The sequence below is a fragment of the Sphaerodactylus townsendi genome, linkage group LG11 (assembly GCF_021028975.2).
Source record: "Sphaerodactylus townsendi isolate TG3544 linkage group LG11, MPM_Stown_v2.3, whole genome shotgun sequence".
NCBI lineage: Eukaryota > Metazoa > Chordata > Lepidosauria > Squamata > Sphaerodactylidae > Sphaerodactylus > Sphaerodactylus townsendi.
The window spans coordinates 57821187-58109544 of record NC_059435.1 but is presented as its reverse complement, the minus strand read 5'-3'; the positions used below and the strand labels follow the sequence as shown (position 1 = coordinate 58109544).

Genomic DNA, 288358 nt, shown 5'->3' with positions numbered 1-288358 from the left:
TTCAGCAGTGATGGTTATTAGCCAGAGAAGTGGGTCTAATTGGATCTTGGTCCAGGTGCAGTAGAAGAAGAAGAGGACTTTGGATTTGTACCCCACTTTTCTGTCCTATAAGGAGACTCAAAGTGGCTTACGAGCTCCTTTTCCCTTCCTCTCCCCACAACCTTGTGAGGTAGGTGGGGCTGAGAGAGTTCTGAAGAACTGTGACTAGCCCAAGGTCACCCAGCAGGAATGTAGGAGTGCAGAAACACATCTGATTCACCAGATAAGCCTCTTCCACTCAGATGGAGGAGTGAGGAATCAAATCTGCTTCTCCAGATTAGAATCCACCTGTTCTTAACCACTACACCATGGTGACTCCCACAGATGTGGTGTGGATAGGTTTTGGGTTGTTTTCTCTCTGGTCTCAGTAATGGCACTTGGGAACTGAGAGGAAGGGGGTTCCAGATGTGCTTCAAAGGTGCCCAGCTCCCCCCTGACTTTTTCTGGCCTCACTCATGGTAGATTGTTGTTGAAGAGATTGGAGAAGAGTCAGTGCTAGAGCTTTATCCATTTGGGGTTGTTCAAACATCTGACAAGTGTTACAAAGAAAAAGAAGGTTCTTCTCTGATCCTGAGTGTTACCAGAACTAGTGGGTCAAAATAAGCCCAGACTAATCCACCAGTCGAATTAAAGGTCCTCAAAACATGGGGGAGGCAAGAGTTAGACCAGTGATGGCGAACCTTTGGCACTCCAGATGTTATGGACTACAATTCCCATCAGCCCCTTCCAGCATGGCCAATTGAACATGCTGGCAGGGGAACGATGAAGATTATGATCCATAACATCTGGAGTGTAAAAGGTTACGCCACCACTGGATTAGACCTAGTCTACTCTTGAACCAGCAATTTGCCGCTGGTGAAGGTGCAGCTGGGAACTGGCAAAGCTCAGGCCGAACGAGATGTGATGCCCCTGGGAAAGGTCATTATGCCTACTATTTAGTCCTTGTTATTGCATAAGGATAGCGCTGTAAGTTTTGTAGATATAATTTCTTTGATGATAGAAAAACATATTTTCCTCTCCCTCATTCACGGAAGGTAGACATAAAGTTGGTGAGCTTTGAAAGGTATTGTGTGGGTACACACACTATCTGAAAAAGAATGGTAGACAGCTTGGCTGTGCTATGTTTCCATGACACTGCTAGATTAACACCTATGGCGTAGCCATCTAGGATAGGGGTTGGCCAACCTATGGAGCTCCAGATGTTCATGGACTACAATTCCCATCAGCCCCTGGACTACAATTCCTAATTGGCCATGCTGGCAGGGGCTGATGGGAATCGTAGTCCATGAACATCTGGAGCACCATAGGTTGGCCACCCCTAATCTGAGAGATCCTCCTTGGCTGTTGAAATGTCTCTACCTGTAGAATATCTAAAATGTAATGGAGAATGGCTTTTATGTTCTTAAGTTGGGAAAGCCCTTTCTCCTTGCTTGTGCGGTTCTTTCGTGTTCGGTTCTCCTTGCTTGTGCGGTTCTTTTCAGTCAATGTGTTACTCTCCCAGGAGTTAGTCTGAAAACATTTGCTTTGCTGGAATGTGGCCTTGGCAAATGATCCATCTGGAGACCTTCTTTAATTGCGTCAGCAAAAGAGGTCTCCAGCTCAGTGATTGATTGAGAAATTTGCAAGACTTGACTGGGTCAGCATGCAGCCTTCTGGCTGGACTGGGCTCCTCTGGGTAGCTGTTGTGGTATGTTGTTCAGTTCAAAGACAATATGCAGCGTTTAGCTTTTGCATTAGGTCTATATATTTCCAGCAATTTTGTGACTTCTGTGTTGTGGCATACTGTTTTGAAGCTCATGTCATATTGAAAAGTTGTGTGTATAAGGGCGTACTCTAGAAAGCTTTCCAGACTTCTTTTCATAAATATTTAACTCAAAGAACCCAGCTGTTAGCTAGATTGCTGCCAATGGGAAGTCGCTGTATCTCGACAGTTACAGTTCATTGACAAAGTTCTTGCTGAGTCTTGGCAAGAAGAATGGGGAAGAGCACGTAATTTATTCAAGAATGCCCTGTGGATGGAACTACTCCATTAGGTTTATGTGCTCGTGTTCCCAACAGAAAACTGTGGTCACAGAGCAATGCCAGATGAGAAAAATATTTTTTATTTGGTGCTTCTAGACCAGGGTTTCTGGAACAGAGTACAGGAAGTTAGGACCAAACTAGACATGAAGGCATCTTCATGTTTCCATGGGGATGCTACAATCCATATAGAGTCTAAAATGGGCAATTTAAAAATTCTGATTGGACCCACGACAGGATAAGGTGCTCTTATTCCCCCACCAGGACTTCTTCAAGTGCCAAAATGGCTGTGGGGGAGGCGATTTGTGATGTCATCTAGATGTTAGTGTTGTATATGAGTTTCTTGCTTTGTATAGGTTGTATCCAGACTAAATTTCTGCTGACGCAAGGCACTTCTGTCAGCAGAACAGAATGTTCCTGCCATCTCTCGCTGTACCCCACCAGTCTCCCCCAAATGCTGCCCCTTAGGAACATCACAAAAGGAAAATCTGAGGTCAGTAGGAGGAAGAGGGAACTGGTGGAAAGTATTCCAGCCCTTTGGTTGGTAGAAAACGTGGTCTCAGTGTTTTGCACGCTAATGTTTGTCTTATGAGAGGTGTGCATAAAATGATGATGACGATCTTGCTTTTGGATATTGATGTTTGCAGTTGCCCCTGATGAAAGCATTTGTTGAAACTTATTGGGTAATTAAATTGCATTGACATTTACCTCTTATACCTTTTTGGTTGTTTGGGTTGTGCCATCCCTTTCATTTGAAAGGGCTTCAGAAAGGACTCCCAATGGCTTTGAGCTGTGCTTGTGCGCAGTGTATTTACTTGGAGTTTTTTTTTCTTGTGATCCTCTACATCACAGGTCAAACTCGTGGCCCTCCAGATGGTATGGACTACAGTTCCTATCATCCCCTGCCAGCATGATGCATCTGGAGGGCTGCGAGTTTGACACCTGTGCTTCTACCTAGTATCGTGAGTGGCTACCTGGCATGAACAGGTACAAGTAGAAAAAGAACAGTTTTGGATTTATATCCCACCTTCCTCTTCTGTAAGGAGACTCAAGGTGGCTTACAAGCTCCTTTCCCTTCCTCTCCCCACAACAAACACCTGTGAGGTAGGTGGGGCTGAGAGAGTTCCAAAGAACTGTGACTAGCCCAACAAATACGAATATCTTTATTGGCATAACATTAAAATGCCTACCTACTTCACCCAACAGCATGCATCAAAAGCATATTAAAGGGTGATTGGTGGCGTCACTAACCCAAATCACATAATCTTTTCTGCACCTTAAAGCTCCAAAACCCTAATTGACTAAGGACTGGTTCACATATAATCACTAATTTTACCTTTTTATAACATCAATTTTGACTATAACGATTACCATTTTAACCTATAAAGCTTTTTGACTACATGTATATTCTAATCTTTCTTAGGCACAAAACTAATTTATTAACATGGTATGCAAAAGTGCACCAGAAAAGTTTCGTTGTGATGATGGCCCATACCCCTTCCCCCGGAAGATCTCTGACCCCCACCTCAGCCATTTCTGGGCATCCCCCGTCCCCCAAGAACACCATGTCAGGGGGGATTTGGGACTGCTGCAGGAGGGAAGAATTCTTTTTGCATCCACGAGAATCCAGGTTGATGCCAACCCACTATTTTGAATTCAGACTTGAGGGTATTTCAAGCTTCGTATTGAAATTTGTGGATGTGCAAATACACATCCCCAAATTTAGAAATAGAAAAATACATTTGAAGTGTTTCCTGATGTCAGTATAAAAGAAAGCATAATACTGGAAAGGTTGTGAGTTTCCTTCTCCGTCATGACTTCTCCCCCTACCTTATTATGAATTCCAGTGGAAAAGCCATATGAGAATCTTGTGGCCCTGTAAAGCCTAAAGGGTTTAGCATAAGCTTTCAGCAGCCAGAGCTGGCTGATCATGTATCTGTTGGAGTGGGATTTACCCCATTAACTCATCCTATCCTTTTATGCATTCGAGTGTTGTATCCCACTGTCTCAGCAGTTGGAAAGAGTGCTGAGTCTTTTCATGGGACTACTAAAACGATAGCTGTGATATTAAATCATCAGTTGCCGCCACGTCACATTCTGACAAGGCTTCTCTTCGCGAACGTGCTTGGCAAACTGTCCATGAACAAGGACACAATAGGCATCTGGCTGCATTTCTGGTAGAGCCGTGCTGTGTGCTGCTGTGCAGTTTGTTGTGGTGGAGTAACTTAGTGGCTCATAGTTTCCCCCATTTCTCTTCTCTACAAAACAGGAGGAGAGCTCTTTCAGAATAAAGGAAAAACTGTTGTTGCAGGAGGCCGGGCATCTTAAGACTTGCTGCTTGTGTCTACCCAATAACCTTTCTTTATTAGATTATTTCCATATTGCTTTGCCTGCCCAGAGGGATCCATAGGGGCTTCAAGAAATTTCTAAAACACCCCAAAGCTGCACACATCGTGGATTACCTTTTGTAGACCCTATGAGGGAAGGGTCAAGAGCCTTTGGCCAAGAGCTCTTGTATGCCCAGGCTTAAGTATCTCCAAAGAGGGACAGGGAAATGTATATTAGCAGAGCAGAACAGAAGAAATGGATTCTCAGTTGCTTTTTAGGTAAATGAGATTACTAACTATAAAGGGAGGGTTACATGGAGATAAAATAAGGAATCCTTTCTTTCCAGTTACACATCTACATTACTTACGTTTGGTTACATCTTGGTACCTATCTGCTGTCTCCTTTCTGGGGTCGTGTCTTCTCGTGTCTTGTCTGCTCAAAGAAACCGAGTTAACTTTATAACTTCAGGGGTACGTGCTCACTAACATGTAAGCAATGGCTGTCTGACTGACCAATAGCTAATCCAGGGGCCTGCAACCTGTGGCTCTCCAGATGTTCATGGACTACAAATCCCAATTGCCCATGCTGGCAGGGCTGATGGGATTTGTAGTCCATGAACATCTGGAGAGCCGCAGGTTGCAGACCCCTGAGCTAATCAGTAGACCAGGTCATAAACAGTGATTTCAGCAACTTGTTTACATACAAACAGTTAACCCTTTTATAACTGCGTTGTGATGGACACTTGCAAAATCCCAATAGAAACAATCAGCCCAGATGGTATTCCTCAGCATGGCAGGCTGTTCCTCGCTTCCTCTCCATGTACTTATACATGGGAGGAGTTGCCATCTTGGTATTTTGCCTGACGTTTCTCTGTGCAGCCATGTGATTCTCATTCCTGTTTGGTTGTGCGCTTGTTTGAAGAAATGTTGTTGAGAATAAGAAGTTCAGGTTACAGGCAGATGTTTGTAATAGACCTTTGGTGGTTTCTGTTGGTGTAAAGTAACTTTGAGAAGAGAGAAAAAGTAGGGGAGGAATGCTTAACCTAGCATCTTTCCACTATGGTACCCCTACCAACACTCCCCAATCCTGGACACATTTACCCTCCCAATTAAGCACCACCTACCATTTGTCTGCTGAAAATTACCATTTTCCAATGCTGTTTTGTTTGTTTTTACATTTTAAAAAATCAGTCTACATGGCTGTGTTTAAAGTGTACCAGTTTTGCTCTGAAACCAGCTGGATAAATCTTCTGTCAGTGTGTGAAAGAGTGAACTGATCTGTGTGTAGATATCTGTATGTTCAGCTTTCTCTTTTTCTCTTTCAAAAGTAAAAATACAAATATGCTTTCCAGCATGCAATCCCGAAACAGGTTTAACCTGCTTCGTTCTAATGGTTTCATTCCTTTTTCTGTTACAGTCTAGTTGTTAGTGATGATGTTGTATGGAGAGATCCATTCTACAACGGGGATATTAAGAAAGAAAGAGGTAACAGCTGAATTTTCAATGGTTATTTCATAATGCTGTGGTTGTCCTTTTGAATGGTTAAAACATTCTGCTTTTGTTTATTTTATGCGCTGCTTTGTTTCCATGACACTGGAATGGAAGGTGCTATAATGAATGTCCCCAGGAAGTCCTCCAGTTAGGAATTGACCGCATCTTCAACAAAGTAGAAAAATAACAATTGGGTAACATCTTTTTATCAGAAGCAACCTGGCCCTAGTCACATGCCATGCTTTGTTTCCAAGAAGCAAAATAAATTCAGGAGCATTTGACTGGTCACTGTTGCCTTTACTGGTGCGCTACCACAGACTCCCTTCCTAGACAGTTATTTCCTTGCATGAATCGGTGGATGCTTGGCCTGACTCTTTCTGATTGTGTTACAAACGAAGTCATACCACAAAGACTTGGAATTACACCAATTACAAAGAAAATTAGGGAAACAAACTGCAGTGGCACGGGCACATTATGGCCTGGAGGAGACTTGCGGTGCAAAAACGGCCCTAAATTTTGACCCTGAAAACCACGGTCCGTGTGGAAGACCAAAGAAACAGTGGATGGACAGCATTGCTGAAGACATGCGTGCTTACCCCTGAAAATTCCCAAAATTGAGCTATTTGGTGGAGAAAATGTGAGTGCTAACCCCCTCAAGGGGAATACAACCCAAGAACAAGAAGAACCACCTCTACACTGAACCTTCACAAAGCTTTTAGATTGTGGCTACCTAACAAAGAGATTTTTTAATAAAGCCACTGCTAATTAGGTCATCTTTAAGGACATGAGATTCCAACTGATGCATCACTGTGTTCTAAGATATTATTTCTGGAGTATAATTGTGTACATTTCTGCTGTAACTCATTACCTAACTCATTACTGGTTGGCATCAGTACTCTTCATCTTTTTATTAGGACCAGGTTGCTTCTAATAAATAAGGAGTCAAACAGTCTTCTGTACATTAAGACCTTTTAAAATTAAATTTAATACCTCACCCTTTCCTGGCCCGTAATTTAGAAATATTACCATCTTAATGTGACATTAGTGACCAATATCGCCAATCATTGTCTAGTTCAGCGTTTCCCAAAAATGGTGGGTCGTGACCTGGCACTGGGTCATGAAAGCAAAATGCCGGGTCATCTAATGTCTGGGGCTGGGGCTGACCACCCCCCACCCTCCCTGTCCTTGCTCAGAGGGCACCACCCAGCTGGAGCTGGACCAGCCAGGACAATACAGCAGAATCACCCAGCCAATCACCCAGAAAAGGGCCAGGGACGGAGCCGTAGCTTGCAGCAGACGCTGGTGCTGTGAGGGGGGTGGGGGTGGAAATGGCACCCCGGGGAGCTTCCCTTACGCTGCTGTGTGCAGATGAGGCCTGGTGTGGGGCTGGGCTCGCCTTTGATAAGCCAGCATGGGCAGGCATGTGGCGAGGTGACATTCAAATTTGTGTTATATTACTAATAAATAGGCCATTAAAATTGAGTGGGTCATGGAGGAGAGGCATTAAAATAACCAAGCCATGGGAAAAAAGTTTGGGAAACGCTGGTCTAGTTGATTGCAGTAGTGGGTTATGGAAGCTTTCCTCCCCACAGGTTGGCTATGTTGCCTTTGATGGAGGTAATGTGTCTGCGCCTGTGTTCTGTTGTGCAAGGCCTTCCATTGAATTCAATGTGGAGCTCTATGTACTCTTGAAAGGACACACGGGGCTCATTAATAAATTAACGTTAATGCTTGCGTTTCAGGTGCAGTTGTTCTGCGTGTTGCCAAATCATGGTTTCGAATTGGCTCATTAGAAATTTTAACCTATTCCGGAGAACTGCATTTATTAAGGTTAGAATTAAATCTTCGTTCTATCAGATCTGCTACCTGATACAGCAAAACAGCAAGAAACTCAGAAGTGGCATTCTTATTGCACCAGAGGCCAGGGGCGTGTCTGTTGAAAATGGCACCCAAGACAAGCACGGCTTGCCCTGCCCTAACCTCCAGTTGGAATTGAGGGGCAGGGAGAGCCTGTTTAATGCTGGGCTTGGCTGGGTCCAGTCTGGTGTCAAACTGAGCGCTGTGGTCCCTTCCACACATGCAGAATAATGCACTTTCAATTCACTTTCACAATGGTTTGCAAGTGGATTTTGCTATTCCGCACAGTAAAATCCAGCTGCAAAGTGGATTGAAAGTGCACTATTCTGCATGTGTGGAAGGGGCCTTGGTCACACCATCTTTATACTTGGCTCCATCTTTATACTCTTGGCTCCACCCCAAACTCCACCTGATCAGATGTGGACCTTGGGTGGATCCAGTAATATAAAGCTGGAGCCAGTCAGACTGAGTGCTCGGTTCAGTGCAGGCCTCAGTCCAGCCAGGCTGAGCCCAGCATCAAACTGAATCTGACCAGCTCCAAGGCAGCCACTATTGGTAGGAAATTGGCACCCCTTTCAGCCCCCATCCATGTAGCTTTGCAGGGAAGTTCTTAGTGCTTGTACCCAGGCTTCCTGAGACCTGGTCTGTGTAAACAAGGCTTGAAAAATAAATACAAGCATTAGCTATCCCCTCTGGAAATATTTTAGAATTCCTAGATACCAACATTTTTTTTGGACACCTAGGCAATCAGATGTTAGACTTTTCAGTTCTTCAAAGGAGTAGTCTAAGGGCATCACTAACAGGACTATTTGAAAATAGCAGAGTAGCTTTACAGCCAGCATATCTTTGTTGTTTTTCTCACAATGGAAGGGGTATTAAACATTTATAGTAAGAAATGTATGGTACTAGTATATTCCCTGCAAAAAGCATATGAAGTATATTTGACATTATCTTTGCCAGAGGTCATATTTATACTAAGAATTTGCATTATTGGTTCTGCAGATGTAGTGAGGTTCTGGATTTCAGTGCAGTATATTCATAAAAATATTAATAACACAACATATTTCCCGTAAAAGCACAAACAATTGTGAAGTTGATGCAAAGAGTTTTGCTTTTTTTTTCTTTGAAGAAACATGTCAAAATTTTAGACTGCTTTTGAAACACCCGTCTGTTTTAAATGCCATGAAACAGTTCACCGAACACATGTCCAAAGCATCCTCTGGCATGCGGAACTGGTTGAGTGGTTCTTTAGTAAGGATCCTATGATGCTTTGTGCAACTGTAATTGGACCCTTACCCTGACAGGTAAATACAGAAGTCTGGAAATATGTTACATTTTCAAGAGCCAGCATTACATTTTCAGAGGACAGCCCTGTGCAGAAACTGGAAACATTTCAAAATGTTAGTTGGCAGTGCACTAGATGCCAGTGTATTTTTAGTCCTCAGGACAATCATGCAACTGAGTTTTCGAATCCTGCAATTGTATATATAAATGAGAACCAATTGGGTATGTTGTTGCTTTTCACCGAAAGGTTCTGAAATCACTCATGAGGTCCATCCCAAAAACATACAATGCACTGTTTGAACAATCAAACTGATTTTTGGATTTAGAATTTTGGCTGTGAACTCATTACTTCTTGATCAAGGAGTACATTTCCTACAATTCAATTTAGCTTTCTAAGGAAGGCATCTGAAAGGGGATTTTTCCAATTGCCAGACAAACAACCCCATCCAAACTCCCCCATGGCGGGCAGTGGTACTGATGTAGCACCACTCTGCCAACTCCAAAAGGGCCTTCCAGTGGTGCAGGGAGCAGAGAAAAGCACTGAAGCCCAACACTGCCGAAAAGTCCCATAGAGTTGACAGGACATGTACCGCCAAAAGTGTGGCATATGTCTGAGGACCGGTGTGTCACGCAACTGGCCCCAAACTCTGGGAGTCAACTAATGTCGGCTCTGTCCCCGAGAACACCCTGGCCCACCCCACCCTCCATACTGGCATCTGAGCTGGACACTAGTGCAGGCTCACCGTGGCCCAAATCTATGGGCTTTGGAGTGGTGGGGCAGCTATATGCGTGGTTGCCAGTGTATCTGCCCCCTCCGCCAGGGTAGGTGCCTGGGGAAGGGTGAATATGCAGGCAAAGCCACACTTCTTTGGGCCCTTTCAGCCCCTCTCCTTTTGGATGGGTCTACCCATCTTAGAACCGAATAATCTCTTCATTATTTTAAAACTTATTTTGGTTAAATAAATAAACCTTTTTTCTTATTCAGGATACTGTTAGACCTTGTTATGGATGAACACTTTCCGTCAATAAGCGTGAATGACTCAACTAGATACCTGGTAAGTTATAAGACTGCCCTTGCCAACGATCCTACATTTATTTAGCTTAAGCATTTATATACCACTTTTCGTAAAATGAAAAGGCTTTGCAAATGTTAACATGATCACTGAGGATAATCAATAAAATGGAAGATAAAATTGTAACCATAAAATTCTAACAGTACAATACAATATAATGTCAACCATTTTAGCCTAAAGGAGACACTTCTCAACAGAATGCATAAAAATCTTGTGCCTGTCATGAGAACATACAAAAGAGCTGCCTCTTCTAACTTTCTTTTGGAGGTATGAGAACCTCAGTTGGCAGATGGTTTCACACCGGGAGTCGTGTGTGTTCATGTACAGGAAACAGCTAGGAGATGTATTGTTCTGAGTGTCAGCTTTCTCTTCCACCTGCTTGCTCTACTCCCTCCATCCTCTTCCAGTTAAAAAGGCAACTTGATGAGTTATATATACCGTGTTTCCCCAAAAATAAGACCTACCCAGAAAATAAGCCCTATCATGATTTTTCAGGATTTTTGGAGGATGCTTGAAATATAAGCCCTCCTCCAAAAATAAGCCCTACCGGTAGTTACAGATCAGGATGGTGTGATCCAGCAGGGTGCTCCCTGCCAATGAGGACGCCGCTTGCATCACACATGACGGGGAAGCAACAGGGCTGCCGAGAGCTCGCCTTAATGAATTGTGAAGGTACCGTATTTCCCCGAAAATAAGCCCTCCCCCGAAAATAAGCCCTAATGCAGTGATGGCGAACCTTTTTGAGACCGAGTGCCCAAATTGCAACCCAAACCCCACTTATTTATTGCAAAGTGCCAACGCGGCAATTTAACCTGAATGCTGAGGTTTTAGTTTAGAAAAAAACTGGTTGGCTCCCTCTTCCTCCGCCCCACCCGCTTAAGCAGGGGCCAGCCTGCTCTAGCCTCCAGTGTGTCCCATGCACACCGCTTTGTGCCTCTGTAGCATCTCTGCCTCTTCTACGCCCCCGCCCCCCCCCCCCCCCGGCAGCAGCCACCCGGAGCACAGGCACCAGGCTCACCAGCTGAGTTCTCTTCTCACTGCGGTGCACGCATGTTGTGCTCAGTGGCCCAGGTCAGTCTAGGTGTGTGTGTGGGGTGGTGGTGGTGATTTTCCACCCCTACATGATGAACCCTGTGTGTGAGTGCCCACAGAGAGGGCTCCAAGTGCCACCTCTGGCACCCGTGCCATAGGTTCGCCATCACTGCCCTAATGCATCTTTTGGTGCAAAAATTAATATAAGACCCTGTCTTATTTTGGGGGAAACACGGTATGTAATGTAGTTGTACCAGTGCTGCTGTTTTAACATGTATTTAGCAGTAACATATAAAAATAAACAATCTGGGAGATTCGCTGCCTGAAGTTGGAGTTCAGTTTTACAGTCTGTTGATGTGTGTTTGACAATGTTGTGTCCTGCAGCTTTTTTGCAGAAGGAACATCAAAGTAAAACTGTGTTTGATTGCAGGCATTTTTCTCTAGAGTGGTATCTGAGACAGCAGGTTTGATTGCCTTATGGATGTCAGCAGGCTTTGCTCATGGTGAGAAGATTTTTTTTTTTGGTCTTGCTTTAAGTTGTTTGTCATGACAGATATAAAACATTTAGACTTTTATTGAAACTTAGCGTGACTGGCATATAGGTTGAAGCCTGCAGGGCTAGCACCACAATACCAAACGTAATTAATATCCAGGTTGTAAAGGCCATGGATACCCTGGATTTATGTAGATCTAAGCAAATAAATAGAATAAGCTGATTATGTTTAATGAAAGTACAACCAAAAAACCCCCTAGTATCTGTTTCTATCATGATAAGGAATATACGGTAAACTGTATAATGTGTACTGTTCATTCAGGGCAGAAATAGACATAAGATACATGAAGTGCTACTGGAAAAGGCATTCCTGAAGTGATTTTTTCCTCTCCCTTTCATTAAATGCTTAATTGTATACAGGGATTTGTATTGTGATGTCTTGCTGCCATGCATTTCTCTGTTTTAGGCTGCAAAATATGTAATAGGAGAAAACTGTGGCTTTGGGTCCAGGCTTTATGACCTGCCGGCCTCATCTAGCTATGTTCCCTTATCGCTGGAAGCTTGGCAAAGGTGCATGTGAAGGCTGGGTTGATTTCCTAGTGCAGGATATCAGCTACTCAGAGTTCAGTGTTAGGTTTGCAGCGTAGACTGTTCCGTTGTAAGAGATGCCGCAGTCGGTCCTGAGAGAGGAGGAAATTCTACTATGGGCATGAATGTAGGCCACACCTCCAGGAAGTCAGCTGCTGGAGTTCCACCTCACCTGTCCCCCTGCCTCCCCCACACCCTTCATCTGTTTATGTTCTCTATCACAAATTTTAGACTTTATCAAAAGATAAAATCTTATATGCCTAGCTGTGAGAGTCTGAGCCTGATTTCTATTAAGTCACTCCAGGAGAAACATACTGTATTCCATTTCTGTTCATTCCTATTATATGGACACTTTATTGTTCTGATGGTGGTGTCATTTCCTTTTAGGTGTCTGTAATACAGATAATTTTAGCCTTTTGTCCATAACCATAGATTATGGTCCATTTGGATTCATGGACTCCTATGACCCAGGTAAGTATAGCCTAGAAAAATTGTGCTAGACAACAGCTGAAGTATTGTCAAAGGCTTTCATGGCCCTATTCAACTGGTTGTTGTGGGTTTTCCAGGCTGTGTGGCCGTGGTCTGGTAGATCTTGTTCCTAACGTTTCGCCTGCATCTGTGGCTAGCATCATCAGAGGTGTATCATAGAGGGAAGTCTGTTACACACTGTTATGCAACAGCTGAATTGTTAAAATCTACAAGTCTCGGTTTTTGACCATAAAAGGCTGAGGGAGGGGGAGGGCCCTTTCCAAGGCTGTTCTGGCCATTGAGGAAGTCTCTTCAGGCCAGGCCCTTGCAACCTGCTACCACATGGCTTGCTTGACTCACCCAGGCCCAGCTGCATACTACTGAATAACAGCAGTCACCCCCACAAAGCCAGTCTGATGTAGTGCTTAGTGCTAGACATACCCATACAACGTGTCCAATTTGCTCCTGGCTGCTTACGGCCACACTTATCTGAGGCTGATAAACCCAATACATGGAATCTGTTAGGTGTCCAGCAATTTCAGAGATTAATGTCTGACTCTCCTTATAAACCCTTCTGCCTGAGAATGTGCAGTTTCGCAACTCTTTCAACATTTTCCACTAGAAGCACCATAAATAATTTCTTGAGCAAGAAGCCTGTAAAGAGCTTTCCGTCAGTCAGCATCTTTATATTTTTGTAATCATCTTGCTGACTGACTGAATAGCTTTGTCATACTGGATTCAAAATAGTGTTGCTGTTCAGATGTTATGTTTTGTAATTGGTTGTTGAGTGACTTAATGGTTCTCTCATACTTGTAATCTGCCAGAAAATAAATAAAAAAGAGTAAATTAATAGCTTGAGGAGAAGAATCCTCTCTAGCCACAAGATTAGTTTTAGAAGATTAGTTTTTTATGTGTCTTCCTGCAGATTTTGGGTTGGTCAGTTGATGACTGAGGGGAAATGTTGGTTATTTGCAACAGTAGCTTCTGCAAGGACTGCAAGAATAATCTGTCCCTGGCAAACAGGAAGCTCTACTAAAATAATCTTCGATAGACAATAGAACTTGTATGCCTCCTGTAAACTATTTTGGAAAGGATTTTAAGATCAGATCTAATCTGCACATGTGTCAAAGGAATAACAGGTTATACTTGAACTTCTACATTTGCCAGCTTTTATTCTGTCTGTTTTATCCACGAATACATCCACTAAAAGAACGGGCATATCTAAGAGGGCTTGAGAAACCATCACTGGAATGTTCATGTCTCCAAGAGGGCTGGAACTCACCATATCTTAAGTTAACATTCTGACTGTTGGCCTTCCATGCTAACTGGTTAGCGACTGTGTGTGATAGGATCCTGGTCTAGATGGATACCTGGTCTGATCCAGCAGGGCACTTTCACATTTCCCCTATATGGTTCATTCTCTTTCACTAAGACTCGGCAGAATGGGGGAAAGAGAGTATATTTTTCCAGTGCACCCTCTTGCAGATGGGGCTTTCTCCAGCTTTGTGCTCATCTTATCCTGCCTTGCCACCTAGTTACGACCTTCAAGGTGGTGAATAAGTAAAAACAATAACACATGCTGGAAAAGGGTGGGCCAAGATGCTCTACTACCTCCCAGGAGAAGGCCCCTTCACTGTAAGTATACAATGGACCGTTCTCCTGGAGGCATAGAGCATCTTGCTGGGAACTCCCAGAGCAGTGCCCTATGTTAGGAAGGGCTACTGTTAAATCTCTTTGAACTAACTTCAAAACACATATATGTTTATATAAGACAAAGTTTAAGACATGAACAAGAAGGAGAGTCCATTAAGGAGATACCAAACCAAAGGGAAAAAAAGTCTTCACCCATTGACAGAAGATAACAATAGAGGAGGACAGACACATCACCCTGGGGAGGGAATTCCATACTCAATCGTTCCATGACTAAGAAGACCCTTTCTTGGCTTGCCACCAGTCTAGCCTCAGATGATAGGAACACCTGAAGCAAAGCTCCCAAAGATGGCCATAATGGTCAGGTAGGTTCATATGGCAGTAGCTGGTCCTTAAGGTATCCTGGTCCAAAGCCATTCATTGCTTTAAATACCAATACCGGCTCTTTGTATTGACCCTGAAAGCAAATTGGAAGCCAATGAAGAAGAAACAAGGCAGGAGTGATGCTATTCCTCCAAATCACTCCAGTGAACATCCTGACTCCGTCATTCTCCAAAGGCAGTCTTCAAGGGCAGCCCCAGGTAGAATGCATTGCAATAAGTAATGCAGGCAGGGCAGATTGTTTTCACTATTAGTTACTGTCTCACTACTTCAGGCTGATTGCAAGAACCATTAAAGTAATAGCTGTGTAATTTTTAAAAGTAATTTGAAGATTCCTTGGTATAGGAAAAAGAACTAGTTATATGGAACAGTAATCCATTTTCTATTCAAGAATACCAAGAAAGTTGTTTTTATTCAAGAACACCAAGAAAGTTCTATTCAAGAACACCAAGAAAGTTGTGTTTAGATCCACTTTCTATTCAAGAACACCAAGAAAGTTGGTATTCAAGAACACCAAGGAAGTTGTTTGAACATATGACTTTATTTTGCATGTATAATAATAAAATAACAGGCTGCCAACTGTCAACTTGTAGCTGAAAACGAATTCCTTTCTTGGCAAATATTAGACCTTGGGCTAATACAGTGTAAACAAATATTGCTATGTTTAGAGACAGGATAAATATATATTTTAGGGCCTGAAGGGCTTTTGTTTCATTAACATAAAAAAGCACACTGAATGGTGAAGGTTGTTTGTTTTGTTCTGAATCCCCAGTTGTACTAAAATATCGTTTTACTTCAGACTTTGTCCCAAACCTATCGGATGATGAAAGGCGGTATAAAATAGGAAACCAAGCCAACATAGGAATGTTTAATCTGAACAAGCTGTTGCAGGCTTTAAACCCTTTGTTGGATCCCCGGCAAAAGCAGCTGTAAGTAATCCCAAAAAATGTCTTCACACTTAAAAGGGCTGGTGAGATGAGAAGCACTTTAATGGCCATATGGGCTGAAAAGAAAGGAGGCTGTCTGGAAGAAATGCTGTTTGAAAATTATAATTTTTTTTTTGAGAAATCATGCCTCCCAAAAAGCAGCGCCAGAAATGCCTGTTTAAAATAACTAAAAACAAGCAGTGAGAGGTATATATGCTTTGGCATAGGGTCACCGCCATCCTCCAACTGGACTGTGTACCACGGTATTGTTGACTTTTAACATGAGAAAGCCAGGCATATCAACAAAGATGTTTTTCCTCTGAAGGTTTTCCAGTTGTAGTTTTAACAGCCAAATGGTATTCCTGTGTCATTTGAAAGACCCATTTCCATTCATAGTGTGATGTTTTGTTCTTCTAAGGAAAAACACAACATTGCTGGCCCACGTATTTTTCCTTCACTGAAGGGCCACTGGGTGAGGATTTGCCATTCATTTACTGGCATTGTTTCTTTCAGGGAGCAGGCTCTGTCCTGGAAGGGTTATCATTTAAGCTAGCCCAGGGGTAGGGAACCTGCGGCTCTCCAGATGTTCAGGAACTACAATTCCCATCAGCCTCTGTCAGCATGGCCAATTGGCCATGCTGGTAGGGGCTGATGGGAATTGTAGTTCCTGAACATCTGGAGAGCCGCAGGCCATGCTGGCCATGCTGACAGAGGCTGATGGGAATTGTAGTTCCTGAACATCTGGAGAGCCGCAGGTTCCCTACCCCTGGACTAGCCCAAGGTCACCCAGCAAGCTTCACGTGTAGCAGTGAGGAAACAAACCTGGTTCACCAGATTAGAGTCCACTGCTCATATGGAGGAGTGGGTAATCAAACCCCGTTTTCCAGATTAGAGTCCACCTGCTGTTAACCACAACACCACACTGGTTCTGAAGAGAAAGGAAAGACACACAACAGGAAAGAAGATGCTAACCACACTATCCTACCTAACCTTTGTAGCACCCCAGTGGGGTCTTCTTCTCATTTTTATTGTACACCAGACATTGCCTATTCCAAGAACACCTCCCTGGTAATCCTTTCGAGAGGTTACCCCATCAGACTACTTCGTGGTCAGACATCTATGCAGTTTCCCGTCAACCAGCAAGATCCAAAGACCCTGGGCCTGTGATGCCAGAGATAGATAAGCAAGCAGCCCCGTGCCCTCTCCTCTTGAGTAAGTGATAAAAAGATTCAAGTGTTAGAACAATTCTAGGCGGCAAGAAAAGCCACCTACTGCTTAGTAAATAATTGCTGCTGTCCAGTCAGCGATCTGTAACCACAGATTCCTATTCTTTGCCAACAGCTTTTTGCCACACGAGGGATCCTGAAGGAAAAAAAATTAACCAGACTGTAGATTAATAGATTAATAGACTCTAGATTAACTCACCCTTAGCCATGGGTTCTCAACTATTCCCCACATGCGAAGAAAATCCACATCTATTCAAATATTGCAAGCCTCTGATTACCCTAAATGAGTGGCAGCATAGCAGTAGGCTGCTGACAAACTGAACAGACCAGTGATCGGATCAGATATGGTAATTGCTAAGGAGGCAAACAGTCAGCATGGCTGTCTGCCCCCCCTGCCCCCGCAAGGCATAGCAAAGTACCATGCAGTTCAAGTTGGTGAATATTTATAAGAGAGAAGATCAGTTATCAGCCAGCCAGGCAGCAACATCCTAAGAGATTACAGAAGTGAAAGCTATGTAAAAAAAAGTTTTGTGTCACTGCAATTAAAGGGACATCCTACCCCAGGCATCTGTGGCAAGACTGGATGTCACAGCCAGATGCCACATTTCATTAACACCCTCTCATTACCAGGGGGAAAATTATGTTATCTGGAAACAGTTGATGAGCACTTAGAAATTAAGTCATTGGCAAATGGTTGTTGGCAGTTTTCTTCCACGTATGCAAGCTTCTTGTGAACAAAACTATGCTTCTTGGAGAATATCTTTTGCTGCATCAGAACCAAGGGGTAGGATCAGACCCGGGCAGCCACTTAATAGGATACAGCCTCTTTGCATGGGTTCCTGTCACCCCAACTGACAATCTGTACAACAGTGAAACTGCTCGCTGAATCTGTGAAATGCTGTCCCTTACCATGTCTGAAGCTCTCCAAACTTGATATTAATCCCTTCTTTTTTTAGTAGAATTACCCATGCCTTGCTTACCTGCAGCACCAGAAGTATCCTGGGACCCATATACCTTCCCCTGTCCAAAATCACCAAAACACACACACAGGGATTTGTTGAAAACACGGGTGATGCCAACAATCCTTCAGGAATTACTAGTCCACAGCAGGTAACATTCATGGACATTCTGCTTCCAATGATATGCTGATTTCGGCTATCTTAAAAGCTCTCCTGCATTAGGAACTGGGTGCTTGTGCCCATCACGCATAAGAAAAAAGCCACCATGTTCTGAAATTAAGATAATTTTAAAGAACATGTACGCTGCGTGTGGGGTGGGGGGAGATGGTATATTACACTTTAGTATGTTAGGACCAGAGGTGGGATCCAGCAGGTTCTCACAGGTTCCCGAGAGTAGGTTACTAATTATTTGTGTGTGCCGAGAGGAGGTTACTAATTGGTGATTTTGCCATGTGATTTTTGCCTTATTTACGCCCCTCCTCTCAGCAGTAGCACACAGAACTTGAAGCAGTCTAGCAGGAGGTGCACCGGCGTGCATGGCAGCTTGCGCCTGCATGCATTCGTTTCCTGCCCAAGGGTTTCCTGCCACAGGGTTTCCTGCCACAGCCCCGCCCAGGAATGCCCCGCTCCTGGAATGCCCGGCCATGCCCCCCTTGTGCCCCGCCCAGCCCCATTGGCGCTACGCCACAGTTTGAATCCCACCACCATGGGAACCTGTTACTAAAATTTTTGGATCCCACCACAGGTTAGGACTGCAGTTAATCCTGCCAAATTTACTAATGAATAGGATTAGGGCTAAACATGGTCCTTTGGAGTTCCATCACTGGAACCCTGGATGTGGAATTTGGCCCTAAGAAGCAGCAAGCCACTGAGGGGTGATAGGAGAAATGGGTCGATGTTCTCTAGCAGCTCATTTTCCAATTAAAAAGGCCCTCCTGGGCTGCTTTATGCCTCAACGGACAACCTCTTTTGCTCATATTATACCCCCTTCTTGAAGGAACTATGCAGTATGTGTGTCATTTTTTTAAGATCAGGGAAGCAGTGTATGGGAAGGCTTTAACACCATCATCTCAGTATTGTGATCCCAATCCGTATCAGGCCCTCTCCTGAGGCTGCAAATGCTAGGCTGGGAAACCTCTAGAGATTTGGGGGTGGAACCTGGGGAGAGTGGGGTTTGGGGCCTGGAAGGACATCAGTAGCCATTTTCTCCAGGGAAAACGATCTCTGTTGTAATTCCAGGAGATCTACAGGCTCTACCTGGAGGTTGGCAACCCTATCCTCCCCCAGCCGGCAAATTAAACATCAGGAGTTCCACTTACAGATTTTCAACATAACATACCATTTTGGCCCTTACTGAAATATCAAAAAATGCTACACGTACGCAAAATGTATTTATTTTTTCTTGTACTGCTTTAATACATTTATTATTTAATTTAAACTTGAGCAAAAATGCCTGGCACTCCGGAGGTCTATTCCCAGTATTTCAACCTATGATTTCGCGATTTAAGAGAAAACCATTGCGCTGATTCTTATCAAATGAACAGCACTTCAATATCTTTCCACTAAACAGATGGACTGTATCAGCAATTGTAATTTCTGACACTCTAAAACTGATTAGTCGGAAGTCAAATAAAAAACATGCCTTTAAGGCAGGTCAGATTGATAAATAATTTGGTAATTATTATTTATGCAAAATAGGAACCTAAGTGCCAATGTGTATTTACAACGAGGTAATTTTATTAATGGTGCAATTTCCCATTTTCCTCTACTGCCACTTATTTATTAATGGCATTTTCCTCTACTGCCACTTATTTATTAATGGCATTTTAAAAGGAAGGTCTTTTGGAAGACTTTGTGGAGCAGGTCTCAGTTCCGGTGAAGGAATTAGAAGGATGTATCTGCTTGAACGGAACCATGGAATGGGAAATGAGGACTGGGGCAATCCCTCTCCACCTTCCTGGTGTAATCTTGCACACAACATGCAAAGGGAGAATAGTCATGCTGTGAGCATGATGGGTCACCTGTGCAACAGTTAGAGCTGACAACCTGCAGGTGGGGCGTGGAGATCACCCAGAATTACAACTGGCCTCCAGTCTAGAGAGGTCAGTTCCCCTGGAGAAAATGACTGCTATGGAGGTAAACTCTACTCCAGTATGCTATGCTGAGGTCCCCCTTTCCAGGCTCCACCTCACAGGCCCACCAATTTCCAGACCTGGACTGGGCAACTCTAGGCAGAGGTCTTTGTCAATCATGTAGTTCATCAGGATGCAACAACAACTGAAACATCTGGGCCCCTTCCGCACAGCACAGGCAGAGTGGGTTGCAGTTGGGATAAAGTAACCCGTTCTCCTGTTTTCAGATTTGCCTGCCTCTGGGCAGGCAGCAAATGGAGCCCACGGAAGCAATATAGGGTTGCTGTCGTGCCTTCACATGAAGGTGCAGGGGTTTTTTTTTTGCGACTCACCTCCCTTCGTTGCATAACTGATAGCGGAGCCAGAAGTGAAATTCCTCCACTTCTGGACTGTGTTCGAATTAAGGTTTACAAACTGTCCTGTTCTCTGCGCTAGCTAGATAGGAATTACCTGTATTAGATAGTGAAATAAGATTTGTAAGTTTCTTTGTATTTGTGACTGTATGGAACCTCCTTAGCCCAAGGCAGAGAGCCATCTCCGCTCCACCTGGGCACATCCTATTCACGTGTATAGGTTCCTGATGCATGCGGACAAAGGAAGACCTCAGTCGAAGCGCCTCGCCCTGCCTAATCCCGTCAGCAGGCAGATAAGGAAGCTCTCGTCATCACCCTCTGCTTCCTGACCCCGGACACCTGGGAAACTCTTTTGTGTTTTCCGCCAGTGGACACGTCATGCCAGCCTCGCCCTACTCTGGCACGAAACTCAAAAGGAGAATGCTTATCCCGAACTCTGATTGGTTCCTGCATGTTGCAAATGAATGATTGGATTGTTTTGAATTCCTGTTAATGAATGGTGGTGGTGGGTGGTCTTTGAGTCTCCCGGGCTCCCGGTCGGAGAAAGTGTACTTATAGGTGTTGTAAGGAGAAACATGCTAAGTGGCAGCGCCCAGTTGTTGTTAGCAGAGCGGAGGTGCTGACACTTAGAGTCAGCATCTCAATAAATCACTTTTATTTATCCGGAGCCGTGTCGGGTCTTGCTTTGAGTTCCTGGGCGCTGCCGAGGCGGGATGCTTCTGAGACGGAAAGTGTTATCCTGAGCAGCGGTAACAGTTGAGGGGCTGCGTCCGGGATTTTCTGAACCTACTGGAGAACCGGTATTGCTCTCGGAGGAACCCGACCCGGAGCGGTAGTGCGGAGTGCAGTTCCGGAGAACGGCGCTGGTTGCAGTGGTTCAGAGATCGGAGGTCTTGTTTGGTCGGAGGTTGTGGACGCCCTCTGCAGGACAGGTGAGACGGACCTGCGAAGGGAAAAAGGGACGGGAGATCCCAGAGAGAGAGAGAGAGAGAGAGAGAGAGTTCCGTAGTAGCCATAAAGAAGGAATGGAGGGCCTCAGCATTAAGGGGTTAGTCCGGGAAGGACAAGAAAGAACCCAGGCCAGGTTTAAACCCAGCGTGTCCTTAGGCTCAGGAATTTGTCGAACGGGTGTCTGGTCCGGGAAGGACGAGAACAGAAGCCCAAGTCAGAGATCAGCGAGCAGAGTTGGTTAGAAAATGGGAGCCTGTGGGTCTAAGGATGGAAGCCCCAAGTCTCTCCCAGAATCCACCCCGTTGGCTTGCGTCCTGTACAACTGGGATAAGCTCAGTCGCAAGCCCCCGGTGTCTAAGAGAAAGTTGGAGTCGTGGTGCAAGGGCGAATGGACTAATTACAGTCTGTCCGCCAGCTCTTGGGCGGTGACGGGCTCATTTAGTTGGCCAGTCCTCCAGAATTTGTATCAAGTCCTAAGAAGTACTGGGTTAAAGAAGCAGGCTAAGACATTGGAGAGGACCTTTATGGAGGTCTACAGAAACCCCAAGAGTTATACCTGTGTTCAGGGAACCAAAATTATGTTAGTGGTGGAGCCAGGCGTCCACTGGGAGTCAGTAGTTTTAGGGGCCGCCCCCATGGATATCCTGCCCCCTCCCCCAGATGATCTATTAGATTTCCCAGTAAGCTGCCAAGCATGGCCCCAACCCCCCCACCGAAGCGATGGCTAGAAAGCGGAAGCTCTTCCAGCATTTGGACAGCAGGCTGCCGTTTCCCCGAGTGCCCGGCCGACATAGAAGCGGGCCTCAGCGGATGGTGCCCCTCAGCCCTCCTCAGATCGGGGACGGCCCCTCCTCTTCGGGCTTCCCGGCTCACGCCACTCAACCTTCCCCCCGAAGGGAGTCTGGCCCCTCATCTGAATTCGGGGAGTCCAGGCTCCTCCGGGACCTCCTCCCCACAGGGACCCCCCCCAGCGAACCGCGTTTAGCTCAGATGCTGGACGATGTGGCCTCCCAAGTTCAAAGTTTGCAGTCTGCCCTCAGGAGGTCCCCGGGTCTGGCTCCAGCCTGGTCTTCCCCACGATCGGCTGCCTCCCCCTCCACCGAGATGGTCGACACCCCGTCTTTCCCATCCACCCCGTCTGCGAGCTCAGATAGCGGTAGCCGCTACCCGGCTAGGGTGCATGCCCCTCCCAATCGCCTCCAGGTGGGGGTCGAATCAAAAGTACCAGCGGCATCAGTGGGCATGTTTTCCATCCGTACTCAGATGGGAATGACCCCAACCGGCGAGCCCCGCTCCCTTTATGTTCATGTTCTCTTTACTGCCTCTGATCTGTACAATTGGAAAGAGAGATCGCTCCCGTACACCGCTGATCCCTTAGCGCTGACCCAACTTGTAGAGTCCATTTTTGCGACCCACTTGCCCACTTATGCTGATATTCAGCAATTGCTACGACTCCTTTTGACCGGGGAGGAGAGGGTTTTGGTCATGCAGGCGGCCGTTTGCTAGCAAGCAGCTGCAACCCACATTAAAACCAAAGAATCATGCATAGCGCAATTCTAAAAAAAAATTTCAGGGGAGTAAACACAGAACAGCCTCACTTTAGGGGGACACTGTGTGAAGTTCCCCCCAAAACAGTTTTTTTCCCTGTCCCAAGGTCGGGCTTATTGACTTGTGTGGAAGCGCCCGAGTGAAGTGAAGGGCTTTGCGCTATATCTTAACCACAGGCTTCAGAGGGGGACTTGACTAGAGAATCAGAGAGATAGAGGGATCAAGACACTGGGCATCCTTTCTCGTCTCCTCTGACACTATCCCATTAATGCACAGATTGCTGCTGTCAACTTCCTTCCTTAGTGCTGCTACTCACACTTCCAATTCCACACACATACTTCTCCATCTTGTAATGTATCTTTCTCCATCCTGTTTGGGCTAGATTTGATTAAAAAAACCCTACATTTATCCTACCCCAAAATGGAGTTCCTAGTATGTTAGTGGGACTAGATAAAATGGGCCTGAGTTATTTTTGTTCCAGGCACATACTGAGATTAAATGGTGTATGCTTGATTTGGACTTCTGTTCACATGGGAGAGTTTTGCCACAACAGAATAGCACGGCAACCCCTCTGGAAATATTTATCTGCATTAGTTACAACAGACAGGGGAGTTAAAATCAGTTTAGGGAAGAAAGGATCTCTCATTAATGAAGAGGCCTTGTTATACCTTCCTGCTGCAAATTTATTCATTATTTCTGCTGTGGAATTATTTACGAAGTGTTGGCCCATTGGTGACATTTAAAAAAATATCTATGAAATACCTTTTTATTAGGACCAAGCAAATTCTCCCCAGCTATAAAAATGTGATTGGTTTTAATTGTTTTGCAACTCTCCCCCACCCCTCATTTTAAGAGACTCCAAATTTCAGTTTACCTCTAGGTTGCGAAATCCAATCCAAAATGGCTGCTGATCTCTTTCTCAAGACTGAAGAATGGTGTCCTTTATCAAAGAGGCCCTCCTCTGCAGGGTTTTCTCCCAACTCATGAACTAAAACTGACCCAAGAGTCTCATTCCAAAATGTTTATCTTCTTGTTAAAGTAGGAGCTTGCATAATGGCTGTCTAATAATTACAAAGTTAAGCATCACTCCCCTATTGGCAAACAGGATCCTCCCACATCCCTCGTGTGGTTTTCTGGATCAGCAGTTAGTGAAGCATTCTCATCAGTTCTCCCTGCAAGAAGCCTCCTCAAGGGTGCAACCAAATAGCGAACTGATAAGTCATCTATCTTTAAATGCAGCCTCTATTCTCTGAAATGTGGCAGGAGGAGGGAGAGAGAAGAGGCAAAAGTAACAGCCTGTATCCTTACCACTTTTGCCAGAAGAAGAAAAAGAAGAAGAAGAATTTGGATTTATAGCTCCCTTTCTCTCCTGTAAGGAGATTCAGAAGAGCTTGCAAACTCTTTTCCCTTCCTCTCCCCACAATAGACACCTTGTGAGGTAAGTGGAGAGGAAGGGAAAGGAGCTTGTAAGCCACCCTGAGGCTCCTTACAGGAGAGAAAGGTGGGATATAAATCCAAACTCCTCCTCCTCCTCCTCCTCCTCCTCCTCCTCTTCTTCTTCTTCTGAAACTGCTTTTGGAAAGATCTGTGTGGATGGAAGTTTAGGACATTGAACATTCTTAGCCTAGTGAAGAATTCAGTTTCAACCCAGAAAAATCACAATAGATGGAGGTTACCTTTCACTATACATGGAGCCATTCATAAATGTTACATAAGCAGTTAATTCCAAGTGATGTTGGTGGCCAACCTTTCTTCACAGATCATTCTTGAGCACATGTGTGCACCTATGAATACATATTACTGCATGAACTGGCAGAACCAGAGTTTACCTTGCCAATAGAGTTGCCAACCTCTGGGTGGAGAAAGGCGATCTCCCACCTTTACAACTGATCTCAAGATGACAGAGATCAGTTCTTTTGGAGAAAGTGGCCGCTTTGGAAGGTGGACTCTACAGTACAGGTGTCAAACTCACGGCCCTCCATGATGCTGGCAGGGGATGATGGGAACTGTAGTCCATAACATTTGGAGGGCCATGAGTTTGACACTTATGCTCTACAGCATTATACACCATAGAAGCTCCTTACCTCCCCAAACTCTGCCCTCCGCAGGCTTCACCCCCAAACCCTCCAGGTATTTTCCAAACCAGAGCTACTTGCCAGTGATTTCCTCAAATCTAGCATTCTTCAGAGCTAGTGTGCCATGGAAACAGCAACACCAACTTTATCCACATTCTGGTTGACAAGACACACAAGAGTCCACTGGCAGACAGCTTGCACTGGGACAAAACAAACAAACCCAAAAAATGGTCAAATCCCCACTACAGTCTGAGCCAGGTTTCAGAACACAAAGTAACCATGTTTGAGGGACGACCTCCCCATTGCTTGCGTGGCAGATTCCGTTTCTGGCGCTAGTTCTCCCCGTTAATCCGCGTTCCGGCAGGACCTGGTTGCAAGTGGCACAGACCCCATTAACACGGTTCAGAGCTGATCTGAGGGGAGGGATGAGGGTTGAAACCCTGACTCGTTTCCCGCCCTGGAGTGTGATGCGGAATTCGGGAAACCAATCAGAGCTGCGATGCATGCACAGCCTTTCTTTGGTTTTGTTTCCGCTTTTGTGATCGGCTACCAGAAGGGGATGCAAAAGTTTGCACAGTTAAACGTTAAACTTTTACACTTTTTTAATCACACCCCTACAATGTATGTTTCTGCAGAAGGAAAAGGTCCCGCCCCATCAAGGCACGCCAGCCAATCAGGGGAGTCTGGTGAAGTGAGCTCGCCTGGTAGTGGGGATTGCTAAGAATTCTGCAACTGGGTGTGTCTGCTGTGTGCTTGCTGCGGTGGGGAGGAAGAAACTCTGATGAAGAGGACACGGTTTCACAATGAACAGGTTTGGATCTGCGTGCAAATTTCAAGTGGAGATTCGACCAAATAGAAAGTGAGCTTATGAGCAAGGATGTTTCATGTGATCCATTCCATTGAGAAGAAGGTCTTTAGGCCAGCCTCATCTCTTCCGAAAGTGAAAGCATTCCCTCTTTGTGCAGCGATCGTTCCAGCATAAACTGCTGCTTTAACCGTCTTCAAGGATAATCATGCTCAAGGATAACAAGAGCATCTGTGTTTAGGCAGTATTTCCACATGGAACGACAGAAATAACTTCAAGAAATGAGTAGTCCTCATTCCTTTGTTTCCACTTCTTGATTAACTATCTTGTTTGCAACCGCAGGCACCTATCTGTTCAATTAGAAGCTGTTTTCAAGTGTTCCTTTCCCCCCTTTCCCTTATCCTTTCACAGTACAACCCTCCAACCTCCAAATGCAAAGGTTGCGACATGCTGGAGTGAAGCACCCGTATTTCATTCATTGCCGTCAGTCGCGTGTGCATGTTGTTCTCATTAATCTGTAACAATACATGACTTACGACTGGAATTTATCTTCTGAATGTCTGTTTCATCAAAACTGTGCAGCTGTGGAATACTATTAGCAGACACGGTTGCCTGCCAGTTCCAGACTCACATGAAGGTGCCTTATATAGAGACAGACCATTGGTTGGCCAAGGTCAGAGCTGTCCACTGAGAATAGAAAGCAGCTCTCGGGGTCTCAAACAGAGTTTTTTCATATCTCCTCCAACCAGGCGCATAGCTGCAATGGAACCATCTGGGGTGGTGTGTCCCATGCAGAGCCATTGTAGTCACGTGGGGAGGTGGGGCCGGGGGCATGTCGGGGGTGTTTCGGAGTGTTTTGGGGGTGGGAAGGGCGCGAGCAGGCAGTTCATGCCCTGGGCGCAGTTCCCCCACTCTTTGTCACTGCCTCCATCCTTGATCCTTTTAAATAACTCAGCCAGAGATTGAACAGAGGACCTTCTACAGGCCAAGTGGATGCTCTGCCACTGAGCCATGGTCCCTCACCCTTAATCAGCCTGAGGTAATACACATGTCACAAATATGACATTGAATAATTGATATTTCAGGTGCCCAAGGGTGACCAGTTTTGTGAGCTTCAAGATAAGCTAAAATTCATGGATTGGGTCACACGATGCTCTTCTGCTTGCAGATGTCTCCTTCCTTGTTTTGAAAATGTAATCATGGAATTCCACCCTCCAGCAGTTTTAAAGTAAAAACGGTTCCCTGTGCGAGCACCAGGTCCTCACTGACCCATGGAGCAGTGTCACATCATGGCATTAAGCTTGAGCAAAACCGAAAAAAATTCAATAACATTCGGATTCGGCTCGATTTGGCTGTAAAATTATTGTTAGAAGCGAATCAGCTGAATTCCTGATTCAGTATACCTGAATATATTCGGATATACTGAAAAATTCGGGTTAGTTTGATTTTTTGTTTTCTTAGTTTTTTTTTGGGGGGGGGGTTGGCAGATAGGGGGCACATATTTTAAGCTAGCGGCACCAAAATCAGGAGACTCCCCTGATGATACCACCCAGGTTTGGTGAGGTTTGGTTCAGGGGTCCAACGTTATGGACCCTCAAAGAGGGTATCCCTATCCCCCATTGTTTCCAATGCCGAATCACCAAGCCTAGCATTTACTATGCAGACTGCATTAATGGGGTGGTTTGCCATTGCCTTTCCCAATCCTCTGCACTCTACCCCCAGCAAGCTGGGGACTCATTTTACCAATCTTGGAAGGATATAAAGCTGAGTCAATCTGTTTGTCTTAATAGTGATTTAACAAGTTCCAAGGAGGTATATAGCTGGTCTCGATTTTTTGTTTTTGTAAAGATGAGAGGGGATGAGGAACTTCAGCAGATTATACTGCATGATGAGAAATAGTAGAGAAAGGGAATTGAAGGAGGAACGAGAGATTAATCTGTCTAGCAACCAGGAATACTCAGTGGTTGGACTGAAGAATATATTTCCTGTATCCTGTTGTACAAATTCTGATGTACATACAGTTAGATTCAAGCCTAGTAGCACCTTAGAGACAAACAAGCTTCCTTAATTGGTATCTGGTGAAGGAAGCACTGACGCTTAAGAAAAAGAGTTTGGATTTATTCCCTGCTTTTCTCAACTGTAAGGAGTCTCAAAGCTGCTTACAAACTCCTTCCCTTCCTCTCCCTACAACAGACACCTTGAGAGGTAGGTGGGGCTGACAGAGTTCTGAGAGAACTGTGACTAGCCCAAGGTCACCTAGCAGGCTTTATGTGGAGGAGTGGGGAATCAAACCTGGCTCTCCAGATTAGAATCCACCACTCTTAACCACTACACCACACCAAAATGTACACATGCCCAAACCATATCAAATACAAACCGGCAGGCGGTGGGGGGCCCTGAAGCTGCACTGGAAATGGTGGTAGCTCTGTGCCAATGTCCATGCCCACTATGCCCACTATGCCACATTTATGCTGGCAACGGGCCACGTACCTCACCGTTGTGCCGTATCACGAATCCATGGTGGCCAAACCTGAAAGCTGGCCCCTGTGACAGTGAACCTCCCGCACAACTGCCTACTTCAGCATTGTGGGAGGTGCTCTGAGGGCATTCCTGGAGGCAGAGCCAATGTTAGTTAGCTTCCAATGGACTTTCAGCCAAGAACGCCCCCCATGCTGGCAGCTGAGTCACACCACCAAAAAGTGTGGGGTAAATCAGTCTTCCCTATTGGATTTTTCAGGCAGTCGGGAGTTTCTCTGTTTCCTGAAACCCCTTTGGAGGGAGCGTGGGTGCACTGCTGTGGTGCAGTTCCTGGCGCTGCTCTATTCCCCCCCTGCCCACTTTGAATTAGACTGCACATGGTAATGAATAATTTCTAAAAACACAGAGAGAGCATGACAAAAACATTTGGATTAGCAAGTTATGGTTTATTATACTTACGGACAAAGTTACTGCAAACACACACATGTGGGAAAGAAAACAATCAGTCCAAGCAAAGTTTTGCTACAAACTGGCACCCTTTTACTTCATAAAGGAATAAGAACAAACTAAATGAGAATGCAAGACATTAAATCCTGTAATGTATATTAATACATATGATCTGAATATTTATTGGTATCCTATTATGTTACAATGCAGTTCAGAAGAAATAATGTTATTTTGTGCATTTTGTTCATTTGTAAATACAAATTAAAATGATTGTAATTTTAAGAAGCATAGAAGAAGAAAGCCATTTATAGTGAGCTTTTACAGAACCAGCCAAGGAATACTGAATCTAATTTAAACACGCCTCTAGGCAACTTATTTCTCAGCAGACATGGTTAAGATTACATTGTTATTATTTGAAACATGCTATTTTTATTGGGGTTTAATACTCAGTTTTTTGGTGAGTGTAGTTGGAATGTACTTACTGCCAAATACTAGTATTGGAGAGTCAGCATGGTATAGTAGTTAAGAGTGTCTCACTAGGATCTTGGAGATACAGATCTGAATCCCATTTAGGAAAAAGTCAAGAACACACTAGCAGTGGCAAGCATAAGAAAAGAATCAAGGTGCTGAATAAACCCTTTATTGTTACTTCCTGATTCTGACATGCTTTGCCTATGGGCTCATCAGAGGATCTATCGTAATCAGTGAAAATACACTCAAGAATAAAAACAAGTCATGAAACATATAAATAATCAAATACAATTCATTTAGAGTATATATACATATTTAGGTTAAAAATCTTAGGAATCTAATTCTAAGAGTATACTTTCCCTGACTACACTTGATGAAGACACAGGCAAAACATGCCTGGGTCAGGATTCTCAGGAAGTAACAATAAAGGATTTATTCAATACCTTGATTCTTTTCTTCTGCTTGAGCATGGAAGCTTGCTGGGAGACCATGGTGCCAATCATTACCTCTCATGCTAACTTATCCCTCAGGCTTGTTATTGTTCTGTTCCTCAAGCAAACTAAAATCAGGTGCCTTGCACTTGACCGGACCAGAGTGTAAGACCCATAGACAAATAAACAACAGTTTTTTAAAAAAGTTAAATAGTGTTGAAAGTTTGGGACTCTGATTCCTCCCATGAAGTCTAACTAATTAACGAATACTTGCGATGCTGGACACAATTAGAGATTGTTTGGAGAACTTGCAGACACCAATTCTTCCTTAACTGCTTCTATGAAAGTCTGCGCTGCTTGTGCCACTTCTGAGATCTCCCAGTATTTTTGTTGGACTGTTTCAGAAGTTATTTTGCTTTTCCTAAATAACTATTTCAATTGTTTAACATTACTTATTTCTCCTAGGTGATTTCAAGAACAGTTGCAACCATCAAGTCCGTATATTGCTCTGTATAACACTATATTGGTACAATATCTATTATGACACTGAACAGTTAAGAGTGAGGAACTCTCAAGTTTACTAAGAATAAAGTACACCAGTTATACCTCTGTAAAATTTAACCAAGCGTAGTTCCAGCTCTGAATAGAAGTGAGTGAAAGTACAAATGGAGACCAAATACCTAAGAAACACTTAGCAAGTTGTAATGTTTTTTACAATGCAATTGTAAGGCTGCTTCCTGGGAAGTAAACCGCACTAAATAGACCTCAGAAGAATTTTGAGTAGACCTACTTAGGATACAAGAACTATGGTGGGTTAACTAAACCGCAACCAGAGTAGTTAAGAAGAGCAATGGACTCTAATTTGGAGAACCAGGTTTGATTATCCACTTCTCCACATGAAGCCTGCTGGGTAACTTTGGACTAGTCAAAGTTCTCTCAGAACTCACTCAGCTCCACCTACCTCACAAAATGGCTGCTGTGAAGAAGTGGAGTAGGTGATTGAAAGCTGTTTTGAGATTCCTTATGGTAGAGAAAAGCAGGGTATAGTAAACCAGCTCTTCTTCCTCAAAATATATTTTGACTGTTCATGAATTCAGAAAAAAAATATTTACAACAATATGAAAAGGGAGCATGGGAAAGATATGATTCTTCAAAGAAGTAAAAGTCATGAATCAAATCAGAATTATATAGAATACAAGTTATCTGAAATATGTGTTTTATATACCTTTTTTCATTTCGTCTTTCCCTATGGTGATACTATAGCTTGGCTAATCTTGACCTGATCAGACCCACATACTACAACAGGCTGAGCAACGCTAAGCATTTGAGTATAAAATGACAACTATCTGAAAGACATACGGCAGGCATTGCACAACTGCTGTAGATTTCTGCCTCCTGATAATACTTTCATGGTAGCAAATTCTCAGTGTCTGACAGCTGCTCAGCTCTGAAAGCACATGGAAGCAGTAGCAGCTATCCAGGCATAAGGAAATGGAATTTAACTACTCCCTGTTCTGATGAAGGATAATGTGAGTCACTGGCTAATCTAGAAAGTATGCCTCATCAGGTTTCAAGCAACTGAGCCTTTCGCAATATGTTTACTTAATTATACTGTGGCCAGTTGTCTTGTTTCGTTCTTCTTTCAGGTTCTAAACACACTGCAATCCATGCCTCAACTATCATTAAAAAGTCTCCTGTACAAGCATCGGGTCATTATGGACCCATGAGGTAAAGCCACGTCACAATGTTTACAAGGCAGGCTGTTTATGAGATGGTGCGCCCTCGACTTCTCCAGTTATCTACACTTGACCCTCAGCAAGCTGGGTACTCCTTTTACCAACCTCAGAAAGATGGAAGGTTGAGTCAACCTTGAGTCGGCTACCTGAAACCGATTTCCACTGGGATTGAATTCAGATCATGAGCAGAGCTTTGAATGCAGTACTGCAGCTTACCACTCTGCGCCACGGGGCTCCAAGAAGTATTATTCTGCAGATATTGTCACTGGGAAATATCAGTCTTGTAGGAAAACCCAAGTGGCAATTCTCTAAAATCCACTAGTATGTGACTCACTAGAATCTGTTGCTTCAGGGACAGCCATCTTAAAGGAACCGAAGAGAGCACAGAGTTGGGTTGAGGGGCGCATTTATTCCAACCTGCATGATGTTAGACACCCCACCCATTTTTTACTGCATGTCAGGGGCTACAAAAATGGGAAATATCAAGAACTTATTAAACATGGGTGGGAGACTCAATTTAACTTTGGCTGATTCCGCATGGGCCAAAAACAGCAGTGTGAAAACGGTGTGAAAATGGTGTAAAAGGGTTTAAAACGGTGTAAAAGGGTTTATACTGTTTTCACACCATTTTCACACTGCTGTTTTTGGCCCATGCGGAATCAGCCTTTGAGACCTACATTGTGAAGGGCTGCTTTTCAGGCACCAGGTCTGAAGTTTGAGTGACTTCCACGGGATCTGTCATTTAGCTGACTCCCCCCAAGGTGAAAAAGCACATATGCTGTGCCTAAGACCTCATCTTCATTCACTCTTGGTTGAATAAAGCCCCACAAAGAGTCATAGGCTTGTCAATAATGCATAAAGGGAAGGCTGGAAAGGTGAAATAGCTGTTCTCTTAAATTCTGAGGAACTACGGGGTTTCTGAAATAAGGGAACACATATTTATGTCTTTCTGGAAAGGGGGCCAGTCTATTTTTTTAAACAAACAAAAAATCTGGACCTCTTACATTAAGGAAGTCCCAACAGTTTTCTCACATTGCTTAAAATACTCAGTAGAAGTCAACTTTGTGGTTGTTCTCATCTGTTGCAAAATGGTTGCTGTCGTACACGAGATCAGCGACTGCAACTTCTTGTGGCAGGAAGTTTTGCAGAATGAGCAAAACCACAGGCAGAGAAGCAAGGCACCACACCAAATCGTTTTCAGACCAAGGTGGGGGCAAGGTCATGAAGAATTGAGGAGCTTTCCCCTCTTCCTCACACTAACAATTAATTTACTAAGTACGGCTTCAGGCATAACGTAAGAGATGCTGAGAAACAAGCAGACCTAGAGGACCTGATTACTAATGGGGGGTTGGGCGGGTGGGGAGAGATGCCGCTTTCTTATTTGTGCAGGAAAAGCACTCATCGCATGCTCAGAGGTACTTTTCTATTAGACACACTGAAATTGAAAAACAATGTCCACTCACAGGGCAAATGAACTTTTCTGCTGAAACTCTAAAGCTGAGGCAGAGGGGGTGGAGGAGAAGACGCATATAAACACTAAATTACTTTTTTCACACACAAATCCTTTACTAGCAAATCCTCCCTCTACAATTCAGTTGATTTTTAACTCGACTGCCTGCCTCCCAGCCGCTTCTTCCTCCCATTACAAGATTTCTATCAGCTATAATATTGAGCTGTCACTGAAGAAACTGAGGGGTTGCTCTGACTCTTTGGTCCCGACGGCCTCTGAGCTTACCTTGCCGCCCTTTCTCTGCCAGGTGTCCAGGAAGATCAAGGCACGCTGAGATGAGACAGGAGGGGTCAGCCAGCAGATCTAGGTTGGGCAAGTACCGTGGGGTAGGATCAGCACCCTTCCTGGCGTCAGTAGATCAACTGCCGTTCTCCACTCTCCTTGGAGGAAGTGGTGTGTGTGCTTCTAGTTCCTGTTATCTGTAGGGGAATGTTAGTGTAGTACCTCTGTTGGGGCCGATTTAAATATCACAAAGCAGAGTGCAAACTTGCATGTTCTGCAGAATTCTTTTTCAGGCTAAGTGATAAGCAAAGTGGGAGGAGATGGTAAGTCCACTTTCCCCTGATTTGAAAAATGGGTTGTACAGTACTGGGTGCAAAATGGGCCCCAGGTTGTGCCAATGGCCGCTGGGATCAGAATGCCAGCAGTAATTTACATCTATCTCCTGTACAAACTGGAACACCACAAGTTTAGTGTGAAGGAAGATGAGCAGAAATTAGGATAAACTTGGTCATCTCTCTAGATCGTTATTTGTTCATAGTCCATAGACTCCATACAATTTTAGAGAAACAGATAACAGATAAACAAGTAATATTATAAATGCATGGAATTTAAAGCAGAGTAAAACAGTGCTATTATCATATGATACAAAATTATAACTTCGTTCCCTCAGCTGATCTGATTCTTGAGGCTTGAGATAAAAACTTGGTAGTCCTTGCACTAGCAATGCTGTAGACTAGTTTCAGGAAGGCTACTTTGTTTTTGTTTTTTTAAATAAACAGAATCCAAACTGGGTGTGTTACCTAGTGTGTAGAGGGCACAAAGTCCCCATAAGCTTAAGGTCCCACTGTTATGTTTTGCCAACTCTGAGGCTAAATTTTGGAACTCTGCAAAACAGAAGAGTATCATTGATTTCAGCAGTATTTGTTTACACAAAATGTGCAGATACTTTCATATGCTGCAAATGATCCTATCTTTTGATTCTTGTCCCTGTCGAATATGACACATTTTGCCTTTTGCATCATTTTGCCTTTTGCATAGAGATTGGGTCAATTTGTAAAACCTGAATAAGGCTGGCTGTAAACAATAAGGCATTTTGAAGAACATTCATTCATAGGGTCACCATAAGATGAAAGAGACAAGCAGAACTATTTGGGGGGGGGGGACTACACCAGCAGAAATGCCCTCCCCAGGGCACTTACCCTCACGGAGAAGCAAATCTTGCTGGCACCCAGCCATAGTGCTCGACCTCACATCAGAACTCCCCCCCCCCCACAGCTGCATCCGCAAGGTGGAAGCATAATGGGGGCATTCCCCAGGGGTGGAGCTCCCCCTTGAGGAGAGGAAGAGAAAGGAGTTCTCCTGACAGGAGAGTCTCCTTGAATCTCCTGACAGGAGAGAAAGGTGGGGTATAAATCCAAACTCTTCTTCCTCTTCTTCTCTTCCAGCCCAGGGTTTGGCGCCAGTTGGCATAAGTCCAGAGGGTTCCATTGAGGGAGGGGAGACAATTGAAAACCCTCTCCGCCACTGGGACTCCCTCAATGGAACCCTCTGGACTTATGCCAGGATTGGGCTGTTAATGGCACACAACACACGTACATAGGTATTTATTTATTTATTTATTTATTTATTTATTTATTTATTTATTTATTTATTTATTTATTCCACTTTTATACCGCCCTCCCCCAAAGGGCTCAGGGTGTGTGTGACCTTTTAAAAAGCTAGTTTCTATAGATAGAGTGGTTTGTTTGTTTGTTTACTTGCTTGCTTGTTTGTTTGTTTGTTTGTTTGTTTATTTATTTATTTATGGTTAAACTTATAGACTGCCCTCCCCGAAGGGCTCAGGGCAGTTTACAACAGCAACAAAACAGATAATACGGCGGCACATAAGTACTGGTACAATTTAAAACATAATATTTAAATCATAATATAAAATTTCAAAATATCAAACAGATGGCGTCTAATGGCTAAAACTCCTCTAAGAGGGGGACAGCAAGGTCCCAGATGTTAAAAGAAGGGGAACAGGGAGGGGGGAGGGGGTATCAGCGGCTGGCCTCCCCAAAAGCCCGGCGGAATAGCTCAGTCTTACAGGCCCTGCGGAACTCGTTAAGGTCCCGCAGGGCCTGGACAGCTGGTGGGAGAGCATTTCACCAGACAGGGGCCAGGGCTGTAAAGGCCCTGGCTCGGGTGGAAGCCAGCCGTTTAATTGTTTTATAGTCTGATTCAAGCAGAAAACTTTCAAGTAAGACATTAAAACCTGTATGCTGTTTCTATGTTCTAGCTAGTTTTAATGCTGGGTTTAATAGATTGTCAATAGTTAATTTGATGGTGTGTGGTTTTTTAATCATACTTTACTTTGTAAGGCTTGCAGAATAGGTCCCTGGAGAGACAGCCTATGAATTTTCCAAATAAATATAATTACTGGTGTTCTGAAAGCAGTTTAACTTCATGGCCGTATATAAATGAAAAAAAGGGAATACATTAGTTGAATGAATGGGACTGAACAAACAAACAACATGAATATACTTTTTGGATATGCTATAAATATCTTAGGTAGAAGTAAAACTGATATACTCTGGGGAGCAAAGATGACTTAAAACCATCTTTCCTATAGAGAAAACGGTATTCTGTTTCCAGAGGCCAAAATAAACAATTTCTTTGCACTATCTGATGAAAAATCTGTCTTGAGGAGAAGGAACAGAGTTGCTCCTTAGAGCACTTCTTTGTTTAAAAGATTTGCAGTTTATTTTCCTACAGACACACAGAAACACATCCCCCCCCCAAAAAAACCCCTGCTTTTAAATTACACAATACAGTCTGTATCACTCAAGGATAATCAATCTGTTCTGTTCTGAGAGTGTCTCAGATCATGTCTCAAGGTTGGGATGAAGGCAACACTGGAACCGCAATATTACCACCCATTGGCTTGGACGCAAGATCAGTGTAAACAATTTACAAAGGGCAACTGAGATCCATCAGATTATGAAGCATTTTTCAGTAGAAGCATTTACCGCACAGGTCCACCCCCCACCCCCCGCCGCCCCACTCTTTTAATCCCCAAAATCTGAATCTTGTTTACCTTATGAAAGGAAGGAATGTAACCAGGAAAATCTAACTGCTTCTGATGGCTTGATATAGACCACTATTCGTCTACACTAAACCGTGTCCCTTACGTTTGTATGAAAGTTGCCAAGAGAAAGTGACCTGCTGTTGTGGCATAGAAAGCGCCCCACACGGAGTCAATGTTTCACTATATTCCTGAGGGTATCTTTTCCTTCCACCAACTCTGGGGAAAGGTTACAGGCAGCCTTGAGATATAATTTCATACCATTTTGCAAAGACATAAAACCATTAGAATGATTAATAAAGTGGGGAAAGCTAGCAAATATATTTCCTAGACACTCTGAAATGGTTGGGAAGGACAGCTGGGTTAGAAAAATGCCATCAATCAAGAAACAATAAATTTCCAGACAAGAGAACACTATTCAGTTGTCTGTTGCAATAAGGACCCAACTTGCATTGCATTGTACATTTGGCAATTCAGAAATTAAAAAAAGAAAAGAATAAAATGAAGAGAAACATTTAAAAGCAAGAAACACAAATCATATATATGGAAGAGTTGTCAGGAAAGCACCAACCTGACACAAGTAAACCGTGCTTTTCATTGTTCAAATTTGCTGCTTTTAAAGTGTGTTATATTTCACTGCTGCATGACTTTGGTTCATTACTTTTTCATTTAAGGAACTTGGAACAGTGTAGATCAATCTACATTTTATCCCCATAACAACACCTCTTTAAGGTAGGCAGGGCTGAGAGCAAGAAACTTGCCCAAGGTCACCCAGGTGGCTTTACGGATTTAAATCAGGATCTCCCAGAAATTAGTTTGACACCTCAATTTCTACGCAAAACTGGCTTTTGTTTTAAACAAACAGCTGATCACTAGAGTCAGTAGCAGACAACCTGTGTGTGGAGGAAATTCTGTAAATTGAATCTGGAGTGTTAGAAAATAAGAACTCACCTCTGAACGAGAGGAAGTAGATGAAGAAAGTCTTTGGAAGAAGAGGGGCAGCCATTGCTGCTCATTCCATCTTCCCCCTGCAGCCCCTGTTTTGTCTCCGATGCAGTTCCTGAGCATCTGCTGACTCCTGGAACAAAATTTCAGGTGACTCAGCGGACTGTAGTGGACGGGAAAAGTCGGAAAGTCTGTCTCTGCAAAATTTGCAGATGGTTAGATATGCACCACATTGTTTTTGTTAGCAGAGTTGGGGAAACAAACCAGTCCCACACATGCTTACCTATTTGAATCAATTGCCACAAGTATTCTTCTCCCCAGTGAAGTTTGGACATGACTTCAGGCAGTAGAAATGTGCTCAAGGAGAAAGACTGTGAGGATTATGGAGGCAGGGAGTGTTCAAAACCAGTTTATATTCAGTCCAAATGTAACAGAATCCTCCAGATTCTGGACTTCTTGCATTTGGGTAGGTACTACGTGTTGGATCCTGTCCAGACAGGAAAACCCAGGATGTTAAATTATGTAGCTTCAGCCCTACTCTCCCTCCTTTGTATGTTGTGACTGGCCTGATGGATTTCCAACATGAGTTTCATCTCAACCTGTGGTTCAGTAATCGATAACCTTGTCAACAATTTTCCCAGCTTGTTTCTGAGGTTGCTTCAGCACAGTGGATTCAAGTTGGAGTTGAATGCTCCAGAGATCCTGGTGACATTGTTCTCCATCCATGCATCTTTTGCTTTCCCTAGTTTCCTTTCCCTGTTTCCTTTCATCTGTCTGGACACATCATAATGGAAATGGGTTCCCTCACAGTGTGGGTAGGAAGACCCAGATTTCCAAACCTCCTCACCCATATCTGGTGCCATTTCTCCTCCTAATCACCATTGTGCCTGCCATTTGCCCCACAGTCAGTAGTTGATTCAATGCTATAACAGTTTGGTGACCAAGGTTAGCCCAATCCTGTCGAAACTTGTTAACTAGGGTCATCCCTGGTTAGTATTTGGTAGACCATGGCAAACCACCTCTGAAGTCTCTTGTCTTGAAAACCCTACGAGGGGTTGCCGTAAGTCATCTGTGAGTTGATATCACTTTCCAGGATCACCAGCAGGATTGGAGACTGGTTGGCATGAAGGGATTGAGAGGGAAGAATGGAGAGTCAGCAGGTGTGGATGCTCCATTGCTTCTGCATCCACAATAGAAATTGAGCCCATCAGAGGGAGTCACCTCCATGTAGGAGTAGCTTGATTTAGCCTGCAGATAATTGCTGCAGGTAATTGTTATGCAGAGCAGAACAAGGGTCCATTTGGAAGGTCAGATGAGCACTTGAGTACAGCTACAACCATTTGTGCAGGTGAAGTAATTACTAAAGAAGAGCCATGCTCCCATTTTTCAAGGGTAGAACATTTTAGAATTTTCTTTCCTGTGCTTCTTTTGTATAAGTAAACAAGCAAGTTTGCACCTATACTCAGTTCAGAAATAACAAGTTCCTTCAGAGGAACTGGGATCCTAGCCCAGACTCTGCTTCTCATATGGAGTCAATACATCCCCACATGATTGGAATCAAGTCCAAAAAAATTATTATTTTATGTGTATGAAAGTCATTTTGCATAACCATATGGAAACAAGATGAGGTGAAATTTGGAGTGGAGGAAAGTATAAAGCGAACTGCAATTTCATTGAGATGCAGAATTTTGATGGCAAGTCAACAGAAAAGATTTGACCATGGGTGGGATTCTGTAAGTCTAACTAAGTTCATGTTGGCACCCACTGACTGATCTTGGCTTCCACTGGTGTTAATTTACCTGCCGCCATTACTGGAATACAAGCAACTCGTACAACTCATATCACGTTTATAAACTTCTTATAAGGATTTGGACAAGGGCCACTTTAATCAGTAAGGTATTTCCTCTAAAAGGCACTAAATGGGAAACTGTATGTACAGCAAAGTTTATTCTAACCTTTCATCCAAATTCTCAAGCAGCAAACTGCCACTCACATGGAGGATTTTTTTTCTAACATAAAGACGGGAGGGAAGAAGGGAAAATAATAGACAACAGGATGGAGGCAGGGAAGTCAGGCAGCCGGGCAGTATATTGATCTCATCTCATCTCATCTCCATTTTCTTTTTCTTTTTTATTTTTTCAAAGAAGCAACGTAAACTGCAGAGAGCTAAGTTGAATTACATCTTTTCAAGCCCACTGACTTCAAGAGGTGTAATTCTATTTCAGAGGCATAGCTCCAAGGGAGCGGTGTGGTGTGTGATGCACCAGGCACGCGCCCCTGTGGGGGTGTGGCGAGGGTGTTCCGGGGGGGCGTTCCGGGGGGTGTTCTGGGGGGCGTGGTGAGGGTCTTCCGAAGTGGGGGCGTTCCAGGGCAGGGCACTTTCCCCCCTTGCTACGCCTCTGTTCTGCTTAGGATTTGTCTTTCCTCCTACTTCACTTTTCTCTCCACCGCACACCCAGAGCAACTTAGAATGTTATTCTCCAGTTCTCCAGGTTATCCTCTGAAAGTCTGTGACTGGCCCAAGCTTCCACAACAGAGTGGGGATTCAAACCTGGGCCCTCCAGATTCTAGTCCAATATTCCAACCGCCTCACATGCTCAACTGTACAAATCACAAAATGTTCCTCAGAAGCCTTCTTCAACCATTCGAAGTGGGTAGAACAAATGACCAAAGAATGATGGTAAACTCCAACCAGTGTATTGAAATATATTAATGGAGCCCATGCATGTTTCTGGTTTTGTGGAGAGAGGCGCATACGCTAATTTCCTTGCCAAAGAACACATGAAGGTAGGTGGTGGAGCTTCCGATATATTGGCTGCACCATCCCTATCACTGGGCATTGTATTGTGGTTACTTTTTATCAGTATTTACAACTAGATGCTCTTGTGTGGACATGCATTCAGTTAGTATAAATGATTACTAGCGTGACCCATTGAAATCTGCAAGAATTTTATCCCAATATCCAACAATATAAGTTTATCCCTTCTTGGCACAGACAAGTGTGCTGATTCTACCTGTTAGAATATCTGAAAAGGGGCTATAGCGGCTAGAATACAACTCCAGGAGACATGAATGCTATAGGTTCCAGTTGCAATCCTAAACAGAGCTATACCCTTCTGGGTCCATTTGAGTCAATGGACTTAGAAAGGTGTAACTCTGCCTTGAACTGTGCTGTTAGTTGGATGAAATTGTTTCACATCACTAAATCAAAGGAGACAAGCTACTCATTTTTAACTATGCCATTTGCCTATTAGATTGCCTCAAAGATGAACAAAATCAACTGGATTGAAACAAAAGTTCTACAAACCATCTGTGCCAATTTTAAATGACAAAAAAGCAACCTTAATGTTATACACTGAGAGAAGAAAAAATTTGGTTGGAAAACTAAATATTTAACTTAAAAACAGGGGTGGGAGATCCATATGAACAAGCAACTATTGTAAATGAGTCCACTTGGAAGGAAATCCCATTCAATCTTAAGACACTTGCTTGAAAGCAAATTTCATTGAAAATGATCACTTTGGAAAAATGTATTAATATTTATTGGATTTTGCTGTCACAGATGGAATATGGAATGTGTCCACAATTCATAGTAAAGCATTCGTGATTAAAAATGCAATTATAATTTTGGCAGTAAACTGTTAATAGAGAGTGTAAACATTAACAAACCACACAGTTAATTAAAGCAAATCCTGAAACTGAGGATTTCCAGAGCAGATTTAAAATAAAAATGTTAGCGTTTAGCATATGTGTGTGTGGATGTGTGGATGTGTGGAGAGGGGCCTTGCCAAGAGTTGAAACGTTCTTATTCCTCCCAAAACCAACCATGCACAGGCAAGACAAAAACAGTAAAGTTAAGTGTCCTTGAATATTTAACAGACACAGAATAAAACAGTGCATTTCCAGGGCCAGCTTATATGAAGTAGTATATTCTGAAGCTGAAAGATGAATGATATCCTCCCAATCCTCCAACCCCCATCCAAGGAGCACCCACAGAAGCATCCATGACAAAGTTCTCATAGATTTCAATGGACCATATTTTGCCATAAGAGGGTCTTGGATGATCTGGAAAATTCTGTTTTTCCCTTCTTTTATTTTGTAACTTGTGGCTTGATTTGAAATTCTGGGAAACTCAAAAGTTTCCACATGGTTATGCGCCACTAGGTTGGATGCATAACAAAGATATTACGTGGATTGTGTTTTGGCTTTTTGGATCAAAGGTGCTTGCTCATTTCCGTGAAATGATAGGTAAGCCTTTAAATCTGCCTTAAAATGAGAACTATGTAGGCATGCTAGAAATAATTTTGATTTTGCTTTGGTATTGGCGGTTTGTTTTTTCTTCCTCTTCTCCCTGTATGCGTAAAGTCGTATCTGACTTATCGTGGCCTCTTGGGGGTTTTCAAGGCAAGAGATGTGCAAAGGTGGTTTGCTATTGTCTGCCTCGCTTGGGTCTGCAACCTGCGGCTCTCCAGATGTCCATGGTAGCAGGGGCTGATAGGAATTATAGTCCATGAACATCTGGAGAGCCGCAGGTTGCAGACCCCTAAGGGTTTGGAGAGAACTGTGACTGGCTCAAGGTCACCTAGCAGGCTTCATGTGGAGGAGTGGGGAAAGAAATCCAGTTTACCAGATAAGAGTTCACCACTCATGTAGAGGAATAGGGAATCAAACCCAGTTCTCCAGATTAGAGTCTGCTGCTCATAACCACTACACCGGCTCTGTATCTTTTCAGTTCCCCCAAAAAAATTTTCACGAGACAACCTTCAGCTGAGCTGGCCCCTTCCGCACATGCAGAATAATGCACTTCCAATCAGTGGTGGGATTCAAATAATTTAACAACTGGTTGTTTACAAGCACCATTTTAACAACCGGTTCTGCCGAAGTGGCGCGAACCTGCTGAATCCCACCACTGCTTCCAATCCACTTTCACAATTGTTTGCAAGTGGATTTTGCTATTCCGCACTGTAAAAGCCAGCTGCAAAGCGCATTGAAAGTGGATTGAAAGTGCATTATTCTGCATGTGTGGAAGGGGCCTCTGTCTCTCCTAGTTGCCAGATAAGTGTTGGAAAGTGTAACTTCTGGAGTGGTAGCAGGACACTGACAGGAAAAAGTTGTTCTGGGCTAAGGAGGCTTTGGCCCTTCACTGCCACCCAGCCATGAGCTTGTAGCCATGGCAGAACTTCAACGGAAGCTCCATGTTATAATACGACTAACACATTATTGCCTGGGCCACGTGATTTTGGTGAAATGTGGGTGAGCCATATGAACTGCTGGCACAACATCTTGTTGACCAGTAACTTAAATCAAGAAATAATTCTGTGATGCCTGAGGCTGGCAATTCATGGGAGAGGCAAACTCCTGCTTGCAGATAGCCATCTTTGTCTGAAGCAAAACCCAACGATAAAAGCCACACAATACCTTTGATTAGGACCCACCAACCTGAAACAAAACAGCCTGCTAGCTTCCCAGTCCTACAGAACTCTTCATCAGGGAAGATTTAAAAAGGGGGGGTTGAGACAAGATCTAAAGATCATGTCCGGAAATATTCCCCCCTCCCCCCAGTTTTGCTAAGCAAGCAGCTTGATGAAGCATTCAGAAGAGCTCCAAATCTTGCACGCTCTTTTGGGTCATTTGGGTAGGTCTGGCAATGGTTTTTAGGACTCCACAAAGAAAATGTGCCTCTGGATGTTTTGTGTGAGAGACATGGAGTCCAGAACATCAGATCAACCAGGGAATTCGGATGAGCCCAACAGGTACCTGTGGCTTCATCCAAAGCATGGTGTAGTGATTAAGAGCAGGTGGATTCTACTCTGAAGAACCAGGTTTGATTCCGCACTCTTCCACCTAAGTGGCAGAGGCTTATCTGGTGAACCGGATGAGTTTTCGCACTCCTACATTCCTGCTGGGTGACTTTGGGCTAGTCACAGTTCTCTCAGAACTCTCTCGGCCCCACCAACCTCACAAGGTGTCTGTTGTGGGGAGAGGAAGGGAAAGGAGCTTGTAAGCCACCTTGAGTCTCCTTATAGGAAGGAAAGGTGGGGTATAAATCCAAACTCTTCAAAGTCGAGCAGATAAAGACTGGGGAAGTGGGGCGCGGAGTTTCCCTATGGAACAGATTGCCCTCCACGCGTTCGATGCTGCCTGGAGGCAGATCTGCCGCAGATCGACTGTCCTTGGGTGGCTCTAAGCGTGATTTTTTGCCCTCTCCTGGGACATGCGCTTCCCCAAAGGGGATCGAGGCCACGAAGTCCTTGCAATCCGCCTCCGAGTCGTGGAGGAGCCTTCCCCGGTCTCTGAGCGAAAGGGGCTTCTCCTCGCCCCTGGCCTAGGGGGGAGCGCGGAGTTTCAAGAGTTAAAGGGCGGCGCTTGGGAAATCCGATGCTGAGGATGTCTCCAGGAATGTTACACATTAACATTCCCTTCCAGGTTTGCAGAGGAAGAGGTCAGTGCGCCGCCGCTGGGGGAAGAAACTTCGCTCCAGGACTTGGTCCTTCGGTTCTTCCCCGGCCAAGCGCGGACGGAGCCCCCCAGGAGAATCCTTCCTTCCTGCCTCACAATCAGCAGCTCTCTAGATTCCGCCAGATCCGCTTCTCTTTGGTAAGCCCCTCCTCGGTTGCTTCCAAAGACTGCTGGGGAATCAAATGTTTGGGAAGTTTCTCCAAGTGCGCTTTTCAGTGCTGATGCGACGCGTGTGGGGTGCAGGTGTGTTTCTCAGGAAATGGGGCTCGCTCTCCAAATGGAGAAAGGGGCAGCCGAGCCAGAGGTGAGGGAGGTGGGAGAGAAGAGACAGTCTTGTTGCCTTTGGATTGTTTGCTTTCATTCAAGGAAACAGTCCAGGTGGTCTTAAAGGGGGGTCTGGGGTGGCTCCAAAGGGGATCTGGAGAAAAGGGGGTATCTTTGATTTGTAATCATGTCTTCTTGCCTTAAGGCCAATCTGGCATCTCTGAGGCCTCTTCTGCACATGCAAAACAATGCACTGTCAGTCCACATTCTCAACTGTTTGCAAGTGGGTTTTGCTATTCCGCACAGTAAAACCCAGCTGCAAAGTGGATTGAAAGAGCATTGTTCTGCATGTGTGACCTTGGCCAGTCACAGTTCCCTCAGAAGTCTTATTCCATGCAGAGATAAATAAAGACAAACCACCTCTGAAAACCCTTGGGATTGCCATAACTCAGATGTGACTTCACAGCGTGCATGTGCACACACACAAATCTCTGACTCAGTATTGGTCTCCTATCTTGTAACAGAGTGCTTCCCCCCTAACCGCTGTCTTACCAGTTTGTTTTCCAGTGTTAATGTACTAAAACAAACCTAGAGGAGGTGGCGTGGTTCTTACAAGTCCTGTTCACAAGTTACAGTGAACACGAGTTGAATAATTCTCATGTTCCTTACAACACATGTACAATTCATTCTGCAGTTTAAACCCCACCTTTCTCTTTCACCCAGTTACTCTGTTTCATTTGTAAAGTGAATGTGTCTTGGCTGTTTCTTATGAACCATTGTAAGCACGTCCACGGGGCAGTTTATATACCCATATATTCACAGTAACATGGGAACAGGGCCATAGTGGCAGAGAAGTGAGGGAGGTGGGTGATCGGTTTGTGCCTCTGACCCCTGAGCTGTCTTTCTCTTTTGCAGATGTGACTCGAGATGGTGGTGGGACGGTCGCCGTGGACTTGCTGCTGCTGGCTGGGGGTTGTTCTCTGGCTGCTGACTGGAGGAAGAAGCTTTGGCATGGAGCTCTGCCGGAGCCCCCCGTGCAGCAGCAGTGGCAGCAAGGGTGAACATCAACCTGGCGTCAGACCACACTGCCAGGGGGCCCGTTGCTCAGGCAGAGCGAGCCGCCCCTCCCGAGCTTTCGTTCACACCACGATGCCTGGGCGTGGGCAGCCACACAGCAAGCAGCAGCCACCCGTGCTCCAGCAACAGCAGCAGCCCTTAACAGGGAGCAGTCTGGGACACGTTGCCATGGTTACGAGGCTCACGGGGGAAGGTTGCTCTGGAGGGGGAGACTGCGCCACCAGAACTCCCAATGGCACCTTACGGGACTGCAAGGGCATCGAGTGTCACCTACCCCTGCGCATTCGGCAGAAGCCCCGGCCGGCCGGCCACACTGCTCCGTGCCCCCCAGATCAGGGCGAAAGATGTGCTGAACCTGCCCTGGTCAGAATAACAGAGAGGGCAGCCCAGTTCATTGGGGAGGATCTTGCCTATGCAGCTTCAGAACTGGGAGGTGCCCCTCTGGGTGTTCAGCTTACCTGTGACGTCAAACCAGGTAGGGGCATGCATATGGTGATGATGGAAGATGGTGGGCCACTGCGAGTAGCAGAGAGCTGGACTAGATGGACTCTGGTCTGATCCAGCTGGCTTGTTCTTATGCCTCCTGCTCCCCACAGTTTCCAGATTATTTTAGGTAGAGAAGTGCTGTCTTTAGATAAGAAATATGTGTAGTTCATTCTAGAAGAGGAGGGCTGTCCTTCACTGGACCAAGCTCAAGCCACGACCCATGGACCTCTAGCCTGAAGAAGGGGGGAGAGTTCTTCATTCTGCTTTCTGGCAGTGATTGCCACTTCAGGATACTGTTCTGTGTACAGTCTGGTGGGATTAAGCTTCATTGGCCCGGATCTGGATGGCCCAGGCTAGCTTGATCTCATCCGATCTTGGAAGCTAAACTGGTTCAGCTATGATTAACACTTGGATGGGGGATCGCCAAGGAAGTCTGTGGTTGCTATGCAGAGGAAGGCCAAGCCAAACCATCTCTGTTCAACTCTTGCCTTGAAAACCCTATGGGGTCACCCTATGTTAGCTGTGATTTAATTGCACTTTGTACCACCGCCAATCTCCACTGAATATGATGGGATTCAACTCTGAATAAACATGTGTAGGGTTAGGGTTAGGTCTTGCATGGTAAGTGAGCTCCACCTCAATACCAACTTGTTGCTTAACTACTGAATGAAGAAAGCTGAGCATCATTCCCCTCTGCATTTCTTGATATCTCTTAGAACAGATATCTGGGCCTGATGGGAACTATACCTCCCAGGAGACCTTGTGAGCCCCAAGGTCTCCTGGGAACTGTAGTTCCTCAGGCCAGAGGTGTAGCTAGACCAGAGTGCACCCGGTGCACACTCTGGCTTTTGCACCCCGCTGTGGTGCCCCGGCGCCCCCCACCCCACCCCACATACTTTTAGGAAAGGAGCAGGCTGGAAGCCTGCCTGCGTTGCCTGGGCCTGGTGGGAACTACAATGCAGGCAGGCTTCCGGCCTGCTCCATTCCTAAAAGTAAGTGGGGGGGCTCCACGGGGAGGGGCGCCATGAGGGGAGGGTGTGGGGGGCCGCAGGGAGGGCACGGGGGGTACGAGGGGGAGGGGGATTTTCCCACCACCCCATGTGATCCTCAACAGCTAAATGAATTGCGCCCAGTGCGTTGCGTCAATCCCCGTCCCCTGAGTGGCTTTAGCCGCTGCACTTCAGCCCACAAACAGACCTTTGCAGCCTTCCGGCGGAAAAAAAAACATCCCTAGAAAAAAGCTGAAAGGAATTAAGGTAAGTGTGGGAAGGGGGGTGGGGGGGCGCCATGGGGGGGCGGGGAAAAGGGGGAGGGGCCTGGGGGCAATTTTCCATGTCCCCCAGGCGTACACCTGGTGCACGGCGCACCCCCCGTTCCCTCGTAGCTCCGCGACTGCTGGTAGCACCCTAAAGACTAAAATATTTACTGCAGCACCGGACAGCACAATTCTTCAGATATATAATTAGATATATCCAATATATATAGATAGATAGACCATCCAACTAGCCAGCCGGATTGTCTGAACATAATAACATCCTTTCGGTCTCCGGAGGGAGGGGGGAGGAGGGAAGTTGTCTTCATTTTAAACTAGTTATATTTTTAAATTGTTCATGGTTAATTTGAAATGAGGATTTACATTTTAATATTTATGAATTGTTGAATTGTGTTGTGACCCATCCAGAACCCTTCAGGGATGGGACGGGATATAAGTAAAAATAAATAAATAATATGCTGGTGAGGCCTGGTGAAATTCCCAGCATGAGAGCCAGCGGGTTGTACTGGTTGAGAGCACTGGACCAGAGTTTGAAATGGATTAGATCCCCCACTCCTCCACATGAAGTCTGCTGGGTGACCTTGGGCTCATCACAGATCTCTTGGCATTCCCTCAGCCCATGCAAAGGCAAACCATAGCAAACCATCCTCAAATGTCTCTTGCCTTGAAAGCCCTATGGTGTTGCCATAAGTCAACATTTTTCACCTCGCAAATGCCCAGCAGAAAGGGAGAGATGCTACAAAGAGAAGCTGGGGTAAGCCCAGATACAACCAAGTGACAAATCCCTTCTCCAAAAGCAGGTAGGAGACAATCCCAACCAACAGAATCCAGCCAGAGTCCAGACAGAATAGAAGCATAAAAGATATAATACAAGGAACAAACAAACATCCATCATGGAAGTGGAATATGTGATGTCTTTAGTGCACAGTGTGGTATTCGTATTGGCCCTCCAGATGTTATGAACGACAGTTCCCATCATCCCCTGCCAGCATGATGCTGGCAGGGGATGATGGGAAATGTAGTCCATAACATCTGGAGGGCCGTGAGTTTGACACCTATGCTTTAGTGTCTATAGTGAATTTGGGATCCAGGGTTAAATCCTGGGGTGGCGGGGGTGGTGTGGAAATACATTGTGTTTCTGAGTACTAACAGCAACGCTATCCTCAAATTTCATTAGAAGAGATGGTGGCATGTTGAAATAAGCAGGAACCGTTTGTATTTTAGGGGAAAACGAGTTTCCATCCGAAGATGCGCTGATACTGCAGCTCCAGCTCACGAAAGGACAAGAGAAGTTTATTGAAATGCTAAAAAGCCAGCAGATGGTCATTGTGGATTTACAGCAAAAACTCACAGAGCAGCAAAACACACTGGCTGCCCAGCAGCGGGAGATCATTGAGCAGCAAAGGAAAATGTATGAGCAAATGGATCTGATAAAAGTGCAGTATGGCATGCTTTTTGACACAGTGAAGCAAATGTCATTTAAGAGTTTGCAAGAGGACATTCAGCATTATTTTGAAGCTAATCTCCAAGGCCTCCAGAGCCAAGTCAGAAATCACTTTCATAAATCGTACTCCGGGCATAAAGTAGAAGTTGATGCAAAAGTGATTAATATCGGGGAGCCTTTACTGAACTGTGGCATTTGTGAAAGTGACGAGTTTTGCAATTTCCAGAAGACACCCGCGCGCTGTGACAAATGCACCTTGTGCCCTGCCGGCTTTTTTCAGCTGTCTGAATGTTCTGCAAATGCTGATCGGATATGCCAGGTGAAATATGGGCTCTGCATTTTAATGGTAGTTTCCCCAAATAGGTATGGGATAGCCCCAGCCATATGCCACCGACAGATGATCAATATCTTATCCACCTGCTCTTAGCTTTAGTTATATTACTTTTTGTGCAAGCCATATCGTTTATGCCTGTAGCTTTAACGTTTTGTTGTGAACCACACTTGTACAAATTCCATCCATGCCATGGGCATTATATGACATAAACATGTCTAGTGTACTTGGAGATAAACTCTCGGCTTATCCTCTGGATGAAAGATATATCCCCATTATTTCTAGAATGTTTCAACCTCCTAGAGGGCCAAAGAGACTTCTAGAGGTGGTCATGATAAAGGCATCCCTCACTACATACCTTCAAGGCAAAGCTGTTCATGTTGTGATTAGAATACATAAGGTTGAAGTAGCAGCAATGGAACAAGATCTTATTGACTGCTGAATGGTTAGCAAACAGGCAGTTTCAAAGCAGCAGAAAATAATTATCAGCTCAAGAATGTCTATGGGGACTGATGCTAATTGTGTGCTTATATATTCACAGGAATTGCCCAATAATCTGGATTGAAACTGGTGCTATTTAATATATTTATTGGGGTGGGGCCCTGGGGAAAGCTCACGGTTGAGTCTCTGGATCACTTAGGCATTGGGGGAGGGTGATCAGCTGTAGGATGGCTTGCCCCCTCCCCATCTTACACCTGGTTGCCCTCATGGGGGTCAGCGTGACTCTGCAGTTGCAGAGATTTTAGGGCAATGGCTGGGGCATTTGGCGGCAGATCAGTGGGGGCTCCAAGCACAGCTACCCCAGTGCAGGGCCCTGGATACCCCATGGCTAAGACTGCCCCTGATGTCAAAATATATGTTTTCAAAGCTGAAGCCAACTTTGCATTGTTAGATGAGGTATCTCCTTTGACTAAAGGCACTTGATCAAACGTTTGATACGAAGCTTTAGTACAAAGGTACTGAAAAATATGATTGGGGATGCCCTTGAAAGATTTGCAAACATAATAGCCCTATATACAGTGGATATACTGGGAAATGTATGTAGAAAGGGAGTAGGACCAAGTGTGCTAGTCCCACCCGTACCTGGGACTGAGCATGCTGCATCCACTCCTGTGTATGGCAAGAAAATACTCTTTACACTATCCCAAGCTGCATCTAGGCAACATCACCATAAAAAGCAGTGTTCCCCATCGTGAGGATGCACTCTGTGAATTAATAGTTTGGATTCGTGCATGTAATGGGCCTGTATGTGGATACAGCAGATGGAATGGGAGCAGAGACCAGCATGTTCAGCTGAGAGCGTGGATTGGGGGCAGTCTGCTTAGTTTTGCTCATTAACCCTGAATGCTGGTATCAAGTGATGTAGTCACTGTAGTTCCAAAACAGGAAATCCCATTCATCCATTTCCACCTTTCCGTGTCTGAGTTATTTTGTTTGTTTGTCACATTTTTATCCCACCCTATCCGGAAAGGCTCAGGGTGGGTTATGGTAAAACATTTAAATACAACATTACCATTAAAATTATAAAACATCTATAACATAGAGGGACCCTTTATTTGATGATTTTGAAATTTGGCGTATCTTTTTAACGAAGAGGTGGGAGGAGCAAACAACAAGGAGATTTCTGCCGAAAATACTAAATAGTGTTTGAACTTGACTCTGTTATTCATAGGATAGAGATGAGTGCGTTGAGTCGCCAAACATCTGCGGAGAGAGGATAAAATGCCTGAATACTCCAGGTAAAAATTGCTGCTTTTGTTGGGAATGAATGAAAGCAGGAATGTGGGTTCATCGTACGCTTAAAATATCAGAAAAATAATATCTGAGGAGGCATGGGAGTAGCAGCAAGGAATGCCAACAGCTTCTACAACAATCATTCAACTTCTGCAATTGTCTTTGCATTTGAACGTGTTGTTTTAATTGGTCTTGGTCTCTGGACATCTGTATTGGAAGAACCGTTGCAAACAATCCATGTAGAGTCCCTTGGTTTTGGTGTATATCCAACAGGTCTATAAATATTTGTCTGTGTTACCTTCAAGAGGAATAGTTCCACCTGCCTAGTATGAATATAACAATAATCCTTAATGTATTGTCGAAGGCTTTCACGACCGGATTCAACTAGTTGTTGTGGGTTTTTCGGGCTGTGTGGCTGTGGTCTGGTAGATCTTGTTCCTAACGTTTTGCCTGCATCTGTGGCTGGCATCTTCAGAGGTGAATCACAGAGGGAAGTCTGTTAAACATTGTGTCCAGTGAGAAAGGAATGTTTTAGTGGGTAAAAAAGTTACTGACTGAATTTCTGGTCACTATATAGCATAGATGATTCATAATTTTGTAAATGAAAACTGTAGACATACATTTTCAGAAACATAACATTGATAAATTTTATGATGATGACTTAATTTTAAGTCTTCTTCACCATAGGAAGATTTGAGAATTATGAAAACAACTAAATGGTAGCTTGTGACTGACTACAGTTCTCTGTTCCCTAAACAGGAGGTTTCCGATGTCTGGGAATCCCGGAAAAAGATGCCGCCTTGGGGTTGTGCGGACAGGAGTACTTTTTTAACAAAGAGCTGCAGGAGTGTCAGGCTTGTTTCGTGTGTGAAGATGAAGTGGTTGCTTACCCTTGCTCCACTGTCAGCGATACCGTTTGTTCAGCAGGCAGCGAAAACAAGCTTTCTGAGTCATGGGCTGCAAACATGGTCTTACCCTTGCCCAAATCCAGCTCAGCTCAAGTCTATCCTGGCTTAAACTTGAAGATAAAGGGAAAGCAGGCATGCGAATTGGTTGCCATCGAAGAGAATGGCCTGCTATTCAAGCAGCATGGCTTGGTGTGGGCTGACCTCAATTTTGCTGTGAAGCACAATTGTAGGAACTTTCTCCAGCTTTCCTTAAAATTCAACAACAGCGAGGAAGGCTGTGAGCTCAGTGGAGTTCGCATAGAGCAACCGGAAGGCAAAATTTTCCAGAGCGTCAGCGTCAGCATTGCTGCGGAGGTAGAACCAGGCCAGGCTCTTTCAGTGCTTTTGAAGAGCCCAAATCAGTTCTGCAATCAAAGTAAAGACCTAAACATTTATGACCTTAACACACCCCTTAGTTTGTTTTGGTTATCCCATGATACTGGAGCAGTGGCCATGACAGCCCAAATGTCAACCGCCTTGCACTACCAAACGAACTATCGGCCAACCTTCAAATTAACTTCCTTGTCTGACCCTTACATGCTGACGTTGTCCCATGATGGCAGAGCCATCAAGTTTACTGAAACGGGAGTTGTGAAGTTTGTTTTTCACCAAGCCCTGTATTCTATGGGTCATACCTGCATCCGAGAAGGTTTCTCTGTGATAGTTTACCTCAACAGAAACGGAACCAATGCAGAACTAATGACGGTACATAAATCTGGTGTCAATTACAGAGACACGTCTGTCTCGGCTTCTGGGGCCACCAGGGTTGGAGCTGGGGATCTGATTAGCTTTGAGATCCTTTCCCCAGCACAATGTAATGTTCGTTATTTTGGAGATAGTTCTGGAATTAGTGTGCTTAGCCTCATCTGGATTCCATCTGCCGTTTCCACTGCTCTTTCAGCCTTGGTGTCCATTACAGGCCTGCCTACAGGAGCCGTCAGAAACAAATTACTGGATTTCACTCAGGTCTCATCCAGTGAGAAACAGATACAGCTGGTTTCCACTGGGCAACTTGCTCAGAAGTACTTTGTATTTACTGAAAAGGGAGTGGCCAATGTTGCCTTTAATTTGAAGTTGATCCACTCATGTAACATACTCCGAGTAACTCTTAATCACCTCATCAGTGGGCATACGCAGCCCACAGCGATTGCGCAGCAAGTTGGAGGCCAAATGCCTGAGGGAAGCATCTGGACTAGTGTTTCTCTTCGCACGTCTTTTGAAGTTCGCAATGGTACGATGGTATGCATTTCTCTTGACTGTGTGCATGGCAGGATCAACCATATTGCTCATGAGCATGGAACCAACTTATCCATTTTATGGATTTCGTCTTAGCTGTCCTGGCAGATAGCTGAAACTTAACAAATACGAGGAATAAGTCAAGATGAAAGATCGCATCCGTCAACCCAAACGTTTTGTGAAACATTTCAAGCTGCAGATGAGAGGCAGAGACTTTTCAAAGGAGGGAATTGGCAAGGCAAAATGGAACAAACGAACGATCTGTATTGGTTGGCTTAAATGCAATTTAGTTATTAAGCTGCCTGTTTACTTGTGGTTTAAAATTTTAACACAGAATTATGGAGATGACACTTTTAAGGTTCCATCTTTTGTTTCATCCGTACTAAAGTCCAGTTCAGACATTAACATTGTTATGTGGAAGATATTTGTGTATAGCAGGACCACACTTCTGTAGTAACATTTACTAGGATGGATGACCAAGGTGGTAACTGACTGTTTTGCAGAAGAGTTCGCAGTTTCTCCTAACCAACGGCACCAGGGTTGGTTAGTATCCAGCCATGCATATCTAGCTCTCAAGCTGTTACGAATAGGTTCTAAGACACTTCTTTTCCAACGGCTTTTGCCTCCCTTTGCTGCACAATTCACACTTGGTGGGTTTTATTATAACCCTTTCAAGAGTGTATCAAAATAGATCAGAGAGCCATTAAAATCATCATCTTGCCATTGTAATAAGGTAAAAAGTATTTTCTGTATCTGTGCCATTTCTAATGTCCAGTATTTCAATATGTATTATAAATGATGATTCATTCAGGATAATAGTATACATAGCATCATTTTTAATCAAGAGTTAAACTTCAAAATAACCATTAGCTGAAAACATATTTAGCACCAAAGAGTACTTTTAGCTTGAAGGCAACTCTGCCGGAAAATTCCAAAGTCAGCTTAAAACTCACCATTCTGGCAAAGCAAATATGCCTAACAAAGATGTTGGCTGTCTTAAAGAAAGAAACCACCCTTGAGTAGTAAAACAAACCCACCCATTTTCTAATCCTAGAGTTCATTGTTGGTGAAGGGGAAAATTGCTCTGTGTTGAAGGCTGCCATAGTAACCACTGCCTGAAGGCTTTGTAATGACCTTCGGCACTGGAAGGCCGAAGGTCTAGTAGTGAAAATATTTGTTCATATGCATATGTACTTCTAAAAAGAAAAGACAGGGCACAACCCAGCCAAAAAGCAAAGCCCCGTGAGGACCTTTTGACTTCTAGGATAAATTTATCGCTGAAAACCGGGGGCATTTAACTGGATAACTCATTTTCTCCACAGATAATGAGTACTTTCAAAGGCCAGCTGTAGTATTTATCATGTACATAAAACACATGATTTATATAAAACATTGTTTTTATAAAGTGAAACCCAAAACCCCTGGAGCTTGCCTTTATCTTACAGATTGTTATCAGAAGCTCTGAAAGAGACCCTCTCCGCTAAACTATAGCATGTGAGATATTTTATAGCTATGAGCAGAAGAGTCTGTTATTGTCTTCACATTACAATAGTGAGTGTAGGATTTCATTGGCCTTTTCATTGCCCGGGCAGTTGGTCTGAAGTCTTGGTATGTGTAGATCTGAGGGAAGAAATAGAGGCTCAGAAACAGAGCATCCGCTTGGCATGCAGATGGTCCCGGTTTCAGTTCCCAGCATCCATTTTAAAATCATAGAATCATAGAGTTGGAAGATACTGGAAGGGCGAGCAAGTCCAACCCCCTGCCATGCAGGAACTCACAATCAAAGCACTCCCGACATATGTTCATCCAGCCTCTGTTTAAAAACCTCCGAAGAAGGAGACTCCACCATTCTCCAAGGCAGTGAATTCCACTGTCGAACAGCACTGGCAGTCAGAAAGTTCTTCCTAATGTTTAGGTGGAATCTCTTTTCCGGCATCTTGAATCCATTAGCAGCAGTGGCGTAGTGGCTAAGAGCAGTGGCTAAGAGCAGGTGTACCTGGTTCCTCCAGATTAGAGTACACCTGCTTTTAACCACTATGCCACTGCTGCTCCTGCTGGACTGCTGCTGGGATGGGCAGAATGCGGTAGAGGTTTGCCCGGTTTGGATTGGGAAATTCTTGGAAATTTTGGAGGTGGAGCCTGAAAAGGGTGGGGGTTGGGGAGGGGAGGGGAGGGAAGGGAAGGGAAGGAACTTCAATGAGGCATAACACCATGGAGTCCACCTTCCAAAGAGGCCATATGCTCCAGGTGAACTGATCTCTGTTGCCTGGAGATCAGTTGTAATCCCAGGATATCTCCAGACATGACCTGGAGGCTGGCAACCCTGTGGTACCTGCCACACTCATATACCATTGTGCCTTATTATTTCTGTAACAATTTTTACATCCTCTGGGAAGAGAATGTCTTCAAATTTTGAAAATAGCATCTGAGGGTTGAGTTTGGGCTGGATACGTCAATTGAGGTTTTTAATGTTTCCTATGTGATATAACAAAGAGAAAATTGGCATTTAACCAGTTGTAATTTTATAAAAGGCAAAATATTAATATTTGGGCAGTTTTTCTCAATATCTGCAGCATCTTACAGCTTTTATTCGGATATGTTTTATTATGTTTAATAAAGTATATAAACTTGCTGGAATATGCAAACCCAAGTGTGTTAATTTAAAGTGGGTGAAGTGTGATTAATTGTTGTGCTTTCTGCAGACATTTATGCAGAATATGGCCCTTTTCAAAAACTATGTTAGTTTATTCTGTTTTTACTCGCTCAGTATCACGTTGATTCCAAAATACTTTCACACTGTTTTATATTGCGTTAAGAAAATCTGTTGCAAGTAAAATGATTTAAATGACTACTGGCCTGTTGTGAGGTTACTATACACAGAACATGTGATATTCCTTTGAATTAGACCATTGGTCTATAAAGAGTAGTAGTAGTAGTAGTAGTAGTAGTAGTAGTAGTAGTTTGGATTTATATCCCACCTTTCTCTCCTGTAAAGAGATTCAAGGTGGCTTAAAAGCCTCCTTCCCTTCCTCTCCCCACAACAGACACTTTGTGATCTTGATGGGGCTGAGAGTGTTCTGAAGAACACTGGCTAGCCCAAAGTTACCCAGCAGGAATGTAGGAGTGTGGAAACACATGTGGTTCACCAGATAAGCCTCTGCCACTCAGGAGAAGGAGTGGAGAATCAAACCTTGTTCTCCAGATTAGAATACACCTGTTCGTAACCACTACACCACGCTGGCTCTCTGTGTGGTCTGCTCTGAGGTGCAATGGCTGCAGGACCTCATGAAGAGAAACCATCTCCCCAAGCAGCAACCTTAGATCATTTAACTGGAGATGCTAAGGTGAATAAGGCTCATACTCTGATATTATTTATTCACTATATTACATTTGCTCAGGGATGAAGAACATGGGCACCTTTCCCTTTTTATTGTCTCTGTGGCCCTGGTCTGAGTAGCACAGCCAAGCCCAATCTCATCAGGTCTTGAAAGCTAAGCAGGGTTGACTCTGGTCAGTATTTGGATGGGAAACCATCAAAGAAGCCCAGGGTCACTACTTAGATCAGTGGTGGCGAACCTTTGGCACTCCAGTTGTTATGGACTACAGTTCCCAACAACCCCTGCCAGCATGGCCAATTGTCCATGCTGGCAGGGGCTGATGAGAATTGTAGTCCATAACATCTGGAGTGCCAAAGGTTTGCCACCACGGACTTAGATGAAGGCAATGGCAACCCACCTCTGAGTGTTTCTTGCCTTAAAACCTTATGGGGTAACCATAAGTTGGCTGTGATTTGACAGCAACAACTGAAAAAAGCTTTGGGCTGAACCCATTGTGCTTGGAACGCAAGACTTTTCTGTGCAGTGGGGTCTCCTCGTGTTTCTCTGTTTACACACAAGGAGGTACTCCATTGAGTACTGAGCAGCTTGCTTGCTGAACTCTCCCAGGCCTTTGCTTTTCTTAGTTCTCTTAACTCCACCCATCTATTCAGTCTTAAAGTCACACAGTCGCAAGATTGCTGGCTTAATTAAAGCCCTTTAAATTGCTGTTATATTGCTATTGCTGTTATTGCAGTTATATCAATATTGTGGTCCCTTTACAAAAATAATCCCACTCAAATGAAAGAGGCAAAGCAATTCCTTGGACCACACTCTGCTGAAGAAAGGGACTATGTCCTAGAAATAATATTCTCTCCCCCTGTACCTCCTCCACACACACTTCTCGCTGCTGCGGGAGTTGCGAGAGACTTGTTATTTTGATATTCCTTGGTATTTCAATATTCCTGTAGGATATAATTATCTCGATAGATCTAATATGGTACAAATGATTGAAGTTGGGGCCCTAGGCTTCAGTCTGCCAAGCTTATACGTAAATCCAGCTCTGGATACAGGGGTCCACAAGTCCTTGTAGGTCCTCCCGATTGTTATAGTTTGAAAATTACCATTCCTGTGCTATTGTAGCTTCCTAACAACATATAGAAGCTTCATTTTGCTAGCATATATTCATTTTAAACATTTTAAAATGCCTGCACATTAGCAAATTGTGTACATATACATTAGCTAATATAGATTATTATATATTATAATATATACATTATATACATTATAATATATACATTATATACATTATAATATACAAATTGCTAATATACATTAGCAAAATGACACATATACAAGCAACAAAAATGCTTCCCTATGTATTCATCACCTATACGCAGCTAGTAGAGGAATGCATTCTTTACAGTAATTTTGCAAAATCTACAGTGGTCTCCCCTTACATTTGTTCAGCAGCACAGGTGTGCTAGACCAGCACTGACAGGATACGCTTTTGCCTCTTTCCTTCATTCTTTCAGACTAGCCTGGCTAAAGATCCCCCTGTGATGTGTGTGTACAGTCTTTAATCTAATCACTTCAAAGCAAATATGACCTATGGAGTGATTTAAACTGGTAATCGCATCCGAATTGCATGACTGTGACCCTCAGCGGAGAGCTGCATAAAAGACATCTGGGAATACGGATGGATTTAAAGCAGGTGGCTTCGGAAGAGGATTACAGATGCAAATAAAAGCCCTCACGTTCATTTTGGAAGGCCGAAAAAAAAAAAGGCCAGGATTTCATAAACGTTATAAAATATTTTGTTTGCTCAAGCAAAAGGCCTGTTGGTTTTATTAAGAACAAAAGAAGAAGAAAAAACAGATGGCGAAAGGTACCTGAATCAAGAATTTCCATACATGAAAGAGTATTAGAATTCCTGGAGGAGCTTTTCAACCAGACTTCCAGTTATTTCGCTCAATTTGTTGGCTTTTTATACTTTGCCAAGGATTTAATATTTTGTGCACAATAATTACATTTCCTCAGCTACAGAAAGGAAATATAAGACAACTTGCTGCTCAGTAAGAAAGAACACACGGTGATTTTTGAGTGGTGGCAAAAAGTTAATTCTGTAATTTTTCAGTCAATACAGTATTACCAACTGGGGGAAACAAGAGAATAATTCAGGCAGGTGGTGGTGGTAGGAGAAATAAATAATCTGGAAATCCGCCTCCACACCCCCGCTTTCAGGATTCCATCAACTCACAGGGGCTACAGCAGACAGGGCTCTGCAGCCTGCAGCTCTCCAGATGTTCATGAGCTACAATTCCAGTGGTGGAATCCAAAAATTTTAATAACAGGTTCCGGTGGTGGTGGGATTCAAACAGTGGCGCCGCCGCACACATGCACCTCCAGTCCCTATTGGGCAGGGAGGTTGCTTTAGTAACCCCTTCTCGGCACTCAGAAAAAATTAGTAACCACTTCTAGAGAAGTAGTGAGAACTGGTTGGATCCCACCTCTGTACAATTCCCATCAGCCCCTGCCAGCATGGGCAATTGGGGCTGATGGGATTTGTAGTCCATGAACATCTGGAGAGCCGCAGGTTGCTGACCTGTGGATTAGGGGTTCCAGCTCTGGCTTGGGGAATATCTGGAGATTTTGGAAATGGGGCCTGAGGGCAGGGTTTAGGGAGGGGAGAGACTTCATTTGTTATACTGCCAGAGAGTCCACCTTCCACAGCAGCCATTTTCTCCAGGTGAACTTATCTCTGTTGCCTGGAGATCAGTTGTCATTCCCCAAAAAATCTCCAGCTACCCTCTGGATGCTGACAGCTCTTCAGCAGACTCTTCCTGATACTGTCTTTTTAATGAATATTCTTTTAATAGTCTCACACATAAAACAAAGTACACACATAAGCAAAAAAGAAATGAAAAACTAATGAAAAACAAAGAGCAAAACAAACCAAGTACAATCCATTTCACACCATCTGAGGACTCCCAGTTATTTCATCTTTGATTGAAAATTAACTTTAGATCAGTGGCACACCACCACAAAACACCCAGCCCCCAAGCTGCACTCCCCCCTCCACCCACCCACCACACTCTCCCCACCACCCCACTGGCCCCAGGCCCAAGGCTGCCTTTGGCTTGCTCCAAGGTGCACAAGGTGAGCAAGCGAGCAAGTGCGCGGCCTCCCTCTCTCCCTCCCAGCTTCCTCCCTGGCTTACAAGCCAGACAGAGGCAGCCTCTTTGTTCTCCACCTTGGCTGGTAATATCTATCTATCTATCTATCTATCATCTATCTATCTATCTATCTATCTATCTATCTATCTATCTATCTATCTATCTATCTATCTATCTATCTATCTACCTATCTACCTATCTACCTATCTACCTATCTACCTACCTACCTACCTACCTACCTACCTACCTACCTACTACACACACACATATATATACATTGTTCTCATTCAACAGGTCTGGTTTAGCATTAAAGTCTTAATCAGAGAGTATGGGAATGTATAATGCATCATGTGTTTTTCAACAGATTCAGATTCCATTCTTGCTCCCACCTGCTGGACCAGGCAAGCCATCAGAAGGAAAGCCAAGATGGTGATGGAGACCATGGGTGTAACATTCCCTAGCCACGGTGTTTGTTTTCTGTTCCATGGATACTTGCAAGAGAAAAACATCTGACCACCATCCATTTTACATGTGGCTTTACTGAAAAGAATCCATAACCCCTTTTCTGACTGGTGTTAACAAATACGGCTTCAGGGAAAGTCTCATGTCTGTTTCCCCACTTTGCCCTTGAGAGAATTAGACCAATATGAATCCCTCAAACATCAATTAGTGTTGCCATCTGTTACCGCCAGCAGATGGACATGATAACCTTGCACTCTCGGCTTTAGGAACAGCCTGTATTGTTTTCAACTATGTGATAGTTGTGTAAAGGAGTCTCAAAGCAACTTGCAATCGCTTCCTCCCCCAATAACAGGCATCTTGTGAGGTAGGTGAGGCTGAGAGGTTTGAGGAAACTGAGACTGGCCCAAGGTCAATCAGCAGACTTCATGTGGAGGAGTGGGAAATTGATCCTGGTTCTCCAGATTAGAGTTCACCACTCTTAACCACCATGCCACATTGGCTGGAATATTGCCCCTGCTGCTAGTAATCAATATGTAGCTTGAGGGTACAGTTGGACTGGTGGGGCAGAGGGCAAAAGAATCTGCAAGATAAATACATCAAAGTTGAAAACCACAATATTTTCTTGAATTGTGCTTTTATGCACCAGATTCATAGTCTGCTGAGGGTCTGATTGATTAACCCCCATGGGTAGGCCAAAACACCAAGTCTACCAGAAGCAGGTTGACTGGAACATCTTGTTGAGTGATAGGGGGAATTTTATTGCCTCCTCAGGAGATTACAGGCAAGTAACTTCCCATATAGTTACATGAGCACTGTGGTAAGTTACTACCAGTGCGGTGTGGTGGGTAAGAGTGGCAGACTCTTAATATGCAGAACAGGATTTGATTTCTGGACTCCTCACTTCTCCACATGCAACCTACTGGGTGACCTTGGGCCATCACAGTTCTCCCAGAACTATTAGCCTCACCTACCTCACAAAGTGCCTGTTGTGGGTGGAGAAGGGTTAGTGACCCATTGTGACCCATTTTGAGACTGGTAGAGAAAAGTGGGGTATAAAAACCAACACTACTGCTGCTGCTGCTGCTGCTGCCGCTTCTCCTCCTCCTCCTCCTCCTCTTCTTCTTCTTCTTCTTCTTCTTCTTCTTCTTCTTCTTCTTCTTCTTCTTCTTCTTCTTCTTCTTCTTCTTCTTCTTCTTCTTCTTCTTCTTCTTCACCATAAGTATCCACATAATGGTTCCTTGTGTTCAGATATGCTCAGTGACATTGTGATTATTGTCAGCACAGCCCCTTTGACTCTCATAAAATAATACTTGTATGCACAATATTGCCTGGACTGTCTGCAACAGATTGGGCAATTTTCAATTGTACAGTTGTTACAATAAGTAGTTCATTTTTGATGTGGTTCACACTGTCTGTGTTTTTACTCAATATATATATTTTAAAAAACAGCCATTCAGGCTCATCTGACACATTCTGAATTGCACATTCTCCAAGGACGTTGTTTCCTTAAATGCTTGTGCTTTATGCCTCCGACTGTTTTTGTCAAGGTTTGTGGTCCATCAGCCAGAAAAATATTGTTCCTTGGAGTCCTCTTTCAAGGAGGGCCCATTCATTTCATCAAGCTCAAGGAGCTCCATTCATCATCACTGGTGTTTATTGCTGCATCGTTTGTGGGAGTAATGGCTCCAGTAGCTGAGTCTTTCATCTGCCCGCCATAAAAAAAGGGAGAGGTGCTTTTCCAGTGACAGGAATAGGACTGGCCATTCCTATTTTGCTAGTAAAATGCCCATCACTGTTAACTGATGAAACAAATGCAGGGGACGGCTTGTAGAATGCTGGGGTGGATGTGGGACAGCTTGCATAAAAGATCTCACGCTCCTGCTGGATCCCTATCCACACCATAGGGCTGGTTGCAGAGTTTATGCCCCCTTCGGTGCAGGATATCTGTGGTTTCCTTCATTGTGGGTCCTTCTCCCACCCCGCAGTTGTGGCTTTCTTCCAGAGGCGTATCTAGGGAAAATGTAGACCTGTGCAAAATCTGAGTTTTCTGCACACATCCCCTCGTATGGACAGCCATCCTCCCACACCACGATCAAAAAACTTTTTTTGCACCAGGTCATCTGGTCCCAGGGGGAAGGAGGAGGGGTGTGGGGGGTAATTTTCTGCTCTCCATGTGACTAAACAGCTTCAGCCTGGGGACATTTGACCCCATATGTTCCCTTGGGCAGTACACCCCTGCTTTCTTCTCTTCCCACAATTGTAACTAAGAGTCGCACTATACATTAAAGGTGCCGTATGATTGACTAATAAAAGGAAACACTTCTTCACGCAACGTGTGATTGGTGTTTGGAATATGCTGCCACAGGAGGTGGTGATGGCCACTAACCTGGATAGCTTTAAAAGGGGCTTGGACAGATTTATGGAGGAGAAGTCAATGTATGGCTACCAATCTTGATCCTCCTTGATCTGAGATTGCAAATGCCTTAACAGTCCAGGTGCTCAGGAGCAGCAGTCGCAGAAGGCCATTGCTTTCACATCCTGCATGTGAGCTCCCAAAGGCACCTGGTGGGCCACTGCGAGTAGCAGAGAGCTGGACTAGATGGACTCTGGTCTGATCCAGCTGGCTTGTTCTTATGTTCTTATGTTCTTATGTTCTTATGTTCTTATGCTGTGGGGACATGCAGCTGGACACCAGCTGAGAATTCAGCTTAAAAGCATTGTGGGAGCCCAATTTGAGTCAGGACCCTGGCATGGGAGAAAGAGAAACTCTTGAATCCCCCACATCCTCAGTGCCGCCCTATAATCTGAACTAAATCTTAGTAGCACTCTTAAATTGAGGTCCCAGTGGAACTTGCAGCTGGCCCCCTTGTGGGAATAGTGTGGCAGATGCAATGTGTAGTTTGGACCTAAGTAGGAAGGTTTATGATGTATATTGAGCTTAAATATTTTTACATTTATATATATAAGTCCTAAAAAGGTAAAGATAAGGGTCCCCTATGTAGGCATTGGGGTGACATCACATCACAGGTGACACGATGTTTACTAGGCAAACTATATTTATGGAATGGCCTCTACAAAGGATTGCCCTGTAAGTGTCCAAATTAAAGAATAATCCCTGGATTGCCTCCTCCCCAGCTTCTATCCAAAAATCCCCAGTCAGCTGACAGCTTTGGCACATTTGATCACATACAGTCACTCTACACTAAGCCGTAGATCAGTGAATTCCTTGCAAAAGCTTTCTGTTCAATCAACTGAGAGATTAGATCTGTGGCAAGTTTCCCCATCACACTAAAACAGGCAGTTGCTGATTTGGATGAGTTGTTTGCCTAGATTTCCGATTTCCTTTTTAAATGTAATGTACCAGCAGTTCGTAGATTAATTTCCTTCAGTGTCCTGCCCATGTCAATTTCCTTTTTTTTGCTCCACGTAATTCCTCCCACCTACAAAAGTTTTTATAATTTTTGAACAGTTCTTAGCAATGGAGAAGCTTTGAAAGCTGTTGCTTAGGAATACAGCACGCCAGAGTTTGTCGTTCAGCTGCCACTGCAAAATGTTACTCCTCAGAACTATCTGGAGTGCAAAGTGGAGACCGGATTACTCCGGTCCTGTACCAACTCCACTGGCTGCCGATCGAGCACTGGATCATGTTCAAAGTACCCCATACGTCCCTACTCGGTCTCTGCACTCAGCAGAGGCCAATCTGCTGGTGGTCCCCGGCCCCTCAATGATGCGGCTGGCCTCCACACGGGCCAGGACTTTTACAGCACTGGCCCCGGCCTGATGGAACACCAGGAGTGTCCAGCCGCTGATATGGTGCCCCCTCACTGCTCTTTGCCCTGGCACTGTTACATCAGTGTCCCCCTCATATTGAGGGGCCCGCCGTCCCCCTTCTCGGGGTAGGTTTTTGGGTGCCTCTTGTTTATTTATTTATTAATTGTTATCCGCTGTTTTATATGAGTTTTAAGAAGTTTTATTGATGATTAATAGGATGGAGCTTATGTATTGTATTGTGTATGATTTGCTCCTGCTTAATGTTCTTTGAATTGTGTTGTTCACCACCCGGAGCCCTTCAGGAATCGGGCGGTATAGAAATTGAAGATATAAATGAATGAATGAATGAATGAATGAATGAATAAATAAATAAATATAAAGTGTTAGTGCTGACATTTAAGGCTGTGCGCAGTCTTGGACCTGCATAACTACCAAACCACCTCTCCCCATATTGCCCCACCAGGTCCTTCCACTTGCCAGAGGGAAACCTACTGGAGATCCCTGTCCCAAAGAAGATCTGGCTGACTTCTACGAGGGCCAGGGTTTTTTCAGCCCTTATCCCTACCTGGTGGAATAAGCTCCCCGAGGAGATTAGAGCCCTGTGGGATCTGAATGAGTCCCGCAGGGCCTGTAAGACGCAGCTTTTCTGCCAGACATTTCCATCTAGCCAGCCTGCCTCACCATTATCATCATTGGTCTCCCATGGGTTGTAGTAGTTGGGTGGGTTTTTGGCGCCATCTGTTAGTGGTTTTAATGTTTTAATGTTGACTGATGTTTTATTGTTGTTTTATTTTTGTAATCTTTTATTGCTGTTTGCCGCCCTGAGTCCTCTTGGGAAGGGTGGGGTATAAATATAAAACAAAAATAAAATAAAAACTTGAAGTCCTGTTTGGTCTTTTCCATCAACAGGTTCACTGTCAAAAATCGGAAAAGTTCTGAATCCTGAACAAGCAGAATGACCTTGACTGAAGACACAGCTACATCTTTCTGGCATAGAACAAAAGATCCCAGTGAGAGCCAGTGATAAGTAACATGAGATTTGGGTAACTGACCCCAATCTCTGGGTAGTGACCCCTGTTGTGCAGACTGCTGCTCAGAATGTGTTGTAAGCTGGAGAGATCTCAGATCTGATAAAAATAGCAAACAGCCTTCTTCCTGGAAGAATAAATTGGCTGCTATTGATTCAGCAATAAAGAAAGAGCTTCATCGAGTCTATTTGAAAGTCCTGGTGGACACGTGTAGAGTTGCAGAAATGGGTGTTTTAATCCACCTCAACCGCATCCTAGTGAAGGAAGACCTATTAAGAATCACCCATTATGATTTTGCAACAAAGTTTGTTTATTTCTGTTGCTCCTGCATATCAAGAGGTAGGCATGATTCAGTCATGGTTTGTCCCGTATGTGGATGAGCCTAGAAGATCTGCTAGCTCATGTTCTTCCCATGTAGTTTGCAAAGAAACAGACAAAATGGTTTGTGGTTCAGAAGGAAAAATGCTAACTATGGTTTGCCATGAACCAGATAAAGTAGTTACCCATCTGTATTTACTCCTGGACAATGACCCTACTATGATCAATACATTGACAAGGGTGTGGGAAAAGAGAGGAGATAGCATCTCTTGGCACAAGGGGAGAGGGGTCCATTTTGGAGGTCAGTTACAGGTGAATGCATTTGGAGGAAGGGGCTCTCCCCCATGAGCTCCATCTAGGTGTTTTCCCCAAGGAAAAAAAATCACCTCATCTTAGTAGTCCAACAATTATAACAATTCAAATATTTTATGCAGCTGGGTATATCACAATTCATATTGCAATTTTGCTTTTGAGATTTCAGGTGGGAGCACTCTTTCCACCAATGGGTGGTAGTGGTGGTAGTGAATTCCAATCAATCTAATTGTTTATGACCGCAGTCTCTTTTGTCTGTCCAGAGGCACAGATGCTCCTGGGGAATAATCAAATATAGTCTAAAACATATCACAATGCATGTGCCAAATTCCTTAGGAGCCTTTTAGGACTCCATTTACACCTCTGCCAGAGCTGTTAACACCTCATAAAGTTATCCCCTGTGGATATCTTCCCTAACACATTAAATGGGATGAGGGGCAAGGGGGGGGGGACCCTCTCCTCCTTAGATTCGTGGATCTAATAATCCCTCCTAGAATTTCCAGGACTGAAACCTTAGTTGATGCAAATATGGCAACAAAGTCTGAAGGAGTAGAGCATATATCACTTCCTCATGCATCCTGCAAACCACTAGCAGAGCTTGGTTCATTATTCTAGTCCTTCTATGAAATCAGGCTTATAGGGCTGACATTAGGGATGCTGAGAACTTCACACCAAACAGGACTGACAGCCAAACATATTGTTTTCCACAATCATATGTGAACCAAGTCTTGGATCTCTTGACACCATGCAACTACAGCAGGGTTCCCAATAGCTTTGTGGTTGTACAGTAGTTGCAGTTTCTAGCTGTTTTCACAGTTCTTCGGAACTCTCTCAGCCCCATCTACCTCACAAGGTGCCTGTTGTGGGGAGAGGAAGGAGCTTGGAAGCCACCTTGAGTCTCCTTACCAAACTTTTCTTCTTCTTTATGATTTGCAGCCTTTCTTGTTAACTGCATAGGAGGCAATGCCAGTCTGTCCTAGAACCAGCATGATATAGTAACTAAGGGCGGCAGACTCTAATTTGGAGAAATGGGTTTGATTCCCCACTCAACCACATGAAGCCTTTGGGTAATATTGGGCCAGTCCCAGTTCTCTCAGAACTTTCTCAGTCCCACCCAACTTGTAAGATGCCTGTTGCGTGTGTATTGGGGGTGGAGGGTGGGAGGAAGTGATTGTAAGTTGCTTTGAGACTCCTTACTGTAGTAAGGAGGGTATAAAAACCAATTATTTCAGCCCCACCTATCTCACAAAGTGTAGGGAGAGAAAGGGACTGTGATTGTAGAGAAAAGTGGCATATAAAAACCAACTCTTCTTCTTATTGGATCATGTTGCTAAAATGCACCAGTAACTCAGCTTGAGTCCCTTAGCTATGTGCAGAATACTGGCCATCCAAACAAACTGGCAGCCCTGAACATAGTTAACACAGGCTTAAAACAAACACGAAAGAGGAAGATGCAACCCTCCACAAACCCCCACTGGCTGTAAATCAGCGACAGACTTGTTAATTTAAATAACTGGCTACAAAACAGCATGTAACATTGGGCAGGTCAGGAGGTGAGGGGAACTATGGCCATTTATGCATGCACTACTTCCCCTCAGCTGTTTCCCTTGCAGTTGGTTTCTCCTGTGGCTTTTTGTTTGCACGTGTATCCCCCTTCCTGTGAAGTGTCTCTAGCCGAGCCGAGCGGCCATTTTGCCTGCCCGCTGCTTCCTTGTCCTTTCTGTGCAACCTCCATTTGGGGAAGTCTGTCGGCTTTTTTGTGTGTGTTCACCATCTTTGGTCTAGTGCAGCCTCACTAAACCATGTCAATTTCACAAGCCCCCCCCCCGCCCTTATAACATCAGTGGATCCTGCCGTCCCCCTCCCTTTCTGTTTTTAGGGGACTTGATAGTAGGTGCCATCTATTATGTTGATTTTAGTATACTGTGTTTTAATGGAATGGGGTTATTTTATATAGAGCCAAAAATTAACTAATATTTAATGAATTTTAGCCTTTGGTCTATGTCAGGGGTCTGCAACCTGCAGCTCTCCAGATGTTCATGGACTACAAATCCCATCAGCCCCTGCCAGCATGGCCCCTGCCAGCATGGCCCATCTGGAGAGCCGCAGGTTGCAGATCCCTGGTCTATGTGCTCTATTTCTGTTTCGTTGTTCACCGCCCTGAGCCCTTCGAGGGAGGGCGGTAGATAAATAAATAAATAAATAAATAAATAAATAAATAAATAAATAAATAAATAAATAAATAAATAAATAAGGTCCAACAACAGACCTTCAGCATTGATTTTTTTTAAAAAAATCTACTCTGTCCAGCAGCTGCTTGCCACAGACAGTTGATCCAAGGACCAAACTTTGTACCCTCTGCAAGCCAAGTGGATGCCCTATCACCAAACCATCCCCCCTTCCCAATCTTTCTTTGATCCACTCTGACTTCAGACTCAATTCCTATCCTGAAACAATCTAACATACGTCGATTCCTCACTGGTCAAAAAGCACATGCTAAGGAAGCGAACAAACACGGTTTGGGGAAGACTTACCCACGATGTTCTGGTTGAACCAGGTTTCGATGCTGCTTCTCCCCCTTAGCGCATGCTTTTTCCGGACCTGGATGGAAGTAGACCTTTTGAAAAGACACGTGGCGAATGTGGAGCGGTGGGGAAGGGTGGGGTGGGGGGGGTTTGAATCCGGATTCAAACTACCTGCCCTTGCGAGTGATGTGAAGCCTCCCATCCAATCAGGACGCAATGGGCTGTGTGGGATGCCCATGCAGCCCTTTAAAAAAAATTTCTTGGAAGAAAGATCCACGTTGATATGAAGCGACGTGGGGCCGGTTTCCTCACTCGTGCAGGGAGACTTAAGTAGGATTTTCTCCAGCCTTAAGCCAGCAATGCTTCCATAGCATAGTGGTTTGAATGTTTGCCTGCTGAGCCAAAGGGTTGCTGGCTCAATTCCAGCAGGGAAAAGTTGTTTTAATGAAATGGGGAAGTGTACGCTTGTGTCTACCTTGCTTTCACTGTCCTAAACGATTACAGACAAAGGCACGTGGAAATGGGGCTTTGTTTTAATCACCCATTTCCGTTCAAACCTGGTTGAATCTGGCTTCATTTTTCCAGTGAGGAATCGACCATACGTCACCATCCCATGGAATATTTCTACCAATGCCAAGCACAGCTGAGCAGTCTTTCATCCCCTGCCATTACTTGGTATGATATCTTTTGTTCCCGCTGGGTGCGCTTTATCTGTGGGGAAAGGATCCTCTTGCCATCGTTATAATACTCAATGAAAAAGTGAGCAAGCCACATCAAAAGCATACGCATAAGGCAGGCGAACAGATTTATTAGAAGGATAATTTAGATTTATATCCATTTTTTTAAAAAAAAAACCATCAGAAAGCAAGAGAACATCCTGCACATCTTATCACATGAGCTTGCACGTTATAAATAACAACATTCCCCTGTCAGGAAGGTAATTGCATAAAACCCTGTACTGGAGAAAGATCTGAAAAAAAGTCCCAAAGGATAAAGATTTGTTTCTTTTAAGATGTAGCTTGGGCGGTGGGTGGGTAGATGATTGGGGGAAATGATCAAGCGCCCATTCTGCGCAGCACAAATAAGACATCCTGAGGTCAGGGGAAAAAAAGGTGTCTGGAGGAGGAACTCTGCACAGCTTTTTCTCCAAGTCGTCCTCAGGAGGTCTTATGTCTACTCAAGCTGCCCTATTTTGAGGATGCAAAACTACTGGTTCCCACTTAGTTACAGCCTCAGAACAGTGGTTACGGACTCATGCAGTGGCTTATATAATGAAAGGTAGATCTGGATGTCGTCCAGCTCCAAAGAATTGGACAGTCTCCTCCATGGGTCTTGAACCTCGAGACACCTCCCCTACAGACCCCATCTCATTGATTCTACCCTCCCCAGTGGAAACTCTGTGCCCAATCAAACAAAAATGGCTGAAACCACTGGAGAGCCACTCCTCAAACACCAAGTCATGTTCTAGCAGATGAACTAGAATGGAGTGGTCAACCACATCAAAGGCAAAGGTCTAGCCATACCAGCAAGAATGACTGATCCTTGTCCAGGTTTAAACAATCAAGAAAACTGTCAGTTTGGTGGGGCCTCATTACTAAGTATCTGTACTAAACTTTTGACCTGAATGTAAACAGCTCAGTGGCAGAGAAATGGGAGGAAAACATGGCACAGACATGTCAGCTGGAGTATGGAAAGAAACCCAGAATGCAAACAGCTTCTTCATAACTCATATCTGTCTGAAGTACTGCACAAGGACAGAGTGAGACGTGGGGACATTTACCATCTTTTATAACTGCCGTTATCTATCACTTACCTGCCAGACAATCATTTGTGAGGTTGTTTAGGGTGGATGAATGAAGGGAAAAAAACATTCCATATCTAGATCCGTGTTATCAGGAGAAATTATAGTGTTTGTACTCTTTTAAGTCTTTTCTGTCTGTACTGAAATCCTTTTAATTATATAGAAAAGAAAGGCTGTTTCAAATTCCCCTGTACTTGTAGAATGCCCTTTTTGTGCATATTTATTGAATCTTCCAGGATAAATGAAATCCATATACCATCATAACTCAGTGGCTAATGAACCTAACAGGTATTTGATTTTCTTTGCGATGGATTACTAATCTCTAATGTGTCCTGTTTTACGAGCTCAGCCTGGCAGATCTGAGAGATGCTTTCTCTTGAAGGAATAGCTTTAGAAGTTGTATAAAATATGTTGAGAACCAATATTGGTGTAGTGGGTAGAAGAGGGGCCATACAATTTGTCGTGTTAGAACCCCAAGGGTGATCTTTAATTCTTAGGGGGCAGTTAGAATTCTGGGGGAAATGAAGGATTTTAGGTAGCTTGTTCTGTTCTCTCAGTTTGCAATGACTTCTGACATCAATTAAAGGTGTGTTGTTTTATATGGTGCACCCTGTCCTCCACATTTCTCCCCCTTGCCCAGCCCTTTTAAAAAGTGGAATGTAGCAAATAAGATTCTAACCTAACAGTTCATGACTTCAAAGCACAAGGATTTCCTTGAACGTATGCACACAGATCTCACACATCATATCTCAGCCATACGTATTCTTTCCATAGTGCTTCCCCTCTCCTGGATTGCACAATTCACTTGCCATTAGCAGAACCTGTAATCTTGTTTGCTGTAAAGGTGTCCCCTCCATAACCTATCCCAACATTCCAGCAAGTGATGGACTGTTTTAGGAATGGCCCTTCACCTTAGATGCCTCAATATGCTCACCAGAAGAAGTTTGGATTTATACCCGTTTTCTCTCCTGTAAGGAGTCTCAAAGCGGCTTACAAACCCTTCCCTTCTTCTCCCCGCAACAGACACCATGAGAGGTAAAGGTGGCTGAAAGAGTTCTGAGAGAACTGTGACTAGCTCAAGGTCACCAAGCAGGTTTCATGCATAGGAGTGGGGAAACAAATCCAGTTCGTCAGAGTCCTCTGCTCAAGTGGAGGAGTGAGGAATCAAACCCAGCTCTCCAAATTACAGTCCACTGCTCTTAACCAGTATGCCACGCTGGCTCAGAGATCCCTACCTGTAGTCCAACAACCCACCCTATTCCAGGCAACCCTAATTATGCCCTAACCAACCATAAGGCTAGGTCTAATGATATTATCTCACTTTAAGATCAGCATGAAGCAGGCAAAAAAGAAGAAGTTAGCCAGAAATAGCTTACTCTCTGCTAAACACTGTCTCAGTAAACACAGATAAAAGGAAATGCTACAGGCTATCTCATACGGTGCCTTCGTCTTGTGCGTGCTGTTGGTGTTCAGTATTGTTTTGTTTCCATTTCTCTTTATTGTGCTTGGCAGCTGGAGGACTTTTCAGGGGGGAACAAACAGATGGTGGGCTTTGGGGACAGAAAACTCGGAGTCACTGCTCAGCCAGTGCTTCCATTAATATCCTTCGCCCGTTTTTTTCTAGCCTTCTCGAAACAGCAATAATAATTCCCACTCATTTATCCCAACAGGTGCTAATTAAGTCTGAGCAAATGTTTCAGATAATGGCACCCAAATTGATTTAATTTGGGCCTGGGATCCAAAACCTATGCATCTGCTCAAAAAAGCTGACGCGGGTCTTTGAAACCCACCTGCTCATCAGCAGTTTCTCAACTAGCTTCATTATATAATTTTCAAATCTGTTGGTGAAGGATAGTTTGGAGCTGTTAACAACCAATGGAGCAGAAAACATCCTCTTCAACAAAGTGGAGTATAATCTTCATGGCATATTTATCTTCCTGTTCCTCCAATGAGACATCAGAAAGTCTAGGGTTGCCAACTCCAGGTTGGGGAATACTTGGAGATTTGGGCCATGAAGCCTGAGAAATGTGGGGTTTGGGGTAGGACTTCAATGGGGTATAATGCCATTGAATCCACCTTCTAAAGCAGCCATTTTTTCCAATTTAACTGATTTCCATTGGCTGGAGAACAGTTGTAATAGAGAGAGAGCTTCAGCCACTACCTGGAGGTTGGCAACCCTAGAAGGACCCTGGTTCTAATCGGTACTTTGCCATGCAAACACACCATGTGACCTTGGCCCAGTCTTTCTTTCTCAGCTTAACCTACTTATCACATCATCGTGAGAATAAAATGGAGGTACAGTTGATGCATAAGCTGCTCTGGGGTCCCCGTTGAAGAGGAGAGCAGGATATAAATATCTAAAGAAATAAAATCAAGAAGTGATGTACACATGTGATCCTCAAAACTAGGCAAAGCAGGTGGGGAAATGACTGACTGTTCTGAAAGTTGCACTTTAAACATCATGACTGAGTGAGGATGTGAAACCCAATTGCCTCAGCCCAAGGCCATCACTTAGTGCCCAGTCTATACACCATACCAGCTCTCAAATTCAATTGAGCTGAAATAACATTAAGTACAGCATAAATTGAGAGGCAGGCTCTAACCTGAAGATTTGGTTCAATTACTCACTCCTCGATAGGAACAGTATCCCATGTCCCTGGGAACATACCTTTTTTTCATGTGGGGGGTGCTGTGCCCCGGCCAGGTCCCCATGCCTGTCCTGTCCTGCGGTGCAGCCTGGGGGCTCCCCCCTGTCCTGTGGGCCGGCGCCTGGCAGATCCCCCTGGAGAGTAGGAGTCAGCCTGCTGCCATGGCGTCCACCCAAGCTGCCCACCCAAGTCACCTGCCACCGATCCCCACCCCCCGGCCTCCCTGCTGTGTGTAGACAAGACAGACTTCAAGAAGCTGTGATAACAGAATGCCATTATTTCTATGCTTATCACATTGAACAAACTGTGTTATCAATGCTGGAATCACCACAACAAACATGATGACAGCTGGAATAAAACTCTCATCTTCATGACCTTTGCTGAAAGATGACAGGACAGATGTTCCTGGCTTTTGTGATCTTTCAGGGCAATTTTGAAAGGAAAGGAAGAAAACCCAGCAGACGCATGAGCCACATTTTACACTTTTATTGGTGTTATTGGGGTTCTGAAAGACATCACAGGTTAAATACTTGAATCAAATACAAGAAGAACAGTTTGCCATGTAATTCTTTCCCCCAGATGCAACAGAATAAGGAAAACCCTGCTGATGTTACTCGCATGAAAATAGCAGGTGAAGATCTTGGGCTGGCAGCCACACAGAAGTAATATCTACACTGACTGTAATTAGCTTTGTATTTTAAAAAATTGCACATGCAAGATGTAACCAGGCTACTTGATCACTTTTGCTATTGCCCCATTCTTTCTCCGCCCAGAGACATTTGGTTGGCGAGCTGCAAAGTTAGAAGTTTGACAGCTACGCTACCAGGCAAGTTGCCGTTTGTTTCAGTTGAGTTTGTGCTTCTATCATTGGATTGGAGATTGCCCAGGAACAATGATTTTACTCAACAGCATCCTTGTGACTGTGCAGTCGATATAGAGCTTCCTCCTTCATCAATGGGTGCAACAAATGCAGTACCTGTTGACATTTGGAGAGAGCTTGGAACAGGTGGATTTGAATCTCACTGGCAGAATTTAAATGCTTAAGCTTTGGATTTAAACACTGTTTATGGGAATCAGCTTTGGGTGGAAGGATCATTGCGACCTAAAGCAGATGGGTAAATTTGAAGAATAGAGAAACCAGAATGGATGCAGATCTTACAATATCAAGACTCAATACTGCTACCACACAGATAAGGACATCTCATTAATATATTGTACAAGCTTAGACAGTAACACATGTTGTTTGGCCACATTGCACAGTTTTAAATCTAAAGTGCACAGCCTCAGTTGGAGGTGACACAACCATACTATCACGGTAATTAAAAAGGCAACACAGTTACAGACACAGATATCTTCTTGTTCTTATTTTGCAGTAGTACAATGAGCCAGTACCCAAAGCTATGTAGTTCAGATCAAATCAAACAACATTACACTTGTTAAACTTCAAGTATTTTGAGAGTGTAAAACCATATTGCTTTACAAACCCAGGTGGCCATTTTTTCTAGTTAAAGCTACCCCCCTGAACTTATCCAGGGTTATAAACAGAAGCAACTCCAAGATATGAAATCCAACTATGACAGATTTCCCCACTGTATGGGCAACTTTGAATATGACTCTGCATCTGTAGTCTGTACAAGTTTTAATACACCACCACCACAGTTCTCATAAAAACTGGAACCCTAGGGGAAGTATGAACTGCAGCTGGAATATCTCCAGGAGAGGTGACAACAGTGCCAAAAACTGAATTTGTTTGGGGAATTCCGATTCAGATAGCGGTTCAGCTACTAAATTTAATGGACTTTGGGCAAAACATTATCTCTGAGCTTAAATAAGTCATGGGCTGTCATCTGGACTAGGACAATTTTCACATCACAAGTCAAATAGTGCCCCTCCCCCCGACTAATTCAAATTAGGAAAATGGTCTGCGGGGGAGGCTAAATTCCCCTCTCAACATATGTTGAAGTTCCAGACCGAACTGGAGAGGATACCATTCATGTGGAAACTGAGAAAACGTGTAATGTATGTGTAACTATTACACAGTGTGGGAATCCCGGATTCAATAATAAAGCCCCCAACTTTCTTTCTTTCTTTTTTAAAGGGGGAACTGTGGATGGCCCTGCTCTTTTCCTCATTGTCCGTGGAGTTGGTGGCCTTGTCAGCCTTGGCTGCACTGAGGCATTATAAAAAGTTGTCCTTATAAATGATGCATTAGGAGATGTCACATCTAGAAGTAGTTGTGAAACCATAAGTGTTAACAGTTATGTCAAGATGCATTAATATTTGTTCCTTCTGAGGAAACATAGATTTTTAACAGAAATAAATGGTGGCCTCAAGTCACAGGAGTCACCAATAACATGGGCAGCCACTGGTGATATCACTCCTTACAGAATGAGCGTCAACCAGAGGTGAACATTGTAGATATATTCCGAGATGTTCCTCAGAGACTATCCTGTCCCCCCCAATTCTGCTTACATCAAGAGAGTGACTTGTACGAGAAAATTGCTTTGGCAGGCAACACCAGTCAGGATTTCACTTGATGGATCTCAAGCATCTTCCAAAAGAGCTTTTCAGGTGTTACGATTTTGTCATTCCTATATAATGTGCTGGGAGAACACCCTGTGTGCAACCGTTTCAGTTTATGCATTTATTATTTTGTGTGAAAAGGACAAGACGTATATTTTCCAGCATTGGTGCACACAATCAGAAATGCAGACTGCAACTGAAAAAAAAATGCACTGCCTTGTTCTAGGGCTGCCAAACTCCAAGTGAAGGATGGAATTCTCTCAGAATTCTGACTGATCTACCGACTGTAAAGATCAATTTCCCTGGGGGGAAAATGGCAGTTTTGGAGGAAGGGACTCTACGGCATCACACTCTGCTGAAGTCCCTCCCCTCCCTAAACCCCACCTCCCCAGGCTCCAGAAATTTTCCAACCTGGTTTTGGCAATCATTCCCTGTTTCACACAAAATAGCAAACACGCATACAGGAATGGTCACGTCTTGCACACTCTGCCAGTTTGCACAGTATTAATGCCACAATCTTCATGACTGACAATGCCTTTGGACTGCATCAAAAATTCTTCCTAATGCTGGGTGTTTCTTTTTGGGAGCGGGGCTGTTAATACAGACCCTCTGGTGAATCTAGGGGATGTATAACTATTGTGAATCTAGGGAATCTCTGCTTCTCCTTTCCACCTCTGTATGGCAGCAGCTCAAGCAAAACTTGCTGCCTTGGTGGTAAATCTTATGGACTGACCTGCCCAGAATCAGTTGAGCTTTTGGGGATCCCATCCACAGTCCATAAATGTTCTAGCAGCATCTTACTGGAGAAGACTCCCAAGGCATCTGCAACCTGCAGCTCTCCAGATGTTCATGGACTACAATTCCCATCAGCCCCTGCCAGCATGGCCAATGCTGATGGGAGCTTCTGATGGGATTTGTAGTCCATGAACATCTGGAGAGCCGCAGGTTGCAGACCCCTTAGTCTTGGTTATGTTTGTATGTTGACTGTGCGTCTGCTTAATTAGACCATGTTGGAAACAACTTTCGGAACGACACAATTCTGTAATTTCACTGTTATCAATCTTTTCATTTAGACTGAGGTTTTAGGTGTTGCAGTGCTAAACCCTGGAGATGCACAAGATAAGGGGACATGCAGAAATTATTCTTTTAAATAATTGATGTCGGGCTATGTTTCAGAATCAGAACTTTTAAAAGTTTGATGTTCCTATTAGAAGGAAAATAAAGGATCTTATTTCCGGGGCAGGAGGGTTGCCCCTTCAGTCTTTATAACCCATATAAAATAAAAATCTTTATTTTACAAAATAGGATCTTTTTTAATATATATGTATATATAATATATATTTCTTTTGCAAAATTATATGTATTTAAATACATCTGAAGTGTCATCATAGGTAAATTAGAAATTCAGTTCTAATATGCTAAGAAAAAAAGACAAAACATCTTAACGCAGAAGTCGCTTTCTGCTTCCGCCCTCTTTTTATTTTGTGACTCTTTGGGGCAATTTGACACTGTTCTGTTTGGCTGTGTTTAGCACAAGCTTATCAGTTCCGCTAACTGTACTAAAGTTTGGAGGGTGGAATTGTGAATATTTGCATTATTTCCAACCTGTTTGAATGCAGCCTTTTCGTGGAACTGGTGAAAAAAAAAAGGTATTTACAAACTCAAAGGGAAGGGAAGAAAAAGAACGCTCCTGAAGGGAGCAATGTTCTCAGTTTTAAATTGTACTCTACTTTGACGCCACAATATAGAAATAGATTCACTTTGGAACAAATTACTAATACATTCACCACAGTTTGTGACAACTTAATTGTCTACTTAGAGAGGTTTCAGCAATGCTTGGCAGGCCAAATGATTATAAATCTTGCCCCAGGCGCTCTATTTCCTCAATCAGGAAATCGATGTCTTGGTGAGCTGCTGCTGGATTGGAGATAACCATACGAAAGAAGTTCACCTTGTCTCCCAGGGGCTGATAGCTGACCATGGTGGTGCCATACTCCATCATTCGGGCTTTAATTACCGGGGCCACCTTCATAGACAGAGAGTGAAAAGGAAATCAATATTGTACAGTCTCTTCCTTGAACTTACTTTCAGGTCCAGACAAAAAACATGGGTCTCTCTCTGTAACATCTAGAACAACTCAGCTGTCGTAACATCCCGCATTTTCCAGCCCCACTTCCTCCGCAGCTTCAAAATATAAACTAATATTGGTGGAGGATGGGCAAACATGGGTCTGGTACAGGGGTCTGCAACCTGCAGCTCTCCAGATGTTCATGGACATAAACATTCTACAACAAAGGTGGTCCAGCACTTGGCAGATGAAGTTGCAATTCTACTAAGTTCTTTTTGTTGAAAAAGGTATAGGAGACAACATCAGAGGGCACTGACCTCTGTGGTCTGTTTAGTCCTCCAAGGCAACTGTTTGGGTCATTGTATGAAACAATATGCTATTGGACTAGATAGAGGAGTGGTCTTACTGAGCAGGGAAATTCTCAGGGGTCAAATGTCCCCGGGCTGCGGCCATTTAGTCATGTTGGGGGTAGAAAATAGCCCCCCCTTCCTGTTCCCCCCTGGTCCATACACTGACTTCACGACCTGGTACAAAAAATGTTGTTTGCTCGTGTGTGGGGCGGGGTGGGGAGGGCAGCTGCCCATACGGGTGGGGTGGGGGGGGGGGGAGAAAACTCAGATTTTGCACTGGGCTACATTTTTCCTAGATACATATCCTAGTTATCTACATATCCTTCACAACCACAGTCTGTTTTCATTATGGATTCCTAATAAAAAGTGGCATTTTTTCTTTCTTTTTCTTTTACCTTTGAAAGACGGTTCAGCCTTTCTTCATTATCCTCCATATTCCGTAAACTGGGAGGCACGTACCAGAAGCAAACATTCGTGTGCTGAGGCTAAAGAAAGAAGACCAATGCTTTAGAATGGCTCAGTGGTAATAAATTTCATACTTTTCCCTGTCCTACATGTATCACTTCCTATGACAGTGATCAATTACTGTGTTTTCTTGGCTGACTGAAGCAAAACCCATTGAGAATCATTGCTATTATTATGCCCTTTGCCTGTGGAACTATTTCTTGCCTCTTCTCTCAACACACATCAATACTGGAATGCAATTCCTTAAGAGAAAGACACACACAAATGCCATAACTACAAGTAATTGAAAGGAAAGATAGGCACGATAAAAACTACTAACCCTGTTTATTATCAGTATCTTTGGCAATATATAAAACTTTGCAAAGGGGTCAACAGTAAAAACGACAAGTTGCTGCCCTGAGGAATATTGCAGGCTGAACTTTGACAGCAGGCCCACACCCTTCAAACTGTTTCAGCCCTTTCTAAACTGAGAGGAAAATACTAAGCAGAGTTACTTCCCTTTAAATTAATTGTAGTCACTGGGCTTAGAAGGGTGTAACTTTTGTGTAACTTTGCTTAGGATTGTACTCTCAGTGCATTCACTGGATTCACTGACTGGAAATTGATCAGAATTTGACCAGAATCTGGGTCAGAACCATGGCTTTCAGCAGGGTCAAATGCGTTTCTGGGATAGGCCCAGCATCTTCTGCTTTCTAGTACATTCTAAAGCCACTCCAGAAACAAGGACGCTTCTAGTGTGGGGGAGAAGCCTGGTGTGAGGCACATCAAACAGGAATCTAGGACTCAGCTAGACCATCCCCGCAATGTCTCTGGTAAAAGAAAAGGGCAAGGATCTACTTACCCTTTTCTGGATCACAGAAGTTCTGAGGTGTAATGGTCAGAGTAGGACTGGGGAACCAAAATTTAACTTGCCACTTAGTCTTGAAGTTCACTAAATTTAAGTCTATTACTCTCTGCCTAATCTACCTCACAGGATGGTTGTGATGACAACATGGAGAAGGAGAGAATGATTTATATACTGCTACCCTGAGCTGTTCAAAGGAAGAGGGGGATAAATATGGATAGGCAGTTCATGAGAACAAATTCACATTCTTCTTGGGCTCTCTTCTTCTCCCATAGTAAAAACTGAGGAGCAGGTGGAGTTTTTGTTTTAAGATTGGTCATGGGGCTACTCATTTTTTCTGGGAATCCAATGGCTTTTCAAATCTTTGCTGAAACACATACCTTTCCATCAAACACCATTTCAAAACCCTCTCTGTTTTTAATCTTGTTATAAAGGTATTCCCCAAGCTCCAAACACTTGTCGATATGGGCTTCAAATCCTGTGGTGCCCTTCAGAACAAAGAAGGAAAAAGAATGGCAGAAGTGAAACAGAGCAAAAATTTGAGTGGAAAGCAAAGCAAAACAAAGTGGAAAGCAAAGCAAAACAAGACATTGTCGAAGGCTTTCACGGCCAGATTCAACTGGTTGTGGTGGGTTTTCCGGGCTGTGTGGCCGTGGTCTGGTGGATCTTGTTCCTAACGTTTCACGTGCATCTGTGGCTGGCATCTTCAGAGGTGTATCACAGAGGGAAGTCTGCAACAGTAGATGTTACAGCTGAAGATGCCAGCCACAGATGCAGGCGAAACATTAGGAACAAGATTCACCAGACCATGGCCACACAGCCTGGAAAACCCACCAGAATCAAAACAAGACAAGTGATTCTTTATCCCTCTCCCCATCACTATTTTACATTTTAACCAACATACTTTATTTCTTTTAGAAAACTAGAGAGGGCAAAGAAAGATAGATAAGACAGTCTGTCCGAATAGCGACACAGAATGCAGGTGGCTTTTGAAGAGGATTGAGCAGCCTATCCTTCATGAATCCATTAGCAGTAGCAACAAAATGGAATCTTCATGCGCAAGGGAAATATACACCTGAATGCCAAGCCCTGAGGACACACAGCAGATGAAGGCTATCAACTTTCCTCACAAAGCTACTGTTGGAAATGGAATCTTGGGGCCAAACGAAATGTGATGGTGTCCTCATGGCCACCATGATGACACCATCACCGTTTCAAAGAAATTTTAAAATGCTGGGAGGGCCCAATCCTGTTTGGCCCCACAGTGTGACCAACAAGAGGTTGGCCCCTAAGATCCTATAGGACAGTGATGGCAAACCTTTTCTAGACCGAGTGCCCAAATTGCAACCCAAAATCCACTTATTTATCGCAAAGTATCAACACAGCAATTTAACCCGAATACTGAGGTTTCAGTTTAGAAAAGACGGTTGGCTCCGAGGCGCACATTACTCAGGAGTAAGCTTGGTGAAGCAACCGTGCAACACTTCGAATGGGTGAATCACAACCCTAGGAGGGTTTACTCAGAAGCAAGACCCATTGCCAGCAACCGAGCTTACTCCCAGGTAAAGGATCATGCCCAAGTTAGTCTAGATGTGTGTGCGTGTGGGGTGTGTGTGTGATTTTCTGCCCCTCCATGATGAACTCTGTGCACATGTACCCACAGAAAGGGCTCTGAGTGCCACCTCTGGCACCCGTGCCATAGGTTCGCCACCACTGCTATAGGACGTGGAGAGAGCTCTCCTACTGCTGACCAACATGGCTACGCTCTGAAATATATGATGTGGTATTGTCTGAATGGAGTGAGAAACAAACCCAAACAAATGGTGTAACAAGGATATGTGGTAATCAAACACAAAAGACTTGCTATACCTTGGCTGCGGGCAAACACAACACTCACACGTTTTTACCCATTCTGTGTTGGCCTTGATCCAAGCTGTGTGTGCATGGTGATTGGCTGAAAGTGAGTAGTGCGTAGCGATTGGCTGTAAGTGAGTTGTAGCCACGACAGCTAGCTTTTTATATAATAGGATTCTTGATCACTTAAATCAATGATTGGAATCACCTTAATTTAAAAGCAGTCTAACCCCCCCCTCCCGGACGCTGTAAAAGTTTGTGACCCTTCAAGCAGAATGCAGCACACAAACTATTTTTTATACTTGGCTGAGACCTGTTTTTGCATTAATTGATTAACAAGCAATCTAGGTTTTTTTTTTTAATTAACCACTACATATGCTGTATTTGACCTAGGGCAAATGCAACATGGACAATATTCTCAATAACTGCATGACAATGATAATGTAACAATGCAAACATTCACAAAGTGTGGATTTCTTGCAGGCCATTGTAGCAAATGAATTTATTCATCTTCAATGCAATCTCAGTGTAGGAGCGTATTATCATTTGGCAGACAGTATTTTTTTGGCAACATTTCCAAACTGCAAATCAGCTGGTCCTTTGAGACTTCATACAAATATACCCCAGAAAGGAACAGACTTTTAATTAGTTCCCCCACATCAATAATATGCCCATTTCTAATTGCAGCATAAAATGAAAGCAGGTGTTCTAGCCACAGCTCTGCCAAACCTTATTTTTAAGAATTCCTACAACAAAAACCCTCTCCCCCTGCAAAAGCTTTTAGCTTTGCAATGTTAAAAACCTAATCCTTGCTAAATGGTCTTGAGGGAAGATGTGGCAATTACTTCCTTAACGTCACCTGACCGAGACTTGAAATGTGCAATGGCTGAAATTAACAATTACTATTCATTTGTTCACCCTCCATCAATTTCATAGAAAGCTTGCGTATAGCATACTGAAAGCCCGTGTATGAGATGGCTGGCTTCCTATGAGCTGGTTCTGTTGCCTAGCAACTTCAATATGCGACTTCCCTTAATTCATAACATATCACAGCAGTGAGACTAAGACTGGTTGTCTTTGTTGCAGCTGCATTTTCCAGTAACAAGTTACTTTATGGCAGATTTACAGCAGTTTTTCTGCATTGTGATTCAACATGAGCTTAGTGGGAGAACATCTGCTTGGCATACGAACTGTCCCAGGTTCAATCTCCTGCATGTCTAGTTAAAAAAAAAACCAGAATTGTGCAGGATCTCTTCTACCTGGAGATGAATAGTCAAAGGGGGGCCTTCTATCTCACCTGATGCCAAGCTCTCCACTCTGCAGTTTTAGGAGGATGTTTCAAAACGGCCCCCAAGGCTGAGAGGTTATGCCCCTGTGACTCAGGAGAGGTGGAAATGCTGGGACACATTCCAAGATAACTGTTCTTTCCAACAGGAGGCCCGTATTCAGTTCATCTCTCCACGGATTAGTAGGCCAATCCAACCCAGTTCAGGTTAAAATGTTACTGACAGGGAAAACCAATAGGTCTCCACATGTACGGCTAAGTTTTGTGTGCAGTGTATAAAATGTGGCAGTCCTTGGTTGATTAACCTCTATATGTAAATACTGTGAACTATTAAAGAATTCTATTTTGTTTCATGTTTTTATGAAATTCTGTAAATCCTTTAAATCTTTTAAATTAAAGTATTTTAATGTAGGGTAGTGAAATTATATTCTGGTGTATAACTAACTAACTAACTAACTAACTAACTAACTAACTAACTAGACTGGGCAGGAAGTGATGTGAAAGAACTCTGCCTGAGGCCCTGCCGAGTTGTTGCCAGTCTGAGTAGGGTGATCTTACAGGACCAAAGGCATGCAGTGGTGGCGAACCTATGGCACTCCAGATGTTCATGGACTACAATTCCCATCAGCCCCAATTGGCCATGCTGGCAGGGGCTGATGGGAATTGTAGTCCATGAACATCTGGAGCGCCATAGGTTCGCCACCACGGGCATAAGGCAACTTTATGTGTTCAAGGGAGATACCACTTTTCAGACAGCAGGTAGTTGCTGTTTTATCTAAAGGATACTAGAGGAGTGAAGCCAAACAAGCTGGAAAGACTTCATATTCAAAATACTCTGGGAACATCTAGATTATTTTCATAAATAAATGGCACAGAAGATCCATATACTGGTTGTGCCATTCTCACAAAACTGTTGTCTGTATATTTGGAAACAATCTGTTTTACAAACTGTACAGACTGCCTCTTTAGAGACCTGCTTAAAGAGGTTAACAAAAACAATTGTAGGCCTCATTCTCAAAAACTTTAGAACCAAAAATGCTTACCTTGGCCCTCCACATAAGCCAGAGTTTAAAGACATCAACATGGCGCCCACATTGCAAAGCTTTGTCTCCGGTGTCATAGGACAGGTCATAGTGCTTGTCTTGTTGAAAGAGGTAGGAAGCATGCATTTGATTGCAGCTCTGCATGATCCCCTTGAAAGAACCAGGAAGGCACAGTCAGAAGGAGCACAAGGAAAAGGGCTTGAGCATAGAGTGGCTAAATTCTTGGCACAGGCAGGGGTACCCCTACAAGCATTCTCTGATCTTCCCAAAATTTGAGATGCTTTTTCCTGCTAGCAACCCAAAAGTGATGCACACATTGTGCAGCACTCCATGAATTCCCCCACTCAATGATTTATCATAGAGTTTCAAGGAGACCCTAGAGAGTCACATGATGATGTCATTTCTGGTTGTCCAACCAAGCTTGCTCCCTCTTCAATGTAACATTCCTTCAGATATGTAAACATGGTTATCATGTCACCTCTTAACCTCCTCTTCTCCAAACATTCCTACCTCCCTAAATCTCTCCACTTAGAACATGTATTCCAGTTTTTTTACCATTTTGGTCACCTTCCTTTAGACCTGTTCCAGCTTGTCAAAATCCTTCTTGAATTTAGGTGCCCAGAACTGGACACAGTATTTCAGGTGAGGTCTCACCAATGCAGAATAGAATGGTACTATTTCATCCCTTGATCTAGACACTATGCCCCTACTGATATAGACCAGAATTGAATTGGAGATCTTGGCTGCTGCATCACACTGCTGACTCATGTTCAGTTTGTGGTCTACTAAGACTCCCAGATTTTCTACTAAGAAGTGCTAAAGGGACCCAAGATGCAAATTGCATGAGACATACCTCTTCTCTAACAAGCAGAGCAGAACACTGCAGGGGAACTCCCATCATCTTGTGCGGGTTCCAGGTCACAGAGTTGGCCCTAAAACAACAAACTTTTTGAAAAGGAGACATCAGGTATCTGGATTGCAATCAGAGAGAGGCTCAGCAATCTGTGCAAATAAGCCAGCTCAAAAAGGGAGACTTTTGTAAGGTCAAAGAAACATGACTGAAAATAAAAACTATTATTTAAAACTATTATTAAAAACAATTCACATAAAAAAGAATGGTGTTTTGATAGTTGAGTATTTTATGAACAAACCCAACAACACACTCTTTCAGCCCCATCCAGAGGGGAAGGGGGCAAATCTGCTGGTGGGAGCAGTGCAGGGTCACACCAGTAGATTTGCCCTCCACAAGGCACTTGCCATGATGGAGGGGTGAATTCACTGGCAGGTAGCCATTGTGGCCCTCCCCGGCAGTAGATGCAGTGTGGGACATCGTGCTACCTGTGCCACCACTGCTGCCGATGTAGTGGAAGCGGTCCAGGGATGCCTCAGCCCCCCCCCCCCGGCCTTTGCCCCAATTACACCAGCAGCTGGGACTTTAGTCTTATGCCACTGAAAAGGTGACATAAGTCCATTAAGGCCAATGTGGGGGGGGGGGGGGTTGCTGGCTGCGGGGAGGCTTTTCCGCGTTTTGAGCCTCCCCACGCCATCAGAAAGCTTCTTTGTGAGTTGCAAGCCACGGCAGCCATGGTGCCACAGCTGGGCACCCAGCCTGTTGAATGGGGCTTCCCCTCACACTATTTGGGGGAGGGGTTGTGTGTGAGTGGGGGGGAGGGTTGTCTTTTTTCTGGGGGAATAATCATGGCAACTAGTGCAGAATTATTTCAAATATATATAGAGGCTAATTTGATGTTGGAGAGAAAATCTCACCCCTAAGAGTGGAAATAGGTACTGGTATGGGCACCAATTCTTATAAGAGCAAAGATTACTTCCTGACACATCCCACTGACTTGCAATTCTCCTGGTACAGTGCATTAGGCAGCCTGGGCAGCTACTGTTATACCACAAAAGAGACTGAGTGCTACAGTAATAGCATCATTAAAAGAAACCTCCTGGGAGGGATATGCAGAGACTAGTAATTTCTACTCAGTGAAGTGGATTTCTCAATGAGCCGCTTCGCCATGCATCTTGTTAGTCTATGGCATGCAAAAGGTCGTATTATTGATATCTGTTTACCATCACATAATACAACCTCCCCAAAGAACCCAGTAAAGTTTATAAAATGTATCCATTTGTAAAGATGATGTTTATTATTATGCATACCTAAACCCACTGGTATCAATGGGCATGGATGCACCCAATTTGACATAGGATCTGGCTGCACATTGGCAACACTGGGTACAACCCACTCAAAGTTAAACTGCTTGAAGACTTTGCTGTCCTTCCATGTTGTTGTCCCACTGAAAACATTTGGGTTTCCTTTTGAATACATGTATATAGCATTGGACTATACCTACAACTTGTCACCAAGGGAGATTTAAAAACATGTTCAAATTTCTCCTGCTGAAATGAATGGGACATTAAAAATACTTCTCTCTGCTAGATCATGGCATGCTATTTATAAATTTAAGTTTCATAACAGTATGAGTATTTAAAAAATTAAAATGTGAAATCACTGTTAACACCAAAAATGAGGAGCGAGAACCAGTGCTAATATTAGAAGATGCTCAAGAGCATGTCCAGAAAGTTCGGATTTGGGAGCAACAGGCCCGCAGTTGCAGCAGGTCTGACCTCTAGAGTCCAGACATCAGCCTACACTAAAATGTGTCCGTCCACATAGCTGAAAGAACCTGGGGTAGAATCATTAGAGGCAGCTCATGAGAGGGAGGGACAGAAGGGATGAGTCAGCACTCTGATCTCATAGCTCTTTCTTACACCTTGAGGGTAATGCCAATTGTGCCACTTCAGGGTCAGGAAGGATTTTCTTCCAGGTCAGATTGGTGAGGAATCCTGGAAGATTTTTTGGCTTCCACTGAGCATAGAGCAAGGGGTTATTGGGAGAGTTTGAATTTCCTGCATTGTGAAAGGTGTTGGACCTAGATGATCCCTCAGGTCCCTTCCAGCTCTTTGTTTCTAACCTGCACTATTTACATGTCCGAATGCCTATGGTACCTGCAAGATCTGCATGCTGTTTTGATTTTCATTTAAAACCTCCTTTTCACCAAATTTTGACAGCATCCCCCTTTGCCATCCTTTTTATTTACCTCTTATTTATTTTAATCATGATTTTTTTAAAAAAATCCTTATCTCAATTGTAAAGGATGATTTAGAAGGAACATTTTATAATGTCACAGTTCAAGTAACGGATACTGTCGGATTGCTTAGGCTAGGCAAAGATACGCTCCTTTATTCCAGTAGCGAGCAGAACTTCAAAAATTGAGTTGAACCATTCAGACAGCTAGCAGAATTATGCTTATGGGACAAGGTTTCTCCCTTCTTGCAACTGACCCCCCCCACCTCCAGTCTTTTCCTGCAGATGAAGGGAATGGTAGGGCAGAGGCGAGCAAGGGGGGAAAGCGCCTGGTGCCCCAGTGCGTCCTCTGCCCCCGTCCCACCCTGGAATGCCCCCATCCCTCCCCGGAACACCACACCATGCCCCGGAATGCCCTTGCCACACCCCCACAGGGGCGCACGCCCGGTGCATCATACACCCCCCAATCCCCTTTGAGCTACACCTCTGTGGCAGGGGATGAGCTGGATTGCAGCTGGAGGAAGGGTCAGTGGAAATCAGACCCTGCCTCACGTGAACATAATTGCCTTCCACTTGTCCAATCAGCCATTTGTATCCGACCCATACTTAATAACATTGCTATATTTGACAAGAGCACTTGGATTGATTCTAGTTTCTAGGCATCCAGTGTCAGATGCTGAAATATCCACACAGTGTGATAATAATACTTCTTGGAACTTTACCTTTCAATACCGTTTAATTTCCATTTGTGTTTCCTTGACATCAGCAGCCCACCACCCCACGCTCCCTGCAAAAGAAGATCATAGCCATTAATTGTGCTCAATTGTATTGATTACTGAGGTGGAGATCCAAATGCTTGAGTTGATTTGGGATCCATTCTTTGTGTGGCTGAGGGAGGCAGCCAAGAATGTGGAGGGAAAAGGCCAACAACTGGATGGTAGAGAAAATTATCCAGTCACATCTTGACAAAATTCATGTAGTCACCAACTTCAACAGCTTTCAAGGGAATTCAGGATTTAGTAATAGCTGTTAACATTGAGGTCTAAAATGGAACAAAAGCAGTATACCTCTGAACATCAGACGCTGAGACAAAGAACACCGGGTTGCCATCACCTTTATATCTTGCATGTGATTTCTGGAAGCCGAGGTTCTCAGGATCTTGCAAACACTCTGCTATGCTGCTAATTTCCACACCGCGTTTGGACATACTGACTTTCTATTGGGTCCAGTATCTCACCAGCTAAGGATAGTAATCCAGTACTCACATCAACATGCATCCAGATCTTATACTTCTTGCAGATATCCGCAATAGCTATGAGCGGATCAAACGCCCCGTATACTGTAGGTGGAGTCCCTGCTGTGGCGCTTACAAGGAATGGGACAAATCCCTACAGAGGAAAATAAAACAGAAAAGAGTGTTGCAGAAGAAAGAGTAGTCTTTTGACTGGAAACCAGGCAGACATTTCATACATCAGCAGACATTTCATAGAGTTAGTATGTGACGTTCCCTTAATGATCACGCGACACACCTGATTTATATTGTCAACTAATGTGTAGGGTTGCAATAAACGTCCAAGAGACCCAAACCAGATTCAGCTGGTTGTTGTGGGTTTTCCAGGCTGTGTGGCTGTGGTCTGGTAGATCTTGTTCCTAACATTTTGTCCACATCTGTGGCTGGCATCTTCAGAGGTGTATCCCAGAGAGAAGCAGACTTCTGAAGATATACCTCTGAAGATGCCAACCACAGATGCAGGTGAAACGTTAGGAACAAGATCTACCAGACCACGGCCACACAGCCCGGAAAACCCACCACAACCAATCAATACACTGTCACTCTGTGTTTGCTCTTCCCTTAACTCTGCCCATGCTCTGATAGTATTTTAAAGAGGGTTTATGTCTGAGCTGGGCCTGGGTGGTTCTTCATAGACTTATACTGTGCTTGCCATCTTGGGATCTTTTTTTTTTAATGAAATGTGTGCTTGGGATTTTATGTGCAAGTTATACTGCTTTGAATATATTTGTACGCCGCCCTGAGCCTGGTTCTGGTCAGGGAGGGTGGGATATAGATTTAATAAAACAAAACAAATAAATGATGGTTCATGGGGTTGTTCAAATGTGAACCACTCTTCTAACTATAGTTCATCAGGGAACTTCAAAGAAGGAGCAGAAACCATGGTTTAAAGTTGATATATTAACCATATTTTCATGTGACGTACCAACGTGGACATCCTAGTTTAGTCCTTGCTTGTTACCTAAATGTTATCTTCTCTGCATAGCAGGCCAAGACAGCATCTGGGGAAAATGAAGGCTTTGAAACCAACATTTTTTGAGACAACCCTGGACTGGAAGGACTTAACAGAGTCAAATCCTGGTTTCACAGGCTAACTACAGTTGAAATAAACAAGTCATGGTTTTGTATTGGGTATGAACCAAGATTCTCATTAGCCTTTTCTAACAGTATTGCAGTTTTTCCCTGTAGATGGCAGCAAATGGCCAAAATGGTGAAAACATACCAATGTTTTCTTTACAGCAGGCTTTTCCTGAAACATAATAAAATGGCCATCTGGAAAGATCCATGTTTGTTTTTCAGTTCTGAACTCTGTTGAAAGAGTAACCCACACAGTTTAAAGTTACTCTGCTGGCTGCAATCAGATAGCAGTGCAACGTTCCCTCTGCTGAAGGCAGACGGTTCAGATTTTAAATAATTGCTTATGGCAATGGCCTCTATAAACAGTGCTCCCACAGAATTCTTACAGCTCTTCAAATACACTCTGCTTCATTTGTGGACTCCCAACAAAAATATTTTTAGTCCTGAAACATCTATTAATTTAAAGAGAGCTTGTAGATGGACCACAAGCCTCAAGAGATATCCTGCAGATCAGTGAGAAAATTCTGAAAAGGGATATATGCAGAAATGCAAAAAATACTGAAAATTAACTTTGCTATGGATGCCAAGACAACGCTATTAGGATTTTTATCAAAGAACTTCTCAAGGAAGTTGGAAAAATTGTTCCAATAGATGACAACAACCGCCAGAGTGGCCTTTACAATGGGACGGAAAGTAGAAGGGTGTCCTAATCTATAAAATGGGGAAAATAATTCAAGAGAATATGCTGCAATGGCAAAACCAATGAACTTTGTGAACAGAAGACCAAATCAAGCATTCAAGAGAAATGGAAGTTGTATTTTGTGTATTTGTATTCTTCAAAACAAGAAGTGTATTGTTTTTCTTTTAATATTGATAAAGAGACTGAACAAGAGGTTAAAATGACAAAGATTTAATGTTGAATCTATGAAATAATAGTAAAATTGTTAAGGTAATATTCCTGTCAGTTATCATGCATCATAACAGTTAACTTTTAAAATTATAGATTTAATCAAACGTCTAAGGATTTTGTGGGAAATTATTGGGAAACTTTAAAGGCTTTCTTAAGCATGGAATATTGCTAACATTAAGCTCCATTTCAGTTAATAATGCAAGAGGCAATTTTTCTCTTTTTGTTCATTATGAAAAATAATAAAATTTATTCAGAGAGAAAGAGACAAACAGAGAGAGGGAGGGAGAGATAGACAGACACTGTAGGCATGTTGTTTTGTTACCCTAGATTGCTCTAGAATTGCAGCAATGAGTTTTGTCTGAAGGTTAAGCTCCAAATACAATATTCTGGAATGCAAACTCTTAAGTAGTGACTGTCAGAAACTCTGTCCTGCCTAGCAGGAAAGCCAAGGTGGTTTAGGGGGTCTAGTGTGTTCACACAATTCTTCCACAAGGACATTCTGTTGGATGTACCCCTACAATTCTCCATTGAGAACTGAAGTCCACATACATGAGTGCCTGATTCAGTTCAAGGCTGTGGGATGTGGGCCTAAGGGTCCTACGCTTCCCTTCTGGGAACGGAGCCTTTATTGAACCTAGGAAAACCTTTGGTCACATCCAGCCATTTACATTAAAATCTCTAACTCATTCTGCCATGACTGAGTTCTAAAGCCTGCACATATGGCTTATCCACTTTGCCTCATTTCTTTAAAACATGAATCCACTTGCCTTTTGCTTTGCCTCAACAATCCTCCTTTCAAGATCAGATGGTATCATTTTCCCTCTGAAACAAAGAATCAAACATGATGGGTCTGGATTGACATTGGTCCTTTCCCAATCAAGTTGCTTTTTATTAAACTGGCCCCAGCAAGGAGCTGCATCCTGTACATCATAAGTAAGATTTCCCACCTCCCCCTTTCCATTGTGGTCCCCTGAGGTCTTCCCTCCCCATCCATAGATGTTCCTAAAGGTCAGGAGACTCAAGACAACAGTTTTGTGGGGAAGGGGGCTGCCTGAAGCGGAAGGAAGATGAGGTAAAGAAGGGTTTGGATTTATACCCTGCTTTTCTCAACTGTAAGTCTCAAAGCGGATTACAAACTCTTTCCCTTCCTCTCCCCACAAGACACCTTGTGAGGTTGGTGGACCTGAGAGAGTTCTGAGGGAATTGTGACTAGCTCAAGGTCACCCAGCAGGCTGCATGCATCAGAGTGGGGAAACAAACCTGGTTCACCAGATTAGAGTCCACTGTTCTTAACCACTACACCACGCTGGCTCTCATGATATAGTAGGGGAGTAATCTTGACTAAGTCTACTCAGAAGTCAGTCCCATTTTATTCACTTACTCCTAGGAAAATGTTTTTAGGGTTGCAGCCTAGATTGTTCTGTTGAGAGTGTCTTCAGCTTAGCTAGGCAGGGCTTTTGGAATCCAGCCCAAAGATGATACTGTTCCACAACAAAGGCTGTTTACTACTTAACTGGCTTCTAGAAAAATAAACTTAACTAGCCATTTGTAAATCAATGTAGTTCATGCTACACTGTTTGTCTTCTTGACTAAATTTGCATCAGGTTCATTACACTTGAAGGCCAATTTGCTCTCACTGATGCATATCTGATCTTTTCTGTAGAGGCAAGAGAGAAAAATCAAAGGACTTAATGGATAAAAATAGCCTGTGAGATCTGACCTTGGTAATCCAACCCAGCCTGAGTTCACCAGATTTTGAAAGCAAAGTAGAGTTGCCCTTGGTTAGTATGTGGATGGGAGACCACCAAGGAAGTCCAAGGTTGCTATGGAGAGGCAGGTAATAGCAAACCACTCTGTTCATCTCTTACCTTGAAAACCCTATGGGGTTGCCCTAAGTCAGATACAATACCACCAATAGTTTGTTATTTCAGTCTTCCACTGACTATAAATATGTGGTAGTGCAATCCTAAATCAAGTTACTTCCCTTAAAGTCCAGTGAAGTCAGTGGGTTTAGTAAGTGTTAACTCTGCTTAGGATAGTACTGCCGATTTCCTTGTAAAGCAGACTTCTTCAGCTCACAGACCGCAGAACTGTTGTCCACTGTAGCTTGATAAACTCTCAATGGGGATGTAACATCCAGAGATTTATTGAGATTCTAGCAGGCTGCTGTGTTGTAAGACCCCAGAGACTGCTTTAACAAACCTATTTTACAGAAAGTACTCTGCTGAAGATGACTAAACACACAGGGCCATTGGGAAGATAAAATGGAAAAGGGGATAATAATGTATGCCACTTTGGATTCCCATTGAGGAGAAAAGTGGAATATAAATTAATAAGCATTGCATTGTATTATTCTTCCTGGAGTTCTCCCTTCAGTAGTCAGTTCAAATATCCACATTATTCAATGTACCCCCCTCAATGAAAAATTATTGAAAAATATCCCATCAGAGAGAAACTATGCTGGAAACCTGAGTGGCTAGATTTCCACACAAGGTTTCTGACATGTAGAAGCATCACGGACAATATCAGAGTACTGTGGGCTTTCACAAAAGTTCATTTCTGTTCCAGCCCCAGGATGAAACACCGGACAGGATGTCAGAAAATCCATTCATGGCTCTCTCACAGTTGTCTATGAAGCTTAGACTCAAAGTAAATGCAGTAGGAAGACCTGGGCGCAATTATGTATGCATCCACGTATTCAGACTTAAAGCAGGGAGTGGATAGTCTTACTGGGATATGACTGGAATGCTTCCCTACCTTTGTGGCATCTGTTGCCTAAAACATTTCTCTATCAGCCTGACCCTCATAAGATTTGTTAGCCCTCTGATCAATCCTATAGATATATATAAATAAATGGCAATATATTTTCCTTTAAAATCATATTGGCAGAAGCTAAGTTTTCACAGCACCTCTCAGTGTAGGTAGTGGCATGTCCAAAGGTCACAAGTCTGCTTTAACATGATCTAATTAAGAGAATGAGTTACTCCTGAATAACCTGGAGGTCTCATCCTGTGTAAGGGCATGCTTGATTACCACACCTTGCAAAGATACTGTTAAAGACAAAGAATATGGAAAGCCACTTTAATATCAGATACTGCCTTTCCCCTATCTCCTCTGGAAACCAAGTCAGCAACAAATGGTTGCTCCTCTGCATCTCCTCTTCCCATTGTTATTACCTTCCTAAAGTCACCCACCTTTCCTCGGTCTAATGTCTCCTCCAAAATCTGAATATCTTGGGCAGTAACCCTAAAAGGTTAATCTGCATGGAAGCCTTACAGCAGCTCCTTGTTTAGCTTAACAATGTAATTTGGCCCCTTTGTCCCGGGCTTAGTCATAGTTGAGCTGATTAACTGGCTCTGCACCCCAAACCCAGCACAGCTGTGAAACCGAGTGCAATTAGCTCCTTTTCCCGTCAAGAGAACGATCTACCTTATAAAAGTTCAGTTCACCTAGAGCACATTGCTCATTACTAGCCTGTACCTCCCTTGGTCTGGTCAGTTTGAGACACGATATCATCTTCTACCGGGTTTCTGTGCTGGCGTGGACTCCCTGCCTTCTACTGCTTCTACTTTGAGAACGTTAGGTAACGTATCACTCTGCAAATTCCCAATTCCCTCTCTATCGTCCCATCTACTTTTCAACCCTTTTTATATACTAGGAACTTGAATGTATGTGCTCTTACATCTTACTGTGTGTATGTATTTTGAACCAAATTTATATAAACGTTTAAAAACTCATTTGGACTCTTGCATTTACTCTGCGGATCGCTCTTTGCCAAATTCCTTCCCCATAGATATAGTCTCCAAGATCTCACCTAGCCTCCTCTCGCACTGCCAAGTGAGTTCCATTCCCCTTTGCTACTTTAAAAACCATATGTGTGCTGTTGCACTCTCAGCAGCTGGTGGAGATTCCATTTAATAAATTAATAACCCCTGTTAAGCTAGGTAACAGATTATTGAGCCATGGTGAAAGAAAAATGTTTCAAAAGATTATGCACGAAGAGGTAAAGTGGGGAGAAAGGCTGCATGCCACCCCCCACACAAAAGCTCCCCTCTTAGTACAAAATAGACATCTCCACCCCCTGCTTCACACATAGCTGGGAAGTCATGTGAACAAAAAACATAGAATGCTTGATTTTGCTTTAATAATGGCCACAGTCCCTCAGAGTTGTACAATGATGGGAAATGTTGTTTTCCTGTTATAACCCCTCCCTCCCTGAAATGGGTATTTACCTCACAAGGGGGAAAATGTACATCTCTGTGGGGTGACTATATTCTCATCCAGTGCAGCAAACAGCACTGAGTGAGAGGGAATAGAAAATGGTATGGTTAAACTGCTTCTCACTCCTTTCTGTGGTCCTGATATGGATTGTCCCCCACTTCCAATGGATGTGATTAAGCCTTGAAAATCTGTGGGAGATCCATCAACAGGGCTCTCAATTTCGCATCTAGCTTGGTTCTCTGTGCCTGTTATTGAGTCAGGCCAATGTAGGACAATGATGTGTTGCCTGGTGAATGGCTTCAAAACATTCATTTCCTCTGCCATCCGTAAGTGGTGGTCCCAAATGCCTGGTGTTTCAAAGGGACTTACCTTTCATCAACTCTGATCAAAACCACACTGTCAGTACCAATTCCTAAGGCTGCGGCTCCTTTCTTCACAGAAAAATGGCTCTGAAAAAGCACACGGGTTAGTTTGCTTGTGTTTATTTCCAGGCTGCTTGTTCAGACTACAAAAACAAACAATCAAAAAACCAAACCCTTCAGGTTATAGCCTTGAGATCAATCCACTGGGAACATCTCCTGAACAATAATACTCTGGTGTAATTCTCATTTGTGAATGAAAATAGCTTTAAAAAGCTACAAAACGTGTTGATTGGGGGTTTTTTTGTCAACCAATGAGTGTTGTGCGACCATCTATCCATATGCCTGTTTATCTCAGAAGGAAGTTCAAATTGCATACATGGTTGTCCCTCCTTCATTTTATCATCTCAACCACCCTGTGAGGTAAGTGAAGAGGAAGTCATCAGTATAAGATCTCATTTCTGCTATGAACTGACTATGCAGTCCAAGTCAAGAAGAAGAAGAATTCAGGTTGATACCCTGCCTTTCTCTCCTGTAAGGAAACTCACTTTCCCTTCCTCTCCCCTCAACAGACACCTTGCAAGGTAGGTGGGGCTGAGAGAGAGCTGAGAGATCAATGATTAGCTCAAGGTCATCCAGCAGGCTTCATGTGTAAGAGCGGGGAAACAAATCCAGTTCACCAGATAAGAGTCTGCTGCTCATGTGAAGGAGTGGGGAATCAAACCAGATTAGAGTCCACTGCTCTTAACTACTACACTACTCTGTCTGTTACACGTAGGACCAAAGCTTGCTTTCCTTGTTACATGAGGCTGCCACACTGTCAGGGGAAGGTAAAAAAATCAGTAACTTCCTCATAGTCAACAAAAAAAAATCTACAACCCTGTCTCTGTAAACATAGATGTATTTAAATGATTGGCAACAGAAATGCATGTGTTGATTAAGAGCTGATTTTCAAAAAAGATTCAAAAGATTTACCTACTTATAATAATTCTTAATAAGAGCATCTGTCGGTAACCCTTCAAGCCTTCTATGTACCTCCCCTCCATGCCTACTGTTATCATAACTGACAGAGGGTTTTTATTTCGCTCACTTGAGCAAAAACATGCCTGCGATTGAGGAAAATCTATCCTGAGTCAGAGAAATCTTCAGTTTCCTGAGCCACGTAGATCAATCCAGTGGCATCGAGAACATTATCACTTCTGGAATCGGTGATGGTGGCAAGTTGCCGTCGATATATGTTATTAAACCAAATGTTATCCTTCTTTACATTCGTTAAGTAAAAGCTACCCTATCAAAAGTTAAAAACCCTGTGTTCCAAAAACATTCTTATGATCAGCAAGCCAGTTTTTAGGTGGACTCCCCTGTACCTTGCTCCATCTGAAATCTAGTGATAACAATACTGACCAGCCATGTAGGGTTGTTGTAAAAACGACAGGATCATTCATGAGTCAGTGTGGAATAGTGGATAGAGAACTGGCCTAAGACTGGGGAGATCCAGGTTCGAGTCCCTGTTCTTCCATAAAGCTCACTGGAAAATCTTGATCATAGCACTTCAGCCTAACTGACCTCACAAGGTTCTTGCACAGATGAAATCAAGAACTATGTACACTACTTTGAATTTATGATCATTTACTTGGTGCATTTTTCCTGTCCTTCCACCAAGAAGACGAATTTGGATTTATACCCCACCTTTCTCTCCTGTAAGGAGACTCAAGGTGATTTACAAGCTCCTTTCCCTTCCTTTCCCCAAAACAGACACCTTGTGAGGTTGGTGGGGCTGAGAGAGTTCTGAGAGAACTGTGACTGGCCAAGGTCACCCAGCAGGAATGTAGGAGTGTGGAAACACATCTGGTTCACCAGATAAGCTTCTGCCACTCAGGAAGAGGAGTGGAGAATCAAACCCAATTCTCCAGATTAGAATCCACCCGCTCTTAACCACTGCACCACACTGGCTCTCAGGGTGGTATTGATGGCCCCCACCTCCTCCATTTTATCCTCACAACCACCCTGTGAGGTAGCTTATGCTCCTTGAAAAGAAAAGTGTATGCAAATACAATCAGAAGCAGCATCAGTCATTTTAAAGGATCAAATTGCTTCCTCTATTCATCTCACCACGGAAGTCATTTTACTGACATGAACAAAGCCCATCAAATGTCACCACATAATCAGCTCATGTAGCTCAAATATGCTCTCCCAGGATAACATGTTTCAGGAAGATATATAGTCCATCCCGCTTTGTATGCGGAAAAAGAGGCTTCTGAAGATCGATTAAAGTTGCTTGTGGGACAAAATTCTAGCAAGCCTTGTTTGATTAGCAAAGCAGATAAAATAGAAACACCTACGTGCTCAGATGTGAAGGCAACCAGTCTCGGAATAGCTGCCATTCCTTTCTCTTTAACTTCTGGAAACATCTTGAAACGTGCAATCAACATAGCATACATGTTAGATATGGCACCACCTGGAGTCCACAGTAATACACTGTTACTTCTTCTATCCACAAGGATATTATTTATGTACAAACGACGCTTATATAAATCATATATTTCTCCATCTAAGGTTAGGTAAGGAAACGGACAATTCCCTTGCCCCCTGTGATGGGAAGGCCAGGACCAAATAAGGCTGTGGCTGTTATAAGGCAAAGATCATATTATATTTATTTGTCTAAAATATTTAGCTAGCTGTCTTTATCCTGAGCATCTCAGGACCCAAGGTGGGTAACAGCAGGATAACAGTAACTGGAGTTAAAACAAACAAAAATATATTAAATATATTAAGCCCATATTTAAAAAACCAATCTAAAAACACATTATGTTACATTGATACCATAACTACCTGTGCACAAGTAAGCTAAAGGTCCTTGAAAATACTCTCATTTCCTTTTTGCTCCCAAAGCTTCCCATTCTTGTAGAAGAAGAGTTTGGATTTATACCCCCTTTCTCTCCTGTAAGGAGATTCAAAGGGGTTTACAATCTCCTCCCCCCCCCCCCCAACAAACACCCTGTGAAGTGGGTGAGGTTGAGAGAATTCCAAAGAACTAGTCATAGTCCAAGGTCACCCAGCTGACATGTGTTGGAGTGCTCAGGCTAATCTGGTTTACTAGATAAGCCTCCACAGCTCAAGTGGCAGAACAGGAAATCAAACCCGGTTCCCCAGATTACAGTGCACCTGCTCTTAACCACACCATAACGCTCTTGTAGCAGCGACTTCTGCATTTGCTGCTGGGACACAAGCTCCTTTCCCTTCCTCACCCTTACATGAAGACAAAGACTCTTGGGCAAGAGTCTATTACTAGGTCCTTCAGAACACAGACTCTTGACTCTACCCACCCCTCAATAAACATTAAGCTATGTTTAAGGTTTGCTAGGGATGCCCCACACCCAACAGATCCCACTGTCAGATCAAGAGGACAAGAATCACCAAAAACCCCACAACAATCCAGCTGTTTCAATTTTGTTAATAACTTTTTTTTAGAAAGAACAGGGATTGAGAGGGTGATGACAAGACTACATCAACAAAATTATTAGGGCACCATGTCTATGACTGGATCTCCTGGTATTTTTATTTAATATCAGCTGGATACATGTGCACATTGTGTATCCAGTTTGTTCATAAAGAGAGGAGTGGGGTATTTAAATTTGCCCTATGTTTGCCTGATATAAATGGATATTTTTCCTTTTAGGAGAAAAATACCAGCAAGGTTAACAGCAGTTTTGGGGCGAGGGGAATTTAGAACAGGAAAATTCCAGGGAGGACAACCTGAAAGATACCCTCTCCCATCTCTGCTTGAGCACAATGGCGTTCCCTGACCTCCCCATGGCGACTTTTAAAGTAAAAATAAACTGCCAAGAGATCAAAATGGCACAAATAAACATCTGGGTCTGGGGTCTCAATGTCATTTCAGAGATCCACAGGCAAAGAATTGCAGAGTGCAATCGTAAATAGAGTTCATGAAGCAACACAATTTGCTTGAAGGAAATAGTCATCAGGGACAGACAGGGAAGTCCTTAATTACCATAGCAATGCAAACTTTATATATCCTGCTGAGAACTCTTAGCAAGATCCCCCTGGAGCAAGGCCAACTGCTGGTCCCCCTGAAATGACTGAAAAGCATGTCACACACCACAGTCTTAATATGTGAAGAAAGATCACGCACCAGGTGAAAAGATCCCATCACCAGCACCCCCAGGCCAGCCAATTATCTCTCTCATTTTCCTTAAAGTCACATATTCCATAAGAACAAACACTGGAGCGATTTCGTAAGTGAACCTGAAAGAGAGAAATATCCAAGTTGTACCAATCAAGTTAAGGTGTACATGTTGCCCCCACCCCCACCCCACATACAAAGACCCCTAGATATAACACACATTGCAGGGCTCTTTCAATATCAGCAGAAAACAACAACTAGTGGATGAGACTGGGGTTGGGAACGTTTTTAACCATTTCAGCAGGCCCGGTGTCAATGATCATCGTGCTATCTAGCAGTGTGCTATACCACTTCAGTTAAAGATAAAGGCTCATTCCGCACATGCAGAATAATGCACTTTCAAACTGCTTTCAGTGCTCTTTGAAGCTGTGCGGAATGGCAAAATCCACTTGCAAACAGTTGTGAAAGTGGTTTGAAAACGCATTATTTTGCATGTGCGGAAGGGGCCAAAGATTCTCCCCTGTGTCAGGTCATTAGTGACCCATGGGGTGACGTCACATCGCAACGTTTAGTAGGCCAGTGTAGTGTAATGGTTCAGAGCAGTGGAGGGAAAGGAAAGGTGGTTTGTCAGCTGCTTTGAGACTCCTTGTAGAGAAAAACGGGGTATAAAAATCAACTCTTCTTTTCCCATGTTTATGAGGTAATTCACCATTGCCCTCCCCAGTCATCTCCCCTTTACCCCCAGCAATCTGGGTACTCATTTTACCAACCACAGAAGGATAGAAGGCTGAGTCAACCTTGAGCTGGCTATCTGAAACAGAATGGAACTGAGGCCCCTTCCGCAAAATAATGCGTTTTCAAACCACTTTCACAACGGTTTGCAAGTGGAATTTGCTATTCTGCACAGCTTCAAAGAGCACTGAAAGCAGTTTGAAAGTGCATTATTCTGCATGTGCGGAATGAGCCTAAGATTGTGGGCAGAGTTTTGGCTGTAGTGCTGCAGTTTACAACTCTGCGCTCTGGGGCTCCTACCTCAGTTAAACTCTGCTTGAACAGGTTTCAAGAAAGCTCTTGTGCATTTTCTTTGCAAGTGTAGGGAAGATGGATATTTTAAAAAGCAGGGTTTTGCATGTCTTATTTGAGCAAATAACCCCAGAGGAAGCCAAAGCTATTGAGCCAGTGTTAAACAGTAAACAGAAAAGACCAGTATGATCTCAGTGAAAACTGTTCAGTCATGCAGTTTCCCAGATGACTTTGGACCAGGGACTCAATAACCAACATCACAGGATTGTTGTAAGGATAAAATATGTCTCTGTGGTGAGCTCCTTAGAGGGACAATAGAACACAAGTATACATATATATTAAATCTACAATCAGTCAAGAACAAGGTTTCCTTTTACTGAGGAATCCTTGCAATTCTCTCTTGCAGTTTACATAATTATTTAGGTAAATCATAAAATCTCTCCTGCATTTCTGAAAAGTCCTGCATTGGTGCTGTTGGAAGTGTGGAATTGTACAAGCTCTCTTTATAGGGAGCAAACCACAAATCGGGGTGGGGGTGGGGAGAAGCGCTAACAAGCTAGATAGGTCAACTTGCTCTATATTCTCCCCCTTGTTTGCTCTGCCACTGCTGTCTTTGTTTACCCAGATAGTGAATCTCAGAGGCCCCCTCTACACATGCAGAATAATGCACATTCAATCCACTTTCACAACTGTTTTGAAAAGATGTTTTGAAAAGATGTTTTGAAAAGATGGCTTTGAATAAATATTGTATTAGCTGTGTTTAAAGCAATGCCATGATTGTGAACACAGGCATTATGTAGATTACTTACATGTTAGTATTGGCCGTTGACGTTAACCAGTCTGCAGCTAATCCAACCATATCCAATCCAGTTGACAGCTGGTTGAAATACCTGGGGTGTCCTGAATAAAATGGAAAACATTGTGTTTATCTAACTTCGTTAAAAAAATTACAATACTAAATAATGCATTGTGTGTGCATCTATTTCTATTGGATAAAAAAATACTCTTGCTAAAATATTTTGGGATATTTCTAAAGCCATGTTCTATAATGTCTGTTTTCACTTTCTACACTCCCCCTTCCTTGTTTGGCCCATGTAAGGCAGTCTTTGATGGACCACAAATGTACTGCAGAAAGCGTCTTCTCACAACTGAAGAGGAAATTACCCCATTTGGTTTCAATGTCCATGTCTTGTGCATCACCTTAAATTTACCTTGGACTCCCAAGGATTTCCTTTACTCTCACCCTTCCAGGGACTACACCTCAGCTGTGTGTTAGACAGCTGGCCTTTGTGTTCCATTGAGCGGACTCCATTTTCATGTTCTCTGTCTGCAGATAACCAGTGGTACAACCTGACACCATTGCCATTTTAAATCTGCATAGTTGTTCAGCATCTAACGCAGGATTCTGAAGAGATCTGGTCTTAAGATTGTGACCTGAGACATCTACTCTGTACTCCCTTTTCACAAAACTGTATTGTCCAGCCTGATGCAGAACTCTGGTGAACTTGACACCTTTAGTCCTCATAAAGCATATTACATGGACTTCAGTCTTCTTGGATCCTGAAGGAAGATGTTTATAGGTCAAATAGTGTGTCCTTTTTGATCTTGGTTGTCATGGCTCCTTCAGCACAGACTACAAGGGTGAATGGGGAGGCATCAGAGAGTTCACAACAGTATTGCTTGTACTATTTCCAAGAATAGTTTCCAAGAACTATTTCCTGTACTAAAGAATCCTCCTACAGAGCAAACTGAACATCCAGTAGCAACAGCCCCATGTATGGCCACTTGAATTCCCTTAGTCCACTGGTGTAATGCCCATTGGGCAAGGTGGGCAGCTGCCCAGGGCATCACCTTGTGGGGGGCATCAAAATGCTGGGTTCGTTTTGGGGTATTTTGTGGTTCTACATTTTTGGCCTGCAGGGGGCGCAGTTTTTAGGCTAGTGCAGGGGTAGGGAACCTGCGGCTCGAGAGCCGCATGCGGCTCTTCTGCCCTTGCACTGCGGCTCCACGAGCCGAGCTGCCAGCTTCATCCTTGCCCGCCCTGCAGGCAGCAGGGCGGGCACACCAATTGCCTGCAGCTGGCACCAATGTCCTGATGCAAAAAAAATTTGGTCGTGGTGGAGTGGCCGCCCATGGGGGGGGGGGCATCCAACTCAGGTTTTGCCCAGGGCTACAGTTTGCCCAGGGCTGCCTCGTTACGCCCCTGCCTTAGTCTGAACTTCTTTATGAAACAAGTGGAAACATTTCTGATGTTGGACAACATTCTAGTCCCCAGTGTAATTTCTGCAGGCACCATGGCACCTGCCCTTTCTGGTGCCCACCAAGTGTTTTTAGGAAGAAGGCAGGGCCAGGTAGGGTTTTTGCCTAGTAAGGCTTCTGATTAACTATTTGAGATTTTATTGGCTATGCAGATTTTCTTCAACATTGCTTTGGCAACAGCTCTTACCACAGCACAAGGATCTGACTGTGTTACTGAAGGTGAGCTGTGGCAATTATTTTGTGACTGGTTCCACTTCCTGTGGCAGTCATTGTGTTGATGTGCCCACCATACCATGTCAAAATTCCAAATGTTTCTGAAGGCTTAAAACGTTTGGGGACCCCATGCTAGGCCATCAGAGTCTCCACTCCTCAGAGATGAGATTGTGGAGCCCAGGATAGGGAGCAGGGCTGAGAAGGAGATTTAAGCTCTAAGCCTGGCTTCTGGAACTCAGCAGAGCAAATTGCCAGCTACAGAACAGCTGCCCTGGATATCTGGACCCTGACTGCAAACATGGATGATCAAACATCTTGCTGCTTTGGGGGTAACCTGTGCCATCAACGCCTACCCTCTTTCTCCCAATTGTCAAGTTTCCTGACTTTGGCATCCCAGCAAAGTATTAAAACAGCAGTCAAGTCCATGTGGTTGATCCCACCAGTCTTGAATGTGGGTTTTGAAGTTCACTCTTCAATTAAACCTCTCACACAAGCCCCATTCTCACCACCTCATGAGCTTTTGCCTCTTCCATCCACATCTTGTAGAGAATTTCAGCTAGATGGACAGTCCAGATCAGGAGGCTGGTGTTAGAAGCAGTCCACTGTTCCCATGTTTAAAGGTGCAGAGAATTTAAGCAGTGCCACAACCAGAAATAGGTTATTTTTCATGTAAAGAACTTACAGCCAACTCACATGTTAAAAGCGGTCCATTGCTACTATGTTTAAAGCTTCAGGGAATTTAAGAAGGGTCACAACCAGAAGCAGGTTATTTCTCATTTAAAGATCTTACAGCCAATTCACATGAATACTCTCCTTCAACTTGCCGTCCTGGAATCCAAAAAGCCCCCTGGTTATCCCGACAGTTGGTGAAGGATGAACATTGTTGGAAAGTGCACTTGAGATGTGTACATGTAGGAGCCTGAAAGTGATTTGCCAGGCAAAATTACAACTTGCCTCTCACTAGGTAGCTAGGGGGAGTAGATGGCCCTCACTGGGTAGCTAGGGGGAGTAGATGGCCCTCACTAGGTAGCTAGGGGGAGTAGACAGATATTGACATGAGTATAATACCGTTTCCCCGAATATAAGACATCCCCGGAAATAAGACGTAGTAGAGGTTTTGCTGAAGTACGAAATATAAGGCATCCCCCAAAAGTAAGACATAGCAAAGTTTTTGTTTGGAAGCATGCCTGATGAACAGAATACAGAAATATAAGACATCCCCTGAAAATAAGACATAGCTCATCTTTGGCAGCAAAAATTAATATAAGACACTGTCTTATATTCGGGGAAACACGATATTGCTTGTTCTTCTATTCACAGATTACCTCCTAAACCTGAGCACTACTGAATGAACAGATTATTTCAAAGATGTTCTATCCTGCATCTAAGCATTGGTTACTTCCATACAGGGAGAAGAAAGCATTGCAAAACTACTGATCTTAATATTACAAAAACAAAAGAATTTGTATGGTTTTGACCCACCTGCATTTCCAATCCCAGCACAGCCTGCACATAATGTTGAATATGCTCCAATTTTATTTCCTCCTCCTCTTTGAAATGAACTCAGCATTCCTTCTAGCGACGGCTCTCTGAAGACCTCATTGCTCACGTGCCACATGCTGTCAATTGTGACAAGCCTCCCCTCCCCCCCCACTGATGGAACGCCCGCAGCTGCCTAAGATTTCTGGGATCTAGGTGTGTATTGAACTACAAACCTTCCTCTCAGTTTCCATGTGCTCTACAGGTAGCGAGCGTATAGGCTGTGGATTCGCTTCAGTGATGTAACTTATGTGGCACATAAGGGGATTATTGAGATCAGTGAAGCTGGATTAATATATAAACAACTAGGAAGATTTATTTATTTACAGGTTGGTTTTAAACCAACAATTTGTCCAAGGTTTTTACCTGGCATTTCATGTCTTTATAATCAGACCAGCTGTCTGGAATAGGACAATGGCCAGGTATCTTACATGGTCCACCCAGTTTTAGCTAGAGATGCCCACATCATCAATGTAAACGAAAGTCAACTCACCTGGACGTGCCAACAAATTGTCCATTAACCTTTGGAAGGTGGCTCTGGGATTTCTAAGTCCAAACTGGAAGACTGTGAATTTGAACAAACTGACCTTGATTCAAAACTAGTAAAGGCAGTTTTAGATTAGTCCTCTCTTTGGCATCACTTCCACCTGCCAGTAACCCTTGGTAAGATCAGGGTAGTAATGTATTGTGCTGTCTCATAAGAGTTTCCATAAGTTCATGCACTTGGAGCATGGGATAGATTTCTGTCCTTGTGACTTTGTTTAAGAAAAGAGGAAGAAGAGTTTGGATTTATATCCCCCCTTTCCTGTAAGGATACTCAAAGGGGCTTACAATCTTCTTTCCCTTCCCCCCTCACAACAAACACCCTGGGAGGTAGGTGAGGCTGAGAGAGCTCTGAAGAACTGTGACTAGCCCAAGGTCACCCAGCTGGCGTGTGTTGGAGTGCACAAGCTAATTGTGTTCACCAGATAAGCCTCCACAGTTCAAATGGCAGGGGAATCAAACCTGGTTCTCCAGATTAGAGTGCACCTGCTTTTAACCACTATGCCACGCTGGCTCTCTTAACTTCCTGTAGTCAGTGCAGGATCTGATGGCCTAGTCAGGCTTCTGAATTAAGACCTCTAGGGCAAACTATGGGCTTTCTGATGGTACTATCACCCTTAGGTCCAGCATTTCTTTAATTTCTTTTTCAATGCAGGTGGCATTACAACCTGTCACGCTATATAGGATAATGACTATTGGAGCTGCCTTACTTGTACAGATCTTGTGCTGAATAAGCTGAGTGACCCCAGTTCTGGAAAAAAGCACATCAGCATACTCAGCCAAGAAAACACCTGCAACTGTACCAGGTGTTCATCGGTGAGAACAGAGGAAATGTTTACACACTCAGCTCCATGCCTAAGTGAGGTTTTCTCCCATCCCTACAGAGCTTGTCCTGCTTCCCCTTCTTCACAAGCCAAGAGTGCTATCTGACTTCTTTCAAAGTGGAGTTTTCACTTATTAACATGATACAGCTTGTTTTCATCCCCCTCAGGGAACACATTCACAAGGTAGCTTGCCTTGCATCAGATATCTTAGCCACAATGGCCAAGGGCCCTTTCCAGGCAGTTTGCAAGTTGTCTGCCCTTCTGGATTGCAAAACCAATACTTTGTCCTCTGGGTCCAAACACGTCTCTTAGGCCTTGGCATCATACCAGTTCTTTTGCTCTTGGTCTCTCCTGCAGCAGCTGGCATCTCATGCAGGGTGTTCTGTAAGTCTTCCACATGCTGCACTATGGTCTCCAGTTCAGGAATGTCTTTTCATTCCCATTCATCTCTAATGATGTAAAGGGGTCCTCATTAATGATATAAAGGAGCAGCAGTGGCATAGTGGCTAAGAGCAGGTACACTCTGATCTGGAGGAACCGGGTTTGATTCCCAGCTCTGCCGCTTGAGCTGTGGAGGCTTATCTGGGGAATTCAGATTATCCTGTGCACTCCCACATGCGCCAGCTGGTTGACCTTGGGCTAGTCACAGCTTCTCGGAGCTCTCTCAGCCCCACCCACCTCACAGGGTGTGTGTTGTGAGGGGGGAAGGGCAAGGAGATTGTAAGCCCCTTTGAGTCTCCTACAGGAGAGAAAGGGGGGATATAAATCCAAACTACTTCTCCTCCTCCACGCTGAATTTAGCCAAATAAAACAATGCTGTTTTTCAATGTTGTTTAAAGGGAGTCCATGAGGCTTCTAACCCCGCCCTTTCAAAATCCATTTGATTCCGGGCGGGGAGGAGGCAGTAGCATTGTCATGGTACCCCTGGGTCGTGCTCATGGCACCTCAGGGTACCACGGAACCCCTGGTTGGGAATCACTGCATGCAGGTAAATGGCAGGTGCATGTCCTAGTCATTTGAGTATGTGGCCATGTATGATTTGATCGTCCTTGAACCTTTCTGTTAACGCCATTCATCTCTGGAGGACACCGGGGTGGAAGTCAGATGATTCACACCAAACATGACCCAAAGCCACACCATTAGAATGGACATAACGGAAGTTCCAAGGTCATTCATGATCTCATTAGGAAAACCAAGTCTGCGGAAAAGAGACAGCAGAGCATCCGCTAAAGTGTCAGCTTCGATGTTGCTCAAAGGCACCGCTTCGGAAAATCTTGCAGTGAAGCAAACGAACATTAATATTTATCTGTATCCTCTTCTGCTGGGTTTATTCAATGAACCAATGATGCTAGTTCCCGCTCTCATGAACGGTACTTCTATTATGGGCAGAGCCTCCAGTTTTGCTGTGGTTCGGTTACTCGGGTTGTCCATGGTTTGGCAAACATGGCTCGTCTTGCAGAAGTCTGCCATATTTCTTCCTATCCCAGGCCAATAAAGGCATTGAGTCAGTCTGTGCTTAATCCTAGCCACTCCCAAATGACCTACAAACGGGCTTTCATGTGCCACTGACAGTAACTCAGTAACAGCAGTCTGTACTTTTGTGGGACAGTCAACTGAACACACCTTTCCCAAACAGATGCAAACTTTTCCCTCAAAGACTTCCTCTGTAGCTTGCCTTCCTTAAACACAAAACTGACTGGGTGTTCTGCAGACAATTCAGATGGACTTTCTCTGACTAGCTGTATTAAGTTTTTTAAAGTTTCATCTGCTTACTGTACTGCAATCACCACACTTGGTAGTATATTCTCCTCCACCAGCCTGTCTTGCTCCCTAGGTAATGCTTGCTCATGGGCTTCTGTGTTACAATCCCCCCTTCTCTCTGGGAGTTCTCTGTGGCTGCAGGCTTAATTGCCACCTTTTTTTATTCCATATTTTATTTTGGCTTCTGGACTGGCCATTACATTGATCGATTTCGACATCTCTAGCCAAATGGTTGCCAATCAGCAGTGAAGATAGGATTTCTCCCCATACCCCATCTCCCAGTATCTCGACCAGTCCTTGTATGTTATCTGTTTGTTAGCTAAGGACACATTAAAATGAAGCCCTTCCAATCCTTCTTATAGTCATTTCCTTTTCTAGTTACGTACTGCTTCACTGGCTCTGGAATCTGTCCAGCCAAAGACTCTGGTTTTGCTCACTTCAACTGGTTCCATATATTCATTTGTAATCCTTCCAGGCACCTTTCACACACTAGATACATGAGGGGTTTCTACTTCAGAGGGCTTGCTGTTCCTGTCCCACTGGGTGTTTTTAACTGTCTCTACTCGTGAAATGACATTAAGTTGCTTCACAGGTACTGATATATTTTTTTTACTAATTTGGGACAATTGTATCTTACATGCCCTATATCTCTACAATTAAGACACCTCAGTTCTTCAGGTTACCTCCAAGTCTAAGGAGTGCACTTTGTAGGGCTGGTTTCCTGAGGTAAATTATTTTCCTGAGGAAAATTATTTTCCCGAGGAAGCAAGCTCATTTCTTTAGATATCCTGAGATAAAATACACCTTTCCCCGAATCCTCCTCCAGGGAATCCATAATTTCAGCTGCTCTAACTGTGTTATCTTTTCATCCTATACAATCCATCTATACTGTCTGGGTATGACCCTGTACAACTGCTTCAGTGTTGTTAAACTGACTATCTGGTCTCCAGTTTTGGCTCCACTGCCTGTCAACCAACAATCTAAACAACATGGCAACCGATAATAGTTTTCATCTGATATATTTTCAGAGGTTCTCGAAATTCTTTTCTGCTATGCTAGGCAGTTTTCAAATCTCAGTCTTACCCTTTCTTTAAAGAGATCACAGTCTAGGGACTCTTCGTTCCTTATTTCAGGGCAGGTCATTTAACCACCCTTCCCCCACATATTTGTGAACAGATATAAACCATTCTTTCATAGCCAGCCACTTGAACGTCTTTGCAAGCCCTTTCAAAGCTAACAAAAAATCTTAAATATTGTCTCCTTTTAGAAATGCTGGACATTTCTTTTGATCAATATAGCAGGTTTCACCATCTAAGCCAGAATGTCCCGGTTTCTTTCCAGATGTTTCAAATTAGGAACTACATCCCTATCAGCCTCCTGTCAGGCCATTTGGCCAATTGGCCATGCTGGTAGGGGCTGATGGGAATTGTAGTTCCTGAACATCTGGAGAGCCACAGGTTCCCTACCCCTGATCTAGCCTTGTATTTCCAATCTCAGTCCTTAATTAGAATCCTTCAAAATTTAATTTATTGAATTCTATTTCATGCTGTCTTTGAGCTTCTCTCTCTCTTAATTCTATATCCCTTTCTTGTTTTAATTCTATTTCTTTTTGAGCATCTCTCTCCCCTCTTTCTTGTACCCTTCTGGTCAACCGTAACTTTCTTTCTGCTCTAATTTCTCAAGTTCTATTTATCTTCCAGATCTCTTCTTGGTCAGTATTCACAACGTCCTGAGACTCTGCACTATCCTTCTGTAGCCACAAGCTCAACTTCAGTCCCCTCAAGTGCTTTTACTTGTTCAGTCGGCATTTTGACAAAACTTTTACCTCACAAATTTTCTTAAATATTAATATCTTCATATTCCTTCACCTTGGGTAGAGGAATAGTTTGTGAAACTTTGTGTCTATGGTACCAATTTTTTTTCATACTGAGGGAACACACACCACCTAAGTGTGTTTTGAACTATAAACCTTCCCCTCAGTTTCCAGGTGTTCTACAGGTAGCAAGTAATAGACTTTGGGCTCACTTCTGTGGGATTAATATGTAAACAACTAGGAAGACTTATTTAGTTCCAGACTGGTTTTAAAGGAACAAACCAGCTGCACAATCCCGGCTGAGGCACAAAAATGAGGACTGGTTATGACTTCAGAGAAGACTTAGACTTTTCTAACTACTTTTGGGCACAAAGAGACTTTTATTGACTAGCCACTAAGTTGGATCCTCTGCCATGGACAGGATTCCACTCAGACCAGCCTTCCGTTTCCCCAGAGTCAGAACTGAATTGTGCAAGGTCTCCTCATCACCAGAGACAGGCTTAACAATCTCTTATCTCCCAGATATAGAGCTCAACCATTTTGCCACACTGTCAGGCAGAGCTGCCTTTGGTCTGTCTGCTCTTTTTCCTGAGCCAGACTTGTCACTGCTCTCTCCAAGGCAGAACTCAACTCCCTCATCTCATCTTCCTTCCAATATATCACCCCTTTCCTCAAAGGTGATACTGGAGCAATACTCTTAAGGGCTCGACTGAATGGCAGATTTTTTTCCTTTAGGGCCAGGACAGCCTCCTGTCTGTCACACCAGTGCATACTATAGGGCAGAGGCTGATGCAAGCGTGCCTGGTGAGGAGCTTGTCATGGCCTGTGATAGCCTCTCTGAGGAACAGCTGATGATTATAGGCGAGGGGGGAAAATGGCGGGAGGCTTGGCTGACCACAGGCGCTCATAAGCCGAGGGGCCCAAGACAGTGCTGGGATTACTCAAACAGCACAAATACTTATCAGTTCTCCCTTGTCAGAAGCCGCTGTTACAAAAAAAACTGGATTTCCTTGGCGGCTGTGATTTCTAAATAACGCACATTAAAGTCAACAGCCATCAGGGCTGCATCAAAGTGATTCATGAGAAAACAAGCGGATGATTACCCCATTGAAATGCCTTATTTCCTGGGTTTCTAGATTTTTCTCTACTGTTCTATTATGAAGTCTTCTATAGAAAGAAAATGTGCCCAGAATGGGTTGACGAATGCAAAGCCTTGATTAAAGCTCATTTTCCCAGTGAAAACTCTGTCTTTTTCGAATTGGCACAAGAAAGAGAAACCAGCCCTTGAATGAAACTTGATTCAGGCCAAACACACCTGTTTTTTCTCCAAGGATGTCGAATGTTGCTGCTTGAACACAAGCCAGGAGTCACAACAGGGCAATTAAGGCAGGCAAAAAAGTCCCAAGATGGAAATTATCAGTCTCCAGGGGTCTGTTATCTGTCACATACACATGGCATGAAAGATGCAGCCCGGCACACAGTTCATCTGCCATCCTTCACACAACACACAATAGCTCAGTATTCAGGCTGGATAGATAAAGCAGCAAGCGGAAGAGTGGAGGAAGGTGATGAAAATCGTTCTTTTCTTCTAAATCTCAACGTAGTTGGGACTAAGATGGCAAAAGCCAAAAGGCCTCCTCCTTCTGAGCTTGTTGTTTTATCTCTCTCTCTCTCTCTCTCTTACCTGTTTATCGCTCCTTCCATTCAAGGAGTGTACAGTTCTCCTCTCTACATTTTATCCCAACAGGCTTATGAGGTAGGTCAGGCTGACCAAAAGTCAAGTAAGCTTTGCAGATGAGTGGGGATCTGAAATTGGATTTTCCCAGTCCAGTTCTCATATTAGGTCTTCTGTTTTGGAGGAATGTGTAGGTAGAAATCTCAAAAAGCTGGAGAAAGGAATGCTAAGTTGAGTCCCCTGTTCTCAGGTTCTTGGGTACAGGATTTGTCTCATCTCTGCTACATCAGAAGCAGAAGATGTAGCTAGGATGAATATAGGAGGCTGAGCACAGACAAACCACATGTTTCCCCCCTGAGCCCTAGTTTGTCACCCCCAAAGAAGTCACCCCCAAAGAAGTCAGACCATCTCTACCTCATGATTAGGCTTACTATTATGAAGGAAGAAGCGAGAAACATCTATGATGGTTCTTATTTCCATATGTTTCTGGGAGGGATGGAGAAAGAACAGAACAGCAGAGATATAAGATTCAAGTCAGGTAGAAAGATTATGGAACTTGCTAGAATTGGTGTCCACTTCTTACACCCAAGGGGCAGCATGGGATTCACTAATGGGCAAACCCATTGCATCATAATCACATGACAGGAAGAGGGGAGTCAAAATATGAGATCAGTGGTGTCAAGGTCAGGACCACGGACAGTAGACAGAATTTGACAGGGACAGGAAACACAAGTCAAGTACCAAGGGTAAGGCTGTGATGGCCAGAGCCACAGACATAAGAACATAAGAACAAGCCAGCTGAATCAGGCCAGAATCCATCTAGTCCAGCTCTCTGCTACTCACAGTGGCCCACCAGGTGCCTTTGGGAGCTCACGTGCAGGATGTGAAAGCAATGGCCTGCTGCTACTGCTGCTGCTGCTGCTCCCGAGCACCTGGTCTGCTAAGGCATTTGCAATCTCAGATCAAAGAGGATCAAGATTGGTAGCCATAAATTGACTTCTCCTCCATAAATCTGTCCAAGCCCCCTTTAAAGACAAATCACCTCTGTTGCTGAGTGACTCTACCTCACTATCCTGTTGCTTCTCTTAGGCTTGTGTGCATGCAAAGGGAGGCAGGAAGCACAGTGTCCCTGCCTGAATTGCCTTGCATGCCCTTTAGCTGTAAGTCCTTCCCAGAAGTCGGACAAAGGTGGCAGTGGCAACTCAGAAGGAGTCCTAAATAACATCACATGAAAAGCCACTGCTCCAAAGGTACCTTTTGATCCATGAAGAGACTATGAAGAGTGTCATCATGTCCACCTTCAAAGATGAACCAGTATAAACAATAACAGCGAAACATGTACAATTGACTTTATGACATTCCACATGTCAAATGTAGGCACAAACTAGATGGATCCCCATAAGGATGCCTAACACCTTCAGTCATGCAAACAACTCCAATCAAGGATAATTGTTTCTGACACTTCAGGAACAGGATGAAGTGGTAAATAGTAGGATAGTCACACAATTTGTTCTTACTAGTATGTAAAGTTCTCCTCAACTAACCAATTGGGAGTTTGGGGTCCTTTGATGTAGGAGGAAAGATGGGTTCACTGGAATAGAAGCTTCTGGAATAGAGGCTTCCTAACCATGAAGAACATAAAATTTAATGGCCTGTTCAATGAAACTAATGGTCCATGTAGCCCAAACAGTTTCTAAGCAGCAGCCAATCAAAACATCTAGGAGGTCAGAACCAAGGGATGGAGGTGGAGGGCTCCAAGCACTCAGAGTTGAGGAATGTACTGATCACCAAGACTGCCTACAGTTGTCCTAACTCAAACCTTCCATATTGCCAGACACTTCCGAGAAAATATATGAATACCACTAAGGACACCAGAGACAACAACACCAGTGCCCCTAGCAGGCATCACATTCACTGGTAGCCATTTTCCTTTACCCTCTACCCCAATGAGACATTAGACATCTCCAGATGTCTCCAGGCAATAAAACACTAGGTCCCTTTTCAACCTCTCCGCTCCCCATGGTCTCCACCAGCCCTGAACACAGCTCTAAGTGGATCTTTTATCTCTAGAAGTTCAAGTTTGTCCAATAGTAGACCAGAATGATCATTCCCACTGGTGTAATGGCCATTGGGCAAGGTGGGCAGCTGCCCAGGGAATCACCTTGTGGGGGGCATCAAAATGCTGGGTTCGTTTTTGGGTATTTTTAGTGGTTTTCCATTTTTGGCCTGCAGGGGGTGCAGTTTTTAGGCTAGCGGCACCAGAATTTCAGAGTATCATCTGGAAACTGCCCTTATGATACCCCCAAAGTTTGGTGCAGTTTGGTTCAGGGATTCAAAAGTTATGGACTCCCAAAGGGGGTGCCCCTATCCCCCACTGTTTCCAATGGGAGCTAATAGGAGATGGGGGCTACAGTTTTGAGGGTCCATAACTTTGGCCCCCCTGAACCAAATTGCACCAAACCTGGGGGTATCATTAGGGAAGTCTCCTTATGAGACCCTGAAAGTTTTGAGACAGTGCCTTCAGAAATGTGCCCCCCCCAGCCTGCAACCCCCATTGACAGCAATGCAGAAAACTCAATGCAGAACAAAGATTCTTGGGCAAATTTCGGGATATTCTTGCAGGGAGGGCATTCTTGGATGTATCAGCACCAAAATTTCAGGGTATCATCTGGAGACTGTCATGATGGCACCCCCAAGGTTTGGTGCAGTTTGGTTCAGGGGGTCCAAAGTTATGGACCCTCAAAAGGGTAGCCCCATCTCCTTAGCAAAGAATGGGGGATGGGGCACCCCCTTTGAGGGTACATAACTTTGGACCCCCTAAACCAAACCTCACCAAACTTGGGGAGTAGCATAAGGGCAGTCTCCTGATGACATGCTGAAATTGTGGTGCTGATATGTCTAAAAATGCACCCCCTGCAGGCACCAATGTCCTGGTGCAAAAAAAAGTCGTGGTGGAGTGGCCGCCCATGGGGGGGGGGGGGGCATCCAACTCAGGTTTTGCCCAGGGCTACAGTTTGCCCAGGGCTGCCTCATTACGCCCCTGATCATTCCATGAGATTTCTCTGACCAATCACCATCAAACTTTCGCTTTTCAGAATCTAGAGTAAACCATCTAAGCCCAGTTAGATGATGAAGTGAACCATCTAGAAGTGAACCGTCTAAGCCCAGTTAGATGATCACGAACATATCTGATTTTCCCCTAAAGTCCTAGTCTACTAAATGCAAGGAGGTTTTTTTTTTAAAAAGGGGCGGAGTCACGTTAAAAATACTTTCCCTGCAGTACAAAATGCCACCGCCCAGGATAGCCCCATTTCGGTAGAGCAAAGGGTGGCTGTGTCTGGTGAGGCCCAACAGAGGGTCCCACTCATTTGCCCTGCCTCCTGGCGAGGGTGGTCAGCCAGGGCCAAGCCTCTCATATTCATTCATTCATTCATTCATTCATTCATTCATTCATTCATTCATTCATTCATTCATGTCGACCAGACCGGCCAGGTATGGAGCCAGCAGCCGGCCACAGCTTCCCTCCCTGCCTCGACTTTGCAGCTCCTCCACCCGGGTTCTTCCTGCGCGCCTCCGGCTCGTCCTCGTGTGCCCGTGCGTGCCGGGCCTGAGCTCCAGTTGCCACAAAATACAAAGACCCCCGAAGCAGGCGCACACTGGCGCGATCCAGCGCCCCCTGGAGGCAGGCCAGGAGACAGCCGTTCTGACCAAGCCTGAGCTAGGCGATTCTCTTCTCCATCAGGGGCCCCCAGGACTGCCGTGATCCTCCTGGCCCTGGGTGTATTGGGTTGGGGGAGCCAACCTGTCGAAAATCTTTCACAGCCAGAAACTCTCTCTCACAAACTCTGGCACATCTCTGCCTGTCTGCCTCTCTCTCTCTGCCGGCGGCGTGTGGCGATTCATAGAAGCCCGGTGCCGTCTAGAAAACGAGGAAACCAGAGCCAGCGGGTTTGCAACGGTGAGGCTGGACAGCTGGGGCGACTGGACGGCTTCCCTCCATGCCCAGCCCAGCAATCGGGGCCATTCAGAGCAGCCTCCGCAATCCAGAGCCTCTAGAATAGGAATGTCCTCCTCTGGCCCTCCAGATGTTCCATCAGCCCCTCGATGACACGTAGCCCACGAACATCTGGAGCACCAGAATGGGACACGTGCTCTAAGGCTTTGCAATCCAGAGCCTCTAGGGTAAGGGTGCCCAACTCTGGCCCTCCAGATGTTCACAGACCATGGGACACCCCTGCTCTAGGGCTTTGCTCGACCTCCGGTCCCCTGCACCCCCAGCGCACTCCTAACCAGAGTGAAGACGTCCGGTTTAGGATGGCGTCGGAAGTTTCCCGGGAGTCTCTTGTTTAGGACTGGCTCCTTTATTGGGCCACTTACTTCTCTAGGGTGTCATTCCAGATATTCGGGAGGCCTCCTCTGTTTACAGATGAGACACCTCTTCTAGTTTGGGAACTGAAGCACAAGCGAAGTTGTGGGAAACGTCTCTATGAGCCGGCATAGACAGAGATAATCGTGAATAGTGAATCTGTTAAGCGTTTAAGTCCATTTCCCGATCCAATGCTGGTTTTCTCAGAAGTGAGACTCACTCTTCAGTGGTTACAGTGACACCGCACGGTAAACGGGACAACAGGTTCTTTCCTGTTGATAAATTTAATACACTGAAAATTTTGAGAAAAGAGACACATAAATGTTCTCAGGGCTGGGCGTCTGGTGTTTACAGGACACCCGTCAAGAGCGAATCCCTTCTTACAAACAACAGCTCATGTTGTTCAAATACATTTTTTTTAAAAATCCATCTATAAAAAATCCATCCATCTATAAAAAAACCCCATCTAGATCTCAAAAATCTATCTGATTAATCCATTCATACACACGCAATATAAGCATGCACATAAAAGGCTTAGATCCCCAAAAGCTGTGATGAAATTTTTGTCTGTCCGTCTGTCTGTCATCGCCTTTATTTACAGTGAAATTCTAAGCAGAGTCACTCTATTTGAAGCCCATTGAGGCCAACGCTCTTAGAAAGGCGCAACTCGCTTTAGGATCGCACGCTTAATTTGAAATTTCTTCTCAGTATTCCAGTGGTTCGTCTACAGGACACGACACTCAAAATAGCGGACTGTTTTAAATGGCAGCTTCTATTTCCAGGTGGTCTCGCGGAGGGTGGGCGCCTCACAAGCATCTCTGGGAAGGAATCGCAAGAACCCCATAAAGTTCAATGACAATGGCCCGCGAAGGACCACCAACAAATCGCGTGGACGGGACTGTGGCTTCCAATGCATCACGATTTATATTCCAGAAACTCAGGCGCGCAATTGCTCATTCTTGTCTACGTCCCTTCCACGTCTACATCTGATCAGGTGTCTTACAAAAAAACCCCACTCAGAATTCAAGTCAACCAGGTTGAGGCCGCAATCCTAAAAAACCCTTACCTAGGAGTCGGTCTCATTGAATAGAATGGGGCTTGCTTCTAAGTAAACGCGCATAAGGTGGGTCTGCCATTTCAGTGGGAGGGGAATCAGGTCAGTTCTCAGCTCCACGACCATGCAATCCACAACAAAGATAACCCCAACCTAAGTCCATTGAACTCAATGGGCTTAGACTGGAGTAACTCTGTTCTGGATTGCACTGCAGCCGCAGGAGTTGGGTCAGAAACGCTCACCCCCAGATTTTAAGGTCAGAACACGCGTGTCTGCCTGCAGGTACGTGCGCACACCTGCGAGCCCCCGCCTGCTCCTTCTTTCCAAGCGGAGCAGGCTGTTCTGCCAGGGCTCCACACGTCTGTCCCGTCATGTCCAGAGGCTGGTGACAAAAAAATCAGTTAGCAGCGCCACGCCTCGCTGCCCAGGGACGTCTGGCCGGCCACCGCCGGAGACAGACTGATGGGCCACTCCGCCTGCGCTCTGCAAAGCCGTAATCGACGCTCGCCGGTGTTTCTAGGGGCTCCCCCGCCCCTCGCCTTGACAGATAAATTAAGGCTGCTGTCCTCTGTGCAGGTGCGGAGGCATAAATCCCGCAGAAACCAGCCAACCTGCCTGGGAGGAGCCCGCAAAGGTACAATCGGTACCCAGACACTGAAAAAAAAAACATAAAACCGGCGGCACGTTTTAGAGACTGATTTAAATGTCTACGGAAGGCATCCCAACCGGGGTCTTTTACAATGCAGCCCAAAGCAGAGTTACACCGTCCTAAGCCCACTGGAGTCAATGGACCTGCAAGAGTGTAGCCCTGTAGGATGGCGTTGCCAATCTATGAAATGGGGCCGCCTCCAGCGCCAGACCGCCGGATCGTAAAACATCAGCACGTCCCATAATAATGTCGCCGGCGGCGGCGTCTGTGCTCAGCGGTTGGCCACGATAGGTAGCTACCGCAAAACGGGGTGGGAGCGGGCACCTAGCCAGACAATTTTCATTGGGGGGGGGGGATGAGCACATCATTATGTCCTTTCTCGATTCCTTATTTATTTGGCTTTATTATTTATTTACCAATTTTGCATTTGAGGATCAAAGTGTATACACGGTATAAAGCAACGTAATTGAATAGTATCAGGATCTAATAAGCAATGCAACAAGCCCAGGGTTACAAAAATTAGAAAAGGGGGGGGGACGTTTCAGACACCCCATGTCTCTCCTCCTTCCTCCCAGGACACTTCAGACCTGCTAGCTGCTAATTGTCTCCAACTGCATAGAGAATTCATATTTGGAAGATTTATGACAGGATTCAGACCTCTTTAGCTGAGCTCCTTTTTTTGTTTTTTTACACTGGAGAATTTACACTCGAAAGACTGGGGGAGGGTTTTTCACCAACCCCAGTGCTGGTTGGAGGGGCACGACAAATGATTGATGGGACCCAGCCCCTTTCTGCACCGCGGGGGCTGCCGGCCTGGGTGGGGGTGGAGATGGAAGAAGGAACAATTTGAAAGCCAAACATTACGTCGCCCAACTCAACAACAGAAGCCCTACCGAGAGAGAGAGAGAGAGAGAGAGAGAGAGAGAGAGAGAGAGAGAGAGAGAGAGAGAGAGAGAGAGAGAGAGAGAGAGAGAGAGAGATTCCCGTCAATGCAAAATCGTTAGAAAATTCAACTCAAAATCCGCAGCCTCGCCTGCGTAGCCGCACATTCAGAGCTGCGTGTGTGGATTCGTGTGCGATTCCCCCCCACACGCGTCCAAGCCTACAGTCTTACTAAAAAGCCCGAACGACTTAATGAAGGAACGCGCAGTCCGATCCTAGGCAAGTGAGGCCTGCGCAGTCCCGCCGAATTCGGCGCAAAGTCTACCCTCGGCGTAGTCAGGATCTGTTCTGCTTTTGGCCCGACCCACAAAGCGGGATTTCAAACCAGTCTGGTCTTTGTCCGTAAGAGCGCTGTCCGGACTGCCACCGTTCATGTTGGCAAAGAAGGAGTAAAAGACGTACATATGCTAGGTCTGCTTTCTCAATGTGTGCCCAGGCCGCCGAATTCCGTATTGCACCGTCCCCCCACCCCCCCACCCCCATTGCATTCCTCTGTGCTCCGAAAGGCCTACGATCCATAACATGCAACACGTTTGAGGAAAGACGAACCCGGACCTCATACACATGGGACGTATTTCACCCATCGCAACCACACGAAACAGCGGCAGCTTTGAAAGCGAAGCGACTGCGCAACTGTGTGAAGACGCCAAACGTCCATTTCACCCACGCTGTTCATTTCAACCTACAAGTTTGTGTATATTCAGGCCGGGAAACAGCGAGATCGGAAACTGATCCCATCAAGAACAAGCCAGCTTTAGAGCGACGTGATTCTATACAACGAAAGAGGGGCATCTCAACAGCCACATCCTTAATAACCGATACACCCTTCAGTAAACCTTGAGTAAGCTCCCCGTGTCGGAATAAATCGCTTTCTTCTGCCCGCCGATATAGCAAAGTATTTACTTCAAGCCACCGAAAGGCACAATAAATGCATCCAACTGCACAACCCGTTAAGTCTGTGTTTGCACATATGGTGTGTATTCTAGAGAATATATTCCGAACTTGGCCGTTACCTGTTTTAATGGCATATTTAAGCGCGGTCCTGCAATTCGACAGAATTTCTTCCAGGGTCTGAGGCTGATCCGACAGTTCCCAGTTATAGTCCTGGAGAAGCTCGTTTGGATAATGGAAATCGATGACTTTGGTTGATCTATCAAAATTCGTCACCAGATACTGGAGCAAAATGTCCATAACATCTTGTAAGAAAGACAATGTAGCTACTTCTCCATCGGAAGACGGTAGAAGATCTGAAAGGTTGCAGAGGAATGAAATATGACATCGACTTTATATTTAGGTTTTGGGAGACGTTTTTCTACCCATAGTGGAAAGTCACAATATTGCTCACTCCTTTTAAGTACTCGTCATTGAACACCGCACAAGAACAACAACATGGAATCACAGAATGAAAAAAGGGCTTTATTTTAGAAATACTGTTTCTCGGGAACATATAATATCCCTGTAATTTAACACAATTTTCTTGACTAGGAATTAATTTATTTCTTGCAGAGGGGTCACAGCTTAAACTGGATATGTATGTGTTTGTTCTTTAACTGAGCCGCCCCCGCCCAGAAGAAAAGAAAAACACGAAATAAGAATAAAAGGCTTTCAGTGCAACAGCAACAATATAAAAAACCTTTATGCCTTGTGCACGTGGCAGTTTGCTATGGGGTTTCTTCAACCCTAATTCCCATTTAAATCTGACGCGTCTGTTCTCAATTACCCACACGTATCATTCGCCAATGAGGCTTAAATTGCTCTTGGTCGCTGTCCCTCCAAATGGTGCTGAAACCACCGATAAGTCTAGCAAACTATCTTCAACATCCCTTGACGTTGAGTAATTGACAACGTCTAAGCAGCTTCTGCGATTTTAAGGAAGGCCATTTACGGGTTATATATATTCCCATTCAACGTAGAAAATTTTGGACGGATTTATTGAAGCAGAAAGATTCATACCCTATAAATATAGTTCTTGGCAAGGACCTCCAGAATTTAACAGCCTGAGTCAAATGACCGAATTTCTTTTCTCTTTCTCACTGTCTAGCGCCTACACATACGTAGCCTTTTCATGCTATTCCTTGGAATGGGGATTCTTTAAAAACACATGCTTATTTATTCGACTATTCTTGTCTAAGTGGAATGGAGAAAGACCATTCTTTCCCAACATGTCTTTGTGATTCATCTATGCACATAGGACAATAGCAACAGTGGAATTATTTGAACTGTTGTTCTAGAAACTATATGTATATGTGTGTGTATATGCATATGTGTGAAGTATATCATATAGAAATGGTTGCAAGGGACCAGTTCAACAATGAGAAACACAACGAATGAAGAGTCTCCTGATTTTGTCTGCGTAAATGTACTGGACCCCAGGTCTGTCTCTGTCTCACGCACGCTGCAGGATTGAAACGGTGTCTTGGAAGCCATTTATGGGCACAGCACCATTTCGCTGCCTCTTCCAATTTGCTAAAAAGCCCTGTCCACATTCCGCTGAAAAGAATGGCGAAATTCCCATTGGTTTTAACGAACCAAGATTGCTATGCATTCAACCTGAATATTTTACTGGAGAGGGGAGGGTGTGTGTACTAAGAATGGATTCCACCATATACAAGCAGCCCCATCCCAGTCTCTGCAACACCCCCTCTATCCCAGGGCAGTTACCTGAGGAGTGTAAAAATGCATAATTAATATCGGCTTTCTCGCAACCGCAGGGCTTTTTATTGCAGGTACAAGTGGGTTTTCTCGGGGGCGCGTTCGGGTCCTCTTTAGCTCTCGTTTCCATGGGCTTCTCCCCATCGCCGTACAGCAGCGCTAACAAAGACACAAACAGCGAAGTCTTAATAGCACGGCGGAGACTCGCAGCACCAGGGCAGGCAGGCTCCCCAAAGAGCACCCGGTCTCCAACTTAGTCTGGAACTCCTCCGACCGCGAGGGATATTTGGGAAGGGGGGGGGGGGGGAATGTTTTGATGTCTGTGCCTAACGTTCCCCCCCCCCCCCACGTTATTAAAGCCTCTTCCTGATTTGGGTTACACATTTGTTGCCGTCGCTTACCACAGAGTTTGGTTGAAATGCCTCCTGTAAACTTCTGGGCGGCCTGACACCAAGCTTTTGCTGAGGGGGGAGAAACAAGAATATAGGATCAGATGGTTTGGGATTCCTCGAGGCTCTAGATATGCCCTCCCAGCAGGGTCGCTGCAGAGAGGCGCTTTGTCCCCTCGTCCACCCTGTCTGGGGTTTACTCAACATTCCGCGCTAGTTACGGCTGGAATGCTGGGACCCGCCTCGTGCCCTTGGGATGGGGCCGGCTAGAAATACTCAAATAAGTAAGCAAGCAGGCAAGCAAGCGAGCGAGCATGCCTTGGGAAGCAAGCACCGGTCTAACTCTCGCAGCCAAGAGGCAATGCATGCATGCATGTTGCTAAGCGCTCTGATCCGACTCTCCATCGCATTCTTGTCCTTAGCTCCCCCAACCTCCTGCCCTTCCCTCGCAAAACGGGGCCAGCAGGTGTGGGGCGTCTCCTTCTTCCTAGCCCAGGCAAGGTCCTGCGAGATATCCAGCAAGCCAGATGTTTCCCCGGCGGCGCTTCCAGTCTCCTTGGCAGCGCTCAGGTGAGCCGCCTTCTTCAGGTCGCCTTTCAGTCTGGCGTTTAGCATCCCGGTAGGAATCCGCCTTCTCCGAGCAGGTCATTCCAGGGCAAGAAGCGGCGCAGGTTTGTTAAAAAAAACAACAACCAAGGGAAGGGTCGGGTGAGGTGGTCACTATCCCAGGACCGAACTTTGTCGAGGCAGACGGGGAGAGATGTCGGCGTCCTCCCGGGGGGCTCCTACCTGGACCGGGGTTGTCAGGGTCTCCGGAGGCTTCTTCAGAGCCGAAGGACCAAAATCCAGAGCCGGGGGTCGCCATCTGCGGAGCTGGTGAGAAGGCGGTCAAGTGCGGCGAGCGCGTCTAGGATGTGGTGTGTGCGTAAAAGCGAGCGAGCGAGCGAGGGAGACGGGGGGAGGCGGGAGAGGCGCGCTGGGGCGTGTGCGAAGAAGGCGAGGGCGGCGGCGGGGGGCGGCGGGGACGAGACTCGGGGGGGTGGGGGGGCGGCAGGACGCGCTTCTTCCCGCCAGGTCTCGGGGCGTGCAGCGAGGGCGCGGCGACGGCGCTAGGCGCTCTCCATGGTGCTGATGCGCTCCGGGGCGCAGCTCGGCTTCCGATCCCGGTGTTTTCGCTCCAGCAGCCGCAGCTCTTCCTTCTTCGCCCCGAGGGCCCTGGCGTGGCTTGGCCAAGGACGCCCTCGCCTGGTCACGACTTCCTCGGAGGTGGCCAGGGCAGCCCGTCCGGGGGGTGGGGGGTCGCCTGAAGCGCTGGTAGTGAAGGACGGCGGAATCGGAGCCGGGAGCTGCACTCCGGGGGACAGCGCAGCGGTGGGGGGATGAGACTCGACGGAGAAAGAGCCGGACCCGATGGAGAGCCTGAGGCCGGGCTTCCGTCCCCAGTTAGACGTCGGGGGGCGGGAGAGATGGCAAGTCAAGAGGGTGGGGAGCCTTCGGCCACGCAAGCGTTGTAGGCTCTGTCTGAAGGAACCTGGCGAGAAATCCACAAGTGAGCGGAGTGTGACAGAAGGTTCCCAGTTCACTATCACAAGTTTTCCACAAGTGTCACAAGTGAGTCAGATTAGCTCGTACACACCAACACACGCCAGCTGGGTGACCTTGGACTGGTCACAGTTCTTCTGAGCTCTCTCAGCCCACCCACCTCATAGGGTGTTTGTTGTGAGGCGGGGGAAGGGAAAGGAGCTTGTAAGCCCCTTTGAGTCTCCTGCAGGAGAGAAAGGTAGAATATAAATCCAAACTCCTCCTCCTCCTTCTCTCAAGCCAGGAGGTTTTTGGGAAGGGGGGAGGGTCGCATTAGTTCAGTCTACGGAAGATTTTTTGTGGTGGATCGCTTGCCTTTGAGGTGCTATCCCCTGTCTCTGCTCACATGCAGTTGACAGAGCTGTCCTCACAGAAGGAGCTGCTGAACTCAATGGGATTCAGCATAAGGAGCAGTGGTGCTCCAAGGGCTGTCATTCTTAGCTTCTGCCAGTACCTCTCAGAGACGGAGAACATTAGGCACTGCTTACATTCTGTGGTCTGAAATAAAAGCCAGTTAAAGAGAACCACAGAATTAGCAGTGCAATCCTAGAGAAAGTCACAACTTTCTAAGTCCGCTGAAGCAGAAGAGTTTAGAAGAGCACAGAATCTGCACGGCATTACAAAGAGGGGCAGAGAAAGGAGGAGAAGAGTACAATTGCCATTTTCAGCAATACTCAGCTGTTTGGTGTGAAGAAAATAGCAAATGCCATAAACTGTTATGACTGCCACGTTGTAGGGCTGTGGCTCAGTGGCAAAGCAACTGTGTTGCTTGCCAGAAGTTCCCAGATCATCTCCAGTTAAAAGGCTCAGTTAGGAGGTGATGTAAGTGACCTCTGGAGAGCTGCTGCCAGTCCGAGGAGACTATATTGACTTCGATAGACCAGGTGTCTGACTCAGTATAAGGCAGGTTTGAAGTGAGTCCATGTGGTGGTTGTGATGGAAACCAATTCTTAGTCACCATTCTTCGGAACTCTTTGAGCCCCATCTACCACCCAAGTTGTCTGTTGTGGGGAGAGGAAGGGAAAGCCACCTTGAGTCTTCTTACAGGAGAGAAAGGTGGGGTATAAATCCAAAGTCTCCTCCTTCTTCTTCCTCTCCTGCTTCATGGCTCAATTCCTAGCTCTTTCTTCTTTCAGGCGGCCATCACACAAACCAGAGCTTTCTAACCTTCATGTGGCCAACTAGTGTGCCTTGTCTTGAATCACAACAGGTGTTGGAAGTAGAGGACAGGCCTGTATTGCATAAAAGCAGTTCTAGGACTTTCCACTGCTTCTATTTCTATTAGATTTCTTGAACTGTCACTCATGATCTGGTAATGGAATGTTTAAAAAAACGACTTCACATAAACTGGAGCTAAACACCCCTGAGATATTTGGTTGGAATAGCTGGATTGATAAGTGCTAACACCATGTAACAAAAATGAAAGGATGCGTGAGAAGGAATGATACACTTTGGATTCCAGTGCATTTTATCTCAGGAACATGTTTGGGCAGATAAGAGCTGTAATAGCTTTCAGTCTCATACATCCATAATGCCCAAATGGTAGATAGTCCACAATGAACTGCCTGCATAAGAAACTAGTAAGGTGTGAGGGCAGGATGAGGTGTATGATGTGTAAGCAACAGGAGAAACCTTTAACATAGAGACCACACAATGGCAGGTCAATGGCATCCATACCTCACTGACGTTGTTGAGCTTAGAAAGGTATGCCTCTGCTTAGGATGGTATTATTGATGTCTTCTATGTCATTCTGAGATGGGAAACAATGGTACAGGCTTCTTTGTCTATGCCGTAAAGAACTGGAGAACATAATTGTGTTTCTGTGTTTGGGTTTCTTGATTCTGCCTGCCCTTTCCATGACATCGCTTCTGGCTCAGCATGTCTGTAAACAGGTGGGACCTCAGGTGGCTGGCTGCAGAACTGATTTGTGAGTTAATGAACTGAAGAGACAAATATATTAGTCTCTCCATCAAGTGATGCTGGAGGCACCAAGGACCAAATCCAGAGTGACTGGATGCCTGGAAGATTCTGGATCCATGTTTTTTTCCCCAGCTGTGCCAGTTTTAGGTTGAGGCTCTCCTTTTGAGTTGGGAAATCTGGGACCAGTGTAGAATGGTGGCATTCTGGATTATACTAACTTTAAGGTAAGTCAGTATCTTGTGTCCTGGCAAACGTATCCTTGAACATATTTCAAAGTGAAGATGGTTGACAGTGTAAAGGTTAAGAACATTCTCACCTACTAAGTGACCAGTGACTATGTATGGGTCAGTCAAATTCCAGGCTGGAGGTAGACTCCTTTCTCATGTTCTGTGATGGATTATGCAGTTCTTTTAAGAGCATCAGAAGCACTCATTGTGGCCTTATGTTCACCTGCCTTGACAGTATGTGAGGGAAAAACTTGATATGTGCAGATCTGGTTTGGCTTTTCCCTAGTTTGCAACTGAAAATAATATACATGGAAAAAAGGAAAGGATTTCAATGCAAAGGGATTTCTATGCATACATGCATTTCTATGCATGAATTCAATGGGAACAAAGTCAAACTTGTAAAATTTCTGACCTCCAAAGTGCTGATGAAGAAGAAGAAGAAGAGGAGGAGGAGAAGGAGGAGGAGGAGGAGCTTGGCTTTATACCCTGCCTTTCTCTGCTGTAGGGAGACTCAAGGTGGCTTACAAACTCTTTCCTTTCCTCTCCCGACAACAGACACCTTGTGAGGTAGGTGGGGATGAGAGAGAACTGTGACTAGCCCAAGGTCACCCAGCAGGTTTCATGTGCAGGAGTGGGGAAACAAATCCAGTTCACCAGATAAGAGTCTGCCACTCACATGGAAGAGTAGGGAATCAAATGTGGTTCTCCAAATTAGAGTCCTCCAGTCTTAACCACTACTCTCATCACACTCATCCTCACAACAATCTGGTGAACTGGGTCAGTGATAGCTTTACTTTGCAGACAGATGCTAAGAGAAGCTGGGTGGGGGGTGTAATCTGACTAAAAGTCACCCCCAGGATTTTTCTTTCAGGTCCACTCTGGTTCCATTGTTTTCTTTTACTTTGTTCCTTTAAGGGGAAAAAAATACCCGGAAAGTATTGTAATGAAAACCAAACTTGCTATTTTAAAGTGAGTGTTCCATTTCAACCACTGATTTTTTAATCTGCACATCATGAATGAATAAAAATGAATTATACATCAATAGAAAGAATATCTATTAAAGCAGATAAGAAGAGCCTTGCCGCATCAGACCAGTGGTCTATAGACCAGCAATCTGTTTCACACAGCAACCAACCAATTGCTCCAGAGGGCCAAACAAACAGAGCATAGAAGCCAAGGGCCCTAAAGTTACCTCCTGGTACTTCTTTAAAAGCAAAAGCTGTGTGTGTATAGCTACATATGCAAGTGGTCTTCTGGCAAATATTTCAATTGTGCCAGTAATTTTAATTGGCAACTGAGGAACACTGGGTTTGAGTACGGATGGAAATCTTTCATTCTCACCGTCAAGAAAACCTGCAAGTCGATTATTTATAACTGGTGCAGAATTTGGAATGTTAACACAATATTCAATATTTCTTTCATTCTGTGAGACAGATGAGGAATCTTGTTCTTATTGTTTCACCAAAACAAAGAAGGAGAACTAAACCAATCCTTATTTCCCCAATCATTAACATTTCTTTCTGGAAAAATAGGCACCAAACTGAAGTGAAGGATAGAAGAAAGCAAAGAATATGCAGGAATCCACTATATGTGAGCCTCAATAACTACCTTTTTATCCCACTCATATATGTGAATATAATATCCCTCCACACTCAATCTAAAACCATAAGCTACTAAGAAATATTGATATAAAATATCTTTTCCTTGTATGAGGAATTTCAGCACAAACATCACCAAAGTGAACGGGGGCTGCGCAAAGCATGAGTGTGGTGAACTGTTTCTAAAGGAACATTCTGATCACTTTTTGTACATAATGGGCATTTTGTTGACTAAAAAAGCAGGTTTTCTTGTTAAAGCACATTATGCTCACATCAGGGAAACAATTCCCACACACTTCTAGAGTGAATATGTATTTTAAACAACTAAAATAATTTAATCTTATAAATAAATTTTATTTTATTTATTTATTAAATCTCTAGACCGCCCTCACCCTAGGGGCTCAGGGCGGTGAACAACAGTAATAAAAACAGCTTAAAAACACAACATAAAACAACTAATTATCAATAATAAAACCAGGAACCACATAGCGTCAGGTGGCGTTTCCCCTCCCCCACCCCACCTTTATGCCCACGGGAGGCCAGATGAAATGGCAGCGATGTATTTAACCAGGCTGGCCAAATGCCTGGTGGAACAGGTCCATCTTACAGGCCCTGCAGAAACTCTGCAGGTCCCACAGGGACCTGATCTCCCTCGGAAGCCTGTTCCACCAGGTGGGGGCCCTTGTAGAGGCCTGATAGCTTTAGGACCAGGGATGACCGAGAGGTCCTCCTCTGATGAACGGAGGGGCCTAACGGGGCGATATGGGGAGAGGCGGTCTCACAGGTATGTAGGTCCAAGGCCGTGAATGGCTTTGAAGGTCAAGACCATGGAAGTCATAAATACCAGCAGATCAGAAAATAAACCTAAGAAGGACCCATTTTCACCACAAGGGTAAAAAAAACTGAAAGAAGAGAAAAATACTTTTATGTTTTTAAAAATATATATCGTTTTAATCATTTATGGAATATTAATTAAATAATTTTCACACCCACGCTCGTCGTATTTTAAAATTATAATTTAAAACGTGACTTCTTTCTCTGGAAGGTGCTACAATGCTACATGTTCACGTGAACAAACACTGTTGATTCAAAATGCTAGAGACAGACACACATAAAAAAGGAAAGGGCATAGCATAAAACTATACAAAAAGTTTATGTTCAAGAAAGCCCAAATGCGACAGCTAATACAGCTGGATAAGGCGCCGGCGTTGAGAGGTTTTCCTGAGCAGTTTCCGGTAGTCGTAAGGATTATCCTTGCTTCTGTTCTCTTCCAAGGGGTTCCCTGTGACCCTTGGCCTAGGGATTAAGTACAGAAGTGCTAGAAATAAGTTAAAACATTTACTTTGGCCAAATGTGCTGTCAACTACGTAATTTCAACCAACCTCCCCCACCCCCACCGGCTCCCCTCCCCTTCCACCACCTGCTGCGGAACGAGAACATTTGTGGGCTGGGGGGGGGGGGAGGACATAAATTAAACTGGCATTTTGCTTGGTGGTGGAAAGTGATGTCACGTTGCAGTCAATTTATGGCAACCACATAGCGTTTTCGAGGCAAGTGATGTTCAGAGGTGATCTGCCATTGCCCGGCCCTGCGTAGCAACTTCGGTCATCTCCCATCCAACTACAAACCAGGGCGGACCCTGCTTAGATGCTCAGATCTGATGAGATTGGGCTAGCCCAGTGGTGGCGAACCTATGGCATGGGTGCCAGAGGTGGCACTCAGAGCCCTTTCTGTGGGCACGTGCAAATAGAGCCCCCCCCTCCCCACATCTAGGCTGGCTTGGTCCACTGGGCTTGATTATTAGCATTATTATTAGCATTAGCTAATTGAATATTAGCATTATTAGCATTAAACCTGAGACCTAGTTTTGGGGAAGCAGTGTAGGTAACCCTGTTACACGCTGTTAAACCCCACTGATTTTCATGTGAAGAACTAAAGCGCGATCCTTTACCTGGGAGTAAGCTCAGTTGATGGCAATGGGGCTTGCTTCTGAATAAACCCTCCTAGGGTCATGATTCACCCGTTGGAAGAAAGCAAAGCCACAGACTACCACCAAGCTTACTCCCGAGTAACGCATGCCTCAGAGCCAACCATTTTTTCTAAACTAAAACCCCGGTATTCAGGTTAAATTGCCGTGTTGGAACTTTGCGATAAATAAGTGGGTTTTGGGTTGCAGTTTGGGCACTCGGCCTTGAAAAGGTTCGACATCACTGGGCTAGCCTCAGCCACCCAGGTGAGAAATAAAAAGGGCAGACTGAAAATATCAGGGAAATTGGAAGCAGCCCTGAATGCTCCTCCGCTTCTGCGTGTGATGTGTAATCACAAGGCACGGGACACACAGAGACATTGGTCAGGGGTTTTAGATCATGTGGTCTTGATCTAGTCACTCTCTTTCAGCCTTGCAGAGTTATTACTGTCGTTAGGAAAAAATGAAGGACAACGCTGCAAGCTGCTTTGGGTCCCACTGGGAGGAAAGCAGAGTATAAACATTAAAATAAAATAATTAATTTTATGCTGTCTGAAGAAGAAGCAGAAGAAGAGGAGGAGGCGGAGGACGAGAAGAAGTTTGGATTTATACCCCACATTTCTCTCTTGTAAGGAGACTCAAGGTGGATGACAAGCTCCTTTCCCTTCATCTCCCCACAACAGACATTTTGTGAAGTAGGTGGGGCTGAGAGAGTTCCACAGAACTGTGACCAACCAAGGTCACCCAGCAGGAATGCAGGAGTGAGGAAACACATCCGGTTTACCAGATAAGCCTCTGACATTAGACTGGACCAGATGATCCACTGGGGCATACCAATCCATTGATTGTAACCCTACCCTGGCAAAATAGGATATACAGCTGGTTCACAAATGAACAGATTTCACTTCATTACTTTACTGGAATGTATTACATATGTAGTGCTATGGATATTCTAAGGGTGGTGTAACTTCCGTGATGACCCATTCAGGCCTTCTGGTCATTGGTTCTGGTGGGTTTTCCGGGCTGTGTGGCCATAGTCTGGTGGATTTTGTTCCTAACATTTCGCCTGCATCTGTGGCTGGCATCTTCAGAGGTGTATCACAAAGAAAAGTCTGTTTTACACTGTGTCTAAGTGAGAAGGGAAAGTTTAGTGTGGTATATTGTCCATGTCCCAGGGTGGGGAACCAATCATTAAGTGTTTGGGTGGAACTTGCTATGCAAAGGTGTGGTTGAGTGCATTGTATTGTGGGTGGGATTATCAGTCCATTTTTTTAAGTACCAGGAGCCAGGCTTTGCCCCTAATAACCATGACCATGGCAACTACAACACCCGTGACATAAAACCTTCACTCTGAATTCAGTAGCATAAAGCCTGCTTGCCTACAAATAAAAGGGCTCTGGAGAGCATTAGGAAGGCTAGCTATCTGCTTGGAGACAGTTTTTGGCGCATTGCCTTTGGATTTGTAGATTCATTTGAAGTAAGATTTGTGTATTCAGGGGGACTTTTTCCCAAGCAACTGTGCATAAACATGGCAGCTTTACAATGCAATCCTAATGACAGCCTTCTAAACCCAATTGATTTAAAAGGGTGTGACTCTACTTAAGACATCAGTGCAATATTACCATTCCAGGCAGGTCTACTCAGAATCCTCCTGAAGCCAACAGGGTTTACTCCCAAGAAAGTTCTTAAGAAGCTTATATTCTTATGGGATTTTAAATTACATGATAAATTGCTTTGAGCACTGTTTTGAAAAGGAATCATGACAAAAATATTTGCAATTGGCAAGTGAAGTTGGCTGCAGTATTTTCTTCCCAGTACTTGCCCATTCACTATACCACTTCCCAGACCCACTTAGCCCCTTTCGCACATGGAGAATAATGCACTTTCAGTCCACTTTCACAACTGTTTGCAAGTGAATTTTGCTGTTCCCCATAGTAAAATCCAGCTGCAAAGTGCATTGAAAGTGGATTGAAAGTGAATTATTCTGCAGGTGCAGAAGGCGCCTCAATCAACACCTGAGCATGTCTCTCCCAACAAATTCTGAAGTATTCAACTGTGACTGGTCTTCTGGTAATACTCACCCTTTATGAACCCTCAGTGTCGAGCTTCTCGAGACTGTTGGTGGGTTCTCTCTTGTGCTGGTATTACCGCCATTGGAGGAGGAATCAACAGATGAAAATTCTTGGTAATAGGAATCATCAGCATCCAGGACCTTGCCCAGACTACAGAGACAGATCAATTATTTGCAAACATGACTATAAACCAATTGGTTAGCTGAAAGAGACTTCAGAAGTGGCAATGTGCCAACTGCATTAGAATACACACAATGTATTCCAATGTATCCCAACACACACAATGCTATGAAAGACTACTAGGGGGAAAAAGTATTAATTATGATATACCAAGAGCAGAAGTGTGCAAAAACTTTTGGTGAGCTATGCACTATATCTTGTTTTGATTGGGGGGGGGGGCATTCTCTGAAGATAGCTAGTGCAGTGTAATGGTTAAGGTTGAACTAGGATCTGGGAAACCTAGGTTTGAATCCCCACTCTTCCATGGAACCTTGCTGGGGCCATGGCCAAGTCACACACACACACTCAACCTCAACCCTGGCAAGTTTTTGGATGGTAGACCTCCAAAGAATACCAGGGCATGACACAGAGGGAGGCAATGGCAAACCACCTCTGAACATCTTAAAAACCCTATGGGGTTGCCATAAGTCAGTTGTGACTTGATGGCGACACACACATTCTCTGAACCTCCTATGAAGAACTGTGAACAAGCTGCCCAGAAGGTCCCAGAGATCTCCAACGAGCATCCAGAGACCTCCATACTGAATCCTGAAGCTGATGCCCATATCAGAAGGCGGAGTGCTCACTTCCCATAAAGATGAATGGAAAGTCACTGTGACAACAGTGGTACAGCATCTGATGTGCATGCCAAAGTCCCAGATCAAGCAGTAGGTCAGGTGAAGGATCTCTGCCCTGAGATTATGGAGAGCTTTTACCAGTCAGAAAATACTGATTTTGATAGACCAATAATCTGATTCTCTAGAAGAGCTTCATGGGTTTAAGAAACCCTGACTTCAGCTTGACTATCCATCCCCCTACCCTTGAGGTCTCAGGGTAACTTCCAACATTTGAAATACAACCTTCTGCTTAATGGAGCTCTAATGAGCATCCCAGAGACCCAGCAAGAATCAGCTCCGGGGGCGGGGGGTGGGGGAATCCTCTGGATTCAGGGTTACTGCAATTCAGACCCCCCCCCCAGAACATCTTCAGTTATGCCTGACCAGTGTATCTGTTTCCCCCACTGCTCAGCACCAAACTCTCAGAAAATGGTTTGAGTAAGACGTCCTACTCAGCTGCCTTGATTGCTGGTACTTTCATCCGTCCTAGCCAGTTTGCTGATTGGCTCCAGGAAGAAATGGATCTGTAGGGTCAACTTCAGAGCTCTTCAGTTGCTGGCTGCAATTCACTGCTGCACTGACTACATTAGCCCTGTGATGAGGGTGAAAAGTTTCCCCGCTGCTTCAGGCGTCTTGCCTGGAGCCTGCTTATTAGCCTGGCTCTGTAGTTCTCCTGCTTCCTCCACGGCCCCCTTTTGAAAACACTGTCCCTTTTTTGTTTTTTTAACTTCATTTATTGCCTGCCTTTCTCACTGGACCCAAAGTGTCGAAGAGAGCGCAGATTTCAAGGAGTGCCTTGCTCTAGACTTTGCAACTATTTTCTCATATTGATAGCTGGATCAATGTCTACCAAGAAAACAGTTGGCAAGCTTCCAAGTGGCATAGGGTTCCTAATCAGACTGAAAATGTGATATGATTAAAAAAACCCGCTGCCATGTTATGTATTGTCAAAGGCTTTCACGGCTGGAATCAACGGCTGTTGTGGGTTTCCAGGCTGTGTGGCTGAGGCAGAGGCATAGCAAGGGGGAAAAGCATCAGGTGCACTGGTGCGTCCTCTGCCCCCGTCTCAACCCTGGAACGCCCCCGCCACGCCCCCGGAACACCCTCGCCACACACCCCGGCCCCCTTGGAGCTTCGCCTCTGGGCTGAGGTCTAGCAGTTTTTGCTCCTAATGTTTTGCCTGCATCTGTGTCTGGCATTTTCACCATGACGTACCTCTGAAGATGCCAGCCACAGATGCAGGTGAAATGTTAGGAGTGAAAACCATCAGTCCAGAAAACCCCAAACAGCCACATTCTTTTACTCATCCTGTACATCTTATTTCTGTCATACAGCAACCTCTACAAAATAGATCTCAGGGGGTTGTGAAACTTTGCCAGATTTGTTGCTTCAGGATTGTTGTACTGAAAGCTTTCCGAAAGTTCAGCCAACCTTGAAAATGCAGACAGAATCGTGACATAACAGTAACCCAGTCCTCCAGTTTGCTACAAGAGAGAAAAATCAAACTGCCTGTGTTCTATGTCGTTACCCAGGGACTCGACTTTTGAAAGGCATACAGCCAAGGTGCACCTGCTGACTTGGGGGTTGTGTTGAGTCAGAAAAGCACCACAATTACCGGGTAATTTTCTGCAGTGCCATTCTTACTGATATAATTAAGGCTGTATTAGTACTCCTTTTTTATAAGCCTCCCCCTTTCATGGATTTATGCCTTTTAGCACCAACATGCATTCGGCAGTGCAATTTGGTAGGCAAGGATTTTGACTAAGCCGCTGCTGTGAGGCATTTAAATTCAGGCTCCAGGATTTTGTGATATCAAGGAGATGTGACATTATCAGGGGGTGCGTCAGGCTCAGAAATGGATGAATGGCTGGCGTGGATCAATAAAGCATGCAGAGATAATCACCATCTGTACACTTAACTGTTTCGGAGCGAGGTCGGAAAGCACAAACAAAAATTAGCCGCTGGACTTTGGTTCCGCTTAGGAAATCCCTCTGCCCTGCCCTGGATGGCCCGGGCTTGCCCGCTCTCATCAGATCTCAGAAGCTAAGCAGGGTTGACCCTGGTTAGTATTTGGATGGGAGACCACCAAAGAATACATGGGTCCCTACTTAGAGGAGGAAGAAGAAGAGTTGGATTTATACCCTACCTTTCTCTCCTGGAAGGAGACTCAAGGTGGCCCACAAGCTCCTTTCCCTTCCTCAATGGCAAACCTTCTCTGATGGTCTCTTGCCTTGAAAGCCCTCTTGCAGGGATGGAGTGAGGGGGGAAAGCGCTTGGTACACTGATGCATCCTGTGCCCTGACCTGCGCCCCGTCCACCATGCCATGCCCCCGGAATGCCCTTGCCATGCTCCCACAGGGGTGTGCGCCCGGTGCGTCGCACCCCCCCCTATCCCCTTGGAGCTACACCTCTGCCCTGTTGGGTTTCCATAAGTCAGCCGTGACCTGGCAGCAGTTTACCGACGCCCACAGGAAATCCCCTGACCTCATCAACTGAAGGCACAGAACCAGCATACTCTGGAGGGGGGTGGGGTGGCAGAGCAGCTGCTAAGGCTCAGGGCCCCTCTGCAATAAAAGTTTACCCAGACTTGTGGAAGCCTTTGGGTGGCTGCTGGAAAACTCAAAAAAATGTGACAGCTGAAGATCCTATAATGCCGATGTTTTGTCCCTTCAGAGGTAAGGAACTCACTTTGCCATAATCTGTCAGCTAGCAACGCCCCTTCCTTTAAATATGAGTTAGCAATATAGTTAAGGCGATACAGTGGTCGCTTATAAGCAGAGAAATTACCTGTTTTTTCTTGGCTTCCGTTTTTCCTCCTGAATTGATTTCTGAAAGCATAATTTGGGGAGGCATTATTAAAACATGGGCACATTATGCAGAAATGTAATGCACAATTATTTGACTGTGTGAATCATAGTGCATTTTCACCCCACTTTTTAATTTCTGCAGACTTTGGCAAATGTCAGATACCCCCCAACTTTCTCTCGTGAAGTCTTGAAACTTGGGGTGATCCTGCATGATCATTCTTAGAAGGACTGAAAACTGGAGACTTTTTACAGGAGCACTGGATACCTAAATGTCCTTTTCCAACCCATTGACCCACTTCTTGAATAGTCTATATCCCCAAGATATAACTTTTCTGTTCTGCCCCACTTCGGAACTTCCTCTTACTTGGCTGGATCCAGACTACATTCTCTGTGAACAAAATACATTTCTAACAGCAGCAAATATCTTTCCAACCACCCTGCCTCCCGCTGCAATTCCTTGACCTCCCTGAAATCTTGTTCTGGAGGAGGAGGAGGAGGAGGAGGAGGAGGAGGAGGAGGAGGAAGAAGAAGAAGAAGAAGAAGAAGAAGAAGAAGAAGAAGAAGAAGAAGAAGAAGAAGAAGAAGAAGAAGAAGAAGAAGAAGAAGGAGGAGGAGGAGGAGGAGGAGGAGGAGGAGGAGGAGGAGGAGGAGGAGGAGGAGGAGGAGGAGGAGGAGGAGGATTATTTATATCCCACCTTTCTCTCCTGTAAGGAGACTCAAAGTGGCTTACAAGCTCCTTTCCCTTCCTCTCCCCACAACAGGCACCTTGTGAGGTATTTGGGCCTGAGAGAGTTCCAAAGAACTGTGACTAGCCCAAGGTTACCCAGCAGGGATGTAGGAGTGAAGAAACACATCTGATTCACCAGATAAGCCTCTGCCACTCAGGTGGAGGAGTGGGGAATCAAACTCAGTTCTCCAGATTAGAATCCACCAGCTCTTAAACTACATCATGCTGGCCACGTTGGACCAGGGACCCTCAAGAACGGCAGGAGGGATAAACTGGCATCTGAAGCAGGAAGAGAAAATGGGCAGCAGTTGCTCCTCTCATTTTGTTGGTAGAAAATTTAGCCTGGATCCAACCCATGGCTATAAGAAAAGTAGTAGACGCTCTGTAAAATGCAGTGCTTTCAGAGAGAATTATAGGACAGTTCTAATCCCACCAAGTTTTAAAACGTCAAAGTCTTTAAACTTTCTCATGCAAAGCAAAGCTAGATATCATTTGGGATGTATATCAGAGGGAAGATTGAAACAGAACTGGATCTCGCTTGTGCTGATAGCAGCCACCAATTAGTGCCCCTAATGTATGGCACTAAATTGATTTTTAAATCTGTGCCAGAGTACCCACATCATTTGCTAGATTCTAAAATAAACAGATTTATTTAACCCACAGTGTATAGATACAGAGCACCAAGCCAGAAGGGAGTTGACCTTTCTTGAAACACTATTATTTTAACTCCCGTTAAGCTAGCAGCATGAGCTGCTGGCTGCCAAAATGATTAAGGTGATGATTCTAAGTAGATTCACTTAGAAATTAAATAAGACAGAGGGTCAAACTACATGTGACGCTACTGCGGGCAGACCTGCAAACATATAAATTTGCTCTTAAAATCAGCCTCAGCATGCGTGTGTGAGAGACTCTGCATTGGGACCTCAGAACCAGAGAAAGAGGTGTTTAATTCTTTTGCCTGTACCATTCCCACCAGCACAGAGAGTCTTTGCAAACTGCTTGCAGCCTAATGAGTGAAAAACACAGGAACTCATACACTGATTGTCTTTTTCTCTGTTAGGGCTCAGGAGGCCGTTTCCATTCCCTCTTTCATCATTTCAGCTGCAATCCAAATATCCCTTCTCCCCTCCAATCATGGTTATTAGGGCCCCAAAACATGGATTCAAATCACAGAACTCTAACTCCTGCCTTAAGTAGGCTAATTTGTCCAGTCAGAGCACCTAGTAAATTATGTACCAAATACTGTACAAAGGGCCAAGCTTTGCCTTTCTGCTTTACCTCTCACACATCCTTTTGTCCCAAATGTGGAACTTGATGGAAGGCAGAAAGTGGGACAAGGCGGTAAAGACAGCATGTCGAATGCTAATTAATGGCAGAGTTTAAAAATAAACGGAAGTGGCACAATTCAAAAAACCACTTTGATCTCACTGACCACAATTTACTAAACCCGAGCAGTCCCTTAAATGAATGTGGCTTCAAAACTTACTATAACCTAAAATGCAGAAGCATCTCTTTGCCAGTTCCCAAATAGCACGAGTCTTGCATTTCTAATTTTAGAGAAGCAGTCGTGTTTTGTCTTTTGCTGCAAACAATAAATAGGAATCTTGGGGCACCTGAAAGATGAATCAGTTTATTTTTGAGCTTTCGTGGTCTAGAGCTCATTTTGTCTGAGGTAGACAGAATTTTTCGCTAGGATAAAAAACCTCTTTCAGGTGCATCAAGAGTCCTGTCTGTTCTTAAACTGATACATTCAAAAAGAATCAAGTTCCAGAATTTCAGGGCACCTCTGGCCAGGAAGTTCCCCTTTGCCCCATACAACTTTCTAGTGCCAAGCCAGATCAATTAAAAAAAGGAATATAATTTATTCAGGATAGCTACATGCCCAAACGTTCTCTAAATTTACTTCAGTTGCTGTGTAGTTGAATGGGGTCCCGACGTAAGTTGAAGACTTGTAGGCGTATGGACTATGGAGAACAAATGTGATGTACCTGTATCCTGAAACAGGTGGCACAACCTAAAAGGTGAGCAATCAAAACTGACTCATTTTTATTTGAAAACCCCATTTTGGCACAGTATATTTAATGTACCAAGTTTGTTCACTGCATGTAAGTCAACATTTACAGTGGGACGCTCGATAAAAATTCTCTTCTCTACCGCTGCTCTGCAGAACTGGGCAACCAGAGAAAAGGATTTTTTGGTTGTGTCCCTCCCCTACCATTCCCGCCAGCACAGAAAGTCTTTGCAAACTGCTTGGAGCCTAATGAGTGAAAACGCAGAAACCTATCACTGCTTGTCTTGTGAGTGCATGGCACTCACCTTATAATCCTTTAGGAGCCAGGCCAAAACACCGGTTTTTATCCAAACCTAACCAAGAAGTTCCTCGTTTTTAGTTGCTTTTATGATCTGCTTCCAGCTTTAGAACTATTTTATGCATATAGTTTTAGCCAGCTGAATGTTCTTTTATGAGGTTTTCCTGCCTCTCAACTTGGTGTAATGGTGGTAATTCTTATGTTGTTTTTATAATTTTATTGTATTGATTTTACTTCATGAGCCACCTTGAGCAGCCCTCTGCAGCATTAGCCCTGTTCAACTACACAGCAGCTGTTAACATTTCATACTTGGTGGAATACAGTGGCATACAGCTGATTCTGGCTTGCTGGCATGCAATCATGACTCCATGTCTGCCAGGGCCAATAAATTTAGGGCAGAAGTAAATGGAACGTGAGGGGATGTGGAACAGTATGGCACAGCCTGAACTCACCAGATCTCGAAAAACTAAGCATGGTCGGTCGGTACTTGGAAGGGAGACCTCCAAAGAAGTTCCTGCAGAGGAATGTGCAGCCATGAATCAGCAGGACCCGTCACTGCTGCCCGGGTTGGGCACTGCAAAGTGGCCCTGCCATGCCTCCCCTTAGAAGGGTGGAAGGCAGGCAGTGGCCACGCCCACTAAGGACATCAGCAGGAGGGGCGGCTGGGAGCCTATATGAGGCTTTGACCTGGGCCTTGTCCCGTCCCTGGAGCAGAGTGGCACCGAGTTTGGGTGAGTCCCAGGGCCCCTCTTCTAACCCCCAGCCACGTGGGCCTTCAGGGCCATCTGGGCTTCCCCAGGAAGGGGAAAAGCAATGGCGAACCATCTCTGCTTCTCACTTGCCCTGAGAGCTCTTTGCTGGGGTTACTATAAATCTGTTGCCCCTTGATAGAAGTTACATGCATGAATGGAACAGGAGACCCTGAGTTCCTGCTGCTATGGAGAGACCGAGATTGATTCCGTCTCCTTTTAGAGACAATATTTCTTTCTTAAGGTGTGGTGTGAGACAATGGTCCATTGCCTCTCCCTGGCCCTGCCTTGCATCAAGAAAATTTCACAACGTGATGATCCCGCATCCCACTGGAGGCAACTCAAGCAGCGAAGAGACACGAAGTGACAGTAACTCCATCTCTTTTGCAACATCTAGTTCTGCTCTCATCTCCTTCAGTTTCTGATGAACGCCAGCAATCACTGCAGCCCGGCTAAGCAAATGTGTTCTGTCACCTGCTGCTAAATAGGTCAATAGCAAGCATATGCCTCCAGCAAGAAGGCTTAATTGCTCTTAAGAGGAATCTAACAGCTTCTTCCATTTCCTCTTGACACATCCAAAAGCTTATTGTCTTCTTTTTCTCCATTTAGCAGCTTGGCGGTCAGGTATGGAAAGCTGTCTCTGTCTGGGACATTTGGAGCTGAAGAACTGCAAGGAGATGTTCCTCAAGCCCTCTCCTGGTGGATTTTTGTGCCCTTTGGGAAAAGCAGCTGCAGCATATCATGAAATGTGGAGTCCTAGTGGTGGAGTTGTAATGAATGAGGCCCTTTTGATAGGCAGATTTACACGGAAGTTAGTTTTGTGGAACTCAGAGCTACTGACCCAGAGGTATGCATCAGACTGCAGCTACAGGTTACACATTTGGTCCCACTGAAAACAGTAGCTACAGGGATGGCTTTGGCTCAGTGGCAGAGCATCTGCTTGGCATGCTGAGGGTCTCAGGTTCAATCCCCAGCATCTCCAGTTAAAGGTTCAGGTAGTAGGTCATGTTGAAAACCTCTGCCTGGAACCCTGAAGAACCATTGCTGATCACAGTAGACCAGGGGTCTGTAACCTGTGGCTCTCCAGATGTTCATGGACTACAATTCCAATTGGCCAATTGTAGTCCATGAACATATGGAGAGCCGCAGGTTGCAGACCCCTGCAGTAGACAATACTGAGCATGATAGACCAGTATAAGTCAGTTCCATGCATTCAATAGGAGCACTGCCATGTTGATTTGTTTGTGTTTGTCAAACTTTGATCACAAGCCTAGCAGATGTGAATAGGAATGCCAGCTATTAAAGAACAGCCCTCGGAGCACTTCCGATCACACAAAAAGGGGGCAACATCTGCAGATTATCCGTCTGCTGCAGTTCATCCCTTTACTAAGGACCTGTGACCCTCTCTGCTGTTTTTTAGAAGGAGGACAGAGGATTCAGCAAGCAGGTGGGAATGGCAAAGGTCAGCTCTGCAAACGGAGCCCAAGTTGTAGTTCTACAGATTCACCTTCCCCAACAGATTTAAACCATATAATAGGACAAGAAAGCATACATGTAGCAAATTGTAATATGTAGAATCCTCAGGGTTGTTTAATGTCTTGGGTTTCTGAGGTCTTCTTGGGGTTCTGTGTATAGGGCGGGTGTCTTCTGCTCTGGAGGCAACTACAAGAGATGTCAACACATGAGGAACGCTTATTATTAACAGAGAGAGTACGCACTTTGACATAAGAAAAACAGTTAGCATGACAACATTAACAAAAACAACAGGTGCGAACATTTTCAAGGGAAAATATCCTTCCAAGATTATATAGGCTGTCTCTCTACAAATAAAAGGATGCAATTTACTCTGACCAATAATGAGACAGTCAAGCTGTGAAAATGGTTGGCAAGTGGTAAATTTTTACTTCTTCTTTCATTCCTCATTCTTTGGGAGTGAATTCAATCTGCTGCCCATTACACAACAAGGAATAGCAACTGACTTCACATCTATGAAATTTTTGAGTGTCCGAGGGGACCACCGCTTATAACTTGCATTAAAATAGTCTCCAAGCAAGCACCAACAGAGAAGTCTTTTTTTAAAACTGAATTGCATTTTTTTAATTATTATTATTATTATTATTATTATTATTATTATTATTATTATTATTATTATTATTATTATTATTATTATTATTTATTAGGTTTATAAACCGCCCTCCCCCGAAGGGCTTTTATGCGTTTCTCTTGATAGATGTGTAACCTGCCTTGAGGCAGAAATCTCATATATCAACATAGTAAATAAACACACATATGGTGAAGGCATTGCCACTTTCTTTGTGGCATCTAACCAAGTTTTTTGAAAGGAGAGAAGGTCAGCACTCCCCTTGATAAGGATGGAAGAGGTCCTAGTGGCCTGTACAACATGCATACGGTTAACATAGTAAATACATAAATAAATAAATTTAGAATTCAGATGAAACTCTACTTTGGGGAGGTCTGTTTGAAGAGTAACACATGCCAATCTATGACTTGGCACTCATTTAACGTTATTTTAATAACTGCAAATCCTTCGCTAGTATTCATTAACGGGACAAATCTCTCCCTCTTTCTCTCTGTTGCCTCATGGAATTCTGAGCAGGAAAAAAAACCCCTAACTTGCCAGCCTGAAGATGAGACTACAAATGTTCCCACTAATATCTACTTTTCTTTCTGATTTTTTCCCCTTTTTAATAGAGGACCTAGACATGCCAGCCTCCGGGTGGTACCTGGGGATCCCTTGTAATTCCAGGAGATATCCAGGCCTTATCTGGAGGTTGGCAACCCTAGTTATTACTCAGAAAATACTATTATATTGCTGTTTGGGGAATTCTTCTATAGGCCAAGATGGCAACCTGCAGTAATATGTGTTAAACAACCTGCTGATCTGAGTGGTCTATCCCCCAGCTATTCAACTGCATTCCCCTTGGTTTGACTTTGAAGCCAGGATCTTTCACAATGCAAGGTTTTCCCCACTCCCAATCGCATTATGGGTGAAGGACTGAAAGAATATGCTCTCCCAGTGTCTCAAAGAAACTGTGTGGCTCTTGCGGAAAGGGAAAGGCTATGCTACTGACATCGTTTTAATTAAGAAAGTGGCACGAGCATTCATAATCAGAAATGATCAGCCATACATCAGTGCAAGCCCCAGCTAAATTAGCTACATAACTTTTTCTTTTTTATGTGTGATAAATAAAGGCTTGGAAAGGTCATGATAGATTGGAGGACAAGAAAAAAATCATGGCAATTTACAGCGGTGTTTGAATAATGATTACGTTTATTGTTCTAGCTTCTTATCTAGAATGCAGACGGCTCCTAATGTAATGAACGGACAATTATCCCTTAACGCGTGCCTCTTTGAGGACAATGGTGCTTTTCTAAACCAAGATGCATACAATTTGCTTTCAGCAAGGAAATTTCAGTGCAAAATAATTCATTTCACTCAACTGAAAGCACAGATTAATCACCATCGTACAGTTATAGTGGATATAGCTAGCTAGCTAGATAAGATCTCACTTAAACATATTCAGTTCTGTAATATAAATGCCAAAAATGTGTATGTTTTTGGAAGGCAGAATAGAATAATGGCTTAGAATAGGTGAACAATCCCCAGACTAAATCACAGACTAAAACGATGGCCCAGCATAGCCACTGTTCAGCTTGATCAGGGGTCTGCAATTGGCCATGCTGGCAGGGGCTGAAGGGAATTGTAGTCCATGAACATCTGGAGAGCAGCAGGTTGCAGACCCTTGAGCTTGATCCTTTGATATTATGGATATTATTACCAGGATTACTGTGTTGTACTTTGAACATCTGTTTTGTGCTGTACAAAAGTCTGTTTGTTCTTGCACTGAAACCTCTCAGTGATTTGTGTCACTATGAGACAGCTCCTTCTATGACCTCAAAGGGCAGACCCTGCTCAGACTGGAAGAATGACTCCTCTTTCTTGGTTATTCTTCGAATGAAATACATGCAGCTATGAACCACGGAGTGTATGATTCACACGTCCATATCTTGTTTTCCCTCCCCTCTAAAATACAACTATTTGAAAACTATTTGATTTCCTGCTATCCTTTCAGCTGGGGTGGTCAGCAGAAATAATTCACAGGAAATAAAGCTAAAAATCAAAGTTATCCTTTGAGCCACAATAAGTTGTCAGAGATAAATAATCCTGCCTCTGTTCATAGCTAAAGGCAGGCAAATATCCCTGTTTGGCAATACAAAGTGCTATTTTTGGATTCACGCTTCACAGCTGGAAAGTGACATCCTGAACAAGTGAAGTTGAGGGAAATGTGTACAATTATCCCTTGAACTATTACAGTAATTACAGAAATCAAACTGCCAACCGATTTAAAGGAAAACAAAAGATCAGCTGATGTTGCCCCTTGCTGATTAATGTCCTTATTGGGAAAAAGAAGACTAGAACAAGGCAATTCGGTGGGAAAAATTTCCCTCAGAAATCATGGCTTCCCGTAGCACAAAGATGCACAGGAAACTCTTTTTAATTAATACTCTGCTTAGAGACAAATCTTTACTTCTAATCGATGGCTCAGCTAAGCAAACAGGAACGCTGCTGGAGGTAAACATTTTATTTTCTTTATTAATGAAGAAATGGCCAGGACACTGTTATATCTATTGCTCATGTGTAATCTATGCTTCTGATTACAACTGTTTTATCCACAACAGACAATGAACTCTACGCTGCTGTGAAGAAAAAGAATGAATGCTATACAGTGAGATAAATGTCATGCCCTGGGTATATTTAGGAATGGCAAGCAGTTATAATTCAGAGGAAACAGCGTGCATAGAACTTCAGCATGTACTGGCATCCTGTTTCTTTCTGTAGGACACATTCAGTTGCTGGAAACAGAATACAGAGGCGTACTGTTAGGTCCCTTCCACACATGCAGAACAAAGCACTTTCACTCCACTTTCACAACTGTTTGCAAGTGGATTTTGCAATTCCGCACAGTAAAATCCAGCTGCAAAGTGCATTGAAAGTGTATTATTCTGCCACTGCCACTTAGAGTCACTGTGGTGTGCAGCAATTACAGTTCACTGCTAGGATCTAGGAGGCTCCAGGTTCAGATCACCACTCTTTAATGGAAACTTGCTGGGTGACCTTAGGCCCGGGTGACTCTCAGGCCCCTTCCGCACACGCAAAATAATGCGTTTTCAAACCACTTGTCAGGAGGCCTGTTATTTAGGGGTTTTACTGTTGCTGCTTTCTAAATGCACAGGAGGGTGGTGGAATGGGTTAATTGCATTTCTAACTGTCTTTTCACTGTTTCTGTAGAATGTTATGTAGTACCAGGTGGTGTCCAAGGTCACTGATTGCCCATCTTCTGTTATCTTACTGACTTTTACTTTTAGGCGCGTTTTCCCGGGGTGTGTGTGTGTGTGTTGGTTGAATTAAGTGTTGGGATTTGAGCGGGTAAATCAGTTCTGGCTTTAGCCAGGGAAGATTCCACATCATTAAAGCTACTGTTCTTCAACAAGAGTGTATGTGTGTTTGTGGGATTCTGACACCACTTTCAGAACTGTTTGCAAGTGGATTTTCCGTACAGCTTCAAAGAGCACTGAAAGCAGTTTGAAAGTGCATAATTCTGCATGTGCAGAATGAGCCTCAGTCTAATTTATCTGCATTCAGCAGAGATGGTGCCGTCTGCTTTGCTAGTTTTCCAGGGTCAACATGGTAGCAGTCTAAGTACCTGTCTTTGAAAGGACACTTCCTTTCCTATTTGTAGGAGCAAATGGTAAACATGGGAAGCTGTCGTGTTGGTTTTTCCAGAAGTTCTGAAACTCACCAGATTTAATGTTTGTAGCTTTTAGTATTCCTCAGTATAACAACAAATATTTGTTACACATAACATAATGGGAAGAAACAAAATCTGACTGTCTCTTCTTGGGTTTCAGAACTTCATGGGTGGGCTCCCTCCCCTTTCCAATGCGCAGTGATTTTTGGAGTTCCAAAATATATAACTTCACAGGGGTAGCTGTGTAGACTACAGCTGCAAATGAGGAGTCTTATGAAAAATCAAAGAGTAACATTATTTATTCTAGAATGAGATTTTATGGGCTAAAATTCACTTCATCAAAGGCATGGGTCCTCCATTGAGAGGTGCACACACAAACACAAGGTTATTAAAAAACACCTGTAACAGTAAGGTCAAAAGGCCACAAAAAGCAGAAAGTACATGGTGTGATATTATTAGGGAAAATGCAAAATGCAATCAAGAAAAGTACTATCCACAGACACTGTAATTGGTGATGTTATCTCTCAAGTTTTGCTAAGCTGATTAATACCTGCAATAGAAAAGGAGTCCCAGCTCCCAGAGGATGATGTCTTGATGGATTCTAATTTAGCACTTTTATTATTAAGTCTTTCTCAGAAGTTATTTTATTGGAGAATGGAGACTTTTAGATAATCATCCCTGTGTCCTGATAGAACAAAATGTTCTTCCACTGGTTTCTGCAAATTGCCACTTTTGAGCTCATATTTGTCTCCATTTATTCTTTCGTGTACAGGCTGACCAGTTTGTTCTAAGTAGAGAACAGAAGACAATTCCTGACACAAGATGGACAATATCAGGTTGGAGGATAAGCAAGATATTGTTCCCAAGGCTCCATGGCAGATGTTATTAGGACCTAGATTAAAGGCTCCGGAGTGGATATTGGCACAGAGTTGGCATTTGGGTCCCTGTCAGGTGGCCCCCTGCTATTGACAAGGGGTAGTTTAGATTGGGATAGCAAGGGAAGGTCAACTAGCCAAGATCTGTGTGAGAGAGGAAGAAGTGCCATTGTGCAAGATGCGGACTGGTCCAGCTATAAGGTTGATGGTGGGTTGAAAATTGTTCACTCCATTGGAATTTCTAGAGGGTTTTCTTCCAATGGGTCCTGGGATGGACCCCCTCACCTTCTCACCTCCTCACCTTGAGGAAAGCAAGCCACTCTCTGACCAGGCTTGTCAGATTTCCCTCCTTTTCCCCCTCAGGGAGTGAGCTGCTTCAGATGATAGCGTAAAGTGAAACAAAGCACTATAACTCACCACTGTTTCTCTCCCGGAAGGTAAAAGGAACCAGTTATTTTTCCTTTTTGGCAAATCCCTTTCAAGACACACAAAATAATACTGAGGCAGTCTCCATTAAACGGAATTAAAATTTATTAATAGAGGAGATGGGAATTGGAGAACTTGGAAGGTAAAGAGGCAGGAGAAAAGTGACACAAGAGTACGCAGAATACAGTTTTTAGATTTTTTTAAAGATGTTTTAGATTGCTTAGATGTTGCTTAGATGTTTCTTAGATGGTCAGTTCCAGATGGTCTCAGATATTTCTGACTAATGGATTGTTACACACGCTGGGGCCTAACAGGCTTGGTACTTCACCAGAGTACCCTCACAAACAGCTCTCATACACTAAGAAACCCAAACTTAAACAAAAAGCACTCTTTTGAGGAAAACAAAGCAAAAACTCAAATACTCCAGATGAACTGGTCCCATGAATTATTCTTTCCCCTCTAGAAGATCTATTCCGCTCTGGTTTATGGTGACTACATTGTGCCTTAGTTACGCAAAAGAAAGCATGTACATAAGTAACATAAGCTACCCTTTCTTAGTTCATCAGAAACATCAAGTGTATTATCACTAAAAAAAAATGACTAACCCCCTTAGGGTACATAAAGAATGTTAAAAGCTGGCATCCCAAAAATACAAAAAAAAAACCTCCAACATTTTTTGTAAGTTAAAAGAGCATCTAGATGTTTATCTTTTAACAAAATTCCCACTGTTTATATGCATTTATTCACTGAAGAACAAACACCTATTAAGTTCCATCAATTAGACTTGGATTCAGTGACAAGTGACAAAACATTGGTGAGGGCTGTTTTTCCATGCATGAATTAAAAGAACCAGTTCAGCTCTCATGGATTTTCACCCTGAACTGGGACTTCAAATTATATAACTTAGCATCTAAAGCAGGGGTAGGGAACCTGCGGCTCTCCAGATGTTCAGGAACTACAATTCCCATCAGCCCCTGCCAGCATGGCCAATTGCTGACAGAGGCTGATGGGAATTGTAGTTCCTGAACATCTGGAGAGCCGCAGGTTCCCTACCCCTGATCTAAAGCATTTTGAAAGTTTTGTGCAGGACATGTGGAACACTCAAGTTTTGTAGTTCGAGAACTGACGTCAAGCAGGCAACAAAAGTGAGAATGGAAACATTTCAGAAAACATCTGGATCCATATATAGGGCATAAACTGGCTTTCAGCATTTGGTTAGAAACAGCTGGGAACTTATGCCACAGGTTACGCAGTGGGCAGCAACTCAGTACCAGTAGATCTAAAGCAGGCTCTCATTATTACTGGTAGGGTCATTCTTACCAGAGCTGCATGCTTGCAAAAATGGTATCACTATCGGTGAATTCCGGCATGTTTTTCAAGTTTCCAATGTACTAAAGCACCTTAAAGTGAAGTCCTAAACAGAGTTGCACCCTTTGAAAACCGTGCAGTCAGAATGATGCTTAGGATTGCACAGCAAACTCCTCTTCTTATGTCCGCCTCAAAAACATTATGAGGAAGGTAGAAGAGATGTCGGCCTCATCACACTACTGCAGTTCTGATTTTTAAAGAAAAGCATTTGCTTCATCCAAAATGCTCTCTGACTAGTTAATCCATATTAGCTAAGAATGATGACTCATGCTGTAGGATCTCACATAAATGCATACTAAAAACCCAATTTAATGCTGCTAAAGCCATTAATATGAGCAACAGAGTCTGACAAGGGTGAAGGATCCTGCCAAAATAACGAAGGCAGCTTTCCAGTGTTTGATAATTTTACAGGGTTTCGTTTCAGCCGCACTTAGAAACCGAGGACTAGCAAAGGTTAAGGACCAAGCAATGAACTTCAGTTTTCATTAGCGATGAGAATCTTTTCATTACTTTGCTAATGCAAAGGTGCCACTAAGTGTCTGTAAAATTGTGCATATTCTGTTTTCCAAAATAGTGCAGTTCAGATGTCACATCCCTGATCCCCGAAGCATGGCTATGGATGCTTAAGAAAATGATGAGGGCTTAAATTTGTCCCTTCCCTCTTATGCAATAATCAAGGTTTGCTGTGATGTCTGAATCACGTAAACTATGCTTAGGACTCACTAATGAAGCATTGGATTAGATACAGTGACTGTCCTCTGCGAAGTGATTCGTGACTCCAGGCCCCTACAAAGAGATACCATCATTTTCTCTTTGTGTCAGCAAATTCCCACTTGTTAGAATTTGATTAATTCCAATCTAGGGTTCACAGGAAGGAAGATTCTGATACACTCAATTAACCTTCTTGTGTGCAGCTGGCATAACTAGTTCACTAGCAGTATCTGGAGTTATTTTCTCTGCAGATTCCTTCTTACGATGTACCTATATTCTGTGACACATTGAGGGATGGGCTATTGAAGGACAGGTACTCTCTTGAACAATGACCTGGGAATAGATGACCTTTTGGACACTCTTAGCTTATTATTTCCATGAATCAGAGTTTCAGTAGTGTAAGAGACTGACTGGCTCTCATGGGTATGGACCAGCGTGGTGTAGTGGTTAAGAGCAGGTGAATTCTAATCTGGAGAACCAGGTTTGATTCTCCACTCCTCTACCTCAGTGGTGGAAGCTTATCCTGTGAACCAGATGTGTTTCTGCACTCCTTCATTCCTGCTGGGTGACCTTGGGCTAGTCACAGTTCTTTGGAACTCTCTCAGCCCCACCTACCTCACAAGGTGTCTGTTATGGGGGAGAGGAAGGGAAAGGAGCTTTTAAGCCACCTTGAGTCTCCCTACCCTACAAGGTGGGGTATAAATCCAAACTCTTCTTCTTCTCCTCTCTCCATTATTGTACAACAGCAGTGCACCACTTCAAGCAGCTGAACTTATTGACCGTTAATTCAAATTCATGTTGCTTCTGAATAACAAGACTGATTTTTACCTGATTGACGCCCACGAGGAGAAGCGTGGCCATTCATTTGCTTATCTTTGGAGAGCTTCACAGGCCGCAGCTGGTGTGACAGAATCATTTCGTTCAGTTTCTGCTGCAGCAGCAAGTAGTCCTCTGACAATTTGGATATCTAGGAAAAACAACAAAGGCTGTTTTAACTGTAAATCAAAGGGGGAGGGGCAGCAATGAAAGGAATGAACTCTGTCACAGAGTTCTGTTTTGACAGACATCTTGAATCTCTCCTTCACGCTGTGTACAAGAGAACATCTCTTGCCTGACAACTGAAAGCTGTTCACTCTAGAGCTCAATATGGATATACGGCTCACCTTTGAGGAGCAGCTTTCAAGATCTAAATAAGAGAGGCCATGAAATTTTGTACTACATATTTTTGAAAAAAAGGCGATCCGACACATTTGTGCTTACTGCAGTCAAAACTATGTACGTAGGCCCTCCCTATGAACTCTGACAAGGAGGTCTCTCTTAAAGTGGCCAGTATAACACTGGAGACTCTGCCTCTCTCCCAGATCTTCTGAGAAACATAATCAGCTAGGATTTCATCTCACTGCACGGTAAAGCTTGAAGATAAGCAGAGAAGTGATGAGTCTCTTTTTGTGTCCACCTCTTTTCAAAGACTAGTATAAAGAAAAGGGCAAGAGCCAGCCTGGTGCAGTAGTTAAGAGCAGGTGGACTCTAATCTGGAGGACTGGGTTTGATTCCCCACTCTTACCTGGTGAATCAGATTTGTTTCCCTGCTCCTACATCCCTGCTGTGTGACCTTGGGCTAGTTGGCGCACTGGATTCAGACTGGTCCAAGACACAGTAAGTTTTTCCTGAATAGCTGACTCTAATCTAGACTCTAATACTGATTATTAGTGGTTTAGTTGCCCCCTCCTTTTCTTCTAGACTGGCCATCCCATTTTATATGTTAGGGCACCATTGTGTATTAACTGTCTATATGTGTAATTTTATATTGGTGAACCCCGTTGCAAGCTGCCCTGTGCCCATCTTTGTTAAGAAAGTAAAAATCAAATGTATAAATAGAATTGACAGGAAACCAGGTTTAATTCCCCATTGCATTACATGAGGCCCGCTAGGTGAACTTGGATCAGTCACAGTTCTCTCAGAACTCTCTCAGCCCCACCTACCTCACAAGGTGCCTGTTGTATGAGTGTGTGTGGGGTGGTAATCATAAGCTGTTTTGAGACAGGTGTATGAAAGTGGGATATAAAAACCAACTATTCTTGTTTATATACTTAATATGTATTTTAACTGCATTTTAACTGTATTTTTGTTGGTGAATCACTTCAGAAGAGAAAACCTGCCCTTTCACTATGGTCCTGATAGAAATCAACCCCTGTTCATTTTATTTTTCAAGAAAATAGTATCATTGAGAAGACCATTCTTGATTAGTTAAGTCTTAAGAACAGTCAGAACTCAACAGCTCATGTTTGACTGTGATAAATTGTGTGGGCAATGAAGAGATAGCTGTCTTCTTTCAGATTTAAAGGTATTAAAGCTTGGAACTCTCACGCTGAACCTCCTCTCTGGTGACACATATAAAGTCTTTGAAAAAAACAACAACTAGGAGCATCTTCCACAACTCTGCAATGCAGAGGATTAATTTTCAGCGAGCTGTCATCTAATGCTTTGAGCTCAGCCCGACTCCAGCGATGGAACAACGGTTTCTCCTATCATCCTCAGCTGAGGGAAGAAATTATGGAACCAGAGTTGGTAAATGGAAGGAGTGGGGGTGAAGGGGAGAAAACAGCGGTGTTTTCAGCCCACTAGCTTTTGCTTCTCGAACGCAGGGGAGAGCTATCAGTAAGAAAATGTTTATTTTAAAACAAATTCCAATTTTTGTTAACTTTTACTTATAGTTTAAGGTTATTTAAGGTTATTTAACAGAGATGAGTAGGAAAGGAAGCAGGAAAAACATGAATCAAAGTTCCAAAACAGCATCACCATTTAAAGCTAAAACCAGAGAGGTGACCAAGACTTCTCTTCCTCTTTTAGGTCTTCCAAACTTTTCTCACAGTCTTTCCTCCAGGTTGGCCGGTTTTGGTGGTGTAGCTGCTATAGATTTCTAGTGGCTAAAACAGGGGTCCCCAAACTACGGCCCGGGGGCCAAATGTGGCCCCCTGAAGGCATTTATCCGGCCCGCCAGGCATGGCGGCGATGGCTCCATTCATGTGCAGTGGGGGCTCGAGGGAGAGGAGGAACCGGCCCCAACGGCTGTTGATTGCAATTACATGATGGCACCCCCAAATCTCCATGAATTTTCTGACCCAGAGTTGGAAACCTTACACGTGGCAACTCCTGCTCCGCCCTTCCCTCTCGGCTACTCCATGTGTTGCTCTCAGGCTTTCTGTTCCCATTGGCATCAGCCAGGCTGGTGAATCGCTCGCTGGCTGCTAGGGAGGAAGAACCCAGGAAGATACCTAATCCTGGGTTAGATGGAATGCTTCATTGGGAAAGTTCTGCTTTTTTTTTTTTTTACAGGGGAAGGTATTCCACAGCCTCCCCAACAATATTTGGAGCCCACCCTGTACTTGACATACTTTGGTTACTGTTCTAAAAATAGACCATGACAGAAAGGCTGAAAGGTGAAATCAAACATTTTACAATCATTTGTGCATAGGAATTTGTTCATAGTTTTTTTTAGTCCGGCCCTCCAACAGTCTGAGGGACAGTGAACTGGCCCCCTGTTTAAAAAGTTTGGGGACCCCTGGGCTAAAAGCTCTCTTTTATGTTGATTAAAAGAGAGCTTTTAGCCTCTGGAAATCTAAGGCTATCTCTACACAGAAAACACCTGCTTCTCCACAGATATCTTTCTTGTCCCTTTCAGCTCAGCATTCTCCTCTCCACTCCAACCTACTACAGCTCCAGTCTAAACCATTTCCCTGCCAAAATCCACTGGAGGCCAAAACCAGAAGGTTACAAAAAGAAAAGACATCTACCTCTCCACAATTCTTACCTGTCTTGAGAAGGCTGCCAAATCAGACTTCTCTTTCTCGGCACCATCTTTTAAAACATGGCCTTCAGTGTGAGCACCGGAGCTTCGCCTCTCTCTCACGGCTTTGGAACTAAGATTCTGACTGTGCACTCCACTTTTCCCCTCTTGGTTTCCACAAGGCAGTTTCCCTTCTTTTTTGAGCTGCCCTCTTTTCCGGTACCCTCGATAATTGCTCTGAATGACTAACGCTGCCTTCTCTTTGTCTGCCGAGCTTTGCTTGCTGGCCACGGTATGTTTCTGAGAGCCCCTCATGGAGCCTTTCCTTATACTGCCTTTATTTTCACAGGGAATTGTCCTGCCATGTTTCAGAGACCCTCTTTCTGAGTGGCAATCTTGGGTAACAATGGAAGCATGGCTGTTCTCATCTGTGCCACTTATCTCCAGAGGTATCCCTTGGCTTGGTTCGTTTGCCCTTTTGACGGATGCTTTCTGAGGCATGCGACTCGAATCGACCTGGCTTTTATTTTCCTCTGAAAGCTCTCCTGGAGGCTTTTGTTTCATGGATGATTTTCCTGCTGGGGGAAGCATCTCTTTGTCTTCTGCTGATGTCTTGTTGTCCAAGCGATCATGGGAGATGCTTGGAACACGAGCAAGAACAATGTCCGTTTGATCTGTCCCATCTTCTACTTCCTGTACTGTGTCCTGAATGCTCTTTCTGATTTCTTTGAAGCTTTGCTTCATGGACAGCTGCCGCTCTGCCTTTGGCTTGCACTGCTCCTTCACCTTTTTACGTTCTCTGTAACCTCGGAACTTACTCTGAAGAACAATAGCAGCTTCCTCTTCCGTTTGAGAAGAAGAGCTTTGCTCTATAGCTGAACTGACCTCAACCTCCAGAGAAGAGCTCTGACCAACAGCTGTATTACCCTCAACCTCTGGAAGAATCTGCTCAGTAGCTGCGCCCGGTTCAGCCTCTGGTTTTGGTTCATCACTTTTCCTTTCACTCTTAGCAGCAGCAATTTCAGCCTTTTCCTTCTTGAGAAATGATTCCCTGGAACAGAGACATTATGTTTAGGTGATACTACAATAAATACCGCAATCTTATGGCATCACTCTGAACAATGTTTACATATTTAAAATGTCAATGTGATAAATTAAAAAAAAAACAGTATTAGAGCAATAAAACAGATATGAAAAACACAGTTTGAATATGACATTATTCAGTATCCCAAAGATGAGCTATTTCAGTTTGTTTTGAGAGGCAGCTCTCTTTTCTCATAAGGAGCTCGAGCCAATGGAGTCCTCTTGAAATCAAGCTCAGCTACTTGATGTGTGAGTGTACAAGCTGTTGCTGAGGCAGTACCATCAGCGTACTGGGGTATTTTACCTATCACAGACACATTAGGACTACACATGCTTGGCCATTCCTGCATGGCACAATCATGCCTGGTTTCAACTGGTTTCTTACAATCCGGGTCCATTTTATCCTGGTTTCTCCCTTCACATGGCTGCCCATTTTGTGAAGAATTCCAGTGAAGATCAGGAGGAAATACTCCAATTTCTTTCACATGAGTCCAGGACTTCTGTATTTACATGGCAAGTGTATCTGAGCATGCCCGGTGTCCTGCGGTCTGATTGGTTGTTGTTTTTGAGTGGCAGCTTGAATGAATGTCAGGTCGGGAGATTGGGAGGTAGGCAGAGGGGTGGGGAGATCGAGGGGTGGGGAGATCAAGCAGCTGGACAGGAAAAATAAACCGATTCTGCTCCTGTGGCGTTTGCATGGTAGCGGGCTCACCCCAGGATTTCTGAAAAGAATCGCCAATTTGGTGGTTTTTGAATACCTTGGGACAAGGGAAATATTGCAGGGCAAACCCACTTGAGAACCAGGAACCGTGCAAAATTCTTGTACAGAACAGGGTAGTTCTCTTGCTCAACCCAGGATATTTGGACTGTGCAGAAACGGCCCTTGAGCACCAACTGGCCCGGCTCATGTCCTGTTTGCTGGAGGCGAGCAGAGAGGAGCTGTTAGCATGGGTCCAAATGTGTCCATTTCACATCAGAATGTTGAATCGTTGCAGGGCTTTTCCACAACTGCTGCTGTTGCCATCTCCAGAAGAAGGAAGAGGAGGAGGAGAAGCAGCAGTAGAAGCATTGGTTTTTACACTTCACTTTTCTCTACTGAAAGGAGTCTCAAAGCAGCTTACAATCACCTTCCCTTTCTCTTGGGAGATAGGTGAGGCTGAGAAAAAATGGTACAGCCTTACTTCTTGGTTGCAAGACTTTAATACCTCTCTTGATCTCCTGGACGGTTATAAAGAAACAAGTCTCATTGAAATCAGTGGGACCTGCTTCTGAGAAAACCTGAACAGGACTGGGCAGTGGTGTAGCACCAAGGGGACAAGGAGTACGTGATGCACCGGGCACACACTGGTGTGGGGGCACGGCAGAGGCATGGCAAGGGCATGGAAGGGTTGCGGGGGCGCACACGTGCCTCAGGCGCAGTTCCCCCTCGCTACGGCTCTGGGACTGGGTTGCACACATGTAAGTTCTGATGATCCCCAGAATGATCCATATAAATGGAACTTTAATGAAAGAAAACAAGCAATACCTTTTCCTTCTGAAGCTCTTCCTGTCTTTGAAGCCCCTGTAATGTGACTGGATTGTAGTTGCAGCTCTGTTACTTGCCTCCTTTATTTCTTTAATTTTCTTTCTGATTAAGTATCCTCTTCCAACTAGAAAATGACAATGCGAATATAGTTTTCACAACTGTCTTTCTCTGAACAATGTCAAATAGCCACAGTACACACTTATGCTGAATTTACAAAATCAAAGAAGCGTGTGTGTTTGTGCCCCTCCTCCATTTATTGTGTATAATGTTGTTTCTGGCCTGCTGTGTGTAATGCTGTCCCTGGTCTGCTGTACACCGCCCAGAGCCCTTTGGGGGTGGGTGGTTTAAAATCTAATATATAAATATAAGTAAATAAATAAATGGCCCAATAATCCCATGAAGGGCTGTGATGAGAAGGAGGTTTGATCAACGCTCTTTCCTCTCCCATCAAGGGAACTGTGGTGATAGCAAAAGGAAGAGATCACCCTTCCTCTTTCTCAAACTACATGATAATTAGTTCAGATGGGTCCTACAATTCTGAGAATCAACTTCCTCAAGGTTGGGAAGGGCTGGGGAAAGGAGAACCACAGAAAGTGCCATGATCTTATTTATTTTATGTTTACCCAATTATATCCACAGTGGGGATCCAAAGTGACTTATACTGTTATCCTCCCCTTCACTTTATCCTCATAACAATCCCGGGAATGTAGATTAGTCCAAGGGTGTGTGAATGAACACATATCATTTTTTTTCTTGACTTAATATTAGCAATGCCACCACCGGGGCCCAGGGGGTTGGAGTGAGAGTGACTCAGCATGCCTGGGCAATTAGGGGTGCTATGCCTCTCTACGTGTATAAGTGTTATCTCCTGGTGGGATGTTCCTCTCTTTCTCTGTACCTGGGAGCTGCCCTCTGACCCCTCCTCCTTCTCTCTCAGTAGCCATTGTCTTTGTTCTCACTTTCCACATGGACCTGCATGGAGTCAGACACTTCTACAGGTCTCTCCTGTAGAAGCAAATATTCCATATTTGCACTTACATGACACCAAAATAGCTGTTCACTTGTATAGGGAGCTATATTCTTTAGGTTAGGATATCTATCTTTCTTTCAACTGCAACAAGAACATGTACAGAATCTACTTGAACAAATGTAAGTTTCACCTTATTGCAATTTACTTCTCGGGAGGACTGATTTTTAATGCACTCAACATCATGTTTCCATGACTGGGCAAACTCTGCTATTTTAACCAATATACCCAACACAGGGTTCAGGTGAATCTTCTGGATTCAAGCAACTTATTACAGCTCTTTTCTGTGCTCCACCCTACCTTATCAGGCTTGGTTCCTATCCCTACTCATCAGTTCGTTCTCAGTGCAATAACAAACTTTCCCAGGAATGCTCTTACAGACATCAGGCACCCTTGTTTCCTCTCTTGGCCTTGTGGTTATCTGCTCAGTTTCCCCAATTTTGCGGATTGTTTCTCTTCTGACTCACCCGACCTTCCTAGCAGCCCTTGCAGGGATTTTGACTTCAGTTCACCTTTCAATTGGAAACCTTCCTTTTGGTCTCAAGCTCCGCTGCTTCATCTCTCCTCCCTGCACTGGCACATTCTCCCTCCCCTGGGTCCCAAGCACATCTCAATGACACAGAGTTAGAACACAAAACAAAAAAGAAAGGTGTACTGGATAAAAACAACATAGACCCTTCCACCCTATAGGAGAAACACCGTAAACTAACAGAGGCTGCAATTATCTCCCCTCCCATCAAGACAGGTAGCTGCACATATTGACTATGTGAAAAGAAAAACTCCTGTGAATTAAAAACATCAATTCTTACCTGCCTGAAGTCTGGTAACACGCTCCTCCCTTTTCAATTCGTTCTTTGTATGGATGTAGTCTTTACGAGCAGCATAACCCCTGTAAACTAAGGACAGATGATGAAACTTAGAATGCGTTTGCTGGATTTTTGTTTGTTTTGTTTTGATAACTAATGTTATGTATCTATTCTGGATATAGGGAGAAAAATTACAGCAGGCATACTCTTTGGAAAGAGGAATGAGTTGTTACACAAGGGTCCATTGCTTGTGGCAAGAAGCAGGTGAAATGTAAAGGAAAAGAAGGTTTCCCATGTTAGAAATTCAAGACCAAATTGTCAGCATTACACTGTGTGGATCAAACTGACATGGAAGCTATAATCCGTAATAGGATGAAGTTTCCCAGTTTCTGCCAAGGCTATCTTCATGGTTACTCATATAATGGCTCAATTAATTTTTATCTTGGGCCATTCAGGCACTACATTTTTACTGTGTAAAACTTTACGTACAAACAATAGTTAACTAGTCTGAATTACAAATGCCTTGGTACAAATTTCTGCCTTTTTCAAATGAGTTTCAGCAATTACAGTTGTAAAAATTGATGTAAGGAACAATTTTGTTTAAAGAGGCTGAAGTCCTCTTCCATGCTGTGATAGGTCCCCAGGAGTCAACTGAACAGGAGCTGGGAGATATTAAGTGGATTGGAAGACAACAAGAGCAATGCTGGTTGAAGACTTTGCTGACAAAATTTCTCTCATCTGTTCCGATTTGGAAGCCAGAAGGTCAACAGATCCAGCACTTGAGGTGTCAGAAGCACCTGCTTGTCCTTTTATTATGGACAGATTCAGATTGATGTTGCCTGCAGAGGTTGACAAAGTCTTTGGGAGTATGAGAACCACCAATTATGCTCTTAATCCTGGATTTGAGATCATGCTGGGGAAAGGTATTTGACTCTGGAGAGAATAATTGATGCTTCTGTTGACTGAACAGGTTCTTCTGAAACATTTGAAGGAGATGCTTGCTTATAAAACCTTTCTTGGCTAGGGACAGGGGGGCTAATTATATGCCTGTCTCCAAGTTTCTTTTTCTGGGGAAGGTGACAGAGAAGCTTGAGGGTTCTTGGACGACACATGTGCCCTTGACCCATTTCAATTTGGTTGCAAGCTGAGATTTGGAACTGAGATAAATTTAGTCACACTGGACAGTCATCTTTGTTCACACTGTCAGATCTTTCAGCAGCCTTTGACACAGCTGACCACTTCCTTCCAAAAACAATATGGAGTTGGTGTTACAGGAGTAACTTTTCAGTGGTTTCGGCCTGGGGACCACATATCTCAAGGACCATCTCCTCCCATATGTTCCTGTGCACCAGCTATGGTATTCAGGCTGCTACCTGTTGGCTGCTCCCCCACTCAGGGTGGCTTACCTGGGACTGACTAGAGCCTGGGCCTTGTCCATCACAGTCTGCTCTAACCTTGTTGGCCTTACCCCACACATAGATGCCTAACAGGCCATAATTGCATACAATTATGTATACCAAGTTAAACATTTACCTGTTTGTATTCTGACTGCACTTTCTTCTCTTTTCTCCTTTAGCTTTTTGTATCTCTTGGTACCAAGCCACCCTCTGACGTATGCTTGAATCAGAACAATCTTGTTGACTGTCTCCTTCCGCATTAAATTTAGCTGCTCTACATGGTAGTATTTGAGGAACACCTTTGAAAATATAGAAAATATTTAATCAGGCGGATGCTCCCTTCTGTAGATAATGCACTCAGTACCAGATTCTCTAAAGTGACAAAAGGAAACACATGCCTCAGTAATGACCGTTTGGCCTGTAGGAAAATATATCTCCATGCCTCTGGCAATCCCTATCCAATGCATTACCTTTGAGTTATCATACCAGAGCAAAACCACAGGGGAATACAAGAAGATAAATTCCAAGGTGGCTGAAGTGCCTCTGGAAAAGGTCAGGTGACTCTTTAGCCAAGTAAAAATGTCAGCTTGAAAGAAATGGCAACCTTAAATCAGTTTGCAGTAATGGAGCAATGACAAATGAGACACCCTGTGATTGTCCCCTTTTTGGATGCATGGATGAACCTAGTAATATGGTTGCAGCTGCTTTGATCTCCAACATTGTCTGTGACTTTGGAATGGTCCACTTTTCATCCATTCAGTTATAAAGACGAGTACGATCATAAGATGACACATGAAGGGGTGGGATCCAGCATGAGAATGTTGCAAGGGTCTTGCATCTTTGTGGTTTTCCCTTCGAGAAGCCATTTCCAGCCCCATGGAAGTTTGTTCCCAGGGTTGTGGTATCTGTATGCAGTGATAGGCACAGAGGCTGGGAGGTTGCAGAGTGGAAGGGTGGAATGTGGCCGAGTTGCTCCACACTTTCTCTTCCATCAGTAAAGCTCAGCTAATGGAACAAGAAGGGAGTAGCTCTTACCTCCTCCCCATGCAATTTCCTAATCCACATAGCTATTATGCCACAAGGAGGAGGTGGAGGAAGAGGAGGAAGAGGAGGAAGAGTTCCTCATTCCAACTGGACTGACAAAAAGCATACTTTGCTAAGTACGTCTTTTGTAATCCTCTGTAACAATCAGTAGTACATTAATTTATCCCATTAAATTTCTACAGGACTGGACTAGAAGACATTGTTGACAGATTAGAAACACATGTGAGTTAATACTACCTTAGTTTTCCCAAGTATCCAGTTATCAAGCTGGGCTTTTTCCAAGATGGCAGCACACGTTTCGGGACTTACAGGCGGGTTTTCACTTGATTTGTAACACAGGATATAATATCTAAGAGGCAAAACCAAAGTACTGCACTTACAAAATGCACTTAGTAACAAATGTTTACTGTAACTTTTATCTGAGTTTAATTCTTTGCCAGAACAGCTCAGGCTGTTAAAACTGTGGATATATATGTGCATGACATTTGAATGCCAAGCTAGAGGCTCACTGAAGCCACACAGTACAGCTGCATACACAAACACCCTCAAATAAACACTGATACAAATTATTTAATTTCTATGTGTATTTGAATTGATTAGCTTATTTGGAAAGGCCGCATGTTACCGAAGTCACAAGACTCGACCAGAATATAGGTGGGGGATACTATGTTTTCATCCTTCTCATATAAAAGGTTAGCCTTTAAATCTTCTTCTAGACCAGGGGTAGGGAACCTGCGGCTCTCCAGATGTTCAGGAACTACAATTCCCATCAGCCTCTGTCAGCATGGCCAACTGGCCATGCTGACAGAGGCTGATGGGAATTGTAGTTCCTGAACATCTGGAGAGCCGCAGGTTCCCTACCCCTGTTCTAGACATACTAGATTTCCACAAGCAGTAAGTAACAAGAGAGACAGCACTCAAACATATGATTCTACATTATCACACTGGTATGGTACTGGCTTGAGAAATGTCTAGGGCAGTGATAGCGAACCTTTTCGAGACCGAGTGCCCAAATTGTAACCCAAAACCCACTTATTTATCGCAAAGTGCCAACACGGCAATTTAACCTGAATACTGAGGCTTTAGTTTAGAAAAAATGGTTGGCTCCGAGGCATGCACTACTCGGGAGTAAGCTTGGTGGTAGTTGGTATCTTTGCTTTGAAGCAACCATGCAACTTTTCCAATGGGTGAATCACGACCCTAGGAGGGTTTACTCAGAAGCAAGCCCCATTGCCAGCAACTGAGCTTACTCCCAGGTAAATGATCGTGCTTTAGTTCATCGCATGAAAATCAGTGGGGTTTAACAGCACTTAACAGGGTTACCTACACTGTTTCCCCAAAACTAGGTCTTAGGTTTAATGCTAATAATCAAGCCCAGCGGCCCAGGCCAGCCTAGATGTGTGTGGCTGTGGGGGTGACTCTGTTTGCACATGCCCACAGAGAGGACTCTGAGTGCCACCTCTGGCACCAGTGCCATAGATTCACCACCACTGGTCTAGAGTGTGTTTTTCTGAACATACAGGGCAGGTTGACATAATACCAAACAACTGTTTGGTAGTACATGAACAAGAAGTCCATACTTGTTCCTCATTCATTTGCATAACAAAAAAGCACTATAGGAAAGACAATATGTGTGGTATTCACAAATCAAGATATCTTACTAACAGGAGGTTCTCCAAACAACATCATAAACATATTGTCAGAACTTCTCTCCCATCTTGAAAGCTGACTCACTCAAGATTGCAACATTAAGTGATGACCCAGCCTTTTCAAAAGAACAAACATCAGGTCTTCCGTTTCAAATTCATACCGTTTTATGAAGTTAGCAAAGAGGATACGGTGAGAATAACCCTGTCTCCGAATTCGTGCAGTTTCAAGAATGCCGGTGTAGCGCAGCTGTACCAGCACTTTCTCCTTGTCATACTTGTTTGCCTGTCGATCATTGTTGGGTTTAATGCAACGGACAAAGTGAGGTTGGCCAACCACCATTTTAGATAATAAATCCATTAGCGAATACTGAAAGGGAATGCGGAAATAACATTTGAATGATACACTATCCTCCAGGCAAGTGACCAAGCGCTCTATACAATTTCTATAATTTTAAATCTACTTGCATTTTGTACTGTTCAGGGACCTGTCCAGGACTTCTGTAGATACCTGTAAAAGTCCCGGTACACCTGCTGTCAGGCTGAAACTAGCTGTCTATTGATTATATGATAAAAGAGTTTTCCATGCATGAATATTGGCCAGCTGAGAATGCAACTTGATGAAAAGGGGCAAATACCCCTAAAGTCAGCAGAGAAAAAAACAAAGTTAAGTTACTATGTAAAATTTCCCGGGCATTTGGGATTAGATAATCTTTTCAGAAAGGAGATATAGCAAGATTTCTGATTGTGCAAAGCCTGTATGTGAAATTAAAGGGAACTTACTCTTATCATTCAACACCGAATCAAAGGAGCCATAGCTGATAACATGGAAAAAAACCTCTTATTTTTAATACTGAGAAATATATCACTTGGTTTATAAAAGTGCAAGTTGCATTCTTGATGCTGCTAATTTAATCTGCTTAAAATCACAATCCAAATCTTTAATTGTTGGTTTTATACATACGTATTTTTAAATGCATATGTATTGTTTTTAAATTGCTTATTATCCTTTTAAATTGACTGTTGCCTCGAGGCCCTAATTAGTACAAAGATGGCTAAGTATATTTTTTGCTTGTGTGTACACAAGATGTACCCCATGAGAAAACACCCTTTAATATATTAATAAGTTGTGATAATGGCAGGGAGGCCAGTTTGACAGCATCTCTTCCTATATGGAGCATCCCAAGACATCTGAGGCAGAGCTTTCGGTAGGGTCAGTTGCCCATTCTGTAGCGGCAAAACTGCGAGGCAAAAGTTTCACCTTCCCAGCATTTTGTATGGAGATGAAACAAAGTATATTACAAAACAATAATGTGCTCTCAACAGAACTTGTCTGCAGCAAGTGCACCTTCGACATGAGATTCCAGTTGAGGAGAGGCAAAGGTACAAAGAAACCTGAGGATTTTTTTCTAGAACAATGGCTTGGTCTACTTTGGCACTATCATCATAGCATTGGCCACAAATATTTGACACCAACAATCAATACTTTTCTGTCATCTTGTCCAACACAGTGCTTGCAACACCTTTTCCCGTTGTATCTGTGACATGCAAAAATTCCAAAAAAATCTCCTTGATATTCACTGATTTGCTATTAAGAAGAAGAGTGTGTATTTATACCGCAATTTTCTCAACCATAAAGGACTCTTACAAACTCTTTCTTCCCTTCCCATCTCCTCAACAGACACCTTGTGAGCTAGTGGGGCTGAGAGAGAGTTGGGAAAACTGTGAAACTTAGCTCATAAGGCTTCACCCTAGCAGGTTTCATGTGCAGGAGTGGGGAATCAAATTCAGTTTACCAGATAAGAGTCTGTCGCTCATGTGGAAGATTGGGGAATCAAACCTGATTTTTTGAACCACTACACCTTGCTGAGGGAGAATGTGAGTGAATAAACAAATTCTCCACATTACTATGGTATGAAGTTTGCAGTGTGACAAAAAAAAAATATCCACACAATTATTTCATAGCAGGGATGGTTCTCAGCATGTGCCTCACCCTGCCAACTGCTGGTGGGAGATTAACTTAATCATTTGTATAACAGACTGACAATATAAGGAAGCTGAGCCCCAAGTCATTGAAACTGCAGTCAAAGTGCTATTAAAAGATAGTCACATTACAATGAATTTTCTAAAATAAATGGGCCCTAGATTGAACAACCTGTATTTCTGTATCATGTCTCTTATTTCTTAATTGCTGACCTTGTTTATTGTCAACCTCGGGTGCTGCTTCCCCCTGCCAAACTCCACATGCGGAGGTAAAATTGAAGACATCCTACATCTACCCACAACTTGCTGTAATGTCCAAATTCAAGTACTGCATCAAATGGAGCATGTTTCTTAACAAAACTGGGGCTCTAAAAGGTGGCAGGAAACGGATCCCAGTCTGTTACACCACCCAAATTTGAATGCCACAAGACGTCTGTTATATGGAAGATTTCTCAAACCATGAAGTATTTGCCTCTGTGCAGAATGGGAGAAAGATGGGCAAAGGAGTTACGCAGTTGTGAGATTTAATTAGGCTTGAGGTCATCATAGGAAGAAACTGGGGTTGAATCTGGACGCTACAGATTACACAAAGAAGGAGCCCTCCTCGTAAAGCAGATTATCAGTTGACGGAAGTAATGAGTGGGTACAGGAAAGCATGTGGAAACAGCTTGAAAACCTTCCACAATTTTCTCAGTCTAACTTACTGTTGTTGAGAGGATAAAATATATGATGCTGAGTTGAAGGAGGAGGTCCACCTGGCTGTCCTGCCGCAGTAGAATGACCTTCCTCCAGAAGTTGGCCAGGACTGCCCGCTTCACCCAGGTGTTTAGCTGACCAACCCCACTGGGAAAGAACCCTCCGAGATGTCCACACACCCCTTCCTTTTCTGTGGGGTGGGTGTGGAAGATTTTAGATTGTGCTTGGGGTTTTTAGGATGGGGTTTTATTGTGATTTTATTGTTTTTGGATTTTTACTGTTGTGATTTTACTGTTGTATGGTTTTTATTGAAATACGCCCTGTGGTAAAGTGTGGGGAATAGATTTCAATAAATAGAATTAACTAGAGTAGGGGAAGGTAATGTTGTCAGCTGCTTTGGATCACCATGGGAAGAAGAGAGGGGCATAAACAAAAGAAAGTGCCCCCACATTTAATTTCTGGCAGTTCCACTCGAAGGATCTTAGGTAGTAACAAGACTTGCAAAAGATTCTCCTCCCTGGGAGATAATCCGAAATACAGTAGCCACCCTGGACCAGAAGATTTTGCTAAAGTAATCTTAACCAGTAGAAGACAGCCTATTATATTCACTTTGGAAGGGAAGTATTGGAAGGGAACAGTTTGAACATCTGAAATGAGGCAAAGCCTTCTCTTCAGTGAACTTAAAAATATTTAGTCTCAATCCTACAAACATTAACTAACAAGCCTATACCAGATTTTGTGTTTTAAGTAAAATATATTATCTCCCACAGAGGGGAGCATTTGCAAAAATAAAAGGAGAGATCAAACAAGAGATGGTTACTATACAATACATAACATTTATACACAAAACTGAAGTCTTACTCTAAAATATGAAGCGACTGTCTGCGTTTTCATATTGGTTGTTTCTCTTGGGTGATGTGTAGTATCTTCGGGCTCGCTCTGTATGTGCCAAGAAAGAAAACAGTAGTTCTTATCTCTGCAGTTACAACTTATTGCAACAACTCAACGTATTGTTCTTTAATAAAAATCAGTTATTTTAAACTCTAGACACTATTGAGTAATAACTAAAGTAAGTCAGAGACTGTTACTCTAGTCACATTACGATACTATATGACACTGTACACACACGCAAGGACACACACACATACTGAACACAGTTGGATAACTGAACCTACAGATATCAGCACTGTATGGAAAGATAACTTTTTGGCATCTATTTTGCAATGACCAGGAGGACTATTAATAAACACCCTGCAAATTTTTCTTCCTGCATTGCTGTGTTTTGAAGTTATTTTCAGTAGCGCGTGAACTGGCGTCCCTATTAGAGCTTTTTGCATGTTCTTGTTTGTTTAATAACATACCAATTAACAACATATTTGCTTGGAAGAGAGTCACTGAATTCAACAGTGCCTACTCTCAAGTAAACATGCTTCAGAATGAGAGCCAGAATCATGACCATTAAGAATGTATTTTGTTTTCCTTCAAGTAGTTATAAAACTATAGTCTTTCGGAAAGTTAGAAGGGAAATGTAGGTTGTTTTTTTTTACCTCACGGTATGAATACGAATTGCACAACACAAAGATATCCAGCTAAGCAGAAAAGAAAATAGGAGAGAGGGAGAGAAAGCAAGGAAGGGGTTACTTGCTTACTGTTTGTAGCAACAACAACATTACTGCCTTTCTTTACTTTGAAAACAGTGAGAGAATTGCCATTTCACTTCCTTACCTTAGTTTGGCTAATGGATTTCTGTGGAGTCCACATCTGGTAGTTTATTGCAGTTTTGCCTTTACTGTGTGCCAAATTACCTGAAGAAAGACAGAAAACATCCTATAAAAAATGGAACATTTCAAACAGTATGTGGAAGAGAAAACCTGACGTTGTCACCATGCTCACTTTGAACAGCAAGCTGGGTTCAAACATCTGTGTTGGCAAGTAAGTGTTAGTCACAGACTCTGCTATCTCCCAGCAATAATATGGCTCAATACAGAATCAATTATAGTTCTGGGGTGTTGTGTGGTTTCTGAGCTGTATGGCCGTGCTCTAGTAGCATTCTCTCCTGACATTTCGCCTGTATCTGTGGCTGGCATCTTCAGAGGATCTCTGAAGCTGAGTACTTATTTTACTGACCTCACCCAGAAGAACAATGGAAGGCTGAGACAACCTTCAGCCGGCTACCCGAAACCAACTTCCACTGTGACTGAACTCAGATCATAAGCAGAATTCTGACTGTAGTACTGCAGCTTACCACTCTGTGTACCACTTCCGCATTGGCCAAAGAGCGCTTCCCCACCGGCAGGAATTCTGCCGGTGGAGGGAGATGAGCGTTCACACGAAGCGAGTCGCGGCCGGTCCTGCAGAGGTTCGGCACAGGAAGGCGGCTCTGCATGGAGTCACTTCTTCCTCGCCCTCCCACTCACACCTGCGTCGCCATTACGTCGCCCTGCTTTAGCCTCCTTAGGACCCGCCCATGCTGCCCTCCGACACTCCAGGGTCGGAGGAGGACAGCCAGGAGAGAGTCTTACACAGCAGGCCGACGACGGAGACGCAGGCGTGAATGGAAAAGGACGGAAACAGCAACATTCCGCGGTGCCATTACCTGCAACCGTGGAGCCGGGAATCTCGCTGTTTTTCCAAAACTCCCTCCGGGAGGGAGGTTTTGGAAGCGCCTGGCAGCCGCCCTGGGGAGGTGGAGGGAGCCGAATTAGGCGCCCAAGCTGCTGCGTTTTAGCATCCGCCTGCCGAGCGACTTTCCCTGGGGACAGGCGTTTTCTCGCTGTCACTCAGAGCTTACCGTTATGGCTCCGTCTTGAGGAAGGGCCTGTGCCACAGGGCTCAAAAAAGCTCCTTAGAGATGCTCCAAAGAAATGGCAATGATAGGTGGGAAGAGCTGCTAAGAATCCAAGTCTGAATTGTGCACATGTATGTCGGCACACTAAAACAATAGCACAGAGTACTCCTATGTACATTTATGACTTTTTGTGAGACATGTGTCCAGAGGTGGGATCCAGCCGGTTCTCACCGGTTCCCGAGGGGGGGTTACTAAAATTTTTTGTGTGCCGAGGGGGGGTTACTAATCGGGTCCACAAAATGCCGAGAGCCGGTTCTCACCGGTTCCATGGTCGGGTTACTTAATCAAGGTCAGCAAAATGCGAGAGGGGGTTGCATCAACTGTGGTCTGCTCCTTAAAAGAGACACCTGGCTGTGCTTCCCCTTCCTGCGGCACCGCTTACTCCACGACATCAAAATCTGGAGGCGGAGGCGAATACATCCAGAGCACAATGTTGAGGTAAGGCGTGCTTGGCCTGCCGCTAATTAACCGCCCGCTTGCCCGGCTTCCGTAGCGAAATCTCAGGTGGAGGCGAGGCCATGATCAAAGCGCTCAGCAGCAGGCTGCAGTCACGCTGGTTAGCTTTTGCCTCGCCGCTTCACTCATCACTTCTGTTCCAGCTTCGAAGCTAAGCTTTACACTTTCGCAATAACACACCAGATTGACGCGGCAGACGGAAGGCGGCAAATCAAGCGGCGCAAAAAGCTGCGGCGGCGAGAGGTGGGGAGAAGTGAAAGAGGAGGAATTTCCAGTGAACCGCGGGACTCCGAAGCTACCACCGGTGGCGCCAGCTTCTGCAAGCCCTGCTGCAAGGCTTAAAGCTGAGGAATCCTCAATCTGGATAACAAAGAGCGGCGGGGACTGGGGCAAACACTTTATGTAAAGCCAAAGATTGGTTTGTTAGCATTTCTCGATTCTGAAGCTGCCTCAGGAGCTTTGGAGCTGGAGCAACTCTGTTCTGGATTGCACTTCGTTGGGGTGAAGTATTGTCTTCTGTAGGGTACAGAGGGGGAATTCTGCGGACCTCTGTGATCTGCGGAGCCTTCAGTGGAGTTCACCAGTTCTGAAATAAGGATAGTCTGTTATGGTCTCTGCATTTGACATTTGACAACTAGGGTATGGAAATGGCTAATATGGACGCACTGGGATTCTGCTGATCTGGAGGAACCGGGTTTGATTTCCCGAAGCTCTGCTCAGCTTTGAGTTGTGGAGTGCTTGTACTCCGGGGAATTCTGTGTGATTAGCCCCAAGCACTTGCTAATATTACACATGCTAAGTGACCTTTAAGGTGACCTTGGGCTGAATCACGGCACTGATTTCTGAGCCTCCAGCCCCACCACCACTCACAGGGTGTTTAAGCATGTTGAGGGAGGAAGGGAAAAGGATCACTATGAGCGCTTTGAGCCTCCTACAGGAACAGGAGAGAACACTGGGTGAAATACATACATATTTCTTGGCCCCTTATCCTATCTATAGGATTGCAAGATTAAACAGGTTTCTGAGGTTCCCTGCACTCAAAGTGATTTCTAGAAAGGTTAGCAAGTGCCATTCAACCTACCTTTGAGAGATTTGTTCATTGGTACAAAGGTTGGGAAAGTATTAAGGTAAAGAGTTACGGGAAAGCTGTATTATTGAACAATTGTAAACAGTTTTTGGTTTCTTTGAATCTAGAGGCGGGGTGAAAAGGAACTGCACCTGAGGTGCGCATGTCCTGCGTCCTTGCCACAGCCCCGCCCAGGAATGCCCCGCCCCCTGAATGCCTGGCCACACCCCCGCCGTGCCACGCCCAGCCCCACTGGCGCTACGCCACTGTTTGAATCCCACCACCATGGGAACCTGTTACTAAAATTTTTGGATCCCACCACTGCATGTGTCCAAATAAAGGACTTACAACAACCAGTGTTTGGGTTGTGGAAACTTTATGGATTAGGCCTGATCATGTCAGTTATAGCATTGTTAAGCTGCACATTTTCAGCAATGCAAAGGAGCTTTTTTTATGGTGAACTTTGGTTGCCTTCTTGTTCTGAATCTTTAGCAGTAAAGGCCATTATCCCAGAAACACTTTGTCTGCCCCTCTCAGACCCATAGGCCTATCCAAATGCCTGGAATGGAGTACCCCTAGTCCCCCACCTTTGTCCAATGGCCAAGATTTTAGGTGAGCCTGACAGATCCAGCACTGTAAAATGATATTACCTGTTTTTGTTAGTGGGTGGATTACCAGCTGCCTGGTCAAATAGTTTTCCGAAGAGCGTAGCAGTAGTACAATGTCGGCTGGCAAGGTGTCTCTGTTTTTAGCTAAGAACCCGCCTGCATTATACAAAACCTGTTTTGAAAAAGGGCAGTAAAAGCTGTTATGTATTTTCCTTGTGTTTATTGTTTCTCAGAGACCTATATTTCCATGCAGAATGAAATGCACTGATTCTAGCAGGTATTGAGTGAATAAAGAAGGAAGGAAGGAAGTGCAGCTTTAGTTCGAGACAAATCTGGAGAGACCCAATTGCTGGCTGGCCATCTATCTGTCATACTGTCTTGTACCAAGATGTTACACAGATCACCACTGCCACCACCATAACAAAAGTGCCAGTGTGGTGTAGGATTAGGATCTTGGAGACCAAAGTTCAAATCTCCATTATTGCCATGGAAGCTTGTTGGGTGACCTTGGGTCACTCACACACATTCAGCCTGACCTACCTCACAGGACTGTTGTGTGGATATAATGGAGAAGAGGAGAATACTGTAAGCCATTCTGGGTTTCCATTGGGGAAAACAGTGGAATAAAAATGAAGCAAATAAATAATAAGTCAAAATGAGGTTTCACCTAATAAAAAACCACATACACAGGATCTTGGGTCCTTTCAGCAAGAGAATACCATGAAAGCCATTCCTACATAGGTCAGGGCTTGGCAAAATTTTACTTATTACTAGTTATTACAAATTTGGAACAATTAGCGTTTCTGCTCCCCAGTAGTAATTATTGCCTTTCCTACTATAAGGCAATTTAAAAAATCCTCCTGCCTTGGTGCAGAATATAGTAATTAGCTGGCCAACCTTTTGTGAAAGATTTCCAATTTTGATAATATCATTGAGTGACAGTGTGCAAATCATTTACCTTTCCAGCATAGTGGTAAATCCCAAATGTCAAGTCTACTCTTTTTGGTCTCCAGAAATATTTTGACTTCAAGTTGTCCTCAAATTTTTCTGTAAGAAAACACACTGATTGTGTAATACACATCATGAAAATATGTATTTCTTGTTTGGTACTAGCTTGAATCTTTTATGCTAATAGTTACTTCCCACCATTCTTTCTCAACAAGCAAACATGGACACATGAAGATGTTTTCACTAAATTCTCATGGGATTTTGACAGTTTCCCCCTTTGAAAGACACGTGTTCTAGGAAGTTTGCTTTGAACTAGCAAAACAGATCTACGTTTGGGGTGTTGTGTGGTTTCCGGGCTGTATGGCTGTGTTCCAGTGGCATTTTCTCCCGACATTTTGTCTGCATCTGTGGCTGGCATCTTCGGAGGACCTTCAAGTGAAACGTCAGGAGAAAATGCTACTGTGAAATATGACGAAGCAGCTCTGGAAACCACATAACAATTCAGTGATACTGGCCATAAAAGCCTTCCATAAGGTATTCAAGGTTTCATGGCTTTCTTTTACATTTCTTTTGAGCACTTTTCATGGGCAAAAGGATTAATTGCAGAGGTGCACTTAGAGATCTGAATACAATCACACTGAAAACATAAGCAAATATATTCTTGGACATGAAATATGTCATAGTTTGTCAGTTTCTTTGAAACATAAATTGCCAATTGTCACTTTAAGGTACTTTCTATCTCCGAGCCATGGTATAATCATTCTGTGTGCCATCAGGCAGGTGTGAGCCAAATCCCAGATGCAACAAAATGAATCCTGGCAGGAATTGTGGTTCCAGGAAGTAACATCTACACAACTCACGGTTCCAGTGGCCTCACACATTCCTATACCACCAATGACTAGGAGAAAGCCAAACCCTTGTGGCACACTGGAACCCTCACAGTGTCGAAGAAGTGGCCCTGAAACTGGCCATTACTTACCCACAAGTGTCTGATCAGTGGCTCGAGGAAAACGGCTTTCCTCGTCAAGGAGAGACAACAATCCCATTGGTTTTTGCAGGAACATATCCAGTAAGGGTCTGTTGTCCTCATACTCAATAACTCGTGCATCAACGCCTTCATACAGGTATTCATTCTGGAACAGATGATCAAAACTTGCATTAGTCTGAATAAACCCTAAACATTCGATGCAGACCAGATCAATGGCCCCTTCCGCACATGCAGAATAATGCACTTCAATCCACTCTCACAATGGTTTGAAAGTGGATTTTGCTATTCCTCACAGCTTCAAAGTGCGTTGAAGGTGGATTGAAAGTGTATTATTCTGCATGTGGAAGGGGCCAATGTATGGAGGCCAGGAGTGTCCTGGTCTTCTCCTTCATTCACCGGTTCATACCCCAGGACATGGCACATATACAGGGCTAGAATATTTTACCTGATGCCACAGCCACAGCAGTTTGGTCTATTTAACACCCCATACCCATAGTTATTATAGTAACTAGCTAATATCAAAGGAGTTATCCCTGATAGCTTTCAGAGAGACCATGACCTTTTGACCCACCGCCTGGCCGCCTCTGGGCTGCGGGGCATTGTCCTACAATGGATTGTCTCGTTCCTCCAGGGTCAGAGTCAGCAAGTGAGGTGCGGGGATGAGGCCTCCCGGAAGTGCCCGCTTTATTGCAGGGTACCCCAGGGGGCGCTATTATCCCCGCTGCTATTTAACATCTATATGCGACCCCTTGCTCAGCTGGTACGGAGTTTTGGGCTGATTTGTCATCAGTATGCGGATGACACTCAGCTCATTCTGTTGATGGAGGGGGGAGCAGTCGTCGCCCCTGCGGCTCTACAGCACTGTTTGGAGGCGGTTGCTGATTGGTTGCAACAGAGCAGGTTAAAACTGAATCCATCGAAGACGGAGATCCTCTGGCTGGGCCGCGAGGGGGAGGGGGGATGTTTCAGCCGCCGGTGTGGGAGGGGGTCACATTGGCTCCGACCCCCTCTGTACGCAACCTGGGGGTCCACCTGGATTTGCCTCTACTTCAATGGAGACCTTAGGTGGCCTATATAACTCCGGGTTGCTTTCTTCCATCTCTTCGCTTAGGCTCGGCGGCAAGCCCCCTTCCTCTCCCAGACCTAATTCCGGGCTACAGTGGTCCATGCAACGGCCAATCTCCAGATTAGACTCATTGTAACTCACTCTACGCCGGGCCTTCCCCTTGTGTTTGCATCTGGAACTAAAACTGGTCCAAGCTAAATGCTGCTGCTGCGCCTGCTTACAGGCAGTGCTATCTGGGATCATATCCAGTTTTTCCTGTGCTGTACCTCACGTACTGGCTTCCCAGTGGAGCCCCGATCATCTTTCATAGGTGTTGGTGTTAACCTTTAAGTCTTTACGCTGCCTAGGGACTCATCAGATCTTCGGCACTACATCACCCCATATGTCCCCAGACGGCCTCTCCGGGCTCAACGGAAGCTAATTCTCAGGTGGTCCCCGGCCCCTCGATGATACGGGCTGGCCTCCACATCGGCCAGGACTCCTTCACGGCCCTGGTCTCTAGCCTGGTGGAACGCTTCTCCCACTCCAGCCAGTCCGGGCCCTGTGGGATCTTTCTGAATTCTGCAGGGTCTGTAAGAGACGGACTCATTCCACTGGCCTTTGGAGAAATCCAGCCATGATGGTGCCCCCCTGGCCCCCTGGCTTTCACATCTGGGCCTTTGCCATCTCGGGATTTATCGTTCCTCCCTCCTGAAAGAGGATCTAAAAATGGAGCTTCCGGATGCCACTTTTGCTTATGGCAACCTGCTATTATGTTTAGTTTTATCTGTATCGCTAGTTTTTAATGGTTTCAGCTAATGGATTCGAGTATACTGACCCGACTGTATTAATCAGCCCAGAGCCCTTCGGGGATGGGGCGGTATAGAAATCGAAAGAATAAATAAAATAAATAAAAAATATACACAGGAGGTGTGCTGTACTTTGAAGAACAAGTCAAAAATTACAAGCATTGAGGAATCTGCTTCCTCCATTTAGCTAGCTGGCAAAAAGAGGTAGATTTGACACCTTCATTCTCTAGGCAGCCAAAAAACCCCAGCAAAAATGGCAGTTCTGTAGAGGCTCATGGGTAGCCCAGCAGGAAGGACTCCACAAACCCCCTGATAATCTCGATCCAGGGGCTGAAGACCACCACTCTAAAGCAACAGCAAACATGTTGCTAAGTAGTCCTAAAAGTACTTCCTCATATTGTTCTGAAGAGAAAAAGGCTGAGGATTATCCAATCAGGGCCCAGAAAGTTGATTCCCATAGAATATCTTTTGATTCTATCACTGCAATAATAATTAAAACTGGAATGGTGTAACTCCTAAGGAACTTGCATAACGTAACTGAAAGCTTTCATAAACTTCAGAAATGACTGTCAGAAAAAAAACCAGCTTTGAGAGAATACTATCCTGGATAAAGCTTTCCAGTTAATGCCATACAGACATTCAAATGCTTCAGTTAATCATGTCTCGGTTCTTGTTTAACCCGTATAATCATAAAAGCAGGGGCTCACTGGATCGGGCGCCTGATGACATTTGATTTCCTCCTGCCGCCGAGACTTATTTTCTTAAACAAATTACTCACTGCCATTTACAACTGTTAAATGTTCATTTTTTTACCCTTTTAATAAGCTTTCGAAATCTGGCCACTGACTATTAGCGTTCGGTTACTGCGTCTAATTTTTCATCTTTTAAAATAAAATCACATCTCACAGCCAAAATAAATCCTCCACCTTCCAGATCAGGCAGCCATTTTCCTGCATGAAATAAAAGCAAAATGCCACCCCCTCACCCGACTGCTACAGAACATTCATATTAACATACTTACTGCCACATTATTAAGAAAGTCACTTTCCCAAAACTGCATGGAATGGACCGTTTTTTCCTATTTTAATTCACTTTTTGGCTCTTGAATCATAAATTTCACAGTGAACCTTACTGTTCATCCAAACAACACTGAATTTGCATCAAACCTATTATCACCATGTTCTGTTGCCTGGATACTATAAACGGGATGCCTACTGCATTTTTTCCCAATGAATATTTAAATTGCAGAAAACAATCAAACAGTTCAGCCTAGAACATATATAAACAAAAGCAGGTCTTTCTGTCCTCCTTTGGTTCTCCAAAAAGAAGTTGTAGGTGACTTCTCTGGATGAAATTCTGTTTTAAGAAGCGACTTATATATATTTGCGAGTGATTGGCCAACCAGAGAAACCCAAGTAAATTAATTTTATGGAGTAATTGACTTGCTTTAAGAAAGAGGGGGGGGGGGTATAGTCACCAGTTACTTTTTTCCCACTGCAGATCTCTAAACTGTCCCAAATTATCCCCTGACCAACAAAACCAGCATTTCAGGAAACATTTGGGGCTTCAGTGGAAGAGAGGAAGGTAAGAAAGTAACTTTCTGCCAATGGAGGCACCTTCCATTAGCTGAGACTAAATGAACATCTTGCTTTGACCAGTCTCTGTTGTTCAATTTTAATTCTATTAAAGTTTATTGTCTTATTATTACATGTATAGTTTTAGGATGGGGGGTGGGGGAGCCAGCGTGGTGTAGTGGCTAACAGCAGCAGACTCAAATCTGGAGAACCAGGTTCAATTCCCCACTCCCCATGAAGCCACTCCCTCAGGTCCATCACAGTTCTCTCAGAACTTTTGCAGCTCACGTGGAGTCAGGTGATGGCAAACCCCTTCTGAATGTTTCCTACCTTGAAAATTCTATGGGGTGGTCATAAATCAACTGCAACTTGATGGCCTAAACAAAGCCCTCCTCCTCCTCCTCTACGAACCCACAAACCCAGGAACAACCTGCCTGCAGTAAGGCACCAATGGCAGACCCCCATCCCAGCCTGGGCAAATCCCTCCTGCTTCCCACCACCTTCACCCTACCCCTGACCCAGAAGCAACCTGCCCACAGCAGGGCAAAGATAGCAGACTGCCCTCTCCCCCCAGCCCAGAAAAAGCCCTCCCGATCCCCCCACCCTCTTCCCAACACAAGACTAAGCCTGGCCTGTTGTGCCAAAGGCACCAAAGCCCCCTCCCTGCCAGCTGTACAAAAGCCCTCTCATTGCCCCACCCTCTCCCAAACCACAGCCACTCTCCTGCCACCTCCCCTCCCCATTCCCCCACCAACCTCTCCCCAACCCAAACAAACAAGACTGCCCACCTGGCAACAAGGAGAACCTATGGCCTGTGGTAAGTTCAGCTGAGACTGGCCCAGAGCCTGGTGTGGGTGCGGACACCTGGGGTGGGGACGAGGAAGGGGGTGGGGGATCCCCGGCTCGCCCTCCCTCCCTCGCCCCTTACTAGAGCCCATTTCATTTTAAGTTGAAATGGGCTTTAGTGCTAGTAAACAACATAAATGCACAAAAACATACACACAAATGATATTGCCCACCTGTTCCCATGCAAAAACATGCTGATTGAAGTAGAACTGAATCTGCTCGTTGGCAATGTTGATGCAGAGCTGCTCAAAGGAATTCTTCTTGAAGTTTTCAAACCCAAAGATATCCAGAATCCCAATGTTCAGTCCCTCATCACTTCCGCTGAAAAGTTATGACATCTGTATTATGTTTCTTCCTTAGTTATTTCACACCAGTTTCAACATTACAGCAGTTTCAAGAATGCTCTTGGTCTAACTCCACTGGGGTGACATCAGGAAAGGACCGTGACTGTTCTGGCCCAGTTTGGGAGAATGGCAGATCCTAATATGTTATCCTGTAAGGGGAGTTAGTCAGAGGCTGAAAGAGTAACAGCAAGTGCCTAGTCTGTCAAGAGAACAGCTCCAGGAGAGCTTGCCCTTGCTCTTGGGCAGCGTGTTCATACAGCACAAAATATTTGCATATCCCTTGGGTTAATCTGCATTGCAAATTTGACTTTACACAAGCAGATTGCCTCACAGCAACCAACCCTGACTAAACCAGGGACAAAAAACTCTTCTACGTTGCAGGCCTGGCCTTGTCCTAGGATGCAAAAGCAGCCCTCATGACAGAAAGATCTGAACAGAAATTAAGCCAATGTGTTTTACTGTCCAATTCAAAACGGAGGAATGATTAAGTTGTTGCTGTTTTATTTCAAATGTTGCTGTTCCAAGGCAGAAAGCTGTTCTGCAGAGAATATGTCTACATTCAGTGACTCATGCTCAATTTGCCCATCTGATTTTTTACGTGGCTGGAAGAACAGAAGTCAGTTTCCTCAGCGGATTGTATAGGATCTGCAAACTCTGTCGCGTATGTCTACATCACAGTTCTTAAAGTCTTTGAAGTGTTTTTCAAGTGGGGTAGAACTAGGGCACAGTAAGTCACCACCTGGCAATTCAAAAGACACACACACATTCCTTTAGTTTATTTGCATACCGTCTTTCTTCCACTATTGAATGGAACATAACCAAAGGGGTTCTGAGGTGGTCTCCCATCCAAACATTGACCAGACCCAATGGACTGAACCGAACCAGAAGAGATACTGAACTTTGGCATTATTTTAAAATCTAACCTCTAACATCTTTTTCTTCACCACTCTACAATTTTAAGCCACCTTGACTTCCTTGAAGGCAAATACAAAATAGAGCCAATATCTGTTCAATTAATGTAACCAACGAGGCAGAAGTTGTGCTTTAGGGTTGCTGCATTAGGGACAAAGTAGATTATATTGGTGCCATTTCAGAGCTTTTGTTAGACTTTTAAAATCACAGCAGGGGGCTGATGCTGCCAGGAACAGTCATTTAGGCTCTTGAAAACTACATCAAGGGTGATAAGGAGTGCCTCGTCCCCTTGTGCTGTGGACCCTGGCAGGATTGACCTCTGGGGCCATCTTAAAAATTAGAAACATGGTCTAAAATGGCATTGCATCTTTGGGATGGACTTGGGAATGTGGTATCATCTAGTTTGGCCCTGAATGTCTGATTCAGACATTTACTCAGGAGACAATAGCCTATTCACGGTAGAAAAAACATGAATGTCCCCAAAATACAGGCAGTGGGTTGGATTTAGACCACGTTTTCCAATGACAGGATGGAACTTTCCTGCCTCCTCTTCTGCCCGCAAACAAAGAAGTTATTTCCATGACACAGTTTTCTGTTCGGGCTCTTCCCTCATTTTTATAATTCTATATTGTCTTGTGCTGCCTGATTAAATTGTTTTGTGTATTTTGTAATCCGTCACATACCCTGTTTCCCCGAATATAAGACATCCCCTAAAAATAAGACATAGTAGAGGTTTTCCTGAAGTGCGAAATATAAGGCATCCCCCGAAAGTAAAACATAGCAAAGTTTTTGTTTGGAAGCATGCCCGACGAACAGAACACAGAAAAATAAGACATCCCCTGAAAATAAGACATAGCGCATCTTTGGGAGCAAAAATTAATATAAGACACTGTCTTATATTCGGGGAAACACGGTATCAGTGAGAAAGAGGGGCTACAAATGAAGCATTCAAACAAACAGGCAAAGCCAAAGAACTATGTCAGTGCCACTGGACTAAAAGTGTTCACCAAGAAACACAACCACGAACGAACTGTTCTGCCTTTTTCTATGGAGCCTGCTTTGTCACGACAGGCAAGTATTCAGATGAGAACAGCTTCATGTCAGGTTTGGGAACTGTTTAGTCTACTGCATTGAAAAGACAGATTTCCATAATGTTTCTCAATGTATGAATGGGAGATTGTTATATCCATTCAACCGTGTATTATATTTACAAGTACACTGTTTCAGTAATTCAAGTTATTATTAGTTTTTAGTGCCTAACATATGTCCAAAATTGTTGGGAGAAAGGTGGGCCGATAAATATTTTAAATAAATAAACAAATCACAATCAACTGGTTCTGGTGGGTTTTCCGGGCTGTGTGGCCGTGTTCTGGTGGATCTTGTTCCTAACATTTCGCCTGCATCTGTGGCTGGCATCTTCAGAGGTGTATCACAGAGGGAAGTCTGTTACACACTGTTACAGACCATGGCCACACAGCCCGGAAAACCCACCAGAACCAGTTGAATCCTCTTGTTCAGCACAACCTTACCTTAAACATGTATCTGGCTTGAGCAACACATTGATGCGATTGACTATCCAACTGAAGAGACGCCCATACAGCGCTTTGGCAGTGGCATCTCTTACGTCTGTTGCCTTTTCCATTGTATTTGGGCGTATAATGGTTTCCCCTCGGGTCACCACACAGTGCGAGGTGAGAGCTTCTTGCAATTCATCTGCCTGAATACACAGCAAGGAGGCCGCTGGAAAACAAAGAAATGACACTGTGTTCAGATTTCACTCCTACTTTTCAAGAAAAGAAACCATTCCTATGGACAAGGCTTCATAAGCTTGCCCTATACTTCAACCATGTGGATCAAGGTAAACAAAATCAGGATAGAGATAGTACATGTTTTTAATTCCTACTTGTGCTTTCATTATACTGCAGCAAGAGGGAAGTTCTCTAACTCACCAATGGCTCACCAGTGGCTCATCTTCACCCTGGAGAGAAGTGACCAGTGGGGTGCCACGGGGTCCTTCTGGACCCGGTGCTACTCAATATTTTTTATCAAGGACTTGGATGATGGAATAGAGGGCATGTTAATCAAATTTGCAGGTGACACCACATTAGGAGGGCTAGCTAATACCCCAGAAGACATGGTCAGAATTCAAAATGACCCGGACAGATTAGACAGCTGGGTCAAAACTAACCAAATGAATTTCAACAGAGATAAATGTACGATACTAAACTTAGCAGAAAAAAATGAAATGCACAGATATAAGATGGGTGACACCTGGCTTAACACAGCACATGTGAAAGAGGAGTCTCAGTTGACCGCAAACTGAACATGAGTCAGCAGTGTGATGTGGCAGCCAAGAAAGCCAATGCAATTCTGGGTTGTTTCAATAGGACTATAGTGTCTAGATGGAGGGATATTATAGTACCACTCTATTCTGCACTGGTCAGACATCACCTGGAATACTGTGCGCAATTCTAGACACCGCAAGAAGGATAATGACAAGCTGGAATGAGTCCAGAGGAGGGCAACCAAAATAGTAAAAGGTTTGGATTCCATGCTCTATGAGGAGAGGCTTAGGGAGCTGGGTATGTTTAGTCTGGAGAAAAGAAGATTAAGGGGTGACATGATAGCCAGGTTTAAATATCTGAAAAGGGAGCAAGCTTGTTTTCTGCAGCTCCAGAAACTAGGACAAGGAGTAATGGATTCAAGGAGCAGGAAAAAGAAATTCCACCTAAACATTAGGAAGAACTTCCTGACAGAAAAGGCTGTTCAACAGTAGAATGCACTTCCTAGGAGGATGGTAGAGTCTCCTTCTTGGAAAGTTTTTAAACAGAGGCTGGATGGCCATCTGTCAAGGGTGCTTTGATCATGAATTCCTGAATGGCAGGGGGTTGGACTTGATGGCCCTTGTGGTCCATGATTCTATAGAATATGGAGACAGAAATTTACTAATAAACCATGTAATTAACTATGGATGTGCCATCTAAGTCTAGAAGTCTATGGGCCTTTCCCCACTTCTCCTGCTGTCGGTGCACGCTGCTCTGAGCGCGCAGCATCCCTGGTGCGCGCCCAGGCATCCCCACGACCCCGCGCTCTGCACGCGGTCATCCAAAGGCACCATTTTCGCCAGCGCCAAAAAGGGATACTAAAACGCGCACAAAGGCGGGCGCATAAAAGCGGCAGCGATAAGGCGTATGCGCTGTTGCCGCCCCTGACGTGGGGAGTGCAGTGGGACCCCGCGCTACTTACGGAGAGTAGCCCGGGCCTTAAGGTAAGTGGGGAAAGGGCCTAAGATGTTCCTAGTATAATAATCCTCTCAGTTGAGTAACTATACTGTTGGCAGAACTACAATTCCCAGGAGACCTTGGGGCTCACAAGGTCTCCTGGGAAGTATAGTTCCTCAGGCAGTTTTTACTGAGAACAGGCCTTTTGCAGCTTGAAAAAGTTTTGAAAAAGGAAAGGAACTAAGCCACTAAGGTAAGTGGGGGAAGGGAGAAGGGGAGAGGGGGGCGACGCGGGGGCAGGGGCACCGCGGAGGGGGGGGGGGCGGGATGGGTGGTGGTGGAAAATGTAGCATGCGCACCGGGAGCAGTTTGGCCCAGCTACGCCTCTGCAAGGATGTCCCAGATTCTAACAGTCTAATCAGCGTACCCACTATTTCAACAAAGCTGATTGGGATTCAATTAAAGTGTTCTGCAATTTCTGAAATTGCATATTTCAACTGAATATGTCAACTGAATTGTATTATATTTCATTTGTTCTAAGATATTTGTCTTCCTCTTAGGGAGAAAAGTATGCAGTACACATACTAGTCAGCTAACTAACATACACACACCTGGAGGTGCCATTAGAAGAAGAAGAGGAGTTTGGATTTATACCCCACCTTTCTCTCCTGTAAGGAGACTCAAAGGGGCTTACAAGCTTCTTTTCCTTCCTCTCCCCACAGGAGACACCTTGTGAGGTAGGTGGGGCTGAGACAGCTCTGAAGAACTGTGACTAGCCCAAGGTCACCCAGCAGGAATGTAGGAGTGCAGAAACACATCTGGTTCACCAGATAAGCCTCCGCCACTCAGGTGGAAGAGTGAGGAATCAAACCTGGCTCTCCAGATTAGAATCCACCTGCTCTTAACCACTACACCATGCTGGCTCTCAGTAAGATAACTGCAGTAAGAGAGAAAAAAGAAGTACAGTACAGGTGACTGTCTTTTTGCCACCCCCCCATGACTAACCACAGTTGTGTGTGTGTGTGTGTGTGTGTGTGCACGAGGGTGTGTGCTTTCTATCATTAAAAAAACACTAGGATGTGGAAAGATTTAAATTCCTCTCACACCATTTAATTCCAATCAAAACTGAGGTCTCCTACAGTTGGTTTTTAACATTAAAGAAAATACTGGGAGGTCTCAACATGGATGCCACACAAATGTGCCTTAATTTTCAGTCTTCTTTCTAAAATCCTGCAGGAGCAGATGGGGAATGTAGTAAGGCTTTCTCTTTAAAGTAAATGTCAAACTTTTGGGGACTAGTACAAAGATTTAACTTGGCCAGATGGACTCCAAAGCATGACCTGCTGATCTTAAGCATACAGAGATCCACAAAGAAGGACATATTCACCCCAAAATGTGTGCCAGACCCAGGTCTCTTGGAGCGCCATAGATTTCTCGGACACGCAGATAACTCCATGGTTTATAATTAACTAGACAGCTCACATGATCACAAAAGGCATTTAATTACGTGCAAAAAGGAAGGGAAACTCACAATTCTCAAGAGGCGTAAGATTGCAAATGATGCTCTTGTCAATCATGTGTTCCGTTACCACCGAGGAGAACTCAATATTGCCCACGTTTAAAATGGCAGCCAGTATGCTGTACACGCTCCCCAGTTCCTGAAAGACAGATGCACAAAAAACATGGCAATTATAGTCTTGTAATTGGTGCCTCGGGCTGCAAACATTATACTAACCTTTCCTCATTTTCATATTGAGAGCAGGTGCCGAGAATCGGCATTTTATCACTGGCTGCATCAGTTTGCTTTCACCTCTCCTTACAACACACTTAGGATGAGAAAATATTTAGACTGAAGGTTACGTGGTTAGAAGTCAGCCTGAGCTGTAGTATAAATGCCACCCATTAAACTATCTCAACCCTATTTAGGTAAATGGTCAAGGTTAACTCAGAAACAAATTCTACTTTGTTACTCCCAGATGTGTGTGTAGCTTTCGAATCTTTTATCATTTAACAGCCATCCTGGGAGGAACAAAAGTGGCTGTAAACTCTCTAAAGCAAAGTTATGCCTGCCTAGGTCCACTGGCTTTAAAGGGCATAGAATTCAATTCAAAAGAGAGTTACTCCATAAGATTCCCATTCATTTCAATGGCGTAGACTGGAGTAACTCTGATTAGGATTGCACTGTTTAGGATTGCAGTGTAGGACTCTCAAAGGGCTGAAAGTGAATTCTCAGGACAACACAATGAGTCCAAGCCTATGGTGCCATTTTGCACCCAGGTCTCCCAAATCCAATTGTCTCTGACAACTGAATCATACTGGTCTGAAGCAGATTTACCTACTGCATGAGTGGCCAACACCATCTTGACTGTCTAGCATAGGGGTCTGCAACCTGTGGCTCTCCAGATGTTCATGGACTACAATTCCCATCAGCCCCTGCCAGCATGGGCAATTGGCCATGTTGGCAGGGGCTGATGGGATTTGTAGTCCATGAACATCTGGAGAGCTGCAAGTTGCAGATCCCTGGCCTAGCAGCTGATGCTTTTGGAAACTCAGCAGACTCACCCAACCGGCCTGCCAAAATCACTGCCACAGAGTTTCTTGTGTCAAGTTACATTCCAGTTGCCTCTGTTGTCTATCATCTTTGAAGAGTCATCTCACCAAGGCAGTGGCACCTTGATGCCCGCTTTCCACCAAATGCGCCAACACCCTCTCAGTTCCCCCCACCCTCGCACAAGCCCCCAAAGCCCAGCTCGGCCGGTGGGACAGTGGCACTTTGGCACCCGTTGCTCCACCTAGCCCACCCACACCCTCCCGGTTCCTCTCATTCAACCCTCAAATGCCCAGCCTGGCTGGTGGGGAAGCAGCACCTTGGACCTGATAATCCACTGGGCCAGCTAACACCCTCCCAATTCCTCCCAGCCCAAGCTTCCCATTCCACCCTCCCCTCCCCCAAGCCTCATTTTTAACTCTCCCCCACCTCAAGCCATTCCTTCTCACCCTGCCCCCATCCAAACCTCACCTTTCCACACTCCACCACCCTTAGCCATGCCTTCCCCCACTCCCCCCACTCCCCCCACCTCAAGCCACAGACTCAGGTCCAGGTAAGTGGGAAGCATCGCACCAGGAACGGGGTGTGGGGGGCACTATAGCCCCAGTAAAGCCCACTGCAGGGGAAATGATTGCTCGCCCCCCCCCTTTGCTAGGGTCTACTGCATCTTCCCTCACAATGAGCTTTACTGCTAGTTATCTTTAAGCCCACGGAGCTGCAATCGGTCCTCCTCTTTTGTCATTTTATCTTTATAAAAGCCCATGAAGTAGTTTGAGAGAGAGTGACTGACCCAATGCCATGCAGAGAGTTTATGGCTGAGGGAGGGTTTGGTCTTGGGTCTACAAAGTCCTAGTCTGAAAGTCCAACAGCTACACCACTGAGGGCTCCTGTGTTGGAGAGGGAACTGTTCACAGAAGTTTTTATTTTTTTAATCCTTCACAGGCTGAGTGCAAGCACATGGGCTAACCTAGCAGTGATCCTAGCCAAACACTGTAATTTGTTGGGTTTGGGGTTACCACGAGAAAAAGGAAATTAAAAAAAGAACAAGGCAATAGCACAATGTGCCAAATGCTAAAATTATTCTCAGCATTTCTGAAAAGATTGTGTTGACTTTTGTTATGACACTGGGTTACGTGTATCAGAACTGACATTTTTCATGCCCTTTTCCAGTAAGTGTAAATATGGCTCGATCTGTCCAGTAGGGCATGATTACCGTTTATTCCCGGCAGTGCTTTTCCACTACTTTCTATTTGATGTGCAACCTTTAGTTAGAAGGAGGCAGAAAGTAATATATAGGCTGCATACTGTGGGAACGTGCTGCTTTTTCTGTTGGAGAGAAAGATGTCCTACAATGCTTCGGAGGTTATTTTTATCATTCCACAACAATGTTTTCTGCCCTGGATGCCTTCTAACTGTCAAAATATAAGGAAAACTTAGATCTGATGGACAACACACACACCCCTCCCCACCCACTGTAATGAAGGTACTGTTTTCCCCTTGTGGCCAGATGCTATTGTGACTGAATAATCAAGGATTCTGACAATGGAGATGCAAAGTTCACAAATGAAACTGCTGAAGGCATAAACAGATGGGTCCTGATTAGAATCAACCACCAGTATTTGCAGAAGTTTCATTTTACTAACTCTTGTTTTGACTTGAAATATGTGACAACTTGTTTTATTCAAGAAATTACAATCACCCTTGCTCACCTCCATTGTAAAACCGATCACTTTAAAGCATTGCTCAATTAATTCAAACTGGGATTTATAGAAACTGTTGTTCATGAAATCTTGAACTGTTCTGAGAAGTTCATTCTGCAGGTACCTAAAGGGGCGGAGGGAGAGAGAATGGGAAAATTGAAAGGAAGCGCAGAACATATCTTTAAGGTTTAAAAAGGTTCATTCTGGGCAAGAGATCCCATTTGTATATTTAGTTGGGTTTATGTGGAAACACTCAGTGGGATAGCAACATAAACACAATAGAAGCAGAATGTTACCTGGGAGGCTTGTTTTCTGGTAATTTATAATGTGCTAGTTTCTTCTTCTCTGCCAAACCAGCATAGATGTAGTAAAAAATATGGAAATTCTTCTCCCCTCTGAAACAACAAAATGGCAGGCACTACAATGAAATAAGAACTGGACCAAGGATATCCAGCTCCTACTCCCATGATGCTATTCAGACATTCATGGTAGAAACACTCATATAGCAAATCCTATGACTTATGTACACTAGTCATTAAATGTTTGGCTATACACTAGTCATTAAGTGTTTGGGGAGCAGCAGTGGCGTAGTGGTTAAGAACAGGTGTATTCTAATCTGGAGGAATCGGGTTTGATCCCCCACTCTGTCGCTTGAGCTGTGGAGGTTTATCTGGGGAATTCAGATTACTCTGTGATCTCTCACACATGCCAGCTGGGTGACCTTGGGATAGTCACAGCTTTTCAGAGCTCTCTCAGCCCCACCCACCTCACAGGGTGCTTGTTGTGAGGGGGGAAGGAGATTGTAAACCCCTTTGAGTCTCCTACAGGAGAGAAAGGGGGATATAAATCCAAACTCTTCTTCTTCTCCTCTTCTATACAGTCCTAAGCAGAGTTACACTCTTCTAAGCCCATTGACTTCAAGAGTTTAGGACTATTTGGTAGGAGAGGCTTCTGCTATGCTAAAATGTGGACTGTGAAGAAGTGGAATTGGCAGACTCAGTCTCCCCGCGGCCTCACCATATTAACCTGGTGCTACCCACCCACTCTCCTTTTTGGAAATGGCCCCCTGTCCCCCCTTTTACTTACACAGCTTGATGGATGACTCTGGATTTTTCTAGAAGATACTCTGAAATCTGAGCGCTCACCACAGTTCCAGAGGAAGTAAACTTCATTTCTAAATACTTCCCAAATCGGCTGGAATTGTCATTAATAATAGTGCCAGCATTTCCAAAAGCCTCTACCAGATTGTTGACTTGGAGAATCTTTTCTTGAAGTGTTCTGTTATTAGCCTACATTCAAAAACAGAAGCAGTCAAAAATTTAATATCTCAGAGCAGCCAATGATTAAAGTGTTCTTTGGCAGTGCAATGTACTTTGTGTTCCAATTTTCTTATTTGAGGATCATAATACTTGCTCTGATGATAAACAGAAAGTAACCGTTGATTAATTTCCTGATGAGAACACAATTATTTAGGTTTTAGCACTGTTATTGGTTTTATTTGTAAAGTTTTACTGTACTATCTAATATTTTAATTTGTTTCCAAGCCACCCTGAGCCTAACTCCGGTTGGGGAATGGGTATGGTATAAATTTAATAAATTAATTAAATATTAGAATTTTTCCTCTGTCCAATGAACAGTTTGTCTATACAACATTCAGGGATCTTGTTATATCTCAAGACAAGCTAATGGGGGAGCACATAAACCACAAGAGGATTAATGGAGGCCAAAAAAAAATATCTAAAAAAGGGTTTAGGAACTGTCTTACTCAAAACATACCCTTCCAAGAATAGTAAGTTGCTGAACCAGAAGATGGGCACTTTGGGTCTTCCCTGCTCCACTTTCTCCGGAAATGACAATACACTGAAGGCAAGAGCAAGGGAGAGTTTAGTCATCTATCTACACAGTCAAGAGGAGTATCAAATTTGGCTTCACAGATCACTGCTGTTACCTGATCTGAATTGTACGTGACCATGGACTGGTACGCAATGTCAGCCACAGCAAAAATGTGAGGCGGATTGGCCGTCCGTTTAGCCCCGATGTACAGTTTGGAATGCTAAAGGCGAGACCACAGACACAATGTTTATGTTATTATTTTATGCTATGCTGTTCTGTTTTCTTGCATTTCTAGCCTTATTTGACTGGTTTTAGCTTAGAAAGGTCTTACCAGTAGTCAGACAGTTCTGGCCCTGAACAAAATGGCATGCCAAGCAAGAAGGAGTCTTTTAGCAACTTTCTCCATTTTGTTCAGCGTGGGACCTTTCATTTTGGTTGGCCTTTGTAATCCAAGTCACAGCTATGATGACTGACTGGCGTGCATTACTAACAACTAATATTGCTTGCCCCAACACGTTCCAGCTGCCAGTGCGTGGCAGCTGCCTCATGGGTAACCGGCCCACGTGAACTAAAAGCCACATCCTCACATCATTTACCAAAGAGCATCCAGCTTGAAATCACGGCAAACACATTAATTTTCATACCTTTGTAGAATAAAGGTCTAAGTTTCGAAAAGGATTGATTGCAATGAGAATATCTCCCACGTAGGCATAAATCTGATCTCTGGTGTAGCTCTTCTGCAGTTGCTCTGTAACCGTGTTCTGTTTTTTAAAACAAAAAGGCAAGAGTCCAGTTTTACTAGAAATATGAACAGTATTAAGAATTCCCTGCATGTTGTGAATGGGGAAACGAACAGTGAACTCTTTCAGTTAACTTGATTTGATGCTGGTCTCAGGGTCTTCAACCCTGTATCAGGGGCTGGCAATCTTTTTAGCTCAGATGTGCTGGGGGAAAATGGCACCTGGGGCAACACCTGCTCCGGACACCCCCCCCCCAACGCCCCCCACTTACCTTAGCCGGCGGCTGCCTGCCACAGGTCGCCCCTCTGCCGGTTGAAGGAGCAGCCTGGTAGGGGCAGACTGAGTGCCGGGAGCCTGCCGCAAGCCCACCGGGTGCCCCCCCACGTGACCCAATTGGGGGCACCCAGGGTCAATTGCCCCCCCATATCCCTCTGGCAGACACGCCACTGGGCACCTTACCTCATCTAGTACTTCCAGCATAGCCAAATCATCTACATCTTCCTGATTTGCTCCTGAAGACCTGTTATAATTCCCCTTCTTGGTATGAATACGCTCAAATCTATAAATGGAAAGAGAAGGAAGGCTTTCCCCACAGCAACCAAATTCCACGGGCTTGTCATTCCCGTGGGTAAAAGTAAGCACCCAAAGCCAACAGTCTAAAAAGAGTCACTACAACCTTTCAACTAAATTCGAAACGGGAACAGCCAAACAAAAGGGAAAAACTGAAAAAAATCGAAATATTCTCTATTGTACTTCATTTAAACTCCACGTTTCCCTCCAATGGGGGATCAAAGTGGCTAATATTTTTTCTCTTCCATTCTATTCTCAAAACAACCCTGCAAAGTAGGCAATGCTGAGAGTGTGCGACTGGCCCAAGGTCACCCAATGACCCTCTATGCAAAATGGTTATTTGAACCTGGATCTCCCAAACCCAAGTCAGGCACTCTATCCACGATATCACACAACTACACACATTCCAATTTGACAGCCAGGTACCCCTAGCAGGGGATGCGTGGCTTTCACTATTCTAGAGCTCTTCAGGGATGCGCTACAGCCATGTAGCAGAAGTCTGACCTAATGGTGGCTACTTAAAAGAAACAAATTGGGGGTCCATGAGTTATTGGGAATCCTGGAACAATTGGGAAAGCCCTGCTTCCCAATAGCACCATGATGCCAGATAGCTGCACCCCAGACTGAATGCAGCAGATTCCTGCCTTGAACCTCTAGAGTTTAGCACTGTAGCACAATGACTAATAGCACCAGATGCATAGGAAGAATCTGCTCCCCCAGCCCTGAGACAGAATGGGAAAAGAGGCATTTTACCCCACTCTCCTCAGGAAAGAACATGGGAATGTGGAAATTTGGGTTTTGATATATGCATCTAATGCCACACTCCATTTGTCCCCACTCCTCATGGCAGGCTACTTTAAGCCCAGTTGGGAAGAGACAATGTGGTACCGTGGTTAAAATGTTAGGATAGGTCTTGGGCTCAAATCTTCTCCATTAATTGAGTGACTCTGTTATATTCATTCATAGCAGCCTACCTCATAGAGTACGGGAGGGGTCAGAATCAGGTACACTTCCCTGAACTGCTTGGAAGATGTGTGAGACACAAATGTGACAGACTTCACTCTTCCCTTTGAAACGGTCCTGGATGTATCTGTACCTTTTCCCCAGGGTGGCCCCATTTCTCTACTCAGCTGTCAAGTTCACAATTAGGAGCGATGTACCTTCTAGGCCCTAGGGAGTTCCAGGGTGGCTCCTGGCAGATGGCCACTGCCTTTCTTTCTCCCCTTCCTGCCTCTAGCTTCTGGTCAGCAAATTGGTCAGCACACATCGCCACACCAGAACGATCTAATAATCTTAAAGGACTTAGCGTAATTTACATGCTATTTTTGCAAGCAGTTAACATGGGCTAAACATATCCCCTGCACGAGCTTTGTGGACACTAAGTTACCACATAGATAATTCAGTCAGACCTATTACAGTGCCTTGGTTTGTTCTGGAACAGCTAACACAAAAGCACTCAGACAAGGCCGGGTGTTACCAAATGTGAGCACCAATTTGACTGAATCTTCAATACACATGCTTATCTCTGGTGATACTCTCTCCCCATAAAATACTCTGTGTGGGTTGCTCACTCACTCGTCTGATTAACTAGGAGACCTATTGCTGTCTTTTTAATACACGTTTCCTTTCTGTTTGTTTCTAGCTCTTCAATTTAACAACAGCAAAATGTAACACTTCTTCACACCAACAAAGTGGAAAAGGCTGCTGGACAATTTCAGTTTTATTCATGAAAACATCTTTTAAAAACACTCTGCAGTTCTAAAGTAAAGGTCAAAACTGAGTGACTGGCCAAAAGGGCTCTGCACCCAAAGCATTTCTTTGCTGACACTGTATTCAAATTCAGCTGTGGGCGATTTGTAAGGGCAAATGATGCCTGCCTTTTAAACAAATCTATATTTCGGGAGACAATTTGTTTGGCGAAGCAGTACGTGAAGGTCATCCTCTTTTCTACGCCTGCCCAATCAACGGGTGACCTTGAAGAAATCTACGCATGTCCACCTCCAAGAATGACATATGTATGCACTGACATCTTGCACTCTCTCAATGCATGCCTTTCCCATCACCCAAGGAGAAGTCAAAGACCTTGGGTCAGATTATCATTTCTGGTGTTAAACCATTACAGTGGATGAAATTTTCATCACATTACTACATTACTATAGGAATGTTGCAAGAATAATCATATGAGGCCACCGGGGTTGTAGAAAACAAACATTTGGAAGAGGGGAAAATAAGCTGCCTCTATACTGCAAGGACGCTCTAGGCCCCCTTCCACACATGCAGAATAGTGCATTTTCAGTTCACTTTCACAATTGTTTGCAAGTGGATTTTGCTATTCTGCACAGCTGCAAAGGCAGAGGTGGGATCCAGCAGGTTCTCACAGGTTCCCGAGAGTAGGTTACTAATTATTTGTGTGTGCCGAGAGGAGGTTACTAATTGGTGATTTTGCCACATGATTTTTGCCTTAGTTATGCCCCTCCTCCGCTCCTCAGCAGTAGCGTTCAGAACTTGAAGCAGTCTAGCAGGAAGTGCACCGGTGAGCTTGGCAGCCTGAACCTGCGTGCATTCGTTTCCCGCCCAAGGACTGGCGTCCTTGCCACAGCCCTGCTCAGCAATGCCCCGCCCTGGAATGCCCACCCCCGCCCCCGTCGTGCCCTGCCCAGCCCCATTGGCGCTACGCCACTGTTTGAATCCCACCACCATGGGAACCTGTTACTAAAATTTTTGGATCCCACCACTGTGCAAAGGGCATTGAAACTGGATTGAAAGTGCATTATTCTGCATGTGCGGAAGGAGCCTGAGGCTGTCATCATTACTGCAAATGCCGAGGCAAGAACATAGGCAACGGGTTGCCCGTGGAAGTTTTCTACATAATTTCCTGCCATCAGCGCTTCATGACTGCCATTAGCCCTGCTAATGGAAGTCTTTCCAAGGGCTTTAAAAAAATACCTATTTTTTTAAAAAGCCCTGCAGTGGTATGATGTGGAAAATGGCAACTATGTGGGGCTGACTGGCATTAACATGGCAGCAATGTGGCGGCACCTCTGAGAATGAGCACCTTTTCCATACAGACAATGTTATAATGTGACTAGACATCGTGCTTTCCCAAAAGGTCATAATAAAGCAGAGCTGAGAAAGAGCATACTGAGGATGCTCCCCCCTCCCCTCCAATCAGAAGATGCCATTGTTTGGATGCTCCCCCCTCCACTCCCCGCCCCACAAAGCCCTCCAGTTCAGAAGCAAAGATGGAAAACAAAACCCATTTAGAAGCAACCTAAGAGAAACCCCTGCATTTTTTAACCTGGATTTTCCTTCTAGAACTCTAGAGGGCTGGATCCTTGTCCTACAGTGTTGGTGCTTCCCTTGCCAGAGGTGTAGCTCCAAGGGGACAGGTGTGTGTGTGCAATGCATCGGTTGCACGCCCCTGTGGGTGTGTGGCAAGGGTGTTTGGGGGGCGGGGGCATTCCAGGGCGGAGCCAGAGAATGCACCAGTGCACTGGGTGCTTTCCTCCCTTGCTACGCCTTTGTTCCCTTCAGCTCCTTCCTCCAAGCCTCATGAATCAAGGGAAGGCTCTTTGCACTGCAGGAAAGCACCCTCACCAGCTGTTTTAAGCCTCTTGCATCCAGGGAAGGGTCCTCACAGCAGAGAAATGTGCAACCACTCACAGAAAGGATCTTCAGGATTCAACCCTGCATTCCTTTCCTGGCCATGTTTGTTCATACTTCCCTTATAGCCATACAGGAGCATAAAGCACTTTTTGAGGGAAATCTACCTTTGCTTTATGGAAGCTTCTATATTTTCTGCAAACAAGCTGCATGAAAAGACAGATCTGAACACAGCTCAAAATATTCTGCTTGTTTTATCGTCAAAGGGTACTAAAGGCTGTAGATTTTTTAAAAAGTCTCTCAGATGACATTACTGGGTACCATGATGCTCCTGGGCATCGTAGGCACAACATTTCTTAGAACCCCCCTTCAGCCATTTCATTCCATGAAATTATTATTAATATTTGCAACAGATCTCCAGTTTCACTGTCATGCACAGTTTGACAGGCTGTTTCGTGAAACCTGTATCGACAACAACATGACTCAAGACAATTATTGCTTCTGCACCGTTTCTTTCCTCCCCACCTCCTTTCAATCAAAACAAAAAGAGGCCGCTGGAGTTCTTTAGGCTGGATTGTCAAAGTGCAGAAAAGTGATTTTTGATGGATCCCAAAATAGCATGAAAAGCGGCATGATTCACAATGAGGTAGGCTGAGAGAACGGGGCTGGACTTACTTCACCCAGTAGGTTTCACGATCAAAACTGACTCGAATGACCACGATCTGGTCACCCACAGGTCCACCTTGAGGCCATTCAAATCAGATGCGAGTTGCGCACTGCCTTCTGGGAAATCACCTCCCAGGAATGTGTGGGTCCCCATTTCAACTGGTCCTGCAGCACTACACAGCTTTCCCAGCCTAAAACAGAATGTGCCACCCTGGGCTCATTTCAGGTCGGAAAAATTGCATCAGGGGAGGCTTAAGAATGCTTGGGTTACGATCCCAGTCCAAACGGGGGGCTCCTCTGTGCCTGAATTGAGTTCCCAACAAAGTACTTCAAGTTTACTTTTCATTGAAATTCCTTGGGCAAACCCAGAGGTGATGCTGGAGGAGATGTGAAAGATCTCCACTTGACCTTGAAGAACCAGGGTTCTGATACAGTTTAAGGCAGCATCATTTGTGTTCAGACGTGACCTAAGAACATTTTAACACAGTCAGGCCTCGAGTAGTATCCACTGACCTTGTCCCATACTCTAACTTCGTACACTATTGTGGCTTTCGGCCCTTTAACACTTCATTGCACCGCATGATTTCTACATGTTACTGAATTCCTCAAAGCACTTCCTGTGAATGCCTGTACGGTTAGCTTTGGGCATATCTGTGCATGTCTCACTGTCAGTGTAAAAAACCATTGCAGCAAACTCTAAAAGGATGAGCGACAAAACCAAATGCTTTGCTACAATTCTTCCTGGATTGGCAAACGCAAATAAGCAGATGAGACAACAGGAGACAAGCTGATCTTGCCAGATGATGCTTGACAGAATAACCCCTGCTTGTGTGTCACTTTGAGTCATCTAATTGCTATGCACTGGACCATACGAGGGCAAGCAAAAATCTCCTCTATGGGTGAACTGTGGAGGAGGGAAGGGAAACACGCAGGAGGCTTTTTCGCAACATGCTCAACATCCAAAGACTGGGCTTAGCATGGGAAGCACTACCCGGACGTAGCTACAAAAGAAACTCAGGTGTGCCTCATGGAATTATGTCCTCAGTTCAAATAGAACAGGGACATGCAGTTCTGTTCTGCATACAGAACCCAAAGGGGGATGACAACATATACAGCAGCGTAGTGCAGATACAGATTGCCACTCAGGGAGGAACCATAGACCTTGCTGAGCACAAATTGAAGGCCACAGTTCTATGTCAGTGGTGCAGTATTTGGTATTGGGAGGCAGCTGGGTGTGTTCTGGTTTTGCTGGATAAAAGCAAGCATTACCCCTTGGGGCCATGGAAAATGACCTCAAAGTGTGTAGTGCCTATAGAAATCAAACGCCAAAAGGAGGCTGAGGCAGGATTGCAGAAGCACAGCAGTCTTGTAAGTCCACATTTCTCCCCACGCCTACCATTGGTCGTTTCCCCACTTACCTGCTGCTGCGCGCTACTCTCCCCAAGTAGCGTGGGGTCCCCCGGCACTCCCCACTACAGGGGCAGCGACAACGCAGCTGTCCTGCCGCTGCCGCTGCCGCGCCCCCTCAGCGCTCGTCATTCCTGGCGCTCCTTGAAACAGCGCCTTTTGATGACCCCGCGCAGAGTGCAGAGCGCAGAGCGCGGGGTCGTGGGGAAGCCCAGGAGCGCGCCAGAAATGACGTGCGCTGGGAGTAGCGCGCAGCAACCTTTGGTCGAGGTAAGTGGGGAAACGACCATTGTTACACAAATAAGCCAAAATGCACAGAAGTCAAATTTGCGATGCAAAGCAGGATTTCACAGCTCTCCAACACCTCTTTTTAAAGGACAGGCTATGTGCTGGAGGGGAAGGGGCTGCACAAACTTTCAAGCACCATTTCCTCCCCCCCTAAAGGTTCACAAATACATGGGCATCATGGTAGGAGGAGGATAATTTACTTACTGGTGTTCACCGCTTTGAGATCTGAGGACTCTTGAACTGGGATGAGAGACAAGAGAGCAGTCATCTCAACATGAATCTTTTAAAATTGTTGTTTTTTTAAACTGCAAAATGGGAAGCGACCACATCTTTAGTGGAGTCACTTGCAATGTCCAATAAGCAGTCATCACACTTCCACAACTCCACACGCCATTCATAATTGTGCTTTCTAACCCTGGGAGCAGGGCTTGTTCTTTTTAACGTAATACTTTGAAGGCATCAGTATACGTTTAGGCATCAGTATACGTGTTTTGCCACTGCTACTCCTTCTGCTTTGGTAGACCAGATCTCTCATTAAGAGACCTCCTGGCTTCCCTCTTCATTGCCTGCCTCCATTTTGCATAGTTTAGCAATCCAAGCAAGTAGCTGTATGACTAACAGTACTGTCATACCAGTATCTTTAATATTCAATAAACACTTAGAAGAAGAAGAGCTTGGATTTATACCCCACCTTTCTCTCCTTTAAGGAGACTCAAGGTGGCTTACAAGCTTCTTTTCCTTCCTCTCCCCACAAGGTAGGTGAAGCTGAGAGAGTTCTAAAGAATTGTGACTAGCCCAAAGTCACCCAGCAGGAATGTAGCAGTGTGGAAACACATCTGGTTCACCAAATAAGCCTCTGCCACTCAGGTGGAGAAGTGGGGAATCAAACCCGGTTCTCCAGATTAGAATCCACCTGCTCTTAACCTCGACACCACGCTGACTCCCAATTAAACAATTCGCAATAAGCTTTTATACTGTGTTAAACTTAACATAAACAATATCCACCCAGGTGTATTACTGTGTGATAATTTATACCAAGAAACAAAAACCAAATCGTCTCTCTACAAAGGGCCCACAACAACAAATTAAAATTGAACAATATGCACATGACCTGCCATTCCCTGGTTGCCGAATTACTTCATGAAATCTTCACAATGGCCCATTATCTTGTAATCCCCCCCCCCCCAATCCCTTTCCAAAAAGGCTACAAAAATATTTGAAGTTCTTTAATATAATGCTGTATAAGAACTGGCTCTCCAGAGACTCTGGCCTGATGCTCCACTCTGATCTCAATACCTTCTATTGAAAGCCACTCTGCATAGTGGCAGGAGAAGAAATTGCTTGGTGGTATCATGACAGTGGTGCGACATTGCTACTCTTGAGTCAGTGTGGTGTAGTGGTTAAGAGCAGATGCGCTCTAATCTGGGAATCTGGGTTTGATTCCCTGCTCTGCCACTTGAGCTGTGGAGACTTATCTAGTGAATCAGATTAGCTTGTGCACTCCAACACTGTCCTTGGGCTAGTCACAGTTCTTCAGAGCTCTCTCAGCCCCACCCACCTCACAGGGTGTTTGTTGTGAGGGAAGGGAAAGGAGATTGTAAGCCTCTTTGAGTCTCCTACAGGAGAGAAAGGGGGGATATAAATCCAAACTCTTCTTTCTCATCTTCTTGAACACCCACTCTAAGTTTTGAACAAAACTGAGCGCCATCAACCCTAGTAATACTACTGCTACTATTACTAGTAGTACACTAGCCAGGGTGAAGAGATGATGGGAAATGAAAAAAAAATTGTAGCATGAGTTGGAAAAAATAAAACACCCCTGAATTCTGGAGAAAAGACAGCGAGTTAAATTTTCTGTAACATAAAAATAGCAACATGGCCTCTATTGCATGCAGAGGGTGTTGTTTAGAAAGGCCTTCAAGCTCATTGCTCATATAAACTTGACTGACTTGCTTGAACTCCTGCCACAAGCATTCAACTTTCTCCTTTACATCACCCACTAAATCTGCTTCCAGCCATTGACCCAGCGTTGCCTTCTTCCTGCAAGGACTTCCTACATCCCTGACCCTTACAATTCTTAAAGGGTTCTTTTGCCACGCTGGCTGGAGATTTCATTTCTGGAATACACATAATCATCCTTCCGAAATAAATTGCAGACTATAAAAAGAACCAAGCATATCCCCCAGATCTCACAGGCAGACTGCAAGGAGACATTAAGCTGCCACACATATCAATAAGGAAAAAAATGTTTCTGATTTTAATAAGATTTCTCTACGCAGCTCATTTGCCATGGGGGGAAAGTGACATTAACAATTGATAGTGTCAAAAAAAAATCCTTGTAAATCCTATTTTTAATTTTAAAAAAATCTATTATCCCTTACCTTGAAGCAAGGCGGACATACATCAATGCTAACCATCTAATAAGTTTGATATCCAGCATTTTGCTTTGAAGAAGCTGTTTCAGACATTCTGGCACTGAGCCAAAACACTGGGCTATTTCATAAAATGGCAACTCATTTCTGGGCGCCTGACGATGCACAGATTATGCTGCGAAATACCACAATAATAAAAAATAGCCTGCTAAGTGAAGTCAAAGAATTTCTGGCCATACATTTTCTTTCACATGCAAAGTAGCTGCTTCTTTTCACCACAATTATTCATGCTGAGCAGCTCCTGCAGCAGGAAACTGACGGGGACACTTACAAGGCACAGCCGACTGAACTCTGTCAACTAGCAAGCTTCTCATGGATGACTGCTTAGCCCAGATCTGAGGCCAAGACAGAGACATCTCACTAGCTGTGGTTGTCCCACTAGGGAAGAACCGCTTGGGGCTGCAAAACACGGGAGTCAAAGTAAATTGCGGATGGGATGCATTTGGCTTGGCCGAAGACAATTTGTCCAGGCCCGACTGGCCCCAACTAAACTCCCTTTCATAAGAGACCATGAAACAGGTTCCTGATTGAGCCGAATGACATCCCACCACTCCGCAATAAAAACGTTCAAACCTTAACATTTTTGAAACCTTGGAAATATCACATCCATTCTTTTTCTGGCAAAAAACCCCACACGTTTCCTAGACACGCCCAGTTTCCTCTAGAGAAGGGATGCCCAACCTTTTGGGGCCTACGGGCATCTTTGGAATTTTGACAGGGGGTGGTGAGCACCACTTCAAAATGGCTGCCACAGAACAGAATTCTTCACACCTTATGGAAGAAGGAAAGCCTGAATGGGGACTGAAATTACATACTTACTAAGGAAAGCCCAGATGTTTACTCGTCTTCCTGATCTTCCAGTAGAAAACCCTTTCATTGAGTGAGGGCAGCCAGTCTCAAGCCATACCTTACAATGCTCAGTGGGTGCAAAGGGAAGTTCTGGTGGGCAACATGCCAAATGCAGGGGTTGCTCCAGGGAAATCGGGTTGCAAGATCCAATGTGACCACTAGATTGAGCAATGACAGGGCTGCTGATTCATTTGGGGAAAGGGTAGGCAACAGTTTGCTCACAATTCCTTGCCAAAGGCCAGCCCAAATCTGGGCCAGACTTGGACCAAAGGCTCAGATTTGGGCACCAGAAAAAAGATCTTAAAGAAACACCAGAAAGTGTGCATTCTATGACACTTTTTAACAGTGTAAATTAAACAGTTTTGAAAATGTCCTCTTTGCTACATCAGGGAGAACGGGAAGGAAGATTACCTTGCTTTTTCTGTGACTCCCATTTGCTGATGAACATCAATGAACTCCATCAGTTGCATCTGCAGGATGTTTTCCTTCCCCTCCACCTGTTTCACAAACTCGTGCTGCAATAGGTCAGACACTGTTGGACGTTTCTCATAATCTTTGGTCAAGCACCTGCACTGGCAGGAAATAAAAACTTGATGTAACCAAAAATGGGTTAAGACAGAGACTGAAGCTTAATGCCAGATGGGACATAGGACAAGGGAGCGCTATTCCCCGGCCAGTTCTGGAGTGATGGAGAATGTTCTCTACTCATGGCCAAGGGGCACCATTTAGTCCCTGCCCACGTTGAGTCCCCTGATACATCTCTGATAAATACTATGCATGCAACAAGTATATAATGAATAACACAGTTCTAATAAAAACATACAAGTAATCCTTTTATCCATAACTGTTACAGACCATAAATTCCTCCACATTATGTTTAGTAGTCCCTTTGTTTAAAAAAAATATTCCTATCTTATCTGAACATGTGAATTCTGTGAATAAACGTCATGACACAGTTTTGATTGCACTGGTGTAAATTCGTACACTGATTTGCTTGTAAACAGCTTCATTGTCACTCACTTGCTGATGAAGTCATTGAATTCAGGTGACCACAGCTCCGGCTGCCGTAACGTTGGAGGTGGATTTCTGCATAGTATGGTGTTAAAATAGGTTAGTGAGTAGATTGAACAAAAAAGACTGAAACAAGTCAGGCTGAGGAATGAGTCTGTAGATGAGACACTGAAAACCCAATTGAGTTTGTCTCATTTCAAATGAGAATTATTTAGTATAGTGTGCTGATGACAGTCTGGATGTTACATGACTTACCTGCCCAATTAAAAAAGAGGATTTAAAAATCTCTAGTGAATTTTTCAGCATGTCAACAAAATGATATGATTAATGAGCTATTCATCATTATTAACGTCATAAGTAGTTTTTTTCCAATGCTTTGTGTCTGCTAATATTATCAGGACTAAATGTCACAATGTTACCTCTGTAACTCATAGGGCCACAATCTGAGATATCCAGAAAAGAGTTCCCTATAACCAAATAATATGGTCACCTCTGTATGTCTCCTGCTTTGAGAACCCTATAGAGTCACTGTAAGTTGGCTATGACCTGAATGTACACCCGACCCTCTCCCACCACCACCTGCATATAGGTGGCAGCTGACAGTCAAGGAATTTGATTAGATCAACCCGGGTAGAAATAAAGTAGCTGAGCACCAAGAGCAAACCCTAATTGGCAGAGGAAAATATGGAAAGGGTTTCCCCCTGTGGAAACCTTGCATGATCAACTATACAGCTGGGAAGAGAACAGCCAAGGGCAGAAATCTAGGGTGTGAAGGGAAGCGGAAATGTTGAGGAGGGCAAAGACTAAGTAGGAACTTCTGGATTTGGCAATCATCAGCAATTCTGGTGATTGCAGATTCAGCGGACTGTAGATGGCAGACTGGAGAAGGCCAAGGAAGGAAAGTCAAGATAGCATGAGTAAGCAGCACATTCTAGGCCAGGGGTAGGGAACCTGCGGCTCTCCAGATGTTCAGGAACTACAATTCCCATCAGCCCCTACCAGCATGGCCAATTGGCCATGCTGACAGAGGCTGATGGGAATTGTAGTTCCTGAACATCCCCCCCCCCCCCCACCCCCCCCCCCCCCCACCCTCCCCCCCCCCCATCCCCCCCCCCCCCCCCCCCCCCCCTCCCACCCCCTTTCCCCCCCCCCCAACCCCAACCCCCCTCCCCCCCACCCCCCCCCCCCCTCTCCCCCCGGCCCCCCCCCCCTCCCCCTCCTCCCCCCCTCCCCCCCCCCCCCACCCCCCCCCCCCCCCACCCCCCCCCCCCCCCACCCCCCCCCCCCCCCACCCCCCCCCCCCCCCACCCCCCCCCCCCCCCACCCCCCCCCCCCCCCACCCCCCCCCCCCCCCACCCCCCCCCCCCCCCACCCCCCCCCCCCCCCACCCCCCCCCCCCCCCACCCCCCCCCCCCCCCACCCCCCCCCCCCCCCACCCCCCCCTCCCCCTACCCCCCCCCCCCCCCACATGAACATCTGGAGAGCCGCAGGTTCCCTACCCCTGTTCTAGGCTAAAGGAGGCTAGGCATTCTAGGCATTTTGAGGCTAAAGGAGAAAAGGAAAATTAGGTGGTGGTCAATAGTTTCAAGAGTCTTAAAGGTCATTTCGAACCTACCCTTTTTCACCATCAGAAACCCAAAAGACAGCAGGCCCAACAGATGACGGCCCAGCCTCTGCTTCAAAACCTCCAGCCTGCCATCCTCCTTAGTAACAGGCTCCAGTGTCAAGCTGTTCTTATTGCTAGGAAATTTCTGCCTAGCTTGAGATGGGGGATAGACTGGGAGATGGCTTTCTGAGAAACTGTAGCATATTTGAACAGAACAGGGAAGACAATGGAAGAGCAAGATAGGCTTAGGACAGTGATTCCCAACCAGGGTTCCGTGGTACCCTGGGGTGCCGTGAGCATGTACTGTGGCAATGCTACTGCCCCCCTCACTTTTGTGGTGTCTTCCGCCGGTGCCAGCAAGGACATGGAGCTGGCCCAGGGGGCAGGACCTGCCACAAGGTCAGCAGCCACAGCGCTTCCCTTCACCCTGGGAGGAGAAGGTGGTGGGGGTGGGGGTGGCAAGCAGAAGCACTGGGAGGGGAAGGGGGTGGGGTGGCAGGCAGGGGCACTGGGAGGGGAAGGTGGGAGGAATGGCAGGGGTACCGTGAGATATGAAGAGGTCAAGGGTACCGTGATGTCAAAAATGTTGGGAAACACTGGCTTAGGATAATGCTACCAGTCTGTAAAAGGCAAGTGTCAGGACATTGCAAAGATCCTTTAACTGAAGGTTGTATTTCATTTCCTTATTATTTGTATCCAAGCTGAAAGAGTAGCATATTTGTCTCACCACAGCCCCGTGACACAAGCTAGGCTGCAAGAGAGCAATTTGTCTCTGGCCACCCAGTGAGCCATACAACTGGGTGGCAATCTGACCCTCTTGCTCCCAAATTTAAGTTCCACCTGCTTGTCACTACACCACACTGGCTCTCCCACTTTCCGATGAAGTAACTAATGTTTTTGCTTCAGTGAAGCTAAATTCGAACAAGACGGAATCAACAGATCATTATGCTTCGAAGAACACTCCATTTACCTGGCACATCACTACAAATGGAAAAATCGAAACCCGTGAAAACGAAAACATTTCTGCTCCATAAGAAAAATTATGCTGGATCCACCCTTGTGAAAGGTATTCTTTAATTACTGCACGAGTTGAATTTCTACAGCCCATGCTTTCACTTAAAAAAAAAGACAAAATGCTATTTTAATGCTGTATTACTGTTTTAGCAGTAAATAAAAGAATGTATTCCCATGTGACTTTTCCTAAAAGCTCAAAGTGGCTTCAAACTGTAAAAATTTCATATACTGCAAATAATTAAAACATTACCCTATGCATGGCAGGAGGTTGGACTTGATGGCCCTTGTGGTCTCTTCCAACTCTATGGCTCATTCCGCACATGCAGAATAATGCACTTTCAAACTGCTTTCAGTGCTCTTTGAAGCTGTGCAGAATAGCAAAATCCACTTGCAAACAGTTGTGAAAGTGGTTTGAAAAAGCATTATTTTGTGTGTGCGGAAGGGGCCTATGATTCTATGAGCCAATATAAAACCAAGCCTCTTCTGTAAAGATCTACCTTGCATTTCCCTCTAAATTGCAGAAGGGAAAGAACAGATCTCCCATCTGAAGCGTACTTTGTAACAGGCTTAGCTCGAGCTTTTCCCATGGGTGCCCCATTCCTGTGGAACAGCCTCTCAGAAGAGGTCAGGGTTTTTTTGAGCATCTTTTAGAGCAAAACAGAATTCTTCTGAAAAGCTATTGGTACTGTACAAGTCTGGACCAAAAGGAACATTTTCCCCATGGTACCCTGGGAAAATGTAGCCATCAATCACATAAATAAAGCAGTTATTGCATTTTTCAGCAACCCACGACTGGTGCATATCGCAGAAACACTCCTTAGTTCTGGCTATTGTGGGTTTTCTGGGCAGTGTGGCCGCGGTCAGTTAGTTTTTGCCCCTGTCTATGGCTGGCATCTTCAGAGGCATACACAGTAATAGGAAATACTATGGCACAAACTGTCTTGATTGTGGTTGCCAGTGACACATCCTTACGCTTAAGAATCTTTTCTATGATACCTGCTACCAAACGGAAGTACCTTCATGCAGCGAGTAAATATATGATACGGTTTACATCCTAGAGTCCCACATCTCCCTGTCAAGGGCTCAAACTCCTGCTCTCACGAAGGTTCTAGAATGTTTCCTCTTTAAAATTACAGGACAGGACAGTCATTTTACAGATGGAAAACATTTTTTTTACTACATTGCAAAGGCTTACAGAACTGTACCAATTTCCAAGGTTCTCGTGACTGTAGAGGAAATCACCTGCCCAGCTAAAGGCACAAGAAAAGTGTACAAAGACCATACCTTGGTATTTTGAAAAGGGCTCTCATAGGATGCAAGTCAGCCAAAGGTGGGTCTCCATCCCCCAACTCTATAGCAGTGATACCCAGTGACCACGCATCACACCTGGCATCATAGGAACTATCCAGCTGTTGCTCACAAGCAATCACCTATTAAGATTGAAAAAAAAACCCATAAAATGAAAAGCATCTGACTCGAGAGCTGCCCAGATAATCATAGTTTGAGTGTGACAGGGCTCTTACGGTTCCCACTACAGCAGCCAGAACTCTCATAATTTCAAGCTTTTTATACCTACTAAGCATGAAGTGGGAATAGTCTAAAAGGCTGAGTGGTTAAATTGTATTTTGACCCTCTATGTTGTCTGTGAATAACAGCCAGGCTGCAGAAAACAGCAGAGAGACAGACTCATAAAGCCATGTTGATGTGCTACAGTGTCAGTAACACAGAGAAAGAACTCATTTATGGTTCCACAGCTATTGCTATGGTAACAGAATATCTGCATAAGCGTATAACATTTTAAAAAGAAATCCAAATTGCTTCTTTCTACAATCGAAGGCAATGCAATTCAGAATCCTGAGAAGATTCTGGGTCCGACAGAAGATTCTTGATACTGGGACCGACAAAACAATTCACAGGTTGGATCTGGAGTCTTCACCCTCTCTATCAGTCAGATGTGAATCGCAAGCTCTTCTTGGTTATCATACACAGGGTGCCCAATTCAGATCAGGAAAATGGGCTGCATTGAAAAGGGGCTTCAGCTTTCTGCCCCCCACCCCCACCCCAGACCATTTTTTCCAACCTGAAACAGGGCAGATCATATTTGGTCCTTTGGAGAAATCCATATGTTCCCTTGGACACAGGGTTTTCTGCAGTGCAGGTGAGGAAAATTGGGGGAGGGGGGCAAAGAAGCACCTTCTCCACGAACATTGTGGTCTCAAACCAAATCAGGCACCCTGTGAACAGGAATCAAGGAAAACCTGAAATACATGCCTGACTGTCACACAGGATGGGACCCCCAGATACAATCTGTGTGTGATGTGCTCATCAACCTTTATCAGAAACAACAACACATCCTCTTCAAAGCATCAGAGAAGGCTTTGAAAGACAGTCAGTCATTACCAATGGGATCCGTCTATTTGGACTAGATGGAGAGCCGCTGCCGCCTTCTCATTAACCTGGACTGGGTAACCTGTGGCTCACCAAGCAGAACTCAGTCTACCAACCATATATGATGGTTCAGCTGGTTCAATAAACCGCTTGTTTGCATTGCCTGCCTAGAAGTGAAAAAATAATGCAACTGTGGAGGAGAACTGGGGAGACTCCTTGGTGCCCAACACAGAACCTGCTGTGGCACCAGCACTCCTCTGGGGCAGCAGGGGTATGTGTGTGTTCCAAGGGCATTCCCAGGGATGGAGTCGACTTTAGTTGACTTCCACAGGTCTTTCAGCCTGGGAATACCCCCTATGACTGCCAGTAACCTATGCCACAAAAACAGCAGGCTTAAGCATTGGGAAAAAATGGTGAATTGGGGGGAGGGTTTGCGAATTTCAACTTTCTTCCCTCTTCTCCACACTTCTCCAATATTCTTTGGAGTCAGCGCAGCTGTACCATGATGCAGCTGTCCTCGTCCACTGCAAAACTGCCCCTCCCCCATGGTTTTCACTGTACAGGACATTGAGAGGGAATGCCACATGACAGAACTGGCACATCCATCTCAGTATTTGTGAAGGCTGTACACATACTCAGATGCATTAGCCATGGAAACCTTTCTGAACACAAGAGCACCTGAACATGCTAAACGCTGAGGTAACAGTCCTGCTGCCATTACCTGGCAATAAATGACAACAATTTGTAGAGTCAACATAAGGGGTCTCTTTCGGCTTTGATATGCTTTGGCCTTGTACAGAATCCCTTCAAATTCCTAAATGCATGACTTGGATACAGAGAATTCAGCTCACTATATATAGCCTAGTTTGCTTAGTTTTTCCTTAGAGAAACTTATATAGGGAAAAGGCACGCACAAAGTTACCTGAGCAGGTGAAATGTATATAATTACTTCACTGTTTTCTATCATGCATGTAATATCTTGAATTTAAAAAAGAATTAATGCCACCAAAAATAATTAATACTGGAGAAACTTCAGGGCGAGATAAGTTGTTTTGCTGTGCTCTGATAAATACCACCAAAGAATCCCCTTAATTTATTCATAAATCAGTCTCAACATTGATCCAATGAAAAAAGGTTTTCATACAACTCAGAGCATAAAAGAGGAGAGTTCTAGAAACTTGGAAAAACATTAAGAACTGGGAAAAGCAAAGGCTAACAAGAGAAAGCACAATCAGACAGATCTAAAACCAGGAAGTAATAGTCATCTAACCTCAGGTGCCATCCAAAAGGGAGTTCCTACAGATGTATTCCGGCGGAGGTGCGTGCTGGTCAGCTGAGCAGATACACCTAAAGACAAAACAGGCAACTGGAGATCAGTGAAACAGTTATATTTAAAGAGTGCCACCCAGAACTCATCACTTCATTAATGATCTCATGCTGGTACCCCAATGTGGGATTTCCCTTTAAAAGCTTCTTTAGAATTCGTGCAATCCTCTGACAGGGAGCAAGACTGCCATGGATGCTGGTACATATTCCTATGACATTCTGCATTTCCTTCCCTGCTGACGGCTTTGGAGCAGCTTGAGTTCAGTTCCAAATGAGTGTCTTTACAAGCAGTCTTGACTGCACATTTTTTGCAGGAAGGGTGATTATAGTATTCCAACGTCCTTTCTTAGCAGCAGGAAACCACAATGAACATTTGAGAGAGGCAAACTACCTGCTTATTTAGAGCACCAAGCACTTTAAACACACACACACACACACACCGGTGGCATTCTTTTTAAAGGGACAGTACCAGCACTAGGATTCATGTATTATTCAGTCATTTGTTCGATTCCAGCCTTACAAACAAAACGTGAGTTTGAACAGCTTGCTTGCATTAAAAGTATGATCAGCAATAATGGCAAGAAAAAAATAAAGAAAAACACAAGGAAGATGAAACCACCACCAAGCATATAGCATCTATAGAATAAAAAAAACCCCCAGATTTGTCCTAGAATGTGAAATATGTATATCATAGGAAATCCAACTTGCATGGCAGAATTCTTTTAAGAAAACACAAATCTAACTTTTGATTTTCGGGGAGCCTTTGGAAAACTGGGTTGGATCCAGCTAGCCTCTTCATTTAATATAACTTATTTCTCCACCTCAGTACACTCTACATGGCATTTGTACTTGTGTATTCTATACTCCCCAACACAGCCTTTTTTGGTGACCAGTGGAAACCCCTCCTCCTCTTTTCATTAGCAGAAAACTGGTTGGATCCAATCTACTAGTCTGTTTGCCAAAAGAGAGATATTGCTAAGAATTCGGGGACACAACACAGCATTAGCTAGTTGACTTGATCAGAGAGCCTATGCGTAATTGAACTTTATTAAATACAGTTACAGACCAGCAGAAAACTCTGAAACATAAGCACACTAATAATGTTAACAAGTAGTTAACAAGCAATGTCACAACACCAAAGATTCTGCTAGCCATGTAACAAAACTTTGACACTGTATATGAATCTTCGTCTTTGAGCAAAGGTTGACTAGAATATAACCAGAACATCCAAAAGGCCTAGTCATCAGGCACAAGACTAAATGATTACCAACATCCTTGTAAAATCCACACTGTAGTAGAATATAAGCAATTATCTCAATCACATTTGCATTACAAGGACATATATGTGCCATCATCATTGCTGGAATCTCCCACTAAGCAGGGCCAATGGAAAAGTGTTAAAGCGAGCTCTTGGGAAAGCCCATTGAAATTTAGTAAGAGTAGCAGCTGTTACAATTCCTGTCCATTACTTTAATGATCTCTATGAATTTGGGAGGAAAACTGTCTCATTCTGCAGCTTGATATCACTAAGGCCTTGACAAACCAAGATATTTACCCTCCTAAGACCTGAGTCAAGTAACTGGTCTGGAGCTAGGCCTAACGTAAGCAGTTTTTTAAAACTATCTTCATGCTCCAGACAGATTGTGGGTCAACTGAAAGAAAAAAAGAGTATTAGACCTGTCAGTTGTAGGTATACTGTCAACTAGTAATTGATGATAGCCATCTAGGTTTTAATCTCCACTTTCAGTAACCCAGATTCCTATTGGAGCTCTGCGTTGGCAGGCATTAAAAAGTGCTCTGAGGAAGCCTCACTGTATTCCATGTGTAAATCTTAGGTATAAAACACTCCTCTCATACTTGGCAGGTAGAAGCTTTACATTTAGTGGGACCATGTGGCAAAGGAAGAAGAGAAGAAGAAGAAGAGTTTGGATTTATATCCCCCCTTTCTCCCCTGCAGGAGACTCAAAGGGGCTTACAATCTCCTTGCCCTTCCCCCCTCACAACAAACACCCTGTGAGGTAGGTGGGGCTGAGAGAGCTCCGAGAAGCTGTGACTAGCCCAAGGTCACCCAGCTGGTGTGTGTGGGAGTGCACAGGCTAATCTGAACTCCCCAGATAAGCCTCCACAGCTCAGGCGGAAGAGCGGAGAATCAAACCCGGTTTCTCCAGATTAGATACATGAGCTCTTAACCTCCTACGCCACTGCTGCTCCTCACAGGAGCGGGAAGAAGAGGAAATGAAGCAGCTGCCCTGCTTTTCTTGCCACTGGGAGTAGGCCCAGAGTTTCTACCTCCAGTGTCTTGTTCTTCTGTCTCTTATACTTCCCACCTCAGGCTCATGACCAGCCTGCTAGAAAGGCACAACCGACTTTAGGATTCAGACCAATTTAAGAACCACTCCTTCCTGTGCTACTGCATAGTCGTTTGATTGTTGTTTGTCATGTTTATGCACTCATGCTTGACAAACTTGGAGAAAAACAAGTCCACATTTCCCTCACCCACGACAAAACCTGCTTCTGAACCACTTTCGTTCACAGCAGTTTGGCAAAGGAATGTAGACCTGGACCTTTGTGCCTCAGAAAAGGCAGTGACTGAGATTTTTTATTATGCTTTGTTGTCAGATCTGATTACCTCAGATTGCTTCATGGAGAAAACAAGCAAGCAAAAAGCGAACATTCACTTATACAGCACGGTCAGTTGAAAACGGATCCTGCTTTTCTTCTCTGAAGTGCCACCCATATTTAAGAGATGATCCTTGTTCAGATGCAACAGAAAACATGCTTCAAATTTCAATTGTAAGACACTTTCTTAAGGCTTATTTTTTAATTATCATCATCATTTTTGCTGTTGGCAGCAAACTGGCATTTCAGATTACAGCATCGCAGTTGTCTTGATGAATGATATTTCCTTGGGCTCTTGCTGCTTGCAAAAAGACTCATGATGTCATGCCACGCTTGGCAATATTCTCTTCCAGCACTTCATCAGCCAGTCAAGCATAAAACTAGACAGCCTGAAAAAAAAAGTCCTTGCAAATTTTCTAACAACAGCTTTTGCATTGGTTGGCTGGTTGAGTTTTTTTTTAAGTTGCAATGGAAAATGGATTGAATTTTTTTTTCCGGAAGAGGAACAATATTATTGTTTAAATATTGCAGAAGGATTAAAACAAGAGTGCAGATCTTACGCAGATAGACAAGCATTGTTAAATATAGAGAGAACCAAGACTAAGCACACATTTCAGATCTAGCAGGATTAGGAGGGCAATTTAGGTGACCTTTACAATTAGGGCCAAACTAGATGTGACAGAAATGTTGTCTCTGCCATGCGAACGGGGTGCCACCACTATTTAAAACTGATTTAAAAGTGCATAGTAATCCTGGAATTCTCATCCCAATAGTGACCAGTGCCAAACCTGCTTAGCTTCTACAATCTGATGAGTTCAGGCTAATCTCAATCATCCAGTTTGGGGCATGTGTTCACTATGCAGCACTAACAGATGCATGCACAGTCACAGATATGTCACAAGGCACAGAATTGTTGCCTATTAGTTGAAAAGTAGTGTGCAAATTGGCCTTCCGTCTTTGAAAATGAGGCGATTGCATAATTTTTTATTCGTTTTGGGGGATGAAGATACTTTGGGAATGGGGAAGGGAAACCTATGCAGGGGCAGGCAATGACAAACCATCTCTGTTAGTCTCTTGCCTAGAAAACCCTCACTATAAAATCTGCCTTGAGTCTCAGTGAGAAAGGCAGACTATAAACATGTAAATAAAAATTGCATTTTGTTAGCCGTTGTGTACCATCTATGGATAGAACAAGTAGATAATGTGGATACCTTCCTTACCTGGCACAGTACAATGGCAACACAAAGGCTCTTGAGTAAAATCAGTAAAGTTCACAGTTTTATCTGCTGATATAACTTAGAATGACTAAAAGCAAATCCTAAGCTCAGCAATGACTCATTGCCCAATAGCGACTGAGGGCAAGGTGAACATTTCTTTCCATTTGAACAGTTCATTTGATTAGCTCAACCAAGATTGCTTCAACTAATCACTATATTTCCAAGAATGATTCCCACTCAGTTTGCAACTAACCAAGGGCAACGAAACTGGATACATGCTACTGGTGCCACATGACCACAAAAGTTGTCTTACATTTTAGAAAACCTTTGGAAGGTCACTGTGGAACTTCACTTCACAGGGTTGGATACACAGTGCTTAAGTAGAAATTATATTCATTAGAAAGGGTACATCTATATTTCCAGGGATTAATTTGCTTTAAATGGCTCTCCATTTTTGCACATGTTGATAAATACAAAATATGACCTAGAGCAGTGGTGGCGAACCTTTTTGAGACCGAGTGCCCAAATTGCAACCCAAACCCCACTTATTTATCACAAAGTGCCAACCTGACAATTTAACCTCAATGCTGAGGTTTTAGTTTAGAAAAAAACGGTTTGCTCCCTCTTCCTCCGCCCCACAAGCTCGAGCAGGGGCCAGCCTGCTCTAGCCTCCAGCAAGTCCCACACGCACTGCTCTGGGCCTCTCTAGCATTTCTGCCTCCTCTGCACCCCTCCTCAGGCAGCAGCCACCCAGAGCACAGGCACCAGGTCCGCCAGCCGAGTCGTCCCTGATCACTGTGGTGCGCGCACATCGTGCTCAGTGGCCAGGCCAGCCTAGATGTCTGTGTGTGGGTGTGGGTGTGATTTTCCATCCCCCACATGATGAACTCTGTGTGCGCATGCCCACAGAGAGGGCTACAAGTGCCACCCCTGGCACCCGTGCCATAGGTTCGCCATCACTGACCTAGAGATTAAAAAAAGAGAAAGAACAGCCTTACGTGCTCTTAAACCAGTGGCAGAGTGACAATTGACCAGCCTATTGAGCTGTTTTTTGTTCTTTATGTCATAAGTGAAGTTACCGTCAAATCTCCATATCTATTTATAGATCATGATCTGAAATTTATTAGTAAGTCATTATTTCATCTCCAAATGTATGCAGCTATTTTCTATAACCAGACAGCCCACAGCACATTATGCTTGAAATGAAAACAATTTAAAAAACAGGAGTAAGTCCAATTAGGTTAATTAAATAAACACACATCTAATTAATTTTTTTGACTAGTGCTATCTGTAAGCTTCATGTAAGGCATTAAATAATTAAAAGATAAACTATGTCACAGTAAATGCATTAAAAAAGGTAAAATGCGTAAACTAAAATGGAGGCCTAGCTAAGTACTAGAGAATAGGTTTTGTATACAGACATTCCCAGGTTCAATCCCTGACGTCCCCATGTGCCAGTTTGTGCAAAATGAGGTCAGGGGTATTAGCCTCAAGGTGAAGTCTAGACAGTGTTATAAAACCACAACCAAGAACGCCAGGAGGAATTGTGGGGAGCAACCGGACATGCGGGCATGATGTCTGGTAAACATCATTAGATGCTGAAGGATTTATATTGTTCACATTATTTCTATAATTGAAATAGTGTTTCATTTCTATTTCAATTAAAAACACATTTCTGCCTGCAAACCTTTTCTCTCGAGTGAAAGGGGGACACAAGTCCAAAGTGGTTCTGGTGGGTTTTCCGGGCTGTTTGGCCGTGATCTGGAAAACCCACCAGAACTAGTTGAATCCAGCCTTGAAAGCCTTCGACAATACAAGTCCAAAGGTTTCCAAGTTCCAAGGCTCGTTATTGACACAAACAAACCATGGAATGACCTCGGAATGCTGAGAACATCGATCTTCTTTACAAACAACTAAGTTCCAGAAGGGTAACCCCAGTCAATCTGCACCAGCCAGAGAAAACAAAGGGTTTTGTGACACCTTAAAGACAAACACGTTTATTATGGCAGAAGCTGTCACAAACCTGTAGAGATCTACTTTAAACAGAGCTTACAAAAAGTCATTCAGCAGATTTGTGGTCAACATGTATCATGACTGATCAGTTCTATTTCTTTGTTCCCCTTTTGTTTTATGGTTGAATGAGATGCTCATGTCCTGTTATGAATGGAAGATTATCACACAAGACTTGACCTAATTAAAACTGAGAGATCTGGCCAGCCTTGTTAATGTCAAGATTGAAGGAGGCATAGCATTTTGAGATGGAAGAGAAGATTTTCAAGACAATCTGGGCTCTTGTAATACACTCATGACTGCCAAATCAAATTTAGTCTGAGATTGGAGGAAATTTACAAGCAGCAAAAACGTTAATCTATACTATAGACAAAAACACTGCTGCTTCTTAGTGGTTGATAAAAATGTCTTTTCATTATAATATATTGAATGACTTTTCCTTTAGAATAAGATCAAACTTGGACATTCACTGGCAGAACACAATGGGGAGGTAATTCTAACGCCAGAGGATCCAGAGGACCCCTTCAGCATTAAAGATGTTGCAACTTACCAAAATCCACAAGCTTAACACCTCCTTCAGTGGTTAACAGAATATTATTTCCCTTGATATCACGGTGGATGGTTTTGTTTTTGTGCAAGTGCTGAAGTCCCTGAAGTTTCATTTGTAGTAAGAAAAAGAAGAAACTGTCAAAATATACTTTATTAAGCAGAGACACAGTTTCACTAAAAATCCAAGCAGCATCATTAATTCGTAAAATATCCAAACCTAATCATTTATGCAGTGGTGGGATCCAAAAATTTTAGTAACAGGTTCCCATGGTGGTAGGATTCAACCTGTGGCATAGTGCCAATGGGGCTGGGCGGGGCATGACGGGGGGTGGCCGGACATTCTGGGGCCGTGGCATTCCTGGGCGGGGCTGTGGCAAGGACGCAGCCGCTGTGCCGGTCCTTGGGCGGGAAATGAATGCACGCAGGCGTAGGCTGCCACGCACATTGGTGCACCTCCTGCTAGACTGCTTCAAGTTCTGCGTGCTACTGCTGAGGAGCGGAGGAGGGGTGTAATTAAGGCAAAAATCACATGGCAAAATCACCAATTAGTAACCCTCTCTCGGCACACACAAATAATTAGTAACCTACTCTTGGGAACCTGTGAGAACCTGCTGGATCCCACCTCTGCATTTATGGAAGGAAAACATTAATACACTGAAGTGTTTCCCAAGCCTGTCTAATTCTTACCCCAACTTTTCCCTAAGGATCTCTGGACATCCCTTTTCATCCTGCTAACAACCGTATGAAATAAATTAGAGTGAGAAAGAAAAAGATTATATCACCTGCCTAAGATCACCCAATAAACTCCATGGTTAAGTGGATATTTGAACGTGGACCTTCCCAGATCTAAGCCAAAAATTTAATAATGGGCAGCTCAATCTGGGTGGGGGGAGGAATCCTCCTCTGGAACTGGCACAGTCCAATGTTGGTGTGGGTGCCCACTCCACCAGCGTTTAAGGGTCTAGTACCCCAGTCAATAACAAGACTCAAGAATAGCTTCAAGAGCTTTATTAGCACTGTGTCAGTACCCTATGGCCAGGTAGCTGAGACTGAAGTCCCAGCTCCCTGGCCCCCAGTATAAACCTTGAGATTACAGTATGGTTGGAGTGGGATAGCCCCCACCTTTACATTCCCCCAATACCAGCATGTGAAAGGACAGTTGAAGACAGTTGCAGTAGTTACATTGTTTTGGGAATGGCTGGGCTACTCCCTGAGAAAGATAGATAGGGAGAGCCGGGAAGCTCTACTCACTACGTTACAGCAGAAACAAAAGACAGGGGCCTCTGGCCTTGAGCAAGGATGATACGAGTCCAGCTGCAGCCAGACATGCCCAGGCACGTTACGTGCGTTTTGGCAGGCCCATGATGGCAGGGCCTGACACAGCGCAAGGGGCATATGCGCTGACAGGGGGGTGCTTACCCTGGCAGCCAGGCGCTCTGCAGCACCTGATGTGGAAGCTGCCCCCACCTGATGTGGTGGCTACCCAGGCCTTCCAGCGCAAAATGCTTCACCGGTGTGACCAGGGGCAGGCTGGGGCCGCCGACCTTCATCAGCCTCCACTGCCTGACTGGGTCCCATGTGCCTGTGCAGCCGATTGTGGAGATATGGCACGTTGTTCATGGCATATCTCTATTCCCCTTAAGGGGGAATTCTTAGCTTTTTTTCTTTTCTTTTACATTTTTGGGGCTTCCTGCACTACAGGAAAGTCCTTTGGGAGGGGCTGGTCAGCTCTCAAGTCAATAGCATATATAAATTCAGAGGCTCAATCCGTTATCTATCTTGCTGGGATGGGAAGCAAGGATACATTGAAAAAAGCTTTTCATTATAATATGTTGAAGACTAGCATTGAAGTCCTTGAATACCTTGAAGACTAGCATTGTTTTAGCATCACAGGAAATTGTATTTGGTACACATGCATTTTCAGTGCCTTGTGTTTTAGGTACACATGCATTTTCAGTGCCTTGAATTGACTTGTATAAGCCAATCATATAGTAATTTGTTCAAAGGAAAGAACAAGCATCTGCAAGGGAATGAAAGGAGAGGGCTATGACTCAGTGGTAAAGTAACTGCAGAAAGTCCCAGGTTCTGTTCCCTGGTATCTCCAGTTAAAAGGATCAAGCAATAGGTGATGGGAAAGACCTCTCTCTGAGACCCTGGAGAGCTGTCCGTCTGAGTAAACAATACTTGAGGGACAAATGGTCTGAAATGGTATAAGGCAGCTTCATGGGTTAATTGTTCCAAATGATGGCCCAAGAGTCAATCATTTCCCTTAAGAGGAAAAAAATATTCTTACTAGCACTGAAGAGATGTTCAGCAGAGGAATCAAGAATCTGCTCCTGTCCCTGAATATCGTATATACTCGTGCATAAGTCAAGTTTTTCAGCACATTTTCTGTGCTGAAAAAGCCCCCCTCGACTTATACACAAGTGAGGTGTATTTAAAAAAATATTTTAGGGTTTTTACTTTGTCGGCCTCCAGGGGGTGCAGTTTTTAGGCTAGTGGCACCAAAATTGCAGGCTATCATCAGGTGACATTCCTGATAATACCAGCCAAGTGTGGTAAAGTTTGGTTCAAGGGGTCTAAAGTTATGGACCCCCAAAGGGGGTGCCCCATCCCCCATTGTTTCCAATTGGAGCTAATAGTAGATAGGGCTACATCAGGATAATATCTTGCTGATACCAGCCAGGTTTGGTGAAGTTTGGTTCAGGCAGTCCAAAGTTATGGACCCCCAAAGGGGGTGCCCTCATCCCCCATTGTTTCCAATGGAAGCTAACAGTAGATAGGGCTACCCTTTTGAGGGTCTATAACTTTGGACCCCCTGAACCAAGCTTCACCAAACCTGGGTGGTATCATCAGGAGGTAAAGATACTCTGAAATGTTGGTACTGCTAACATAAACAATCCTCCCCTGACAGGTTGTGTGAATGTCCCTTCTGAATGTCCCCTGCCATGTGCAATTTTAAAAATATGTACACTAAAAATAATGAAATATTCTTTTAAAAAGCAGGGTAGTTTTGAATCACAGTGAACAGGCATGTTCATTCCAGTTTTTATTGAAAGATCCATTGTTTAAAACCCTTCCTTACAAAAAAGCTAAGGTTTTTGTACTTTTAAAGTTATTGTTGATACCATATTGTTCTTGTTGACCCTCTTTTCCACTTACAGAGCTAGTTTACTGTTTTTCTTTGAAATAAATATTCAAAAACATTTAACCTACTGATGCCGCAATTAATGTAATTTTATTGGTATCTATTTTTATTTTTGAAATTTACCAGTAGCTGCTGCATTTCCCACCCTCGACTTATACGCGAGTCAATAAGTTTTCCCAGTTTTTTGTGGTAAAATTAGGTGCCTCGACTTATACGCGGGTCAACTTATACACGAGTATATACGGTAGCTGGTTACTAATCTTCTGGTATTCAACAGGATTTAAAATAATAATAATAATAATAATAATAATAATAATAATAATAATAATAATAATAATTATTATTATTATTATTATTATTATTTATTAAACTTATATACTGCTTTCCTCCGGAGGGCTCAGGGTGGTATATAAGTTTAATAAATAACAACAACAACAACAACAACAACAACACTAAGTTCACTACTATATTGAAGCCAAAACAAAGTCACCATATTTTAACATGGTATTCATTTTTACTTACCATGAGTGCTTCATGCAAAATGTAAGCAACAAGAACTTCACTCATTCTTTCCCCTCTCTTTAAAAATCCTTTCACCAGGTCGGTCACAGAACCTCCATTGCACAACTAGATCAGAAAACAAACGTAAAAAGTGTAAATCATTATCACACATCCTGGTTTTCAGTAGATTCCATTTTGTAGGAATTGGATAAGCTCACAACATTTTTTAACTGATTATTTCCAAAACTCCTCAGCCAGAGATTCAGGGTGGGTCATGGCAATTTCACATAAAACTGCTAAGAGTACATCATGGTCCCAAAAGCATTCACAATCCAAGTTATATATATATTAAAATTCAGTGGCTACTGTACTGTCAGACAAATCAAGACACAATAAAAGTTTAAGCACTTCAAGCCTAATTCACGTCAGCAGAAGAACACTGAGCACATGCTTAATTGTCACACTGAAATAAATTAGCTTAAATCCCCAACATATCTAATTGGATCATGGTTTATTAGAGGCAGCATCTTCATAGGCACATAAACTACCACAGTGAATGGTGATTACACATACTTCACTGGGGAACCCCCTCGTAAAAAGGAAGAGAAACTGTGGCCAACATAGTTTTCTAACACATGCAGCAACAGTAAAATATGCATGCATGATCAGAACATAGATAAGAAAATAAGAGCCTCACTTGATCCAATCAGTGGTCCACCTAGGCCAGCATCTGTTTCATAAAGAAGCCAGTAAGTTGCCCTAGAGCAGGGGTGTCCAACTCTGGTGGCCCAGGTGTTCATGGACTACGATTCCAATTGGCCATGTTGGCAGGGACTGATGGGAATCGTAGTCCATGAACATCTGGGGTGCCAGAGTTGGACACCCCTGCCCTACAGGGTCAACAAGCAGGACAAGGAGGACAAGGTGGCACTGATATTCAGAGGTTTACTGCCTTTGAATATGGAGGCTATCTTAATTCAACATCACAAGTAGCTACTAGTTGACCTACCCTCCATGAATCTGTCAACCCCCCTTTTAAAGCCATCTAGCTCCTGAGGCCATCACTACATACTCTAGACAAAGAATAACTATTGTTATTCTTAAAAAAAGAAACCCCATTCACTATAATCAGGACTGTGCAAGAACAAAACTAGACCAAAAGTTGTTCTGTTCACAGTTAGCATATTTCTTCCTAGCAAAATGGAGACAGCTCAAAGCAAAAGATATTTGCTAAAAAGGGATTATTAAAATACTTGCTAGAAAATGAGATTAGGAAGCACATGTATAAACGTTCTGGTTTCTGAGCTGCAGACATCAACCTTGTTCTATTTTTCTCTACATCTGAATGGAAACCTCCTGGGCAAAGCGTTCCCTTCAAACTTTTCTTTTTCCATTGTCTAATTTTACTAATTGTGCCAAAACTCCTTTCATCTGGACTGTGTTTGCAGTCAGAGATCAACAGATAGGTAGATACTTCTTAAATCCAAGGAATCCACTGGGTTAAAATTACATATAACTTCAGCATTGAGAGAAAACAATTGATAAGCAGAGGGAAATGAAAATAATGCTACAGCATATTATTCAGGTTCTGTGTCATAGGGTCTGGTTTGCATTTTATTAAAACATCACTACAAAATTGTGTGTGCAGCTGAAGTCGATACATTTGTGTCACAATGCTAATCTGGGAACCACTGAAAGTGATGAATGTGTCTACTGACTGAGCTGTTTTCCGAAATGGTTTTAATAGAGAATATTCATTTGTACAGTCTCCATCCTGAAATCTGTCCCACTTCAGACCAGAAACATATTAAATAGCTGAATTAGCATTCATCAAAAAGTTTAACATAATCTCTCAGCCGTTTCTTAGTCACTACAGGTACTAATATCTTGCATACTATGTCTGCTTACCTCATTGCATTCTGCATTAGGTTTTCAATTTTGATTATCTAACAAAAGTTGAGAGGGTCTTGTACCCAAGATAAATGAACAAAGTATTCCTTGTATTGCTCTTCATTAGAAGTAGTCTTTATAACTCCTCCTGCACTTTTCTGTTAATTATATAATTCAGGCCTGATGGATTTGCACTCTTATGCATCTACCGAAGCAAGCTCAGATTCACAAACATTTAACCTGGAATCAGAGGAGGGATCCAGCATGTTCTCACAGGTTCCCGAGAGTAGGTTACTAATTATTTGTGTGTGCTGAGAGGGGGTTACTAATTGGTGATTTTGCCACATGATTTTTGCATTAGTTATGCCCCTCCTCTCAGCAGTAGCGCGCAGAAGTTGAAGCAGTCTAGCAGGAGGTGCACTGGCGTGCGTGGCAGCCTGCGCCTGCATGCATTCGTTTCCCGCCCAAGGACTGGCGCAGCGGCTGGGTCCTTGCCACAGTCCCGCCCAGGAATGCCCCACCCCCGGAATGCCCGGTTACACCCCCGTCGTGCCTCACCCAGCCCCATTGGCGCTACACCACAGTTTGAATCCCACCACCATGGGAACCTGTTACTAAAATTTTTGGATCCCACCACTGCCTGGAATGAATTTCATTAGCCTTCAAGGAACCAATGGGGTAATTTTATTTTGCTGCTACAGCAACCCACCAGGACTGTTCATCTTGTGTTTATATGAACTGGAAGGGTAGTTGTTCCTTCCTCATCGTACCTTACTTAGTTCTTGGGTGTGCATCTGCCTTTGCTTCCCCCATAGCCTTTCAAGTCCTGCACGCCTCTTCAGCTCACCCAATGCTGGAGAAGGATGTTAGTGATGACCGGCCCTTTGAGAGCTCCAACTACAATAATGTTGCACTTCTGTTTATTGGGTTGCAGCCAGCCACATTTTTCACTTACTCTCCCACAATTCCCTTCTCTGCTACCTTCCATATGGCTTTTGAATATGTAGTCCCTTGCCACAATGACTGTCCACATAGCTGGTTTGGATGGTCTTTTTTCCATCAGCAGAAAAGTTGGCTGGTTCCATCCCGCAGGGCCTGCAAGACTGAGTTGTTCCGCTGGGCCTTTGGAGTGTCCAGTTGCTCAGGTGCGCCCCCCTCCTTTGCTTTGCTCCTTTGCTCCCTTATTTTTTACAATTCCATTCTTGTATATATATTTGTTATCCTTTTAGGGAGGAGTCCAGCCGTTCCCTCCTTCTGGGGAGGTTTTAATGAATTGGGTTATGGGACGCCGTTATTATTGTTTTGACCTCTGTTTAAATGGTTTTTAATGGTTTTTAATGGATTTTAGTAAATATGGTCAATATTGTGACCCTTGTTACACATTGTATACATACTGACATTGTTGTGCACCTCCCAGAGCCCCTCGGGGATGGGGCGATCTATAAATTTAAATAATAAAATAAATAAATAAATAAACTCTTTAAAAACACAGGCTCTTTTCACTTGTTTTTCACTATCTCTTTTACCATATCTCTAAAAAGGCCTCCTCTCTGAAGTACCTTGTCTATCACCAACTTCAAGATGACCATATTTAATAGGAATGATCCTATTATGATCACATTCCAAAAGGAGCATGAAAAAGCATGGACTTTTTTCATGGTTATTTTTCCAAAACAGCATTCATAGTTGTCAGGGGGAAGTGACTCAGACTAAGAGGGATTATCAATACAATCCCATAGTACACAGCACGCAATGGAGCTATTTTTGAGTGAGATTCAGTGTTGTTTTATTACGGGAAACCATACAGTACTATTTAGATGCCCTGTTGCACGTACAGCCCCCTGGAATGCACCAGAACTCTTCAGCACATAAATAGGGAGAATAGTTTGTGCTGCTTCACTGGCAAAGCTGTGTGTTTAAGGAGCTTGGTCAGAACCAGGATATTCTAGATCAGGGGTCTGCAACCTGCGGCTCTCCAGATGTTCATGAACTACTGGCCATACTGACAGGGTCTGATGGGAATTGTAGTTCATGAACATCTGGAGAGCCGCAGGTTGCAGACCCCTGTTCTAGATCCAACTGGCTGCATGATACTGCGACCCAGATGTGCTTTTGAAAATGCTAATTTCGGTTGCAAAGTTACTCTGAAATCACAGTTTGCTGTCAGGATGGGAAAAATAGGGGCAGAACTGAGGCACTGTTTTTTTCAAAATTATTTTTGGTTCACCAAATAAGCCTCTGCCACCCAAGTGGAGGTGTGGGAATCAAACCCTGTTCTCCAGACCAGAATCCACCTGCTCTTAACCACTATACCACACTGGCACTCAAGGTCTTAAGCACAGTCTTTATATTTTTATATATGCATTTTAGTTTTGGTTTTAATTGGCTTTATTACCTGTTTTCATAATCTTCTCTTTTCTTATGCCAATAAAAGCTTACTTGACTTGAATACTCTATTTTAACTGTAAACTGCCTGGGTGGCCCTGGGTGGGCAGAAAGGAGGGATACAAATTGGTAAGTAAATAAATATTCAGTTCAACCCAATCAACTGAAATCCAGCCTAGTAGCAATGGCTTTTGACTCTGAGAAGTGCAGAGCTGTAGCAAGGGGGAACTGTGCCCTAACCCTAACCCTAACCCCCGCCCACCCCCTGCCATGCCCCAGAACCCCACCACCACATCCCCGCACCAGCACGCGCCTGGAGCAAGACTCCGGGCACTACACCACTGGAGAAGTGTGGTATTTAGAGGTTGCAAAGTTCCCATGGAAGAGAAGTGCACAGTTCAATAATTCCTCCTTCAGCTCTTCTCTAGTAAACACAGACTCAAAAGGACATCTTCAGCTGACCTTGTAAAAAAGACCTGATAAAAAGGAAAAAAGGAACTATAAAAGGAGATGCAAATCAGTCACCAATATGTACAGTGATGGATGTATTGGTGACTACAGACCACTGTCTACTGTTTACAGTTACACTGTTTACAGCCACAGGAGAAGTCGACTTCAATGCCTGCCGACCCATTGAGAATTTTTCTATATTTGCTTTTGATCCAGTAAAAGAGAGTCGGAGTAAAATTCTCCTCCTCATGAGTAGTGCCCGGCAGCAACCTAATGGAAACCCCACAATTTATGAAACAAGATGCAACTGCGAACTCAATGAAATGTCACCGGCCAAACAGGATCTGACAACAGATCACAAGTTCCAGAGAAGAGGGAGAGATTTAATGCTGTAGGCTATAGATATGCTCCAGGGGCATACTGCCCAGGGGGACATATGGGGTCAAATGTCCCCGGGTGTGGCCATTTAGTCACATGGGGGGACTTTGAGATGACCTGGTGCAAAAAAAGTTGTTTGGTAGAGCGGAGGGGGGGGCACCCATGGGGGGGGGCGTGTGGAAAATCAGATTTTGCATCGGGTTACATTTTTCCTAGATACGCCGCTGATAAGCTCCCAGTGGAGTTCCTAGACCCAGCTCAGTCTAAAAGGCCAAGTAGATTTACTGGATACACAAGCTAGTTACAAGCAAGCAAGCACGAATCTGAAGGCACAGAAGCCAGACTCAGAGCTGTGAATCAGCAGGTGGCCACCCAGGATCTTTTTTCTCAATTTTGTCTAGGGATTAAAGGAAAATATTGATCCCTGAGAACTAGGTAAAGTGGTATAGTTGCAGATTCTGATTGATTATTAGAAGAATATGAATGCCTAGACTTCAGGAGAAAGTAGTCTTTCTCTGGTTAGGCCACGTCATGCTTCCTCTTGGACTGGGGTGAAGAGAGGGCAGGATTCCTGCAGCCCCCTTCTGTTGACTTGGGTCTGCCAAGGGGTCCTCAAAGGTGTCCAGAAAGTAAGATATGCTGGACAGTACAGATGACTGGTTCATGTGCCCACTGCTATAAATTTCTACTTGGGAAATGGCTGTCCGTAGTCACCTTATGTCTGACTCACAGCACTTGTTCGTCCTGTTCCTCCAACAATCAAGAAAAATGATCACTCCAAGGGTCACTTCTCATCTGCACCTCCCTTTGCCTTTTCAACAGGGCTCCACACTGTGCTAATTGAGAAGTGCCAGAGGATTCTTTTACAGCAGATAATGGAGCACTTGTTTCTGATGCGTAAAATGTCATTTTAAATGGCAACCTCATCACCAAAATCATCGGGCTCATCCTGCAGCTTTTCACTCATTGTTCATCCACAGCTCAGGTGACACATTTCTGTTCACCCCGATCCATTATCAATGCATGTGCTATATTTTCAGCCAGCCAGGGATGGGACGTTGGAATTCAGGTGAGAATGAACCGTGCCCATTATACGTAGGTTGGAGCATTTCTCCTTGACAGGAATATCTCCTGGTTTAAGACTTTCGCTTCTTCATTGCCCATCTCAAAGTTCTTGATTTTTCACAGTACGCTCTTGAGTTCCGAAATCTGCCTGAAGCTTTTCAGAACACTACAAATATTTTGTTTAACAGCATCCAGCTAATACACGGCTTGATAATTGAGGGAACTTGTTTTGTGAAAGCCTTTCACAGCTGGAATCAATTGGCTGTTGTGGGTTTTCCAGGCTGCGTGGCCGTGGCCTGGTAGTTTTTGCTCCTACCATTTTGCCTGCGTCTACGGCTGGCATCTTCTAAGATGTGTTTCATTGTGACATGCAGTGGTGTGATCCAAAAATTTTAGTAACAGGTTCCCATGGTGGCGGGATTCAAACTGTGGCGTAGCGCCAATGGGGCTGGGTGGGGCACGACAGGGGTGTGGCAGGGCATTCTAGGGCGGGGCATTCCTGGGCAGGGCTGTGGCAAGGACGCAGCTGCTGTGCCAGTCCTTGGGCGGGAAACAAATGCACGCAGGCGCAGGCTGCCACGCACACCAGTGCACCTCCTGCTAGACTGCTTCAAGTTCTGCACGCTACTGTTGAGAGGAGGGGAAAATCACCAATTCGTAACCCCCTCTCGGCACGCACAAATAATTAGTAACCTACTCTCAGGAACCTGTGAGAACCTGCTGGATCCCACCTCTGGTGACATGCCTCTGAAGAGGCCGGCCAGAGATGCAGGCAAAATGTTAGGAGCAAAAATTACCAAACCATGGCCCAGAAAATCCACAGAGCCAATGCTCTCCCTGACTGCTCCATCTCTGTTGGATCGAGACTAAATTTTCTGCTTGTACAAGTAGGGTTGCCAACTTCTAGGTGGGGCCTCACAGTCTTCCAGAAGTACAACTGAAATGCAAAGACAGAGATCAGTTCCCTAGAAGAATACAGCAGCTTCATAAGGCAGATGCTATGCCATTATCCCCCTCTTCCCAAGTCCCCCTCCACCCTCAAAATCTCCAGGAATATCCCTGCCTGGAGTTGGCAATCCTGCATGCAAGGTGCTTCTGTCAGTGGAACAAAATGTTCATGCCTCTGCTCCTTCCTACTGCAACCAACTGATCTCCCCAAAGTACTGCTCATGGGAGACGGGGCTCTTAGGAACAGCATAAGAAGCAAATCATGGAGAAGCAGCAGGAAGCGGGGAATTGGTGGAGATTACCCCACTCCTTCTGTTCATGGAAAATTTAGTCTAGACTCAGCCCTCCGTCCGCAGGAGGGAGGAATGATTATTTCATGCTCCATTAAGCCCTATCACTGCTAACTAATCTGAAAGAAGGAAGGAAATGGCTCAACTACCTCCAGCTGCCTCTCCTGCTTCCTCTTGGGACCACAGGGGGATAAATGATGCCGGGCAAAAGGCTTTGTCAAATAGCCAAAGCCGATCTCCACATTAGCCACCTTATTGTAGAAAGCCCTCCTTCTGTCTTACCGCCCCATGAAATACATATTCTAAATTCTTAGACATTTCTGGTCCTTCCCCTTCCTCCCCAGAAATAACAATTTTGCACACAACTTATGCACATCTGAAAAGATCTCCGAGTTGGCTGAAAAGAGGGGATTTTCACTGTATGAACATTTTGATCCCAGCTGCCATCCCTCGTGTCGGAGTTCAAGCATTCAGGGTGGTGTTCATCATAACAAGCATCCAGCAAAAAGTGTTGGAACAAACATTACGGGACCAGGACTCAGTGTGGAAGAACATCTGCTTTGCAGGTGTAACCTCAGCTCATGAGTTCTGTGGGGCAGTACTTGGAAGGAGTTGCAAAGAAACTAAATTTAAAATGGTTTACTTTCTGAACATATAACATCAAACATCAACATTTAACATCACACTTCAAGGTCCTGTTCAGGTTTCATTTCAAGCCCTTCTAGTTACAGTCTTCTGATATTGCCAAGTCCAATTCTTCCTACAAGTGGGTTGGCTCCTGAAGACTCTAAGGGCTTGGAGAACAGGATTCAACATGATGAAGGTTTCCAGGAGAACTCTCACCCATTACAAACACAAAAAAACCCTTAACAAGGTGTTAAGGGCTTATACAAATCAAGGTCCGAGTCTGGTAGCCTTGTCTCCTCCAAACTACATGAGCTCTGCAGCCTCCTGCTGCTTTGAGTCTCCACCCCTTTCTGGGTCAACCCATTCTGAGCATGGGGGACAAAGTGTCCAGTTCTATCCCCAGCACCCCTTGTTAAAAGGATGAGATGACATGAAAGCAGGGGCGTACCGCCTGGGGGACATATGGGGTCAAAGGTCCCCAGGCTGTGGCCATTTAGTCAAGTGAGGGGCGTAAAATCACTCCCACACTAGTCCCCCTCCCCCTCCCCAGGTCCACACACTGACTTCAAGACCTGGTGCAAAAAAAGTTGTTTGGTCGTGGCGGGGGAGGGTGGCTGCCCATACTGGGGGGTGGGGTCGAAAACTCAGAATTTGCACCGGGTGGGCTACATTTTCCCTAGATACGCCTCTGCATGAAAGATCTGCACCTAAGAATCTGAAAAGTCACAACTGGCCACAGTAGACGATACTGACCTCGGCAGACCAATAATCAGGCTCCATACAAGACAGCTGCACATCGGCGTGGGCGGAATTCCTCAAGTGCCTGTTATCCAGCTGCACTGAGCAACTGGGGACTATTTAGAGACAGAATGTGAGTGGCTGGATTGGACCTGTCTAAACGGGTACGTAGCTCAATGAAAAGATTAGGATTTTAAAGAGCCATCTGTTTACATCCCACATTAGCTGGGAGGATAAACAGAAGAGTGGATCAGTTGCCCACAGCCCCTTTGCCGTCTTGAGCTGACAGTTGCGTGGTGACAACATTGTGCACACATTTTTTTTTGGCAAGGTTATTATTTTATTAAATTTTCATTTCAACCTTAGAGCTCTAAAGCCCGCTTGGGGGAAACAGGCACACAAGTCACAGCCGTTCCTTTTAAAACTTCCTGCAAAGAGGATTTAGGGGGAGAAAGTCGCCCTGCTCAGTCTCCAGTGTGTTATTACAGTGTGCCCAAATTCATGAAATTTCAGGACTTTCAGCTGAGCAAGAATCAGTCAGTTGCTGCATTCACAATCTGTATTTTACAAAATATGCTTGAACTTCCTGGTTTTTTTCCAACCAATTGATGAAAGCAAAGTGTTCAGAAAGGGATTTTTATTTTCTATAATGGTATCAGCAATAATGTATGCTGCCTGAGGAAGGGGTAATGTATAATTCTCCCCACAAAAAACAGTATTTTACCAGGCCTCAGTGGACTAAAAACCCACTCGTAGCCACAAATCTTTGATCCTGCAGAGAGAAAATGACGTAATTTAAAAGGGCAGAATTACTGTAATTGGGAAGCAAAAAAAAAGGCATTGAAAAGTATGATGGTCAGAAATGGCAAAATCAAGGCGGATTTAGAGCTACAATAAATTACAGAGGCAGGGCACGATTGAAAGGAGCAATTATAAAAGGAAAGCACGGAAAAAGAGATACTTGGTCTAAAGAGCAGAGGGGGAAAACACCCTTATTACTGGGCCCATTTACTTCCTAGGCCTGGCTTCTTTTGAAAGGCAGCGTATTATACTGCATTAAGAGAACACACAGCCAAGTAAAACAGACCTTGCAGCTGCTCTATTTTCAGCACACTGGTGTTTTCAGAAATAATTGTTCGATGGTACCCTATTTTGTCTCCATTCACAAAGTGGTTTCAAGTTAAGGTGCCCTTTTGTCTACATCATACTAGTCCATTGTTTCCACACAGGTACAAGGAAGGGGATCCACAATAAAACATCATATACGTGGACAAAGGAACGAGACTGCCATCAGGTTTTTCCGGAGAAGACAAGGGAGGGATTGGCAACCCCTTTGCTTTTACGTACAGAAAAGAATTTTCCACAGCAATATCCTTATTGATTTACTTACTTCATTTGTACCCTCCCATTCTCCCCAATGGGGACTGGGTTGCTAACCACTAGGTGGATTAACCATAATGAAAGTGGGGTAGGCAGAGGCGTACCAAGGGGGAAAGGAGCCCAGTGCACTTGTGCGTCCTCTGCCCCTGCCCTGCCCTGGAACGCCCCCACCCCACCCTGGGACAACCCCACCCTGCCTTGGAACGCCCCTGCCCCGCCTCTGGAACGCCCTCACCCCGCCCCCACAGGGGCACGCACCCAGTGCGTCACGTACCCCCCGGTCCCCTTGGAGCTACGCCTCTGGGGGTAGGTTGCTCAAAGGCTAACAATCCAAGCAAGCACCTGTATGGATTGGATTAGACCAAATGGAAGGAAGGGCACTTATGTATGGCCTCATTGGAAGAAGGCTGGAGAAACATGCTCTGGACAGAAAGGTGAACTGACCAGTTGATGAAATGTATATTAAATCACACACAGTTTATACGTTGCAGAGATTTTAAATTCCAGTTCCAAGGCAACAGAATGAATACAGATCAGTTCACCACATCGCTGGGTGTGTTTTTTAACCAGGTGATTTCTTATCCAACAGTATTTTCATAAAACGGATGTAACTTTTTTCCCACAGTTCACTGAACAAACGGAAAAGGCAGGATACAAATATTTTAAATATATAAATAATTGTGTTATGTCTGGCGAAGACTGGGAGATGGTTTTCTGTATCAATAATCCATCCCTGTTGAAGTTCAGTATGAAGATATACCTTCAGCTACAGAGTTTCTTTGGAAAAAAAAAACAGCTTATCTCCTGGCTTTTTCTTCAGGGCTTTCAGAAGCCAGACACACATACATGTGTGGTTGTTAAAAATTCACTGGCAAGTTTAGTTGGTGCTTTTTTAAAATCAAGAAACCATATCCTGATTTCCTTGAAGTGATGTTGGTTTGTATTGATAATATGTATATAAAATTAATGTTGATTGTAATTAAAATCTTTGGGGGATCCCCCCCCCCATTTTTTGATTTCGCAGAGTAGGTACGCATGCACACATATACCAGGGGCACTGTTTAGAACAGAAAAAAAAACACCCCATACACAACAAACCCAAAATAGTGGCAATAATGCAGCAATGCATGTGGAAGGACAGGTAGAACTAATACCTTCAGCCAATAGCTACAGAGGGAGCCTGCAACTAGGAATGAAGCAACAGCAACTACAGAATAATACACAGACAGCCAGAGTCATCTGTACCACAGCCCTTTAGTGCACATTTAAGAAGCTAGAAAATGTAGGAAGTTTGTCCCTCTGTATTCTCCTACCACCAGAGACTTATGAGGCTACTAAACCAGTGGATGGGAGCTACAGAGCATAGCAGAAAAACAAAATCTGTATCCTCTGCTACTCAAAACAGTGCAATCCTAAGCAAATGCAGTCAGAAATGAATCCCAGAGTAAAAACACCACATTAACAAGCAACCTGCAGAGCCATCCTTGCATTCTCCAAAGTCTACCAAAGTCAGTGACCTCAGGGGGGTGTAACTCTACTTAGGACAGTGATGGCGAACCTATGGCACGGGTGCCAGAGGTGGCACTCAAAGCCCTCTCTGTGGGCACGCACAGAGTCCCCCCCACCCCACACATCTAGGCTGGCCTGGGCCACTGGGCTCGATTATTAGTATTAAACCTAAGACCTAGTTTTGGGGAAGCAATGTAGGTAACCCTGTTAAGTGCTGTTAAACCCCACTGATTTTCATGCGAAGAACTAAAGCGTGATCCTTTACCTGGGTAAGTTCGGTTGCTGGCAATGGGGCTTGCTTCTGAGCAAACCCTCCTAGGGTCATGATTCCCCCGTTGGAAGAGTTGCATGGTTGATTCAAAGCAAAGCCACTGACTACTACCACCAAGCTTACTCCCAAATAACGCACGCCTTGGAGCCAACCATTTTTTTCTAAACTAAAACTTTAGTATTCAGGTTAAATTGCCGTGTTGGCACTTTGCGATAAATAAGTGGGTTTTGGGTTGCAATTTGGGCACTTGGTCTCAAAAAGGTTCGCTATCACTGACTTAGGACAACACTCCAATTCATTTCATTTCCCTCACATCCCCTCTTATAACAGTGAAGTCTAGAAAATTGCAAGATACAGGATTTGTGACTGGGTTGTTCACCTTTCACTACAGAATCCTGCATTCCCAGTAGTGTCATAACGTGTTGTTAATTCCTTACCAAACATTCAATTCATTTGCAAGGCCCACCAGATGATAAAGACAAATCTACTGAGGACATTTACAGTTCATTTAAATATTTATACATCTTTCCTGTAGAATTCACACGAATGAAATGCCAGCCCTTGATATTAACTTTTTAAAAGATCATTGCCAAGTAATATAACTTAGTATCACTTCAGGCAGGCTTTAAATTAGCAAACATTGCTGCCAACTGGATCACAATAATCCTCCATGATAATTATGCTCTGGGATTAGCCATTTGCAATCAGCATTTTTAATTAACTTCAAGGGGAGCTTCAAGGAACAATTCAAAGCGCGACACTTTCAGGGCAGCCTCGCCAAACTACAAAGATGAATCATCATGTATTTGCCTACTTTATTGTAGTAAAGAAACAAAAGAAACTCGAATACACTGAGCACTTTTTTCTCCCTCAAAGAAAGCACAAAACACTGCTCATTTTGGAACTTCCATTCCTATAAATTGGGCTTGCATGATAGAACTTCTGCTGATGGCGCACCAGATAAAGTGTTATTTCAAGAACTTAAGAAGAGCAGATATGTAACCGAAAGGGGAGCTTAAGCCCCGGGCGCTCCTTGGGTGGGGGTGCAGGCAGAACCCCCACCCCGACTGATCCTCAAATGGCAGCAGAAGTGACAGCTGCACTTGCTCCTGCCTGACTCCTCCCCCACCATGTGGAGAGAGAGAGGCAGGAAGAAAAGAGAGCCAAAGGGGACAAGGCCAGAGGAGTATTGTACTTCCCGCCACCTTTTCCTGTGCCCCACCCCTGCTAGCCTCTACCTCCCACCCAAAGCAGGAAGCTGCCGCTATAGAGGACTGGTCTACCAACCATTAAGACGCAACAGTAGACCTGGCAGTGTGTGTGTGTGGGGAGGGGGGCGGAGCAGGTCTGCCAGTTCTTAGGAGCAGGTAGCTGTTCCAGCATTTTGTCTGATACAGTGGCCAACCATCCTTCCCCTGATGTTACTCCTGGCACTGGGATTCCAAGATTTACTGCTTCTGTATGTGGAGTCACCATGGCTAGCAGCCACCAACTTACTCTCCGTGAACCTGTCTAATCCCCCTTTAAAGCATTTTATGCCTGTAGCCAACACTACCTCTTCTGGCAGTGAATTCCCCATTTTAACCTCTCATGGAATAAAGTATTTCCTTTTTGCCCAAGCAGAATCTACTGCCAATCAACTTCACTGGATGCCCCTGAGAAAGAGAGAAAGCTCTTTCTATCCAGTTTCTCTATCCCATGCCTAATTTTACAAACCTCTGTCATAGGGTTTCCAACTTCCAGATGAAGCCTGGAGGTTCATCTTTATGGCATTACACACAGCTGAATACCCTCCCCTCCCTTTCAGGGCTAAACCCACCAGAAATTCCCTAATCTGGAGTTGGAACCTTACTCTGTCATGTTCTCTATTATTTCTTTTATAAACTGAAAATCCCTGTCGTGGCCCAATCAGGGACAGCTGAGCCCAGGGACTCAGAAGACTCTTTGGACAAAGAGCCATGTCGTGAAACAATGCTTCACCTCTAGTTAGAAGCAGTGGAGTTGCAGGAGGAGACAGGCCGTATAGACAGAGAGCCACAGCTGGAAACCAGCATGGAGGCTGTGTTATCAGACTCTGAGCCGCAGCCAGGGACAAGCTCAGGAGACTACCCACTATGGCTTGCTCTCTCCCTGCGTTCCCTGAACCCCATGAGCATGCAGGAGGAGGCTGCATAGTGAGCTGCAGGGCCAAAGATGGAGTGCTCACTCGGCAGCCCTGCACCACCTCGGCCTCAACGGCAGTGTTTGCAGGACCAGGTGCTGATAACCTCCAGCTGCTAGAGCAGTGCCCTGTTAAAAGAGGCTGGGAAACAGGAAGTGGTGTGGAAGCAGCAAGTCTGCTTGCTGCTGCCTGAGCCATGTATGTCTGTGTATTATCTCCTTCATGCTGACCTTGGCCTGGAAACCTGGATTTGTGTTGATCGGATTGCCCTGGTTTGGACTCGGTGTTTGTAAGGACTATTGGTGTTGACCCAAGATTGAACTTTGACTACGGACCATGCATGCATGACTGTCCTGGACTCTTCAACCTTTCCTCATGGGAAAGGTGTTCATCAGCTTGTCTTCTGTACTTTTTCTAGCTCTGCAATGTTCTTATTGAGATATGGTGACCAGAACTGCACACAGTATTCCAAATCATGCCACACCATGGATCTATCCAGGGGCATTATGCTATCAGCTGTTTTCTTTTCAATCCCTTTCCTAACAGACCCCAGCACAGACTTTGCCTTTCTCACTGCAGTGGCATACTGGGTTGACATTTTCATTGAGCTATTTTCTATGACACCAAGTCTCTTTCCCTCTGCTTCTAAACAAGTTCAGAGCCCTTTAGCACAATGTGCATCACAGTAAACATGAAGTGATGAACGTATCATCCCCTTTCTAGTCCCAATGGTATGTCCATTAAAAAATGCAATGGAGAAACAAAGCAATCCCTGCATAGGCTTATTACACAGATAGACCAAGGAAGGCAGGGCTTTGCAGATGAACAGAGAGTTTTCCCCCCACTCAGGCAATTCTGACATTTTTATTCATTCATTCAATTTATAGGCCCCTCTTCCCTTTATGGGTCTGGTCATCTTGTGCCATTTCATATATCTGCTTGATATCACTGGATGCCTGAAACAGGGCAAAAGGACATAAGATGCACTTCCAGTGAATTTAACTCTCTCCAAGCTTAGATCTCAGCCTGCTTTCATCCATTGCACTCTTCTCACTGTGGATTAGATTCTCTCTGCTTCCCAGTAATTCTCTGGGGGTAGCAAGAAGGCACATTTCCCCCACGGGAAATGATGTGGCAACCTCAAGCTGTCTCCCAATGAAGCCCTGGTGGTCCAAAAGACAAGAAAATTAAGCTGCTTCAGGACTAGTCTATTCTTATTTACCTTTATTGGCATAATAACACAAGTTAAATACAATAAAAACCCATTCATACACGTTTGTCAAACAAGACATAATTTGTTTTGCTACCGACTCCAAAATCTCATTGAAATCAACATTCAAGAAATATTTAATTATTAGAGTGTCAGCAACCTCTTCAAGACCCATCAATAAAGGCTCTAGATATTTACTCCTAGACCTATATTATAAAGGGGGCAATACAAAAGAACATGAAGTACGGCATTCCAATGACTACTTTAAAAGTAACCAGGATCACTCCGGCACAGATGGACTGACGGGCATGAATAGTTGCAGAAACAGCCTTAACATTGTACTTAGAAGATCATCATAGATGCAAGTTTCAAAACATCTTACGGATCTTTCTATGTGACTGTGCCACTCAAGTGTATTAATACAAATTTTATCTTGGATGATCATAAAGATAGTCTTGGATGATGGAGATCCAGCAGTCCCTTACAAAGCTAAGGAGAACCCAACCTACATGAAAAGTTACCTACCTCCAGCACCAGCCAGAGCTGATCCCCATCCTTCACATCTTTTTTGTAATAAAGCCCATAAAACTTCACTACGTTTGGATGGTCAGAGAGCGCTTTCAAGATGTTGTACTCAGCTTCAATTTCCTCATCAATGTCCTAGGGCAAGTAAACAGACAGTTAAAAATCACACCTACAAAAACAATCCTCACTGATCCTTTGAGGATCATTTGGTGACTAAATTATCACAAGATATTGAGGGAAGGGAAGGAGAAATGTTATAGTTCAAGCAAAAAATGTGCATAGTTAAAATACTCATAATGTTCTGTGCTAAACAGCTTCAGTGCCTGGGGGAAGATGTTCAGTGGGGGTGCCTGCAGTCTCGCGCTGAAAGGAAAGCAACCAGAGGAAAATAGATACTTGGAAACTTAGCTGAGTTAATGCCAAGTGCATCTGTTGCAACTTCACTGCAAAAGCATGGGTGGTTTTCTTCCTGTGGATCTTTACAGTGCCTGCTTTTAAGCAATAAAAAAAAAACTTTTCATCTAAAGCCGGACCCTTGAATCTGTTGCTCTGCCCTGCAAATTATTCCACTCAGAAATGTCTCAGTGGCATTACTTAGCAACCTTTCTACTTTGATAACATCCAGATGCAACATTTGAGAGCTATTAACAAAATCGCATCGCAAGCCCAGAAGCAAATATCTCAGTGTTAACACAAACAGATGGTAATTATTTGAAACAAACACATGCACACACACAGAGCACGCCACTGATTCTTTGTTCTTCGGCCTCTCTCCAGCCTAGCGCTCCTGAAGGAAAATGGAGCTTCAGACCAAGAGCCTTTGTTGTTTATCGCAATGGCTCCCTCTGCAGACGCTAACTGTTTCTTCCCGTTCAGTAGAAGAAAGGGCTAAGTCTAGTTTATTCAGCCAGAGCAGCTTCTGCAGATTTGCGGGGAGGGAGGATCACGTTCGGTGCCAATGAAGCAGAAATTATTGTTCAGGGGGACATCTGACATCCCTCTTCTCATGTGGCCATACCAGGTGCCCGTCCCCCAGAAAAGGACCAATTTTACAGCAACACCTGAGAGAATGGAAGAAGAACTGGGTAGCTAAAGGAACCAAAGACTGGGGAAAATAGTTTTGAGGCAGCAATGAGGAACTACACCAGACAATGAACAAAAATATGTGGAGTTTTATGATGCTCAGTTCTGTACTAAATGCGAGTTTGCATGCTTGGATGACCATCCCACAAACACAGGGAATATGTCTGACTCTGAATGTACCAAATATGAAAATAAGGCATTACAGAAGCACTCATGCAGAACCTCTGATTTTTGCCATTAGAACATTTTTTTCCTATTTGAGCCCATTTTGGTCCCCTGCCCATCCACATGTGTCCATGAAGGGGAATTATGGGACAGTATGAACAGTATGCCCAATAAGCTTTCAGGGGACCATGTGACGGAATCTGAGGAGAAACAGGAGCTGCCCTGTAGCAGAGCTAGCACTTCTGTTCATGCAGCCAAACCGTGTGCATCATAATCTGCTGAATAGTTCAAGACTAGTTTCTAGCTTGCCCTTGGTGCCGCTGATGCCAGTTTGTTGAATTTTACTTTCTCCCACTTCCCTTTTGTAGCCTTCGGTCTTGGTTCAGAGGCTATGGATGCACCGCTTCCATAAGAGAAGAATATTTAATGTGCAGCTGTGCATTCCTTAGCATTCTGAATGCAAAGCAGTTCTCTCTCATTAGAAAAAGAAAAGAATACGAGCCTCTTTGGGAATGGCATTCCATCAATCCAATTTGGACTTCTGATTCAGAACCTTTACTTTCCTCAGTGACCAATAAGCAGCTTCCCTAGCCTTTTCCCATTGATAAAAGTAGCTGAAAACAACTAAATCATTGAGATGAATGTGGAGAAGAATGACAGAAAACAGAACACTCTCCACACAGGAAGTCCACAAGGTGTTTCGAGGCATTACAAGTTCTCCATTCCTGCAGCCCCTTCTCATCTCCAGAGAGATCTTTCTGGGACCCACTTAGATGAAGGTCAGTGATTTGAGGGGGGGGGGGGATTTATACCTTTCCCAATGGAGCAGCACTTGCAGAAAGGGGATTAATGATTTCATTCTCTGCTCTTTTCTCACTCCAGCCTAACCAACCTGTGCATGCATTCCTCTGTGCAAGTCACACAAGCTTAGAAATTACTGCAAGGAGCAAATAAATTGGGTAAAGCACAGAATGGGAGGATACTACCCACATGCTGACCTTTTGCTAAAACAATACTAGCCTTTATGGATGCTGCTGTGCCACCTTTTGTCAATGGTTGACCTTTTCAAGAGATGTACAGCCAACAGACCATAGAATAATCAGAGAAAGGACACACCTAAATGTCCTGTACTCTGACCCTAAGAACACTGCAAGTTCCATCCACACGTATCCCCACTTTTCCATCATCCAAAGTACAGTAAGCTTCAAGCAGCGGCAAAGATAAACAGAATGCACAAGTAGACTAGCAGACTGGGAACAAACATATATCATTCGTACATATGAACAGCAATTAATACATTCAAATAATCAGCACTTGGGATCAGTCCAGCTGTACTGTGCCAGTATTTGACATGGCTACATTTCTCAGACTAAGCAATCGTTACCACCCATACTGGGATATTATGCAGGCACCACAAACTTCTTGAAAGCAACAAGGGGGTGTTGCTGGATAAAGAAAACTAGTAGAGACAGGCAATAGACCCAACAGGTTATACAGTCAGATACAATACATCAAGAGAGGATACAAGTAAATGTATGAGACATAAGTCACCCCCAATAAAATGGCCTTGACATTTATTTTAAGTGTCATGCATTTTGGCTGTGGGGGAGTCCCATTGTTGTGGGATAGCGAATAAGAAATCATTCTTGTACGTATTTCATGTTCCAACTCGGTCAGTCACGTGGGGAAGGGGTGAGGGGGCACCCGCCCCAGGCAGCAGGAACGGGGGGGTGGGCAGCAGAAGGTTATATAAAGAAAAAAGATGTGTATGATATATGGGTGGCATCAATTTGTACTTTTGCCCCACTTCAAAAAATGTGGATCCAGTTCTGAACCTGGTGTACCAATGGAAATCCAAGAAGGGACTCCTGGTTTGAAAAACTTCAATACGATACAAGGGAAGAGGTAGTGTCTTATGTACTCTGGTGTGACATAATTAATGCCATATTTTATTGAATCTGGGTACAGTAATGTTGTGTAATGGTGTTCAGGAATTGGTTCTAAGATTTATTGTATAAATGCTTTTTAATAATCTGCATATGAGAAGTGCAAGCCATAGATAAATAAGTGCCAGTTCTGACCCATATTTTTGATTGTGCTGATACACACTTGTGAAGAAAGCAGTAATGTGACCTCATTAACCCACAGTAGTCTCCCCGTTCTGTTCCAGAAAAGCTTTGACTTTTTGAGAAGATAAACTAGCAATGCAGTCCTAAACAGAACTATACCGTACTAAGTCAATCAAAGACAATGAGCTTAGAAGGCATATCTCTACTTAGGACTAAATTGCCAAGTATTTAAACTATTGTATTCAACCTTGTGTAGAATGCATTGCCATGAAAATCCATGTGTTCCTGTATACACAAATGGTTATAAACTGTGTGAATATTTATGAATGCCTAATCTATCATACTGTCACATTAATCTGGGGAAACTCCAATGTGTCCACCCTTTCTGGATACTTTACATGAAGATGACTGACTCAGCGTGATCTTGACTCATTAGGACAACTACCCATATGCTCCAAGTTAGTGCTTATGTTAGCCAGCATAGTTCTAGATATATTGGTATGCAGAAATATCAGTTTATCTTTACTAATTTTTTTAAAAACAACCACAAACTGCCATGCCCCCTTCCAAAAACACCAAACCTTACGAAGCGTTAGATTTAGAACAAAATAATTTATATTGCACATTTTGTTTGGGCTGCTTATTTTGATAACAGTGCAAGGAAAGTGGGGGACAGTCACAGCTATTAACTTAAAGTTGCTTACGTGAACTGGATCCAAGATTTTGACCGCAGCTTTGCTCCCATTTTTCTTGTTGAATACCTTAAAAACTTTGCCATAGGTTCCTTTGCCGATAGTCTCAGTTATTTCCCAGGTATCCGAAGGATCGGGAAAGCTATCAAATGTTATTGTTTTGCCAGATAAGGGCATCATCTCAAATATTAATCCCTAGAAACAAAACCAAAATTTATGCACTGAATCCATCATTATTAAAAGCTGAAACTCAGCAGGCAAGGACACACACTCGTAGAGTCGGCATTCTCATTTTACAAAAAACAAAACAAAAAACTCACCAAGACCAGGATGGAATATGGGCCATTATAGCCACCCTCTGACTGCCAACTAAGTTAGGAAATTCCTGGAAATTTGAGGATGGAGGCTGCAGTGGCATAATGCCAAGGGGACAGGGGTGTGTGATGCCCTGGGCGCACGCCGGTACAGAAGCATAACAGGGGTATGGCAGGCGGGGGCGGAGCAGGAGTCAGTTCCCCCTCACTCCGGCCCTGGGATTCTGTGGCGGGATTTGGGGAAGGGAGAGACTTTAGTTAGGTATGATATCATGGAGGCCAACCTCCAAAGCAACTGGTTTCTATTGCCTGAAAATCAGTTGTAATTCCTGGAGATGTCAGGAGTCACCTGGAGGTTGGCAACATTATACCACTCTACTCTTCTTTTCCTCTCCAGCCACATCTTAGATTGCAGGAGCCTTGGGAACAGGAAACCATCTATTCATGCTTACCAATCTCCATAAAGCACTGAATAATTTACCTTTGTGTTTGGAAGATCTTAATCCTGCCTGTCCACAAAAAATATTTTCGGAGACAGTTTACAGGTTAAAATGACACAGTAACAACAAAATGTGATGTAGACATTAAAAACGATTAAACACAATAAAATACAGACTAAAAGTAGCATAGAACACACCATACAGCAGTTTTTTTTCTAGAGTTGGAACCCACTAAGCCTTGATGTGCCCCGAGTTGTTTCAAGCTTCAGTGGGGACAACCAGCTCTTTGAATAAGGCCTGGAAGCAAACTGGTAGCAAGACAGCTGACTAAGAATTAGAGAAATGTGTTCCCTCAAGGCACTGCCTATCAACAGATTAGCCACCACATTTTGCACCAACTGAACCTGCTGAACACCATAGACAGTCACCCAAAGAGCAACTTATAGTAATCTATTATGGATGCGACCAGAGCAGTCGAGGCCAAATTTTGCCCCTCAAGGAAGGAAGGGTCACAATAGGTGCAACTACTGAAGCTGGTGAAAGACACTAAAGTTACTGTATAGTGAAAGGAGTTCTGTACATTTACCCTCCCAGATCTAACAGCACATTAGAACAAAAAACCTGCTCCTTTAGAAGCTGTGGAACTCCATTCAGACTAAGTCAGTTCTTGGATATGGCTGGCTAATATCAACTCCATTGGATGGACTTTGCTTTTTTGGCCATCATATAATCATTAGTGTAGTCACTGGCCTCTAGTCAATGGTTCAGAGAAACAGAGGGTTGTCATCTGCATATTGACGATAACTTACTCCAAATTCCTGAACGTTCTTACCCAATGGGAATAAGATAGAATCCTCGTAGCATAAATGCAGCAAGCAGTAAAGGCAGTAAGCAGTAACCCCCCAGCCCTACCTTCTGAAACTACCACATGAGAAAGGAACTCCCAGAATACAATACTCATCTCAATTTCTGCTAATCAGATTGGAAGGATACCAAACCTGAGAGTATCAAAAGCTACAGAAAGATCCAGGAATATCAACAGGGACACATTCTCCTGATCTCTTTCCTAGTGAAGGTAGCCCGCTAAGGTGACTAAGGCGGCTTCCAGACAGAGATAGAATTGTGTGGTGTCCATGTCCCCATTGCTAGTGTGACTGTAGATTAAGCACAGCAGCAAGGGGCGTCCACATAAAAGCTTTCCCCACAAATCACCTGCTCCAATCCCCTCTGAAATGGCAACCAGGGCGTTTGCCATTTTAAAAAAAACAGCACTAGAATACCATGCATGCTCTTTGAATTCCCAGTTTTTTTGTTTTTCTATAGCCTCAAGCTTTACAAAGATATGCTTTCCCCCCTACATCTCTGCAAGGGAAAGGGCTGAAGACTTACTTTGGATTTTTAAAAATGAAAGCTGAACATTCAATATGACCTGGTGAGAACAATATGGATTTTAAAAAATCAAAGCCCCCTGCCATGACAGGGGAAGGAAATGGCCGCTGAAGGAATACAATCAAAGAAACTGGCTCGCAGAAAACAATTCAACCCATACAGCAGCCTTCCAGGCATTACTGTGATCTTCCACAAAACTTTGGAGCAAAACAGACTTGGGAAAAATCAAATAAAAGTTGCAGATGCCCCTGGAGGTACATAAATAAACCATGACTCTATGGGAAAGCAAGAGGGAAAAAACTTTCCTAAAAGCATTAAATGCAGGACAGATCCCCAGTACAGAAATGTCTCAAGCAGACCACTTACAAGACTGTGACTGAAATTAGATCAAAAGGGAATAATATAAACAGCCTCATCATAATCTGTCTCAATGGGAGAGGGCGGTTTAAAAATCTAACTATTTAACAAACAAACAAACAAATACAAGGAAGACGGGGAATGTCCTGCCACCGCTTATCCAAAAAGGAATTCTGGATACCGGCTATTCAGCAATCATGGTTAATATCCTTAAGATTCCAATGAGACTTTTTTAGAAAGCATTTTACATCTGCCTCCAATTCAACTGGCTCTACTTCCTCCTTCAAAGCTGCATTTTCTTTCTTGCCCCTAGTCAATTAGATCCCCTATGGCTAGCAACTTGTCTACAATAATTGAACTCACGCAAGCAATTTTGATTAGATGAAGCTCCGATAACATTCCAAGATTGAACTGTCAAACATGTGGCGTCTAAGACAATAGGCTGCAGACTGTTTGGGGTCTAAATCACAGGAAGGGTAATTTAAAAGCTCTCTTACTTATGGGAACTATTCTGCTGGATGGCTTTGTGCAGTTGCAATGGTGGCAATAGTTCACTTGGCTGGAATCACCATCACAAGGCGATGGGCTCTTGTTGGTGCACAAGTTTTCCTCTAATTGCACGGGTCTCCCTAATCATTGCAGTCTTCACTAAACCAAGGAGTTTGGACTCTGTGGGACCAAAAGAGGACACAGGCGCAATTATGTCAAGCAGTCAGGAAATCTCCAGATATCAAACTGGGCTTTGAAAGAATTTCCTGCCATAGCAGTTCATTATATAATCATCCAAATCTACCAGCCTACAAGCTATATAACAAATTAAACGGATCCTCGGTCTTGTAGAGGTGAGAAGTAAGCAGCCTAAACCCCATGAGATAACCATCAGTCCATGACAATCCATGGACTTCCTTGGTGGTCTCCCATCCAAGGACACACTAGGGTCAACCCTGCTTAACTTCTGGGATCTCACAAACAGAGCGAGCCTGGGCCATCCAGATGAAGACATTTAAAATATATTCTTGTATAAAATGATAAAATGATTTTGCCATGATCTTTCTAAGAGTCACATTTGTATCTTGCCTGTCCTTCAAGCAGCTCAGGTTGTTCTTCCACCATTTTATTCTCAACAATACCAATGTGAGGTAGGCTAGGCCAGGAGCGATTGACCCAAAGTCCCATAGTAAGGTTGGTAACTATGGCCCCTTCCGCACACGCAGAATAATGCATTTTCAAACCACTTTCACAACTGTTTGCAAGTGGATTTTGCTATTCCGCACAGCTTCAAAGAGCATTGAAAGCAGTTTGAAAGTGCATTATTCTGCATGTGCGGAAGGAGCCTGAGTGGGGATTTGGACCTGGATCTCCCCAGTCCTTTACTGGCACTCTCACTATTTTATTCAATGCCACCTTAGCTGTGAATCCAAAGTCCTGCAACCATATAATCACTGATGCCACAAAGTCACTGGGCCGTCTTGGCTAATCACATTCAGTAACAGTTTTAGCCCTCATCCATCTGCAATATGAGGAAAATTCTGATTTATCTTGCAGAGCGATTGAAAACATTACTGAATATATGTGAAGTGTCTGAACACGCTGTAAATAAAAAAACGTGTATAGGATGATATAAATGAATTATGCAAAATGGAGCTTCTATCTTTTGGCCCTTGTGCAAACATTAGCAATTACTGAACAAAACCCAGTCCTTTCTATTCTATTAGCTCTCCATTATAGAAAAAAACAGAGAAAGAAATAAAGGCAATTTTTCAGCAAGGGGAAGCTTAATCAATATTTATAACCAGCAAGCAAGATCCCAAAATTTACAGACCTTTTAATTTTCTTATTACAATCCAATTAAAATGTACAATGTCAGAAAAATCAATTCAGTATTAAAGACTCTTAACTTTATCTGTCACAACTGACAACAAAGAACTGGGTCACCAGTAACCCAAGAATGACTTGCTTTACCTGCAACTGATATCAATGTCAGGAATTACAGCAATGTCCTGTAACAGTGTAAGAAGGGAAAGGCCCATAAACTAAACAACTGGACATATATAAAATGGACTGGATTCTGCCCTGAACTAACCACTCCACTGAAGAAAGGTTGAAGCCTTCCTCCATTTTGAGAAGCTGAAAAGCCTCTTAAATTGGAAGAAAGCTGGATCAATACCAATGCCTGATCTCAGAGGCATATCAGGGGGAAATGGTGCCCGGAGACATCCCCTTCTCTGGGCATCCCAACGCACCCCCTCCCCTCTGCGCTCAAAGGGATGGCTCAGGGGTGTTGAGCTCTGTCCCCGCCAGCCTGCATGGAGGCCAGGGGCAGGACTACTTGGAGGGGCACTACCGCATGGGGTGGAGGGGCTGCCCACCACAGAGTCCCGCCCCAGGCTTCTGTGCAGGCCAAGCCCTGACCCCTGGCCTCCTTGCAGGCCTGCAGGGCCTGTGGAGGCAAACACCAGCCTGCACGGAGGCTGGGGGCAGGGCTTGGTGGTGGCAGGCAGCCCAGGCAGGCGTTGCAGCTTCCCACCACTGAATCCTGCCTCCCTGCAGGCTGGCTCCTGAGCCGGCCTGCAGGGAGGCGCGGGGTGGGACTTGGTGGCGTGAGCCTAGGCACATGGGTGACCCCATGTCCCTATAGGCCATACGTCTCTGTCTGGCCTTTGAGAAGCCACTCAAGGCACACTTATCTAGGAAGTATCTAAAGAAGGATTCAGTCAATAAGAGTCCTGGGATGACACTGACATGGGATCATGAAACTTACAATAATTTCAGTCAGCTACTAGGCTGGACTCACACTTGGATAACGGGTTCTCCTGCAATTTACATGATGTTGCAATGTGAATCATGCAGTCAATTGTCTACTTATTACAATCCAAGATCAGCAACAGAATTATGCAGTTAATGTCAAGACTAGGATCATCTAGCCCAGTGGTTCTCAACCTTCCTAATGCCGTGATCCTTTAATACAGTTCCTCATGTTGTGATGACCCCCAACCCTAACATTTATCCATTTTACAAACACTGATGCAGAGAGTCTTAGGTGACCCCTGTGAATGGGTCGTTCGACCCCCAAAGGGGTCCCGACCCCAGGTTGAGAACCACTGATTTCTAGCCAATACAAAATATAATAGGTATGGTCATTAGAAACTGAAACACTCTCTAATCCTCAACACGCTTACTGGATTTGATTCCCCACTCCTTCACGTGAAGGCTCCTGGGTGACCTTGGGCCAGTCACAGTTCTCTCCAAATTCTCTCAGCCCCACCTACCTCACAGGGTGTCGCTTGTGAGGAGGGGAAGGAAAAGTGATTGTAAGCTGCTTTGAGTCTACTTAAAGGTAGAAAAAGCTGGGTCAAAAAGCCAGTTATTATTATTATTTGAAAGCAGGTCTCATTGTTTATATTTCTAGATCAGGTGTCTGCAACCTGTGGCTCTCCGGATGTTCATGGACTACAATTCCCATGAACATGTAGTCCGTGAACATCTGGAGAGCCATAGGTTGCAGACCCCTGTTCTAGATGGTTAGCAGATCCATGGCAAAGACTATGAACACAAACACAAAGCTACTTTATACGGAATCCGGCTAACAGTTCATCAACATCAAGTAGTGTCTGCTCAGACTGGCAGGGCTTCAGGTCCTTTCAGCTAGAGATGCTGGGAATTGAAATCTAGAGCCTTCATCATGCCAAGCAGAAGTTCCTCCACTGAGCAAAGGATCCTTTTCCTTTCCTGAAATGCAGCTGGAGATCTAATTTCCTGATTCCAAACAGACAAGCTAGAGGTATTCTAAAGGCAACTTTATCCTTTCCCAGGACATTCCATACAGCCGGATATTGCACAGACATTTGCGACCATGTTGGCCACAACTGGTCTTTGCCCATTGCGTGTTACTAATGTCTGCGTGTGCCCTATGAGCAATGCGTAGGTGGCTGTTGCTTCCTGATAAGTATACTTATGGCAGAACAGACACACCTTAACTCACGAAATTGGGTGGCCAACACATGGTTTATGCAATGCTCATGGAACTAATACTTGCACAGAAAACTGTTCTGTGTGATGACTCCATCACTTAATTGACAGATATCTAATTTAGAATACACATTTTAATGCCGCTTTTTGAACACTGTTTTACAAAGCATTTTATTACTATGACAGAAAAATGGACACAACTTCTCTTTGGCAGTCTAAGGCAAGAAACAGAATTCTACCTATTAACAAAACATACCCGTATTATTTGTAGCATACTTTTGCACAAGTGACAAAAAATACCCCAAAGTTTGAAGTTGGGGTTTTTTGTCTCTTAAAGTCAAGTGTCCGGAAATAATCTCATTGGAATTGCAACTAGGAACCCCAGGATGGGTTGCAGATAGTTTGGTGACTGAGCATAAAAGCAAAACTCCATTCTATAAACATGTAACTTGTGCTAATCACATGGTAAACTCAAAAGAAGCAATTGCTATTTTCAACTGTATGAAGAACCCAGGGGATCATCATCAGATTAGCTGGTTCCCCCTTCCTCACCGCAAGAACAGCCCTCTTAAAATACCACTTCTCCTTCCCCAGATAGGCTTATCCGAGTCACCTTTGTACAAGAAACAGCAATCGATACACACCGCAACTCTCCTTCGCTAGTATCACTTTTGAGTACTTCGTGCAGTTTTGGTGACTCCAGCTAAAAGTAAAGACCCGCTGTTCCTTCTGGGTTTCAGGTTTTAAAATCTTGTGTCCGTTCAGATCTTTGGAGATTTGCCTCTGATATCAATTCGCACTAATCCCACGGTAGTTTGTCGCAAGAAAAAAAATAAACAGGAGTCTCGGGCACCCCACAGACTCTCCAAGAATCTCGTTTAATAACTTTGCCGGACGCCCTTTTTAATTCCCTGGTTCGTACAATAACTTAATGGAAACAAACTCCATTGATCTGATTAAGTCGCCGCAAACCTGTTTGCCACCGCTATCATCATCCTACAGATAACTGGTGTGTCCCATGGTAATACAGATTCCATCCTACCTGCCCATTGGGTGGTACGCCCACTGGGAATGAACAAAGTAACGTTCCTCTGAAATTCATGGCCTCCCATGGAAAGGTGTGGTTTCTGGGAAGTGTTGTCCAAAATAAACGCGCACAAGACTGACCACCCATAGAGGTCCCCCGTTGGCTAAAAGTCCCCTTGTGCGCGTCCCCTCGAACTTGGCAAGCCCCTTCCCTTGCCCAACCCCGCCTGAAATCCCACCCGTTCCCTCTCGCCCACGGGGCGACCTTCTCTCCTTCCCTGACCACGAGCTCCCTGCGCATCTTCGACGGCTCTTCCTAAAGCCAAGCAGTCAGGCTTGCTCCCACCTGGCCAGGTGCAGGGGCTGAGCGCTGGCTCCGGGCAGGTCTCTCCCGTCCCGTGGAGAGCAGCTCGGGCGTGGTTGGGGGGCTGCCGACGCCGCCCCCCCCACCTCCTCCTCCACCGCCGCCGCCCCCTCTGCTCGCGTTCTGGGTCAGCCCGGCCCATTCGAGGCACGCTTGGAAGCAGGTCGCCAAAGCGCTTGGCGTGCCCCTCTCCGGCGAGCTCCGAGGATCAGGTTGCTCCGGCGTTTGCCATTGGGGATGGTGACCCCTTCCGGCAACGGAGGTCTGGCCCGGGGGATGAGAGAAGGGCAGGCGACTCTTGCTCCCCTTGCCCCGCAGACATGCAACAGATGGGTCGCCTCGGAGGACGGGCGCGTCGCCTCTGGAGCTGCCACCTGGGGCCAGCAGGCACCGGCGAGCAGCTTTGCAGTAAGCCCCGCTGGCGGCTCTGCTCCTCCCCGCACGGCTGGTCTTCCCTCGGGGCGTGAAAAGGCGCTGCCCGGAGCCACGAAGTTTATTGCCTTGGTTATTTTATTTTATTTATTACACTTTTATCCCGCCAAATCTCCTAGAGGACTCAGGACGACTTACAATACAAGCATAAAATACAATGTAAAACAATAAACAACACGAAAAATATATGCATTAAAAGACTTAAAAAACAAGTTACAATAAATAACATAAAAACCTGAGTGGGGACATAAAAACAGATGTGCACATCGCATCCAGATAGGGACATGAATGACACTAGGAAAAGGGATGCCCAGTTGCTCACAGTGCCCCTAAACAGTGCCAGATTGAGATGAAGTGAGACCCTAGGCCAGGGGTGTCCAACTTTGGTGCTTCAGATGTTCATGGACTACAATTCCTTCCAACAGGGGCTGATGGGAAATGTCGTCCATGAACATCTGAAGTGCCAGAGTTGGACTCCTCTGCCTAGGCTATTCCACTTGGGGCTCCTCCCAAAACCCCATCCCATGGCCAGAGGAAGATGGAAGAGTGTAGCCAAGAATGATGACCGGTGTTTAAAATTCAGAGAACATAAGATGTCATTTATTTATTTTTATTTTTATTTGATTTGATTTTTATACCGCCCCATCCCCAAAGGGCTCTGGGCGGTGACATACCATAGTGATTGAGGGGGGGGGGGGAATCCATAAATGTTAAAATTAACCCTGTGGAAAACTTTTTGCCACAACTAAACTTTGTAAACTTTTTGTGGAATAAGCAGGAAGTTGTCAAAAATTTATACACCTTGGCTAGAGGCCCCCTAGATTTTGAGGCCCCAGGCTTCAGCCTGCCAAGCCTATAGGTAAATCTGGCCCTGGCCCTAACACAGAACTTAAAATACCTGAGCTTTCAAGGATGCATCTATTGCAGGGGAGGGAGCAAAGCCTGGAATTTTCTCATACCGGCACATGAGATACTGAACACACCTGATGGGAAGCCACAATTAGCTCAGCCCTATTGTGTGCTAATTTCCAACACAAAATGGAAGGTCTACCACTCAGCTCCCAAACTCAAGCAAAATATACCATAACGTTCAAGTTCCAAGGAATGTAATGCTGTGGCCCTTGATATATTTTTTTAATTCATCCAATGTATGCATCCACCACATTCTTTCTTCAGAAGATGCATTCAAAACTGCATTTTAGTCCATTTTTGGAGACATGTATAGATAAGTGATCCCTATAAGTCCATTTAAAAGATTGACTGCTTTGGCAAATAGTTAATACGATACACAGCCTTTTGTGTCTAGCCCTTTAGCCCTTTCCAAAAGGTTTCCATTCTTGGTTCATCAACAGGAAGGAGGTGTACCATCATCATCTGACCTGGAAAATATCAAGAAAGAAAGCCACCAGTAGGCTTGACCCAAGGGACAATGGAGAAATCAAAATGGCTTCTTATAATCTCAAACTCCTATTTCACTGAGAAATGTTACAGTATATCTGGAACATCACAAACTGAAGGATATTTGTATGAGGAAGAGTGAGTTGAGATTAAGATGATGATCTTCCGGTACTGACCTTCTAGGTGCCCTGATATACCACAATAGGCTGTCCCCGAGCACCTAAATGGATTTTACTCTCACAATAGACTAACTGGACAGAGACTGTTTCCGCGGAAACTTGGCTCCAAATCATAGAAAGCTTTATGCAACTTGATTTCTTGTTGTGGTTTTTAAGGCTTATTTTCATGCAGTGGTTTTATGGTTTTATGGTACTGTTTTACTTGTGAATTGTATTTAGCAGGTATCTGGAGAAGCAGTATATGTTTTCTGAACAAATAATTATAGATTACACGTGTCTACACCTAGAAATAAGCTAGTGCTGACTGTGCACTACAGGTATTGTATGTTACCTGAAGGTCAAATACTCTTAGGTTGGCAGTCCTAAAAATACTCCTGTTCCCTGAATAGCAAGCTAGCTGTCTGAGAAGTCTAGTAGATTAAAATCTACTCATTTTCTGCTTATAATTGAGCAGGTAACGGCACATACATGCCCAGCTAGGAAAATGTTGGCTATGCTAAGCTGCAGAACAGTTTGTGTTCTAGTTGTTATAAGAGATGTTAAATGACTGCACAGTTCAGTCATTTCCAGGTGATTTGAACTGCATCATAGGCCTTGTTTGCCTGGCACCCATCCTGTTTGTGAGTCTGAAGGCTTTAGTTGTCAAATCCATAAGTGCATCTACAAACATTCCTGGGTCTTTCACTAATCCCTAGAGGTTATTCCAAAAATAGCCATCTGGGGATTTGCGCTTGGATTTGTTGTTGTTTCTATCCAATTAGGGACTGCAGCAAACAGTAACACAAATCACTTTATTTCTTTTCTTTTTTTGAGGCCTGAGGCCTGTAGGAATAGAAAAGATAGCAGAAGGTTTCTTAATACTTCCCATCTACCGGTAATTTACAAATCACTCCCTTCATCCTCTTTCCTTAAAGTTGCTAGTCCCAGATCTTGAGAGGAGTCCAATACCATTAATAAATTGATAGAAGAGTGTTGTCGAAGGCTTTCATGGTGGATTCAACTGGTTGTGGTGGGTTTTTCAGAGGCGTATCACAGAGGGAAGTCTGTTACACATTGTGTCTAGTGATACACTTCTGAAGATGCCAGCCACAGATGCAGGCGAAACGTTAAGGTCCACCAGACCATGGCCACACTGCCCGGAAAACCCACCACAACCAGCTGTTAGAAGAGTGTTTTTTTAAAAAAAAATACCCCCAAGATCTTCTGTCATTTAAGTACATTGCTGCTAAAAGGCACCTCAGCTGACCTACTTAAATAAGTGGAACTCTTTCAAGGCACAGGCCTGTATGTCTGTCCTTGCTTTTCGATTCTTTGCCAGCTAGAGCTTGGGAAGATGCTAGCGATTTGTTCCCTTATCACCAGTGTTGCTTAAGTGCCCGTATTGGCTAGAAACAGATAGAAGAATCCAATTAACACTAATGCATTTTAATCGGTATTACCCCAAATTGTAGATGCATTAAAGTCCCTGCGATATTTCATTACCCAAACTGTCTGTGAGAAACGACCTTTATCTTTCATCTTAATGTGAATATAACAAAGCATAACCACATCTAGCAGTAATTTTTATGGGGGAAGGAGCTTCAGATGTTAATCACAGTTTTGTACTCTCCTGGAATAAAAAGTATTTCGCTGCGCAGTTCAGTTAGACGAATGAACACTGAGTATTAGATTTTTTAAAATTCTGTATTCCAGAAACAGAGAATGGTTAAAAATCCTCAATATTTCCTCGTTGCACTGCTTCAACTGCGCTAAGGGAGTGCTGAGTTAAATGGTGTCCTCTTTGTGTTAAATAATAGAACTTGGCAAAATTAAAGTAAACTAATCCACAACTGGGGTTTTTTTTTAAAAAAAAACACCTAGTATGTTACTAATTAATGCAATGGCAAAGCAGGCTGTATTTCACACTGTTCTTGGATGCCAGACCACAAGCTTTATTAAAGAAAAATGGGTTACTATTGTGTTATTGTCAGTGGCTGTTTCCGCACGAAGACGGAAGCGGCCGGGTTGGTGTTTATGATGCCGACCCAACGACGCTGGGACAGTCCGCACAGACGGTCCTGGAAACAGCCGGGCAGCCGGCGCCGCAGAGCGCTGGCGCCTGGTCGATTGTGATGTCCTCGCCTCCGCTTGTCGCCGAGGCCTGGGGACATCACTCTGGCTCCTGCACGCCTGCTCCAGTGGCGCAGGGCAGGGGGGCGTGTCCCCCGGCCTCGGCGACGCGCCAGAGGCCCGGGGACAAGGTAAGTGCCGGGTGGGGGAGGTGTTGCGAAGCCGCTGCTGTTCTCGGCGAAGCTGGGCGTTTCAAAAAAGAGCCTTCAGTTTGGGGAAACGCCGGCTGGCTGACGGGTGTGTGGCGGCGTTGAGGGCGCGCGCTGGGCTGCAATGCAGCTGCGCCCCCTGTGCGAATGGCGGCCTGGAGACGGCGTTTTTACCGTCTCCAGGCTGCCATTCATTGCCCGTGCGGAAACGGCCAGTGATTTCTCTAGCATTCGGCAGTGGGAAAGGTGTTTTTATCATTCTGTTAACGTACACATTGCTTTATAGGGCGGGTGCGGAAATACAAGGTCACTTCCCAGAAGAGTTTATGACAGATATTGAATCCAGAAAAGCAAGAGATGGGACGGGCAGAGGCCTTCAAATCGTAGAGCTGGAGAGAGCCATTTAGGCCTTCCAGCAGAACTGCTCAAGGTAAGCTCAGCCTAAAGCACCCATAGCAAGTGTTTGCCCAGCCACTGCCAGTGAAGGAGAGCTCATCACTTCACAAGGCAGCCAACCTTGCCTCAGTAAGGCTCATTCCGCACACGCAGAATAATGCACTTTCAAGCTGCTTTCAGGGCTCTTTGAAGCTGTGCGGAATGGCAAAAACAGTTGTGAAAGCAGCTTGAAAGTGCATTATTTTGCGTGTGCGGAATGAGCCTTAGTGAGGCAAAGACTAGAGGCACCCCTGTCTCCAGCAGGAAGCCGTGAGGGAGCTTGCTCCTTCCCTTGACCCCTCCCTTCTCTGTGAGAAGAGCAGGCACTGCCTTGCTAGCTTACACCAGTTGCAAGGCAAGGGAAATGAGTGCTGCCTTCCTGCAGTGTGCGGGAAGGGGAGATGCCACCCTCCCACCTACCTGCAGCATAGTAGAGCAGGGAGCGGGCAAAGAGGGTAGGCAGTATCTTCCTTTTCCTGCAGCAGGATAGAAAGCTTGGGCCAACTCTGCTAATATAATATAACATAGAAGTTCCCCTCCGTTGTCTGTATGACTAAGTGGATTCCTGCTGGTTGATTCTAGAACTGTGTTATTTGCTAAGCTGAAACCTCAAACGCCATCCATCTGTGTTCCCAGCATCCACCAATCCTTTATTTGCAAAAGTCTTCTTTCTTCCACAGACAATAATGTGATTTCAGCTTCCCTCTTTAATTGCATTGATTGTCCAAAGGATAATAGAATACAAAGAGAGTGAAAAATAAAAGCAGCAGGGAAAAATAGGTTATGAATATATGCTGGGGAAGCCGGGAAGACTTGTGCTGTTGCCTGTGGATGGTGTTTAAAATATATATTTTTAAACATTTGGATTGTAAAGAAGATATTGTGAATTCTTCTACCCATCTCATACATTAAAAAAGAATAATGGAAACTCATTTTCTGCTGTATTTATGGAAACTGTACCATCATCACATCCTGTGGACTGTAAACTGGAGAACTGGGTTTGATTCCTCATGCCTCCACATGAGCGATGGACTTTAATCTGGTGGACTGGATTTATTGCCCCACTCCTACACATGATGAAGCCAGCTGGGTGACCTTGGGCTAGTCGCAGTTCTCTCAGAACTCTCTCAGCCCCACCTCCTCACAAGGTGTCTGTTGTGGGGAGGGGAAGATAAGGAGTTTGTTAGACTCCTTACAGTTGAGAAAAGCGAGGTATAAATCCAAACTCCTCTTCTTCATTCCCTCAACCAAACCCTGATTGAAGGTAGCGATGAGGTAAATCCTAACAAAATAGAAGAAAAGGTGACTGAGGATCTTGTGATTGACTGTTGGAGGAAAAGAGAAAAAAATAATTCTGTCAATCTCTGATAAGCTGAGACTAGGATCTGGGATACCCTGGTTCAAATCCCTGCTATACCATGGGAACTTGGTGGATTCACCTTGGGCCAGTCTCTCTTTCTCAGTGTACCCTACCTCACAGAACTATTGTGAAGATAAAAAGGATGAGGGGAGAAAAATGTAAACCATTTTTGTTCCCTACTGGGGAGAAAGGGTGCAGGGAATAAGTTAAATAGTGGTAATTCACTCCACCAAGACTGGATAAGCAGTAGAGCTGTCTTCTTGCTGACATTCGCCACACCAACCTTTCCTTCTAAACTTTGGGAAGCACGGTGAAGGTGTGTGTGCGTGTGAAGTGGGTTGTTTCATTTAATAGGCCTTGATCTCAGTTCAAGTTCTGTTTCTGTCACATGTCTGATCTAGGGTGAGTCACTTTCTGATTCAGAGGTGTCCTAAATGGGAAGAGCCATTCCTAAAATAGACAAATAATCCTAGTCTAGGGAATGGTTCCTACCATTGCACTGTCTCCAAGAAACAAAGCTTCTTTACCTTCCGTCTTGAGTCTACCCGCCTGCTACTGGTCAAAAAAGGTGCTCTTACAGAATGTGGAAAAGGAAGGTGGGACAAGGAATGTTCAGTACAGCTTTTCACTGCAAGGAAAGATGTCCACATAATGCTGGGTCATCTTGATGGTTCTTGTCCATATAATGACAGACAGTTTTTTACTTCACACAGTCCCTTCTTATTTTAAATCTGTGCTAAATTCTATTGTTAGGCACTTGGAGTGAAGAAGTGGCAATTGAGTCTCAGCACTATTAAATAGTGCAGGCATGAATAATGAGCTTTAATTATGGCACTAAATACTTGTGCTTAATTAGCTTAAGTGAGGCATATGGTGCACCATATCAGACACCGCCACCACTGCTCATATTTATTGAGCCTAACTTTTATCCATCTGAATGTACTGCAAAATAGCTACAGGCCAAATTAACAAATGCACAATTATTTCATGGGACACAAAATCTGGAAGCCCTGATGCACAGTAGAACTACACTGAAAATGAGACTTTTGCAATCCCAGGGTTTATTTATTTTTTATTTATTTATTCTTGCATTTGTACCCTGCCCTTCCCCTAGGGACTCAGGACGGCATGTATGTATGGACTGCCTAAATAATGGGGTATTGTGTGGTTTCCAGGCTGTATGGCCGTGTTCTACAGCCCGGAAACCACACAGCACCCCAGTGATTCCGGCCGTGAAAGCCTTCGACAAAACATTGCCTAAGTAATGTTGGCACTTTGTCTCCTGTGCTGCAGAAGTCACACTTTTAAAGGTAACAGTGGTCTCCTGTGCAAACACAGGATCATTACTGACCCATGGGGTGATATCATCAGACCTTTGTAGCACCAGCACCAGATTTATGCTTTCTTGGGGACTGAATGCAGTCGCATTGATTTTAGAACTAATTCTTCAGGCAAATACTGTATGTTGCTATCTTCTTCTATCTGGCTCAAAAGGATTTACAGCACAAGTGGGTTGTGTTTTGCACCTGCTAAGTGGAAGAGAACAATTTGCCAGTTAATTCAGGAGGTCTTAAGAGAATGGGATAACAAGTGTTGGAGTCTCTGCTTTTAATGGATTGAGCAATAGTCCCCAAGAGAATCTAAAAATAATTTCATCAGCATGCAGAACGATACTGAAGAAATCCACAGCATTTGACAGGAGCACTTTATTGGCCTAAAAGCTGATGGGGTTATAGTTTGAACTTAGAATAACATTGTCTAGATAAATTGCCAAGAAGAACAGCTCATGAACACCAGAACTGCAACAGGAGAAAGCAGACTTTCGGTAAAATGATTTTATCAAAATAGTGAGGACAATGGATATCTGTTTGCTACATATCCTTAGCTCACATTGGTGGAATCCAGGTGTGCCAGCCCCATTTCCTTTTCAGGTCATTCTTTCATGATGTTATTGTAAACAATGATCTTAGACAGCGCTAGGTCTCTACAATTAGTTGTTGCAATTGAATACCTAAACAGCCGTGGCCCTGGTCAGATTTTTAAGGCTCCGGCCTGGTAGAACACTCTACCTGGTGAAATCTGGGCCCTGCAGAGTCTGTTTCAGTCCCGCAGGGCAGTGGTGGGATCTAAAAATTTTAGTAACAGGTTCCCATGGTGGTGGGATTCAAAGTGTGGCGTAGCGCCAATAGGGCTGGGCGGGGCACGACGGGTGCGTGGCCGGGCATTCCTGGGCGGGGCTGTGGCAAGGACGCAGCCGCTGCGCCGGTCCCTGGGTGGGAAACGAATGCACGCAGGCGCAGGCTGCCACACATGCCGGTGCACCTCCTGCTAGACTGCTTCAAGTTCTGTGCGCTACTGCTGAGAGGAGGGGCAAAAATCACGTGGCAAAATCACCTATTAGTAACCCCCTCTCGGCACACACAAATAATTAGTAACCTACTCTCGGGAACCTGTGAGAACCTGCTGGATCCCACCTCTGCCGCAGGGCCTGCAAAACAGAGCTGTTCCACCAGGCCTTTTCTGTTGAGCCAGCCAGACATCCACTCCCCCCTTAAAATTACCTCTGGTCCTCGACTGGCTATGATGTAAGAACTTTCTTTTTTTATGCTCCCATGTCGGAGATTCATGCCATCTGTTGCATTTGTTTTAAATTTAGATTTTATGATGTTTTCATGTTTGTATTTATTGTACTTATTGTGTATGTTTTTATTGTAAGCTGCCCTGAGGCGCTAGAGATATGGTGGAATATAAACACATTAAATAAATAAACACTTGGAGCTGTTTTTGCATTATGTGGAATCAGGCCATTGGTCCATCAAGGTTTGTATTGCATACTCTGACTGGCAGCCACTCTCCAGGATTTCATATGGAGCTATTTTACATCACCCTCTGGCTGATTCTTTTCACTGGAGATGAAGGAGGTTGAGTCTGGGACCTTCTGCAATTTGCATGCCAAGGAAATGTTCAGTCACAGAGTCACAACCCAACTCTAATTAAATGCTCTTGTATCACACCTGGTAGAAGTTACTGGTAGAGATCTATGACAAAACTAATCAATGTCTAACCAAATAAAACCATTATTCTGATATGTGTGTATGTTTTCTCTAGAAGTTACAGCTCAAACATTATAGTTATCCAAACTATTCTCAGCAGGGTCAAGCATCTCCATCTTACTATAGTTCTTCTACAACTTTGAGGGCTCATATTTGATGTTTTTTTCCCAGAGGCACTTGGGACATATTTGATGTTTTTTTCCCAGAGGCACTTGGGACCAGTGTGGAGTGGGATACTGAGGCCTACAGTGCCATCGAAAGCAGATCTATACCTTTCTAAGTCCACGGACTTAGAAGGATGGCAGTGCTAGATACAAATACTTCACTTCGTTCTGAAGGTCCCTCAGCAACTTTGGCCAGTCACATGCTTTCAGTCTAACTACTTCTTAGCCTAACTGACAGGACTGTTGTAAGCATAAAATGCGGGAGGGGAGAACCATGTATGGAAAGAGTAGGATTAAAATGGATGGATATATACAGTTCATTTTTTTTCTTTTCACTTTAGTTATTCCTGTTGTGCTTCCACTTCTGTGCCTTAAATGATCTGTAGAATCAGCATAATGCCATCAAATGCCACCAACCTTTGATATTGTTCTGGAGCTTGTGGATACCTTATTAATTGAGTAGTATCATGTGTTGTGGACCTTTGGCTGTTACATTGTTGAGAAAGATTATCAGGTTTCTGCCCAGACCTCAGAATGGCCCAGCATTTCCATGAAGATATTCGTAATTCCTTTAATTAGTATATAGACAGAAAAAAACACTGAATGACTTCAAAGAACTTTCCCTGACTTCAGGGTAGACTTCCTGTGTATCTTTAGTTTCATGAATAATGTGTAGGAGCAGGTAACACACGAGCAAGCCTTTGTTTGGTATGACTAATTCCTGGGAACTTCTCAGTTTCACACTAATAAATAAGTCAAGCATTCTTTATTCATGAAGATGGAAGGGTCACTTTTCTGTTTCTGCAGTTTAACTAAAACAAAATGTTGCTCACAGCCAGTGCAGTACAGAGAACTTTCTGACTAGCTTCTAACAAAAATCCAGACCTTTGGGGGCATATTTTGGTCAGAGGTCTTGTTAGTGATTCCCAAACGTTATATCAAGACTCACAAGCAGTTCAAGGATAAGAAGTAAGCTCCTCAATGTTCCAGCTGTAGGTTTTATTGACACACAGTGAGGATATTAGATGCAACTAAGTAGTCTTTTATACATCTTAAATAATATGAGAATCTGCAACCAGTGTAATACTCAGACTCTCCATATTCATCGAGTGCTATATCATTTCTTTAAGATGACACCTATAAAATTTCAGCATGATAATTTAAGGTAATGCATTATTCTGGAAACAGAAAATATAAAGATTCAGAGTATTTTTACTGAGAAAACAGATAATTCTTGGTTTTAAAAATCAAAATACCATGATTCTAAATATGAAAAATAAAACCAAGTTCTTTTGCTGTTGTGGATTTCCTTTAAAAGACTGGTGAATATTCATTTTAAGGGAACAGGTTGAGCATATCCTTGATACTTCTTTCTGTCTCATGTAGTTCACAGTAGTACCTAATTGTGATATCTAGCTAGAGTTTTTCTTTTGGATAACATCATTCTTTTGAATCACATCATTGTACTGTGCATGTTTATTCCAAAACAAGGTCCCCTATGACCAAGTCACACTTCAGTAGATATGACTTGGGTAGAATTATAGAATTGGGTAGAATTATAGAATTATAGCCCTAGCTCTTAAAATGCAAAGTTGGCCACACCATTGCAAGCAAGCCCTGTGCTATTCATGTTGTTGGTTCACCAGTGCCAGTGCTTCTGGTATGTCTGTTTAATTTCTTGCTCCACTGATTTATAAATGGTGGAAATAGCAGAGGATCATCCCAGAGGTAGAAAGAAAGAAAACCCCCAATCTTTACACAGCTAGTGGGCAGAAGGCCAGACAGCATGATTATCTGAAACAGCAGAATGACAACTGGAAACATGGATGATGGGAGAAGGTAGGAAAATTGGAAAACTAGAGAGAAAATGCCAGGTTATAAGTATTTAAATGTTTTACATCATTCTTGGCAGAGTAAAAGCTTAAATGCAGCCAAATAAACAAAGGGTCTTTTACCTATGTGTACAGAGGTTTTATTCCAGCACAATATTCCCAAGACTAAATGAATAGCACTCAGACACACAACTGGCTGTGAACCAAAATTACCTCTATTGAACCTTTAAATTACCTCTAACCTTTAAAACCACAAAAACCACAAATACAATGACTGAAGTAGAATAAAACCACCCCCTCCCTCCCTCCCTCCGGATACACGCACACACACCAACCTCAGAAGTGAGAGAGGATGATGGGAAGAGAGAAGGATTGGGAGGGAAGGAAATTCTGAAGCCTGATTCTACCCAGTCCAAGGTTTGTGAGACTCACCAGAGGTCCAGGCATTTAAAAAAATAGTCAAAAGGTATAGGCTAGGCAACAAAGGGGAAGCATATGAATTAGCAGTGCATTCCACCAGAAAATATTGTTTTTCAGACATAGAAACTCTTCAGGGGAGTATATAACTGCAGAAGAAAGAACAGAAGCAAAAAGGAATGGACAGTACACAGCCTGCAGAAGTTACTTTTTTCTTTCAAAAAGCCACATGTAAATGTGCAGCAAAGGCAAATGAAGAACTGGAAGGGCCCATTTAAATCTGATCTCTGATCCCGAGGCTTATTATCTCATTCCTCTGCCATTAAAATATTTCTGCTCCATTTTTCAGCCACAAGACTGTCCAAGCGATTTACCCTAATCTATTCAAAAATATGTTAAATTGTGAATAACAAAAACACACCTGTCAAATCATTGTTTTGTTTTGCTGTGGCAGACTGACACAGCTGCCCACTTAGCATTAATAATGATCAGTTAAAAAGCAGAGTAGGGGCAAAAACACAAGCGAGCCAAAACTCATTCAATCCAACAGAGTCATGAAACAGGATCAATTCAGCCAAATACCATAAAATTTCAAAGTTCATGTAAACAAAACAGTCAAGTTTATTGGAATGGGGCCAGATGCCACTCATGGAGAAGTTCTGCAACTTTGGTATTGATACCTGGAAAACCCTGTTCTGCTCCTCTGTCTGCTGAATGTCTGTAGTGGGGGGACCATTGAGCAGCCAGGCTTTCTAGATAAACTTATTGAATGATTAAGCTTCTGTTAAAGACGATGGTCCTTAAAATTCCAAGCCATTTAGGGGCTTGAATGTCAAAACCAGAAATCTGAATGGGGTCTAAAAAGAAACTAAGAATCAGTGATGATGGATCAAGATAGGTATGGTGATGGACTATGATTAGACAGACCTGGATTCAAATCCCGTTGCCGTGAAACTCTCAAGATGATATTGGGACAGTCATAAAATAGAAGTTTCCATCCATAATCTGTATGACTTAGTGGATTCTTGCTGGCTGATTCTAGGACTGTTATTTGCTAAGCTGAAACATCAAACAGGATCCATCTGTGTTCCCAGCATCCACCAGTCCTTTATTTGCAAAAGTCTTCTTTCTTCCCCAGACAATAATGTGATTTCAGCTTCCCTCTTTAATTGCAATGATTGTTCAGAGGATAATAGAATACAAAGAGGAATGAAAAATAAAAGCAGCGGGGAAAATAGGTTTTGGATACATGTTTGGAAGTGGGGAAAGAACACACATGTGATTGCTTATTGATTGTTTTTTTAAAAAAAATCTTTGCAAACATTTGGATTTTAAACAAGATATGCTGGAGAGCTATTGTGAATTCTTCTGCTGGTGCCATGCATTAAAAAAATAATGTGAACTCTTTTCAACTGTCTAACCTATATCATAGACTTGGTCACAGGATAAAATAGAAGGTGGATTCCATATACACAAGCTTGTGCCCAAATAAACAAATAAACCAGCTTATCTCACTATGTGTTATGAACTCAGGTAGCTCAACTCAAGTTCAGTAATCATGAAAGACTAAAACACTAAACTGAAATATCACCACCCATAACAATTTTGGCCCTGTAGGGGTCAAAACTGTCAAGAAGCTGTCATTGCTATCCCCCCCCCCCCCAAGTGAAAGAGCCATTTCTGAAAATGACAACAGAACAGCTTTGGGACTTCTATTTTATAAGCACAACCCTTCAGCCAGAAGGCTGAAGAGCTCAGCTAGATCAGATAAGAATTCTCCCTACACTGGAGTGACTCAGCTACCACTCTCTTCATAAAGATAGCCAAGTGTTGAAGGGTATGGAGGGAAATTGCCACCATATTCCTGCCCCCTCCAATCTTCCTTGGGTTGACACTGAGCTCCAGAATTCTCTACTAAATTTAAGGAAGACAGCAACCGCTCGTGGAAAGATTGTAAAGAACAGGTCGAGGAGGTAAATCAAGAACTACCTGGTAAGAATACATTAATCCTCTACAACCCTTTTCATTGTGTGTGTTTGTGTGTGTTGTTGCAAGTGCTTTTCTTATTCATAGAAAACTTTATAATTGCAGAGAGAAAAGAGTTATATCACTCCAATATCAATACTTTGCTTCTCAGCAGAAAGAAATGACCCACTTCTCATGCCCCCGGCTGTGTGAATTGTTCTGCACTGGAAGATTTCCAGTCCTTGACATGGCTCAGGAGGGGGAGGGGGAGACAGAATATATTCTCACTTTATTTTCAACAGTACAGTTCATAAAGCAGAAAAGCTTGTTAGGTTTTGGTTCTGAGTGAATATAATATGTACGCAAGAAATATATACCGTGCACTACACTCTGCCACTGTAGATAAATCGCCACAGACTCTTCTGCTTCATGACAGATTGTTCTTCCTGACTTAAAACAACAGCAATGAAACTTGTGGGAAAGTTCATCATTTTACACTGCACCTTTAAGAGGATTCTTATTAGTGAAAGTTAAAAGGTAGTATAGTTAAGGTGGTATAGCTATAGCGACAGCAAAAGAGTTTGGCCATACTTACAAAGTACAGGAAAACTACCTGGTCCTCCTCACAGCAGTTCAGGAAATTGTGGAAGTGAACGTAATGTTGAAGGCTTTCACGGCCGGATTCAACTGATTCTGGTGGGTTTTCCAGGCTGTGTGGCCGTGGTCTGTGGATCTTGTTCCTAACGTTTCGCCTGCATCTGTGGCTGGCATCTTCAGAGGTGTATCACAGAGGGAAGTCTGTTACACACTGTGTCTAGTGACACAGTGGACACAGTGTGTAACAGACTTCCCTCTGTGATACACCTCTGAAGATGCCAGCCACAGATGCAGGCGAAACGTTAGGAACAAGATCCACCAGATCATGGCCACACAGCCCAGAAAACCCACCAGAACCAGTGGAAGTGAACGTTTGACAATTGCCATACTCCTTTACAGATGAATGATTGCATTCTTTCAACTAGCCGTGCATGAACACTGGCTTTCAAGATGAATGGTCTGAATTAGAGAGAAGCAGGTAGGTAGGATTGGGTTTGAATTCTCTCTTGGAACCAACTGTGGAAGAGGCAGGAATAAAGAGCTGAGGAAAATATTACAAATGTCTGAGGGAAGATTTCACTACATTGCTCATAAATAATCACAGCCCCTCCCATCTGTAATAGGGGGATAATGTCTGCCTGTCTTGCTGGCAGTTGTAAAGGTGTCAGTAGGTGTTATCGTACTGGAAATCTCCTGCGGTATCAAGATCTGTTCTGGTGCTGTTTAGAGTGCTGGGCTCAAACTGTGGAGACACAGCATCAAATCATGCTCAACAATGAATTTTACTGGGTGACTTTGTGTTAGCCATTCTTTGTTACCCTAATTATTTCACAGGATTGTTGTGAGGACAAAATTAAGGGTGAAACTTGTATTCTTAAAGGAAGACCACGGGAAAATGTGACAAGTTGTGTGTGGGGTGTCACTTTTATGAACATAGACAAATGTATACACCATTTCATTGGTTATGTTGATATTTTAGTGTGATGAACAGTCTATGGGGTTGTTATTTTTTTGCATGCATGGACATCAGTACAGTCAGTCCAACTAATGTATTTTGGAAGCAGTGTGGCTCTGCACCCAACAAAGGCACATTTTGCCTTCACAAAAAGGATAGGATCCTTGCAGGCATCCTGTGTTATTGTTGTTTATATTGTTTCCTGCTTGCCTGTCAGCCACCTTGATCATCTTTGGTAGAGAAAGCAAGATAGATAGCATTAAAATAGGTGATAAAAAGAGAAGAGAGTCAGAGTGGTACAACGGCTAAGAGAGAGGTGTGTTCTCCACATAAAGCCTGCTGGGTGATCTTGGGCTAGTCACAGTTCTCTCAGAACTCTCAGCCTATGCAGAAGCAGACAATGTGAAGCCACCTCTGAAGTCTCCTGCCTTGAAAAATCTACAGGGTCACCTTAAGTAGGCTATGACTTGCCGGTGGATACACAAACACTAATAATGTAAGCACTTTCTCATCCTCTGAATTTCTTTCAGGGAAGGAGTCTAGATTAGAATGTTTTGGCACACACATCAAAATCATTGGACCCCTTATATAATAAGTGGGATGGGCGGTATGTAAATTTAATAATAAATAAATAATAAAAATAAATAAACTTGATCCTGGCGTCAGCAATGGAGCCATTGCTGGCTGCTCAGAAAGAGAATCTTGAACATCTAACCTTCCGTGAGCACCTAACCTTCCGGCCCTTTACTAACTAGCATGCCTCCAGTTACATGACAACTACAAAATAGACCTATTTTATATTTTACTATTAACATAGGAATGCTATTACATTTTTTTTTAAAGGTGACATTAGTGCTGAATTTTTGCATTTCATGAATGGCAAAAAGCTCCTTTCTTAAAGAGAAGTCCTTGAATATGCAAATATCAGCTTGTAGGTACTTATGGGCAGCTGTTAATGACAGCAGGCAGTTGCCTGGTTGTGATCTCACCTCATGGTGAACATCATGTTAATGACTGTGATTTGTTACAATGCTGTGTGTTGTAATGATGTTGCTTACATTAGGACCTGTCAAAACTAACTGTTTTTCCAGTAACACATCCCAAAAGGTGAGGGCCATGACAGGTGGGAAATAGATTTACAGCAGGGATGATTTATGCTCTGCCTGGAGCATTCTGGGTCATAGGAAGGGTAAAAAGGCTAGGGTAAAAAAGGAGGAAATTAGAAAACTGACCTCTTCTCCGGGAAAATTCAGAGTTTCTAGACTAGAGTAATACTTTTAGAATGCCCCCACAGGCATGTTGAGACAGGGGTTATGAGCAACAATGGAAGTCTGAGGCTAAAAGTACACTCTATGTTTTTTTTTAATTGGGTCCAGGTTTTAAAAGTTTGCAGGGGTTTAATGTGGCTTAAGACCAAGGTGTGAGAGAAAGAGGGTCTCCTTCTTTCCTCCCTCTGTACAGTGTACCCAAGCAAAACAGGCCCTCAGGAGAGCATCTGTCAGTTTAATTCACCTCATCCTTGCTGTAGTAAATCAGCCTACACTAATATGGGTGTTAGATGCCATCACATCACTTTTGACTTATGGCAACCATATAATTTAATAACCTCAAAAGTATCCTATCATTATTTGTCTTACTCATTATTTGTGATGTCCATTATTGAGTCAGTCCATCTCATCTTCCTCATTTTCCAGTGATTTTCATAAAATGGCCAAAATAAAGTAGCCTCAGCTCAGTCATTTTAGCTTCCAGGGGGAGTTCAGACTTGATTTGATCTAGAACCCACTGATTTGTACTTTTTTTGGCTGTCCATAGCATTCAAAAACTTTCCTCTAACTGTACATTTTAAAGGAATCAACTTTCCTCCTATCAGCTTTCTTCACTGACCAAGTTTCACACTCATAGATAGTAGTAGGCATGAATTATGAACTATGGCATTAATTAACGTGATCTTGGTTGCCAGCAACACATTCCTACACTTAAGAATCTTTTCTAGCTCCTTGATGGCTGCCTTTCCCAGTCTCAATCTCCTTCTGATTTCTTAGTGTCAGTCTCCATTTTGATTGATGATTGAGGCAAGTAATAGAAAATCTTTTAACAATTCCAGTTTCATCATTGTCAATCTTAAAGTTGTAACCTTAAAACCGAGTAATTCCTTGGTAGTCACTAACATGCCATGTAAAAAAATTGGAAGAACACTGGCAATATGTTTTCAAATCACAACAGATTCCACTGGCTAAGGGCTGACTAAGCGTGTATCCAAGTTGGCCTTTCACATAGCATTGGAGTACACTATTTTCAAAATGAATCCAAGCCTACTACACTTAGGCCGTTTCCGCACAGCGGCGGAAATGGCTGGGTCGGCGCATTTCACGCCGACCCGAAGACGCTGGGACCGTCCGCATGGACGGTCCCGGGAAGAGGCAGGACGCCGCGCCGCGGAGCACCGGCGCCCGGCCGACCCGGCGTGTCCCTGGGCCTCCGGCGCGTCGCCTTCTAATCATAACTTGATCAGAGGGTCATTAGGCAGTCCAAAATGCAATATTTCCAAAGTAGCAACTAAATCACATAACGATTACATTCAATTCACAGTATAGCCTTTCTATGAGCAAAGCCATGTACTTATTAATATGGCCAAAGGCCAGTAAAAAGTGATAGAAAAAACAACACACATCCATAACAACAGATTACAACAATTATTAAGCAACTAACTAGTTGAATAAATATTTGACTTCCAGCTCGTTCCCTGGCTAAGTAGGACTTTGCATTTATTATAAGTTAATGCACAGAACTTTGCTACCTGCTGAGAGACAGTTACATCCTTGTCTTCTAACAAAATTTTCCTAATCTCTTGATCAGGATCCTTTGCGATTTTTAAGCCATGCTGAACAAGTAGAGGTAAAATGAAAAGCTCTCTTTCTGCCTTATGCAGAATGCAGTGCAGCAAAATATGTGTCACAGAGTCCATGTCCCCAGAATTACAAACACATTTCCTCAAATGCCATGGGGTTTTCCTAAATCTGCCCATAAGCATGGATAATGGAAATGCATCAAATGGTGTTCTAGAAAAGGCCCATTGGTATTTAGCTACGGTAATGTGTTGAATGTAAGGAGCCATTTCCGTACCAATCCAAGATTTCAACGGTCTATATAGAGCTCTATGTGAGAACTATATAGAGTTCTCATTTTGAGAATCAATGTCATCTAATGGTTGGAAGACCATCTTAACTGTTGAGGAGAAGTCCCATTCAAGCACCAACATAGGGTCTAGTTAGTCCGATCTGTTTAAGCTTCAGAATAATCTTCTCCGACCAGGTTGGATATGGAGATGTTGACAAAAATGATAATAGGCCCTGGGGGTATAGTCTAGATGGAATTTGATCCAATATTTAATGGCTCTCTGCAAATCCATGTACTGATTTCCAGCAGTCAGATATCATCCCCCTAGAAATCTAGCCACAATGAAACTATGCTGGCACAACAAGAGATCTAAAAATGTCATCTGAGCGCTGAGTCATTAAAATTCACAGCTTTCCTCTTCCACAGGGGTGTCATCTGGTTTGATGCAAAGACAAACATAGAGAGTCATAACTAGCCTTGAGCATTGTATGAAGATACCAGAACGTTAAAAATAGCTCGCGTTTGTTGAGTCGCATCAAAAACATCCATAGCAAGACTTCCTCATTTGAACGTAATGCAATTTGCCAGTTGTTTATCCTGCTTCTCCCGCCAATACGTGGCTTTTGCAGTTCTGGTTTTAACTGGCAAACATTTCATGCCTATTGATTTTGCAGAATGGTTATATGGGTTTTAATTTTGGTTTCAGGCATTTCATGCCTGTTGGTTTTTCCAACAATCAAGCCTGTATAACTTTATGCACTCCACTAAATACTCCACTGAATTAGCTTCTAATGCTAAACGCGATCTGAGAGTCGCAATTATGACATCTTTCAAAGGCCACCTACAAACGTACCAGCAGGGAAACTCCTACAGCTAGCTGCAATCCTAAAATACACTCCTGGGAGTAAGCCCCGTTGACTGTAATGGGACTTATAGTGGTGCTTAGGGTAGCTTCCTTAATCCTCATACCATGTTTACTTCTCTTTAGGCTGTTACCTGCTACCATGTAACACCTGCTAAGCTTAGCATTGCTGTCTGTACCCTTGCAGGTACATCAAAAAGAATCCCGAAAGCCAGTCAGATAACTGACGTCATTGGGCATCTGGAGGAAAACAGCCTTCATCATGTTTAATTTTTACGTGAAATGGCTTATATATAATTGGACTTTGAACATGGAGCCATCAATATGATGGGCTGTTAGTGCTGCCTGACGAAAGACTCCCCGAGGTTCTCTCCGGTCTTTTTCAATCCCATACTTCTTTACTGACATAATCAATTTAATTACAACTGGAATAATTGTTCCTTGTAAAGTTATTGCAATAGCTCTTTCTTTTCTCGTTCAGATCCAAGCCTTTTCAAATGAGATGGAATAATAAAGACTAAATGTAAGGGACTGGATATTTAGAAATGTCAGCCAACATTTATAGGCTCACTCTCGTTGTTAAACTGCAAGAAATTGGGTCAATTCGTCATGCAATTTCATTGCCTTGAATCTGGTAATAATGTTTAATTTTGAGGCTAACTACAATGTATAGGCTGCTCCACCCCACCCCCAAAACAAGAGGAAAGAGGAAAGCCAAATAATTCCTCATATAGCAACGAAGGAGATTTTGGAAACATTGAATTTAATGAGTCACAAATGACCTTGTATCTAAGCAGGAGAAGAAATTCTGAAGCCTTAAGAAATTTCTTAACTGGCTTCCAGATGATCAGAATTTGTATGTCCCATCTAACTCTCCCAGGCTCCTCCCAGTAGGCTATGTGAAGATATAGAAACTGAAGTTTTCAATTCCAGTTTGTTAAGAACTGTGCTGTGGAGATATACAGAAGTAAAAACCCTACGAACCAAGTTCATCTAAATTCTTCATTATTATTTTATTTATTTGTATTATAGTTCACATTTTTCACTGAAGGTTGAGGAGGATAACATAATGAAAGTTGGTACAATCTGTAGGATGATGAAATATCTGATAAACAATGTAATGGGACTAAGATTGTCAGAATCTGAAACAAGGCATAAGTAGTAAACATGACATGATAAACAATGTAAGAAATGGTATTACCAAAGTATTCCCTTGCAGTGACAGCAAAATACATACAGCATCAGAGAATACATATTATTAGTATATCCATAGTCCTGCTTCCTCTACTGAAAATCTTCCTTATTATGCAATCATAATACAGCCCTATTCCACCTTCAAACATCAATATTAGAAGAATCATCGGACTATAAACTCAGTGGTGTCAGTGAGTGTCAGTATCACACAGAAATAAGTGGTTAAACCTCCTTTGATTTCATTATCTCTCCTTCCTCCAAAAAACCTCATTCCAATCTTCCCTCCCCTCTGTGGTCCTCACGTTGTGAAATAGGTTTGGCTGAGGAGCGGTAACCAGCCTGAGATCATCCCATGAACTGCCTACCAGAGCAGGGATGGTACTTCTAATCCAGCAATTGACCGGCTCTAATAATTGTGGGGTTTGCCTACAGACGTTGTCCAGTTTTTACATTAGGGTCTTAAAAATTATTATTATAAATTACACCTGCAAGGGAGACATTTCTGTTCTTTTAAAATGCTTGCTCTTAAGGTTCAGCCATAGACCCGTCTGATTCAGCTTTTTCAAATCTAGAATTCAGCTTATTCCTGCCAAGAAATAGCAGTCCTGATTGAGGATATCGTCTGTTGCCATGGTAATAATTGTATCACTACTGTTTTAGCAGAACAACCCCTCTGCAGGTCATAAGCATGGAGAAAATGGGCTGGGAAACAGAAATACTTGTGGGGGATGGGGTAGAAATCAACACACAAATGCCATGGGAAAATGCACTCATTATCTATGAATCTGACAGGAAATCTTACCAAGGGGCCCATGATCAGTGTGAGTTTGTTACTGTTAGGCACACTCAACTAAGCTATACTGCAAAGTGTCCAGCTGTATTCACCCTGGTGGATCACTGTGTCAGATGAGACCAGGGTCTTCCTTTTACTTATATGTTCCCTCGTCTCCCCTAGTTAAGTTATGATTTGCACCTAGATTGCACACCTAGTTTGGATGTTAGAAGAAAAAAGGCCTTTATTTAGAAAAATACATCTCATTCATAGGAATACTAGGAAACCATATCAAAACAATACTGAGGTGTATTGTCGAAGGCTTCCGTGGCCGGAATCACTGAGGTGCTGTGTGGTTTCCGGGCTGTATGGCCGTGTTCTAGCAGCATTCTCTCCTGATGTTTCGCCTGCATCTGTGGCTGGCATCTTCAGAGGAAGATGCCAGCCACAGATGCAGGTGAAACGTCAGGAGAGAATGCTGCTAGAACACGGCCATACAGCCCGGAAACCACACAGCACCTCAATACTGTTCCAAATTAAAAGAAATAAATAAAACACGAGGCTAACGAAGTTTTAGTTGGCCATTCCACCAAGAAACAGACTCAAGTGATGGTGGAACTTTGAAACAGAAGTCAGTCAGGGCAGGCTACAACATTTATCCCCTGTTCCCCAGCTGTTGACTTGTGCCTTTTATAAAGGTTTTTTTTTCTCCCTGACCTAGCCTGGAAATGGGCTTGAATTTCCACATGTTCTGCAGCCTACTTTTCTCCTATCTTTTCAAGAGCCATGCTGTATGTGTGGGGACATCTTAATAGTCTTTTTAGTGGTGGCAAGGAACATATCAAACGGCTCCCAAGGGTGTCCAGAAATAACCTTACTCTTCTCTAGATCCAAGACCACCTTGCTTTCTGCAACGTACACTGAAAGGGGAAATTAATCCGTCTTGCTATTCCTTCTGGAAGAGATTATTACTTTTTCCCTCAGACAGTTGTGAAGGAGCTAGCCAAAATCTTCAGGATGATCCATACATATAAACATATATGTCAAAATCTTTAAAAGGGCTGCTACTATCTGAAATATCAGCAACCTGTCTCCCTGGGAGACAGCTAAAGCCCCATTAATCTAAATTATCTTGGTAATATGACAGAGTGATTGCTCACTAATGGTCAGTAACAGTTTTCTTTGTCATTTTCCCAGTCATTACCTCCTCTGAATGAACTCCAGAATAGGCTGCTGAGATGTTGTGACTGGAATATCAACCAGCCTTTTTTTTACAACCAAGACAATTCCTATTAAACAGTGCACCTAGATATCGGGCTTTTGGCCATTTTCGTTTATGAAAAATTATACTCTTCCATTACAGAGGCTGATGACTTCAGAGATATTTTACTCTTCAGCAGACGAGAAACAATATTTATTTTCCACAGCTGTCTTCTGTTTTCCTGCTAACATACAATACACAGCAGCTCTGCGTTCTACTGCCTCACTGGGGAAGATGTTGCTATTGCTGGTATTTACTACAGCTTGCAGTCTAGATGACTGAATTTATTTTTATTTTTTTTGCCTTGTTTGACTTGGATGTTTAAGTCAATTTGCCCTTTTTGTGGGCTACAGGGAATCACTGATTACACATGCAGACCAAATCCAATTTTCCATGCTGGGTGGATGAAAAAGCTCTTAGCTGGAAGCTGGCACATGGATGGAAACGCCTCTTCCTTCCCAAAGCACCGAGCTTTTTCCAGCTCTATGTATTTGCAAGACCTGCTTCTCAAATTGCAATTCCAAAATATGGAAGGGGGTCTCACGACTTCCCTTTTTCAGTTAAAAAAATGCAGCCATATTGCACATCTGAACAAAATGTACACACAAAATGTTACAAGGGCAGTATGGTATGTGCCCCCACCACATCAGAAGCCATAGTGTCCTCTCCCTCCCCACCCCCACAACCCCGCATTGCTACGGGCAAACAAAGCTGTCTGATATGCTTGCTTTTCCACTAGCAGCATTCTGATAAATGATGGTGCCAGTTCTTGAATAACCGGCTTAAGATCAAAATCAGTCTTGAGTAGGATTCTGAATACAGACTTTCTTAGGATTGCTCTTTTTCTTTTGTGCTTTTCACACAAGATCTGGCAGCTTGTTTTAGATCCACTGCACATCACACAGTAGTCTATGCATTGTTCCATTCAATACATAGAAGTAAACCCATTTTGCCACAGAATAAATACTGGAACAAAGACCTGAAGCCAGCCATGGTTGTCTGTTGAATGAATCTGTATTGTGTACAAAATCATGGTTTTTCCAGCCATGCTTTATTTTCTATGAAGTGGCCCTCAAAAACCTGCTCCCTTATACACTTCACACACTGTGGATGCCCTTCTAACATTTCTGAAGACATGTATCCAGTTTCTGGGAACTTTGGGACTGTTCTTCAAACTCAAGTAGGGAAGTACTTAATAAAAGGGGTACTTGCTATCCCGGGGTGTTGGGAGCTACCACCACTACACCACACAAGGTTTCCCTGTGCTAAACATTGCTTGTATGTTTGAATAATTCATGAGTACACCTCTATACTTGTTCTACAAGTCCTCATCCGGTGCTTACCAAGGCTCAATAACTCCCTGTCCCTCAAGTACAAAGTTGCAGTAGGCTTTTTGTGAATATTTTGAGTCAAGGGCAACTTTGAAGAGGTCTGTGACTCATTAGAACTGGATACCAAACCTTTTTGAACCTACAGGCAATTTTGGGATTCTGACACAGTGTGGTGGGCACAGCCATAAAAAGTTGTTCCAAAATGGCTGCCATGGGATGTGGAGCCAGCCATACAGATTACAGTGATGGTATTGTTTGATTTATTTGTTTTATTTAAAGCATTTCTGTACCACTTTTCCATCTTAACTCAGGGGCCCCAAGGCAGCAAACACATGACAAAAACATGTAAAAAATTAAAACATTTCAAAACACTAAAATTATTTTTTTAAAGATATAAAAAATTAAAACACTTGAAAACACTTGAAAACACACACAAATACACACTCACACATAAACAATTCAACAAAAAACAAAAAACATATTGTCGATAGTTTGCTTTTTGTTGCAACACTTTTTGTTGAAAAGTGAACCAGAAATTTTCTAAATAAACAAAAATTAAAGGGGCATGTTGTCCATAGAACTCTCATTGCCACATAATCACTATATTTGATGGTGTTTAAGAAGAGTTAGAGAAATTTATGGAAATTAACATTAACAGATATTGACTATGATAGCTGAACAATCAGTTTTACAGTAAAAAGTAATTATCACTCTCTCTAACTATCCTTTTTAGAATAACTGGTTCCACTTGTAACAGGGCAAGCTAATTATTATATATTTCCCATAACAGCAGTATCATCCAACTAATTAAATAATTTTCAGTTCACTCACAATACTCCACTGCACTTTTCCCAGTTTACCAACATATTCCAATGGATATTCTCCATCCAAAATAATAGAATTGCTTTTCCAGTAGTAATCAAATCATTACAAACTACCCATTCAGAGTGACAGTGAGTTCTTATTGACAATAGTAGCATCATTTGAACTAAGTTTAAACTAAGAAAACAGACCCATATACAGTTCTTTCTTTAAAAAATTAACTTGGATAACAAATCGATTTTTCCACAGTTCCTTTTATTTTTATTTATTTATTTTTTTAATCAAATTTATAAACCGCCCTCCCCCAGAGTCTGCACAGCTCTTGTGGGTTCATCCAAGAAACATAACTGCTTCAGCCTCAAAATATAGTCATTTAAAAGGTCCAGGTCAAAGACCCAAAGATTAAAGTCTATAAGACTCCTCCTTCAGTAGCTGCTCTGATCTTCATTGATTTCCAAGGTGTTTACAACAGCTATTCAAAAAGTTCCATTGAGATTTTCCCCTGGATAACTTTATGCCACTTATTCTATGGTCGTTTCCCCACTTATCTTTTGCTGCGTGCTACTTGCGGCAAGTAACGCGGGGTCCCGCTGCACTCCCCACTGTGCCAGTGGCAACAGCACAGCAACCCTGAATCTGCCGCTCTCCTTCCCCCTCAGTGTGTGGTATTTCTGTTCCTGGATGGAACAGCACCTTTTTGAACACCCCGCGCTGTGTGCGGGGCAGGGGGGAAGCCCAGGGGTGTGACTGCCAGTTTCAAGATGGAAGCTTCGGAGGCTGCCCCCAAATGCTCCCTTCCCTCCCTCTGCCCTTGCGCCCTGCTGCAAAAACGGGACAGAAAAGGGGTTTTAAAAAAGAAGATAGGAGGTGCGTTCCTGCGGTGGGGAGTAAGACTTCGTGCTCAAAAGCGGCGATTCAAAGGAGAGCGGTTTGCCTCAGCATTTTTTTTTAAGTGGAGAATCAGCCTATAAAAAGACCACCCGAAAAACTCACTCTGTTTCAATCCAAATAAATCATTAAATACTTAGACAAGAGAGGAGCTAGTTGTACTCAGAAATTACCCTCCCTTGCACAAAAAGAGATCTTTTTGATGTATGCTGAGCATATTTTCTTTTCTTTCATTCATTCCCCTTTCTTAGGCGTATTTCGCATGGGCCAAAAATAACGGTGTGAAAATGGTGTAAAATGGTTTACACCATTTTCACACCACAGTTTTTGGCCCATGAGGAATCTGCTTTGGACTGGGGTCTTGAACAATAAAACCATAAAATTTAATTAAGGCCCATATCTAAAAAACACTTTCTTTTGATACTTCTCTGCAGCCACTAAAAATGAGCAACCAAATAAGTACACTGAGGGTCAGGGTCCTCTAGGAAGAGTTGAACCTTTTGCTCTAAAGTCACTCAAGAAAACATAGACCATTTATTAAAACATGACGTGATTCATTTTAGCCTGCATTGGGACACATAAGGACATTGCAAAAGAATATGTTCCAAGGAGCCCACTGACTGAAGAGGGCGAGGGCATAGCCGATAGCCCAGCAAAACCATTGAAAAGGGGCAATTAAATCTTGAGTGCATAAAGGTCCTACATAACTTTAAACTAACCAGAAAATCCAGATAGGAAAGAAGATTACCCTTAGATACAAGGCTGAGGGCAGGTGGAGAACATGTCCTCCGAGCATCAAAATGTATGTAACTCTTTTAGCATAAATCAATTTGGCCACTTGTTTTAACATTGATCTACATAAAAATAGAAAAGGCAGAGGTGTAGCTCTAAGGGGACAGGGGGCACGATGCGCTGGGCACGTGCCCCTGTGGAGGTGTGGCAAGGGCATTCTGGGGCGTGGCGTGGCATGGCAAGGTGGGGGCGTTCCAGGGTGGGGTGGAGGATGCACCAGTGCACCAGCCGCTTTTCCCCCTCGCTACGCCTCTGAGAAAAGGTTCTTCACCTTCAGATTTACAAGTGATAACTTTTGCTCAAAAAAGTGGAGCCAGGGAGCCAAGGATAGTTTCTTGAATACAAAGAGAGGAACAGGAAGAACTTCACTCAACATCAAACGCTCTGATCTTCTGCCCTCCAGGTGTAAAGGCACAGCACCTAAATGGTGGTAAACTGGAGGCAGAAGAAGCTTTTGTCTCGCTGTCCATGTGTCTCTTTAATATCCCAGTTCTATTGGCCTTTTCCTAAGTCTATCCGATTAAGACATCAAAATATACAAACTCCTTATCAGGTCTCCAGAAAGTGGATGCTGTTTCACTAATTTGCAAGTAAAAAATGATACCTGCTTGCCAACAACAGAACGCTCACAAGAAGATAAGTATCACATCAGTGCCATGGGCTCTAAGTGGAGATTGCTCTCACCGTTGACATAAGTTCAAACATTTCATAGTAAAACATAAATCTTGCAATAAAGAGACAGTAAAAGTGTCAGGGGGCATTGCTAAAAAAAACAACAACCCAAGTTCTCTTTCCTGTCAAGGGTTCCTTCCTTCCTGCTGGTCACATGAGTATGTGATGCTCAACCTTTTCTCTGCAAACAAATCTAAAACAGGAAAATTTATGACATTAGCAGCGTTTTGAAGAATAGAACAGAGAGCAATGGATATTCAGTGCAACAGCAGACTCCTAGCACCTCCAGCTAATCTCTGGAAATTTAATAGTGCATGTACAAAGTTGGGAGGATGGCAAAGTTGCTTTTGAGTGGCTCATGTGGATTCACCCAGTCCTGTGGAGGGTCATCCCAAAAGCCGAGTCCCTGGACTTTCAGCAAAATGTGCCATCTTTCTAATTGTTCATAAACTAGACGCTCAGTAGACAATAAAAACCTGCTTAACATTTTATGACAACTGAACATATGGACAAGAGCGGAAAAAGTTCTGAGGTTTGGATCTTACTGGGAAATGTTACAAAATGGTTTATGGCAAGTATGCATTCAGTGTTTGCTTCCCACTTGCATTTGTAAGTAATTTTTTTTACCAAAGTCACAAAAGCATCCATTGCAAAAACATGCTCTAAAATTTTCTTTCACTCAGGGGAATGAAACTTTATACGAGGTCATTTCCTAGGCACAGAATAAGCCTTGGGATATTGCTAGAAGTGAATCAGCCTTGCTCTGGGCAAGGCTGTTCAGACGGAAGGACACAGGGAACCAAATTCCAGCTATCCAGACCAAGATTAGCCACCCAACTGCTTTTATCACTGAGTTATCAGGCAACTTGTGTCGGTTTTTTTCTGAATGAAAGAGGGGAAACAAATATGTTTAGGGCGCAGAGGGAATCACAGAGTGGAATGGCATGTGACAGAAGCTCCATGGTCAAGTACATGGGTTCTCTTTTCCCCAAACAGCTTCCCTGTGCACTGGATATTTTAGAATCTTTTGACATTTGAGAAGTACCATCAACCATTACTGTAAGACGTCAGAAGCAAAACTGAACTACAATATTGTTATTAAATATTATTACCTTGAACCGCATTTTGAGAAGCCATCTAGAATGTCACAGCTAAGCCTGTCTGAATTCACCAGGCATATGACTGGCATTAAACTGAAAACCTCTTAATCCTTCTGTAAGCATTAAAGAATGCTAAACAAGAAACATAATAGCTTTGACTACATTAGAAATAATAATGTGACCAGTCAATGACTGACATTTTTCGGCTGAACGTTAGCAAATCATTCAGTGTTAGATCCTGAATTTTACCTGCTGATAGAGGAACTGTTCTCTTGTAAGGACAGTTATATCCTTCTAAGAGCACTGAAGTCAGTGAACTTAGATGGGCATTGGGCGCTTACAATTACACTGTTAGCAGTGGTGGGATCAAAAAATTTTAGTAACAGGTTCCCATGGTGGTGGGATTCAAACAGTGGCATAGTGCCAATGGGGCTGGGCTGGGCACGACGGGGGCGTTGCTGGGCATTCCAAGGGCGGGGCATTCCTGAGTGGGGCTGTGGCAAGGACGCAGCCACTGTGCCGGTCCTTGGGCGGTAAACGAATGTACGCAGGCACAGGCTGCCATGCACGCCGGTGCACCTCCTGCTAGACTGCTTCAAGTTCTGCACGCTACTGCTGAGAGGAGGGGCGTAACTAAGGCAAAAATCACGTGGCAAAATCACCAATTAGTAACCCCCTCTCAGCACACACAAATAATTAGTAACCTACTCTCGGGAACCTGTGAGAACCTGCTGGATCCCACCTCTGACTGTTAGCCACAAACACAGCTTACAGCAAAGTAGACATTCTTCTCTCCAGTTTACAGCTACAGCCTATGATTGTTTATTCCAAAGGAAACTCCACTGAGAACATTGGGTGATACTTCCCAATGAATGAACTAAGAACTGCACCCTCCATCCCTTGCAAACTCCCAAAACAGAGCTGGCAAGATCCCTTTCTTTCACTAACCCTCATTCCTCCGCTGGCTGGTTCCATCAGTCCAGTCCTCCTTGTCTGGGCTTCTGCATTATATGTAGCACCTCCCCTTCATCCGGCTCACTGCCCTGGCCAGCTCACCAGCCTCAGCTGATTCCTCAAAGAACTTGGAGTGTTGTTTTTCACAGCAATACATTCCTGCAAATTCTTGCACTAAGTAATTTCTTAAAGCAAAAGAAGCTACAGATGAAAGAACATTCACACATGATGGAAGTCACCTGTAAACAGAAGGGGAACAGAAATGGTCTAGAAACTTTTTTATCTAGCAAAAAGATGATCTTATACATTCTTACAAATTCCTAATAGGTAGCTATGTTACCCTGTTTCCCTGAAAATAAGACATCCTCTGAAATAAGACATAGTAATGGTTTTGCTGAAGTGCTAAATATGAAGCATCCCTTGAAAGTAAGACGTAGCAAAGTTTTTTTTTGGAAGCATGCCCGTCGAACAGAACACCAGAGCATGCAGCTGTGGAGTGGAAAAATAAGACATTCCCTGAAAATAAGACATAGCACATCTTTGGGAGCAAAAATTGATATAAGACACTGTCTTATATCGGGGAAACACGGTATTTGAAAAGGTTCATTAGGAAGATCCCTTGTTGATATAAGAGACTAACATATTTGGAGTCAACCTGCTTAAAAAGGTATAGTCTGCATAGATACTGTCATGACAGAATCTTTTGTGAGCATCTAACATTAATTTTTTAAATGTAATAATGTAGCTACTCTATTATTTGTAATGGCTTGCACAATGTTCCCCAACACTAGCACAAATACCTCTGCACTGGTATAAATATCCCCAGTCAGGGAGGGCAGGGGAATTTCCACCTCCTGCTCTGGATGCCCACTACTGCTCTGAGTGGCAGTGGATAATTTTTTTAAAAAAACTTAGTGCTGGCTGTAGTATTACATAATTTCTAGCAAAAAAGGAAATGATATAATGTAGCTCTAGGAATCACCAGAAACATCTATTGTTTTAGCCTATAGTTTCTGGCAATTCCTAGAGCTACCACTTTTTTTTGCTATTACGTGACAAGATGCCCCAGCCAGTGTCATAGACCATCCCCATGTCCTTGTCCGTCCACAGCTGTCCCGTTAACAATGCAAATCTCCTTGCAGAAAACACCCAGAGGAGCATGCACATAGGTAAGGAGGGGGTTCTCGGGTTTGAACCCCCACATTCATGTCCGAAGCTCCGCCCACCCGTTTGTGGGTTTTTTAAACGTTTTAGTGCTTTTTCGGTTTTTAGCCTGCAGGGGGCGCATTGTTTTGCTAGCAGCACCAAACTTTCAGGAATTATTTGGGGGATTCTCCTGATGATACTACCCGGGTTTGGTAAGATTTGGTTCAGGGGGTCCAAAGTTAATGACTCCCAAAGGGGGTGCCTCCATCCTCCATTGTTTCCAATGGGAACTAATAGAAGATGGGGACTACACATTTGAGGGTCCATAACTTTGGACCCCATGAACCAAACTTCACCAAACCTGGGATGCATTATCAGGAGAGTCTCTTATTGATACCACCCAGGTTTTGTGAAATTTGGTCCAGGGGGTCCAAAGCTATGGACTTCCAAAGGGAGTGCCCCATCCCCCATTGTTTCCAATGGGAGCTAATAGAAGATGAAGGCTACATCTTTGAGGGTCCATAACTTTGGACATCCTGTACCAAACTTCACCAAACCTGGGAGGGATCATCGGGAGAGTCTCTTATTGATACCACCTAGGTTTTGTGAAGTTTGGTCCAGGGAGTCCAAAGCTATGGACTCCCAAACAGGGTGCCCCCATCCCCCATTGTTTCCAATGGGAACTAATAGAAGATGGGGGCTACACCTTTGAGGGTCCATAACTTTGGACCTCCTGAACCAAACTTCACCAAACCTGGGTGGTATCATTAGGAGAGACTCCTAAAGATACCCTGAAAGTTTGGTGCTTCTAGCTTAACCATTGCACCCCTAACAGCAGGCACCCCCCAAATTTCCCCAGATTCTCCTTTTAAATCCACCCCCTTCGGCATGGATTTAAAGGGAGAATCTGAGGTCCTCAGTTTAGAAGAAGAAGAAGAGTTTGGATTTATATCCCCCTTTCTCTCCTGTAGGAGACTCAAAGGGGTTTACAATCTCCTTGCCCTTGCTCCCTCACAACAAACACCCTGTGAGGTGGGTGGGGCTGAGAGAGCTCCGAAAAGCTGTGACTAGCCCAAGGTCACCCAGCTGGCATGTGTGGGAGTGCACAGGCTAATCTGAATTCCCCAGATAAGCCTCCACAGCTCAAGTGGCAGAACAGGGAATCAAACCTGGTTCCTCCAGATTAGAATGCACATGCTCTTAACCACTACGCCACATTGAAAGTGATGTTGTTTCAGGGTGGGGGATAATCCACCCCCAAACAGCATCACTTTCAATGTTGTTTAACTAGGGACCCCAGATTCTCCCTTTAAGGTGGATCTAGTTAAAAACCATTGAAAGTGATGCTGTTTGGGGGTGGATTCCTGCATCACAGTGGCTGCCGGGGGTGGGGGTGGGGTGGGGCGCAAAACTCAGATTTTGCACCAGGCTCCATTTTCCCTCTATGCCTCTGCCCAGAGGGGAGGGGCAGGGCAGGGCAGGGCAGGGAAGTCTGCCATCCCCGACCTCAGAGAGCTGCTTTTATAAGCGCTAGGCCAGGGGCGGGGCTTGGGGAGGCGTGGTCATGCCCTGGGGCGGGTGGGTGTGTGGCCCCCCCAACCCCCCCATAAAAAAATCTATACCTACGTCCCTGCAGAGGAGTTTACAGGCTATAAAAGGGATCCGAATTCCCCAAGAAGGGTAGTTAAAATCATCTTGTGGTGAACCAACCCTCTTCATCTTTGACAGCAGGGGTGGGATCTATGTTGCATAACTGGAACGGAGAGGAAGCTTGTATTAACGTTTAAAACATTCATTACAAGTACCATTCCAATTAGCAATCTGTTTTTCAGGACACAAAGGCTCAGATGCTGCTAATTTGAAACGGCAGGCACAACTGACCATTAAAATTACAGCCTCCACCTATTCATTTGCTTTTTCATCTTGCAGTTTTTGAACGGTGCAAAATTAAATCTTTTTCTGTTTGAAGCATGACTCGTGGTAGCAAATTAAAACTGTTGCGGGCTTCCAGCCCGTGACTGAAAAGTTTGCGCTGCAGCTATCACATGACATGTTAGATGTCTTGTATGCTGCTCCAAATCTTACCATTTTGTATATTGTACAGTGGTAGGGACAGCATATTCTGATTACTTGTTGATGTTGATTATTGATGAGTCCAAGTCATGGTGGATACAAGCAAAACGCTTAATAAGCAAATCACAACAAGTTATTGAACTACCCAGGTCATCACGTACCAGTTGGAGAAGCTCCCTCATGACACAGAATAGCCCATCTGGACAGCTTTGTGCAGAGGCAGCAGTGGAAGAAAACTACAATTTCATAGCACCGCCACCCCCCACCCCCCACTTGGACAATCTCTCCCTTCCCACACAGACCTTTAAAGCGGTTCCGAAAAATCGACCTGCAAGAGCGGAAATGTCCTCATTGTACCACGGCGACTCAAACCATGGAACATATATTGCTCCACTGCCCCAAATACGAGGGATCTAGGACCAGACTTTTTGCTCTTTGTCCTGTAATCTTTAATGAATACTCGACTGTGGGGAAGATTATGTTTCTACTAAACAATTCTGCCTCCGAGATTTTAACTTTTGTAGCTAGGTTCCTTATAGAAACTTTGAAATGATTACCTGCGATGGTTCTCATGTATGGGATACTTGTTTGGACAATGTTGGCTGTTATATGGATCCTATGCCTAATAAAGGTTTATATATATATAGACCTTTAAAGCCATTCACGGACGGTCTCGGACCTGCATACCTGAGGGACTGCCCCTCCCTATATTGCACCATTCGGCCCCTCTGCTCCTTGGAGGAGGACCTATTGGTGATCCCTGGCCCAAAAGTGATCAGGCTGGCTTCTACAAGGGCCAAGGCCTGCTCTGCCCTGGCCCCTACCTGGTGGCACAGGCTCCCTAAGGAGATCAGGGCTCTGTAGGACTTACAGAGTTTTCGCAGGGCCTGCAAGACAGACCTGTTCCGCCAGGCATTTGGCCAGCCTGGTTGAATCCATCTACCATTCTATCTGGCTTCCCGTGGGCACGAGGGTGGGGGAGGGGAGAGTAGTCTGATGCCATTGAATTTTTTTATGGTTCTGGTTCTTTTGTCAATATGGTTTTATTAAGTTTTAAAGTATGTTTTAAAATTGTTGTTCACCGCGCTGAGCCCTTAGGGGGAGGATGGTATACAAAACTAATGAATGAATGAATGAATGAATGAATGAATGAATGAATGAATGAATGAATGAATGAATGAATGAATGAATGAATGAATAATCTCCCCCCTTATCCTTTTCTAGATAAAAGGCCCCAAATGTAACCCTGCTTTGTAGGGAGCAGGACACCTATAGCCATTTATATCTCCATCCATAGATGAAAAAAACAAATCAAAATATTTTATGTGTGTGTGTTACTCAGATTTCTTGATTTCTACATCACTCTTGTTTAAAAGTAGCTCCTAATTAATTCAGAATTACCCTGCTTTTATGTAGGGAAGTTGTATTTCCCCACAGTGATCAATAGTTCTAATTTGGTGGCCCTGAAATTTATGCTTAATATGAATTAAAAGATGGAACTAAACCTTTGGTTCCATGTCAATAATGACTCGATGCAAATAATTATCATTTTGACAGAAATGTCTGACAGAGAAATAGTGGGTTTTCTTTTGCTTAGGCTTAGAGGAATAATCTGGGACCCCCCCCCCCCCCGAAATACAGATCTCGAGGCATAAATATGTTTTAATCAGAAACATATTGCTAAAGCGTGATGTAGTGGTTAAGGTGGATTCTAATCTGGATACCAGGTTTGATTCTCCACTCCTCCACCTGAGTGGCAGAGGCTTATCTGGTGAACCAGATATGTTTCCCCACTCCTACATTGCTACTGGGTGACTTTGGGCTAGTCACAGTTCTCTCAGATCTCTCTCAGTCCCACCTACCTCACAAGGTGTCTGTTGTGGGGAGTGGAAGGGAAAGGACCTTGTAAGCCACCTTGAATCTCCTTACAGGAGAGAAAGGTGGGGTATAAATCCAAACACTTCCTCCTCCTCCTCCTCCTCCTCCTCCTCCTCCTCCTCCTCCTCCTCCTCCTGCTCCTGCTCTTCTTCAATGCAATCCTATGCAGAGTTACTCCACTCTAAGCCTATTGATTTCAGTGGGTTTATACTGGAGTAACTCTGTGTAGGATTGCACTGTTAATGGTAAATGATGCAATCATGCTGGTGCAGGACAAAAGAAACCAACACACAGTGCTTCTGGCACTCCTATTGATTTACAGTTCATTTAAGAACAAGCAAATATTTGTGCTCAAATGCAGTTTAGTTTCATGCTTAGAAAGGAGAAAGGGAGTCTCTTTGTCATGTGAGCCCCTAAACTGTGACCACAATAAAAAGCCAAGCATCCAAACTAGTTGCACAAACTCGAGACGGGTTTACAGTGAAGGTTTTTCCAAACAGCCTTACACTAATATGTTGAAGCTGCTGCAGAAGAATTTGCTCCCTGTATGTATGTCTCAGTACAGTTCCCAGAGATTACCAAGGTGGTTTGCATAAGAAGATCTGAAGTAAGTCACTTCTCATGTCATGCTGAACCTCTGCAAGTATAGCTACGATGAAATGAAGAAGAAGCATGTGGCTGGGCTCAGTTTGTCTCAGTCAGGTCCAGGCATAGAAAATAGAAAATAAAAAGAGTCACATTTTTTTTCTGTCTGTAGCAAAGTGTGTTATTGATTGCATTGACTGAAGAGATACGCTGACTTTGTTCCGTGATGGCAACTGATTTGCCGTGTATGTATAAACATTCAGATATGTGTGGGTCTATCCATACAACTGAGAACCACATTCAGATGCATGCACCAGTACAAGGATGGGATGGATTGTCACCATGATTCTACTCTCTCCCATGCACACGTGTTTACTCTATCCTGCTCTACCTGCTTAAAATGTCTCAGGAGAGCTACAGAGACATTCAAATCAGAGGTGTAGCAAGGGGGGAAGCGCCCGGTACACTGGTGCGTCCTCCACCCCCACCCCACCCTGGAACACCCCCACCTCGCCCTGGAATACCCTCGCCACACCCCCACACCCCCACAGGGACATGCACCCGGTGCATTGCACCCCCCGTCCCCTTAGAGCTACACCTCTGATTCAAATATATAACAGGAAGTGGACTGTGGCAAGAACTGAAACGGTATAACTAAGGATGATGCAGACTTCGAAGTGATCAGGTTCTGCAGGCAAACATGCTGTACTTCACAGCCATGATCATACCCAAGCCCGACCTCTCTGTCATCCAACCTGTCATCCAACCAAACAGCTTTGTAGCCATGTAGTAGAAGTTGTGCTGTAGTTTCCTCCTGCCTTGCAAACCCCCTTTGCATCTGCAAAAGATGAAATCAATTATCTTCCAGATTATGTATAGATGATCAGATCTATTGTGTGGACTAGGAGGCTCTTAAGGCATTGAAGAAACACATCTGTGCCAAATAAACTCAATGATAGCATAAATTACCTCCAAAGACTAGGACCTCTTAAAAAGAAGTAAAGGTGCAATTTATGATTGCTGGAGACCTAATCAAATTGCTGTCTACTTATGCACGTGGTTGACTGTCAAGCGGCAAGAAACAATTACATGGTGGTTATGTGGGAAGGAGGAAACTAGGGCCATCACTGGGCAGTGTAAGAACACACATGCATGAAATCTTGCTGCGCTATTTGGTCTGTTTGAATTTGCAAAACTTAACCCAATTAACACAGACTTGAGTTGCCCGCAAAGAGTCCATTTAAAAAGCGGGGCCCTGTTTACAATGTGAGCTAAGCCCACAGATGTTCAAGCATCATACTTATAACTAGCACTAATGACTAAAACTATAAGAAAATCATGGATAAAATATGAAATAGGATAAAATAGGGGAACCCAGAAGAAGCAAAGGTGTGCGGACAAGGGGAGATGACAAAAGAGAGTTAGAGCAGATGAATAGGTGCATGTCGGGGATTTAAAGAAGAAAATATTTTTGCTTTATGCTCTACTTTTGTCTACCTTTAAGGAGTCTCAAAGCAGCTTACAACCAACATGGCGCCCGAATGAGCCTCCACAACTACTATGGTGAGCGAGCTAGATTTGTCTTTTAATGAGGACGTGGCACATGCCATGCCATGTGTGGCTGGAGCCAGATGGGGCCATTGTTTCTTTGAAGATGGCTGCCTGCCTATTGCTCGTCCTCACAGCTGTAGAACTTAGTCTAATTCATATCACAGAACAAGATTTGGCTACCCAGCCATCACTGACAGGAGGACATCATTTCAAGACAGTCAAATAGAATAGGAATCCATGCTGATAGTTGATAGACAGGAAAGTTCCCCCTCCCCAACATCATGATTTCCGACATAGCAAAATACCTGTGCTGTATGGAGAAACAACCCCTTCCCATTGCTTCACCTTGGATAGGTGCTTATGCAGGTTACACCTGGTGTACCACTGGATGTCACTGTTGTACTGTAGCTTGCAATCAGTTATGGAAGTCTGCTGGATGCATGATAGATTTTAGAACAAAAGACCTAATTTCCAGGCTTTTTAAGTTCCCATCATCTTGCTAAGGCTGTGCACAGATCCCCCCCGCCCCCCGAAGGGTGAGAATGAAGGTACCCGGTTGACTTATGGGTTCTATCTATTGTTGTTCTATCCATTGTTGTTTTTCACAGTATTGGAAGTTTCTGATCAAACCTGATCTTCCCTCCATCTGCTGGGTTCCCCTCCCTCCCTAACTTCTATATCGATGATTGCATCAATTATATCACTCACACTTGTGGCTTTGCTATTCAAACGATACAAACCTACACATCACACATCCATTCACACATTCTTGTTCACGTTAATTGATTGCACCTCCTGCCTCTCTTGCCTTACTTCCCCTATCTTCCCTTTGTTTTTGTCCTCCACACTACCAAAATGCGAATGGTAAGAGGCAGAGACCTGTCCTTTTTTATGTGTGATGTTATGCTGCAAAGCAGAAAGTTTTCTATAAACATTGCTCAACGAATTAATGAATGAACCATTTGAGTTCTATGTATTGTCGAAGGCTTTCATGACCAATTCAACTGGTTGTGGTGGGTTTTCTGGGCTGTGCAGCCGTGGTCTGGTAGATCTTGTTCCTAATGTTTCGCCTGCATCTGTGGCTGGCATCTTCAGAGGTGTATCACAGAGAGAAGTCTGTTACATGCTGCGTCTGAAGTTGGGGAACAGTTGTTCCAAGTTGGACATAGCGTGTAACAGACTTCCCTCTGTGATACACCTCTGAAGATGCCCGCCACAGATGTAGGCGAAATGTTAGGAACAAGATCTACCAGACCATGGCCACACAGCCTGGAAAACCCACCACAACCATTTGGGTTCTGTTTCAATGTATTTTGTTTCTGCTGCAGATATCTGTCCTTATCTACATGGAAAACTGAGCAAAAGTTATGCATGGTGTTTTTTTAAAAAAAATTCTTTAAATTCTTGCAAGTTTTATCCAGAACAAGGTTCTGTCCAAGTGTAAATGAAAAAGAGGCCCAGAGGGCCATGAGCACATTTGAGTTATCTTTTATAGATGTCTGCTGAGATGCAACGTATCAATGAATCAAATGCTGGCATTTGCCACAAATGCTTGCAGGTCATGCCACTGGATCTGCCTCTTCCCCCCTCCTCCTGGTGGATCCAGCATGTGGCTCTTGCTGCTAACTGCCTGAGAGAGGATGCTGTTATACTTCTCCCATTCCAGGTATGTAGCTGAGGCACACCTTCAGAAGCCACAGGAGGAAGAGCTTGTAACAGTGACCAGGGCTGTCGATAGCCACCATGGGCTTCCCGCCAAAAATTCCATCTCGGTTCCCCATGACCCTGATCCAAAACAAACACCATCACAAATCAGATTGCTTGGATTTCTGTTACTGGGGACAGAGCAACGCTAGTTCATTAGGAAGGAAACATTAAAGGAAAATAATCAGGATTATAAAAGGATAGATTTTACTTCACAGCATTCAATAGTTTATAAGTTTCTATATTCATATAGCTTATATGTCTATATCAGGGGTCAGCAACCTTTACCACCCAAAGAGCCATTTGGACCCGTTTTCCACGGCCCCAAAGATCTACCAAGCCAGAGAGGCGGCTCTGCACGGAGCCGCCTCCAGTTTGGTCCCTCCACTCACCTTTCCTGGAGGGACACACCCATGCTACCCTCCGACCTCCAGGCAATGCGGAGCCACAGTATAAGGCTGAAAGAGCCGCTCCGGAGCTGCAGGTTGCAGACCCCTGGTCTATATAATCATTCATAATTGTGTACAAGAAACATGGGCAGCTTTCCACCCCCTTTTCCAGCCAAGCAGTTCCTGTCAAAAATACCCTCCCCTTCTATTTATTAAAGATTCTCCACACTCCCCTGTTCTCTTTGTATCAGCCTTGACGATTCTCCTTATAGCTACTCAGTGTGCACATCCTTTGACTCTCAATACTTCTCTCTTTGGCCTTGTGTCTAATTTTGTAATTTTATATTTGCACATATACATACACAAATACACATGGATACCAATTTAGAATGTACTTTTAATTTTTAATCTTAGACTTCATATGTGCTTTCACTAAGTCAAGATGTATTATGAAACCACAAATACGAATTACAGCCACCTATTTAAGCTAGAGTATTGTTTGCTTTGATATAAACTGAAACTTAGGCATCCACTATTCCTCTAATTCACAGGTGTCAAACTCGTGCCCCTCCAGATGTAATGGACTACAGTTCCCATCATCCCCTGCCAGCATCATGTGCATGTGAAGTGTTTGTGTGTGCGCGAAGGGAACCATCCTTTCACTACTTTGATATATATTTGGGAAATATTAACTTCACACACTCTCACACACACGCGGTTCACAATATAAACAGAGGTTTTCTGTTCTGTTTTTAAATATGCTTTAGCTCTCTGGCGAGGGTAGAGATGAAAAGAAATTAAAACTGGGGTGGGGGGAAGGACACAGAATCGGATAATGCTTGGTGGGCTTAGCAGCATCTCATGTATTTTAATAAAAGTTTCCAACAAGGTACTGTGAAGCTCTTCTTAAAGTTTCTTGTACAGCGGGCTGCAAATCTCCAGTTTAGGCTCAAATTTCACTTGCAATGAAACAAGGCTGCTCATAGCCCCAAACCTCTGGAAAGAGGTATACATTGCACAGCCTATTGGAAAGCTGGATCTTTTCCCCTTTGTGCCAAAACAAACAAACAAAGCTTTTATTGACATTTAAATGACAAAGGGTTAAAATGAAATGGGGCCAATACGAAATTGCATTATAACGCACAAATAAACTAAAATCGGGTAGCAACGGTTCAGAACCAGCCATTAAGATATACAGCATTCAGTTCATGGCATCTGTTCCAAATGCTCCCTTATTCTTTGTTATTTCCGAACTACAGAAATCGGTTCTGTCTCAACAGCCAGATGACGAAGGCAATGGCTTTCCCTCTCCTCTCTCCTCTTTGGTTCTATTTAATGTCATTTATTTATTTTCACGATTGCATTAATTCCTGTCTGCCCCCCACCATGCTGTGCTTCATTTTAGCACTTTGCTTTTACATTTCCATGCAATTAATTTTTTGGCTCCCTACAAGATCAACAGGTATGGAATGATTGACACAGCACTGATATGCTCCATCTGGTGCCAGCTGATAACGTAATCCTAAAGGCTGCTTAAAATGCTTAAAAGACAGCAGCCCTGCTGTTAGTGAGGGGGGGGGGGAGAGGAGAAAAAGAATGGAAGGAAACGTTATGATTCAGCAAGAACAACTGGGCAGAGATGATGCTTTTAACAGCTCAGCGGGGAAGCGTTCCGCTGACCTGCTTGCTTTACTGGGAATGATGAGTCACTGGGCACATAGCTTTTTACCTTTTGGAGGAATGCTGTATTATCTTTTGGTGGTGGCAATGTGCACCAAATGAGACAATGCATGTTGCATGCTGCAAAGTAATGATTGCTCCTCCCTCAAAGGGTAAGTCCTAGCATAAGCCTAGCTGTAGGGTGATAAGTACAGATGCTTAATCATGGGATCATTAGAAATGAAGGAAAATCACTGGTCAGGGCCAAACCGCTAAGAACAAATGGAAGGCTCTGAGCTGCTTTCCTCTGCATAACAAACAGAAATGGATTAAGGGGTCCATTATCTCCCCCCCACACATTTCTGCCTCTGTTTAATAGTTAAGAGGGTGATGCTATGCACTGCAAACAATGGAGAGAGGAGTTAAACGTATACATGTTCCAGGGCCAACCCTGTCAGAGGGTTCATACATTTTTTCCAGCTCTACTCTTCAGACATTCAGGATTAGACTCCAAAACTTCAGAGTCTCTGACTCTCTTCCTAACTGCCAAGATAACTGCAGGTCCTGTACCATTGAGAAGCACCCTACCTATGAGAAGCATCCGGCCTTCAGATCATGTTCAAGCTACCAAGCAAGTCCTTGCAGGACTAGGGCCAACTAACTCTTTGCAGGATGAGGTCTCAGAGATGACACATTGGAAGAGTAGCTTTCTTTTATTTGAAAACCACCCATTCGAGCCTCTATCCTGTCTTCAGTGGCGTAGTGCCAAGGGGACTGGGGGGGCGTGATGCACCAAGCGCGCACCGGTGCAGGGAGGGGTGGGGTGTAGAGGGGGTGGGAGGGGGTGTGGCAGGGGCGTGGGGCGCACACGTGCCCTGGACGCAGTTTCCTTGCTCCGGCTCCACCTATCTTTTCAAGCTATTTGCATATCATAAGGAAAATTAGATTAGATCTAGATGAAGGTGGGATGAAAATTGGTGGAAAGAATATTAACAGTTTGAGATATGTAGATGACACTGCATTACCTGCAGAAAATAGTGAAGACTTGAAGGTAAAAGCAGACAGTACAAGGCAGGATTACAGCTAAACATCAAGAAGACAAAAGTAATGACTACTGCGGAATTGCACAGCTTTAAGGCTAACAATGAAGAAATTGAAATTGGCCAAGATTTTCTGATCCTTGGCTCAATCATCAGGCTAAAGGGAGACCATAATCATGAAATCAGAAGCAGATGAGATTCAGAAGACCAGCTGTGTAGGAATTAGAAAAGATCCTTAAGTGTAAGGATGTGTCACTAATGAATAAGAGCAAGATAATTCATGTCATAGAGTCCCCCTTATTATGTATGGGTGTGCAAGTTGGAAGATGAAGAAAGCTGCCAGGAAGAAAGTTGGTTCATTTGAAATGTGGTGGAGGAGACCATGGACTCCCCCCCCCCCCCAAAAAAAAAGACAAATAAGTGGGCCCTTGATCAAATCAAGTCTGAACTCTCCCAACAAGCTAAAATGACTAAACTGAGACTATCATAATTTGGTCACATTATGAGAAGACACTGGAAAAGGCAGTAATGCTAGGAAAAGTTAAAGGCAGCAGGACAACAGGAAGACCCAACATGAAATGTATTGACTCAATCAAGGAATTAAATTTTGCCTTCGATTTTGCTCACAATTTGCGAGCTGTTAACAATAGGACGTTCTTGGGGGACATTAATTCATAGGGTCACCATAAATTAGAAGCAACTTGATGGCATGCGAAACAGACACACATATCCTCCTAGAATGAAAATAGTGACAGAACCATCTTTGCTCCTTGCGTTATTTTACAAGCAGAGGTCTAGTAGGATCAGCTGACCTGAGGAACCAGTAGGGTTAGGGTTAGGCTCCCATCTCCTCCAGCTGAGTAACTCATTGTTCAGTGCAAGTTAAGCTGTTATAGGCTGTGCCACTGGTCTGCCTCATGGCACCTGGGAAAATTCACCTGTTGACATTTTTAATAGTTTCCACAATTGTTACTCTCAGGTTTTAAGGCATAACTGTCAACTCTGGTATTTTGGTAATTATGTGGAAATTTAGGTTGTCTTGGTTATTGTCATGAGCATTTTTAAAAGATTGTTTGTACCAGTTGCCCTGAAGTTTTTAGAGGAAGGATTGCTAAAAAAAAGCCCTTTATACATGATTCATGATCCTTTAAAAATAGCTAACTAAATATGCAGGGAAATACTGTAAACATCTGACAGCAAGTCAAATCCAATAAAAAAAATACGCATTCTTATGTGCAAGATAGCATTTTGGCATGCCAGGTGGAGTTCAGCTTTCTGTTCAGATACAGCACCATCTTCTGGAAAGAGAAAGCATTTCTGCAAACTGTATGCCTCATTTACTCTTTTGGAAACAAATGACTAAATGTAATTGCTTTGAACAAAGATGTCTAAGATACTTTGCTGGCCATGTTGAAATTCTTCTGACTTCCTTCATAATATTACAAATGTTTTGCCTCGGGGGAGAAACCCTAAATTAACTACATGCTGCTCTAAGCAAAATGTTGGAGCAGCAGTGGCGTAGGAGGTTAAGAGCTCATGTATCTAATCTGAAGGAACCCAGCTCTGCCTCCTGAGCTGTGGAGGCTATCTGGGGAATTCGGATTAGTCTGTACACTCCCACACATGCCAGCTGGGTGACCTTGGGCTAGTCACAGCTTCTCGGAGCTCTCTCGGAGCCCCACCCACTTCACAGGGTGTTTGTTGTGAGGGGGGAAGGGCAAGGAGATTGTCAGCCCCTTTGAGTCTCCTGCAGGAGAGAAAGGGGGGATATTAATCCAAACTCTTCTTCTTCTTCTTCTTGGTAAGCAAAGCTTGCCCTGAAAGACCAGTGCAACGGAGAGGGCCAGAGATGCAGGTGGTTCCAGTTAGCATTTCTGGCACAGGAATATGGAACAAGGATAGAAAGGTGTCAGGTCTTGAGACTGAAGTCAATAAGCAGACTCTAGATGCTGGATCAGAAATCTTTACTGATAACAGCTAGTGCCTGGCTTTCAGAAAGCCAGTTCTGCCCGATCAGAAAAATACAGTTGCCTTTATCCCCTCAGAGTTTCCCACCAGAATCCTCCCTCCCTGATTCCCATGGAATGTGAGAATAACACAACAGAAAGAAGGATTGTTGAAGGCTTTCACGGCCAGATTCAATTGGTTGTTGTGGGTTTTCCAGGCTGTGTGGCCTTGGTCTGGTAGATCTTGTTCCTAACGTTTCACCTGCATCTGTGGCTGGCATCTTCAGAGGTATATCACAGAGGGAAGTCTGTTAAACACAGTCTGGACACATGATTTTCTTCTGTCCTACGCAGCGGTGGGATAAAAAAAAATTTAATAACAGGTTCCGATGGTGGTGGGATTCAAACAGTGGCGCTGCCGCACACACGCACCTCCAGTCCCTATTGGGCAGGGAGGTTGCTTTAGTAACCCCTTCTCGGCACTCAGAAAAAATTAGTAACCACTTCTAGAGAAGTGATGAGAACTGGTTGGATCCCACCTCTGGTCCTATGTATTCAAACATCAGATACTTATTTCCACAGTCCATATACCACAAAGCACTAACTTGTCCAGCTGACTTGCAAATGAACTTCCTTCTCAACAGCAAGAAAAAGGAGACACTGGAATTTCTCCTGCAAGTGATTGCTGTACAGAATCAAGGAAAACAGAAAGGAACATAACCTGCTCATATTACTGCATTATTTTATTTATTCTTTACCTTGTATGCCTAATAAAGGTTATTGATAATGATGAATTAAACTAATGGCACACATTTTCTTTCGTTCATTATTTATTTCATTCAAATGCAACAAATAGGCATCTGGGTTTTTTTTTTTACTTGACAACAGCTGCAAATACCTGTTAATTGTGGATGGGAACTGACTGGATTTTATACTTGAGTCAATATACAGCATCATTTGGAATTGTCTAGTAATTTTTTTTAATACTGTGTAGAACTGGAACCCCTGGGGTTGAGACCTCAGTCAACTGTGAATTAGCAAAGATTCTGGCATCTCAGGGTGGATATCAGAGTGGACCAGCCTTCCCAGTTTGCTGTCATTAGATGCTCCTAGAGCCCGTCTGTGCCTGGAAACCAAGGAGACTAGAACTGTAATTCTAGAAACACTTTCTTAGGAATAAGTCCATTGAATAAAATAAGAGTTACCTCTGAGTAGACTGCTTCAGATTGGTCCTTGGGAATGCTTCCATCACTGGTTAGGCAGGTTGTGATCCTTCTAGAGTGGTTCAATGCTGGTGACCTTCCTTCACAGCCTTATAACTTCCAATCTTGTTTGCAATACACCTTACGGGAGGTGGCATTAGTGACCTTTCATAATCGTTAACTAGAGCACAGAGCATGGAAGCTCAGCTTAGATTCTGCTTCCTAATGTAAGTTCCAGACTGAAGAGATTAGCTGTGCTCATGCATGGAAAATATGAAAGAAAACATTCTTTTAAAGTATTTTTTTGGTCTTGATTTTAGAGTTCTATCACTCCAATAAACACTCCCAAATAACACCTTTCTATCATAACCATTTCCTCCCCTTCAAGAATCAAGAAGCTTTCCTCCCCTTCAAGAAGCAAGTATGGAGCTGAAGCAAAATTATGTAAAAAATAATAACACCACTGCCCGTGCAGAGTGCCTTGCCTCAAATCCTATAACTGGAGTCTGATCTCACATATTTTGGGTTTAAAGAGCAGGATGTCTTTCCTAGATAGATGGCAAGGTGCTCTGTATCTGTCTGAACCCCAGCATGTATTTCTTTAGAAATTAAGATTGCAATATGGTTTAACTCAAAGTAAACTAAGGCTTAGTACATATGGCCATAAAAAACTCTTACTGGAACTTTTTACCTGTAGTTTCTTGATCATTGCACACTTTCGCCACTAGGTGTGCTATGAGCACATAATGATATCCAAAGTACCTGCCTTATGTTTTTGTTTCTGTTTACACTCAGGAAATTCAAGCCGTTCTTCTTTTTTTCACCCCCAAGGGTAGATAAACCGCTCTCTTTCAGCTTTGTCTCCCAGCTTTGACATTTGAATCAGCCTATTTTGCCCAAATGAAAACAAAAAGGAGAAAGTGTGATCTACTCACTGATTGCTCATGCAAAGCAGACCGTGTTTAGCCACCACTTGAAGCTCAGGCTTACCCATTTAAACTTCCCTAATTGTCCTCAAGCTTCTGGCATCTTCTGCTCCCGAGATGCTATCTTAGGAGGAGGCCTTCTCTTTGTAATTAACCATTCAGTATTAGCAACAAATTGTCAATTAGCTGTGAGTCACTCAGCTGGTAAATCAAACTGTATGTCACCAACCAGAATTGATTTCCTCCTGACCTCAGATGATGACAATAATGAGCTATACTTAAATTTTCCATTCTCTAATCCGCAGGTGCCTGCAGGAGCCACAATTGGGTGCTGTGGTTTTTAACTGGAGACATAAAATACGTCATTAGTATTTTTGTTACAACGCAACCTGCATGTAGTGTTAGGGCACACAAACAAAAGGGAGGAAATGTACTAGTTCGAGAGACCTTTAGTGGCTGTTGTAGCTGATTGAATCATCCAGCTTCACTGGGTTGGTGGGTTTTTTTTTAATACTGGTCCATTAAAAAGCAGCCCAGTGTGCTACTGAGCCCATGAAACTTCTCCCTTTGCTTACCTGCATCCAGGTTCACCTGCTTGATATTATCATGTTTAGGTTGTTCAAAGGCAGGGGGGGGGATGATAACTCTAGCACAGGGGTCTGCAACCTGCGGCTCTCCAGATGGTCATGGACTACAAATCCCATCAGCCCCTGCCAGCATGGCCAATTGTAGTCCATGAGTATCTGGAGAGCCAGAGGTTGCAGACTCCTGCTCTAGCACCACAACCTGGGGAGGGAGATTTTAAAATACAGATCCCTAAATTCTCCTTTTTAAGTACTGGCCAAGTAGCCCAGATTAAAAGATTCTTATCAGAACAAAAACTAATATATGAATGGCAATATAAGGTATTGGACTTGGCTAAGTGAACAAAACTAACTAGTTATCCAGAAGATACGTGGATCACGGATTTTAACATGGAACGGAAGTCATGGACTGAATATATTGAACAGGAATTTAAAAACAATAATTTAACTTCCGTGTATATACGACAAGAATGGTTATATGACCATTAAGTACAATTAGTGTGTATACACACACACACACACACACACACACACACAAACACACACACACACACACTAATTTTTCTCTGTCACATGGAAGTTTTTTCACCTTGGAGGCAGAGACAGGACAAACACACAGGTCCGATGATTATCTCTGAGTTCTATGTCAGGAAGTCGGAAGCCCTCTTTTTCTCTTTTCTGCAAAATGTTAATAAACTTAGAAAATATTGTACATATTTTCTCTTTTTTCTCTCTTATCCTAATGGTTTTTTTGTATACAGTGCTTTAATTATTACCTAATTTTAAAAAGAAACTAATTAGTTGGGAAAATATTACTGTCATGGGTGAACATTTGGTTTAGTGGTAGAAACACAGGCGTCAAACTCGCGGCCCTCCAGATGTTATGGGCTACAGTTCCCATCATCCCCTGCCAGCATGATGCTGGCAGGGAATGATGGGAACTGTAGTCCATAACATCTGGAGGGGTGCGAGTTTGACACCTATGCCAGGTAGAGCATCTGTTTTTGCATACAGAAAGTCCTAAATTCCATCCTTGGCATCTCTAGCTGAAAGCTCTCTGGAGTCAGCTGTGTGACAGCAGAACCGACCCCGCCTCCTCCAATAGCTGGATTGGGCTCTTCGTGTAAAGCAAATTAATGTGTTCCTGGAGGTATTAAAAAATGGTTAGAAACCAAAGATCACGATTTTTAATTCATTCGGGATGTATTACTGGCGACCAAGCCATAGTATTCCCTATTGCTATATATGGGTGTGAAAGCTGGACAATCAAGAAAGCTGGCAGGAAGAAAGTAGATTCCTGTTTGATGTTTTAAAGATATATCCAGATTAGGTTCCTGCAGTATTCTCTGTCAGGCTGCCTTTGAAAACCCTTCAAAAACTTAGCTGGTCCAAAAATGCAGTTGCCGAGCATACAAGAGACTTCAGCTTGTGTTTTATAGATTACTGCAAACTGTATGCTTTGCCTGTGAGGATCATGAAAAGCTATAGCTGGTTTTAAAGGAAATGGAGGTGCCACAACATGCGATTGTTTTGATACACAACCTGTACTATGGACAAGAGGCTTCTGTTAGGACAAAATATGGAGAAATAGAATGGACTCAATTGGTAAAGGTACCCGGCCGCCAGCATGAATTGCAGCGGTGGGATCCAAAATTTTTAGTAACAGGCTCCCTCGCCAGCCCCCCTCAGCAAAGGGGGCAGAGGCATACCTAGGCAAACCTGAGCCCTGGGCAAAACCTGAGTTGGATGCCCCCCCCCCATAGGAAGCCCCTCCACCACGACCCCCCAAAAAATGTTTTTGCACCAGGTCATTTCTAAATCATCATCACATTATAGAAAATGCCCCAACTCACAAATCTGAACACAGCAATGGTGAAACACACAGGTTCTTTGATAGAGACTGGTGAGATAAAAGGTACGAAACGCTGAGAATCCATGAACTGCAGTACCTGAAAGGGATTAACCCAGTTCAGGGAGTTACATCATTAGTTGCAATTGCTATATGGAACCTTCACGTTCAAAGGCAGTATGCCTCTCGGGGAGGCGAGGGCGTGGAGATGGAAAAGCGGACCCAATTAGTAACCCCCTCTCGGCACACACAAATAATTAGTAACCCACTCTCGGGAACTGGTGAGAACCTGCTGGATCCCAACTCTGATGAATTGGCATGACAAGAGACATGAGCCCTCTGAGGTGTCCCGCCTTCTGGGAGAGTCCCATTTTCAAATAATTGTTTCTTGGTCATTATGTGAGGGACAGGCCTGAGTTCACCAGCTCAAAGTCAACAGCTTTTCTGAGCCTTATGCTCTGTTTCAGAACATCGTGTTCCATGTCACAGATCTGTTTGGCTGGCAAAGGTGTTTCCCTGTGGGAGAAGCAGCTCTAATGCAGGAAACTCATCTACCAGCCTTGTGCATAGGAGAAGGCTCTTTACACTGGAAAGAAATTCCATCACTAGTGGAGCAAATCTGTGGGATCCAGTTTATTTTCAGGAATAGTGGGCTGCTAAGTTAAAATAAAATCCTTTCTGTCAGTCAAATGGAAGAATAAACACTAGTCTCGTGCAACCTTAAAGAAGGTGGTGAAAAAGGCCATCACATCAAGGCAAGAGGGGTAGTTTGCTATTGCCTGCCTCTGCGTAACCCTTAGATTTTCACAACCCTTACAGATCTATTACTCTGGGGCATCCCGTGGGTACATAAAGGGGGAAGGAGGGTCTGAAGCCATCTGTAGTTTTAGTATTTTATATATTATTTTATTGTAAATTATGTATTTGATGTTTTAAATTGTTTTAGTGTTGATGGACACCGCCCTGAGCCTTCGGGGAGGGCGGTATATAAATATAAATAAAAAATAAAAAATAAATAAAAATTATGTCAGAAGTGAGTTCTTGTTTATGAAAGATTATGCTAGATTTCTTAAAAAAACATGAATGTGGGTTCTAAACCACAAAACTTTGTGTTGGATAAAACAGTGGTAGGGTGTGTGTGTGTTTTTTTTAAAATAAAGGCCCTGTCTCTGATGAGGCATGAGAAGTGGGTTCTATTCCATGGCAGCTAGAGTAAAAAATTTGTGAGTCGGTGTGCAACAGGACTGTTGTTTATTTTCAGTGCCACAGAATAGCGCAGCTCCAGCCAAAAGAAGCCTGCTTTCTCTTGTGTATTTTTCTCAGAATGTACACCTGAGGGCGATAAAGTACTGGAATTGAACTGGTAAAACGGGCTCTGCCAAATGAACCCCTTTGCTTTATATCTTTCCATTACAGGGATTTTTTTACAACATACAATTAAGACAACATACAACTATGTATAAACTATTGCTCTAAGAAGTTGTAATAGTCTGTGTTATTCTGATCAGCCATTGGAAGAAGCAACTAGAAGTGATTTGGAAGAAGAGGAAAGAATGAATACAACATGCCATATATATTGGCTTGCTTTTTCCCTTTACCTCATTCTCATCTTAGAAATTCCTGTATATCTTTATTTTTCCCAGGTTAGGAAGAATAACACTAAGAGATGAGGATACTGGAAGCATTAGTACTTCCATAATGGGCTTACTCATTCTTTGAGATCTGCTTTAAGACCTTCTTCTATTAGTCCTCACATTAGAAAGGAAGATGGGTGAATATTTTTGTATTTTTATTATAATATTTGTAAACCTGCTTTATCTCTTGGCTTAAGATACCATACAAATGACAGGGCCTTTTTGGTGGTGACTGTTTGGTCAGGGACTTTATTCGATAAAGGGAATTGCCCAGCATCAGTTATTAAACTTTAGGCCCAAGACAAAAATGTTTGTATTTTTTCAGGTTTTTTATAGATTCTGTAGGACCACCTCACCCTCCTCTGCATGAAGCAAGATTGCAGGGCTCAGAAAGGGTGGTTGCATTTTACTTTTATGCCTGATGGCATGGAAACTGCCTTAGAGGCAAGGAAAAGAGATCTAACATTGTGAAGATAAATTGTTTGCAATGTTGTTCTGATGGGTGATCTCTGTTGTATCATTCTTTGAATCAAGTTACACATTTTACTTACACAAAAATCTCAGTTCATTGTATTTTGTACTTTCTAGTAGTCATAACTTTGGGGAAGGGGGAATAATAGTAACGAATGGACAGGAGTAGAGTGAGGGGGAACTGTGCTCGGGGCACCCAGGCGTCCTGCACCCCTGTTGCGGCGCCGCCCGCCCCATCCCAGAAAGCCCCCAGAAAGCCCCGGAATACCTGCACCACGCCACATCCCCACCACAGTGCCACCCGGGGTGTTGCACCCCCCCACCCCAGTGGCACTATGCCACTGCAAATGGAGCATACCCTAAAACAAAGAGTCCTTTTAATTCTCTTGAGAGCCAGAGTGGTGTAGTGGTTAAGAACAGGTGGGTTCTAATCTGGAGAATCGGGTTTGATTCCCCACTCCTCCACCTGAGTGGCAGAGGCTTATCTGGTGAACCAGATGTGTTTCCGTACTCCTACATTCCTGCTGGGTGACCTTGGGCTAGTCACAGTTCTTCAGAACTCTCTCAGCCCCGCCTACCTCACAAGGTGTCTACTGTTGGGAGAGGAAGGGAAAGGAGCTTGTAAGCCACCTTGTGTCTCCTTACAGGAGAGAAAGGTGGGGTATAAATCCAAAATCTTTTTCTTCTTGTCTAACATTTCTCATCTGCTGCAGCAACTGAAGATTGTACCTACCCTCAAGGCAGTAGTGACTAACGTGTGTGTGTGTGTGTGTGTGTGTGTGTGTTGAAGCTGGTAGTGGGGGTGATGACTGAGTTGGCAGCAAGGGGGTGGAGCCAGAGTTGCGGCATGAACTCCCCCCCCCCCCAGTTCTTGCAGTCTCCCTTTTGTAGGTCTAATTATAGCACACTCGCAGTCCAAAAAAGAGCATGCAAAAATTATCCCTCCCAACCGGCTTTTTCTAGCTTTGCCTTTAACTGCCATTTTCTCTGCAGCAATTAGTGTTAAAATTATGCTCTGTGTCCTGAAAAAGCGTTGCATGCTGATTTCCAAATATTAAAGTGGTTTCTTAAAAGCACAGAAACGGTCTTATAACATTTGAACACCCTGCTTTCAACCCATCTATATATATAAAAATCTAACAGTGTGTTTGTCTCTGAGGGGCTACCTCATAAACTGCTGGACGAACTCCTCCCAAACTTCCCAGGCACGTCACTCTGCCAAGCGAGAGTGTTTAGCAACATTTACATGACTCCGGCACCCGTCTGAGCCATCAAATCCAGCTTCTTCATGAAAAACTTCCCATCCCACGCCCAGTGTCCTCCCAGATGCTGCGTCCATTGGGAACTGCTCTTTCCACACACCCCTTCCTCCCAGCCAACACGCGTTCTGTACATGCCTCCATCCTTCTTGGCTTCCACTCATTTCCACTGCTCCCTCCCCTTCCATTCCCCCCTCAGGCCTCTGTCCATTTCTTTCCACCTTCCCAGCCACCAGTCCTCCCTTTCCATTCCTTCCATATGTTTCCATTTCCACCACCACTTCCCACTCTCTACCTTCCCTCCTTCCTTCCTCCATCCCTTTCTCTCACTTCCACCCTTCCTCCTTTTCCGGCTTTCTCCACTGGCTCCACATCTCCACACTCACCCCTCCACTGGTTTCCTTCCATGCCTCCTCCTTTCCTTCCTGTCCTCCACTTCTTCCTCCATCCTTGGCTGTGCCTCCTTTTCCTTCTTCTTCCTTCCTGTGTCACTGCATGGCCACTGGGTTCTCCTCC

General features: G+C 44.0%; 5 protein-coding genes and 1 non-coding gene across 17 annotated transcripts in view; 3 read left to right on the top strand and 3 right to left on the bottom strand.

The window, feature by feature from the left end:
• The window catches only part of LOC125440898 (protein adenylyltransferase SelO-like), a 19019-nt gene extending 7418 nt beyond the window's left edge, over window positions 1-11601 (top strand). Inside the window, exons 7-9 of the mRNA XM_048510994.1 lie at window positions 5803-5870; window positions 10003-10072; window positions 11553-11601. Of these exons, the coding sequence (XP_048366951.1) occupies window positions 5803-5870; window positions 10003-10013 (79 nt within the window). The 3' untranslated portion in view covers window positions 10014-10072; window positions 11553-11601. The remainder of the gene's footprint in view (window positions 1-5802; window positions 5871-10002; window positions 10073-11552) is intronic.
• The window catches only part of LOC125440894 (amyloid beta precursor protein binding family B member 1 interacting protein), a 198855-nt gene extending 165795 nt beyond the window's left edge, over window positions 1-33060 (bottom strand). The window contains exon 1 of one of the 4 annotated variants that reach the window (XM_048510981.1): window positions 32976-33060. Coding sequence is in view for 1 of the 4 variants with exons in the window: in XM_048510979.1 (XP_048366936.1) it covers window positions 17054-17086 (33 nt within the window). In the remaining 3 variants the exon portion in view is untranslated. Of the gene's footprint in view, window positions 1-16900; window positions 16958-17053; window positions 17172-23671; window positions 23806-32975 lie in introns of those variants that run through there. The other 3 variants (XM_048510980.1, XM_048510979.1, XM_048510982.1) reach the window with 3 other exon arrangements.
• Window positions 33061-43415: 10355 nt separating this feature from the next.
• LOC125440498 lies at window positions 43416-54008 on the top strand. Its single transcript, XM_048510339.1, has 5 exons — window positions 43416-43578; window positions 44620-45256; window positions 47765-48303; window positions 49988-50054; window positions 50809-54008. Exons 2-5 carry the CDS (start codon window positions 44632-44634, stop codon window positions 52326-52328), a joined length of 2751 nt encoding a protein of 916 aa, XP_048366296.1. The 5' UTR covers window positions 43416-43578; window positions 44620-44631; the 3' UTR covers window positions 52329-54008.
• A 21012-nt stretch (window positions 54009-75020) lies between these two features.
• Window positions 75021-120343, bottom strand: GAD2 (glutamate decarboxylase 2). 2 transcript variants are annotated; one of them, XM_048510604.1, is made up of 16 exons: window positions 119601-120343; window positions 118824-118883; window positions 118432-118581; window positions 116784-117017; window positions 98942-99032; window positions 97119-97231; window positions 95308-95423; window positions 92976-93055; window positions 89153-89207; window positions 86373-86495; window positions 85830-85894; window positions 82873-82951; window positions 82020-82169; window positions 78218-78325; window positions 76924-77013; window positions 75021-76136 (listed from the first exon to the last, which is right to left on the bottom strand). In XM_048510604.1, exons 1-16 carry the CDS (start codon window positions 119674-119676, stop codon window positions 75963-75965), a joined length of 1764 nt encoding a protein of 587 aa, XP_048366561.1. In that variant the 5' UTR covers window positions 119677-120343; the 3' UTR covers window positions 75021-75962. The 2 variants fall into 2 exon arrangements, with proteins under 2 accessions (XP_048366561.1, XP_048366562.1); XM_048510605.1 differs by lacking the exon at window positions 118824-118883.
• Window positions 120344-124785: 4442 nt separating this feature from the next.
• Window positions 124786-232384, bottom strand: MYO3A (myosin IIIA). Of its 8 annotated transcripts, none has more exons than XR_007245780.1 (36): window positions 232272-232356; window positions 229287-229469; window positions 225266-225400; window positions 209460-209564; window positions 205791-205890; window positions 199339-199415; window positions 196965-197110; window positions 193070-193135; window positions 192461-192616; window positions 188973-189008; window positions 182694-182793; window positions 182139-182255; window positions 181610-181714; window positions 181438-181521; window positions 180748-180950; window positions 179958-180056; window positions 179671-179785; window positions 176945-177071; window positions 173722-173932; window positions 171110-171257; window positions 166654-166807; window positions 165685-165773; window positions 164769-164898; window positions 161474-161553; window positions 161296-161337; window positions 160610-160687; window positions 157234-157439; window positions 155661-155772; window positions 154516-154678; window positions 152986-153072; window positions 151150-151273; window positions 148566-149592; window positions 145583-145721; window positions 131799-131839; window positions 128185-128325; window positions 124786-125433 (listed from the first exon to the last, which is right to left on the bottom strand). XR_007245780.1 is itself a non-coding variant. In XM_048511333.1 (36 exons), the coding sequence occupies exons 1-36, from the start codon at window positions 229452-229454 to the stop codon at window positions 125319-125321; spliced, it is 5136 nt and encodes a 1711-aa protein (XP_048367290.1). In that variant the 5' UTR covers window positions 229455-229469; the 3' UTR covers window positions 124786-125318. The 8 variants fall into 8 exon arrangements, 6 of the variants coding, with proteins under 6 accessions (XP_048367290.1, XP_048367292.1, XP_048367291.1 ...); XM_048511333.1 differs by lacking the exon at window positions 232272-232356 and adding an exon at window positions 137156-137265; XR_007245781.1 differs by having other exon boundaries at window positions 125340-125455; window positions 232272-232357.
• Window positions 137932-138047, top strand: LOC125441397. The gene has a single exon (XR_007245853.1). It is a non-coding gene; the product is annotated as a U6atac minor spliceosomal RNA (small nuclear RNA).
• Window positions 232385-288358: the final 55974 nt, after the last annotated feature.

Bases quoted from the DNA above. Each gene is read 5' to 3' on its own strand.
- LOC125440498 (XM_048510339.1), top strand. From the start codon at position 44,632: ATGGTGGTGGGACGGTCGCCGTGGACTTGCTGCTGCTGGCTGGGGGTT. The intron at 45,257-47,764 runs GTAGGGGCATGC...TTTGTATTTTAG, and splicing joins TACCTGTGACGTCAAACCAG to GGGAAAACGAGTTTCCATCC. The intron at 50,055-50,808 runs GTAAAAATTGCT...TTCCCTAAACAG, and splicing joins AAAATGCCTGAATACTCCAG to GAGGTTTCCGATGTCTGGGA.
- GAD2 (XM_048510604.1), bottom strand. From the start codon at position 119,676: ATGGCGACCCCCGGCTCTGGATTTTGGTCCTTCGGCTCTGAAGAAGCC. The intron at 97,232-98,941 runs GTAAGTAATCTA...TCTCTCTTTCAG, and splicing joins TCAACGGCCAATACTAACAT to GTTCACTTACGAAATCGCTC. The intron at 82,170-82,872 runs GTATGTCTCATG...GGTTCTTTCAAG, and splicing joins CTCTGCTTGTTAGAGAAGAG to GGGATCATGCAGAGCTGCAA.
- MYO3A (XM_048511333.1), bottom strand. From the start codon at position 229,454: ATGATGCCCTTATCTGGCAAAACAATAACATTTGATAGCTTTCCCGAT. The intron at 181,522-181,609 runs GTAACAGCAGTG...TCTTGCCTTCAG, and splicing joins TCACGTACAATTCAGATCAG to TGTATTGTCATTTCCGGAGA. The intron at 149,593-151,149 runs GTATTGCTTGTT...TCTCTGTTCCAG, and splicing joins AAGAGCTTCAGAAGGAAAAG to GGAATCATTTCTCAAGAAGG.